The sequence below is a fragment of the Epinephelus fuscoguttatus genome, linkage group LG15 (assembly GCF_011397635.1).
Source record: "Epinephelus fuscoguttatus linkage group LG15, E.fuscoguttatus.final_Chr_v1".
NCBI lineage: Eukaryota > Metazoa > Chordata > Actinopteri > Perciformes > Serranidae > Epinephelus > Epinephelus fuscoguttatus.
This window is the reverse complement of record NC_064766.1, coordinates 42083457-42314373: the sequence shown is the minus strand read 5'-3', so window position 1 is coordinate 42314373 and position 230917 is coordinate 42083457. Positions and strand designations below refer to the sequence as shown.

The window sequence follows — 230917 nt, the reverse complement described above, 5'->3', positions numbered from 1 at the left end:
TGTATGTAGGACCACTCCTTTCATTTAAAATGCAATAAATCTACTTCTTGTTCATCAGCCCTTAAATCCACATTAATTAAATCAATAATCAATTAAGTGAATCAGCATCTCATTATGAGATTAAAAAAGTCATGATTTAATTTATTCTGTTGTTTTGGACATGGTGAGACATGAAGACGAGCTGACTGACAGTCTGAAAATATCACAACTTTGACTCTAAACTGTTTCTGACTGAACTCTTGACTCGTCGATTGATTTGAAACAGTCTCCATAAATAGATGTGAGCAAAAGAAACGAAAGGAAAGAGCAAAGTGAAAATAACGTCAGTCTGATCAAAGTGTTTTATAAACCGAAGTCGACTCGTTGACTTCCCTCGGACGCAGAAATAAACAGAACTGAATAAAAGGCTGAGGCGTGTGGACAGTCGCAGGTTTGTTTAAAGGTCGATGTGTCGCCACGCTGCAGCTCTGAGGTGTGTTCTGTGTCTCTGCTGTGACCTTTGACCTCTCAGTGTTTACACATCATCCTCCGTCTGTAACCTGACTCTTCAGCTGACTTTTAATTTGAAAAACCAAGCAGCTTCATTTAGTTTGTGCTAATGAACTTCCTGTACACACTCTGAATAACTAAACATGTCATTTGTCTTTAATTCTCCGACAGAGACCGCATCCGATCAGATCTGAACCTGAACCACCACATTCTGACCAGTCTGACCAGTCTGACCAGTCTGACCTGGACTGGATGAACACAGTCTCTTTTTCAGATCTCTGAAACTTATATTTTGCTGTTTGAACACATCTGATTTATTTCTGAAGGTCATCAGTTTATGAAACATTCAAACTCATGAAATTTTGTGTTTATTGACAAATCAAATTATTTTATTATTTTTGTGTGTGTGTTTAACTCACTCCTTTTTTGTGCAGCAGCCTGAGTGTGTCTTTGCCTAAAACTTCCCCGGCTTGGTAGAAAACGACCTTGTCTCTGCGTCCCTTCGTCAAACTGATAAAAATGGCCGTCTGAAATGGCAGAGTTCATATGGACTTTTTATTAGAATAAGACAAGATTTATTTTTCATAAACTTTGAAATGAGGACATTTCATCTGAAGAGAGGGAAGAATGTCAGATACGATTTATTATCCTGAGGACGGATCCAGTACAGTACATTGTTTACATATTTTAATTTGCTCTTTTTGTTAAATTTGGAACTGTTTAATATCGCACACCGTACGTGCAGGTTAATGAGAGTTATGGTTAAGTTTGTCAGAGTGATGTATATAAGAGGTGCGATGCCACTGTCGTTGTTGATGTTCAGTTGTCCTACGTTCTTTTTCAGACATTAAAGTGGATCATGTGACACAGAGAGAAGGTGTCCCGTGCTCTTCCTCCACCCACAGACCTCTGCTGGTTCATTCAAGTTATTTCATGTTTACACGTAAGACAGGACAGAAACCTGCTCAACAGTATTTATATCATTAAAATATCCCATAATATTACTGTTCAAAATGGCTGCTGTGGCCTTCATCTCCATGGACAGAAGTCTTCCTCAGCACACAGACAGTCAGTCACACCTGCAGCTGTTTCAGTTTCAGTCGTTCTTTTGATGGTGTTGAACGCTGCAGTGAGTCAGAGGCTGCAGAGCAAAGATTTGTTTTCTCTAACTGACCGTACGAAGCCCCGGAACATTGTGACGTCATTGTGTTTTTATAAATACAGATGTTAAGATGTGACTTGTAAACTTGGCTACGTGGTGACTTGTTGGACTGGTTTTATTTAACAAACCTTCAGTCGTGCAGTCAAAAGTTATTATTCTGTGTTCTCAACATTGAGTCAGTGAGTGTTGAGTTTGTCCAGGAGGTGTAGCCGTAGGTAGCTGTTCAAGATGGCGGACCTTTTCATGCATGTGTGACTCACATAAACATGACTGACACCATGTACTGACGCGGCTGTTGAACATGGTGTGTCTTCTTATTTAATTATATTTAACTTCCTCCCTGAGTCGATGTTACTTTCTTTATTCTTGTTTTGTTTCATCGAGGTGGACAATTATTTGACTCTGTATGTTTAAGAAAGGAACGACCTCTGTGAGATGTTGTGTGTTCTTGTATGTTCTACTAATGTTTGATAAAAACAGAATAAGGTGTGTCACACCCCCGGAAGTGATGTCATAGCCACAGATTTTATTTTATTTTTTTTTTTAGATTACATATGTTCTTCTGATGGGCTCGGTGTTGATTTTTCAGAGTGGAGGTATACACGTCACATGTCAAGATATAAACGATGACGCTTAAGCAGAATTTATATGTGTGGTGGTGTGTCTGTGTCACTCTGCAGTTACACCTCCTAAACACTAGAGGGCGGCAGAGTTTCTGTGAAGTGCTGTAAAGTTTAGTTTATTCAAAACACACACTGAACACACACTAGCCTAGCAGCTAGCAGAGATTTGCTCTGCTCATATTTCAGCCAGGATAAATCACACACAGTGTGTGGAGGCTTTATTGTCTTCACAATTTATTGTTTCTTATCTGTGAAATTAAAGTAAATCAAAGCTTTGTTTCCACTGAGGGAAATGGTTTCAGCTCACAGAGACAGACAGGAGGTCTGCGTGTCCCACTTTATCAGGTTGATCCTGTTTCCAGAGAATAAGTCTGTGTGTATGATTTTTGATTAATGATGAGAATTCTGTCCTTTTAAACCCCTCATCAATATTTTTTAATAAAAATCATTCATCCATTAACCACAACCTTAAAATCTAATTAAAATCCCTTAGTGACATTTTAATATGAGACACATGACTTTTATTCTGAAATGCGGAGGCGGAAGTACTGAGTCGTGTCCTGTCGTTAACTTGACGTCACAGTATTTTGATTTCGGTGAGCAGCTCGTGCGGATCATTTCACATCGACTCTACAGAGATGGCGGGACGGGACCGGGTCGTTCACCTGCTCAGACAGCTCGAGCGCGCGGCGTAAGTTTGACGCACACACCTGACACCTGAGATTCAAACCTGAGGTCACCTGAAAACACACGTAAACAACCCGCGGTGACGTAACAGCCTGCAGAAGCTCCCATGTGTTCTTTTTCTGTGTGGAGGGGAGAAGGTGGCGCCAGACTCCGTTCAGAAATCTGCTGTTTTAAAATGTCTTCAGGTTAAAGCTCCGGTTCCGCTCGGATCAGAGTTCAGATCAGGTCAGTTTCTACATCAGGTCCGAGTCTCTGATGATTCGGCTCAAAGTCTGGCTCTCTGTAAAACTTCATTTCTGCTTTTAAACAGGTCTTTACAAAGTCTCCTAGTCTCCTGACCTGAACATGTGTCAGGTCTCTACAAAGTTTCCTAGTCTCCTGACCTGAACATGTGTCAGGTCTCTATAAAGTCTCCTAGTCTCCTGACCTGAACATGTGTCAGGTCTCTACAAAGTTTCCTAGTCTCCTGACCTGAACATGTGTCAGGTCTCTACAAAGTCTCCTAGTCTCCTGACCTGAACATGTGTCAGGTCTCTACAAAGTCTCCTAGTCTCCTGACCTGAACATGTGTCAGGTCTCTGCCTCAGTAACAGCAGACAGGACCTGATCAGTGTCGGCTGAGCTGAAACCAGGCTGTGAATTTATTTGTATCAGACGTCACAGAGACTTTGATCAGAGACTCAGTGACCTCTGCGTGACCTCTTCGTGACCTCTGCGTGACCTCTGCGTGACCTCCTTTAGTGTTGGATGGTGACTTAACATGAAAATCTGTGAGATAATTAACTTTAAGTTATCACTTGATATTAAAACAGTTTCTGACCGTGTCAGTGAATCTAGTCCAGATCAGACTGACCCAGACAGAACCTGGTCCTGGAGGAGGAGCCTGATAGCTGCAGCCGCTGCGGTCATGTTTTGGGGTTGTTCGTCTGTCCGTCCCATCCTTGTGAACAAGATGTCTCAGGAACGCCTTCAGGGCATTTCAACGATGAAGTGATTAGAATTTGGTGGTCATAGGTCAAAGGTCACTGTGACCTTGTCTTTCTCGTTCTCATGAACATGATACCTTGAGAGCTTTTCTTCAAATTTGGCACAAACGTCCACTTGGACTGAAGAATGAGCTGATTAGAATTTGCTGGTCGAAAATCAAAAGTCACTTTGACCTTTGACAGTTTCATCGGTCTCATTCTCATTAAGGCAGTATCCCCTGAAGGAGTTTCCTCGAATTTGGCACAAACATTTACTTGGACTCAACAATGAACTGATTGGTTTTCACTGGTCAAAGGTCAAAGGTGTGCTCTGAGCATGCTCTGTGTGACCAGTCACTGTGACCTTACATTTGTCTTGTTCTAATGACCACGATATATCAAAAACACCTAAAGGTAATTTTATCAAATTTGGCACAAACATCCACCTGGACTGAAGAATAAACTGATTAGAATTTGGCAGTCAAAGATCAAAGGTCAGTGTGACCTCACAGAACATGTTTTTGTCCATAACTGAAGAATTCATTCACTAATTCTGACCAAACTTGACACAAATGTCTAACAGGATAAAATAATGAAGGTCAAAAGGTCAAAGGTCAGCTTGACTGTGACATCATCATGTTTTGATGGTGATTCTAGTTGCTGTTCAGTTTTGCTCATTGTAAAATTGGTTTTAAATTTCATTCTAAGTGATGTTAAGAAACTCTTAAAAAGTCTAAATCTAACTGGCATTAAAGGGATAGTGCACCCAAAACTGAAAATTCAGCCATTATCTACTCACCCATATGCCGAGGGAGGCTCAGGTGAAGTTTTAGAGTCCTCACATCACTTGCAGAGATCCAAGGGGAGAGGAGGTAGCAACACAACTCCACCTAATGGAGGCTGACGGCGCCCCAGATTCAAACGTCCAAAAACACATCATTGAAACCACAAAATATCTCCATACTGCTCGTCCGTAGTGATCCAAGTGTCCTGAAGCCCCGACATAAAAAGTTGTTTGGAAAAACCTCATTTGAACTCTGTTTTTAGCCTCACTGTAGCCGTCTTTTTATGTCGGGGCTTCAGGACACTTGGATCACTACGGACGAGCAGTATGGAGATATTTTGTGGTTTCAATGATGTGTTTTTGGACGTTTGAATCTGGGGCGCTGTCAGCCTCCATTAGGTGGAGTTGTGTTGCTACCTCCTCTCCCCTTGGATCTCTGCAAGTGATGTGAGGACTCTAAAACTTCACCTGAGCCTCCCTCGGCATATGGGTGAGTAGATAATGGCTGAATTTACATTTTTGGGTGCACTATCCCTTTAAGGTGAAGGCGGCTGCCTCAGGTGTGTCTTTAGTTTTTCATCTTGTGTTTAACATCAAAGATTAAATTGAAACCATCTGTGTAGAACAACAACCATCAGACGCTGAGCAGAGACGATGGTTGTCAGAGTTTATTCACTGACAGAATGTCGTCAGTTTGAGGATGAAGTTTTAAAGGTTCCCTTCATTCAGAGACGACGTACTGACGGTGGGTTAGAACGATGAACTGTGCAGAGGTTTGACTGGAGTTCTGCTCTGTGTGAACAGGTGCAGATGTCCTGCTCACTCCAACACCTTCCACCAAGGTAACACACACACACACACACACACACGGTGGGTTTATCAATAAGTAACTTCTGCTGATCGACCAGTGTTATTGATTGACTGACTGAAAACCTTTACTCAGGACAACACAGAGGCAGTTTTGTTTCTCTAAACTGATATTGATCACCACATGTTTCAATCATCAAAACCCAGATTCTGATTGATCTGGATCAGTAACTGATATCTTCTATCCGTCCATCAATAATCTGCTGGTTATATAATTATTGTTATTATTCTCCTGCAGGTGCCGGAGCTGCGACCTGCACTGTCCGTAAGACTGACTATGCCTTCGAGGTAACTCAACAAATGGTTCATAGAAACTCGTTGGCAGCAGTGAAGTCACAGCACAGATCAAACATTCAGCTCATTAATATTTCATATATATTTTATTTGTCAGTGTCTCAGATGTCAGAACGATGGAGTCGTCTGGTGTCTGAAGGTTTTCTGAGAATTTAGTGAAAAATAAAAATAATGTAAACTTTAAATGGAATCAATATTTTAAACTTTATTATATTTCAAACATTCCGGCTTCATGACGGAGTTAAACAGTCTACTGTAGAACTTCTGTTAAAAGGTCCCAATTAAAGGCCTGGTCTCTGATGTGAGCCTGGTGTGACCACACACTCTGACAAATAAAGCTCTTTCAGTCCAGCACCTTTGGAACCAGCAGTAAGCCTTCAGACATGGTACCTAGACCCTCGGTGTGTTCAGACAGTCCTCTTAAATGTGGGCGGGGTTGTTGTCACTCACTGCTCCGTCCAGCACTCGCTGTATTTCCTCATCAGCGGTGACACAGATGGAAGTCTGCACCTGGTTTATCGTCCACAGAACGAGGCTGCACGCCCACATTTTCACAACAAAATAGAACAGGCTGCAGTGAGAGTCTCTCTCCATGGGATATTTCAAAATAGCAGCTTTGTGCATTTAGTCCTTCTCAGGCAAGCTCAGGGGTTTAGTGTTGCTGTAGCCCACAGGAAGTGAGGATTAGAATATATGACCTTCACATAATCCGCTCCAAATGAATCTATATTTTTAAAGTCATTACTAAAAGTGTGTGTCATATAAAAACTAAAGTGATGGTCAAAGTTGTCACAGTGAAATTTAAGGTGTGCTGATGGATTCACGTCATCAGCTCATGCATTGAGTAACATTACAAGTTAACGTTCCACCTTAAAAGTTGCCGGCAGTCGGCCCAGTGAATCAAGTTATTTTTTCTCTTTCATTTTATAGTTGTAGTTTACTGATGTATGAACAGAGGTTACATAAAACCAGAGTGAGCGTCCTCTACTGACCAATCAGACTGCAGGGTTTCTAGCTCCACCTTTTAGTACCAGATCTGTGTGCTAGGTACCCCAACAGAGGGGGGACCAAACATGGGGACACTAAGGAACGCTGCTGTTGGGACCATCCACAACTTTCACTGTGGAGACAAACAGCAAAGCCACCGTAAAGTAAAATAAAGACATTTCCATCACAGAACATTAAAACGTCTCCTCTGAACAGATGTTTGAAATGTGGCCTAACAGTTCACTGAGTCAGTGAGCGCCGCACTCAGAGAAGAAGTTTCTTTGTGTTTCACCTCATTAACATTTTTTCCTTTTAAGATGAACCAGTTAGTTTCCAGTTAACAGGTGTGCTGCTACCAAAATCAAGATGAACCGACTGGTTGAGACCCAGTGATCAGTGTTACATCGTAGTTTTTAACTCGCGGAATTAAAACTTAAAAAATGTTTGTGATGTATTTACCCTGGTCCTCGGATCAGATCAGTGACGTGCTGTGTGTTTCTGTCAGATGGCGAGTTCCAACATCAGATATGGAGACGGAGTCAGCAGGGAGATCGGCATGGTAACCAAACATCATCATCATCATCATGTCGTACACAATTTTGTCTGAAATCATTGAATGTGAAGTGTCACAGGTCGGTCTGTCAGAAATCAAACCTCTTAAACTGTCCTGTTGATCATGTCTTCCTCTGCAGAGCTCAGCTGACGACCATTTCTCAATCAGTAGGCCGTCTTTCTATGATCGACCTTTTTCCGTTTGTTTCTCATTTTAACATGATTGTTTCCTTCCTGTGGCGAGCAGCAGGAGCCGGTGTGTGTCAGGTAAGACAGAATTAAAGGGACAAAATCTCTGGGTTGATTCTGCAGTTACACATGTTGAGCTGATCAGACATCCTGATCGCAGGGTCACCAGTTTGTGAGGTCGCTGTGACACTGTGATCTGAGCGAGCAGTTAATCAAGGACAGGAAGTGTGTGTTGATAAAATAAAGTCTGTTAAACGCACTTTGTTAAACACTTCTCCGTCTGTTCGTTAGATATGAATAAAGTTTTTCTTCGGTTCTCTTGCAGGACCTGCAGAACCTCGGAGCTCGGAACGTCTGTCTGATGACAGACAAGAACTTGTCCCGTCTCCCACCGGTGAAGGCCGTCCTGGAGTCTCTGGCCAAGAACGGAGTCAATTACAAAGTGTACGACAACGTGCGGGTGGAGCCCACCGACACCAGGTGAGACACCTGCTGCTCTCTGATTGGCTGTCAGGTGTAGAGACAGTAACAAAAAATTTGCTGATGAGGGCAGTCCATGTACTCTCTACAGCAGGGGGCAAACTTTTTTCACAGAGGGCCACATACAGACAAATATCCGTAGGGCTGGGCCACTGACCTGAGCTGAGCTGTGAAGCCTGTCGTGTCTTAAAGTTAGAAAGTTGGTCAAATATGCTTTAAGAAAAAACCAGCCTACATCACAGCTTCACATGAATGGATTTCATTATTTCTTCAACACAGGGCTGACAGCTCATTCTCAGAGCAGCAGCCTCAGATTAGTCCTCAGTCAGGACGGTGAGAGGGAACAGTCAGTGGGATGGTGCAGTTCAAGCTTGTTATGGAAGTTAATGGGCTTCAGAACACACCAAGTAACGTCTGTTAGAAAATGTTAGCGACTCTAATGGACTCAACTGGGCTCATTAACTGGGAGCACATTATTCTTAGTCAGTTCCTCTGGTGAGTATCAGCGGCGCTGACAGTCCAGCTGCGGCGGCTGATCTGACGCCACTCGTGCCAAAAATGCGGACAAATCTGAATCTGCCTCACAGTAGGGAAAGTTGCAGCCGGCTGATTTTGCGCAGTGTGTGCGCAGCGATGTTTACTCCTTCGTGTGTTAAGAAGAAACACGCGTAGACAAGAGAGTCAGTGTCACTGTATGCAGAAGCCACATCGTGACAGAAGTGATGCAACACATTATTGATACTTGTGGCACGTGTGTACCTGCACACCAGCTGATTAACACATGAATACTGTGTAATATATTTTTAACTCACCTCAAATGGAAACAGCATTCTATGGACTGAAGGGTGGCTGGCAGGTCACGTGTAAACTTGGTGGTTGAGAAGCAAAGGACATCACGAAGATGGCTGTCGGCCATTTTGGTTCTCAGTCTGCTTTTGTTCGGCGTTAACAGAGGAAGTGTTTGCTCACGTATGTTGAGCCGAACAGACTCATTCTGTCTGTGTGGCGTCTCATCAGAGGAAACATTTCCTTTTCCAAGCTCCTGTAGAAGTCAGAGAGAGAGGAGGACTTAGTTTTTAAAGTAAAAATCAACAGTAATGGACTCCCAGGTTTCCATGTAGAGACAACAAAGGGTTAATTTTTATCAGGACACTTTAGAGTGTATCTGACTCTTTGCTATTTAATCCGGTGATCCTACATTATGAGGCCTTACACCTGTTTCCATACTGTTGTTGTGAGGACTCACTGGTCCTACAATTCTTCTTCTTCACTGATTTCAGAGTTTAGACGTGGTTTCTGAGACAAAGTTTGAATTCTGATTAGATTGACGTCGGAGTTATGGTCCCACGTGTAGTTTTGACAGTCACTAAAATGTTTGCATGAAACGTTTGAAATGACTTTTTATTTAAAGTCCTAAATGTCCTGAGCTGCAGCCGAAAGCTGCTTTTTACATGTTGTTTTTTATTTCTGAAGTGTTTAAATGCTGCTGTGGCTTCATGCAGGTTTATGAGGATAATAAGCAGCCGTGCAGACTGGCCTCTGACAGGACAACATTAGCTTTTTATGTAGTTTATGTATGGAGTTTTGCTTTATGTTAAGTCACATTTATCTGCAGTTCTTTTTGGATCTGAAAAGTTTCCTAGTTATTTATTATCGTGCACGACCATTACAGAGAAGCAGTCGTTAGATTTCAGGCGTCCTCCAACAACACTCATTAATTACGTCTAAAATATGAAAACACAAATTAAGTCTAAGACATAAAATAGTGCAGAAATATAAAATATATTTGTGGATGGCAAAATAAATAAATGGTAATGTAAACAGGAATGCATGAAATGTAAATATATGTGTGATGTAAAATAAAAATATATAACTGTACAACGATGTAAACAGGAAGTAACACAGTGAGTAAACGTTTATAAAAGTAAGGTGACATTATGAAGTCTTATTTGTTGTGTTGTTGAAATTTTTAACTGAAAACTGAGATTATTTCAGTTTGTTAAATTAAACAGAATCAGATCCCTGACATTTAGAAAATAATATTATAACTATTATAAAATCTTATTCAAAAATATTTGTTTCACAAAAAATAGAAGTAAAAGAACATAAAAAAGACTTTTTAACGACACAACAAATAAAATATATTAGAAAAAATAAAAGAAGAGTGGACAGACAGTCGTCACAGTGGACGAGGTCAAAGGTGAAATTCAGTAAAAGTTTTGTTGTGAATTTGGTGTGGACATTTTTTACAGTGTAACTTTAATCAGTTAATATTTACACTGTAAAAACAACGGTGTCGTCCTCTGTCTGTCTGTCTGTCTGTCTGTCTGTCTGTTACAGTTTTAAAGACGCCATCTCGTTTGCTAAAAACGGTTCCTTCGACGTGTTCGTGGCGGTGGGCGGTGGCTCTGTGATTGACACCTGTAAGGCAGCCAATCTGTACGCGTGTCACCCCGATGCCGACTTCCTGGACTTTGTCAACGCTCCGATCGGCAAAGGGAAGCCGATCACCGGAGCTCTGAAGCCACTCATCGCAGGTAACAGCTGATCAGATTCTGAAAATGAATTAAAAAAACATTTGATTATTGATAAGGAAACAAAAACACCAACATAACTACAACTACTTTTATCTTTATTTCAAATACAATTTATACATTTAATGTTTCAAATATTTATCAGATTTAAAACTAACCATTTATTAAAATTTAATTAAACATTAATAAAATTATTCAGTTGTTTTATATTCTTCATTTTTCCTCAGACCTTCCTGAATAAATATTCCATCAGATTATTTTTTTAAAGCCTCTCTAACTTAAATTATTTAATTAATATATTGATAAAACCACTTCTGTCTTTCTAGCCAAACTTTGAAGAAAAGAAAGCCCTTAATACCTTTTTATATTTATGTTTAACTTGATTACATATTATTATTATTTAGTTCATATAAGATACATACAACATCTGGTGTCTGTGAGATGACTAATACTGAATAATATTAACAACAATGCAGATTATTACTTTTTTTGATTAAGTAGATTTTTACATGGAAATCTGTTATTTCTCTGTCCTGTCCTCGTCATGAACATTTTGAGGGGTTTTGGGTTAATTTTCACTTTCTGCCTTTGATTCTTATTTTTTGCATCAGTTAAATTAAATATATTTATGTAAATTAATAAAACTATTTTTGTCCCTCCTGCTGAATATTAAAAAATATGATGCAATAAATATGTCGACCTGCAGCTTGTGTCTGTGAGTTGTGAAATAATAAATAATAACATCAATACAAATGGTTAAATTTTTTAGATAGACTTGATTTTCAAATGTATTATTTCAGATTAATTTCTTCCAGTCTGGTCAAATATAAACATTTATCAAATTAATCTTTAAAAGTCATTTTCACTTCCAACTTTAATCATTTTTATTAGTTTAGTTCAGTTTAATAAAGTAAATTATTTTCTTTTCTTCCTGCTGAACAAAAAAAAATTGCATAAATGTTCATGAATGTGAGGATTTCAGTCTCATCTCTGAACTTAACCAAATTTAATTGTTCATTTTTATTGAGTTTGTTTTTGTTCATTTATGATTTATTAAATTAATTTTGCCCTGTTGTTTGTTTATAGGTCACATTACGTCTTCCATTGATCCAAAAATCCAAACTGCAGTGAATGAAAACATGGATTAAACTAAAGTTCATTAATGATCAGACGTGAGACTGAAGAACAAACGATTCTTCACAGTGTTTCGCTGCAGATCCTTCAGACGGTCTGAAACTAGAACCCGCTGATGTTTTCTTGTCTTATCTGGCAGCGTGGGTTCAAGGCTCCTCACACAGCGAAGATGTCAGAGGTGAAGAGTCTCCTCGTTAATGTGTTTTCTCTGATCTGTACTTTGTCCCTCAGTTCCTACGACCGCCGGCACCGGCAGTGAGACCACCGGCGTCGCCATCTTTGACTTCGAGCCTCTCAAAGCTAAAACAGGTGAAAGTGACATTTTTGATTTCAGCATGAAAACTTTGCTGTTTGAAGACGTTTGTGATATTTAAAGTCTCTGTGCTCCAAAAACTCCCAGTTCATTAAATGAAGTCTGAACGGTGACATCACAGCATCAGTCTGAGCTGTGATTGGTTGTTTGTGTTCAGGTATCGCCAGCAGAGCCATCAGACCCACACTGGGCATTGTGGACCCGATGCACACACTGAGCATGCCCGAGAGAGTCGCCGCCAACAGCGGCTTCGACGTGCTCTGGTCTGTCCGTCCAGCATGACGTTATTTTTATTATTTTTATTTGTTTTGATTATTTAATGTTCAGATCATTTTACTGTCAACAAGCAGAGGCTGATTCTGTCGACGTTCAAAGGTTCTCAAACTATCTGAAGTTTTTATTCTCTGGTTTGAACGTGGGCTCGTGGACTCGCTATGGAGCAGCCGTGACCTTTGACCGTGCAGAGTGTTTTCAGATCAGAGCAACATTTCACCTACAGACAGTATCAGAGCGTCTCAGTGATGTGTTCACAGTGTGTTAATGATTTCATGAGACTCATGAGACACAAGGACAGTTTAAATCTTTATTTGAACTTTTGTCTTTTTAAATTTCATCTTCAGTCAGTTAATTAGAAGATTGTTTTTATCATGTCATTTATTATTTTTACTTAATTTCTATTTGCTTAAGTTGTTGTATGTGTGTTGTTTTTATTTTTTACAGTATTTTTGAGAATATGGGGCTTGAACAAAGATGTGGGTATTTCAGGCTGGTAGTTGCTCGTTGTTTTTGTGGTGGTGATGTAATGAGTTGTTACCAGATAAGTCACAAAATAATCCCGATAATAATCTGTGTTTTATTCCCTCAGTCATGCTCTGGAGTCGTACACTGCGCTGCCCTACAACCAGAGGAGCCCCTGCCCCCCCAACCCCATCAACCGCCCCGCCTACCAGGGCAGCAACCCCATCAGTGATGTCTGGTCGCGCCACGCCCTCAACGTGGTCGCTAAGTACATGAAACGGTGAGTAAAGTTTAACTGGAGGTGAATGTGAATTGTGGAGAACCACAGATGACCCGAACATGATCCCTGAGGAACTCCAGTGCTGATCCAGAGCTGCTGCCCTCCTCATGTAAACAACCATCACTCTGAGGTTTAAGGCTTTATCCTGTTTTTGTTTGTTTGTTTGAGTTTTAACCGTCTGAGCGTGTTAGGAGGGTTCAATGTTTTTACAGACTGTAGGTCATGAAATAAATTCTTACCAGCATCTTGATTAATTTAGAAAGAGTTTAAATACTCAAAAGTTACAGAGATTGATTAACTTAACTTTATTAAGGTTTGGTCTGAAATGTTGTTAAAACTAACTTAAAATGTTAAATTTAATTTAAATAAAACAAACTTAATTTATTAAAACAGTTATGTTTAAATAAAGATTTAAGTGACACTTCGTGGTAAATATTAAAATTGTAAAGCAGAAAACCTCAGGAGCAGGATGTCTGACTGATCGATTGGTTGGTTGGTTGTTTACAGAGCGGTGCGAGACCCTGAGGATCTGGAGGCTCGGTCCAGCATGCACCTGGCCAGTGTGTTTGCTGGCATCGGTTTCGGAAACGCCGGAGTCCATCTGTGGTGAGAAACAAAACCATGAAACGCCAACTTTTTGTTATTTTGTCATTTTTAAAGGGGCAATATGCGAAATCGTTTCACTGCTAGGTTTGCTGTTGTGCACTGCCTGTAGACCAAAACAAAGTGTGTCATGAGCCACTCCTCCCTCTACCTCTGCACTCCAACACCCCCCCACTCACCTCGTCTGTGCAGCCGAGCACCGCAGCACCTCCACGGACTATCACATCCAGACGGTCCCGGTGTTTCCTCCGCAGGCTCCACTTCACTCAGCTGCCCGATAAACCCGCTGCTTCTTCCCACTTTAACCTGAATAACAAACCAGGGCTCGGTGCTCCGGTTGGATCCAAACGGAGGCTAACTGGCTGTGCTGGCAGCTGAGTGAAGTGGAGCCTGAGGAGGAAGCACCGGTTAGCCCCGCTTTCACTGTAGGCAGATTCACTTGCTACAGGGGCGAGGAAATAAAACCTGAACAGCCAACTTAGTTTAGCAGTTAGCAATGTCTTTCACTCACTCTCGGTCTCTGCTGTGTTTAGCTATTTCCCTGCTTTCCTGTTAGCGTTAGCACTTACTCAGCTGCCACGGTAACGCTCCAACTGAGCCGGGAGCCGGGCTCATGCTTCTCCGCCAGGCTCAGTGAGTTGGAGCCGAGAAGCGTGGGGACGTTAGCATTAGCTGGCTGCTATGCTAACGTTCCGGGAGCCTGCTTCTCGGCTCTGGCGAGCTCTGACGAGCTCTGGCGTGGGGACATTAGCCTGCACTAGTCGGCTGCTATGCTAACATTCCAACTCTTCACGGGCTCCAGGCTCCCGGAGAAGAGAGGAATGTTAGCGTTAGCTCCCACAGTTAGCACTAGAGCTGCTACGGCTACTGGAGTAGCTTGCAGCTGTGGAGCGCTTCTACCAGCTCCTCTAGTCACTGAGCCTCGCCTCCATCTCAGCAAATATATTACATTTATTACAGGGACCATCATCATTGAAGTAGGCAGGGGAATAGCTAAACACAGCCGCCAGGCTGCCCGCCGGGCTACATTTTACAATGCTAATTGCAAATGTTAGCTGGGCTGCCGGGCTACTCACCTAACACAACAGAAACTCCTGACCCATTGCTGGGACCGAGCCGCTAATAACTCAAGCTCCGGACATTAACCCATGCTACGATTGTAACTTTAAATTCAATTGAACCGACATAGCGACATGTGCCTAACGTTACTGTAACACTAATTAAAACAGACATTTGACTTTATGTTGTACCTGTCCAGGAGAAGAAGAGCTAGCTCCGAGTCAGATTGTAGCCCCTTTAGCTCTCACAGTGCTCTCCACCTTGGAAATGCAAGGCCAATGTTAATCCGAGTTCTGTCCCTTTCTTTATCCGACAACTTCTTCGCCAACAACCGTTGTTTAGGTAATGTCAGATCCTGGTCGTCTTCAGGTGGACGTTCCGCTCTCTGCCATTTCATTTCGAAAATATCCGCCGCCACTGCTCACTGGCTGTAGCCTTTTATAGGGAGGGAGGGTCAAGGGCTCCGACAGGCGATTCACATGAACGTACATGAACGCGCAGCTGGACCGGATTGTAAACAAGGGGCTGGAGATCAACACACAGAGGGTGTGTGAGGTCATGCTATACTCCAGATGAAATTACACCTCTAGTTCTTCACATAGCAATTTTTTAATTCCTTCAATCTAGAAATGATGAATTTCGCTTATTGCTCCTTTTAAGGGTGTTTACCTTTTTTAAAAAATCCTCAACTGTGGTGATAGTACATTAATAAAACCCTTAAATATAATAATCCTTTTTTTTGTCGATTAATTGTTCCCAAATTTGGAGTGAACCCATTTAATTTGCATATTATTTGGTTCATGGTTTAGGGGATTTTTTTTTTTTTTTTTTTTTTTAAAAAGATATTTTTTGGGCATTTCTAGCCTTTATTTGATAGGACAGACAAGTGTGAAGGGGGGAGAGAGAGGGAGTGACATGCAGCAAAGGGCCACAGGCTGGAGTCGAACCCAGGCCGCTGCGGCAACAGCCTTGTACATGGGGCGCCTGCTCTACCACTAAGCCACCGACGCCCCGGTTTAGGGGATTTTTAAACGGTTAAAAAAAAACAACAACTTAAAAGTCCCTAACCTGTGCAGATGATCTATTCAAGAATACTTAAACGCATCATGAACCATGAATTTTTTTATTAGTTAACTCCTTAACCCCGACAGGGACACCTAAATTACATCATTTTTAATTGGTAAATTCATTTAAAAACAATTAAGGGATACATTTTAGCACTGAAGGCTGAATAGAAATGTTTTGTTGTGTTGTTTTCTCTCTGCAGTCATGGCATGTCGTATCCAATCGCTGGTAGCGTGAAGACTCATTCAGCGAAGGGTTACAATGTGGAGCACCCTCTGGTGGTGAGTGATGGAACTACACTGAGCTGCCTGAATGTTACATCATAACAGTCCCACACTTGTGGTTCTCAGATATCAGTCAAAATCTGGCTTAGGAAGTCACTGAAATCAAAAATGTTTACATTCAAAAAAATGTTTTAATGAGTCCCACAATCATATTTTCTTAAAACTCCTGTTAACATGAGATCATTGCTCCTTAGCGTTAGTGGACAAACAGAATCAGAAATAAGAAATGAGGCTCAGGTGTAGAAAATTAATGAAAGACAAAAACAGAAAATATTCTCAGTCCATTGACTGTTTGTTTTTGGTTTCAAGAAAATGAGACGATACCATGAAAAGTTAAACCTGAACTGTTAAACCGGAAAACCACAGAGGACCCGAACAGGTTCCCTGAGGAACTCCACTTAGGACTTCATAAAACCAGAGCTGCTGTTCTTCCTGTTTACAAAATAAATAAATGAGTTTGACTCATTTCTGGACAAATTTAGTTTTAAGTCGGTGTGTTCATATGACAGTTTTTATCAAACATCATGAAAAACATAAAATATTAAAAGAATTATATTATAAAACATTAAAGATGAAGAGTTTCAGAAAAAAAAGAAAACTGCAGGTTTTATTTAATGATTATTATTAATATATTAAAATGTTTGTTTGCAGAGATTTGCTGGTATGAAGTTTATAAAATCCACCTCATTAGCTTTGAAAATTTAAAACCAAACAGGTCGGTAATCAACAGTGACACACTGTGTGCGTGTGTGTGTGTGTGTGTGTGTGTGTGTGTGTGTGTGTGTGTGTGTGTGTGTGTGTCCACAGCCTCATGGTCTCTCAGTTGTCCTCACATCTCCGGCCGTCTTCAACTTCACAGCCCCAATGTGTCCAGAGCGCCACCTGGAGGCTGCAGAGATCCTTGGTACCTGTTCACCTGTTCACCTGACAGTCTTGGATCATTCAATATAAAACAGCACAGTATGATACAGTTTATAGTAAATGACACGACACAAGCAGAGCTCCACCTGTAGCCATAGCAACCGGCACAGCAGCGTCGGGGCTCCAGCGTGGTGGCGTCCAGCCTTATGGACGCTAACCTTCATCTTAACACGTCGTTCTCACACAGATGCTCTTAGATAGTGAAATCTGGCTCAGATGGATTTAACCTGAATCAGTACTTTGTTGTTCAGATGTGATTCGGTCAGTGTGCGGAGTTCGTTTATCGGCAACCAAAAAACAAACTGATCAGAAACACTCGAATCAACAACCTGTGATAAACTGAACCGACAGAAACCATCTGAGGGAAACATTTAATTTACTTGGAACATGTTCAGAGGTTTATGACCAGCCAGCCACCAGAGGGCGCTCAGATGTTTGAGCTTCACCTTCAGGGAGCTGACACGTCGGCCATCTTTATTATTCAAATATACAGTGTATGGGGAGCGTTCAGTGACATTCAGTATTCCTCACACCACCCACATGTTGACAGACCCTCTGTGTTGTGTTCAGGTGCAGTAACAGACTGTGTGTTGCGTTCAGGTGCAGTAACAGACTCTGTGTTGCGTTCAGGTGCAGACATTCGGCAGGTGAAGAGAGAGGATGCGGGCGCTGTTCTGGCCGACACGCTGCGTCAGTTCCTGTTTGACCTGCAGGTGGAGGACGGACTGGGAGCTGTGGGATACAGTAAAGACGACATCCCAGCGCTGGTGAAAGGAACCATCCCTCAGGTGTGTCACTTCACTGACCCTCAGAAGAGTGGGAAAGTTTCAAGTCATGTGTAAAAGTTTCAGATGATCAAACCGGTCGTTTGTGTTAGTTCAGTTTTCATCGTCACACTTCCTGTGTTCATTTAATGTTTTAGAATATTCACATGAAAATGTTGAAACAGAGAAGCTGTTTGTTTATGACTCAACTGATAATGATGATTTTTGACGGCGGAGCAGTTTCCAAACATTTATTTTTTATCAGTATGTATTGGGGGGGGGGTTAGACATGTCTGTGGGCGGTGTCCCCCGCAGTTAATACTTTAACTACAGCCCTGACTGTTTGTATCAACACACGTCACCATGACAGGGAATTTCTTTGCTTATTTATTTTTGTTTGCTTATTGATTATTTACCTTAATTGAATAGTTAAGGCCACTTTAAGACATTCAAAGTAAATGATGTGCACATTTTAAGGGCTTTTAAAGGAGTAAGGATAAAAGAAAATCCCTGAACCTTAAAAACATTTTAAATCTTTCATGATTTGTAAAATATTTCACTTTCATGTTTTTTTTTTTTTAAGGGATCTTGTTGTTGTTGTGTTTCAGGAGCGAGTGACCAAACTGTCTCCCAGAGAGCACACTGAGGAGGACCTGAGCGAGCTGTTCGCAGCATCCATGAAGCTCTACTGAACTCACACTGATAACTTAATGTCTCTGTGAGGACCGAGTGCGCTGAGAGCACAATTTAACTCAACACTCTGTTTATCACTGTGTGACGCGTGAACTGATCTCAGGTCTGTTCTGTGTTGAGCTGCAGTTCGTCTAACAGCCACTAGATGTAGCTGTTCTTCAGCGTGTTCAGATCAGTGTCATTTTCTCAATAATCAGATACTGATTTTATATTTACACACAAATCTAAAATAAAACAAACATTTACACGTCAGTCTCGACTTCTGATTATTCAGATCCAGAATCAGAACATCTGAAATTAATGTCACCTGAAAATGTGTGTGTGTGTATGTGTGTGTGCGTGTGTGCGTGCATGCGCGCGCGTGTGTGTGTCCTCTTATTGTCTTAATCCAGTTTAATCTGATCCAGGAACAGTTGTTATATAAACCTGATCTGAGTGTGTTTAACTGGTTTAACCCTGAGATCAGCACATGAGCTAAACACAGACTGACCCTGAACGCAGCACAGAGCACACAGTCTCTCTCTCACACACACACACACACACACACACACCTGACCTCACCTGTGACAAACTCCTTCATCAGTTTATTTCAGTTTCAGTTTTTACCCATTAATAAATGTAATCACCTCCAACACATCAATACAGAATGTTTACAGACCAAAGCTGAGACGCTTCGAATGAACGATCAATAATCATTTATTTACGTGTTGATCACACTGACTGAGTTCTGTTTAATGACAGAGTTCCTCAGGATTTACTGAGACTGAATCCAGTTACTGTAACAAATCCAACACAACCTGAGCAGGTAGAGGACAGCGTACCTGAGCAGGTAGAGGACAGAGTACCTGAGCAGGTAGAGGACAGAGTACCTGAGCAGGTAGAGGACAGCGTACCTGAGCAGGTAGAGGACAGAGTACCTGAGCAGGTAGAGGACAGAGTACCTGAGCAGGTAGAGGACAGAGTACCTGAGCAGGTAGAGGACAGCGTACCTGAGCAGGTAGAGGACAGAGTACCTGAGCAGGTAGAGGACAGAGTACCTGAGCAGGTAGAGGACAGAGTACCTGAGCAGGTAGAGGACAGAGTACCTGAGCAGGTAGAGGAGGTAGAGGACAGCATACCTGAGCAGGTAGAGGACAGCGTACCTGAGCAGGTAGAGGACAGAGTACCTGAGCAGGTAGAGGACAGAGTACCTGAGCAGGTAGAGGAGGTAGAGGACAGCGTACCTGAGCAGGTAGAGGACAGAGTACCTGAGCAGGTAGAGGACAGAGTACCTGAGCAGGTAGAGGACAGAGTACCTGAGCAGGTAGAGGACAGAGTACCTGAGCAGGTAGAGGACTTGTGTCTCAGTGTAAAATTCAATCGCTGGAAAATTCAGAACAATTCTGTTGGTTGATGCACGAACATGAAGGGTACAAGTAAATTCACTAAATCCTGTCAGCCAATAGGAAGTCCTGAACCACTGATGTCCTCAGTGTGTGTGTGTGTGTGTGTGTGTGTTACAGAGACACACACTCATCAGGATTAGTGCAGCAGGTATTTAAGCTCAGTGTGTGTCAGTGTGTGAGAGCAGCATGCAGCAGATCTACAGACAGAGCGACCAGCAGCTTGAAGTTTATACCACCGTCTTCTCCCCACAAGGTGAGTCCATCCTCACTCAGGTGATGACACACCTGTAGTCCTCACTCTGTCACTGTGGACGTATTGATGAGGTGACCGGTGTCTGTCCTGTGTGCGTGTGTGTGTGTCAGTCTGCAGGTCGCGGACGAGGACGAGACATGTGGAGGCAGAGAAGGTAAAGTGAGGTCAAAGGTCACTGTTTATTTTTTATCACTAAGTGACTGAAAACAATGAAACATCCATCCCTTAAAGTTCCCTTAAATAACCCTTAGCATCTTTGTAATGTCTTCATCTGCAGCAGTGTGTTTGTTTCCAGAGATCCTTCATTAAAAAAATCTAAACACCTTAAAAGTCCTTAATTTAAAAAGCCCTTAAAGAGCACATGAAGTTGATTTTAAGGGCTTCATGACTTTTCCCTTAAATTACAGATGAATGTGAAATATTTGAAAAATAAATCACTGACGAGTTCAGGTGTTTTTAAAGTTAAAGGATTTTTAAAATTCTTTCTGTGGTCTGTTTTCATTTTGAATGTCTTAGTGCTGGTTTTGAATCTCTGTGTAATTTTATGTTTTGAGTCTCTCAGTGGTGGTTTTGGTTCAGGTCCTCCAGGGGTCACGGCACTTGAGCCCTGTCAGTCGTCCAGTCTGACTGAAATGAGTCTGATGATTCGTCACCTGTGATTGGTTGATAAATAAGGATGATGTCACTCTGAAGAAGGAAGAGAAAAATAAAGATTCAGAAACATCTGACAACACAGCTGATCAGTGTCGATTCACCTGAACGGACCGGCGTGTGTGCGTGTGTGTGTTCATTAGTGTTACATCACCGTGACCTCTGACCTCTGTTATTTACAGCCTGCTGAGCAGCAGCTATTTAAGGCAGATTAAAGGCGACACACTGATCAACGGTTAACATGTGCACCTAAACACACACACACACACACACACACACACACACACACACACACACCTTTAATGAACCAGTCAGCAGCAGTGTCCTGTGATGCAGGTGATGCAGGTGATGCAGGTGGGCGGGGCTCAGTGTGCTGGCAGAGGTGAACAGGTGTGCACTGTGGTTGGCAGGTGGTGGTGGCAGTGACGCAGCACCGCTCCTGCTGGCAGAGGGAGCTGGACCTGAACCAGGGAGACCTGATCCTGGTTCTGTTTAAGGAGGACGAGACCTGGTGGTTCGGACGGCTGACCAATGGAAGCGAGGGTTTCTTCCCTGCAGCCTGCGTGCAGCCGCTCCAGGTAACATCTGTCCACTGGTTCTGCACTGACTCAGCAGCTGATTGGCTCTGATATAACACCGTCTTTGTGCTGCAGGGCGGAGTTTCATCCAGAGCCACGCCCACACTGCTGAGGAGGGGGTCAGTGCCAGTCGTGATGACAGCAGGCGCCCCCTGTGGCTGCACGAGGTAACTCCGCCCACCTGCATGACAACATTAAAGGGAAATTTCGGTTTATTTCAACCTGTCTCCTATCGTCCTAAAATTGTTTAAAGCGACTAGTGACATAAAAATAATAGTTAGCATGTTAGCCGTTAGCCTAGATACAGCCAGGGCGCATAGTAGCGTCAGACCTGTTAAAACGTAAGTGAACGGGCAACCTTCAAGTGCAAAGTTAGTCCACTAAACAAGCTTTTTCTCCACAAAGACCGCCTCATATCGTTAGGATAAATGTCAGAGAACATATAGAAAACCACATGTAAACGTGTTGTCCTACCTTACCGGTGTGCTGCCATGTTTGTTTACCATCTAGCTCTGCTTTCCAAAGCGCGGCCGAAATATATCTGGCGAGAACAAGCAGTGATCTCATAGCGTGCCTGAACAAGCAGCAACAGCTGGAAGGCAGAACCGGACAGTAGCCTGAAAAGTTCATTCATTTATTTTATGAAAGATTTATAGAATAATGGCTGACTTTTTGCCAGACGTCGACTTTATGGAGGAGGAATTTGATTTTGCAGAGTTTGATGGCCGCCCTTATTTATTTGAGCCAGAATGCACTGACGAAGAGCTTCGTGAAATTGAAGAACGGACGAGGAGAGAGAGAGGCGCAACAGGTAGAGGACGAGAGAGGAGGAATGGCTGCTGCAAGGCTGCGTAGCTCTGGAGATTGGTGGTGTACCTGTGAATGCTGTGCCCCAGTGCCCACAGAAGAGGAATGCCTCTGTTGCAAGGAATGGGACCAGTTGCAGCCTTATTTTCAAGGTCTGGATGTGACCGAGGACGAGACACCTCCACCTGGAGTAGTATCCAGCTGGGCTTCATCTAGAGCTCGCCAGATATATTTCGGCCGCGCTTTGGAAAGCAGAGCTAGATGGTAAACAAACATGGCAGCACACCGGTAAGGTAAGACAACATGTTTACATGTGGTTTTCTATATGTTCTCTGACATTTATCCTAACGATATGAGGCGGTCTTTGTGGAAAAAAAGCTTGTTTAGTGGACTAACTTTGCACTTGAAGGTTGCCCGTTCACTTACGTTTTAACAGGTCTGACGCTACTATGCGCCCCGGCTGTATCTAGGCTAACGGCTAACATGCTAACTATTATTTTTATGTCACTAGTCACTTGAAACAAATTTAGGACGATAGGAGACAGGTTGAAATAAACCGAAATTTCCCTTTAACAGAACTGGAAGTTCTTCTTCTGCTGTTTGTGTTTGGAGTCGTTATCACTGACGGTTTTCAGTCGCTGTGTCGTTTGTTTCGTACTTCGGGCTCCTGGCAGCTTTTGACTGTTAAACTGACAAAATAAAAAAACAAACTCGTAGCTGAGTTTGAGCTGAATTAAAATAAACAGTGGAGCGGCTCATCATCGTCACTGCTGAGAAATGTTTCATTAATAATTATACAGCGTTCTTTGATCAGTGTGACGTCACTGAAAACAGTTCTGGAAACAGAAGCTTTAATGTTCAAGACGACAGGTTTTTTTTTATTGGTTCAGTTTCAAGTTGTTTTTAACAGATTTCTGCTTCTTGCAGATTTTTCTTTGTTCACTGCGTCATGTTTTAACTGTTCCAATATTCTTCAACACATCCTGACAAATTCTGCGCTGAACTTTAAAGTTATTTATATTTTACATTATTGTAGAGGACTGTTGGGATGTTCACACTCGTCATTCTTCAGTTGTATGATCAGCTGATTTCACTTCCTGTCTGTGGATCACGTCCGAGCTCAAATGGATTTATTGTGTTCTTCCTGCAGTGGTCGCAGCACTCCCAAGCTGCTGAGGAAAAGCAGCATCCGCCGGCCGCTGGGACTCGACGGGCCCTCAGCGGCGGGGGGGTCGGCAGCTTCTCCTCGCGGCTCCCCCAGCCTCCTCCACCGCGTCCTGGCTAAGTCCAGGAGGAAGAGCTGCCCCCAACTCCCCCACCCTCCCCTGGACACCGGCTCCGTCAATGTCGCCTTCCAGCCGGACTAAACTGAACACTGACGTGAGGAGTCACAGCTCTCTGACACCTGGACACATTCAGATCGTCATGGAAACAGCTGATAGTGACCGGCGGCTGATACGGATCAGGAAGCTGCAGACAGGATCGCTCTCATGCTCCTGCTGTTTCAGTCACTGACAGTCTCACGTAGTTGGCTCGCAGCTTCCACTCGGTCGTTTCCTTTGAAACAACAGTAATTCTATTTTTGTCAAATTCTTCTCGCACATACAAAGTGCTCGGATGTATAACGAGACCTGGATACAGTGCAGGAACAACCCGCCCCCCTCTCCCTCTGATTGGCTCACACGCGTTGCCTTTGTTGGTTGGATTGGTCAGAGTAAGAATGTCAGGGTGAGCCAATCAGAAGCAGAGTAAGCCGGACCGTTCCTTCCCTATCCTGGGATCTGCAAAGTCTCATTGGAGGCGGGGCCACGTTCTTATCGTTGTCGCTCGGTGTATAAAAACACCTGGACACATGATCCAACATGGCTTCTGTTCATCCCAATGACACCGCTCACCTGGCGCTGAAACGTTTGTAGCTTCCAGGTTTACCTCTGTGGTGTGTGGCCCACTGAACATGTGCAGTAGTGTCTCTCCTGCTGGCCCCGCCCACCAGTTCCTGCTCAGGTTAGACTTTACATCGTGATGACGTTGCAGATTTTTTTAAAAATTTCTCGGCTTGAGGAAATAAAATATAAACCCTCCCTGTATCAAAACTTCGTCCTGCCCACAGTTCAGACGTCTCTTTATGACGGAGGGTTATGGGGCAAATGATTTTTAGGCTGCAGGGATTTTTTCACCGTAACACAGCGAGTGGCCGCAGTGAGGCTGAGCGGCGTTCCTGAAGGCCTGCGGCTTACCGCAACATGAAACCAAAACAGCAAAAATAGTTCGACCTCCTGAGGTAAAATTTCGTGGATCTTCCACGTCATGGGGCCCAAAGAGCAGCCGGACCACAGAATTCCTCCGGTCGAGTGGCTAACTTCCTGTTTAGCACTCCGCAAAGTTGAATGATAAAATAATGTCGTGTTGCAGCGCTTCCAGACGTTCCCGGTGTTCCTGGACTGAATAGATTTTCGGTGCCATGACATCATCATGACAGCAGGAAGTTGTAACTCCACCGTTCGGCCATTTTGTCAAACTGGCTTCAAAGCGTGCAGCTGTTCCTGGGTAAACACCGCCCACGTCAAGTGGACTGATGTCAGGTCACATCCAAGTGACTCGTGACTCGTCAGGTCAGAGGACTCGACCTGACGACATGAGGAAGCTGCGGTCTGTGTTCTCTCTGATCAGAACAGGCTGAATGTTATAAACCCTGCGTGAAGGGTCGACGGCGTCTCGCAGCAGTGAAACGTCTGATGAGGTCATTAATTGATTCTCAACAGGAAATGAAACGTATTGAGTTGCTGGTTTTTACTGCACAACTGTTTAAATAAAGTGTTCAGTTTTAACCCTGAGTCGTCCTCACTGGTGTTTATTTTATTTATTTATTTATTTTCACACCTTTAAAAAAAAATAAATAAATGAATATTTCAAACAATAAATAAATAATAGAAATAAAATATAATGAAATAAATATAAAATAAATAAAGCAATAAATTAGGATCAATATTCAGAGTTCATGTGCAAACATTCAATAAATTCAGATGTTTGTTCTTGTTTAAAATCCAGTGTCTTTGTGTCAAAAAAGATTTATCGATTATTTCAAGAAATAAATACATTAATAAAATAAATGTGTAAATATAGTTTCATCAAAGTTCATTTAAAAATCTAAAATCTATAAAATAATTCATCGTCAATAAAACTACAGAAAAAAGTTAAAAAGTTTGTTTTAAAATATTTTTGTTAAAATTGAAGAAAAATACATCAAATAAAATCATTAAACATGAAACTGCTGAATAAATCAATAAAGACTGTGAGGCTGATGAAACTGCTGACTCATGATTGACACGTCGACTCAGCAGAGAAACGAGACGCTCCGAAGCTGAGAACAGTATGGATGGAGGATGAGGATGAGGGTGAGGGTGAGGATGAAGATGAGGGTGAGGATGATACCTGCCTAAAATAAAAAGGTGAAACTCATTAATGGATGATTCCAGTTTGTTTTTCTGTCACAGCACAAAGAGAAATGATTACTGATTATTGATCATGTGGAATGAGTCTCCAACCAATCAGAGTTCAGTCACACAGAAGAGACAACATGGCCGCCCCTCAGTCTGTAGCAACAGTTCACTTCCTGATAATGGAGTCCTCGTCCAGCGTGATGTGGTGCACACACACTGATCGGCCAGAACATCAGAACCACAGGTGACATCTTGACACAGTGCAGTGTTCTTCAGAGGAACCTTGAGTCTTGACATTCATGTGGATGCTGCCTGACACGCTCCACACACACACACACACACACACACACACACACACACACACACACACACACACACACACACATCATTACAGACCAGTACTCCCACTGCTGCAGTGAGGGGGGGTACTGGTCTATGACAGTGTTTAGGTGGGGGAGTCCATAAAGAGGAATACCAGGACCAAAGGTTTCCGTGCAGAACATTGTACTATAATGAAATGATCCATGTTCACTTCACCTGTCAGTGGTCACAATGTTACACCTGATCAGTGTGTGTGTGTGTGTGTACTAACAACATATTGTACCACAGTTATTGTTATTATCATTATATTCTGACTAACATTAATGTCCTTGTATGTGCTGTCATCACTGTCTGTCCTGTGTCTCTGTCTCATCGTGTCGTCACTGTACATTTATTATGTTCATCTGTTCTCTACCACAGCTACTGTCCCTCTGTCCCTCTGTCCATCCTGAGGACAGATCTGTCCTCATTGTCTCTTCCTGAGGTTAAACGTTTTTTCCTGATCAACTGTGAGGGTCCAAATGACAGAAGGACAGAGGGACAGGAGGACAGAGGGACAGAGGGACAGAGGGACAGGAGGACAGGAGGACAGAGGGACAGGAGGACAGAGGACCGTCGTCTCAGCAGTGAAACATGTCTTTAAGGAGGTATTTCCTGTGACTGTAAAGCCGTCCTCTCCTCAGAGGGAGGAGTATTAACCCACAGGATGACTGTGACTCACCAGCTGATGGTCCTGATGGTCGAGGAGGATCAGGGCTCCACGTAGAGTTGGGCCTGCTCTGTCAGACTCATCTGGTCGTCTGTTTTCCCGAACATCAGCACCTGTAAGTCCTCACTCTGCTGTGACATGACACCAACACATGAAGGCTCAGTTTACATCATCACAGGTTTTACACCAAAGAAAGGGAACCACATCTCTTCTGTTGGCAGGTGATGTGGTTCTGTTTCATCACACTGACCTCCAGCATGATCTGGGGCGAGTGTGAAGCCATCCGGATGAGAGTCAGCACCGCCCGGGCTGAGGCATAGACTGTGGCTGGCTGTGGCTCAAAGGGTAGAGCGCAAGATCAGAAGAAAGTATCCTTGGGCAAGATACTAAACCCCAAATCACTCCTGATGGCTGTTCCATCGGAGTGTGAGAGCGTGTGAATGGGTACTGAGAAGCAGTCGGCACCTTGTATGGTGGCCTTGGCTACCAGTGTGTGAATGGGTGTGAATGTGACATGTAGTGTGAAAAGGGCTTTGAGTGGTCAGAGGGCTGGAAAGGCGCTGTACACGTGCAGGTCCATTTACTGTATAGATAATGGACGAAGCTCCTGTGACGTCATCCGTTGGTCTGTGGACTCACGTTCAACATTTAGGCTGCTGCCATCGTTATCTCTCTTTTTTGGAGCCAGAAGTGACCATATTTGGGTGAGAGGGTGGAGCTGTGGAGGAGGGAGGGGTGGATCTATCTACTGTCAGCAGACAGCCTGTCACTCAAAGAGGCCCCGCCCCCTTAATGATGTGTAACTTTAAGTCTTAATAAAGTATAAATAGGTGAGTTGTATAAAAAGGTAGAAATGATCTCCAGAGACCAGACAGGCTGTAAACATGTTGATTTCGATGCGGACGTTAGAGGAACTGCAGGTTTTGGCTTCATGTTACAGCCTCAGATGATGCTGTCTGAGGTCATGGTTCTCTGCTGGAGAGCGGTGGCTTATTTGGAGAGAGTTACTGCCCCAAGAGAAGGAGGTCAGGTATCTCAGGGTCTTGTTCACTGTGAGGGGAGAATGAAGGCTTCTGCAGTGATACAAGCGCTTCACCGACCGTCATGGTTCAGAGGGAGCTGAGCTGAAAGGCAAAGCTTTTGATTTACTGGTCCATCTGCGTCCCAACCCTCACCTATGGTCATGAGCTCTGGGTAGTGACTGAAAGAATGAGGTCACAGATACAAGCAGCTGAAATGAGTTTCCTCTGTAGGGTGTCTGGGCTCAGCCTTAGAGATAGGGGGAGGAGTCAGACATCTGGAGGGAGCTCGGAGTAGAGCCGCTGCTCCTTCATGTTGAGGTGGTTCAACATCTGATCAGGATCCTCCTGGTCCAGCTGGTAGGAGGCCCCGGGGCAGACCCAGAACACACTGGAGGGATTATAGATCTCATCTGACCTGGGAACACCTCGGGGTCCTCCAGGAGGAGCTGGAGGAAGGAGCTGAGGAGAGGGACGTCTGGAGGACTTTGATCAGCCTGCTGCCCCCAAGACCTGACCTCAGATAAGAGGATGAAGATGGATGGATGGATGAAGATGGATGGATGGTGTGTCCCACCCTTACCATGATCTCTTTGTCCTTACACTAACCATCTCCACCCTCAACATGTTGACGTGATGAGTACTGGCCAATCACAGCACAGGAGGGCAGGACAAGGAAAAGCAGTGGGAACCACCTCTGTCCTGTCTGACTTTCTGTCTGACTTTCTGTCTGACTTTCTGTCTGTCTCTCAGCTCTGAGCTCATTGGCTCCCCCTGAAGATCTTAAAAAACCCAGATCTCCGACAGCTGCTCACAGTATCAAACTAACAGGAGTACACAGTGACTCTGGGGACTATTTTCAGTGGTGGATTAATCCACATGTTCTCTGGTGGGTGTTGGTGTCAGCAGGACGTGTGTTTGTGTTTGTGCTAACAATGGAGGAAGAGGATGTGTCAGGCAGTACCTGTCAGCAGATACATTCACTGATGGACTGAGTCTCAACATAAAGATCAGCAGAGGAACCTGAGAACACTCTTGACAGAACATTATAAAACCCTGTTTCCACCAAACCAGCTCTGGTTCTTAAACTGGTTCTGTTCAGGACTCTTGGAACTTTGATGCGATCCAGTGAACCAGTTTTATTGTAATTAAGGACGTGTCATCAACAGAGGGCGTGGCCAACAGAGGTAAACAGCAGTGGGAAAAATTCAGATCAAACTGATAACCTGCAAACTTTGGTCCTCTCTGTCCAACCTGTCAAATATGACACGCCCACTGATGTCATCACCATTTATACTTGAGGTTAAAGAAGAACCTGTCATTGTTTGGTTCCAGCTGAGAACCCACTCTTCAGGTTCTGAACCGGTTTATTTTTACTCTTAATGCTCTGAACGGTTTAAAACCAGGAGCAGGAACCAGAACAGAACCAGCTCCATGTTGGTGGAAAAGGAGTAAGAATGTTTGTGGTCAGTCCTCACCTCAAAGGGGTTCAGTCTGTACGCGGGACATTCAGGAGAGTGCAGGTAAGTGACTGACTGCTGACACCACCACACCTCTGTCCGTCCGTCCAACGGGAAGCAGCCAAACTCCTCACAGCTGGAGACAAACCTGGACTCTCTCTGGACTTGTGGGACACAGCTGGATTGTCTCTGGACCACTGAGGTGGAGCTGGACTCTCTCTGGACCTGCAGGATGGAGCTCAGCAGACTCTCTCCCTGGACCTGAAGGACAGAAGTCCCCATGAAGGTGTCTCCTCAGAGGAGACGTCCTCAAGAGTGTGACACACTTGTTTTGAATTTAATGTTTCTGTGTGTGACAAGACGATCAGCTGTTTAGGTTCTTCGTCTTAAACAGACCAAAAATTTACGACCTGATGAAACCATCTCAGAACGTCACAGAGAAAAGTGTCAGCGGTGTGAACTGGCCGGTCTGAGCTCGACTCAAGCCGGCTGATGGTGTCACCTGACACTCAGCTGGTCAAATGGCCGGCGGCTGGTTTTAAAGCACGTCACCTGTTTCAACAGCCAATCAGCTTGTAGTGAAGTCAGCTGGTCAGGTCAAAATGACCACAGATGGCGTGTTGGCTTGCTGCAGCAGGTGCTCCGTCCCCACAGAGCCCTCTGTTTCTGTCCTCACGGTGTGCCGGTGTCAGACGGTGGGTCGCTGCTGCTGCTGGCTGTATGTGCTTATGCCCCGCCCACACACACATTCTCACTGACTGATGAATTGGCGCTGGTTATTTATATTATTGTGGCGTATTGATTATGAATACAGTCCATCTGATGCTGGTTTTGTTTCATCACTGTAGCCAGTATCTCACTATCACTATCCTCATTCAGATTTTAAGAAGCTACAAATTATATTCAGCCACAAAATAAGTTGTTGACTAGAGATGATACACCGTCTCATCATGGTCACAACACTCCGTGAAGGCTGTCCTAATTCCCAACACAGAAATCAATGACCTGAGCTACAGATGTACCGTATTCACAGTCACTGAAATAACCAGCGCAGATTAATCAGTCAGTGTGTGACGCACACACACAGCGAGCAGCAGCGACCAACCGTCCAACACATCGAGACACGTGTCCACAGCTGCGGGGACTGAAAGGAGATGGACTCTGGGTCGGTGAGGATGGAGGGCTGTTGTCAGTTACAGCAGCGAACGCGCCGTCTGCCGACAGCTCGTAACTCACCTGACCAGCTGACTTTGCTACAAGCTGATTGGCTGACGTGCCTTACGTTTACGTTCTAAAACCAGGTGACATCATCTGCCGGCTGAGACGGGTCAGTCTACTGAAACTTCTCACTGCGACGCTGTGAATAGAAGCTGGATTTTGTTCTGATGGACACATGAACTTCAGGTATGAGCTGCGTGCCTTTCATGTGGTCGCCTATATTTAAACATTTACGGTTACTTTACGAGGTCGTGTTGAACATGTGAGACGTTGGGAGGGATCTCAGGTCGCTCTGAGTTTGTCGACGTGCTGCAGATGTGTTTGTGTGTCTGACCTCAGAGCTGCTGCTGGACTGCTGACTGTCAGGATCCACACTTGGCTCCTCCCACGTCACGTTCATCATTCTGCTTGAACAAACTGGAACCTGAACCACACACGTGCATGCGCACACACGCGCGCACACACACACACACACGCACACACACACACACACACACCACAGAGCAGACAGCTCCAGGACTGAGGGGACAGGTGAGTGTTTACAGTGTGACAGCAGGACGTCTCCTCTCACCTCGTCTTCTCTCTTGTTGATCTTCAGTGGCGTTGGTGTTTGAGGCGCTGCCGTCCACAGCACTCTGACCCTCTCCCTGGTCTCTGAGGGCGTCCTGAACACAGCAGTTAGAGAGAAACTGGGCTGATCTTCAATCAGCGCTGCGCAAGAAAACCGGCAGTTTCTCTTTAAAACATTTCAAACTGATCAACAATAAATTTACACTTTGACATGAAGGTGTGTCTCAGACGCTGTGGAACAAGAGACAGAAGCCCCCGTTACACTTGCTGTTCAACGCGGGAATTTAATGCCGTCATGTCACCTCGCCATTCTGTATAAATCAACTAGAGACGACGACAACCACTCAGGAAAGGAACGCAGCCTCCTACCACTCTGGCGGTGAATTGCACCATGATGAAACGGAGTGACGGAGAAGGGTTCACGACAGCGTCACAGCAACAACGTAGCAACGTCGTTGAGTCAACGCAGGACCATAAATCAGGCTTAACTCAGCAACAGAAGTTTTAACAGCACCGAAACAATGTCTGTAAGACAGAGACAGCTGCAGGACGGATCATGGACAGGTGTGACGTTTTGATGATGTGTCATGTGTGTGACCCACCGTGGGAGATTTAAAAAGCAGCTATTAGCAGTTAGCGGCTAACAGGAGTTCCTTACCCTCTGAGCAGAGGATGAGATCAGCCGCCATATAACAGGGACGCTAAATGATTGTTACTGACATGTGATGTCATTGTTGTTGTTTATAAAGAGCTTCTGACACGTATGTTATATGTCACACTAGAGGTCGACGCTGTTGTGTTACAGGTCATGCCTCTTTTGATTCTGTGATGTCATCATGCTGTCTGTAATCACACACAGGAACAACATGTAATGTCATTGTTTGGTTCTGTGTAAACATGTGAAGGTGGCGTAAAGAAGAGACTCTATAGCGCCACCTCTGTGTGAGAATGGCTGATGTAAAACATATGAAACTACCTGTGGCTGCAGGAGTCGCCCTGGTTGGTGTTGGTGGAGTGTTTATGGGAACACACGGGGGTGGAGGTGAGAGCTGGATGCTGTAACTTCAGATCCTCGACACCGCACAGACTGAAGAGCTGAGGACAGAGAGAACAGACAGACAGAAAGACAGAAAGACAATCAGACATCAGACGGACAGTTAAAGACCAGCAGCAGCAGCGGCGTCGTGTCTTCACCTCAGAGGGGGAGAACGTCAGAGGCCCCGCCCTGCTGCCTCTGCTCCAGGAGGAGGAGGAGTCTAACAAGGAGGCTCCATCCTCACTGGTCACCAGCTGCTCCTTCAAACCTGTAACCTTCATACAACACACTGATGTCACCGTGGAGGACACGTGATTATATTACTAACCTGTGATTAGATTAATAATCCAAGGAACAAACATGATGAACATGACACATTTTCTGGAGACACTGAGCGATGACGTGATGAAGGCAGAGCGTCGCCTGATGATTGCCTCATCGTGTGAAGGGACAAAATGTTTGAAGGGTTATGATGTCACAGTGTTTGCTGTCTTACACACAGCTTCAGAGAAACACTGATGTTTAATGTGTCTTACATAACTGGTGCTCAGATTGATGACTGACAGGTCGGCGTCCTGTCTGTACAGGCAGGTGGACAGCGATGATGTCACTTCCTCTGGGCCACAGCTCCAGGTCTCTGGGTTCTGTGATGAAATCAGGTCAGACGTCTCAATGTCATATTTACCCCTCACAGTTTGACTTTTCCAGGACTTTTCAAGGACCTGAAGTAAAGATTTGTTTTTCTTGTGCAGTGGTTTAAAACACTCCAGACTCAAACTCTGTTTAGTCACGATGTCATGACATCAGCTCAAGACAGACCGCAAGGAGGAAACATCAGAGCGTCGTTACATAATGTGGAAGATCATCCACCTAAGGATTAATCTCATTACACACAACGAAAGTCCAGGACATTTCCAGGCCTGGAAAAAGTGACTGTGATCCTGACTATTCCAGGTTTTCCATGACCATGGGAAAGCTGTGATTAGATCCTCTGTTTGAAGAAGATGAGTCTGTTTGTTCGATGATGATATCATGCTATACGTGATATGATAATGATATATATCCTGGTGTAAATCAGCTGCTCTGAGACAATAATTCAGCTCCTGGTAAAAACCTTCTGAGCGTCTGGATCTTAAGTTGCCAGAGAAAACAGGTGAGTGCACATTAGCAGGTGGTGTAGGAGCGCACACACACACCGACACACAGCTTCAGAGAAACACTGATTTTTAATGTGACCCTGCTTTACTCAGTGTTTTGACCTGTTTGAATCACCTGCTCTGTTTGTAGAGAAATGACTGATATGTTTGTGTAGAGCCTGAGAGACGGCGCCGAGGGCTCTAAAACCACACTTACAGCTACATTTCAAAATAAAAGCTTCAGCTGTGTTCCAGTGAGAGAAAACGCTAATGTACCGTCTCCATCAGGTCCATGGGCGCTGTCAGCTCGCACATGCTCAGAGAGGAGCTGTAACCTGAGGTGGAGGGGGCGGGGACACAGATGGAGCACGGGTGGGCTTGGTTGCCATGGCACCCACACACGCTCTGACCACAGGAAATGCAGCTGGACTCGTCCTTCACAGCGGACACACTGTCAGCCTGCTGGAGGAAGGATTATTATTATCATCATCTCTGCTGGTATCATGGGTGGATGATGGGATGGTGGGTGGATGCTGACCTTGGTGGAGATGTTGGCTGTGCCGGGGGGGCCGCGGGTCCTGGATGCTGGCCTGGTGGAGTAGGAGGAGTTGGAGGAGGTGTTGGAGGAGCTGGTGCAGGAGTTGTGGAGGTGTAGGACCTGCAGGTATCCCTCCTTCTCCACCCTCCTCTTCAGGGTGGAGTTCCAGTGGTTTTTGATGGCGTTATCTGTCCTGAGAAGAGTCGTCCCAAAGACAAATGTTACTGCGGTGACTCAATCTGACACAGATGACCCTTTGCTAAGCCCCGCCCCTTTGCGAGAGTGAAGCCTACACTGTCACTGACCGCACCCCCTGAAGACATGTTATCACACTGATGGAAAGAGCAGCAGACAGAGGCTCTGCAGTTTGTGTTGAAGGATGAATCAGACAGCTGACGGCTGAAGTTCAACCTCAGTGACACTGAACACATCACCGCCGTCCTGACACAAGACCAACAGATTAAAGGGAAACTGTGCTGATATTCAACCAGCTGTGTGACATCACAGTGTGTGCAGATGAGCTCCAGGCGAACACCGTCCATCTGCACACACTGTGATGTCACACAGCTGGTTGAATATCAGCACAGTTTCCCTTCACTGGTTGCTGAGGTCGCTCTTTATTCACTCAGTCAGTCGAAGGCAAGCAGCAGGAGAATAAACTGAAGCCCCGCCTCCTCCCAGCTGTTCATAGTTTCTGTCTCCACAGTGAAAGTTGTGGATGGTCCCAACAGAAGCGTTCCTTAGCGTCCCCATGTTTGGTCCCCCCTCTGTTGGGGTACCTAGCACACAGATCTGGTACTAAAAGGTGGAGCTAGAAACCCTGCAGTCTGATTGGTCAGTAGAGGACGCTCACTCTGGTTTTATGTAACCTCTGTTCATACATCAGTAAACTACAACTATAAAATGAAAGAGAAAAAAATCACTTCATTCACTGGGCCGACTGCCGGCAACTTTTAAGGTGGAACGTTAACTTGTAATGTTACTCAATGCATGAGTTGATGACGTGAATCCATCAGCACACCTTAAATTTCACTGTGACAACTTTGACCATCACTTTAGTTTTTATATGACACACACTTTTAGTAATGACTTTAAAAATATAGATTCATTTGGAGCGGATCCCTACTCTGGAGATCATTTCTACCTTTCCATACAACTCACCTGTTTATACTTGATTAAGACTTAAAAAACAAGATGGCAGCAGCCTAAATGCTGAACGTGAGTCCACAGACCGACGGGTGACGTCACAGGAGCTTCGTCTATTATTTATACAGTCTGTGACTCTAACATGGATGACATCACATCCTGTCTGACTGAAGCTGATGAACGGTTTAATGATTTTTCTCAACTCAGAATTTAATTTGTTAAAATCATCTTAATCCAAATGTTTTTCTGAAGTTAATAAAAATAAAAACGTGTGGATCTGAACCCTGTCAGTTACAGAGATAACCACGGCTCTATGTACCTGCCCGGCAGCAACTTGGAGATGTCGGCCCAGCGGTTTCCCAGCAGCCTGTGGGCCTGACAGATGACGCCGTCCTCCTCCAGCGTCCAGCTGCTCTTCTTCACCGTCGGGTTCAGGTGGTTGTGCCAGCGCTCGCGGCACTGCTTCCCGTTACGACTCCGCAGGTGCTTGGCGATGAGCGACCAGCGCTTCACGCCGTACTTCTGAACCAGCTCAATGACCTTCACAGGAAGTGACATCACAACATGCTATTAGTTTATAAAGAAGATCTGCTATACGTCTGCAAGTCCAGAGACACGTCCATCAAGTCCGGAGACACGTCCATCAAGTCCGGAGACATGTCCAACAAGTCCTTAGTCACATCCAACAAGTCCTTAGTCATCTTCAGCAAGTCCAGAGATGCGTCCTACAAGTTCAGAGACAGTCATCTCTAACAAGTCCAGAGTCACATCCAACAAGTCCAGAGTCATCTCCAACAAGTCCAGAGACAAGTCCTACAAGTTCAGAGACAATCATCTCCAACAAGTCCAGAGACAAGTCCTACAAGTTCAGAGACAGTCATCTCCAACAAGTCCAGAGTCACATCCAACAAGTCCAGAGTCATCTCCAACAAGTCCAGAGACAAGTCCTACAAGTTCAGAGACAATCATCTCCAACAAGTCCAGAGACAAGTCCTACAAGTTCAGAGACAGTCATCTCTAACAAGTCCAGAGTCACATCCAACAAGTCCAGAGTCATCTCCAACAAGTCCAGAGACAAGTCCTACAAGTTCAGAGACAATCATCTCCAACAAGTCCAGAGACAAGTCCTACAAGTTCAGAGACAGTCATCTCCAACAAGTCCAGAGTCACATCCAACAAGTCCAGAGTCATCTCCAACAAGTCCAGAGTCACATCCAACAAGTCCAGAGTCATCTCCAACAAGTCCAGAGTCAAGTCCTACAAGTTCAGAGTCATCTTCAACAAGTCCAGAGACAAGTCCTACAAGTTCAGAGACAGTCATCTCCAACAAGTCCAGAGTCACATCCAACAAGTCCAGAGTCATCTCCAACAAGTCCAGAGTCAAGTCCTACAAGTTCAGAGTCATCTTCAACAAGTCCAGAGACAAGTCCTACAAGTTCAGAGACAGTCATCTCCAACAAGTCCAGAGACAAGTCCTACAAGTTCAGAGACAGTCATCTCCAACAAGTCCAGAGTCACATCCAACAAGTCCAGAGTCATCTCCAACAAGTCCAGAGTCAAGTCCTACAAGTTCAGAGTCATCTTCAACAAGTCCAGAGACACCTCCAACAAGTCCAGAGTCATCTTCAACAAGTCCACAGACAAGTCCTACAAGTTCAGAGACAGTCATCTCCAACAAGTCCTTAGTCACCTCCAACAAGTCCAGAGTCATCTCCAACAAGTTCAGAGTCATCTCCAACAAGTCCAGAGTCACATCCAGCAAGTTCAGAGACAGTCATCTCCAACAAGTCCAGAGTCACATCCAACAAGTCCAGAGTCATCTTCAACCAGTCTAGAGACAAGTCCTACAAGTTCAGAGACAATCATCTCCAACAAGTCCAGAGTCACATCCAACAAGTCCAGAGACAAGTCCTACAAGTTCAGAGACAGTCATCTCCAACAAGTCCAGAGTCACATCCAGCAATTTCAGAGTCATCTTCAACAAGTCCAGAGTCACATCCAACAAGTACAGAGTCATCTTCAACAAGTCCAGAGACAAGTCCTACAAGTTCAGAGACAGTCATCTCCAACAAGTCCAGAGTCACATCCAGCAAATCCAGAGTCATCTCCAACAAGTCCTTAGTGACCTCCAACAAGTCCAGAGTCATATCCAACAAGTACAGAGTCATCTCCAACAAGTCCAGAGATGTGTCCTACAAGTCCATGGATGTGTCCTACAAGTGCAGAGTCATCTCCAACAAGTCCAGAGACACGTCCAACAAGTACAGAGTCGTGTCCAACAAGTCCAGAGTCATCTCCAACAAGTACAGTAATCTCCAACAAGTCCAGAGACACGTCCAACAAGTCTTTAGTTACGTCCAGCAAGTCCAGAGACATGTCCTGCAAGTCCAGAGACATGTCCTGCAAGTCTAGAGACACATCCTGCAAGTCCAGAGTGACCTCCATCGAGTCCAGAGTCACATTCAACAAGTTTAAAGTCACATCCATCAAGAGTGAGTGTTTACCCTCCCGTCCTCCTCCTGAGTCCAGGGACCTTTGACCAGATCTGGATTCTTTATCTGCTGCCACCTCCGCTGACACTCCACATCTGACCTCTGACCCTGACACACAACACAGACAGTTAGGATGCGTCCTGCACGCTGTGGACTGACGTGTTCAAAGTCTTGAGCAACAACTGAAAGTTTAAGAACACAATCATGTCCACAAACAAACTGGGTCCAGTCGGTGTGCTTCAGATTGACAAAGACCTGGATGGGGGTCCAGTTCCTGCTGCCCCTCCTGTGTTGCAGCTGAGACGTCACATGTTGTGGTCGTAGAGTCAGACAGCAACAGTCTGCTGTTTGCTGGTCGTTTAAAACCTTAAATACTTAAACATCCTGTTTCTGTGTCTCTGCTGTCCTGTTCCTGTGGATGAAACCACTCACTTTAAAATGCAGAGAAACTGAAGACCAGCTGCTGCATCCAAACTCCTTCACCAGTCCACGCAGCTTCTCATCCTGAAGAGGAAGATCATCATCATCATCATCACACTGAGCTGCAGTTTCCGCACTAAAGACTGATATGGTGTAAATATCCTGACTCAGATATTATCTGTGTACATCCTGTACCTGCAGCTGCTTCACAATAAAAGCCTGCTACTCCACACGGAGGACTTTTACTGTGAAGGACCTGGACACACAGGACATACACACTGTTTGAATGCTAACACAATGAGCGTTACCTCATCTTTTGTCCATCCAGGCTTCTGTAGAGTCCCTCTGCAAAATCGCCTGTTACGTCCAAAACAGGTGGAGTGACTCTTTGTGCTGAGACAGGAGACAACACACGGCTTTGAGGCCCCACGTACCATGTCACCACGACACTGACGCTAAGATACAATATTACCGCTAGACTTGCATTGATTACAATTTTTGGGGCCGCTCCCGATTTCTGATTTGCAGAGTGTTTGGACGGCCGATTACGATTTTGGCCACTACCAATTTCATTTTCTTCAAACCACTTTACAGCTCACAAGATATTGCAGTATTTTCTATGTTTGCTTTATCAGAACATTTTAAGTAGGATACAACCAGCTCTTCAATAATCACCTCAAACACAAACACAACCACAAACACAAACAACAACAGCGACACGGGTTAAGAAACATTTTCCTTTTTGCTCAAATATAACTTCAGGTACAGTATTAAAATAAATAAGTTAAAAAGGCATACATAAATAAAAACATGGATAAATAAAATAATAATTCTTGCTGTATAGCATTTGTGGGAAATTTCTTGAATAGACAAAAATTCCACACGGCCGACATGGTGTTGGTCGCCTGTATGAAAGCCTTTAGTGCTGAGGACGCGCCCGCCAGTAAGCGTGCGGACACGCGCCTCGTCAGTGTCCAGCGGCACAGTGCAGCAGTGAGAGCGCCGCAGTTCAGGCTAACACGGACAATAAACAACTTCCTCCTTCTCTCTTTTGATGAGTGTGCGTGAATGATGAAGGTGAGAAGCCGCCCATGTTTCACTTCCTCACACCGCCCAAGCTGTGAGTTGCACATGTGCGTGTGTGCGCTGCTGATGTTATGTGATGTCAATCATGCGGCGCAGCGGGAATTTGACCGGCATTTTAAATCAGCATATTTTAAACTGACCAGCCGGTCACAGGTCATGGCTGATCAGCTGAAAACAGGCCTGATTCCGAGCACTGCTGATCCGCCATCTTAAACGTAGACTCACAAGTCAGTCTTTGGACGCTTTGCTTAACTAAAGACTGATGACTTTCTCCCTGATTTTGTGTTTAGATGGGCAGATACAATTTCAGAGTTTAAAAAAACTCCCTACGTTGCAGAACCAATAGTAAATCTGCAGGGTGGTCCTTCGGTGGCTCGCTGAACTCTTGTGCTTGTAAATATAGTCCCACTGGGGCGGCAGTAGCTCAGTCCATAGGGACTTGGGTTGGGAACCGGAGAGTCGCCTGTTCGAGTCCCTGTCTGGACCAAAATATGGAGCGTGGACTGGTGGCTGGAGAGGTGCCAGTTCACCTAATGGGCACTGCCGAGGTGCCCTTGAGCAAGGCACCGAACCCCCTAACCGCTCGGGGCGCCTGACCAAAGGGCAGCCCCCTCACTCTGACATCTCTCCACTTTGTGCATGTATAGATCCTGTGTGTGTTTCAGACCTGTGTGTAATTGACAAGCAAGAGTGAAAACACTGAATTTCCCCTCAGGGGGATTAATAAAGGAAATAAACTTAAACTTAGAAACACGTGCAGCGGTACAAAACGGCTCAGCCGTGCTCGCAGAAAACACCGTCAAGGTTAGTGGATGTTTGTCGCGTTTGCGGCGACACATTCTCGCCAACTAAAAGAAACAAACATAATCTTTTACAAGGCCATGACTCATCCGTCCGGCCGGACTATAGAGGGAATCACCTTGTTGTTTACAAATACTACCGGGTAGAAAACCAGCAGAGCTTTTAGCTATATATATAGCCTATATATCACATTTTTCACATCACTGTATCACCGTTTGGACTAATCCGATGTTTGTAAAGTCACACACATGTAACACAATGACTGAACAAACATTACTATTTCTGTGTGCACGTTTAGCTGGGCTAACCGTTAGCTGTTAGCCCTGTTAGCTGTTAGCGGTGTCTGTGATAGGTAATAACTCATTAAACGGTCCGTGAAAAAAATATCTTTTCCAGCAGATATCTTAGTTACAACATGATTGAGCTAGCAAAGCAGTTTTGTGTTGCTATGTGTGGTATTTATTCAGTTTTGGGAAATCACGATGCTAACATCTGGACGTCATCTGTTAAAAGCCTCCTGTTGTCGGATACGACATGAAACTACTCCAGTTAGCTCAATCATGTTGTAACTAAGACATCCGCTGGAAAAAATATTTTCTTCACGGATGAGCACACGTTTGATAAAATAGAGTTAAATCTCTCGGCATCCATTTTCAAGCTCTCTGTGTGTTTGTTTCCTTGCGGACGAGAAAAGGGGGAGCACACATTTCCGAGAAGGCGTGTCCTTTTCAAAAATGCAGGAGGTGTTGCTTTGTTGCCGGCTGTTTTCGCCGGTGTGTTAAACACACTTTAGAAAGGAGTGTCCCCAGACTATCAGGAGGCGGAGATCTCTGATTGTCTGGTGGCGAGACTATCTTAAATGTGTCACCATGTGCTGAGGATTGCCATGACATAAACTGCAATAGATCCTTATGACAGGTGTGTGACAGGTAATGGTGTGTCACCTGTGTGACAGGTGTGTTACAGGTAATGGTGTGTCACCTGTGTGACAGGTGTGTGACAGGTAATGGTGTGTTACCTGTGTGACAGGTAATGGTGTGTTACCTGTGTGACAGGTGTGTGACAGGTAATGGTGTGTTACCTGTGTGACAGGTAATGGTGTGTCACCTGTGTGACAGGTGTGTGACAGGTAATGGTGTCACCTGTGTGACAGGTGTGTGACAAGTAATGGTGTGTCACCTGTGTGACAGGTGTGTGACAGGTAATGGTGTCACCTGTGTGACAGGTGTGTGACAAGTAATGGTGTGTCACCTGTGTGACAGGTGTGTGACAAGTAATGGTGTGTCACCTGTGTGACAGGTGTGTGACAGGTGTGTGACAGGATATGGTGTGTCACCTGTGTGACAGGTGTGTGACAGGTAATGGTGTGTTACCTGTGTGACAGGTAATGGTGTGTTACCTGTGTGACAGGTGTGTGACAGGTGTGTGACAGGTGTGTGACAGGTAATGGTGTGTTACCTGTGTGACAGGTGTGTGACAGGTAATGGTGTGTTACCTGTGTGACAGGTGTGTGACAGGTGTGTGACAGGATATGGTGTGTACTCAGCTCTCACCAGGACCTGCGGCGGCTCATCAGTGCTGCTCATATGACCCGTGACACAGTGAAGTGCTGCTGGAGGAAACACAGCGCCGGTCAGACACACTCTAACTGTGGTAACATCATTTTATCACTTGTCACAGGATAATCAATATCTGCATTAATCCAGAAGATAATCAGCAGTAACTAATAACTGATCATGATAAATGTGTCACTGATGTGAGGACAGCACATTAATAGCCGCACACGTGTTAGCCGTTAGCTCCCAGTCAGTCAGCTCCATATGAAACTGACCCTACAGCAGCAGCTGAGTCTCTGATCACGTCACTAACTAAGAAGTGAAGAACGCACCGCTTCAACTTCCAACTGACGGTTGAGCTAAGCTAGTTAGCATTAGCCGGTCAGCTAGCCGCTAAACGGAGACGATTAAAAACGTGTTAAAGTGACAAACAAAGATCGAAACGGGACTTTATCCCGGTGAGAGTCTGTTCTGAGTGTCCCGTTGTATCACCGGCTGCTTATCCTCCGGTTCAGCGTGTAAACCGCCGGAGATCACTGAACTTACCGGTAACGGCTGAGAGGAGGAGAAACGGCTCGACACGGCTCGTGCTCTCTGACACTGTCCTCTAATGCTCTGCTCTGACTGGACAGGCCCGGTGATGACGTATGGTTTCAGAACTCACTCACTTCATTTATTTATTTATCTAAATAAAAAACCAGACACCTTTTAAGGCAAAATCTGACCAACTTCACTTTATTTATTTAAATCAGAATCAGAAATACTTTGACAAAAAAAATACACCCATTTGATCATTTATTTAAATCACCAAACGTTACAGTAGTCATCACAGCACGAAGCTGTAAAAACAGAAATTATTGTTGGAATTTCAAATTTCTGACCGTCCGTGTGCGCATCATATGAGAGGAAGACTTCTGACAGAACAAATAAATAAATCTGAGCTTAAAATGGTGAGTTTCCTCCAGTCATTCAGGGAGGCTCAAGGGGAAAAAATATATATATAAATGCACACACACACACACACACACACACACACACACACACATATATATATATATATATATATATATATATATATATATATAATTATGAAAGCGTATTTCTGCCACATCAGGAAAAAATAATGTGTCAGTATTACGTTATAATGTGGAAATATATTGTTATAATGTGAAAATATATTGTTATAACGTGGAAATATATTGTTATAATGTGGAAATATATTGTTATAACGTGGAAATATATTGTTATAATGTGGAAATATATTGTTATATTGTTATAACGTGGAAATATATTGTTATAATGTGAAAATATATTGTTATAACGTGGAAATATATTGTTATAATGTGGAAATATATTGTTATAATGTGGAAATATATTGTTATAACGTGGAAATATATTGTTATAATGTTATAACGTGGAAATATATTGTTATATTGTTATAACGTGGAAATATATTGTTATAATGTGAAAATATATTGTTATAACGTGGAAATATATTGTTATAACGTGGAAATATATTGTTAAAATGTGAAAATATATTGTTATAACGTGGAAATATATTGTTATAACGTGGAAATATATTGTTAAAATGTGAAAATATATTGTTATAATGTGAAAATATATTGTTATAATGTGGAAATATATTGTTATAATGTGAAAATATATTGTTATAATGTGAAAAACTTCTTGTTAGAACAATGAACTTTTCACGTTATAACATAATACTGACACATTATATTTTCCTGGTGTGGCAGCAATACGCTTTGGTATACAGTATGAACAGTATGAAACAGTAAAACTCTTTTTCCCATAATCCTTTGCGTGATGACGGCGCGCGCTCTCCCGCCCGTTGTGAGAATTTCCCAGCATGCTTTTCTGAAGGCCGAGAAGAAGAAGCGTCATGATGGAGTCCGCTGGTGGCTAAAGTGACAAACCTTCTTAAAGTTCAGTTGAATAAAGTTTGAGACGTTCATGTTTCTTCAGAGGAAATCTTTACGGAGGATTCTAGCCCGTTAATGACAGCTAGATAGCTAACTCTGCAGCGGAGACTGTCGGTGAGTTTTTATTTGAGCTGCAGCGCGTTGTTGTTGTAACGTTAACCGGGCCGCCGCCATTTAACTCCGGACACCAAACACAACAGAACAGCCCTGAAAAACCAACACAGCACAACTGGTGTTTTAATGGATCTATAATACTGAATTTAAGTCATCTTACGGTCAGAATATATCGGTGAGGAGCAGCAGGGTTTTACAAAGCTGCTAACGGTTAGCCTGTTAGCAAAGTTAGCCACACAAGCTAACGGTGTTAGCAGCAGCCCGGTGTTTCAGAGCACGTTAGAGTTTAGATACAAGTCAGAGGAACAAGCTCACAGACTGACTGTCACTTACACACTTAACGTTAACTCTCTCATCACTCCGACTGCTGGAGCTCACAGCCTGTTAGCTCTGTGTTAGCCTGCTGTGTGGCTAACCTGAGCAGAGGCAGAGAAACCTCGTGTTATACACTTTAGTTTCTGTTGTCTCTGATTCACAGAGCTCCGGACTGTTACTGAGGATTAAAGTGTGTGTGAGTGTGAGGAAGCTGATGGAGCAGTGTAGCTACACCCTGTAACAAACAATCAGCTTTTTATTGTTTCAGTTAAAGAACCGTTTTCAGCCGTTACTTTCCAGTAAAGGTTGAATTACAGTGATGAATGTAACGAAGTACATTTACTCTACTACTGTACTTTTATACGATATTAACATTAACCTAAGGCCCTCTTTCGTTTTACTCCACTACATTTACCTGACAGCTCTACAGACTTTACTAATTCAGAGTTTTACACACAAAACACATGAAGAGTTTTTAACAGTGCTGCTCAGTAGGGTTGTAATCCTATGAGACTTTGATGGTGCGATCACCGCCTCAGAAAATATCACAGGTTCATGTTTTACAGAATTTAAATGAATCTCAGTCAGGATGTTTCTTAAAGAAATGAAAGCAGAAGGGTTATTGATGGTTGAACAAACACTGAAAGTTGAAACATTTTGTTATTGGAAGGTTGTTGAAAAAGTCTCCTCTTAGAAAATAAGTCAAATAAAGGAGAGATGCTCTGTGCAGTTGATTGGTAGATAAGCAAATGTGCACGTTATGATAACTGTCAACTTGTATATCGCGGTATACCTTGAAACTGGTGTGTCACTGCACCCCGTGTTCAGTTACAGACAGTTTTTGCAGTCCAGCTGAAATCATTAGTGCATTAATCAAAAAGTGGATTCATAGAAAATGAATGTGAAACTATTTATTTCCTGTAAAAACACATCAGGGTTCAGAATCAGAATCTGTTTGTCGTCATTGTGTGAGTACAACACTGAGGTAGCAGCTCTCAGATTCAGTGCAATGAAGGTTCAAAAAAGGCAACAAAACAGCAGCTACAGAAATATTATAAAAATAAACAAGAAATAAGAAATATCACTAAACTGTTTTTTTACAAATGTAATACAGATCTGAAATTCAGAAAATACTGAACACATTTAATTGATTTAAAAATACAAGAAAAGCATTTCTTACATTTATAACTTTCAAATAGATATTTGTGAATCTCAATTCTGTGATTGCACATTTGTATTTTATGCAGTGTTTTTTTTTATTTGTGATATTTGTTTGTGCAAATCAGGTTTATATTGTCAAAATAGTTTGAGTCTGAAACATCTAATGAGGAGTCACAGTTTCAATACCCTAACCACATTTTAGCGATCATACTCACAGCTTGTGCTGCAGTCAAGGTTTAATTCTGAAGCTTGAAGTTTTGAGTTCAGTCTGACAGCTCCAGCAGGCTGTGATCCTGTGTGCTGGATTTGGTGCTGATTCTGGATGATGTGTAATAAGTTGTGTCTGACACTGATCTGAGTTAATATGTGGGGGCCGGCTGTTAAAGCACACATGTCAGTCCGTGTTATGACATGTTGTCTTGTTTCGTCAGTGACGTCAGGACTGTGTTAATGAAGTGTGTGTTAGTTTGATTTGAGTCTGTCCTCTATCATGCAGGTACACAGGGTCTGTGATGTGTCGCGTCGTTCAACCCAAATAACTTGAGATAATGTCACACTGCCCCCTCTCTCCTGCTCTCTCTCCTGCTCTCTCTCCTGCTCTCTTTTTTCTCCTCTCTCCTTCTTTCTCCTGCTCTCCCCTGCTCTCTCCTTCTTTCTCCTGCTCTCTCCTGCTCTCTCCTTCTTTCTCCTGCTCTCTTCTTCTTTCTCCTTATCTCTCCTGCTCTCTCCTTCTTTCTCATGCTCTCTCCTTCTCTCTCCTGCTCTCTTCTTCTTTCTCCTTCTTTCTCATGCTCTCTCCTTTCTCATGCTCTCTCCTTCTCTCTCCTGCTCTCTTCTTCTTTCTCCTGCTCTCTCCTTCTTTCTCCTGCTCTCTCCTTCTCTCTCCTGCTCTCTTCTTCTTTCTCCTGCTCTCTCCTTCTCTGTCCTGCTCTCTCCTGCTCTCTCCTGCTCTGTCCTCCTTTCTCCTGCTCTGTCCTTCTTTCTCCTGCTCTCTCCTTCTCTCTCTTTTTTCTCCTCTCTCCTTCTTTCTCCTGCTCTCTCCTTTCTCCTGTTCTCTCCTTCTTTCTCCTGCTCTCTCCTTCTTTCTCCTGCTTTCTCCTTTCTCCTGCTCTCTCCTTCTTTCTCCTTCTTTCTCCTGCTCTCTCCTTTCTCCTGCTCTCTCCTTCTTTCTCCTGCTCTCTCCTGCTATCTCCTTCTCTGTCCTGCTCTCTCCTGCTCTCTCCTTCTTTCTCCTGCTCTCTCCTGCTCTCTCCTTCTTTCTCCTTCTTTCTCCTGCTCTCTCCTTCTTTCTCCTTCTTTCTCCTGCTCTCTCCTTCTCTGTCCTGCTCTCTCCTGCTCTCTCCTTCTCTCTCCTGCTCTGTCCTTCTCTCTCTTTTTTCCTCTCTCCTTCTTTCTCCTGCTCTCTCCTTTCTCCTTTCTCCTGCTCTCTCCTTCTTTCTCCTTCTTTCTCCTGCTCTCTCCTTTCTCCTTTCTCCTGCTCTCTCCTTCTTTCTCCTCCTCTCTCCTGCTCCTCATGTAGAGTGCAGCACCTGGTTTCTGTCTCAGTCCATGTCTACACAAAAATGATCCACTGAAAACAGAATCGTTTCTCATTTTCGTTTTTAAAAATGTTCTGTGTTTAGACATCAGTGTTTTGGTGACAATCACCGTGCACACAGATCCACAAAAATGACCAGCAACGCTGCAGTTTACATGCCAGGCCAGTAGTTGGTGGTGTGACGCTTACGCTTCTTCTACATAGGCCTGTCACGATAACAAATTTTGCTGGGCGATTAATTACGTCAGAAATTATTATGATAAGCGATAATGTTGCGTAATATTGTGCTTTTAAGACCATTTTTATTATTGTTGTAATTGTGCTGTTTCAGGCCATTTTGTAAACTTATATAATGATAATAAAGGCATATTGATGCATGTACACCCTTTTAAAGAGAAATAAACATTTATTTAACAAGAATATTTAGGAATGCAAAAAAGAAAATTTAAATATCCAAAATAACACGTAAAAATATCTAAATAAATAAATACAAAAAACAGTCTGTCAGTCTCTCACTCTCAGGTGTGCAGTTAAGTTGGTCGTATTCGCTCTTTTTGTTGAGATGGTTTTAGAACAAACCCGGCACACCGGCTCGTCCACATTACTGGGCTGCCCTCTGTCATTTGGTTTAAATCCAAAACACTCCCACACAGGGGCCGTGGTGTTTGGGTTAGGAACAAGTTCCATGTCTTTCTGTTACGCTACATTTTTTTTCTCCGGCTCTTCGCCCCCTCACGAAGAGGAAGTGTGAAGTGGGTGTAGCCCATACACCCACCCCCCCCCCCCCCCCCCCCACAATGTCAAGAGCTTTCCCCTCGTTATGCTAATGAACCAACTCACCTGGCTGCAGACGATGCATGGCAGTGAACACTCTTGTCGTCCAGTCTCTTTGGTGGAGAGAGACGAGGAAAACAAACACGCATGAATATGCCATTAATCACGGCCGCAAAAGTGACCGTCTCCCTTTTAAATTACCGTGCAATTAACTGACTTATTCCATATCGCGACAGGCCTGCTTCTACAGAGCAGTGATGTATAAATAAACAGAATGGCAACCGCACGAATGTTTGACTGGACGGACGAGGAGGAGTTGCTACAGTAAATCTACACTATGCGGACATTCCTCGTGAAGTCCGCTCTGCTTATAGTATGCCCGAGTATGTTGGGGCCTTTACTGGCCAAGTGCACGAATTTCGACAGGGTAGTGTTGTCTCAAACCAACATGGCCGTTGTGCACTCACCGGAAATGATGACAGCAAATTAGCTAGTTAGCAAACTAGCATTAGCATTCACGTTATCGTTCGCTGTACCAAATCATTACAGACTGCTGAATGAACCCAACAAACACACTGCTGGCTTATACCTGACAACAGTATAGTGGTGCTTAGTGCAAATAACACACGTATTTGTACAATGCAGCGACGTTCACGGTCACACAGTCCTCAGCCGCCATTTCCAGTTTGACAAGTGGTCCCTCCCCTTCCGCTACGTAGCCAAGATGGCGACTGTTTTGAGTGCACTATCCAGGTACTCATAGTGTACTGCATTTTCCATACTTCTCAGTGTGAACGCACTTATGCACTCACAATATTCAGTGTAAGTACAGAAGTACGATTTGAGACACAGCATTGCTGTTTTGACTCTTCTGTCCATCTGGGTCAAAATATTGTCGTCCTCGTGCCTGTTTGTTACGACAATAAGAATTAAATAAAATAATGTAACTGAAAATGATGTAAAACATGATGGACAGTTTAGCTTCATGTTGTTCACATTGAGGGGCTACAACTAACCATCATTTCACCGTTCATGGTCTCACTAATAAACAGTCAGAAAACAGTGAAACACGTCCTGCTGCGTGACGTCTTCAGGTTGATTTATCTGACCAGCTGTCCAATAATCCACAGCTGTTCACCTGACAAAGAAAAGCACCCAGCTCTCACATCTCAGAAGCAGAACAGCAGCAAATGTTTAATCATTAAAATGAGTGTGTGATGTTTTGATCCAGACGAACAGGAAAGTGTCTCAGAGATCCGTCAGCAGGATGTGTTTCAGTGGTTCATCTGTCAGAGGCTCAGACTGAGTGTGAGGAACATGAATGACACGTAGAAACAGTGTGTGTGATGTTGAATTGAAGCGTGATGTTAACCTGAAGTCCAGGGGCCTCATTTATAAAGCTTGCTTACGCACAAAACGGGGCTTGAAAGTGGCGTACGCCACTTACCACGCAAAGGTTGTGATTTATAAAAATAAACTTGGCGGGAGAATGTGCGCACCTGTAAGCAAACTCTGAGTCATGCGTGCGCACATTTTGGAGACACTGGGAAGAGACGACGCAGACGGCGAGGTGGAGAAGTGGAGTCAGATTTTTATTGATGTCTCACACAAATTTAATGTCACACTATATCCACTTTAGATCCACGTTATTATTGAAATTAAATCCAGCAGCCTTATTTTGCGCTTGGAGTGAGTGATAATTGTTTCATAAAAACGCTGTAAATCAAACTCAAATCCTGAATTGAAATTCTTTCTAAATACGTATTTAATCCGCACTGCCATCTCATTGTCCACTCTGTGAGCGCAGGAGGGGGAGAGGATGGCGCGACTGCATGGAATATATTTATTTATTTAGCTAAATATTTCCAGTGCATTTATCATGTCTCGAAATACAGCCATTAAGCACAACCGTTACACTCATTTCATCAGCGCTACTTAGACATGTGCTGTTCATGACAAAACTGGCATGAAGAAACGTGTTCACCTATTACACTTTCATCTTTGAATTGTATTTCCAATTACACGTTGTATTTTGGGACATGGATACCACTGGTTCATACTGTAATTCAGGCTGGGTGTCTGATCAGACTAATTGCCATAAACATATAAATACTGTGGTGACCCTCGTGCGTAATTGCACAAGATGGCACTGTCCGTGCAGTCCCACAGACACAGCTGACAGCATCAGCAGCGTTGATGTGTTGCCACTTTTTTTTGCTTTCTTTTATTAGTGATCCCGCTGCTGTGGCCACCAAATAAAATCTTTCTTCAGTCCTCCACCTCCCGTTAAAGGGTCTCGAGCTCAGTCTCGGAGAAATTTCGTTTTTTGGTTCGTTTCTCACACTTGTCGCCGTGACTCACAACGAGAGAACACAATGTGATGGAGGCATGCACAGTGCCAGTAGGGGGTGTGGTCTCAATAGCCATGCAGTAAGCATGTATTATTTTTGGGCTTTTGTTGCCTTTAATGTCAGGACAGCATAACGTTATGGGGAGAGAGGGAACGACATGTAGCACAGGACAGCAGCCTGGGTTTGAACCCACGGCCGCTGCGTCTGATCACGGGGCGTCCGCTCCATCCGCTGAGCCAGCGATGCTCCGTGGTAATTACTTTAATAATGGATTGTGATTTATGTCCAGGGAAAACCACAACAAGGGTCCAAAGTCTTTTCAGAGCCAGAGACACTTTTCTTACGGGCCGACAAACCGCTGTCTCTCTGATGTGTTCAGTGTCTCTGATGTTATAAAGAAAAGAATCAAAGGACAATGCATAAAATGTGCTGTGATGATAATGTAAATCCAGGATGTGTAATATGTGATATATGTGGGTGGAACAGATTGTTAGATAAATGATAGAGTGTGAGGTCAAACAGTATCTTTCATACAGACACTCCTCCAGGGAGACATCCAAACAGGCTCTAATCACCTTCTCCTAAAGCCTAGTTCACATTACACGACTTTCACCCTGATTTTGCATCGTGGAGATGATCGTAATCGTCTTGCCAACTGCGTTACGACCTGTGTGTGCACCCCACAAGATTTCTCCACTGAGCCCTCGCCGACAGAGCCCCAGATAATGTGGTGATGTAGCCAAACTACGTTTTTAACTGGGAGACGACACATTGTAAAGGCATGGATATTCCAGTGTTGAATCAGATCAGCCTCCAGGGCCTGGGTCCAAACACAACACGCTCTCCGTGATCCTGTGGACGCCGCCATTGTGGTTGTTGCTTGCCGGCTGGCTTGTCAGTGTTGCCAGATCTTGGGATGGAAACAAGCCCAAAAGAAGTGACTATCATGCGTTTAAATAATTTAGTAGATGGATATATGTAGAAGAAGGTGACGTTTACAGAGCGAGCCCAAATAAGTAACTCCACTTTAGATACGTACGACGTATCCCGCCTCTCATTGGCTGATGCTCTTTGTCAGTCGTGTCACACTTCTCCAGTTTTCTAGCATGTCAGATATCCAGTCCCAGATGAGGGGGCAACTTGCTCGTAGGCTTGTTCACACATGAGGACTCGTCGTGGCAGACTATCTGCTGGCTCACCTCCGACCCAAGGTGGCTCTCAAGATCCTCTGCGACATCAAAATCGTGGTGAAAATTGTGTAATGTGAACTAGGCTAAACAGAGATCTGTATGGGTACATGAGACCCACAGAAACCTGAGACATGGCAATGCAAAAATCTTCATTCTTAATAACAACTACGGATGCAACAGTACAGGCAGTGTTTTGTGCGTAAATAGAACAAAATTATCTCTTTGTTTTGCTTGACTTTGCACTTGACATGCTGCTGTGTTGTGCTACAGCCTATTCAAGTGCTGGAATTTGTTATTTAAGTGACAACCCCTGAACGCAGCACAGGCTCTGCTCCATAGACTGGCACGGTTATAATTGTCGGTCAGGAAAATGCGGCCCAGACACAGGGTGGAGTTAAAGGTGGAGCTCTTCACTAACAGGCCAGTCTGCAGCTCTTTGTACACAGGTGGCGCTAGAGTTTGACTTTTTACACAGAACTCTGACGTCAGTGAGTGATGTCAGACAGCATGATGACATCACAGACTCAAAAGAGGCAAGTGACATGTAACACAACAGGTCTTCTATGAGTTAGCCGCTAACAGCTAACAGCTGCTGTTCTTCTTCTTTGCGTTAGCTGCTAACTGCTAACACCTGTTGGTGTGAAATGTGTGTGTATCCCAAATGAGATGGACCACAAACATTCTCCCTGTACGATCTCATCTGTAGCGTTTCATTGACTCACTGTCATTTTGTGATTCTGCCATTTTCTTCTCTGATTCAGAAACTCTGAAGCCTCCACTAATGGTAGAGGAAACACTTCCTTTAATAAAACCTTCTCACATAAAAACATCTTTCAAGAGATCTGCTTCAAAAGTATTTTTATAATCTATAACAAATTGACAAGCTGCTAACGGCTAACATTAATCGGCTGCTAACAGCTAAAGTTAACTAGCTGCTAACAGCTAATGTTAACGAGCTGCGTCCTCTGATGTGTCCATAGTTTACTGCGTCCTCTGATGTGTCCATAGTTTACTGCGTCCTGATGGTGTCCCAAACATGTGAACATGTGTTCTTATGTTGTCAGGACGATGGGATGCTGTTAGTCTGGAGCTGCTTTTTATCCTGAGACACAACAGAAAGACACTGATTACTGTCATGAGTGATGTCATCTGATTATTAATGATGGCTGATGACAGTCAACAAGGAGAAGTGTGTGTCATATTTTCACTCAGTGTCACAAAGCACACTAATCCTCTGGTCTCCCATCCTGCAGGTATAGCGGGTCACCATGGCGACAGACATCGGCTCGCCGCAGCGGTTCTTCCACATGCCACGCTTCCAGCACCAGGCACCGCGGCAGGTGTTCTACAAGAGGCCAGACTTCGCCCAGCAGCAGGCCATGCAGCAGCTCACCTTCGACGGGAAGCGCATGAGGAAGGCTGTGAACCGCAAAACCATCGACTACAACCCGTCTGTCATCAGATACCTGGAGGTAAACACACCTGGACGCCTCCGTTCACTCTGAGACAAAGCCTGTTAGTGTTGATGTAGTACTATGATGATTATCAATATAATAATAATAATAATAGATGTGTCTGAGTAGCTGCTGGATGTGGAAACAGCTTGTTGATGATGATATGTGTGTGTGTGTGTTGCGTTCACAGACACATCAGTTAGTGCAACGTTTATAAAATGAATTAAAGTCTGCTCGTTGCAGTGAAGCTGTTTCTCCACTGAAAACACTGAGTCCAGTACCTTGAGAACCACAAACAACCTGTACGACATGGTACCTAGACCCTGGGTGTGTTCAGACAGTCCTCTTAAATGTGGGCGGGGTTGTTGTCACTCACTGCTCCGTCCAGCACTCGCTGTATTTCCTCATCAGCGGTGACACAGATGGAAGTCTGCACCTGGTTTATCGTCCACAGAACGAGGCTGCACGCCCACATTTTCACAACAAAATAGAACAGGCTGCAGTGAGAGTCTCTCTCCATGGGATATTTCAAAATAGCAGCTTTGTGCATTTAGTCCTTCTCAGGCAAGCTCAGGGGTTTAGTGTTGCTGTAGCCCACAGGAAGTGAGGATTAGAATATATGACCTTCACATAATCCGCTCCAAATGAATCTATATTTTTAAAGTCATTACTAAAAGTGTGTGTCATATAAAAACTAAAGTGATGGTCAAAGTTGTCACAGTGAAATTTAAGGTGTGCTGATGGATTCACGTCATCAACTCATGCATTGAGTAACATTACAAGTTAACATTCCACCTTAAAAGTTGCTGGCAGTCGGCCCAGTGAAGTCTCCTGCTGCTTGCCTTTGACTGACTGAGTGAATAAAGAGCGACCTCAGGAACCAGCGAAGGGAAACTGTGCTGATATTCAACCAGCTGTGTGACATCACAGTGCAGGGTTCCCACGCGTCCTGGAAAACCTGGAAAATGATTGACCAATTTTCCAGTCATGGAAAACACATGGAAAATGAGAAAAAAAGTAAAATGTCCTGGAAAAGCTTGAGTTGTCCTGGAAAATTATTTTTCCTCCCTCTGCTTCTCTCTGCCTTGTGGGTGAACGCAAATGGGCTAAACATTTTACGCATATATGTCTGTTTTCAGCTGCCTTTAATGGGCAACATTGAGCTGTAGCGCTTCTCTGCTTCATCTCTGTTTCTAGCCGGCACAGCGCCCCACGTGACGCTACCAACCAATCAAATTGCATATTCCCTTAGAACAGTTCTGTTGCCCAGTGTTTCCATATGACTTTGTTGCTAGATTTACCAACTTTTCAGACACAAGTAAGGATTTATTTTCTCCAAAGAAGCGCCAAAACTAGTGACTTTCAGCTCAGGGGTGTTGCTGTATCGCTGTATATCGAGTGTGAGGTTTTTCTCCCTCTCTCTGTCTCCTCTGTTGAGTGACAGGGGAGCAGCGGAGAGCTGTAGTGGGCGTGCCGTCACTTTTGGCTGTGCGATCTGAGATGAAATACATCTCTGGTTTCAGTAGAGCCGCAGCGACCATGACGACAGCTTCGAGATAGCGACGGGTAACAGGTAGTCTTGCTGGGCCACGTTTCACTCAGTATTTCATACTTGCTCCATTAAAATACTGTGTATGTGCACAGAGAGCAGAGCTCCGACTTTTCATGCAGTTTTTAGCTAGCTACTTTGCAATGAAAGTAATTTAGATGTCAACATCCAAGTGAGATCTTATATATCCATGAGTGAGATGCACACAGACCACAGCGAAGAGGCACACCCCTTAGCCTAAATGAGGAAAGAGGGCAGTGAAAACTGAAGACTTGCATGTTCATTTGAACAATGTTGTTAGCATAAATGAATGGGATTCAACATGGTTAAATTAATAAATAGAATAAGTAAAAAAAAGTGATAACAATAAATTTATAATAGTAAGACACTACATAAAAGCCAGACTAAAAAAGATAGCTAGCAAACAATATTTATGTCTGAGAGTTAGAAATAAATATATTTCAGGTTCAATATGATACTGTGGTGCTAGCTAGAGATATTACTCATCAACCCTGAATCTTGTTTCTTAGATGACTAGAGTAACCTAAAATGACCAATACTGGAACAACAAAATGCAGTTTAGCATCTAACTATGTGTGAAATAAGCATTAAAGTGCCATGTGGTGTGTACTTTATGTATAATACATAGAATATGAAAGATATGAAAAAGCTAAGGTATGAAAAGTAATTTACTGTGTAAACAGTCAATATGAGCAGTAATAGACTTTCAAATGTGTGTTGTTGTCCTCTAATTACAGGAGTGAGTGACGATGTCAGGAAGACAGTGCAAATTCAAAATTGAGTGGAAAGAACACCACCAGTTCAGGGACTGGCTAGGAGAAGTGTCTGGAGATGTGCATAGGGCATATTGCAAGCTCAGCAGGAAGTCTTTTGATATTGGTAACATGGGTGTCTCAGCACTCAGGAGTCATGCACGGGGACAAGGCCATGTCAAGATTTCTGGACAATTAAACAGTGAGAGAAGAATGACAGATTTCATGAGGAAGACTCCTTCAACAGACACAGGAGAGGGAAGTAGCTGTCCAACAAACAAAGAGCTACAAACAGCCAGTGTACATAAGGAAAGTGTCAGTAGTGAAAGTACAGCATTACAAGTGTCTAGTACAAGTGGACAGAGGAAAAGCTCAGGAACACAAGGAAGCTCAGCATTTTTTTCAAGCCAAGCTGTGTTTGAAGCAGAGATTCGCTGGGTAATTAAGATGGTGAGGTCACACTACTCATTCAACTCCAGCTCTGATATCTCAGCCATTTTTGGTCAGATGTTCCCAGACAGTGAGATTGGCAAAAAGTTTTCATGTGGCGCAACAAAAGCAGCTTACCTTATATGTTTTGGCTTGGGTCCTTATTTCAAAGAGCAACGGATCAAAGATATAAGAAAAGCACCGTGCTATGTAGTATCTTTTGATGAATGCCTGAATAAAGTGACACAGACAGAACAGTTGGATGTTGTAGTAAGGCACTGGAGTGAACGTGAAGGGAAGGTTGTGGTGCATTATTTTGATTCAGAGTTTATGGGACACACTCAAGCAGAGACGCTTCTGGAAAAAATCAAGAGAGCCCTGTCACCACTTAATCCCAGTAAGCTCTTACAGATTTCAATGGATGGCCTTGCTGTCAACTGGAAGCTCCTGAGGATATTCCAAGAGGACAAAAGCCGAGAGGACCCAGATGCACCAAAGATGATCAGTTTGGGAAGTTGTGGTTTGCATGTTGTTCATGGAAGTTTTCAAGATGGAGAGAGAGAAACAGGTTGGAAGGTGGGAGATGTGCTCAGAGCACTTTGGCAGATGTTCCATGACTCACCAGCAAGACGAGCTGACTTCATTGAGGTGACCAAAACAACAAAATTTCCTCTGAAGTTCTGTGCCCATCGATGGGTTGAAGACTTAGCAGTTGCTGAACGGGCAATAGAAGTGTGGCCAGCTGTGCAACAGTACATCAGCAGCCACCAGAAACTCCCAAAAAGCAAAGTACCATCGTCTGCATCCTACTGTACAGTAAAAGGGGCCACAGCTGACCCTCTTTTTCAGGCTAAGCTCCAGTTTTTTGCATTTGTTGCTAGACAGCTGAAGCCTTTTTTGGAGAAATTCCAGACAGATGCACCAATGGTGCCTTTCTTAGCAAAAGAGCTCCAGTCCATCCTGAGATGCTTGCTGTCATGCTTCATTAAAAGGGAAGAATTGGAGAAGATGAAAACACCTGTCCAGCTGCTGAAACTTGACCTCCAAAACAAATCAATCCATGTGCCACTCAAACAACTGGACACAGGATTTGCCACAAAACAAGCTTTAGAGAAGGCATCTGAAAAGCTCCAGGAAAATCCAGTGAACATACAGGTATTCAAGAAGGAATGTGTCTCCTTCCTTGCTGTGACCTGCAAAAAAATTATGGAGAGAAGTCCTCTTGTGTACCCAGCAGTGCGGCACATGAGCTCCCTCGACCCTGTGATCATGGTGACAGAGACTGAGCATGCAATAGCAATGTTTGAGAAACTCCTACAGGTTCTCCTCAATGCAGGATGGTGCACTGCCTCAGAGTGTGACAAAATCCTTGCTCAGTATAAAGCATTCTCAGTGTATGCAAGTGCAAACCTCAAGGCAGAATTCCAAGATTTTTCATACAGTTGCAGGCTTGAAGAATTTTTTGGGAGATTTGTCAGTGGCAGAGCAGAGTATGCAGCACTGTGGGACATGATGAAATGTCTCCTCACTCTGTCTCATGGACAAGCAGCAGTGGAGCGAGGGTACTCTGTCAACAAGGACATGCTAGTAGAAAACTTGAAGGAGAAGAGTCTGATAGCATTGCGCATGGTCCAGGATGCAGTGGCTGAGCGTGCAGTTGATGAAGCCCTGCCAAAAGACTTAATTCAACACTGCAAAGGAGCAAGAATGAGGTATATGCAGTACCTCGAGGATGAAAAAAAGAAAAAAGAACAAACTGCAAATGAGAAGAAAAGAACAGAGCTCCACCAAGACATAGAAAATGTCAAAGCAAAACAGAGAAGAATAATGAAAAGCAGTGAGATGATGCAGAAAGAGGCAGACGAAATGGCAGTGAATGCAGAAAAAAAACAGGACTTCACATTACTGTCCAAATCCAATGCTTATCACAAAAGTGTGGCTGAGAAAAAGGAAGAGCTACAAGCTCTAGCAAAAACACTGAAAGACCTGCAGGAGAGTGTCAAGAAGCTACAATAACTGAGAATTTTTTTGGAGGAACATTTTAATTTAAATGACATTGCTTTGTTTTATATTGACCTTTTTTGCACTGCAGGATAGGATTTGATTTTGATATTTATGTTTTTGATTTATTTTTGCAGTGATTTTGATATTTACTTTAAGAATGCAGGTGTCAGATGCACAAAGTAAACTGTAAGTAAACAGATGAACTAAAGGAAATTGTTTTGGTGATTTATTGAACATATAAAAATATTTTGTGGAGAAAGTACAAGAGAGAAAGAGGGGGAGGAATAAACATTGAAGCAATCCCATTTAAATGTACAAAATATAAGGTGCAATTGTAGAAAATAACACTTCTCCGAAGCTTGGGGGTGGAATTTATTAGTGTATGTTGTGATAACTTGACTCGTACTGTAGCAGCTGGAAAAGTCCTGGAAAATAATTTCAAGAAAAGAGTGGGAACCCTGACAGTGTGTGCAGATGGACGGTGTTCACCTGGAGCTCATCTGCACACACTGTGATGTCACACAGCTGGTTGAATATCAGCACAGTTTCCCTTTAATCTGTTGGTCTTGTGTCAGGATGGTGGATATGTGTTCAGTGTCACTGAGGTCGAATGTCAGCCGTCAGCTGTCTGATACTGTATACTATATAGTATAATAATGTACTAGTATTATCGATTATTGATTATTTATTTTTCAATGATTTGATTAATGAGGCAATTTAAACAACATGAAAACCAAAACATTTCTTATTAACATTTATTGAAACACTGTCTCTAAGGCTGAGTGTCAACGAGTCCTCTCTGGGACCAGTCGAGCTGGGCCGAGTCAGTCTGACTGTTTCTGTGTTTGTAGAATCGTCTGTGGCAGCGAGACCATCGAGACTTCAGAGCTGTGCAGCCCGACGCAGGATGTTACAACGATGTGAGTACCGACTCCTCTCATTGGATGAAATCATGAATCAGTTATACTGGGCGGGATAACGCTGACAGGAACTCATCATCTGACTCTGCCTGCCTGTCTGTGTGCCTCTCAGCTGGTTCCTCCTGTGGGCATGTTGAACAACCCGATGAACGCCGTCACCACAAAGTTTGTCCGAACCTCCACCAACAAAGTCAAGTGTCCCGTGTTTGTGATCAGGGTAAGAAAATAAAATTTTCAATATTTTACAGTATTCCTCTCAGGATGATGAAGATGAAGATGATGATGTCAGAGGGACATTTAGAGACACTGATATGAATGTATATCTGAGAGGACGCTGTCACTGTGTTGCTCTGAGATGACCTGTTGTTCTCTGGACTTCCTGTTTGTCTCCAGTGGACTCCTGAAGGTCGTCGCCTGGTCACTGGAGCCTCCAGTGGAGAGTTCACTCTGTGGAACGGACTCACCTTCAACTTTGAGACCATTCTACAGGTAAACATCCACCTGTACATCCACCTGTACTCCTGTGTAGTAACGTGACCAATCAGGTGCCACAGAGCTGCTGTGTGAGAGGACTCCTGTGTGTCTGAGTGTGTCTGATGCGGTCAGGTTGTAGAGACTCGTCTGTTATTTAGCTGCGTACATGAGAACAGACGCTGTGCGATGGTTCAACACAAAGACACAAGGATCCGTCTGAGCAGCAGCTGAACAAGAAACCAGCAGTCACTGGTGAAACTAACTGGAAGCTTCACATTAAATGTGTTTAAACAGGAACAGGTTCTGATCATGTTTCTAACAAGCTGAAATCAAGTGAAGTTCAGAAACAGAAGGTCAGTCCAGTGTTTGAATACCAGCGAACTAATCCCAGTTTAAACCAGTCTGACAGCTGAGTCCACTACAGAGGACAAACTCAATATTTGAGCCCAGCTGCTCGGCTGTGCTTCAGCAATCATAATAATGTAATGATAATGATTTCATTGTCTGAACGAGGTTACAGTGTGCTCCACAAAGTGCATGAAAATAAAACGAGATGTAAAATCACATGACAGTATTTAAGAACAGTGTGTACAGACGCAAAAACACAACAAAAGCAAATAAAACACAAAAGTTACAAATGATGTTCAAAGGTCACTGAAAACAAATTCAGCATTCATGTTCACACAGTATTCTCCCGTCATGAGTGGGGCTGGGTGTCAGAACTCTGTACCTGTAAGGTATCAACAGAAGTCACTTGGTACCAAGCAGGATGAAGGAGCGATACCTACAGTCAGTCCTCCAAGCGCCGGCGGTCTGATCCTGGACCATCCCGTCCCCCCGCTGATCAGCAGACTTTCTGTTACAGCTGTCTTCAGAGCCACGATCCTCCCAGCAAACAGCCAGCTCACCGTCTGCCCGCTGAACACACGCTACACAGCTGCAGCTAACACCCAGCACCACCCTGTCGTTATATCTGTTGAGTGTGTGATGCTAACAGTGAGCGTCTGCCACCCTGATCACAGCAGTGTGTCTCACACCGCTGATCGTTGTTCAGCTCAGCACACGAGAAGAGAGACCTCAGTGAGTTCAACAAACAGAGTTAAAGTCCAGAGGAAGTGAGACCAAAATGAGCCTGAGGTCACATTATTTTCCTTTACCCACTGAGCTCTTACACAGAAATTTGTATCAGTGATGAAACAAAACCAGCATCAGATGGACTGTATTCATAATCAATACGCCACAATAATATAAATAACCAGCGCCAGTTCATCAGTCAGTGAGAATGTGTGTGTGGGCGGGGCATAAGCACATACAGCCAGCAGCAGCAGCGACCCACCGTCTGACACCGGCACACCGTGAGGACGGAAACAGAGGGCTCTGTGGGGACGGAGCACCTGCTGCAGCAAGCCAACACGCCGTCTGTGGTCATTTTGACTTGACCAGCTGACTTCACTACAAGCTGATTGGCTGTTGAAACAGGTGACGTGCTTTAAAACCAGCCGCCGGCCATTTGACCAGCTGAGTGTCAGGTGACACCATCAGTTGGCTTGAGTCGAGCTCAGGCCGGCCAGTTCACACCGCTGACACTTTTCTCTGTGACGATCTAAAACGGTTTCATCTGGTCACCTGACTGGCGACTGAAATAATGACTGCGGTAACCTTCCACAACGTCCAATAAACACTGTGTCCGTTTGGCTGTGTCAGCGTGGGTTTCCTCCAGGTGCTCTGACATGTTCTCCCCGTGTCAGCGTGGGTTTCGTCCAGGTGCTCCGACATGTTCTCCCTGTGTCAGCGTGGGTTTCCTCCAGGTGCTCTGACATGTTCTCCCCGTGTCAGCGTGGGTTTCCTCCAGGTGCTCTGACATGTTCTCCCTGTGTCAGCGTGGGTTTCCTGCAGGTGCTCTGACATGTTCTCCCTGTGTCAGCGTGGGTTTCCTGCAGGTGCTCTGACATGTTCTCCCTGTGTCAGCGTGGGTTTCCTCCAGGTGCTCTGACATGTTCTCCCTGTGTCAGCGTGGGTTTCGTCCAGGTGCTCTGACATGTTCTCCCTGTGTCAGCGTGGGTTTCCTCCAGGTGCTCTGACATGTTCTCCCTGTGTCAGCGTGGGTTTCATCCAGGTGCTCTGACATGTTCTCCCTGTGTCAGCGTGGGTTTCGTCCAGGTGCTCTGACATGTTCTCCCTGTGTCAGCGTGGGTTTCGTCCAGGTGCTCTGACATGTTCTCCCTGTGTCAGCGTGGGTTTCCTCCAGGTGCTCTGACATGTTCTCCCTGTGTCAGTGTGGGTTTCCTCCAGGTGCTCTGACATGTTCTCCCTGTGTCAGCGTGGGTTTCCTCCAGGTGCTCTGACATGTTCTCCCTATGTCAGTGTGGGTTTCCTCCAGGTGCTCTGACATGTTCTCCCTGTGTCAGCGTGGGTTTCCTCCAGGTGCTCTGACATGTTCTCCCCGTGTCAGCGTGGGTTTCCTCCAGGTGCTCCAGCTTCCTCCCACAGTCCAAAGACATGCAGGTTAATTGGTGACTCTAAATTGTCCGTAGGTGTGAATGTGAGTGTGAATGGTTGTCTGTCTCTATATGTCAGCCCTGTGATAGTCTGGCGACCTGTCCAGGGTGAACCCTGCCTCTCACCCGGTGTCAGCTGGGATAGGCTCCAGCCCCCTGTGACCTCCACAGGATAAGCGGTTACAGAAAATAAATTAAGTTTTATTTACTGTCATAACATAAACAAAACTGGACAGCTGAATGTCTCTCTGTAGGTGTCCTCATGCGCTGTCCTCATCTCCTCTGTCCTCTGCAGGCCCACGACAGTCCCGTGCGAGCGATGACCTGGTCTCATAATGACATGTGGATGCTGACGGCAGACCACGGCGGCTACGTCAAATACTGGCAGTCCAACATGAACAACGTCAAGATGTTCCAGGCACACAAGGAGGCCATTAGAGAAGCCAGGTTTATACCCAATCTACCATTTTCTGTAGTCTTACTGTCAGCGCTGCAGTGCCACGCTGCAGCCAGGCGGGGGCGCAGCCTCGCCTCCCGCCACATGTTGTTGTTGTTGTTGTGGTTGATTCATGACAGATGTAAGTGTGTGCTGTTGCAACACTGCAGTGATCTGTTGTTGATGTTCTTCCTGATGTGGCTGATGAGCTGTTTATCTCTGTTCTGTTGAATAAAGTCATCAATCATTGATCTCTAACTGGTTTGGGGCGGCCCGCTGGAAAATACACCAACAATAAAGTTTTAGCAGGGATCAATAAAGTTTTAAAATAAAGTGAATAAAGAGAAGCTCACACTGCTGGTCTGAACCTCATGCAACAGGCAGCTGTAGATGTTTTAAATAAAGGTTTGAATTCAACACCTACACCTTAAACACAGCGCGGCCTCAGAGGTAAATCCCCATCTTCTTCTTCTGCTGTTAACTGGTAAAGATTACAGAACACAGGTCCCGACCTGTAGTCCACAAACACTGAGCCTACACCTCCCATCATGCACCTGGATAGTGTCTTTCATTAGAGCCTCCCCACCTGGTGAACAGCCACGTCTGTCAGACTCCGCACCCCCAGTTTGTAACGCAGATGGCATGTTAGACACACCTGTAGTGACATCATCAGGCTACAGATGACATCATGCGACAGTCAGTTCAGCTTACTGGTTCTGGTTGATCCAGTAAACTGGTACAAATACTGCAGTGTGATGACATCATGTACGGTGCGATGTCATTGTGTCCAGCGCACCTATTTCTCTTTGCACTCCTGAGTTGACGAAGGATCAGACTTTGATTTTTCAGACTTTCAAGACAGGACATGTAGGGACGGACACGAGACAAAGATACAGAGCAGGAATCAGACCAGCGGACATTTTGTGTTTACAGCCATCAGAATGTGGCCTGGGACGTCTTGACACTTAGAACATCAAGCTTCACTTTGACCTCTCGATTTCTTAATATCAGAACCTGTCGATTCCCAAAATAACCTGTCTGTCTTCTTCTCTGTGAGGCCTGAGGACTGCTAGCCTAGCTTAGCACAAAGACTGGAAGCAGGGTTTAAGTGTTAGCCTAGCTTAGCACAAAGACTGGAAGCAGGGGGACTGTTAGCCTAGTTTAGCACAAAGACTAGAAGCAGGGGGACTGTTAGCCTAGCTTAGCATAAAGACTGGAAGCAGGGTTTAAGTGTTAGCCTAGCTTAGCACAAAGACTAGAAGCAGGAGGAAACTGTTAGCCTAGCTTAGCACAAAGACTGGACGCAGGGGTAAAGTGTTAGCCTAGCTTAGCACAAAGACTGGAAGCAGGTGGAAACTGTTAGCCTAGCTTAGCACAAAGACTAGAAGCAGGAGGAAACTGTTAGCCTAGCTTAGCACAAAGACTGGAAGCAGGGGAACTGTTCGCCTAGATTAACGCAAAGACTGGAAGCAGTGGGACTGTTAGCCTAGCTTAGCACAAAGACTGGAAGCAGGGTTTAAGCGTTAGCCAAGCTTAGCACAAAGACTGGAAGCAGGGGGACTGTTAGCTTAGATTAGCGCAAAGACTAGAAGCAGGGTTTAAGCATTAGCCTATCTTAGCACAAAGACTGGAAGCAGGGTTTAAGCGTTAGCCAAGCTTAGCACAAAGACTGGAAGCAGGGGGACTGTTAGCCTAGCTTAGCACAAAGACTGGAAGCAGGGGGACTGTTAGCCTATCTTAGCACAAAGACTGGAAGCAGGGTTTAAGCGTTAGCCAAGCTTAGCACAAAGACTGGAAGCAGGGGGACTGTTAGCCTAGCTTAGCACAAAGACTGGAAGCAGGGGGACTGTTAGACTTGCTTAGCATAAAGACTGGAAGCAGGGATAAAGTGTTAGCCTAGCTCCATTTTCAAGGCCCAGCTATTAGGATTGAGGTGCTCATTTTGGCAGAAATGGAACATGATATTTATAACCATGGTTTCATTTGTTTATAACGACCTGATGATGAATGACCTGTTTATATCTGCAGAGGGAGTGGGTTCATGTCCTCAGAGCACCGCCATGTTTCTACAGAAGCCCAGAAGGGCAGACTGAGTCTCTGTATTAGAAACATTAGGTGTAAAGTTAGATTCAGAAGTTTGTCTGTAGTTAGTATCACATGTAGTTTTTAACTGATCAGAGTCCACTGTCATGGTCGTTAAAGAGTTAATGAACAGCTGACCTGTGAACGATCAATTGTCTTTAATCAAATATTAATCTGATGTGTTTTAAAACTGATTGTTTGTTTATAAAAGGTGAAAAAGTTTAAAATGTTTATTTCAAACCACCCACAGTTCAGTTTACTGATGACATCATCGACCAGTAGAGACTGGACTAACGCAGTCACAGGAACACTGTGGGGACACTGAGGGAGACACTGTGGGGACACTGAGGCAACACTGGGGGGACACTGAGGGAACACTGGGGGGGACACTGTAGGGGACACTGGGGGAACACTGGGGCAACACTGGGGGGGACACTGAGGCAACACTGTAGGGGACACTGAGGCAACACTGTAGGGGACACTGAGGCAACACTGGGGGGGACACTGTAGGGGACACTGAGGCAACACTGGGGGGGACACTGAGGGAACACTGGGGGGACACTGTAGCGACGTTGAGCAGTAGAAACCAGAGTAACAGTCCCCCAATCCTAAATGGATCTCTTACAGACTCGTTGACTTAAGCCCTTACAGACCAAGGACCAATTCCATTTCTTTCCCTTAGCCCTTGTCTTGGTCCTTCTCCATCAGGTTAAGAGTTAACCTGATGGACAATTGGGACACCACCTCCCCTCACGTGAACACGCAAAACCAAGGGGAAGGTTTGGTTCTGATGTGTCAGGTTCTAGTGTGTCTTGTTATATTGTGTCAGGTTCGGTTCTAGTGTTTCCTGTTATATTGTGTCATGTTCGGCTCTAGTGTGTCCGGTTCTAGCATGTCCAGTTTGGTTCTAATGTGTCAGGTTCTAGTGTGTCTGGTTATATTGTGTCATGTTCAGCTCTAGTGTGTCCGGTTCTAGCATGTCCAGATCAGTTCTTTTGTGTCAGGTTCTAGTGTGTCTGGTTCAGTTCTAATGTGTCAGGTTCTAATGTGTCAGGTTTGGTTCTAATGTGTCAGGTTCTAATGTGTCTGGTTCGGTTCTAATGTGTCAGGTTCTAATGTGTCTGGTTCAGTTCTAATGTGTCTGGTTCGGTTCTAATGTGTCAGGTTCTAATGTGTCTGGTTCAGTTCTAATGTGTCTGGTTCGGTTCTAATGTGTCAGGTTCTAGTGTGCCCGGTTCAGTTCTAATGTGTCAGGTTCTAGTGTGTCTGGTTCAGTTCTAATGTGTCTGGTTCGGTTCTAATGTGTCAGGTTCTAGTGTGCCCGGTTCAGTTCTAATGTGTCAGGTTCTAGTGTGTCTGGTTCAGTTCTAATGTGTCTGGTTCGGTTCTAATGTGTCAGGTTCTAGTGTGCCGGGTTCAGTTTTAATGTGTAAGGTTCTAATGTGTCAGGTTTTAGTGTGCCCAGTTCAGTTCTAATGTGTCAGGTTCTAGTGTGTCTGGTTCAGTTCTAATGTGTCAGGTTCTAGTGTGCCCGGTTCAGTTCTAATGTGTCAGGTTCTAGTGTGTCTGGTTCAGTTCTAATGTGTCAGGTTCTAGTGTGCCCGGTTCAGTTCTAATGTGTCAGGTTCTAGTGCGTCTGGTTCAGTTCTGATGTGTTAGGTTCTAGCGTGCTACAGCTAGCCATGCTACAGAAGCTAAGACAGTTAGCCATGCTACAGAGGCTAACACAGCCATGCTGCAGAGGCTAACACAGCCATGCAGTTAGCCATGCTACAGAGGCTAACACAGCCATGCTGCAGAGGCTAACACAGCCATGCAGTTAGCCATGCTACAGAGGCTAACACAGCCATGCTGCAGAGGCTAACACAGCCATGCAGTTAGCCATGCTACAGAGGCTAACGCAGTTAGCCATGCTGCAGCTGTCTCAGACTGAGCAGTTACAGGCAGACTTCAGAATTTTCTCTCAGTAAATGTTGGACTGTCCTCTGTCTGTCTCTCAGCTAACAGGTCTTTCGCCTGAAGACATTGATGACTACGACTCGTGGTCTGTAGTTTTATCGATCGATACTGTTCGTGTGTATTTAAAGAGTTGTTCCTGCAGTGAGGATCTACCAGCTGCTCTGTCTCACTTATGATGATGATGATGATGATGATGGTGTCTCCCACAGTCACTCTGCTGCTCTCTGATACGAACCATGAAGAGAGGTCGTCTTCGTCCTGTCACATTTATCTCTCCATACAAATGCAGATGTTCACAATCAGAGTCCATGTGTGATGAACAGTGTCAGTGTATTTATTCTCTGACCTGCAGCTCGTCATGGAAACGTTCTGAATGAACGCTTTGCTAACCTTCCTGTAAATGAATGCAGCAGCAGGTTAACAGAGTTCTGACGTCAGTTAACTACAGATCAGACACACTGTACCCATACGTCTCCTCTTCATCATGTGATGAAGCTTCACTGCTGGATCCAGAACAGTTAAACTGAGGGTGTGTTCAGAAACACTTACTCTGAGTACTCTGAGTGCATGAGCGCAGTCTGCCACAAACTGCACCGTTGAGTTAATCACAACACTCCACAGCAGAGCGTGCTCTGGACTCTGTGTGAGGAGGCGGAGCAGCAGAGTGCTGAGCGGAGTGAATGTGTGATTTACTTAATCATTAATTCATTCATGTAGAAACAGAACGCTCCTCATTTTAGTTTGCAGCGTCAGACTGGGTTTCATTTTAAGACCAAGATAAGGAGAAAGCAATGAATACTTAAGTGAATGTTCAATGGAAACTTTAAGACTTGAGGGTGTTTTGTGCAACATTTTATTTTAAAACTCAGACTCAGGAAAATCATAACTTTGTGTAACTGGCTGCAGAGATTTACTGTTCTCAAATATGAAAAGTAATTTTATCATGTTAATAAAGTATTACAGTAAAAGTAAAGTAAGTGTTTCTGATAAAATTAAGTGGTCAGAATTTTGAGGATTATGAAGATTATTTCTTCTGAATGTCCATTAAATGGAGCCTAAATTACACTTAGAGAAAACAGGTCTGCTTCATGATTTAAAGGGTTTAAAGAACAAAATCCAGCTTTTCCTTCCTCCCCTCCTTCCTCTCCTCCTCCCTTCCTTCTTCCCCTCCTTCCTCTCCTCCTCCCTTCCTTCCTCCCCTCCTCCCTTCCTTCCCTCCTTCCTTGTTCCCCTCCTTCCTCCCCTCCTTCCTTCCTTCCTCCCCTCCCTTTAAGTATTTAAGGTTTTCTCCTTTTATCATAAGGAATCCCTTAAATTTAGTTAAGCCATTGCAAATAAGACTTAAGTGCAACAGCTCCAGATACTCCAAAAAAATACTTAAGTACTGTAACGAAGTATCATTACTGTGTTAGAGTACTCTGAAGTATCATTGCTGCATTAGAGTACTTTTAAGTATCATTACTGTGTTAGAGTACTTTGAAGTAATATTACTGTGCTAGAGTACTTTGAAGTATCATTACTGTGTTAGAGTACTCTGAAGTATCATTACTGCGTTAGAGTACTTTGAAGTATCATTACTGCATTAGAGTACTTTGAAATATCATTACTGCGTTAGAGTACTTTGAAGTATCATTACTGTGTTAGAGTACTTTGAAGTATCATTACTGTGCTAGAGTACTTTGAAGTATCATTACTGTGCTAGAGTACTTTGAAGTATCATTAGTGCATTAGACTACTTTGAAGTATCATTACCGCGTTAGAGTACTTTGAAGTATCATTACCGCGTTAGAGTACTTTGAAGTATCATTACTGCGTTAGAGTACTTTGAAGTATCATTACTGCGTTAGAGTACAATCAGAAGCAATCAGCTGTGTAAACAGGAAGTCAGTGTAGCATCAGGAGCTGTAGTTTTTACATTAATGTTCAGTGTACAGACAGACTAACAGTATTCATCATGTAGTCACTATTCAGCTACTAGCTGCTGTGTGTCATATTGTTTCGTCATGTGATCAAATAGAGACTTTCTATTGGACAACGTAAGCATCACCCTGCTGTCATCATCGTAGATGTTTATAACAAAACCAAAATAAAAGAAGACAAAAATATTTCATTTAATAAAGTTTTTAGTGTTTATGCAGAATAAACATACTTTTGTTCGAGGTTGCCACTGTCTGTCTGTCCTGTTCTCGGATGAAGTGATTGGAAGTTTGTAGTCAAAGGTCAAGGTTGCTGTGACTTTGAGTCTGTGGGATTCTTGTAAATGCAACATCTCTAGAAGGTCTCGAGGAAGTTTCCACAAATTTGGCATAAACCTCTAAATTGGTCTTAATGATGAACTGATTAGAATGTGGTGGTCAAAGGTCACTGTGACCTTGCATCCGTCTTATTCTCCTTAATGTATTATCTCAAGAAATCCTTGAGGGAAATTCTTAAATTTGGCACAAACGTCTGCTTTGACTTAATGATGAACGGACCTGATTTTGGTGGTCCAAAATCAGTGACCTTGCATTCCTTGTGCAAGACACTTGTGTTGTCTTGTGTATCTCAAGACAACCTTGAGGGAATTTTTTTTAATATTTGGCACAAACATCCGCTTTGAGTCTCAAATTAAGTGATTCAAAGTTGGTAGTCAAACGTCACTGTGACCTTGCGTCTGTGCCATTCTTATGAACACAATATTACAAGAAGGTCTTGAGAGAATTTCTTCAAATTTGGCACTAATGTCTAACTTGGACTTAACGATGAACTGATAAGAATTTAGCTGTTGAAGGTCAAAGGTGACTGTAACTCTAATTTTTTTTTAATTTGGCACAAATGTCTGCTTTGACTCAACGATGAACTGACCTGATTTTGGTGGTCACTGTGACCTTGCATTCATGTCGTTCTTGTGAATCTATCTCAAGAACACCTTGAGGGAGTTTCCTCAAATTTGGCACAAACGTCCACTTGGACTGAAAAATAATTCAGAATCATTAATTTTTCAAAGGTCAGTGTAACCTCACAAAACATGTTTTTGTCCATAACTGAAGAATTCATCCACTAATTCTGACCAAACTTGACACAAATGTCTAACAGGATAAAATAATGAAGGTCAAAAGGTCAAAGGTCAGCTTGACTGTGATATCATCATGTTTTAACGTCATATCTCAGGAACAGAAGGGGAGACATTTGGTCAGATACTGAATTGGTGACTCTAATCTTGAAACTGTGCTGATTGTATAGATCTTCTGTGTGTGAAGCATCCATGTTTTCACTGACATGGATGGAGACTGTCAGAGACACTGGACTGGTGGGCGGAGCCATACAACCACAGGGTGGACTGGTGGGCGGAGTCATACAACCACAGGGTGGACTGGTGGGCGGAGTCATACAACCACAGGGTAGTTATTCTAGTTTTCATTTGTTTCCCAGAGAAGTGTCGTAGCTTTCAGGATCGTTGATGATTAAATAATAATAATAAATATAGCTGCAAGCGGCAATACCAGGGTTCAAGCCAGCATGGAAATTTAAAACAAAATTTTTTTTTAAAGCTGAGTAGAATAAAGAACTTTGACAGTTCAGGACACCTGAATTAAAGATTAACCACAGGTTTGATGCCAGTCAGACAGATACTCATGCATTATGTCCAGTCTTCATTGGGCCACACTCTTCTTTAGAAGCACTGTCGCCTCCTGTTGGTCAACTGCAGAAACATTTTGGGGACATGAATTAATGGCTTAATTAAAAAAGTCCACCGAGTTTGGTGATGTTTGAAAAAACCCTCATTTATTTATGGCTGAATTTTGTGAAAGGCCATTGCACTTGTTTGGAACTTGTGGCGCCCCCTATTGACCGATTTTAAAACAGTACACGTGTTTCATAATTATCCTTCCTCCCCTCCTTCCCCTCCTCCTCCCTTCCTTCCTCTCCTCCCTCCTTCCTTGTTCCCCTCCTTCCTCCCCTCCTTCCTTCCTTCCTCCCCTCCCTTTAAGTATTTAAGGTTTTCTCCTTTTATCATAAGGAATCCCTTAAATTTAGTTAAGCCATTGCAAATAAGACTTAAGTGCAACAGCTCCAGATACTCCAAAAAAATACTTAAGTACTGTAACGAAGTATCATTACTGTGTTAGAGTACTCTGAAGTATCATTGCTGCATTAGAGTACTTTGAAGTATCATTACTGTGTTAGAGTACTCTGAAGTATCATTACTGCGTTAGAATACTTTGAAGTATCATTACTGTGTTAGAGTACTCTGAAGTATCATTACTGCGTTAGAATACTTTGAAGTATCATTACTGTGTTAGAGTACTCTGAAGTATCATTACGTGTTCACGTGTTTCATAATTATCATTTAACATAGTCTGCAAGTTTTGTAATGATTGGATAATCAGTTTCTGATTTCTAGTCTGATTTGTGTTACTGCATGCCCATTTTTTGTATTTGTGGCGCCCCTAGTGGTCAGTTTGAATGAAACTTGTGCCTGGCACCTGTTAAGACATTGCTTGCAAGGTTTGTGATGATTGGTCCAAACTTTGTGGAGTCGTTTGCTAAGCCACGCCCCCATAAAGTTCATTAGTCATCTTTAAAACTCAGTGAGATATCAATGAGTTCAAGTGTTGGTGATAAAATTCTGAAAATAATCGCACATCATTCTGCTGATTTCAGGCATGTTGTGAAATATTTTGGTGACATTTGGTTCAAAATGAGATGAAATAGAAAATGTTGTGCGTACAGTACAACTGACAAGATAACGAACATCACTTTGAGCTAACGTTAAACTGATCTGAACACCATATGAAACGTGTGTCATCTAGTATCCGAAGAATGTTTGTGCCAATGGTGGTTGCATTTAGATGAAGACTTTTGGAGATACAGATGTTAAATGATTTTGCATATTCTTAAAAATATAGAGTGACGGACTTCTGAATTGACTGTAGGTTGCAGCGCGACAAAGTTTTGTCAGTTGATGTGCTGAAAAACTTTGAGCTGTGTCGGACACACTGGTGATTTATTATGATTTTTTGAAGTGTGGACTGTGAAATGTCTTGATATGTCGTTTTAACGCAGTAGGCCACGCCCCCTTTAAGCAATCATTTTCAGATGTTCTACATCGTGTGAGACATGACCTTAGATCATGCAAACCAAGGTTCGTACAAATATCTCTGGCCGATTATGAGATAGCAACTTTTTGCATGGGTAGCGCCCCCTGTTGGTTGATTTGAATCAACTCTTACAATGTGATTTAGATACTTACGTCGACATTTTCAACAATTTTTGTGACAGTTGGCTCAAAGTTAAAGGAGTAAAAGCCATTTATGTGCAGAGCCACGCCCCCTCTAATGTTCACTGGTTAATATCATCAAAACTCAATGACATATCAATTAGTCTATGATAAGTTTTACAAAGCTTCATCCCGTGATGACTCACTGAACGTTTGGTGCAAATTGGATGTACGCCTTTGGAGGAGATGTAAAAATGGTGTTTTTCAGAGAATACAATATGGTGGACAGTCTAGTGGGCGGACCTTTAGGGGGGTTTAGGCTTTTGCAGAAAACCTTCACCTGACGATGTGTAACAAGTTTCAGGTCAATCTGACACACAGTGCGACCTTTCAAATCCACATTTTCCCTGGTCTAAATTATAGCGCCGCCATCTGGCCTGTTTTTGATATTTTGAGCACCAGTAGCTCAGTCCACAGGGACTTGGGTAGGGAACCGGAGGGTCGCCAGTTCGAGCCCCTGTCCGGACCAAATATGGAGCGTGGGCTGGTGGCTGGAGAGGTGCCAGTTCTCCTCCTGGGCACTGCCAAGGTGCCCTTTAGCAAGGCTCGGGGCGCCTGACCAATGGCAGCCCTCCTCACTCTGACATCTCTCCACTTTGTGCATGTGTGTGTCTTTCGGACTTAATGACAAACAGAGTGAAAAACTTGAATTAATTAATAAAGTATATAAAATAAATTTAAAAATAAATAAAATTATTTGCACACAACTTACAATCAATGGTAAAAATTTCATGCGGCTACGATGTACCATCTCACGGGAAATTGTGAAAACATTTCTGAAAAATAATAGTAATAATAATAATAATAAAACAGCACAAAAACAAAAGGGTCCTTGAACCCTAATAATGTCTAACAGCTGACCGTATGACGGGAGGCTGGTGACTGTCATGTGTCATTACAGTGATCGTCCAGCAGGTGGAGACAGTGACACGTTGACTCAGTTTGAGGTTATTAAAGAAGAAGCTCTGATAATTGATCAGTCACATGACCTCTGTACCATGTGACATATTGCATTATGGGATTGTTGTTGTCTCTGTTGGGTGACTGTTTGAGGAGACGTCTGCAGCTGGAATCAATTGATTGATTGATTAGTCAATAGAAAATTAATCAGTCACCCCTTTGATGTTTGTCAGTGTGACACCATGATGTTCTGGTTCCTGCGCTGTCTCACGTGTTCTGTCTCTGACAGACTGACGGACAGTGGAGTTGTTCCTGGATGTGTCTGCTGTAGAGACGATCTTTAGAAGAGCAGTAGAAGAAGAATTGGTGCCAGTGTGTTTTTGATGGTGGTCTGAACAGGAAGTGTTCAGGTTGTTTCTGCGTCTCGTGGCCCCTCAGATTCATGTTTGGACCCTGTCAGCATGGAAACAGAGCGTTAAGTTGCACTCAGATAAAAGGCTGGACAGTGACTGTAAATCAACATGATGTAAACAGGAAGTGGTTTCAGACGCCGTCACTGAAAGGATTTGAGTGTATTTGAATGTTCAGTCAGGTGGGACGAGATCTGATCCTGAATCAGGTTTACAAACATCAGATGTGAAAACTTTGATGAGACGTATTTTACTTCATCAGATGAGATGTTTCTCTTCTGTTTGTGGATCCAGTCTGTTTCACCTGCAGAGAGAAACCGTCCAATCAGGAACGTAAGAGGAAACTGACCTCATTCAGCAGGAAGTTAAATCTACAGGCATGACCAAGAAACAAGAGTTGTGGACTCCAGTCACATGACTTGGACTTGCGTCACAATTTTAATGACTTCAGACTCGACAAATCGAAAAGAGACTTGAAACTCGACTTAGACTTTTACACCAAAGACTTGTGACTTGTACCTTTGGACTTAAAAATACTCGCTGCCTCCCCTGAAGATTAAAATTTTATTTTATTATAAAAAAAAAAAAAAAGTTTTATTTTAAAAAGCTCACAACAATATTCATTCAACCAATCTGACAGCAGCCAGTCAAATGACAGGAGAGTTCTGTTACTGAGCGCCGGTTAGATCCACTGATCAAAGTGACATGGTGGTCAACAAACAAACTGCTTTGTGTTCAGTGGGGATCATGATCCAGCAGCTCAGAACCTGTAAAGAGAGAGAACATCAAATATAAAGTCATATGATTGGACGAAGCGACACTGATTGTGACGAGCTTATTGAATCAGATGATCGTAATCGTCCAATGTGACGTGTTTGGACGAGTCTCTTCGGGAGCTTTTGATCAAATCACATGACCTTCCTCAGCGGTCCAGATGTTTCTGTCACCATGGTGACGCTCTGCTTGTGCTCTCCAGTTTTTCTCCAACAGATAATAAATTTGCCACCTGCTCAGACGACGGCACCGTTCGGATCTGGGACTTCCTGCGCTGCCACGAGGAGAGAATCCTCCGAGGTACGTCGAGCTTAACTTGACCTGAGGTCACACTGAATTAATCAATCCATTGTCATATGTGATTTAATAAAAAAAACATGACGCTGTGATCATACTAAAATAAAGTTAAACATTAAAAAAAAAAATACTCTGAAACAAAGTGTCAGACTTGTCTGATTAAATCCATGGAACATGTTCATTAATATCAAACTGCAGCTTCACAGAAATAATAAGCTGTTTTTTTTACAGAGACTCAGGACAAATGGAACTAATAATATTGAAGGCATTTAAATTAATTTCCATCCTCATCTTTAAGCAGTTAAAATAAAAAAAGTCTCCATGGTGAACAGAGAATGTGACAACAGCAAACTTCTGACACATGATTTTACCTGGAAAACTTTTCTGTTTAACAGGAAGTGAAACGTACCTCCGCTCCCCTCAGAGCCAATCTCCACCCACTGCGTCATTTACCTTCCTCAGTCAGTGGGGCTTTGATGAGTCTGAACACAACCTTTAAAACAACACCTGCACATGAACACCTCTGACCAATCAGTGAGCTTCAACCACAGACATGCCCCCTCTTTAGCATCAGCGCTTTTTACACACAGATGGCGCCCGTCTTTACGTTTGCACAGAACCAAATGACATCATCATGTTGTTCCTGTGTGTGATTACAGACAGCATGATGACATCACAGAATCAAAAGAGGCGTGACACAACAGCGTCAGCCTCTAGTGTGACATATAACAGACGTGTCAGCAGCTCTTTATAAACAACAACAATGACATCACATGTCAGTAACAATCATTTAGCGTCCCTGTTATATGGCGGCTGATCTCGTCCTCTGCTCGGAGGGTAAGGAACTCCTGGACCTCATTGTTTGAGTTAGCTGCTAACTGCTAACAGCTGCTGTTCTTCCTCTTTCAGTTACCCGCTAACTGCTAACAGCTGCTGTTCTTCTTTTTTGAGTTAGCTGCTAACTGCTAACAGCTGCTGTTCTTCTTCTTAGAGTTAGCCTCTAACTGCTAACAGCTGCTGTTCTCCTTCTTTAAGTTAGCTGTTAACTGCCAACAGCTGCTGTTCTCCTTCTTTCAGTTAGCCGCTAACTGCTAACAGCTGCTGTTCTTCTTCTTAGAGTTAGCTGCCAACTGCTAACAGCTGCTGTTCTTCTTCTTTAAGTTAGCCTCTCACTGCTAACAACTGCTGTTCTTCTTTGAGTTAGCTGCTAACTGCTAACAGCTGCTGTTCTTCTTCTTTAAGTTAGCCGCTAACTGCTAACAGCTGCTGTTCTTCTTAGAGTTAGCTGCTAACTGCTAACAGCTGCTCTTCTTCTTCTTTGAGTTAGCTGCTAACTGCTAACAGCTGCTGTTCTTCCTCTTAGAGTTACCCGCTAAGAGGAAGAACAGCTGCTGTTCTTCTTAGAGTTAGCTGCTAACTGCTAACAGCTGCTGTTCTTCTTAGAGTTAGCCGCCAACTGCTAACAGCTGCTGTTCTTCTTCTTCTTTGAGTTAGCTGCTAACTGCTAACAGCTGCTTTTTTAATCCTCTCTCGGCGGGTGGCACACAGAGCACATCAAAATATAACACCTGTCCTGCAGCTGTCATACAGACAACAATTTCGGAGCTGTTTCCAGCTCTGCCGTCACCGTAAAGCTGAGACCACTCCGTCCCCTCATTCTCTGGTCGTACCTTTTATACAGAACAGCGGGGCGACATAATGGCGTGAGATTCCCGCCTTGAACAGGAAGTGTAGAGACCAGGAAAATAAGATTTTTACCGTATGATGTAATGTGATGTGTAATATAGTGTGTGTGTGTGTGTGTGTGTGTGTGTGTGTGTGCAGGTCACGGTGCTGATGTGAAGTGTGTCGACTGGCATCCCACCAAAGGTCTGGTGGTGTCCGGCAGTAAAGACAGCCAGCAGCCAATCAAATTCTGGGACCCAAAGACGGGACAGAGTCTGGCGACACTGTGAGTTCATCTGTGTGTGTGTGTGTGTGTGTGTGTGTGTGTAGCTTTAAAGGAAAAGTTCACATAGTTTTGTAAAGGCTGAAAATGGAGACATTGATGGTCACCACTTACTCATGTCACTGAGCGTCTCTCTTTAGCCACGCCCACAAGAACACAGTGATGGAGGTGAAGTGGAACCTGAATGGTAACTGGCTGCTGACGGCGTCACGTGACCACCTGTGTAAACTGTTTGACATCAGAAACCTGAAGGAGGAGCTGCAGGTGTTCAGAGGACACAAGAAGGAGGCGACAGGTGAGTCAGAGCTCAGCTCACACCTGCACTCATCCACACACACACACACACACACACACTCTGACTCTGTCTCCTGCTGTGTGTCTCCAGCTGTGGCGTGGCATCCCGTCCACGAGGGTCTGTTTGCCAGCGGCGGCTCTGACGGCTCTCTGCTCTTCTGGCACACGGGGTAATGATGACACAGTCAGTGTAACTCAGGGGCTGAGTGGACGCCACCCGTCACCAGCCTGCAGGGGGGGCTGTTGTGTGCTGGGTGTGCTCGTTTGACTGGTGTTCTGTGTCCAGGGTGGAGAAGGAGGTTGGAGGGATGGAGATGGCTCATGAGGGGATGATCTGGAGTCTGGCGTGGCACCCGCTGGGTCACATCCTGTGCTCGGGCTCCAACGACCACACCAGGTACATGTAGTGACAGGATGGAGACGCCCGCCTGCTGCTGAGGGGTTCTGTTCTTTAAACGTTCCCTCTGTGTTGTTGGAATGTTTCAGTAAGTTCTGGACGAGGAATCGACCGGGGGACAAGATGAGGGACAGATACAATCTGAACCTGCTGCCGGGGATGTCAGAGGACGGCATGGAGTACGGTGAGCCGCAGGAGGACAAATGACACACTGAGCTTTGAGTTTAGGTTTCAGTCAGCTGCTGATCAGTCTGTCTGTCTCTGTGTCTCAGATGACGTGGACCTGAACAGCGTGGCCTCCATCCCTGGTATGGGCATCCCTGAGCAGCTGAAGGCAGCCATGGAGCAGGAGCAGAACAGTAAGTGTCATCCTGGAACATCCTGGAACATCCTGGAACTCAGACAGGAACTGTCTGCGTGTTTCAAGGCTGCTGTGAACAATATAATAACTCTTGTCTCCAGGTAAGGAGGCGGCTCCTGAGGTGGAGATGTCCATCCCAGGTCTGGACTGGGGCATGGACGAGGTCATGGGGAAAGACACCAAGAAGGTCCCGCAGAAGAAAGTCCCGTACGCCAAACCGATCCCAGCGCAATTCCAACAGGTAAACAGCTGACGCCGAGCACTCACCTGGCGTCTGTCAGGAAGCTGCAGTAAAATGTCTTGCTGAAGCAATAAAGATGGCGTCGCTGTACAAATGCCATGAACCATGTTAGTGTGAGACGTTGACTGTGAGCTCCGCCTCCTCTCCACAGGCCTGGGCGGAGAATAAAGTACCCATGATGCCTCCTGGTGGAGATCTGTCCAAAGACCGGAAGGTGGAGCAGAAAGTAGACGGGAAGAAGAAGACTCAGGCGGAGATCGAACAGGAAATGGCGGCGTTACAGTACACCAACCCTCTTCTGCTGGAGGTGAGCCCTCATTACTGAAGTCAGCTTCAGGTTGGTTCAGGACAAATGACACTCATTATTATACAGGACACTGTCTGTCCCTCAGTGTCCTAATGTCCTCAGCGAGGACGTGTAGTCCTCTAACAACACCCAGTGACAGTAATGTGGACGTTTCCAGTGTGATGTCATCACAAACTTGTCTTTGGTTCTCGCTGCAGCAAATGAAGATGGACCGGATGAACATGAGCACAGACGGGAACATGGGGCCCCCACAGGGCCAGGGCCCTTTGCCCCCCTTCCCTGGCCCTGGAGGGCCAGGGGCCTCGATGCCTCCTGGTCAACAGGGCTTTCCTCCAAACATGCCTCCTCAGCAGATGCCCAACAACATGGGGCCTCCCATGGGCCCCGGAGGCATGCAGCCTTCTTTCATGCCCCCTGGGCAGATGGGGCCGCCCTCTGGACCCCAGCCTCACCAGGGGCCCCCTCAGGGCATGATGGGACCACCAGACATGCAGGGACCCCAAGGTATGCAGAGACACCCCGGCCCGCCCAGAAATGTGGGCCCCCAAGGACCTCACAGTATGGGACCCAGGGGGATGCAGGGGCCCCCTGGTGGGATGATGGGGCCCCCTCCACGAGGAATGGGTCCAAGGGACCCTCAGGGGCCTCCTCCCCAAGGTGGCATGATGCCACCTCAGGGGATGGGCCCGCAGGGTGGGATGATGGGGCCCCCACCAAGGACACACGGCAACATGCCAAACAACTATGGAATGGGCAACATGCAGGGGCCCCCAGGAGGGTTGCATGGGCCTCCAGGAAATATGCAGGGGCCCCCAGGTAACATGCAAGGACCTCATGGGAACATGCAGGGGCCGCCTGGTAGCATGCAAGGACCCCATGGAAACATGCAGGGGCCCCCAGGAAACATGCAAGCACCTCATGGGAACATGCAGGGGCCGCCTGGTAGCATGCAAGGACCCCATGGTAACATGCAGGGCCCCCCAGGAAACATGCAGGGGCCTTCATACATGCAGCACCAGGTGAGCTGATGTTCTGAGTGTCTGGTTCAGTTTTAACGCAGCTGTGTGAAGGAGGTCTATAAACCTGATCTGGTCTTTGCAGGGTCAGAACTCGGGGCCCATGATGCATGGGATGGGGCAGCAGGGGCCCAACAACAAAGGTAAGACTTGAATCCTGAGTCCTGAGCAGAGGTTTGGATCCGTGTCTGTTGGGGTTGAGATGATGTGGTGTTCCTCAGGGTTCCACTGTGGGCCCAGTGTTTATCTGCTCTGTATGTTCCTCCTCCGTCCTTATCCCTTCATTCTCTACTCTGAACGCCTTCTCTCCTCCTCCGTCCCTCATCCCTTCATTCTCTACTCTGAACGCCTTCTCTCCTCCTCCGTCCCTCATCCCTTCATTCTCTACTCAGAACGCCTTCTCTCCTCTGTCCCTCATCCCTTCATTCTCTACTCAGAATGCCTTCTCTCCTCCTCCGTCCCTCATCCCTTCATTCTCTACTCAGAACGCCTTCTCTCCTCTGTCCCTCATCCCTTCATTCTCTACTCAGAACGTCCTCTCTCCTCCTCCGTCCCTCATCCCTTCATTCTCTACTCAGAACGTCCTCTCTCCTCCTCCGTCCCTCATCCCTTCATTCTCTACTCAGAACGCCTTCTCTCCTCCTCCGTCCCTCATCCCTTCATTCTCTACTCAGAACGCCTTCTCTCCTCCTCCGTCCCTCATCCCTTCATTCTCTACTCAGAACGCCTTCTCTCCTCCTCTGTCCCTCATCCCTTCATTCTCTACTCAGAACGTCCTCTCTCCTCCTCCGTCCCTCATCCCTTCATTCTCTACTCAGAACGCCTTCTCTCCTCCTCCGTCCCTCATCCCTTCATTCTCTACTCAGAACGCCTTCTCTCCTCCTCTGTCCTCTTTAGAGCGACTGTGGTTCGTTTAACGTCCTACAAACCGTCTTTACAGACGAGTTGAAATGTTCTCTGGCTTCAGTCCGAAGTTAGAGCTGTGTCCTGGTTCACATCAAGTCCTATTAACCACTGTTGACTCCTTTCAGACCCTCGAGGGCCGCCGCCCAACCACCACATGGGCCCTCCTGACCGGCAGGGTCCTGGAGGACCAGATCAGGGCTCAGGTCCTTACTGGGGGGACAACCAGCAGGGTCGACGTGGACAGCAGGACTTTGACGGAGGCCAGGACTTCCACAGCAGAGGAGAGGAGGGCTGGAGGCCAGGACCTGGACCAGGATACCAGGGGGGAGGAGGAGGAGGAGGAGGAGGACACAGGGGGGGAGGACACCGAGGAGGAGGAGGGAACGGAGGGAACTGGGGCCCTGATGAGAGGTTCACCGGAGGAGAGTTCAGAGGACGGAGAGACGACAGGTGAGACACTCTCTGCTGATATACTGAAACCTGCTGACCCTCAGAGATCTGAACTGGTCTGAACTGGTCTGGACTGGACTGAACTGGATTCACTTGGTGTTTCAGGTTCAGAGGAGGAGGCCCCGGCCGGCCCGGAGGTCGAGGTTACCCTGAAGAGTATGGCGGCCAGGAGGAGGGCTTCGATGGCCCAGAGGAGATGGGCCGAGGCTGGGACAACGGAGGCAGAGGGAGGCCGCCTCGAGGAGGAGGTCCACCCAGAGGAGGAGGTGAGAGCTCCTGTCCCCTGAGTGTCCCCTGAGTGTCCCCTGTTTTTAATATATAATATACAATTTTATACATAAACACATATATACATATATATGTATATACTTTCTGTTTCACTCTCTCTCTGTATCACTCTTTGTCTCACTCTGTTTCACTGTCTCTCTGTTTCACTGTCTCACTCTGTCTCATTGTCTCACTCTGTTTCACTGTCCCACTCTGTCTCATTGTCTCACTCTGTTTCACTGTCTCACTCTTACTGTTTCACTGTCTCATTCACTGTCTCACTCTGTCTTACTGTTTCACTGTCTCACTCTGTTTCACTGTCTCACTCTGTCTCACTCTGTCTCACTCTGTCTTACTGTTTCACTGTCTCACTCTGTTTCACTGTCTCACTCTCTCACTCTGTTTCACTGTCTCACTTTCTGTTTCACTGTCTCATTGTCTGTCTCACTCTGTCTTACTCTCTGTTTCACTGTCTCTCTGTATCACTCTTTCACTGTCTCACTCTCTGTCCCACTCTGTCCCACTGTCTCATTGTCTCACTCTCTGTTCCTCACCGCGTTGCCGCACGTCAACAGTAAAGTCTTCTCTGCTCCTATCCGTAGGTCACGATGGTTATCGGGACGGTCAGCAGATGCATGATGGGTCGTCTCCAGCAGGGCGTGAGCGCTCCTCCTCTCTGCAGGGCATGGACATGGCGTCTCTGCCCCCGCGGAAGCGTCCGTGGCAGGACGGACCGGGAGCCGGAGACCTCCGAGAGCGAGAGTCCCCCGGAGCTGACGGAGGTGAGAACACAGTGAACTAACGTCACTAACGACTACGGCGCCACCAACAGGACAAAACACAAACACTGTAATGAGTTAAAACTACGTCTTTTTAATCTGCCTTTTAAAGCAACACAATGGGGGATTGCACTTTTCACCTCACGGGCTCCTCCTGCAGACGAAAAATGGTATTGTCTGTTACAACTGTCGCAAAAATCTTTCTGTGCGTGCATTTGTTGACAAGCCAACAATGCCGGTGAACTTCCTGAAGCTGGCCGTGTAGTGCGCCATCATCATGTCTTCAGCACAGGTAAAGCAGCCTCATAGTATTCTGTACATACATGATGAGGCCGACACACAAATGAGTTGCTCTCTGCATGTCAGGGCTGACCTCCTCCTCACAGCACACACACACACACACACACACATACACATACACAAACTCAACAGAGTGAAGTCAGACAGGCCGCGGTGCAGATGAAGGGAATATAACTTAAAGTTTACTCTAGTTGACGACAGCTACGCTTGTTACTGTGGATAAGTGCGATAAAACCTCTGCCAGCCAAGCCAATACTTTATCAATACATGTGATCAGCATGTAGAAAGCCATATTTCAGTCTGCTCTGACCACAGTCTCTCATTCACCGCTTTTATGATTTACAATCACGGTTGACACAAGCACATGGTGCTCGTGGTGCTCAGCAAAGTGTTAAAGACAAACTAAAATGAAAGCTGTCTGTGTGTATGCTACGCTACTCTAAAGAGAGGAGGGGGACATGACGAGGAGGGGGACATGACGTATGCCATAAAGCAGCCAAATTCTGTAGTCCTTTTTGTGTCTGGGTTCGTACCTGAACCCTGACGCTGCATCGAGCCAGTACAAGTGAAACAGACTCTCCAGCAGTGACGATGGAATCATCCAACCTACTGAGTTGAACCATCACAAGGATCTTGGATATATATTTTATGTTTTGAGGGCTCAAAAACTCCATTGTGTTGCTTTAATTTGGAGTGATGTCACAGTGTGGGGGCTTTACCCAGTCACTTTATTGTTTTGTTGTTGTTGTTTGATGTGGAGCTCTGAGCTGTGTCTGTATGAAGAGTTTTAACGATCAGATCAAAGTCCATCTGAAGAGTGAACTGACTTTGTTCCCCTCACGTCACCTCCTTGCAGGTCGCCCCCCCCAGAGGGATGACGGGGGTTACGGTCCGTCTGGTCGAGGGGGGCGAGGCGGCTGGGGTCCTGGAGGAGGACCTGGACCAGGACCTGGACCGGGTCCGAGGAGAGGAGGACCAGCGCCCAGAGGACCACCAAGGGGGGGTGTCCGGGGCCGGTAGTCCCCTCCTCCAGCCGTCTGGTCCCTGCTGGTCCCTCCACAGACCTGAGACCAAGTCCCGATCCTGAGACCCCCCCCCCAGACGAACTTTTGGTCATGTGACACATTGAGATCTGTGGCGCTGCGAGGACGGACAGGAAGTGAACGTCTCACGGCGGCTCAGATCATTTTAATGTAAAATACTGTAGAGAATCATCAGCCGTCTCTTTTATTTCAGAGTCACTTCGTCTTGTTGCTTTTTGTAAAAGATTTCTATGTTTTTGTGTTTTCACTGAGGTGGACAATAAAGCTTCACACTTCAACTCCCTTGCTGCCACATGTGGACGCTTCTTTAGTCAGGTGACCTGCGGTCGTCACCGCGGGTCACCTGACCAAACGTTAGCATCACTGAACATCCTGGAATCATGTGCAGATGTTTCTGTGCTGAGGTGGAAACATCGTCACTGACAGCCTGAAGTCAGTTTGTTTTATTACGTCTGGTAGTTCTGACACTTTAACACCAACGGTCAGAGTAAAAACGTGTTTCACATTTTCACAGTTCGATTGTCTCAGCAAATATCAGTGTCAAAAAAATAATAAATCAATGTTGCGGTGTCGGCGCTGGTGACAGCCGAGACCAGAGGCATTATGTTCGCAGGTCGTCCGTCTATCTGTCCCATCCCCATGAACCTGATATGTCAAAAACACCTTTCTGTTTTTTTGTTGTTGGTTTTTTTTTCCCCCAAATTTGGCACAAACGTCCACCTGGACTGAAGAATAAACAGATTAGCGTTTGGTGGTTGAAGGTCAAAGGTCAGTGTGACCTCACAAAACATGTTTTTGTCCATAACTGAAGAATTCATTCACTAATTCTGACCAAACTTGACACAAATGTCTAACAGGATAAAATAATGAAGGTCAAAAGGTCAAAGGTCAGCTTGACTGTGACATCATCATGTTTTAACGTCATATCTCAGGAACAGAAGGAGAGACATTTGGTCAGATACTGAATTGGTGACTCTAATCTTGAAACTGTGCTGATTGTATAGATCTTCTGTGTGTGAAGCATCCATGTTTTCACTGACATGGATGGAGACTGTCAGAGACACTGGACTGGTGGGCGGAGTCATACAACCACAGGGTGGACTGGTGGGCGGAGTCATACAACCACAGGATGGACTGGTGGGCGGAGTCATACAACCATGGGGTGGACTGGTGGGCGGAGTCATACAACCACAGGGTGGACTGGTGGGCGGAGTCACACAACCATGGGGTGGACTGGTGGGCGGAGTCATACAACCACAGGGTGGACTGGTGGGCGGAGTCAAACAGCCACAGGGTGGACTGGTGGGCGGAGTCAGCGACCCCTCAGCAGCACAGGGGGCCTGATGCAGCAATGCTCTCTGAAAATCCACTGGTGGGCGGAGTCATACAACCACAGGGTGGACTGGTGGGCAGGCTCACCTGTCAACCAGGGGTGGACTGGTGGCCCTGAACACTGGTGGGCGGAGTCAACAACCACAGGGTGGACTGGTGGGTGCCACAACCATGGGGTGGACTCAGAGTCATGTCACCATTAAGGACTGTGGGTGGAGTCATACAACCATGGGGTGGACTGGGAGTCATACAACCATGGGGTGGACTGGATGAGCGTCATGGGGTGGACTGCTGGAAATTTAAAGAACAGGAAATGACTCAATATTTGTGTCTCAGCCGCAGTGATGAAGTGTTCACATCTTTACTGCAGTAGAAGTACTCATACCACCCTGTACAAATACTCCATTACTAATTAAAGTCCTGCAGTAAGAATGTTGCTCACACAGGAAGCTTTAACAAATTTAATCAGTAAAAATAATGAAATTATTTCAAAGGAAAAAAAGTAAGTCGTCATATTTGAGAAGCTTTGAAATGAGTTTGTATTAAAATGAAACAGATCAAACCAGTAATCAATTAATGTTCTGATCGATCGACAGATGGTTTCAGCTGCACTTTTATATTTGATTTGTGTGCAAAAATATTCATTTTAAATCACAGGAGTCAAACACACAGTGTTCCCTCTGAGGTGTGGACGAGTCATTAAAATACTCCAGTACTTATTTACTCAGTTACTCTGCAGTAAGAATGTTGCTCACACAGGAGCTTTAACAAATTTAGATCAGTAAAATAATGAAATTATTTCAAAGGAAAAAGTAAGTCACCAGTAATCAATTAATGTTCTGATCGATCGACAGATGGTTTCAGCTGCACTTTTATATTTGATTTGTGTGCAAAAATATTCATTTTAAATCACAGGAGTCAAACACACAGTGTTCCCTCTGAGGTGTGGACGAGTCATTAAAATACTCCAGTACTTATTTACTCAGTTACTCTGCAGCAGAGCGACGCTCAGGAGCTCAGTAACAGGGTTAGACAGTAAAGTTTTATTTTATAACCTTCAGATTTAATAATGTAATCACCTGAATTACTTTAAATCATAATTAAATTAGATTATTTGAAATTCATGTATTTTTTAAATGTTCAAATATAAAACTCGTGTCTCCTGCTGACGGACGAACAGATGTTTCCTCTCATCTGGAGCTCCAGTAAAATGTTCTCTGACCTCAGAGGAGCAGGAATAAGAAACACTGGTGAATCCCAGAATTCAGTGGGGACAAACAAACAAACAAACAAACAAACAAACAAAGAGAGAATGTTTCCTGCAGGCAGTGTCTGCAGTGAGCTCAGAGGTCAGAGGTCACACACAGCGGTCTGTTTCCTGCAGCACAGAAACATGAGAGAAAATAAAGTTTGAACATGTTAAACTTTATTTGGTCCTGTGAGCAGCAGCACGTGTCAATAATCAATAATCAGTCAATGAGCCTCAGCCTGCAGGGAATGTACCGACAGTCACTTCCTGACGGGGACCCCTCTGCGGCTCCTGGGGGCCCCCGGACCCTGTCTGTGAGATGTGCCCGGCCTCTGACGCTCGGTCTCCGGTCAGATCGGCATGCTTTTCCCGGTGACGGTCCTTTTGATGGCGGAAGCCGCCATCCCTCCCATGAAGCGGATCCCGGCGCTGCCCCCGGGCAGCAGCGACACCACGTACCCGACGATGGCGGTGACCTGCAGGGCGGCACCCAGCGCGGTCAGCACGGTGCTGTGGAGGCTCAGCGCCGCGTACAGAGTCCCTCCGAGGGCGCACAGGTACACGGCGGCTCCGGGAGAGGTGGGCAGGCCGGCGATGAGTCTGCTGGGGCCGCGCAGCACCGCCGCGGCCGCGATGGCGAACAGCGAGCCGAGCGACCAGAGCAGCGCGAACTTGCGGGCGTAGAGCAGCAGCAGCGGGGCGTACAGGGCCGACAGTCCGAAACACAGCGCCGAAAAACACACGCACACCCCGAAGGCCACCAGCCGCTGCCGGCGGCTCATGCCCGGCAGGCACGGGTCCGGCTCGGCCGACCACGGCCAAGAAAAGCCGCTGTTTCCGCCGGAGCTCTGGCCGGACGGACTGCCGCCGCGGCTCCCGGACCACGGGCTCGACCACCGCCCGAACCAGCTCCCCGGTACCGGCTCCGGGTCATCCAGGTCCACCGTACAGCTGGAGCTGGACTGGGAGATGGTCTTAGCGCCGCCGCCTTTGGACTGAGCCAAATACTCCTGAAGCTGTCGGTTCAGTTCCGCCATGACGGAGGAAGCTAACAGGCTAACAGTTAGCTAGCTGCTCTTCTTCTGCTGCTGCCGCTTCCTCTCAACTTCCGGCAGCCTCACACACACACACACACACACACACACACACACACACACACACACTGCCCCCAACAGGACGACATCATTATTATCTTACTATATAAACTGTGTGTGTGTGTGTGTGTGTGTGTGTGTGTGTTCCATGTTTGTCTCCTCACTGACTTGGTCAATCCATGTGAAATTTGGCACAGTGGTAGAGGGTCATGGGAGGATGCCAATGAAGCAATATTACATCAATTGGCCAAAGGGGGGCGCTATAGCAACCCATTGAAATGGCAAACTTTGAATGGGCATATCTCATGCCCCGTATGTGGTAGAGACATGAAACTTTGCACAGAGATGCCTCTCCTCATGAGGAACACATTTGCCTCAAGAACCCATAACTTCCGCTTATATAGATTTTCCACCATTTTGAATTGTTTGAAAAACACTTCAAATGGATCTCTTCCTAGGAAGTTTGAGCGATCTGCATGAAACTGGGTGAACATAATCTAGGGAGCAATATCTAAAGTTCCCTCTTGGCAAAAGTTGGAAAACTTCCTAAAACTGAGCTTCTATAAGGCAATGAATATTGCGGAGGGCGTGGCTCATCACATAAAGGTGTAGAACATCTCAAGGGTTTCACCCATCACCACGCAACTTTGTAGGCATATGACCACACATAATCTGAGGGGACCCCTCCATTATTGACCCCATCAAACAAAATGGAGGCGCTAGAGAGCTCATTTCTTATCTAGGCCTAACCGCCATATGGATTTTTACTAAACTTGGTAGATATGTAGAACAGGACGCCTCAAGGTGACTGGAGAAATTTAACTCTAATTGGCAACTGGGTGGCGCTATAACAACAGAAAAATGCTTCAAAATGGCTAAAATGTGACCGATCGCTGTGGCTCCCCCTGTGGACCAATGTTGGTGTTGTTTCTAATGTTTGGTATGACTAAGTCATGGTATGGTATGCTGTACATAATGGACTAGTTATTATATTTTAATTAAATTTACTGAACAATTACATCATCATCATCATCATCATCAGTGTCTCTCTTTATTTTATTTTATATCTGTACTTATTAAATATATTTAATTACACTTCATGTTGTATTGTAACTGTTCAACACAGACTCAAAGGTACAAAGTGTCTTTAACATAATAATCGGTGCAAATATTCAACTCTGCAAAATTCTTCTCTCCTGAGTGTATATTTAACACACACACTGAATTTATTACTGTATATATTGTGTCTTACAGTGTCGTGCTACACATGTATTTATAGTTCTAAAAATAAAATAAATATTTGTGCCCAACTATGAAATAAAACTCCTTATATTGAACATTTGATAAATACTGTGAGCACTGCAATAGGAACAAAACATAATTTGACATGTTTAATAATCATCATCATCATCATCATCTGACAGAGCCCATCTCCATTTATCACATACTGTATCACATATAATATATTTGACATATTTTAAAACAATTTAATAATTTTCTGTGTTCAATGATAAATTGATTCTAATTAATAAAACATGAAGTGTTCACAGTAAAGAGGAGTGTGTGTAATATAAGTCACGTGACTTCAGGAGCAGTTTTCAGCTGTCAGCCTAAAATTAACCCTTCAGTTCATTGGCTGGCTGACTGACACACACAACCTTCTATGGTATCTTCAGTGTGTGTGTGTGTGTGTGTGTGTGTGTGTGTGTGTGTGTGTGTGTGTGTTCATTCAGAGCGGTCATCAGAGGAGGAAACAACAGAAACCAAAGAGAAGGATCTGACCAGCAGCAGGTAACTCACTCACATTAACTCATTAACCAAACATGATGATGTGTCAGCCTGCTGGTGTGTTTCTGCCAAACATCTGAGGCGTGCAGCAGGGTGTGGTTAGCTTAGCTTAGCACAGAGACTGGAAACAAGGAGAAACTGTTAGCTTAGCACAGAGACTGGAAACAAGGGGGAACTGTTAGCTTAGCTTAGCACAGAGACTGGAAACAAGGGGAAACTGTTAGCCTAGCTTAGCACAGACTGGAAACAAGGAGAAACTGTTAGCCTAGCTTAGCACAGACTGGAAACAAGGAGAAACTGTTAGCTTAGCACAGAGACTGGAAACAAGGGGGAACTGTTAGCTTAGCTTAGCACAGAGACTGGAAACAAGGGGAAACTGTTAGCCTAGCTTAGCACAGACTAGAAACAAGGAGAAACTGTTAGCCTAGCTTAGCACAGACTGGAAACAAGGAGAAACTGTTAGCTTAGCACAGAGACTGGAAACAAGGGGGAACTGTTAGCTTAGCTTAGCACAGAGACTGGAAACAAGGAGAAACTGTTTCAGTTTCCCCTTGTTTCCAGTCTTTATGCTAAGCTAGGCTAACAGCTGTTGGTCCTCATGTTAACACTGATGTGTTTCCTGACAGGTCATGTCGGTGTCTCAGATCACTCCCACCCTGTTCCTCAGCGGGGCCGACGCCCCCCTCAACGCTGCGCTGATGTCACAGAAGGGCATCACACTGATCGTCAACGCCACACTCAGCCACACCTGCCCCGCCTACCCAGGGGTGGAGTGTGTGCGTGTTCCTGTCTCCGACCTGCCCAGCGCTCGCCTCGGAGACCACTTTGACCGTGTGGCTGAGCGTATCCATGGTAACCGCGCAGGGGGCACTCTGGTGCACTGTGTCGTTGGTATGAGTCGCTCGCCGGCATTGGTGATGGCGTACCTGATGCGGTACCGAGGGGTGACCCTCTGCCAGGCCCACCGCTGGGTCCAGGACAGCCGGCCCTTCGTCAGGCTGAACGCCGGCTTCTGGGAGCAGCTGCTGCAGTACGAGAGGAGGCTGTATGGGAAGAACAGCGTCAGGGTGGCCGCAGTCCAAGAGACGCCACCGCCACCACTGACGCCGAGGACGCAGAGGACGGTGCCGCCGCAGCAGACGAACTGGCTGTCGCTGGTCCCCAGGTCACCTCAAATGACCCGGATGGCAATGACGCCAGCAAACAAGAGAAGAAGAGGAACGAAAAGCAGCAGCATCAAAGTCTGAGCGCCAAGTGACCGCCAACACATCTGAACGCCAAACACACACATTACCTACAATGCAACTGACCCCCAGACAGGTTGTGGAGGTCAGGGCGCTGACCACCTGCGACCACACTCACTTCACACCTCAGCTCTCTGAAGGTCACGCCATCATAAGGCGTGAAACCGACCGACAGCTTTAAGGTGGCGATCACACCGAGGTGAAATGCTAGAAACACGACGCCAGTAAAACCATTGTTTTCTTATGATACTGCGTGTCTGACCGGCATTCAGGCGTCTTTTTAGACGGGCGTTTTTGTAGATGCTTCTTTTTAGACGCTCGTAGACGCTGAAAAGTTGAAATACTTTCAACTTTTTGAGCGTCAGATGCCAGTAGCTAGCGCGCATTGAATAAGCGCTTCCAGTGTTTCAAGCGTCTTTAAAGCGTCCGCATTTCTATCTTCTCATTTCTGTGTGATCGCCCCCTAACTGAACCTCCTCTGAACATCTCCTCCTCCTGCTGACATGCTGATGACATCACTTTTCCTGTCACAGGGGGCTGGAGCCTATCCCAGCTGACACTGGGTGAGAGTCAGGGTTCACCCTGGACAGGTCACCAGACTATCACAGGACTGACACATAGAGACAGACAACCATTCACACTCACATTCACACCTACGGACAATTTAGAGTCACCAATTAACCTGCATGTCTTTGGACTGTGGGAGGAAGCTGGAGCACCTGGAGGAAACCCACGCTGACACAGGGAGAACATGTGGGAGCACCTGGAGGAAACCCACGCTGACACAGGGAGAACATGTCAGAGCACCTGGAGGAAACCCACACTGACACGGGGAGAACATGTGGGAGCACCTGGAGGAAACCCACGCTGACACGGGGAGAACATGTGGGAGCACCTGGAGGAAACCCACACTGACACGGGGAGAACATGTCGGAGCACCTGGAGGAAACCCACACTGACACAGGGAGAACATGTCAGAGCACCTGGAGGAAACCCACACTGACACAGGGAGAACATGTCAGAGCACCTGGAGGAAACCCACACTGACACAGGGAGAACATGTCGGAGCACCTGGAGGAAACCCACACTGACACAGGGAGAACATGTCAGAGCACCTGGAGGAAACCCACACTGACACAGGGAGAACATGTCAGAGCACCTGGAGGAAACCCACACTGACACAGGGAGAACATGTCAGAGCACCTGGAGGAAACCCACACTGACACGGGGAGAACATGTCAGAGCACCTGGAGGAAACCCACGCTGACACAGGGAGAACATGTCAGAGCACCTGGAGGAAACCCATGCTGACACAGGGATAACATGTCAGAGCACCTGGAGGAAACCCACACTGACACAGGGAGAACATGTCAGAGCACCTGGAGGACACACACGATGACACTGGGCGAACATGTCAGATCTCCTGGAGGATACCCACGCTGTCACTGGGAGAACATGTCAGAGCACCTGGAGGAAACCCACGCTGATACGGGGAGAACATGTCAGAGCACCTGGAGGAAACCCACGCTGACACAGGGAGAACATGTCAGAGCACCTGGAGGAAACCCACGCTGACACAGGGAGAACATGTCAGAGCACCTGGAGGAAACCCACGCTGACACGGGAGAACATGTCAGAGCACCTGGAGGAAACCCACGCTGACACAGGGGAACATGTCAGAGCACCTGGAGGAAACCCACGCTGACACAGGAGAACATGTCAGAGCACCTGGAGGAAACCCACGCTGACACAGGGAGAACATGTCAGAGCACCTGGAGGAAACCCACACTGACACAGGGAGAACATGTCAGAGCACCTGGAGGAAACCCACACTGACACAGGGAGAACATGTCAGAGCACCTGGAGGAAACCCACGCTGACACAGGGAGAACATGTCAGAGCACCTGGAGGAAACCCACGCTGACACAGGGAGAACATGTCAGAGCACCTGGAGGAAACCCACGCTGACACAGGGAGAACATGTCAGAGCACCTGGAGGAAACCCACGCTGACACAGGGAGAACATGTGGGAGGCGGCTCCGGCTCTTCATGTAGCGAGCTTCAGTGTTCTTGGACCAGTCCAGTTTATTGTCTGTGAACACTGTAGACCTCCTGGATTCAATCAGGAGCCACCAGCTCCTTTGTCTTTCTCACATTACACTGTAGATGGTTCTGTTCATCTTCATCTTCATTCATAAATGTCCTCAGAGTTTGTCATTTGTAATTTGTTTTAATTTGTATTTGCAGATCTGTTTCATATTTGGAAACCAGTTCTTTAAAGTCCAGTTCAGACCAAAGATCAGTGACGAGATGAAACAGAGTCAGAGCGTTGCAGATAAAAGTGTCAGCAGTGCGAACTGGCCGGTCTGAGCTCGACTCAAGCCAGCTGATGTTTGTTTTTCACCATTTCATCACTGTAGCCAGTATCTCACTATCACTATCCTCATTCAGATTTTAAGAAGCTACAAATTATATTCAGCCACAAAATAAGTCTGAAAAGCTGCAAATCAGAACGAAGCACAGAGAGTTGTTGACTAGAGATGATACGCCGTCTCATGGCGGTCACTTCCTGTCGACGTTACAGATCAGAAGCGCAGAGAGTCGTTGACTAGAGATGATACGCCGTCTCATGGCGGTCACTTCCTGTCAACGTTACAGATCAGAAGCACAGAGAGTCGTTGACTAGAGATGATACGCCGTCTCATGGCGGTCACTTCCTGTCAACACGCAGGTCTCACAGTAGTTTCCTGTTTCAACTCGTCTGATGGTGAATCTTTGGTCTGAACTGGACTTTAGTTCATAAATCTATTTTTGTCAAAGTTGTTTTAACACAGATTGTCGATCTGTTCACACAAATGATATTGACATTAATCTGCCTCGATACACAAACACTACTGTGACAGACTGACACCAAGGGTGCGTTCGTTAATCCAACCTGATGCTCTACACTAATATGAGAGCACTGTTGTTTTTCGTAACAGAGCGTTCGGTGTCTAATGACACGTACACTCAGTTCGGCGCTCTGCTGCTCTCAGAGTTTGGTGCTCTGGATAACTGAATCGTACATTCCAGCAGCGCTCGGTCCAGTTTGAGGTTGACTGAGCTCCAGCACTCGGAGTGAGAATTTTCAAATGCACCCTGTGTTCCCAGCTGGTTAGCATGTTAGCCGTTAGCTCACTACCTACAGTAGTTAACCAGCTCGTCAGGCACGAGGTCACTGCATCACTGAGGGTGCTTGAGAAGACGTTCACATAAAGTTTACTGAGACACTTCCTGAACACTGAAGAAGTTTTAATTCATCAACTGATGTTTGTTTTTGTTGTTTGTCAGAATTCAGTTTCTGGGTCCAAAACTTGTCGATCGTCTCCTGAAGAACAGCTCATGTTCAGGATACTGAAGATTCGGGACCTTTTTGATTCTACGAAACATCAGGAACTCCTCCAGTTTACCACGACTCATCTGATCATCACACAGACAGACATAAAGAAGTGGACGGAGCCTCTGAAAAATGAAGCCTTAAACATGCTAACCACGGTCATGGAAAACCTGGAACAGTCCTGGAATTTTGTTGTGTGTAATGAGACTGTGACAGTAACCTTCTGGTGGATAATCTTTAACGTGATCTAACACAGCTGTTAATTAATGCTCTGTAGCTGACGATGTTACGTTGCTCTGATAAACCTCGATGCATGACAGCGTTTTGTTTACCGTTATGTACACTTCATGATTTCCTCCCTGTGGTCCATCTCTGATTCGGTCTGTCTGGTTCTTCTTCAGGACTCATTAGCTCTAAATTCTGCGCTGGTTGCGTCTGCATAGCAGGTTTCTTTTGACTGAGACCAACATGGCGGGTCACCTGCAGCACTTTCAAAACGTTACTTCATCACATATTTAGTTCTAAACCATAAATTTGGACATATTAACACATGAACGTGATAACAGCGTCACATGAAAAGATAGAGCAGTGGTTCCCAACTGGTGGGTTGCAGTCCAAAGGTGGAAGTGACTCTGAAACGTGTCAAGTTTGTAAAACACACTTTATTTTGAAGTGAATTTCCGCCACAGAGCTTTTATTGTAAAGTGCTGTTTCCTGCTGTAAAGTCAGTGAATAACAGACCGCCAGCTGGACGACATGTCCCAACACATGTACAACGCTGAATCTATTATTAAGGGTGTTTTAAGGGACTGCATGATAAGTGGTGTTCAAAATATAAATCTGAAGTCGATGTAAAATTGTGTTTGAACCTTTGTGTTTGTGTCCAGATCAAACCAATGTGTTCATCAGTGATCTGTAGAGACGTCGGTCGATGTGTTTCTGAACTCCAAACAGCTTCCAGTTCTAATGCTAAGCTAAGCTAACCTGACTCCAGCTCTATCCTGAACACACAGACATGAGACTGACTTCTGACTCACATATAAAACCTCTGTGGTCGACTACTCATAAAGAATACCCAGATTATTATTAAAGGAAGAGCGGATGCTACAGTTAGCAGTTAGCATTAGCATTAGCAATATGTTGTCCTACATGTACAGCATGTTGTGAGAGCATCAACACAGACATCATAAACTCCTCAGAGGGTCCAAACACTGTCCACAGCATTCAGTCATTCATTTATTTAATTTATCCAATGTGATAAATAAAATGTGTTTTATGTATCAGAACTCTCAGAAAGGTCTCAGTGTGTTCAGTTTGATGGGCTCACCTCTAACAGGCTCAACACTTGTAACGGTGTACCCCAGGGTTCTGTGTTCGCTCCCCTCATATTTTCACTTTATATTAACAGTCTTGGTCAAAACGTGGATGGTGCCAGTTTTCATTTTTATGCTGATGACACGGTGATACATTGTGCTGGCTCATCCATCACAGAGGCTGTGGCCAAACTGCAGGCTGTCGTTAACGTTATCCAGATTCAGCTTTCACAACTAAAGCTGCTTTTAAATGCTGATAAAACTAAGATCATACATTTCTGTAATGCTGGGAAGAAGCCTGTGAACACTCCTGATGTTCTTACTGCTCAGGGAAAGAAGTTAGAGGTCGTCACGTGTTATAAATATCTCAGTATTTGGCTCGATGACTCCGTTTGTTTTAAACCTCAGGTTGATGATCTTAAAAATCTGAGGCAGAGGCCATCTTTGACCTTTCATAGGCTCAGGGTGCGTTCACACCTGTCCTGTTTGATTTGGTTCAGTCTAACTCAGGTTGGTTTGTGCAGAGGGGTATTCCAGGTAGGAGGTTCAACAAACTCTGAGTCTATCCCTGAACTCTGAGCTGATTTACCCTGAGATGGGAAACTCTGAGTTACCGGTTCCAGAACAGCTGATCTGAGTTAGTTCAGTCAACTCTGAGTATGTTCACTCTGAGTTAAGCCGACAATAAAAAGCCATCATCAATGGAGCTCCGACTCCACGATTCACCATGGCAACAGGTCAATAAAAGACAGCGCCTCCATTTTAATCCAGTGGATGTAGAGATATTAATGCATGTGTAGCAGACGGTGCACGTTTATCTTTAAAAGAAGAGCCTGAGTCAGAGCGAGGAAAGTGTCAATAAGTTAACCATAAAGTTAATAAAAAAGTTTATTCATCATTTATCAGACTTACATTTCCTTAATGAAGATAAAGTGGTGGAATCTGACTGTGTATCAGGCTGTAGATACATTACATTATATTAATAATATATCATAATATATTTGTTCAGGTTTAATCTGATGGGGAAAAACACAGGAGGCAGAAGATTTCAAACATATAGGCTAGGCTATAGATCAAAGACATAAAGACATGACTGTAAACTCACAGTCTGACCCAGTAATAATATGTTTGGTGATTTGCACCTGAAAAGACGTTGAGGTTAAAATACAGTAGATTTGAAAATGTTGCACATCTATTTGTATCTTGACTCAACAGCATTCAGTGACTTTATTTCAGCTACAAATGTAGTAAATGTAAAGACAGTGAAATGCTGCACCATTGCTCACTCAGAAATATGAACATATAATCCCCAATATTAGGCTATAGGAGTTATGTTCCATCAGTGCGACCAGTGACATCAGTGACAGAGATCATTAGTCACTGATACTACGTGTCTAAAGCTTCATACCCATTTTAACATTTAAATAATTAGACCTACACATTATGTGCAATAAACATGTGGGAGCTGCTCTGACAGACTGACAGTCTGATCCTTGTGCACAGTGTTATAAAAATAATAAATATAAAAAGGACAGAGGTTTGATTCTGAGCTGAGGGTGAATTCTCGCTGTGTAATATTTGAATGTAAAGACAAAAGCTGATGTCCAAAGAAATGACTGATGTGCATAAATTCAGTAACTTCAGACAGTCCTGAGTAACAAACTAATATCCAGCAGGATTTAGACTGTGACAGACGGTAAATCTCCGCTAATGAATGCGCTTCGATACAAGCTTTGACACGGACTGAATGAATGAGGAAATGAAACAGCGTGTAAGAGGGAGGAGACAGAGAGAAACTCAGGGTTTATTGAAGAAAACCTGTCAGCGAGCAGGTTATGTTCACAGAGTCTGTTACCATGGTGACTGACTCAGAGTTTCAGTTACCTCTCTGTCTGGAACTGAAAACCCAGAGTTTCCCTCATCTCAGGGTTAACTTACTCTGAGTTTACACATAACCCGCTTTCTGGAATAGCCCTGTGATGTGAACTCAGCAAAACAACCGGACTGAGACCTTCTTGAAGAGGTGGTCTCAGTCCGGTTCCAAAGGAACTCTGGTGCGGTTGGTTTGCGGTGAGAAGGTGTTCCGACCTGGATGTGAAGCAACTGCAGTCACATGACACATTGTTTGGGTTAAACATGAGCATGTTACAGTCCTGGAGGATTATTAATGTGCACCTCCTCCTGTACTGCCTTAATATGCACATTCAGCACATCCAATGCATCAAAACATTGTTTTCTAGTTGGAGCCGCGTTTGCCTCGTTTTCAAACTGTATGCTTTGACTAAAATGAACAATGACAGCAATATAGTCCACGATGAGCAGCGCTAAAATCAACCTGCGTAGTTGTCCCTCCATTGTGACATTAGAAAGTGTCACATTTATCTTGCAAGTGTACTCTTCTTCAACGTTTGCTTTACTTCCTGGATTTTTCCCACATGGAAATTCTGACCAATCAAGAGCAGCTTTCTCACACAAGGCATTTGATCTGGTCCTCTTGTAAATGCTGCCGTGAGAACACCAACCAACTCTAGGCAGTTATACAACTACAGTTTGACTTGTCTGTTCCTGGTTCTCATACTGGCCTGGAAAAACAGATTTTCTGTGCTCTGCTGCTCTCACCTGGAATAACCTTCAGGAAGAGCTGAAACTATGTCTGGGTGCAACCTGATCTCACAGAAATACGTGAAATGACCACGACCTCTTAACGCTGCATTCCGTGGTGGCAGCACGTAATGTAGGCTGACCAAACGTCCTCTTTTGCCCGGACATGTCCACTTTTCATGTCCTGTCCGGGGCGTCCGGGGGGTGTTTATAAATTGATGATAATGTCCGGTTTTCCGTGTGTGTGTGTGTGTGTGTTAGAGTTTCTGTCTGAACCCGAACCGAGCCCATTATTTAATGACCAAAGCACTGAGTTTGTGTCACACAGTGGTTTCAGGCTATTTAACAGGCCGGGCGTGCTCAGCTGCGGAGAGGGAGACCTCTGTGTTTGAGACGGGAGCGGGAGGCGGGAGGTCCGACGCTTCCAGCGAGAGGAGAGGGAGAAATAATACAAAATAAGATAAAATGGGAAAAACCTGTCTCCCTCTTTTATTTTATTTTCAGCACTTAATCAAGGCGGAGGCGGGCGGCTGGAGGTCCGAGGCTTCCAGCAAGGAGAGAGGTAGAAACAAACAGCCGGTGTGTGTGTGTTATGTTCAGGTGTTGTCACGTAAATAACAGTGCCCAAGCAATAAACAGGACAGACAATAGGATTTTATTTATTTTTACACTACATTTTCACTGAAAGCTGACCGAATCCGACCCGAGCCCGAATACAATTTATAGCTACATTTTTGACCAAACCCGGCCGACCCGTCGGGTACCGTCGGGCTCGGATCGCCACACTCTAGTGTGTGTATGTGTCCCCTGTTGGGGCCTATCTGAATTTCTGTCTTTGAGAGATATTATTTTGTAATATAACTGAATTTTCTATCCATACATTTACATTTTAAATATATTAACATTATAAGGCATCTTTGAGTAAACTGCGAGTATCATTTAAGTAGGCTATGTCGTGGCCGGCCGAGTGTCCTCTTTTTTTGGAAATCAAAGTATGGTCACCCTAACGTAAAGGGTTGAAATTATCAATCAATCAATCAATCAATTTTATTTATAAAGCCCAATATCACAAATCACAATTTGCCTCACAGGGCTTTACAGCATACGACATCCCTCTGTCCTTAAGACCCTCACAGCGGATAAGGAAAAACTCCCCAAAAAAACCCCTTTAACGGGGGAAAAAAAACGGTAGAAACCTCAGGAAGAGCAACTGAGGAGGGATCCCTCTTCCAGGATGGACAGACGTGCAATAGATGTCGTACAGAACAGATCAACATGATAAATTAACAGTAATCCATATGACACAGAGAGAGAGAGAGAGAGAGAGAGAGAGAGAGAGAGAGATATGCAGGTAATGACAGTATCTTACAACAACATTAATGGAAGTAATAATATTATAGTTATAGTTCTGGTTACTGCGGTACAATATGTTGAAAGTATGTATTAATACCTGGCAGTATACATGTGTGACAATAATCATATGTGTATAATAACAGAAGAAGTATGACTAATGACTAATGATGGCAGCAGCAGGAGGCATCTGGCGGGACCACGGCAGCAGCACAACCACACACGTCACGCTGTCCAGGCACCGCTGTGATATGAGTTAATCTGAGAGACAGTGGAGCACAAAGGCTCCGGAGAAGAAGCCGAGTTAGTGACATCCAGAATGGCCGGGTTAGCTAGATGCAGTAATAGGATACGAGAGAGAGAGAGAGAGAAGGAGAGAAGGGGCCCGGTGTATTATAGAGGGATCCTCCGGCAGACTAGGCCTAAGTCAGCCTAACTAAGGGCTGGTACAGGACAAGCCTGAGCCAGCCCTAACTATAAGCTTTATCAAAGAGGAAAGTCTTAAGTCTAGTCTTAAATGTGGAGACGGTGTCTGCCTCCCGGACCGTAACAGGAAGATGATTCCACAGGAGAGGAGCCTGATAGCTAAAGGCTCTGGCTCCTGATCTACTTTTGGAGACTTTAGGGACCACGAGTAACCCTGCGTTCTCAGAGCGCAGTGTTCTGGTGGGATAATATGGCACTATGAGCTCTCTAAGATATGATGGAGCTTGACCATTTAGAGCTTTATAAGTTAACAGTAGGATTTTAAATTCAATTCTGGATTTTACAGGGAGCCAGTGCAGAGAAGCTAAAACAGGAGAGATATGATCGCGTTTCTTAGTTCCTGTTAGTACACGTGCTGCTGCATTCTGAATTAGCTGGAGAGTTTTTAAGGACTTACTAGAGCTACCTGATAATAGAGAGTTACAATAATCCAGCCTTGAGGTAACAAAAGCGTGGACCAATTTTTCTGCATCTTTTCGGGTCAGGATAGGCCTAATTTTTCGCAATATTACGCAGATGAAAAAATGCAGTCCGTGAGGTTTGCTTTAAATGAGAATTAAAAGACAAATCTTGATCAAATGTTACTCCGAGGTTTCTTACGGTAGTGGCAGGGCCAGAGCAATGCCATCTAGAGAAACTATGTCATCAGATAAAGAGTCTCTGAGTTGTTTGGGGCCAAGAACAAGAACTTCAGTTTTGTCTGAATTTAACATCAGGAAATTGGTGCTCATCCAAGTTTTTATGTCTTTAAGGCAATTATGGAGTTTAGTTAATTGATTGCTTTCTTCTGGCTTCATTGATAAATACAACTGAGTATCATCCGCATAACAATGGAAATTTATAGAGTGATTTCTAATGATGTTACCTAACGGAAGCATATATAGAGTAAACAGGATTGGTCCGAGCACAGAACCTTGCGGAACTCCAAAACAAACTTTAGTATGCGTAAGGATGGTTCATTGCGACGTCAACAAATTGAAAACGATCAGATAAATAAGATTTAAACCAGCTTAGTGCTGAACCTTTTAAGCCAATTAAGTGATCCAGTCTCTGCAGCAGAATTTGATGGTCAATTGTGTCAAGCGCGCACTAAGATCTAATAAAACAAGTACAGAGACGAGTCCTTTGTCTGAAGCAATCAGAAGGTCATTTGTAATTTTAACTAGAGCTGTCTCAGTGCTATGATGCACTCTAAATCCTGACTGAAATTCCTCAAATAAATTATTATCCTGGAGAAAATCACACAGCTGGTCTGCGACTACTTTCTCAAGGATCTTTGACATAAAGGGAAGATTAGATATTGGTCTATAGTTGGCTAACACCTCTGGATCCAGGGTGGGCTTTTTAGTAGAGGTTTAATTACAGCTACCTTAAAAGACTGTGGTACATAGCCTGTTAATAAGGATATATTGATCATATCTAATATATGAGTGTTAACTATAGGTAAGACCTCCTTAAGTAGCCTAGTTGGGATGGGGTCTAAGAGACACGTTGATGATTTGGATGAAGAAATCACTGCGGTCAGTTCTTGAAGAGAAATTGGGGAGAAGCAATCTAAATATATATTAGATTTTACAGCTGTGTTTGAGGTTAGATAGGTACTATCTGAGGGCAGGAGGTCATGAATTTTGCCTCTAATAGTTAGAATTTTGTCATTAAAAAAGCTCATAAAATCATTACTGCTAAGGGCTAAAGGAATACAAGGCTCAATAGAGCTCTGACTCTCAGTCAGCCTGGCTACAGTGCTGAAAAGAAACCTGGGGTTGTTCTTATTGTCTTCTATTAGAGCTGAGTAATAGTTTGCTCTGGCATTGCGGAGGCCCCTCTTATAAGTTTTGAGACTGTCTGTCCAGATTAAACGAGATTCTTCCAGTTTGGTTAATCGCCAATTCCTTTCAAATTTTGCGATATTTGTTTTAACTTACGGGTTTGACAGTTATACCAAGCGAACTTTCTTTGCTTTTTAACTTCTTTTTAAGAGGAGCTACAGAGTCGGCGTTGTTCGTAGCGAGCCTACGGTGCTATCAACAAAATGATCAATTCGGGAGAGGTTAAAGTCGGCACGGGAAACCTCTGTTACTGAAGGTATTGGTATTGAATTTAATTTTTAAGTTTTGCGACAGCACTATCTGATAAACATCTAGTATAGTAACTGTTGCTGAGTGGCGTGTAATCGAGTAAAAAGAAATCAAAAGTAATCAGATAATGATCCGATAGCGAGGGATTCTGTGGAAAGACTTTTAGGTTATCAATTTCAATTCCATACGTCAGAACTAGATCAAGGGTATGGTTAAAACAATGAGTAGGTTCATGTACACCCTGACTGAAGCCAATGGAGTCTAATAATGAAGCCAGGGAGTCATTATCAACGTCGACATGAATGTTAAAATCGCCTACAATAATAACTTTATCTGATTTAAGAACTAAACTGGATAAAAACTCTGAGAATTCAGATAAAAATTCAGAATACGGGCCAGGAGCACGGTACACTATAACAAATAAAAGTGGCTGCGAGGTTTTCCAGGTCGGATGTAAAAGACTAAGAACGAGGCTTTCAAATGAATTATAATCTAGTTTAGGTTTAGGACTGATTAACAGACTAGAGTTAAAAATGGCTGCAACTCCCCCTCCTCGGCCGCTGCCTCGAGGAATGTGGGTATTATTATGACTGGGAGGAGTGGACTCATTTAGACTAACATATTCATCTTGACACAGCCAGGTTTCAGTGAGACTGAGTAAATCAATATGATTATCTGATGTTAATTCGTTTACTAACACTGCTTTAGACGATAGAGACCTGATATTTAACAGTCCGCATTTAATTCTCCTGTTTTGTCTTTCTGTCACAGAAGAGGTTTTAATTTTTATGAGGTTGTTATGCACAACTCCTCTTTGTTTAATTTTAGATTTAGATAATTTAGGCGGTCGGGGGACAGACACCGTTTGTATAAAACTATTAAAACTATGGCTGGGTAACTGAACTAGAAGCTCAGAGAAGCGTTTAGGACTGCGACTCTGAGTCCTGATCTCAACTCTGGGTTGTCAGGGATTTAAATTACTAATAAAGTTTGCCAGGTTCCTAGAAATGAGAGCAGCTCCATCCAAAGTGGGATGAATGTCTCTCCTAATAAGACCAGGTTTTCCCAGAAAGTTTGCCAATTATTAACAAAACCCACATCGTTTGCTGGACACCACCTGGACAGCCAGCGATTAAATGATGACATGCGGCTAAACATGTCATCACTGGTCAGATTTGGGAGGGGTCCAGAGAAAACTACGGAGTCCGACATCGTTTTTGCATATTCACACACGAGCAATATTAATTTTAGTGACCTCCGATTGGCGTAACCGGGTGTCATTGACGCCCGGCGTGAATAACAATCTTACTGAATCTACGTTTAGCTTTAGCCAGCAGCTTTAAATTTGATTCAATGTCGCCGCTCTGGCCCCAGGGATACATTTGACTATGGCCGCTGGTGTTGCTAACTTCACGTTTCTCAGAATAGAGCTGCCAATAACCAGAGTTTTATCCTCAGCGGGTGTGTCGCTGAGTGGGGAAAAGCGGTTGGAAACGTGAACAGGCTGGTGGTGAGCCGTGGGCTTCGGCTTGGAGCTGTGCTTCTGGCGAACCGTAACCCAACCTCCCGGCTGAACGGGAGTTACCGGAGGACAGTTAGCAGAGGCTAAGGCTAGGCTATGTGGCTCCGCACCGGCTACAGGGGACTGGCTAACTACCGCAGCTGCTGAATGGTTTTCCATGGTGCGGAGCCGCGCTTCTAATTCACTAAGCCTCGCCTCCAACGCAGCAAATAAGCTACACTTGTTACAATTACCACTGTCGCTAAAGGAGGCAGAGGCATAACTGAACATTTGACACACCGAGCAACAGAGGGCAGGAGAAGGAGAAGCCATGGCTAAGCTAATGTAGCTACCAAGGCTAAGAGCTAAAATTATGCGCGTGTATCACAGAAATAATGCCAGTGTGAAGTCACTTAGGATCCATTGTCGTGGTGTCCACACGAATTCCTGTACACACACAAAAACACGGAAGTGTTCTTGATATTAAAACGGCAAATATATTCCGCTGTTATAATTTCCCACCAACAGTAATAATAACACGATAGTTCGGCTGTACTAGATATTAGATATATTCAGTAGATTTACACTATTTGAAAACTCTACAACCGGAACAATCACAGTCCCAAAAACGCTGTTTCTAGAGAACTTGTTAAAATATCTGACATTAACCATCATCCTAACTTTCTCTTAACATAGTTCATCTAGGTGCAGTGTCATTACTAGTTCGGCTTTACTGGATATTAGATATATTGGGTAGATATATCTTTTTACGACTCTATTTAGAGCCCTACTTTGCAAATTATTGTAGCGACCCTGGGGGCAGTGATGAGTGTGGTATGAGTGGAGTCAGCTGTCAGTCAGTGTGCGGGCTGGAGACTGGTGGAGTAGAGAGGGGGAGGGATGCCCCCGCGGGGTATTGTGTGTGTTTTAGGAAGTGAGGGTGCTAGTCCAGATGAGTCTGAGTTTGGGACGGAGACCTTTACATGTTACCCCCCTGGAGAGCTACCGGAGTTTTGTGGAGTTTACAATAAACGGGCCTTTTTCCCCGAAACGCTATGCTGGTCTCCTGCTCGTGAGTGATTCACTACATTATATTGAAATGTTAAAATCTGTGGGTGGCCGCTGGTTCTGTGGCGCTGGTGCTGGCTTGGGGTCCGCTCTCCCCTAGTGTGAGTGGAGGGTGGCCGGTGTTTCCTCTCTGGTTCTCCCCTTGTCAGAATCAGAATCAGAATCAGAAATACTTTATTGACCCCCGAGGGGAAATTGTTGTCAGCGTGGGTTTCCTCCAGGTGCTCTGACATGTTCTCCCCGTGTCAGCGTGGGTTTCCTCCAGGTGCTCTGACATGTTCTCCCTGTGTCAGCGTGGGTTTCCTCCAGGTGCTCTGACATGTTCTCCCCGTGTCAGCGTGGGTTTCCTCCAGGTGCTCTGACATGTTCTCCCTGTGTCAGCGTGGGTTTCCTCCAGGTGCTCTGACATGTTCTCCCGCTGTCAGCGTGGGTTTCCTCCAGGTGCTCTGACATGTTCTCCCTGTGTCAGCGTGGGTTTCCTCCAGGTGCTCCCAGATGTTCTCCCTGTGTCAGCGTGGGTTTCCTCCAGGTGCTCTGACATGTTCTCCCTGTGTCAGCGTGGGTTTCCTCCAGGTGCTCTGACATGTTCTCCCTGTGTCAGCGTGGATTTCCTCCAGGTGCTCTGACATGTTCTCCCTGTGTCAGCGTGGGTTTCCTCCAGGTGCTCCGACATGTTCTCCCCGTGTCAGTGTGGGTTTCCTCCAGGTGCTCTGACATGTTCTCCCTGTGTCAGCGTGGGTTTCCTCCAGGTGCTCTGACATGTTCTCCCCGTGTCAGCGTGGGTTTCCTCCAGGTGCTCCAGCTTCCTCCCACGTGTCAGCGTGGGTTTCTCCAGGTGCTCTGACATGTTCTCCCCGTGTCAGCGTGGGTTTCCTCCAGGTGCTCTGACATGTTCTCCCCGTGTCAGTGTGGGTTTCCTCCAGGTGCTCTGACATGTTCTCCCTGTGTCAGCGTGGGTTTCCTCCAGGTGCTCCGACATGTTCTCCCTGTGTCAGCGTGGGTTTCCTCCAGGTGCTCTGACATGTTCTCCCTGTGTCAGCGTGGGTTTCCTCCAGGTGCTCTGACATGTTCTCCCTGTGTCAGCGTGGGTTTCCTCCAGGTGCTCCGACATGTTCTCCCTGTGTCAGCGTGGGTTTCCTCCAGGTGCTCTGACATGTTCTCCCTGTGTCAGCGTGGGTTTCCTCCAGGTGCTCTGACATGTTCTCCCAGTGTCAGCGTGGGTTTCCTCCAGGTGCTCTGACATGTTCTCCCCGTGTCAGCGTGGGTTTCCTCCAGGTGCTCCAGCTTCCTCCCACAGTCCAAAGACATGCAGGTTAATTGGTGACTCTAAATTGTCCGTAGGTGTGAATGTGAGTGTGAATGGTTGTCTGTCTCTATGTGTCAGCCCTGTGATAGTCTGGTGACCTGTCCAGGGTGAACTCTGCCTCTCACCCAGTGTCAGCTGGGATAGGCTCCACCCCCCGTGACCTCTAACAGGATAAATGGTTATGGAAATGATAAGTACAAGGATGAATGAATCTGCTGGTTCTTGTCATTGTGTTCAGGTTTTCTAATATTTCTACATGTTTCAGTAGATCTGTTCTGGTTTTTATTGTGCTGTTGTTAGGCTCTAACTTTTTCGTACGCTGCTGTCTCGGCCAGGTCTCCACTGACAACGAAATGGTTGATTTGCGCAGGACTTACATGTCGGAGAAACTGGACTGGTGGGCGGGGTCATACAACCAAAGGGCGGTAACTGTGGTTCAAAGTCATCTGCCAGGAATGCAGTAATTCTAGTTTCCACTGCAGCGACAACAGAAACAAATGTTGTGCAGACGATGACACAAGTTCACTCAGGTACAGAACGTTAGTAATGTGAGGGCTGAGCGGGGGGGCAGTGGAGAGGAGGGTTATCTTACCTGGGCAGGATCTGAATCAGTAACATGAAAACACCTTGATACTATGAAACATACACTGTTTACTCCAGAGACTGATGCAGAGTATCTACTAACACAGAGGAAGTATTTGTAGATTGTACGTATACTGCAGGTATAAAAACAGAGTGTGTGCTGGTGCTGTGAAGAAGCTCCGCCCCTCATGTGACTCACATGAGACAAACCAGGAAACAAGTTTTTATTCTGCCTGAGTCACTGAGAGGAGACACACAGTCAGAGACGGACGATAAGATTCACCTCTGGACCAAAAGCACCACTTCCACTACCAGAGGACAGCTCCAGGGGGGAATACTGGGAATACTGGGAATACTGGAATACTGACTGCTCACACTGAACCAGAGTTTTACAGCAACAACGACTCAAAGTGAAAGTAACTCTGAGGGAACAGGGAGTGGCTGAGCTGTCTGCCTGCTGTGTTCACAGCGTCACTCAGAGACAAAATGGCGTCCAGGTTACAGGACGATCTCTGCTGCCCTGTCTGCTGTGACATGTTTAAAGATCCTGTCATCCTGTCATGTAGCCACAGCTTCTGTAAAGACTGTCTGCAGAACTGGTGGACAGAGAAACCAGCACGTGAGTGTCCAGTTTGTAAGAGAAGACACTCAAAGAGTTTCCTACTTCCTAACTTTGCTCTAAAGAACCTGTGTGAGAGTTTCTTACAGGAGAGAGATCAGAGAGCTTCAGAGGCTCTCTGCAGTCTGCACTCTGAGAAACTCAAACTCTTCTGTCTGGACCATCAGCAGCCAGTGTGTGTCATCTGCAGAGATTCAGAAAAACACACCGACCACAGATTCAGACCCGTCGATGAAGCTGCACGACAACACAAGAAGGAACTTGAGGAAACTCTGGAGCCCTTAAAGGAGAAGTTAAAGGTCTGTGAACAAGTTAAAGTGAAGTGTGATCAAACAGCAGAACACATGAAGGTCCAGGCCCGACGCACAGAGAGGCAGATTAAGGAGCAGTTCAAGAAGCTTCACCAGTTTCTGGAAGAGGAAGAGGAGGCCAGGATGGCTGCACTGAGGGAGGAAGAGGAGCAGAAGAGTCAGATGATGAAGGAGAAGATGGAGGCTCTGAGCAGAGAGATAGCAGCTCTTTCAGACACAGTCAGAGCCACAGAGGACGAGCTGAGAGCTGAAGACGTCTCATTCCTGCTCAACTACAAGGCTGCAGTGGACAGAGTCCAGCAGCGCCCCCTGCTGGATGATCCACAGCTGCTCTCAGGAGCTCTGATAGACGAGGCCAAACACCTGGGCAACCTGACCTTCAACATCTGGAACAAGATGAAGGACGTGGTCTCCTACACTCCTGTGATCCTGGACCCAAACACTGCTGGTCCAGAACTCATCCTGTCTGAAGATCTGACCAGTGTGAGACGAGGACAGAGGCAGCAGCTTCCTGATAATCCAGAGAGGTTACACTACTGCTCTGTCCTGGGCTCTGAGGGCTTTAACTCAGGGACTCACAGCTGGGACGTCGAGGTTGGAGACAGTACAGACTGGGAACTGGGTGTGTTGGCAGAGTCTGTCCAGAGGAAAGGAGACATACACTCTGGATTATGGAGAATATGGTTCTGGTCTAGTAAATACAGAGCGCTCTCCCCACCACATCACAACACTGCTCTCAGAGTGAAGAAGAAGCTCCAGAGGATCAGAGTCAATCTGGACTGTAACGGAGGAAAACTGTCGTTCTCTGATCCTGATACTAACACACACATACACACCTTCACACACACTTTCACTGAGAGGATGTTTCCATTCATTTACACTGGGGATGATCTCCCACTGAAGGTTTTACCACTGAAGGTCTCTGTGACTGTAGAACAACAGGAATGAAAGACGTGTTTCAGGTCTGATGGTTTATGACTCACAGCAGTCAGACAGATGTTGGGGGGGGGGGGTATGCACCATATTGGATTTGTTGCTGATATATAACGAGTGATTTGGCCGATAACTTTGTTTCCATCCTCATGTCAGTGATCATCATCAAGTCTCTTCTGTAGATGAATTAACATCATATTATACACACAGACTGTGATGGTGACGGCCCACCAGCAGGTGGAGACATGAAACACTGTTCAGTGTCTGTAACATTCATTCACTGTGCTGAAGAAGAAAAGGACCGGATCAGAAATATTGACAGTGGTGTTAATGTGTGGATGACAGAACATGTTCTGCTCTGGGGACAGTTTCCAGCAGCTTCTGGAGGAGGTCCCATCAGAACTGAATAAATTCAACATGTGGTTTGATTCAAACTAATTCTCATTAAATCTGAGCAAAACCAGACGAATGCTGTTTGGAAACGGAAATCTAAATACACAAGCATTTATTAAGAGAGAACAGAGGATGTGAACATAAATCTCTTGGTGTGATAACAGAGCTCAGAATCTGCTGGAGACCACAGACAGCATATGTTGGGGCCACAATTAAAAAATGGTGACTTCATGTAAATAGATGCAGTTTTGTTGTTTGGACACAGGGTGGCGCACTAGAGCAGGAAAAGGCAGGTGATATGGGTAAGGTGCAGGTGATGAGCAGCAGGTGTGTGACGGGGCAAGCAAACAGTTTTTTGAAGGTGAAGTGTGGCAGCATGAAGAGTTTGGATGGAGACTTGGACACTGAGCTGTGACACACTCAAACTGTGAAGTGGAAACCTACCTGAGATTAACAGTGTTTACCTGGAAATAAATGAGTCACCGCACTCTAAGAAACCTGATGATGAAGTGGACGCTGGTTTCTTGTTGTTGCCCAGAACGTTCCCCTCAGAGCCTTGAAGCTAACGCTTGTTATTCAAAGACTTTACAGCATAGTGAACACAGTGTGTTACAGACACACAGTGGATCACACAGCTCTGTAATGTTCTCTGATATCACCGCCAGGAAGGGCAGTATTTCTATTACATGTATTTAAAATATGTATTTCAGTTACATTTGAGTGTTTTGTAATTAGTATTTCATGAGGCCGATAAAAAGCAAATGTAATTTGTAACAAAATACTTTCTCCATGAATCAAAAAACAAAAATAATGGAAACATATTCTCATAATAATAATATTGGATGTTACAATATATATATTTTTTTTTTACTTATTTTCTTCTTAATATTTTCATCTATATGTTGTTTTTAAACTTGGGCCATTCAGTGACCTCGTGGTCTGTTTCACTGGACTGTGCATCACATAGGAAACTGTATGTTGTTGTGGTTGATGCTTGGGATGAGTCTGCTACAAATGAACTGCCTCACGTGGGATCAATAAAGTTGTCTGAATCTAAATCTGAATCAATAAATAATATTTTAGGGTAGCCTACATGTCCCTAGCTTTCTTTTCTCTTTGTCATTTGAAAGCGTTGAACACAGGCTCCAAGTTAGACAGCAAACAAGTGAACTAGCTACAGTAGCTACAGTGTCTTGCTGCTGTTCAGCTCGACCGTTGGTGGACAGTTCACAGCACAGCTAGACTGGACTTGCAGGCATGCTGCTCACGTGCATGGACCCACACTACCAGTAGACTACCCTGCTGCTCACGTCTTCCAAGTTCAACAGATTGTCTGTCAAGGTAAATATTTTATCTGAGTGTGACAGATGTCAACTGGCTTGATGTATGATGTGTGTCTGGGTCTGGCTACATAGCCTGTTGTATAAATACATGGTGATGATAGTTATAATATCAAGCTAGCGCTGCTTATGCTAACTGTGTTTATCCTACAGCCCAAACCTGAATACTCTGCTGCACCAAACTGTGAGGAAACAAGAGCAAGTTTGCAATAGCTGCGACCACGTTTGCTACTATCACGCCATTAATGGATGAATCATGGTTGCTCTTTCTGGTATAGTTACTCATGGTCTCTGGCTGCAGCATGCACATTTTGAGTATTTTTGGTCAAGGACTTTTTGAGTTATTCATGAAAAGCTTTGTGGACCGACCGACAGAGTGACCTGTAGAGCTGCGGGTCGCTGCTATAAAGAGAAAGATAAAAAGTATTTTCTGTATTTGAAAATACAAAATACATGTATTTTATTCTGATACATTTATTTGAGGGGTATTTTTTTTTATCAAAATACATTTTGATGTATTTCTGCCCATCTGTGATATCACCTCTCCAGAGCAGACAGGAAACTGAAAGCTGCTCTCGTTCTGTATTTCAGACCTGTACGTTAAACGTTAACAGTCTGAACAGTCAATCACTGTAAATGCATCTGTCAATAAGTTTAACAAGTTTTAACACACTGAAATAAAAAGGTTTTGTTCTTGAAAAAGATGCTGCAGCCAAAGTATCAGAGCTGATCTGGTCTCAGCTCCAGCTTCATGACAGGGCCACAGAAAATGACTTCACACACGTGTTTCCAAAAGTTTGTGTCAGCGTTTCCAAACAGGACAAAAGGAGCCTTGGTAACCATGGTGACATACCCACGTTATAAAGGATGCTACTCTTGAACGCTTCAGCGTACAGTCATGATTTAAGGCTCTAATGAAGTGAAGCCCGGTGTCACTCTGAGGTCGTCGACACCTGTGCTTCACAGAGCAGTAAGATATAAAACATATAATGAGGATACAGATTTACAGTGAGGAAAGAGAAAAGATATCACAGGTCAAATTAATTACTAAATGATTTAAAATAAAAACACATTAAAACAGCAACAGTTCAGACAAGAGGTGCAAAGATAAAAAGATGATTTAAAATGGAGTTTAAAAATCAGTCAGCAGTCGTCACAGTGATGATGTGTTTTGTGGGCGGAGCCAAACTGGTGGCAGAAAGTGACATCAGTGGTGTCAGTGTGAGCGCCAAACAAAACAAAACACTAATATTTATATTTCTCCACCTGTTGCAGTGAGTCGTCTTTATATCCATGAGTTTATGATGTACGCGTAGCAGAAAATAAAGTTTAGTCTTTGATTCATTCTAATGTGTATATTCAGGCTGTAATAGACCTCATGCCCAAGGTCACATGACCAAACCGGAAACTTAGTCAACTCGCTTCCACTTTTCCCGACTCGATCAACTGTGCGGCAAAAACAAAACCCGACTACTATCTAGTGACAACTTTTAGCTAGCTATCTACTTTGCTGCGGTTATATTTTATATTTTCCATGTTATATTTTAGTTGAATCAGTAAAGAAAGAGAAAAAAGGTGAAGTACCAGAAACGGGACGATGCTAGCAGCAGTTTGTGTTGTGCTCCTCAGTGTGCCGTGTCAAGGAATCGTAACAAAAACCCCTAAACACAGCGACACGGGGCCGAGTGCTCAGTGATGCTGACAGGAGCTACATTAGGCTACTGTACCTGCCACTGCCTCCTGCCAAGATCTTTCAGGGTGAACATCAAAGGTTAAGCTCTATATTTCTGTCATTCCTTTAGATCTGCCAGCTCCCGCCATCTGCAGGAATTCTGGAAACAGACTGAACCTGCGACGAAGAGAACGGTGCGTGCTCGGACACAGACATCCACTTCCACCACAGCAGCAGCTCCGGACCAGGTCCTGCTGATCCACCTTGTCGACCGGTAGGCATAGTTCATACTACAGCATTTTGTTTTCACTAGCAACACCAAGAGAACACTCCTCTCCGGTAATTCAATATAAGTAAAAGCACCATTTGTTATGACCAGGCCATGAGTAGCATTAAGACAAGGACCTGTCTCACACCACCCACCAACAGGGCCGATGCCTTTATTCCACTGACTGACGAGCTGTTCCTGTTCTTGGTGTACCTGTCACTGGGTCTGAAGGAGAAGGATCTGGGTGATCGGTCCAACATTCATCAGTCCACCGTCAGCAGGACAATCAGGACATGTAGGGATACAGACGTCTCCTGAGGCAAGCAGAGCCAATATGTCGAGTTTGTTCGGCAAGTACTCAGACACCCAAGTCATAGCTGACTGTACAGAGATGAGAACATGTCAGGTGCCTTCATATTTACTCTGACAGAGTGAGATGTACTCACAGTATAAATCCCACCCTGCCCTGAAGGCACTGGTTGGTATGTCACCGCATGGTGCTGTAACTTTTATTTCCTTGTTGTATTCAGGCTCAGTCAGGGACGAGGAATTGTTCAGGGAATCTGGCATTAACCCTCTTTTGGACAGAGACATGACTGTAACGGTGGATAAGGGATCCAGATTTGATGACCTGCAAGGTTGATGAAGTGCTGCTCACTCAGGACACTGCATGCAGAGAGGACGAATCAAAGACAACAAACTGTTGGACACAGTTATCCCTCTCAACATCACCGGCAGCATCAACCAGCTTTATGCGGCAACCTGCCTCCTGTCAAACTACATCAACAAGCCACTGGTCAAAGCTTGGGCCAAACAAATGTGTTACTGTTGGCCAAATCTACAGAGCCAGTGTCTGATTATTTGCACACTGAAATCCATTTTGTGCTTTGATACCTGGTCGTTGTTGTTTGTTTCTATTTAATTTAAACAAGAACGGAATTCTGTGATGTTGCAGGTCTGATGTACACACTCTATATATCTTCACTACGTAGGTGTCGGCTGTACTTTGACTGATTTAATTTGTCAAAGTTCAAACTATCAAATCAGAAAACACCGTTTATACACAATCACCATGAGAAACAATTGTGTATGAAATGGTTTATTACATGTTTGTCACTGACAAATAAAACTGTTACTGCATTTCTTTGGAATCGTTTTTTCCTCTGGAGGCCTTGTCAGGGTCCTAGTCAGTCAATCAATCAATCAATCAATCAATCAATCAATTTTATTTATAAAGCCCAATATCACAAATCACAATTTGCCTCACAGGGCTTTACAGCATACGACATCCCTCTGTCCTTATGACCCTCACAGCTGATCAGGAAAAACTCCCCAAAAAACCCTTTAACGGGGAAAAAAACGGTAGAAACCTCAGGAAGAGCAACTGAGGAGGGATCCCTCTTCCAGGACGGACAGACGTGCAATAGATGTCGTACAGAACAGATCAACATGATAAATTAACAGTAATCCACATGACACAATGAGACAGAGAGAGAGAGAGAGAGAGAGAGAGACAGAGAGAGAGAGAGAGAGAGAGATGCAGGTAATGACAGTAGCTTACAACAACATTAATGAAAGTAATAATATTATAGTTATAGTTCTGGTTACTGTGGTACAATATGTTGAAAGTATGTATTAATATCTGGCAGTATACATGTGTGACAATAGTCATATGTGTATAATAACAGTAGAAGTATGACTAATGACTGATGATGGCAGCAGCAGCAGGAGGCATCTGGCAGGACCACGGCAGCAGCACAACCACACACGTCACGCTGTCCAGGCACCGCTGTGATATGAGTTAATCTGAGAGACAGTGGAGCACAAAGGCTCCGGAGAAGAAGCCGAGTTAGTGACATCCAGAATGGCCGAGTTAGTGACATCCAGAATGGCCGAGTTAGCAAGATGCAGTAATAGGATACGAGAGAGAGAGAGAGAGAGAGAGAGAGAGAGAGAGAGAAGGAGAGAAGGTGCCCGGTGTATTATAGGGGGGTCCTCCGGCAGACTAGGCCTAAGTCAGCCTAACTAGGGGCTGGTACAGGGCAAGCCTGAGCCAGCCCTAACTATAAGCTTTATCAAAGAGGAAAGTCTTAAGTCTAGTCTTAAATGTGGAGACGGTGTCTGCCTCCCTGACCGTAACAGGAAGATGATTCCACAGGAGAGGAGCCTGATAGCTGAAGGCTCTGGCTCCTGATCTACTTTTGGAGACTTTAGGGACCACGAGTAACCCTGCGTTCTCAGAGCGCAGTGTTCTGGTGGGATAATATGGCACTATGAGCTCTCTAAGATATGACGGAGCTTGACCATTTAGAGCTTTATAAGTTAACAGTAGGATTTTAAATTCAATTCTGGATTTTACAGGGAGCCAGTGCAGAGAAGCTAAAACAGGAGAGATATGATCTCGTTTCTTAGTTCCTGTCAGTGAGTCACTCACTCACTCTTTTGGACACAGACAAGTAACATAGCATGAACACATGAAAGTAAAACTGGTCACCTTTCTCTCTGTTGACTGATGTTATGTTATGGTCCACATGGATACGCTGCACAAGCATGTCCTCCTGGGCACAAATGACAAAGTCGCACCATTGTAGGCCAGCGATCAAAAGTTGGCCCTGCACCTGCCAGCAGTACGCAGTTCCATACTGCATTTTGATGCAGTTACAGTCAACATAGCTCTTTACATTTGGGCACTTGATCTCAACCAGTCCAAGTGGTGGCTGTGCAGCTGGATCAAAAATATCAGGTGAGGCACCAAGCCTTCCTCTTCTTGTTTAACTGCAGTTAGCATCCAGCTTAATGGTGCATTACCGCCACCTTCTGCTCTGGTGGCGAAACCTCTGGGCGAAACCACAGCGAACATCCGAAATGAACCGGCAACAGAGGCTGCGAGCTTTAGCGGACAGATTGTAAATCGACGGTCTGCTACGCAAAATGACAACAGAGACGGCCCTTCATAATTTTTCACCATCTTAAGACGTGGAAATTTGGCGTGTTAATGCGAACGTCACATTAGACGTTTTGGTCCTTTCTGCGTTCCATACTGTTTCTCTGCCATCAGTATGCACTGTGATGTAACTGTGATGTAACTGTGGCGTCTGCTGAGAACTGCTCCACATAGGAACGTTTTCAGCTTTGACTTCAGAGTGTTGACAGTCTGTCTTCAGAGTCCTAGACGGTTCATATGTCACAACCATGTCAGAGATATGATTAGCCCAGGGTTCAGAAACCTCAACAACCACAAGAGCCATTTTTGGTCCAACATTTTTTATTCCATCTGTCTGGAGCTGAAAAATATATTTGAGCCTTATAATAAAGGACACAGCCTCTAAATTATCTTATCAACATCACCAATAGACCCTCTTAGTGTTGACATCACGATGATGTCACAATGACATCATGTTATCAGCTGGAGGTGCAGCTGCCTCTCCCCCACAGGGCTGTAGGCTCCATAGGAGTGTTAAAATGTGTTTGTCTTGTTGTGTTATTGGGAGCCAGAATAGAAGGAGTCATGGCTCAAAACCAGCCGCCACTGCCCGTCAACAAAAACAAAGACAACTATGGTTAAATGTGATAAGACCAAAGGACTGGACGGAGGCCATCATCAAAAATGCTCACATGTGCAGCGCACACTTCATATCAGGTTAGGGAAAAAGTATTTCCTGTTGTAGGGATGAATAAGGTTATGTGTATTAAGGGTTATCATGTCCACCTCATCAGAAACTGGGGAGGGATTAAGAGGAAGATTGGATTTCTCTGCAACGCTAACTTTTTAGCACATTAGCTAACGTTAGCTTCCATAGCAAAACAAACAAGTGTGGTCCTCCTTTGTAAGATTGGCTTCCTGTGACATCATCCATCCACTGAGTGAGAGCATACGGGTCGGCCAGTCTGGTCCCGTTGGTCAGTGTTTACTTATTCAAGTAACACTGGCGGTCCCGGAGAGTGAGTGACCTGACATGGTGCGTTGGTAAATTCAGTCTGACGCTCTACACTAAAATGAGAGCCCTGTTGGTGGAAGAAACGCAGCGTTATATTTCTACATGAATGAACCAACGGTTAAGTTAATCACACATTCACTCCGCTCGGCGCTCTGCTGCTCCGTCTCCACAGACAGAGTGTCCAGAGTGCGCTCTGCCACTCTGAGAGTGCGCTGCTCTGGATAACCCAACGCTACATTCAGACAGCGCTCCCAATTTATCAACGCTCCAGTTTGTGTCAGAGTGCGCTCCCACACTCACAATGAGTGTTTCTGAACGCACCACTCACATCATCTTCCTCCATCGTCTAAAACAAGACAACACAACTTGTTAGCTAGCGCTAGCTAATGTCTGTGGAGAACTGTTTTGCCTCCAGCTAAGCCCCGCCCACCAACAAACGTCACTCTGTTTACAGTAAACAGGGTCTGTAGGTGTGATCATTAATATGTTTTACTGTCAGGTATATTAAATTTGACATTTTCCTCTTAGACTCGTCCTTTCTGGATTTTGAGTCCATGCTTCACTATGGAGACCCAAGACAAACCACTGCGCCTGATGTTCAGAGAAAAGGCTCCAGGCTGTAGACATCGTTACGACTCAGTTTATTGATGAAATCATAAAACATTTTTTAAATTTGCTGTACGTCTATAGGTTACACATGTTTACAGCTGCATAATGTAAGAATCACTTCAGGCCGTCATCAATGACAATGAAAATCAAAATGTAGTTGTATATTTGGTCGGAGCCACTGTAGAGCCGCAGGTTGGCGACCCCGAGGTCACACATGATGATAAAACCATTTAGATTTAATGACGCTGTGTCACTTTTATTAAAAGGCTTTTCAGCAGATTGAATTACATTTTTCTGGAATTAAAAATGGCTCCTCTGGTAGTAAAGCTCCCTGAAGGTGTCGAACCTTTATTTTTGCAAACGCTTTATTGTGAAATCCCGAACAGGAAGTCACCACGTGCTTCCCGGGCAGCTTGACTTCGGAGCAGCTCGGGGCGTACTCGGCTCTGCTCGGTTTATTTTCCTCCCGCCCTCCACCGGAGCGGAGCGAGATGATCACCGGACCCTGCGGCGTTTGGGCGCTTTGTGGTCGGACAGTCTGGACGGAACGGACCGGGAACCAGAACCGACCGGAAGCAGCGACCGGGCGGCAGCACGGAGCCGAACATCAGCGCGACTTTACGGGCGTTTCAGAGCCGAGAGGCCCCGGAGAGATACCGAGCGGTCCGAGGCAGCGGAGCCGGGTGGCGGTGGACTGCTGGCGGCTGCAGCTGCAGCTGCGGGCGGAGGACTGACTCAGAGACATGTACCAGGTCCAGGTGAGTTTTTACCTGCTCACAGCTTTAACCGCCACAGAGACGTCACGTCAACATGTCGTCATCACCGTTAGATTTCTGTTAATGATGTTTTTAATGTAACGGAGTCACTGTGGAGAAACTCTCACCTATACAGGAAATTATTCAGATTTAAACCTGATTTATGTTTTTGTCTTTCTGTCGGTTTGTAATTGTGACAGAAAATTAACAGTTTTATTTGAAATCATTTTAACATTTATTTCTTTAATTAAACGCTATTTTCATAGAGATGTTTCCACAGACTGAGCTACACACATGCACAGAAATAAAGAGAGGAACAAACAAACAAACAAACAAAGTGCACGATAGTGTATTCAGGTAAATAAAGGACAGAGCACCTGTGCAGGTGTGACCTAACAGTCCCAGGTCAGGTGAAGTGTTGACACAGGTTATTAAAGGGCCCCAGGGTCTGTCAAATCTCTTCATGGGGCGTTCAGGATGCATCTGAATTTTTTCCAGTTTCATGTTGTGCATCACATGTTGGATCCGTGTGCTGTGTGACGGACGGGTCACATCCTCCATGTAGACACCTGAGCTTCTGCAGGTGAGCAGGGACACTGGAGAGTAAAGACCCAACTCCTTTTTACTGTCATTTTTATAATGAAACATAAAAAAACTGTTTCACATCTAAAACTGTAAAAATGAAACGTTCTCAGTGCAGTAAGATTATTCAGTGAATGAACAGATAAATAAATACATCTAAAAGAGAAGCTGCTGAAAAGGTCAAAGAGGTGCAGGGAGGAGACGAGGTGAGTTCACCTGTGCTGCAGCTCAACACTTCAACAGTCCGATGGCTGAAGGATAAAAACTGTTCCTGAACGTCTCCCAAATCTCAAACTGTAGGAGAAGGCGAAATATTAAAAACACGAGTTTTGCAAATGGAGTGAGAAGAGGACCAGGGAGGACACGGTTGCCGGGGTGCGTTTACACCTGTCACATACAGAACACACGCCTGGGAATATTCTCACAAGTTTAGCTTCACGCCTCGTTTCCACCATGTGACCATGTGACCATGTGACCGCAGAGCCGTAAATATACAGACGATGCCTCCGCATTTCTTTATGGATACAAAGGACCTGTGGTGACGGGGGAGGGGCTCGTTCAGATGTTCTCTCAGCACATCACAGCGTGTCCTGAGCTGAGCCGCAGACGTTTTATCTTACAGTCAGACACTCTGACACAAAGATTCGTAACGAAGGCAGAAATATTACAGCTAAGTCATAGAAACCAAACACCTGCTGTCAATATTAGCTTTAATGAAGACACTCACAGAGGCAACGAATGAATGGATGAATGTTCATGTAACCAGGAAGTCAGGCCGCCATCTTTCTTCTCTCTTTTATTCTCATGAGGACGGAAAACATTCAGCTGATTAGTTTTTATTGTTCAAACACCTTTTAGCCACACAGGACAGTTTTCTCCTCATCACAGCTCCGTGTTCATTTCATGTGTTCATTTCATGAGTTCATTCGTGTGTTCATTCATGTGTTCATTTCTACTGCAGATATTCAACATGTCACAGCAGAGTTCATTATTTTAATAACAGTACAGCGCATTAGCAGATAAATTGTGCACTTTTTGAAAAAAGCATGAAGTTTCTACCGTAGTTAGTACATACCGTAAGGTTTATTTTCAGATGTGGAGGGAAGTCAGATTTGACCTCTGAGGCCCAGGAGAGGTCAAATTCAAAATGGCCGCCAATAATATTCAAATATGCTTAACTTTGGAACCAAACACAGTAGAAAAACATTTAATGTGTCATTTCCTACTAAGTTCAGGGTGCCCATTCAGTTAGTGATACTTCTGAGATCAATGGAATTCAAGAAAATGCATTTAGGTCAAGGTCATGGTCAAATTATGCAGACGCAGTGAGATCAAGGGTGCAAAATGATGGTTTATTTCCAACATAATGATCACTAAAAATGTATTTACTTACAATATTTATAGGCCTACTATGCTTCTTATACTGAAACTTGCTTTGAAATCAGTCATAACACGTCTACATTTACATGCCAGCTATTAGCTCTCAAGCCTGTTTGATACCGGCGGCACAGTATTGAACTAGGCTTCTTTGCTATAACCATTAATTCAGCTATAGTCCTACTTCACACAAATGACCAAACTGAAATCTCTAGAACATGCGCTGTTCAATCATTCAACTGACTTCAGCTCACGTATGTTCCAGACTGTCTTCTAGTTTAGCTAGCAGAATTATTTTGATCAGTGCCGCCTTTCTTTTTTTTTTTAACCACAGAAGCTAGCTAGCTAACTAGGCAGACTCATTCCCGGCTATAATCAAATTCAATGTGTGTATGTACTTATATTGTCGGCGTTTCCCAGATGGCTCATAGCGCTAAGCAGCTTCTTAAGAACACTCTTAAGCCTCCAGTGAAAGAAAAACGCGTTTCCCAGATCGCTCTTAGCTTAAGAAGATCTTTCACCAAGAAGGAGTTGTAAGATAAAGCTAACCCACTCTTAACGGTCTTCTTTGCGACCAAATGCGCACAGATCCAGCTGCGTCAGGCACATTAATATTACACTAAGCTTTCTGACTAATTACTGTCTGAGTAATTTTTTCCCTGTTTTTCAGAGTAATTTATTTATTTTTCTGTTTTTTGGTGTAATTTTTTTCTGTTTTTCGTGGTAATTTTTTTTCCTGAACGAGGAGACGAGATACTTAAAAATCTCGTGAGAAGCTCCCACCTGGCACCTGCAAGTGACCGGTGCCTGCGTAAAGTCGACAAACTAATGATAACACCATCTATATGACTTAAAGACAAGAGTGTCTCCCGGTGTCTCAAATCCAAAACAGAGTGAAACTGGATTAAATTAAACAAGCGGGTCATGTTGGCTTCCATTATATCGAGCTCTCAAGAAAGGAATGAAAGCGTCTGTTGTTCTATTGCTCTCTTAACTCAGAAAAAATACTCAAAAAAAAAAAAATTACTCTGAAAAACAGACTTTTTTTATTTGTCAAGTGAATGCAATACACTTTTGTAGATATTGAAGCAGTGCGCACCGTATATATTTTGATCTATTTTATACTTCAGATTTATATTGTTTAGCATTAATTGGTGACAGAAAAGAACAAATTTCATTCTGCAGGGAAACGCGTGTCCTTACTGTGCATATGACAATAAACACTTTGAATCTTGAATCTATATGTTTTATGAAGACCCTGTGTGCGCTCAAAGCTGTGGCACAAGTTACGCACCGAAATCTGGCGGAAGAAAAATAATAATAATAAGAAAACTAAGTATGAGGAATAACAAGTGTGTTCCTGTATGTGCTGTGCACATCAGGCACACAAATAAAATGAATGACGATCATTTATCATAATTTGTCTGCACATATCCCACATCTGTATGCACATATGAGACAGTTTACCACATCCAAAAAAATGCATCAGGCCACAACAGAAACACATCCACCCTCCAAACCTGCGACATTCGGATATCAGGCAACTAACAGGTGTAACTGAGCTCAGCTGGAACCTCATCAAGGGACGCTGCACCCACAACTCTACATAAAAAGGCGTTACATCACACACGTGTGAGATACCATGGCTGCTTTACAGCATGTTCTCGCTGCTAACCAACAGTGTCGCCGTGTGCGAAGCCAAACTGTACGTATATGTAAATGCATTTGTGCATCAGCACTTCAGCTCACTGGACGTGCTGTCAGACCGGGCTGTCCAGATGAAGTACCGAGATACAACGCCTCATCAACTAGTGTCTCCACACATCTGGAGGGCAACCCGGTGCAATTTGGCCCTCAGCCCGGAGGTGCAGTGCCTGGCTGCGCTGCATTTTTACGCAGTGGGGAGCTTCCTGGAGGTGGTGGGAGACGGCACCGGCCTCAGCAAGGCGTCTGTGTTTTTTTGTTTAAATATAACACATTAATGAGGAAAGACAACACGCACTCTCAGAACAGAAGAAAAAAGTCTGGAGGTGCTCGGCCACAGAAGAGTATCAACAAGAAAAAGCCAGCAACTCTCAGTGTCCTTCGTTACCAACTTTTAATACCTCACTGGTACAGGCGATCAGACACACAGACCTCATGATTCTCTTACCAAGACTACTTCTTATTTAGTCATAGTCTTGTTTTCGTCATGACAGTAGGTCATTAACAAATATTTATCGTCTTAGTTTTTCATTAGAATTATTAGAGCACACATACACACGAGCAGCAGGGGATTAGTGCGTTAGGTAGCAGCGCTGTGTGTGACTTATGGCTGATGAAGTGGTGGCTGATTGATTTGCCTGACATCAACTGATTTAGTTTCAGCACCGCGGTAGTGTCCAGCTCCTGTTAAGAGCTTCTTAAAGAGCGAGCGTGAGAAGGGCATTAAGAACTCATCTGGGAAACACTCGTATCTTAGCGACCCTTCTTACCAAAGACGTTCTTAACTGTGCTCTTAAGTCTTAAGATCGCTTTTAACTGGGAAACACGACCATTGTCTGTACATAGTCAGTCAGTTTACCTGGTAGGATATTTATGTCAGAAGTGCTCTCTGTCTCGTCACTTGTGCATACTGTAGCCTACTCATCATGTTGCCTACTGACTACATCGCTACTGGCATTAGCTACTGATGCTCTTGAGGGCCATCTGCTGATAATGATGTGCTTAGCAGGAAAAAATAACCACATATCCCAGTAAATGATAACTAATTACTGAATAATACATGAGAGTAAAAAGTAATTGAAATATTTTTGGTGTTCATAAAAAAAAAATTAAAAAAAAAAAGAGGGGAAAATGTTTTGGGTTTTTTAAAGCAAATTTTTACCTTGACCTAAATGCATTTTCTTGAATTCCATTGATCTCAGAAGTATCACTAACTGAATGGGCACCCTACACTCAGTTGAAAATGACACATTAAATGTTTTTCTACTGTGATTGGTTCCAAAGTTAAGCATATTTGAATATTATTGGCAGCCATTTTGAATTTGACCTCTCCTGGGCCTCAGAGGTCAAATCTGACTTCCCTCCACATCTGAAAATAAACCTTACGGTATGTACTAACTACGGTAGAAACTTCATGCTTTTTTCAAAAAGTGCACAATTCCTCATAATTTGAGAGCTTATCTGCTGTACTGTAACAGCGCTGAGACAGAAAATCTGAAGGTTTATTGATCAGTTTTAAAAGTTCATGAAGCTTTAAATAAAAGTGACAGTGTTGACGTCACAGTAAAACTCCATCTGATTGGACCTTTGAAGACAAATGAGACTTTGATCTGCTCAACAAAAAGCAGATAAAACACATCAAACACGTCGTGATGTCATCAAAGTCTCAAACAGCTCCGCACAGTTTTAATATTTATTTATTCATTCAGTACAAATTAAGTTATTAAAAGACGCACAGTTCACAGTCACATGACAGTTTGTCACAGACATTAACATTTACTGTCAATATGTGTAGGAGCAATACATTTAAAGAATGAAAATACATTTAAAGAATGAAGTCGCAGGGGGTGGAGCAGATCACAGCTGACATTTGGCGAGAGGCGGGGTTCACCCTGGACAGGTTGCCAGACTATCGCAGTGGTGACACATAGAGACAGACAACCACCCTCTTGCTGTGAGGCGACAGTTCTGACATGTTCTCCCTGTGTCAGCGTGGGTTTCCTCCAGGTGCTCTGACATGTTCTCCCTGTGTCAGCGTGGGTTTCCTCCAGGTGCTCTGACATGTTCTCCCTGTGTCAGTGTGGGTTTCCTCCAGGTGCTCTGACATGGTCTCCCTGTGTCAGCGTGGGTTTCCTCCAGGTGCTCTGACATGTTCTCCCTGTGTCAGCGTGGGTTTCCTCCAGGTGCTCTGACATGTTCTCCCAGTGTCAGCGTGGGTTTCCTCCAGGTGCTCTGACATGTTCTCCCTGTGTCAGCATGGGTTTCCTCCAGGTGCTCTGACATGTTCTCCCTGTGTCAGCGTGGGTTTCCTCCAGGTGCTCTGACATGTTCTCCCTGTGTCAGCGTGGGTTTCCTCCAGGTGCTCTGACATGTTCTCCCTGTGTCAGCGTGGGTTTCCTCCAGGTGCTCCAGCTTCCTCCCACAGTCCAAAGACATGCAGGTTAATTGGTGACTCTAAATTGTCCGTAGGTGTGAATGTGAGTGTGAATGGTTGTCTGTCTCTATGTGTCAGTCCTGTGATAGTCTGGTGACCTGTCCAGGGTGAACCCTGCCTCTCACCCAGTGTCAGCTGGGATAGGCTCCACCCCCCATCACCCTCAAGAGGATGAAGCGGTTAGAAGATGAATGAATGAATGAATGAATGAATGAATAAAAGTACATTTAAAGAAAAATACATTTCCGGCAAAGAGCTTTTATTTTGAAGTGCTGTTTCCTGCTGCAGAGTGGCTGACAGACAGAGACAAACTGGCTGGACGATGTCTGAACACAGGTATGACACTGAATGTGTTGAACTTTGGGACGTGGAGCGACCGACTGAGGAGAAATCTGCACCACTGATCTGTGATCTCTGGCGGCACGCCATGTGGAGCCTCGCAGGAAGTGCCGATCAGATTTTACTGTACACGTGTTGGACGTCAGTGATTGGATGGGAAACTATGATGTTTGATCAAATTTGTGAAGTCACACAGGATTGACGGGGATTGGTTGATTGTGTTGTTGTGACTGTGGCGTCCTGGAGAGACCGTAACAGGAACTGTGGACGTTCCTGTCCTCTCACAGCATCAGACCCGTCTGTCTGTCAGTGTTCAGTCAGTCCGTCATGTTGTCAGTGACGGTACAGTTGATCAGACGTTCGTCCTCGTCTCAGCATGAAGTGTCTCTTGAAGAGAGACATTGCGTCACTTCCTGTCATCGACTGTCCTGAATGAGGACGCTGTGGAGTGTTTGTGGCGCTCGGCGGGGGGACTGGGACACGTCTGACCTTGGTGCCGGTGTGAATGTGACGGACAGAGGGATCAGAGGGCTTCTCTGAAGAGCTGCTTCAGCTGAGTTTAATCAAAACTCTTCATCAGGACTGTGAGGGAGCTGCACAGCATCCCCCTCACTAAGGTGAAAAAAGAACACGCACACACATATTGACTGTAACGTTTGACAACACTGACTACAACAGGAAGTTTGTTTTTGTTGTGGTGCTTTTTCCTTTGAACCCTTGCTAATTCCTCTCTCTTCGAGGTCTACGTCCGGACGTGTTTCATGGGCACACATGAGAGTGCAGCCGCAGGAGTCCAGCAGCTGTCACTTACCTTGTTAGGCTGAGCTGAAGGATCAGGGAAGAGAGAGAGCATGTTTTGCTGAGTTTGGCTTATGCTTGGTATTTCTTCACTTTATTAGGTGTTTGTGTTTGTCTGTATTAGTACTTCAGTCATTTGCATTGTGTATGTTAAGTGTAAGTTATGTTAAATTGTAAATATATGTTTTAAATGTGAGTTGCGATCAGTGTTGAGTGTGAGAAGTGTCTCCTCTGCTCTGGGCTGCAATCACTGGGCTCAGCTGCACCTGTGCTTCTCCTTTGTTACCCTGCAGCCTGCTCTGTGTTTGTCATGTGGCACTTGGTTAATGGACTTCAGTAAAAACCAGAGCTCTGGAAACAAAAATCTGTGGTTGTCTCATGCTCTTCATCCCTGCATCATGCTCTGCACCTTCATGTCATCAGGTTCATCCTGTTTGTAGAGGTTAACTACCATCCAAACCCTACAACGACACACAGCTGAGCTGTGTTGGCTAAACGTAACCACGTGTGTGTGTCAGCTAAACGTAACCACGTGTGTGTGTCGGCTAAACGTAACCGTGTGTGTGTGTCGGCTAAACATAACCATGTGTGTGTGTTGGCTAAACGTAACCTTGTGTGTATTTTGGCTAAACGTAACCGTGTGTGTGTGTCGGCTAAACGTAACCGTGTGTGTGTGTCGGCTAAACGTAACCGTGTGTGTGTTGGCTAAACGTAACCATGTGTGTGTGTTGGCTAAACGTAACCACGTGTGTGTGTTGGCTAAACGTAACCATGTGTGTGTGTTGGCTAAACGTAACCACGTGTGTGTGTCGGCTAAGCGTAACCGTGTGTGTGTGTCGGCTAAACATAACCACGTGTGTGTGTCAGCTAAACGTAACCACGTGTGTGTGTCGGCTAAACGTAACCGTGTGTGTGTGTGTCGGCTAAACGTAACCACGTGTGTGTGTTGGCTAAACGTAACCGTGTGTGTTGGCTAAACATAACCGTGTGTGTTGGCTAAACATAACCGTGTGTGTTGGCTAAAGATAACCGTGTGTGTGTTGACTAAACGTAACCGTGTGTGTTGGCTAAACATAACCGTGTGTGTTGGCTAAACATAACCGTGTGTGTGTTGACTAAACGTAACCACGTGTGTGTCGGCTAAACGTAACCACGTGTGTGTGTCGGCTAAACGTAACCACGTGTGTGTGTCGGCTAAACGTAACCACGTGTGTGTGTCGGCTAAACGTAACCACGTGTGTGTGTCGGCTAAACGTAACCACGTGTGTGTGTCGGCTAAACGTAACCGTGTGTGTGTGTGTCGGCTAAACGTAACCACGTGTGTGTGTTGGCTAAACGTAACCATGTGTGTGTGTTGGCTAAACGTAACCACGTGTGTGTGTCGGCTAAGCGTAACCGTGTGTGTGTGTCGGCTAAACATAACCATGTGTGTGTGTTGGCTAAACGTAACCTTGTGTGTATTTTGGCTAAACGTAACCGTGTGTGTGTGTCGGCTAAACGTAACCGTGTGTGTTGGCTAAACGTAACCATGTGTGTGTGTTGGCTAAACGTAACCACGTGTGTGTGTTGGCTAAACGTAACCACGTGTGTGTGTTGGCTAAACGTAACCGTGTGTGTGTGTGTGTGTGTCGGCTAAACGTAACCACGTGTGTGTGTTGGCTAAACGTAACCGTGTGTGTGTGTTGGCTAAACGTAACCACGTGTGTGTCGGCAACCACGTGTGTGTGTTGGCTAAACGTAACCACGTGTGTGTGTTGGCTAAACGTAACCACGTGTGTGTGTTGGCTAAACGTAACCGTGTGTGTGTGTTGGCTAAACATAACCGTGTGTGTGTGTTGGCTAAACGTAACCGTGTGTGTGTGTCGGCTAAACGTAACCACGTGTGTGTGTCGGCTAAAGGTAACCACGTGTGTGTGTGTCGGCTAAACGTAACCGTGTGTGTGTCCGCTAAACGTAACCACGTGTGTGTGTGTCGGCTAAACGTAACCGTGTGTGTGTGTCGGCTAAACGTAACCGTGTGTGTGTGTCGGCTAAACGTAACCGTGTGTGTGTCGGCTAAACGTAACCACGTGTGTGTGTGTTAGTGTTGCACGGTATACCGGTACTAAAATAGTACTGTGGTACTAGAGTATTCCAAACGGTACTATACTGCATTTGGAAAATACCGGTACTTTTTAAACTGATTCAATTCATTAATTTAGTTAATTTATTTTACTCATTTATGCACACAAACACCTTCCTTGTTCCTATTGGAGCACAGATTGCACAAGTGGTGTGTATGACAACACCTGTATCAACATCCGCAGCTGGCGCACGTGAAAAAAGACAAGAGAAAGTCTGAATCGCAAAGGGAGACAACACAAGACAACACAACTTGGTGGGACATTTGAGCAACCAAACCATGACGTCCGTACTGAGGTACTTACCGAACCATGATTTTTTGGTACTGTTACACCCCTACTATTTATTGTTCTAAAGGTTTGTATCCAAAAGGACTTCTCCTTAGGAAAAGTACCGAAGAGTATCGAAAAGTATTGAAATTCATATCGGTGTTGGTACCGAAACAAAGATTGTGGTATCATGACAACACTAGTACTTTAACATGTGGAGGAGCCGGGGATTGAACCGCAGATCTTCTGATTGGTTGACGACCTGCTCAGTGTCTGAGCTGCAGACGCCGTGTGTGTGTGTGTGTGTGTGTGAGTGTGTGTGTGTGTGTGTGTGTGTGTGTGTGCGCTAATAAATTAACACATTAAATTCCTGAAAACATGGTGAAAAAACTGAGGCCTCAGGTGATTCAGAAGTAAAATAATACCTTAACATTTCGTCAACTAAAGTGTGCGTCACACGTCTGCGGCCTCGAGTCTTTTCATCTGAATTTTTCTGAACCTTTAACCGACATCAGCAGCTCGTCTCCAGGCTCCCTGACGGCGAGCTCTGGATCCCAAATCCAGAACAAGTCTCAGAGGAAAATAGAGGACTTAAAAGTGTGTGAGTCTGATCAATATCATCATTGATAATCTGTGTGTGTGTGTGTGTGTGTGTGTGTGTGTGTGTGTGTGTGAGAACCCTTGAACGCCTCCTGGTGTCCAGGTGAGAGCAGCTCTGACCTGTAGTAACCTCCGCTCTGTTCCCGTCTTCAGTTATTTACGCACTCTGTTACATAATGAAGCCATTAAAGTTTGATGAAGCAGCTCAGACCGACTGAGCAAAGACGCCAAACGCTCCTCTGCACAGATCCGTGAAGTCATCGCAGGGTCACACCTCAAGTTCCCCTCCCCTTTCCATCCACCGTCAGCTAATGGCATTTATCTCTCTCAAAGCTTTGTGTGTTTCCTCAGACAGTGTGGAGTTCCTGAGGAGCGTCTTGGCGTGATGAGTCAGTGAACGATGTGTCCTCTGAAAGAGGAAGAATCTCATCTCTATTTTCTTTGGTGGTTTTTAAATCCAGTTGCTCTCTGTGCCGTAATGTTAGCAGTGCCTCTCAGAGCTGCTGTGGGTTAAAAGTACACGTCAGTACAACACACACACACACACACACAGTGTCCTGTGGGACGGACTGGTGTTCAGTCCATTAACCGCAGCAGCAGTCGTTGTTGTTGTTGTTGCAGGTTTCGCCGTCACAAGGTCACTTTTCATGTTTTCATAAATCCACTGAGGAGACTTGAGGAACACTTGGTCACCGCCCTGCTGCTGTCAGAGAGGAGCTGACTCTGTAACTCCTCATCACACAGAGTAATAAATAACATGCACACGTGTTTCAGTCACGTGTTTCATAAGTTCTGATTTTATTTATACAGCCTTTCAGGGCCGTGTCCACCGAGGCGTTTTGTTCCCGAGGACAGCGTACAACGCTACACAAAGCCAGCAGTGTGTCGAGGCGCTGAGCATCTGCTCTGCACCCTGCACTTCCTGTCTGGCCTATTTTTATGCCTCTGTGCCAGCGATAGCTGTGGACCAAGGCATTGTGTTAATTTTAGGTTGTCCGTACGTCCGTCCCATCCTTGTGAACATCATATTTCAAGACGGCCTCAAGGGAATTTCTTTAATTTTGGCACAAATGTCCACCTGGACTGAAGAATAAACTGATCAGAATTTGTTGGTCGAAGGTCAAAGGTCAGTTTGTGAGGTCAAACTCAAGAGTTCTGCCAAAACTTCACACAAATGTTTAAATAAATGCTGTTATTGTGCAGCAGCACGTGGCGTCGTCAGGGCGGAACGCAGTGGGACAACAACCAAAGTTAAGGCGGCAGATATCTGACAGGGGCAGGTGGGAGGAGTGGATGGGTCAAACAACCACCGACTTTCACCCAGGAGCCCAGTGTTCACTTCCTGTAAGATTGTAAAGCCAAACCCTGTTCTTTTTTCCTAAACCCAACCATATGTGTGTGTGTTGGCTAAACATAACCACGTGTGTGTGTGTTGGCTAAATGTAACCACGTGTCAGTTAAACGTAACCACGTGTGTGTGTGTCAGCTAAACGTAACCACGTGTGTGTGTGTGTCGGCTAAACGTAACCACATGTGTGTGTTGGCTAAATGTAACCACGTGTGTGTGTCAGCGAAACGTAACTACGTGCGTGTGTCGGCTAAACGTAACCACATGTGTGTGTCAGCGAAACGTAACCACGTGTGTGTGTGTTGGCTAAACGTAACCACGTGTGTGTGTGTCGGCTAAATGTAACCACGTGTGTGTGTGTTGGCTAAACGTAACCACGTGTGTGTGTGTCGGCTAAATGTAACCACGTGTGTGTGTGTTGGCTAAACGTAACCATGTGTATGTGTCAGCGAAACGTAACCACGTGTGTGTGTCAGCGAAACGTAACCACGTGTGTCTGTGGGCTAAACATAACCACGTGTGTGTATCGGCTGGTTTGCAGCTCGGCAGGCGTCTCCTCAGTGTCACAGCCTCCTCAACCTGAGGACACAGTCAGGTCATATTTCACTTTACAAACGCTGACATGAAACATGTGTATCTAACATATCTGTGTTTTACAGAAATGTACAGCGCTGACATTTTCCTCTGGAGCCTGAGCTGTGTGGTCGGCCATGTTCAGTCAGCTGGTATATGTTTATGTCTGTAGAGACCTGAGAGACATCGTTAATGAAAGACTCTAAAGTATTTGTCGTCCCTGTGCAGCACAGAGCAGAGTGTGCTCAGCGTCCTCTGCAGGCTCCTGTAGTCGTCCTGTACTGTACTTACAGTGTGTGTGGCTGAGGCACAAACAGCCACGGGGGGAAACACTCTCATACAAGATTAATTAGCAGTGAAGCTGCCTGATCATTGGAGGATATAAATATCTAAACTCTGCAGGGTCAAATATTCCTCTGTCAGCTGTCCACCGCCGCTGCTGCTGCCGCCCTCGGCTCAGTCTCACCACCTCACCTTTACTTACAGGTTTAATTTGACCTCACCTGAAACCTCAGCACAGTAACGACATGTTTAGGTGTCACAGTGAGGTCACACCTGAGCTCTCTAATTGTCTAGATTCATCTGAGCCGTTGCTTCATACGACTGAAAGAGACAAACACGCAGCTGCACAGATGTCAGACATGTTGGCGAGACTGTGTGCGGGTTAGCGTTCTGATTCTGATGTCATCACTCTCATGGTTTTAGTACAGGTCACAAAATAACTGTTTGGAGAAATGGAATCAGAAACTCTGATGTCAGGTCTGTGAGAGGTGAAGACAGAGTGACAGGAAGTGACAGAGAAATGATTCAGATACTGTTAGTGCCAAATAAACAAACACTCATCAGGACCTGGTGACGTGCGGCTCAAATGACTTTGGACTCAGAAAGGCAACAATGAAAAGGAACTGTACACATGTTTGGCCCCTGAGCATGTGGGGCCCCCAGGCTGCAGCCTCGGTCAGCTTACATATTACTCTGCACCCAAGTTGCAGCAGGAGCAACAGAACTACTATATTAACAGCAGTATTAACAACAGTATTAGCAGCAGTATTAACAGCAGTATTAACAACAGTATTAGCAGCAGTATTAGCAGCAGTATTAACAGCAGTATTAACAACAGTATTAGCAGCAGTATTAACAACAGTATTAGCAGCAGTATTAACAGCAGTATTAACAACAGTATTAGCAGCAGTATTAACAGCAGTATTAACAGCAGTATTAACAGCAGTATTAGCAGCAGTATTAGCAGCAGTATTAACAACAGTATTAACAGCAGTATTAGCAGCAGTATTAACAGCAGTATTAGCAGCAGTATTAGCAGCAGTATTAACAACAGTATTAGCAGCAGTATTAACAACAGTATTAGCAGCAGTATTAGCAGCAGTATTAACAGCAGTATTAACAACAGTATTAGCAGCAGTATTAACAGCAGTATTAGCAGCAGTATTAACAGCAGTATTAACAGCAGTATTAGCAGCAGTATTAACAGCAGTATTAGCAGCAGTATTAACAACAGTATTAACAGCAGTATTAGCAGCAGTATTAGCAGCAGTATTAACAACAGTATTAACAGCAGTATTAACAGCAGTATTAGCAGCAGTATTAACAGCAGTATTAACAGCAGTATTAACAGCAGTATTAACAACAGTATTAGCAGCAGTATTAGCAGCAGTATTAACAGCGGTATTAACAGCAGTATTAACAGCAGTATTAGCAGCAATATTAACAGTATTAACAGCAGTATTAGCAGCAGTATTAACAGCAGTATTAGCAGCAGTATTAGCAGCAGTATTAACAACAGTATTAGCAGCAGTATTAGCAGCAGTATTAACAGCAGTATTAGCAGCAGTATTAACAACAGTATTAGCAGCAGTATTAACAGCAGTATTAGCAGCAGTATTAACAACAGTATTAGCAGCAGTATTAACAGCGGTATTAGCAGCAGTATTCAGAGCCGTATAAGCAGCAGTATTAACAACAGTATTAGCAGCAGTATTAACAACAGTATTTACAGCAGTATTAACAGCAGTATTAACAACAGTATTTACAGCAGTATTAACAGCAGTATTAACAACAGTATTTACAGCAATATTAGCAGTAGTATTAACAACAGTATTAGCAGCAGTATTAACAGCGGTATTAGCAGCAGTATTCAGAGCCGTATAAGCAGCAGTATTAACAACAGTATGAGCAGCAGTATTAGCAGCAGTATTAGCAGCAGTATTAACAACAGTATTAACAGCAGTATTAGCAGCAGTATTAGCAGCAGTATTAACAGGAGTATTAGCAGCAGTATTCACAGCAGTATTAGCAGCAGTATTAACAACAGTATTCACAGCAGTATTCACAGCAGTATTAGCAGCAGTATTAACAACAGTATTAGTAGCAGTATTAGCAGCAGTATTAACAACAGTATTTACAGCAGTATTTACAGCAGTATTCACAGCAGTATTAGCAGCAGTATTAACAACAGTATTTACAGCAGTATTCACAGCAGTATTAGCAGCAGTATTAGTAGCAATATTAACAGCAGTATTCACAGCAGTATTAGCAGCAGTATTTACAGCAGTATTCACAGCAGTATTAGCAGCAGTTTTTACAGCAGTATTCACAGCAGTATTAGCAGCAGTATTAGCAGTGGCAGTATTGTAGTGTCTGTCAGTGTTGCTGTGAGGATGCTAACAGTGTTTGCTAAGCTGTAGCTGAGAGCTCTGCACTGCTGGGACTCTGATGGAAGAGTGTTTGCTCAGCACAACAGCAGGTTATTTATATCCGACAAAACACACACACACACACACACACACACACACAGTGACAGAGTGAAGAACATTAGACAGTTTCCTTCAAACAGCTGAGAGCATCAAACACAGGACATAAAGTTCATGTTTATCTCTGACACCAAGAAAAAACATCTTGTGTAGAGACACAGCTGAGACACAGTAGAGATACAATAGAGACACAGTAGAGACACAGCAGAGTCACAGTGGAGATACAATAGAGACACAGTAGAGACACAGCAAAGACACAGCAGAGTCACTATAGAGACACAGTAGAGATAGGGCTGCAACTAACGATTATTTTCATTGTCAACTAATCTGTTGATTATTTCTTCGATTAGTCGACTAATCATTTTATCGAAAAATGTGTTAAAATGTTGAAAAATGTTGGTCTGTCTCTCCCAAACACCAAAATTATGTCATCTAATGTTTTGTTTCGTACTCACGCCAAAGGGTTTTAGCTCACCGTCATGGGGGAGTGTGTAAAGCTGCCAATATTTGAATGTAAGAAGCTGCAATAAGAGTATTTTGGGTACTTTTATAGTGCTTTTCTATGAAAAATGACTCAAACCGATTAGTCGACTACTAAAATAGTCACCGATTATTCTAATAGTCGATTAATCATCGATTTGTCGACTAATCGTTGCAGCCCTATTAGAGACACAGCAGAGACACAGCTGAGACACAGTAGAGACACAGCAGAGACAGTAATTCAATTCAATTCAATTCAATTTTATTTATAAAGCCCAATATCACAAATCACAATTTGCCTCACAGGGCTTTACAGCATACGACATCCCTCTGTCCTTATGACCCTCACAGATGATCAGGAAAAACTCCCCAAAAAACCCTTTAACGGGGAAAAAACAGTAGAAACCTCAGGAAGAGCAACTGAGGAGGGATCCCTCTTCCAGGACGGACAGACGTGCAATAGATGTCGTACAGAACAGATCAGCATAACAAATTAACAGTAATCCACATGACACAATGAGACAGAGAGAGAGACAGAGAGAGAGAGAGAGAGAGAGAGAGAGAGAGAGAGAGAGAGAGAGAGATGCAGGTAATGACAGTAGCTTACAACAACATTAATGAAAGTAATATTATTATAGTTATAGTTCTGGCTACTGCGGTACAATATGTTGAAAGTATGTATTAATACCTGGCAGTATACATGTGTGACAATAGTCATATGTGTATAATAACAGTAGAAGTATGACTAATGACTAATGATGGCAGCAGCAGGAGGCATCTGGCAGGACCACGGCAGCAGCACAACCACACACGTCACGCTGTCCAGGCACCGCTGTGATATGAGTTAATCTGAGAGACAGTGGAGCACAAAGGCTCCGGAGAAGAAGCCGAGTTAGTGACATCCAGAATGGCCGAGTTAGCTAGATGCAGTAATAGAATACGAGAGAGAGAGAGAGAGAGAGAGAGAGAGAGAGAGAAGGTGCCCGGTGTATTATAGGGGGGTCCTCCGGCAGACTAGGCCTAAGTCAGCCTAACTAGGGGCTGGTACAGGGCAAGCCTGAGCCAGCCCTAACTATAAGCTTTATCAAAGAGGAAAGTCTTAAGTCTAGTCTTAAATGTGGAGACGGTGTCTGCCTCCCGGACCGTAACAGGAAGATGATTCCACAGGAGAGGAGCCTGATAGCTGAAGGCTCTGGCTCCTGATCTACTTTGGAGACTTTAGGGACCACGAGTAACCCTGCGTTCTCAGAGCGCAGTGTTCTGGTGGGATAATATGGCACTATGAGCTCTCTAAGATATGACAGAGCTTGACCATTTAGAGCTTTATAAGTTAACAGTAGGATTTTAAATTCAATTCTGGATTTTACAGGGAGCCAGTGCAGAGAAGCTAAAACAGGAGAGATATGATCTCGTTTCTTAGTTCCTGTTAGTACACGTGCTGCTGCATTCTGAATTAGCTGGAGAGTTTTTAAGGACTTACTAGAGCTACCTGATAACAGAGAGTTACAGTAATCCAGCCTAGAGGTAACAAAAGCGTGGACCAATTTTTCTGCATCTGGTCAGGATAGGCCTAATTTTCACAATATTACGCAGATGAAAAAATGCAGTCCGTGAGGTTTGTTTTAAATGAGAATTAAAAGACAAATCTTGATCAAATATTACTCTGAGGTTTCTTACGGTAGTGCTAGAGGCCAGAGCAATGCCATCTAGAGAAACTATGTCATCAGATAAAGAGTCTCTGAGTTGTTTGGGGCCAAGAACAAGAACTTCAGTTTTGTCTGAATTTAACATCAGGAAATTGGTGCTCATCCAGGTTTTTATGTCTTTAAGGCAGTTATGGAGTTTAGTTAATTGATTACTTTCTTCTGGCTTCATCGATAAATACAACTGAGTATCATCCGCATAATAATGGAATTTTATAGAGTGATTTCTAATGATGTTACCTAAAGGAAGCATATATAGAGTAAACAGGATTGGTCCGAGCACAGAACCTTGCGGAACTCCAAAACAAACTTTGGTACGTAAGGACGATTCATTATGAACGTGAACAAACTGAAAACGATCAGATAAATAAGATTTAAACCAGCTCAGTAGAGACACAGCAGAGACACAATAGAGACACAGCAGAGTCACTACAGAGACACAGAAGAGACACAGTAGAGACATAGCAGAGACACAGCAGAGGCACAGTAGAGACACAGAAGAGACACAGCAGAGACACAATAGAGACACAGCAGAGTCACTATAAAGACACAGTAGAGACACAGAAGAGACACAGTAGAGACACAGAAGAGACACAGTAGAGACACACCTGAGACACAGTAGAGACACAGCTGAGACACAGTAGAGACACACATGAGACACAGCAGAGTCACAGCTTTAAAGTTTTTGTAACTTTTATTGACACTACTCGGTCAGTTAATTAACGCTACTACTGACTCAGACAGTAGTGACGTCACCACCATGCTACTGAGAATGCTGTTACATTCGTAAGGGCTGTACTTGCAGTGACGCTACTGCCCAACACTGATTGTTTTTGACAGCATGAGAAATAGTGATGTAACATGAGTGCATGTGAAATTGGTCATTTGCGTGATTCTCATGCTGATTGCATGATAGTTTACTGCTCTGACTTTCAAAAAATAAACAAATTTCTTGCTCATTTGTCTCATTTCAGAAACTTTTATTTTCTCTCTGCATTACTTTACCCAGCAGTAGGTCTGTTACATCGTAGAACAGCATGTCTGTTACGTTATCTAGCAGATGTAATGTTTGCAGCTAGCTAATGTATGTAATGCTAGCAGATGTTGCCTAGCAGACTGTTATGTTACAGAGCAGCACGTCTCTCACGTTACAGAGCAGCACCTCTCTCACGTTACAGAGCAGCACGTCTCTCACGTTACAGAGCAGCACATCTCTCACGTTACAGAGCAGCACCTCTCTTATGTTACAGAGCAGCACATCTCTCACGTTACAGAGCAGCACATCTCTCACGTTACAGAGCAGCACCTCTCTCACGTTACAGAGCAGCACATCTCTCACGTTACAGAGCAGCACCTCTCTTATGTTACAGAGCAGCACCTCTCTTATGTTACAGAGCAGCACCTCTCTCACGTTACAGAGCAGCACCTCTCTTATGTTACAGAGCAGCACCTCTCTTATGTTACAGAGCAGCACCTCTCTCACGTTACAGAGCAGCACATCTCTCACGTTACAGAGCAGCACCTCTCTTATGTTACAGAGCAGCACCTCTCTTATGTTACAGAGCAGCACCTCTCTTATGTTACAGAGCAGCACCTCTCTTATGTTACAGAGCAGCACCTCTCTCACGTTACAGAGCAGCACCTCTCTCACGTTACAGAGCAGCACATCTCTTATGTTACCAGCATTATGTCTGTTACGTTACTAAGCAGCACATCTGTTACGTGACCAACAGCATGCGTGTGACGTTACTGAGCAGCATGTCTGTTATGTTACCTAGCAGACGTTATATTTGCAGCTAGCTAACGTAGGTAATGCTAGCAGATATTACCTTGCAGATTGTTACGTTACCCAGCAGCACATCTGTTACATTACCAAGCAGCATGTGTATTACATTAGTGAGCAGCATGTGTGTTATGCTACGGAACAGCATGTGTGTTATATTAGTGAGTAGCACATGTGTTACGTTACCTAGCAGCTGTACGTTAGCAGCTAGCTAATGTAGTTAAATCTAGCAGATGTTACAGTCATTTATTTTACCGAGCAGCATGTGTGTTACGTTAGCGAGCAGCACGTGTGTTACACTAGCAAGCGGCAGATCTGTTATATTAGCGAGCAGCAGGTAGCAGCTAGCTAATGTAGTTAAATATAGCAGACGTTACCTAGCAGTCTGTTACGTTACTGAGAAGCATGTCTAATACATTAGCAAGCAGCATGTGTGTTACGTTAGCGAGCAGCACGTCTATTACGTTAGCGAGCAGCACGTGTGTTATGTTAGTGAATAGTGCGTCTGTTACGTTAGCGAACAATCAGACTCAGTAAATGAAAACAAGTTGTGTTTGAACATCTTCTGGCTCCATCAGTTTTAGACGCTGACAGACAGACTGAGTCACAGATATGTCTTTTCTTTAATCCTCTGTCTCTCGCTGTGTTCAGACCCAACTTTTTTCCACACAGGAAATTGATCAGAAATCAATCAATATCAAAATCAATAAAGACTGGGATTGATAAGCAGAATTGATAATGGCTTTAGTATCAAGAAAATTGTATCCTGAACACAGTCGGGGAACTGCTGAGGTTTTTATCACGATCAGATCTAAACTGAATGAAATCAGGAACAAACAGAGAGAAACTGTCAGTATGACTCATCATGATGTCTTTATATTCACACATGTTAACACAGGAACATCTTCACCTCTCCTCTGACTTTCCTTCAGTTTTCTTTTCTGGTGTGTGTGTTGAGAGCTGCTGTGGAGCGGTACGTGTGTTAACAGATGAAATCCAAATAAAGAGAAATGAGCTAATAAATAAACCAGAGTACCTCCTGTCTGAGTGAATGAACTCTGTCGATCTGCCTGTTGTAGGGGAAAGGGGAAAGGGTCGTTGCCATGGTGCTGAAGGAGCTTCCTGGTAAAAAGGCATCCTCAGAAGGAAACCCCCTCCTCACCGTGACAACCAAGGTTGGCATGACGACCACGCTTGTTTGTTATCTCGCACTGCTCAGAGATTACTTTCTGTTCATATTTGATTTTAGTTTTTCTTGTTTGCTTCAAACCTGCAGCTCCATTTTTGGTTTCATTACAAGTCAAACTGTCAAACTTTATTAAGGTGACTCAGTTTGTACAGCGTTAAAGAACACTTTAAAAGATTAACTCCTTAAAGTCCAGTTCAAACAGCTACTGTCAGACCTGCGTGTTGACAGGAAGTGACCACCATGAGACGGCGTATCATCTCTAGTCAACGACTCTCTGTGCTTCTGATCTGTAACGTTGACAGGAAGTGACCGCCATGAGACGGCGTATCATCTCTAGTCAACGACTCTCTGTGCTTCTGATCTGTAACGTTGACAGGAAGTGACCGCCATGAGACGGCGTATCATCTCTAGTCAACGACTCTCTGTGCTTCTGATCTGTAACGTTGACAGGAAGTGACCGCCATGAGACGGCGTATCATCTCTAGTCAACGACTCTCTGTGCTTCTGATCTGTAACGTTGACAGGAAGTGACCGCCATGAGACGGCGTATCATCTCTAGTCAACGACTCTCTGTGCTTCTGATCTGTAACGCTGACAGGAAGTGACCGCCATGAGACGGCGTATCATCTCTAGTCAACGACTCTCTGTGCTTCTGATCTGTAACGTTGACAGGAAGTGACCGCCATGAGACGGCGTATCATCTCTAGTCAACGACTCTCTGTGCTTCTGATCTGTAACGCTGACAGGAAGTGACCGCCATGAGACGGCGTATCATCTCTAGTCAACGACTCTCTGTGCTTCTGATCTGTAACGTTGACAGGAAGTGACCGCCATGAGACGGCGTATCATCTCTAGTCAACGACTCTCTGTGCTTCTGATCTGTAACGTTGACAGGAAGTGACCGCCATGAGACGGCGTATCATCTCTAGTCAACGACTCTCTGTGCTTCTGATCTGTAACGCTGACAGGAAGTGACCGCCATGAGACGGCGTATCATCTCTAGTCAACGACTCTCTGCGCTTCTGATCTGTAACGTTGACAGGAAGTGACCGCCATGAGACGGCGTATCATCTCTAGCCAACAACTCTCTGTGCTTCTGATCTGTAACGTCGACAGGAAGTGACCGCCATGAGACGGCATATCATCTCTAGCTGACCAGCTGAGTGTCAGGTGACACTATCAGCCGGCTTGAGTCCAGCTCAGACTGGCCAGTTCACACCGCTGACACTTTTCTCTGTGATATTCTCAAAACAGTTTCATCTGGTCATGAATCTTCGGTCTGAACTGGACTTCAGAGACGCCCACAGGAAATGAAAATCTGGTCTTCAACCCATTTGTACTCAGAGTCAGACAGAAGCAGTGGTTGTTGCGCTTGTTTGGGCTGTGGCGATACGATACGATCATGATTAAGAGTTACGACTTAATATATTGAGATTTTTAAATCTAATTTTAGGAAAACTGTCACTATAAAAAAACAAACCCATGTCATGTTTTTAATACAGTGAGAACAGTTGGATCTGTGTAAGTATTTATCACAGCCTCACAAGTTCTCACTCCCAACTCATCATATCCCGCCGCTTCATCAGTGATGCCTGCGTCACACACTGATGCACAGGGGCACCCTTTGTGGGGTTTGACACCCACTGCGCCACAGCTATTTCTGACGCCTTTGACAACTACCGTAACATAAAGAGTGAGACAGTCTGTATCGGGCAAGTGGGAGCGGAGGTGGATGAATCCAACCAATGTCTTTGTTTCCTGTGAAACCAACAGTCGGTACTTATCTTAAACCAAACCGTGATGTTATTTTCTAAACCAATCTGAAGGAAATTATCCAGCCAGTCTTAAGAATTTGGGACGAATCACGTCTGACCAAAAAAACCCCCAAAAAAACACAGCCTTGAAATTGAAATTATAACTTAGCAGCCTCATCTGTTTCAGGGGTGAAATATTTTCATCAGGTTTGTATGTAAGAAATAAAAATTATTTCAGCTGATACCGGTGTTTTATTTGTTGTTAATCTTATTTGGTTTTGTTGTTATTTATCCTCCGTCAGAGACACAGAATCTACCTGAGTCAGCACAAATTCAGCGAGACACATGTATCAAAGAACCTTTAAGAGAATCTTCGTTTTTTAATAAATGTCTTTTTACTATTTCACACATTTCTCCTTCAAACAGCTGAATGTAGTTTCTCTCCACAAACAACATTTTACAAGATTACACTGAACACATCATGAGAACGTTAGAATTTATCTTCACCCAGCACTCATTTCTACTGAGTAGAGCATGAATACATCACAATGGAACTTGATATAACCTCCTTCAGCTGTTAGTTTCGATCCCCAGCTGCCAACAGCTAATATTAGCTAGCTGCTAACTGCTGATGTTAACTACCTGCTAACAGGTAGCATTAACTAGCTGCTAACGCCTAATAGTAACTACCTGCCAACAGCTAATATTAACTAGCTGCTAACGCCTAATAATAACTACCTGCCAACAGCTAATATTAACTAGCTGCTAACGCCTAATATTAACTACCTGCCAACAGCTAATATTAACTAGCTGCTAACGCCTAATAATAACTACCTGCTAACAGCTAATATTAACTAGCTGCTAACGCCTAATATTAACTACCTGCCAACAGCTAATATTAACTAGCTGCTAACGCCTAATATTAACTACCTGCCAACAGCTAATATTAACTAGCTGCCAACAGCTAATATTAACTAGCTGCTAACGCATAATATTAACTACCTGCCAACAGCTAATATTAACTAGCTGCTAACGCCTAATATTAACTAGCTGCCAACAGCTAATATTAACTAGCTGCTAACGCATAATATTAACTACCTGCCAACAGCTAATATTAACTAGCTGCTAACGCCTAATAGTAACTACCTGCCAACAGCTAATATTAACTAGCTGCTAACTCCTAATGTTAACAAACTGCAAGCCTGTGTTTTCTGCCCATCCAACTGGAGTCAGCTGCAGTTACATGTCTGTCTGTGTCTGTGTCTGTGTCTCTGTCTGTGTGTCTGTCTGTGGTGCTGCTGTCACAGGATTAAATACAAACATATTCCAGTTGACATGTGGACGTACATGGCTGTGTGGATTAGGATTAGAAGGCCACGCACACACACACACACACGCGCGCGCACACACACACAGATCTGAGATCAGACCAAACCACTGAATTAAAGTTGTACTTTTGTCCTGCGTTTCCCAGAATGCCTTTCATCAACCTCAGCAGAGCTGATGGCCGTGTATTGCTTTAATGTGTCATAACAAAGTCACAGTCTGTCTGATCTGTGGACACCACTCAGAGTGGACAGACTGTTTTTCAAGACACTCATGAGGCGCCTCATGAGTCTCCCTCGCTATGTGATGGAGGTGGCCTGGCCGACCGCCCCAAACCCAGGCCCACAGGAGAAGCTGCATTTGGGTGACATGTTTTCAACTGCAGGTCAAAGCAACATGTGAGATGTCAAACCAAATGGTTTTATCAAAACAGACTGTGATCGAAATAAAGTACAGAGACAGAGATTTTGTGGTGAAGGTTTCTGTGGAGTGCTGTAAAGTTTAGTTAAATCAAAACACACATTAAACATGGATTAATAGAGACACTTGTCTTTATCTGGACACATTTTCCCCACAAATACAACATGCTAACGTTATTAGCACTGAAACATTGTATAAATGAGCCTAGCAGCTAGCAGAGATTTGCTCTGCTCATATTTCAGCCAGGATAAATCACACACAGTGTGTGGAGGCTTTATTGTCTTCACAATTTATTGTTTCTTATCTGTGAAATTAAAGTAAATCAAAGCTTTGTTTCCACTGAGGGAAATGGTTTCAGCTCACAGAGACAGACAGGAGGTCTGCGTCACTGTGACGCTGTGGGGTTACATTTATGGGGAGGTGCATGTCAGGGTACGGCTCTAAAAAGTGTTGCAGGAGAACTTGTGAGTGAGTGAGGGGGCGGAGCTGTGTGGAGAGTGTGACAGAGGAGAGATGAACACTGGTATGTGTCATGTAACGCAACTCGGCCCGATATCGATACTAACGGTGTTTATTTAATTTATATCTTGCTTGAAAAATATTTTGATATATTGTACATAGTCGTTATATTGCCCAGCCCTACTGTCGAGTTTCTCAGATTGAAATCAAAGCAATCCCAAAGAAAAAAATCAGTTAATAAATAATAATAGACTCTGTGAAGGATCAGATCAGGTTCTAAAAACACATTTCTTCTCACTGTGTGACAGGTTTGTCCGAGTGATCGCAGTCCTTCCTGTTGACTGCTCTGATGAACCGAAGAGTAAACAGGAATTTAACAAGTCCAAACTTAATGTCCTGTCGTTTAGTGTCTGTGTGTTTGACTTCATCAGGCAGCAGAATTCCCAGGCTGAATTATTTGTGCTCATACTGGTCATTGATAAATACGTTTTAAAATGGATCAGTGACACAGCCTCATTAAAGTAAACTTCCTGCTGAGCTCCACTGAATACATGTGAGGAACATCAGTGTAAACGTCTCGTCTGAAGAGATGACACAGCGTGGCTTTGACAGACAGACAGACAGACACACACACAGACAGACAGACACATAGACAGACAGACAGACACACAGACAGACAGACACACAGACAGACACACAGACACGCAGACAGACACACAGACACGCAGACAGACAGACAGACACATAGACAGACAGACAGAAAGACAGACAGACACACACACAGACACACAGACAGACAGACACACACACACACAGACACAGACAGACAGACACACAGACAGACAGACAGACACATAGACAGACAGACAGACACACAGACAGACACGCAGACAGACAGACAGACAGACACATAGACAGACAGACAGAAAGACAGACAGACACACACACAGACACACAGACAGACAGACAGACACACAGACACACAGACAGACAGACAGACAGACACACACACAGACACAGACAGACAGACACACACACAGACAGACAGACACACACACACACACACACAGAGACACACAGACAGACAGACACACAGACAGACACACAGACAGACAGACACACAGACAGACACACAGACAGACAGTGCAATGCTCTGGGCTTCAGGCTGTTTCTGGTCCTCTGATGAATCAAACATTTAAAGAGACGTGACGGCAGCAGTGTTGAATGGATTTTAAAATTACATTTGATTCGTCTGCTGCTGTCTGACAGAGTCTCCACACAGACAGAGAATCATCCTTCAAGCTTTAAAGACAAATGAATTTCATCATGCTTGTGACTCAGAAACATTTTTATTTTATTTGTACCTGTTATCACATTTTATAGAGTGACCTGACAGCAGAATTCACTCTCTATAGAATATTCATGATTTAGTGTTTTACAGCATTCAAATAGATTCAAGTGAGTGAACAGCCATAAGGGTGCAGTAAAAAAAAAAAAAAGAACTCAGCTGAGTGCAGTAACTTTTGGAACTTTTATGTTTTAGATTGTTGAAGTAGATTTGAGTGAGTGAATAGCTAAATGAGCGCAGTAAAGAAACACAGCTGATGGCAGTAAAGAAACAGTTGATTGGAGTAAAGAAACACAGCTGATTGTGGTAAAGAAACACAGCTGATTGTAGTAAAGAAACAGCTGATTGTGGTAAAGAAACACAGCTGACTGGTAAAGAAACAGCTGATTGTAGTAAAGAAACAGCTGATTGTAGTTAAGAAACACAGCTGATTGTAGTGAAGAAACAGCTGATTGTAGTAAAGAAACAGTTGATTTTAGTAAAGAAACAGCTGATTGTGGTAAAGACACACAGCTGATTGAAGTAAAGAAACACAGCTGATTGTGGTAAAGAAACAGCTGATTGCAGTAACGAAACCACTGATTGCAGTAAAGAAACAGTTGATTTTAGTAAAGAAACAGCTGATTGTGGTAAAGACACACAGCTGATTGTGGTAAAGAAACAGCTGATTGCAGTAAAGAAACACAGCTGATTATGGTAAAGAAACACAGCTGATTGTGGTAAAGAAACAGCTGATTGTAGTGAAGAAACAGCTGATTGTAGTAAAGAAACAGCTGATTGTAGTGAAGAAACAGCTGATTGTAGTAAAGAAACAGTTGATTGTAGTAAAGAAACACAGCTGAGTGGTAAAGAAACAGCTGATTGTAGTAAAGAAACAGCTGATTTTAGTAAAGAAACAGCCGATTGTGGTAAAGAAACACAGCTGAGTGGTAAAGAAACAGTTGATTGCAGTAAAGAAACAGTTGATTGTGGTAAAGAAACACAGCTGATCGTGGTAAAGAAACACGGCTGATTGTAGTTAAGAAACACAGCTGATCGTAGTAAAGAAACAGTTGATTGTGGTGAAGAAACACAGCTGATTGTAGTAAAGAAACAGTTGATTGTGGTAAAGAAACACAGCTGAGTGGTAAAGAAACAGCTGATTGTAGTAAAGAAACACAGCTGAGTGGTAAAGAAACACAGCTGATTGTAGTAAAGAAACAGTTGATTGTGGTAAAGAAACACAGCTGAGTGGTAAAGAAACAGCTGATTGTAGTAAAGAAACAGTTGATTGTAGTAAAGAAACACAGCTGATTGTGGTAAAGAAACAGTTGATTGTAGTAGAGAAACACAGCTGATTGTGGTAAAGAAACAGTTGATTGTAGTAAAGAAACAGTTGATTGTGGTAAAGAAACACAGCTGAGTGGTAAAGAAACACAGCTGATTGTAGTTAAGAAACAGTTGATTGTGGTAAAGAAACACAGCTGAGTGGTAAAGAAACACAGCTGATTGTAGTAAAGAAACAGTTGATTGTGGTAAAGAAACAGTTGATTGTGGTAAAGAAACACAGCTGATTGTGGTACAGAAACACAGCTGATTGTAGTAAAGAAACAGTTGATTGTGGTAAAGAAACACAGCTGATTGTAGTAGAGAAACACAGCTGATTGCAGAAATGCTTTAAAACATTGAATCAAGAGACAAAGGGTGAACTTTTCACATGTGTGTAACAATATTACAGTTTTTTAATATTAAGCTTTATTATCAAACTACATTCAGCTGACTGGTGTTGATCTGGTGTTTCTGGTCTCCAGCTGGTCCGAGAACAGCAGGAGAGTCGACCACTGCTGAGTCCCTCCATCGATGACTTCCTGTCGGAGAGCCGGAGCGACGCCCCATCCACCCAGCCCCTCACCTCCAACACAGCTGGTACAGTCCCTCTAATACCCCCCCCCCACACACACACACACAGCAGGGCTCCTCTTCAACCTTCAACCTGCTCAGCTCTGTGTTTACATCCACCCTCCTCTTCCTGCTCCACTCTCTGCCTCTGTCTTTGTCATCCTCTTTCTCCAGCTTTACTTTTTGTTTTTCCTCTGACCTCCCTCTTCGTTCTCCCTCCTCCCATCCTCCTCTAACCTCCCCCTCTGTTTCTCTGTTTTCTCCCAAATCTCTCTTCCTGTCCTCCTCTAACTTGGTGTCCTTGGCTGTCCTCCTTCCTCCTCTGTGCCCATCTGTCACCTCCGCCTCAGCAGGTACACCTCCCATTAATTAACACCTCTGACCTGCTCCATCCTCCTCCTCCTCCTCCTCCTCCTCACATTCATTATGAGCCTCAAACAGTCTCTCTGCTCTCTGTGTTTCTGTAGTTTCATACAGTCTGACTCTGAGAGACTGAGGAGAAGTTCATCTGTTCACCTGCAGATCAAACTGTCTGATTGTGTCTCACAGTTTGATGATGGTGACATTTAAAGGTCGCGGTGAGCTCGGTTCACACGAGGAGAGCACAGAATACGTTATTGTTACTCAGAATGAACCTGAAATCTAGTATTCGGAGGATTTATTGATCACAGAGCTCAAAGACAGATTCACTCCTGATGGCAGATTTATCATGCAGTCAACCAAAATATCTGCAGCAACGTCAGAGTCTAGTTAGATCAGACGAAACACACACACACACACACACACACACAACAGGAACAATGGTGTCCACAGACAGTTGCTCTCTCCTTATCCTTCCTCACTGATTCTTCTCTAGTTTGGTCTTCTGCTAGAGTCCTTGTCACTACTGGTAGCATGAGGCCGTACCTGCAGCCCAATCAGGTTGATACCAGATACCAGGAGGCCGGCTGTTACACCAGGAGAGCTGGACAGGGCTGTAGAAGGGCATCAACCCAGCAGCAGGACTGCTATCTGCTCCTTTGTGTGAGGAGGAACAGGAGGAGCACTGCCAGAGCCCTACAACATGACCTCCAGCAGGCTGCTGGTGTGCATGTTTCTGACCACACTGTCAGAAACAGACTCCATGAGGGTGGCATGAGGGCCCCACGTCCTCTAGTGGGACCTGTGCTCACAGCCCAGCACCGTGCAGCTCCATCATTCACCAGAGAACACCAGAACTGGCAAATCCACCATCGGCGCCCTGTTCTCTTCACAGATGAGAGCAGGTTCACACTGAGCACATGTGACAGGCGTAAAAAAGTCTGGAGACGCCGTGTTGAACGTTATTCTGTCTTTGACATCATCCATCGTTTAAGATATTCAACTTGAATAATTTGTTCATAAAGATCTGATTGGAAGTCAATCAATCAATCAATCAATCAATTTTATTTATAAAGCCTAATTTCACAAATCGTAATTTGCCTCACAGGGCTTTACAGCACAAAGTGTTCCCTTAATTGTTTTGAGCAGTGTACACATACATATATAAACCAGGTTTTCATGTAGTTTGAAGCCCCTCTACGTAGAGCAGTAGAGCTGGTTTGAAAAAATCGATTTAATCGATTTGAATCAATTTTCCTTTAAATGGCACAATATTGATTCATTAATTAAAAAATCGATATTTTACTATAACTATTTATTTTCCTCCGTGGACGTGTTGTACAGCTGGTAGCAGACTGCAGCAGCCTGCAGTACTGTCAACCCAGATAATCTCGCGAGATCAGCATTTAGCACCTGAGGTCATGGCGAGAGATCTCGCGAGACAGTCGGACACTGAATGAAGACCGAGCAGCAAACAATGGTGGGAGCGCGTCCACTGAAGGCATGGGCCTATGGTGCCTTTTTCTCACTCGCATTTTCCTCTAAAAATATAACGCTAATAATGTACGAATGTTTATTAAATGCACATCAGTTTCACAGAAAAGATTAAGAAATACCACTAAGCATCAGCACACTGCTAACTGTAGCCTCAGTTTGTGCCTCATACAGATCTGCTGGTAAAGTTAACTTAGCGTTAGCAAGCGTGATAAAAGACGGCAGAGAGGCGACGTTGTGCAAATAAACCAAAAATTTATTATTTTTCTGTAGCAGTAAACACATGGGCCGATAACAAATGTGTTAGCTAACTATGCTAAAGCTTTACAAGCTATTCAGGGCTGCCGACGATAACGTTAACATGACGAACAGCAAGGCTAACGTTACGGCTAACAAGCTAACGTACTGACGCTCCTCAGACACACACACACACACACACACACACACACACGCACACACACACACACACACACACCGGACAACCTCTCAGTCCTTAGCTGTAGTGTGTTGCGGAAAAAGCTTTATAAGACGGTTACAGGCAGCAAACTTGTGGATGTCCTTTGTTTACATTTTTTGTAGCCACTTCATTTAAACTGTCTGCCTTGTGATTAGATTTAAAATATTTATTTTGTATGTGTTGGTCAGGTAATGTTAAATAAAAGTACATGATGACTAATGTGCTGCTCTGGGGTCAATTCTTAATGTAAACAGTATTTTTAATAGTAATGCACCAGGTCAGAGGGTTCCTTGTTAAATATACTTCGTTAGTTCTCAGAAAATATCTTAATATCCAAGCAAATTTTGTATCATATTTGAAATATACTTGACTGAATCGATATTAAACTGAATTAAATCGAATTGAATCGAATCGACCTGGAGAATCTGAATCAATACCCAGCCCTAATTTAAACTATACGCGCAGAGGTGTGCACAGGTGTACTGTGGGATGGTCACAATAAAATGTGATGTTTTTATGAGAACAGTCTTTTGCAGCCTTGTGTCAGTGACCAAACTCCAGCTGATATTCAGAACAGCAGCGCTACCTGTCATTGGATGTTGTTTCATTAACTCTTCGTCCTGTTGTCCTGCAGTTCTGTCCACAGCTCTGGACCTGGTGGACCTCAGTGAGCCGGGGGAGAGCAGCGGGGGCGGCAGTGGGAGCAGCAGCGGTGGTAGTAACGGAGGTAGTAACGGCGGAAGTAGTGGCAGCTGCAGTAACAAGGACCAGAGGAGGAGTCCTCTGAGGAGGAAGGGCAGCTTGAGGAGCCCTCGGCGCCGGACGAGACCTGATGAGACAGAGCTGATCCAGGTGGAAGTGGAACACCTGCCAGCCAGTCCCAGAACACCTGAGAGGATCTCGCTGGACTCAGGTACTGCAGACTTAGTGCCCGTACACATGCCGCGTTTTTTCCACCCTTAAATTCATTGTTTTCATTGTAGACACACTGCAGGCGAGCTCAAACACCAGAGTGACGCCATCGTGATACGCACACGTTCCCAACACCTATTTTTCAGGGCACCATGGCTGAACCCTGAGATAAACCGATTTTGACTTTTGGAACGCAGCAGTGCGTGCCGCATGTCATGTGACGAGGACCAACCAATCACAACTGACAGATATCTTTCCTTCTTCAGTAAATATCAGTGTGTAGTAAATATGGAGGAGGAGTCGATCATGTAAGTGCAGAGCTGTCAGAGCATCACGTCTGTCCGCAGACAAGCAGGAAGTAGATCAACTCTGCTGTAAACAGGCTATATGATGCTTGTTATGGACACTTAGCAACCTCAGACGCAACCTGCCGCCCTGCTCTTGAAAGTTAAAAGGTACATAAGTAGTGCCCAGTGCCCGTCCTCATGTTTTCCAGGCGGTAAATGACGCAGCATGTGTACGGCCCCTAGTACTGCTACTGCACTTTATTCATGTACAACAGAGACCTGCAGGGATTCCTTTTTTGTTGTATATTTATTTTTATTACAGTTACTGATCTGCGGTGCTTCTTAATGAGACAGCAGGTTGGAGAACATCAGCAGGATTGTTTTTCTGAGCCAATCAAACTTACCAGAGGTTTTCAAACGCTGTCAGAATGTTAAGATAAATGATTGTTATTACTATGTACAGCATATAAGAAATGATATTTTGGAAAATGTCTTTATTTAACACCAGTGCAGTGAGCAGTTAACCAGTTAACAAACCAAATTAGAAATATAAAGGACCAATAACAGAACCCTGAGGAACTCCACAACTGATACTGACACTGTCAGTGGGCTGATCATGATGCTCTGTGTCTGCTGGATGTAGGCAGCTGTTTGCTAACACGTTAGCATCAACTACTTTATGAGATGATAATATGTCAGAGTGCACAACAGTCTGTAAAAATACAGACTGTTGTGTTGCCCCCAAGATTTAATTAGATATGATACGATTATTTTAAATGATACCAGCCTCTAAGGTACGTGATGTGAGACAGGGATGATGAAGTATAGAGTTGACTTCTAGTTGGAAAAGCTGTTGGAAGAGTTGTGGCTCACTGCTGCTGCTGTGAGTTTTATGACAGAGTGGATCTATAAGTAACGTATGGTATTGAAGTGAAATGTCTAATTGCATCAGATTTCTACGACGTGGCTTCAGTTCATCACCTCACCATCCGTCTCCATCTGCCTGACGCACTGGTCACAGTTTCCGTGAATGTTTTTAATGCTCCTGCGTCATCGATGGCCGTGGCCAGAGTTGTGTTATGTTTTCAAGCTGTCTGTATGTCCATCCTCTTCTTGTTAACACATTGTCTTAAAAAAGCCTTGAGGGAATTTCTACAAATTTGGCACAAACGTCCACTCAGACTCGACAATGAACTGATTAGAATTTATCGGTTGAAGGTCAAAGGTCACTGTGACCTTAAAAACCATGTTTTTGGCCATAACTCTAGAATTCATACACTAATCATGACAAATTTTCACACAAATGTCCAAATGGATAAAGTGATAAATAATAAATTGTATTTTTTTGTAAATCCATATTTCCTCTTACAAAGTGTTGTGTTTTAGGCTGTTTTTTGTGCCTATGCAGCGTTTCTAAATGAGAGTGGAGCTGAGCTGCCGTCAGACTGAAACCAGCCGCAGTGTGTTTTTAGCTGCTTCTCCTCGTGCTGCTGCTCATTTTGTTAAAAGCGTTTGAACTCAGTCAGTTGTGAATAAAAACCAGAGGAGGTCGACTTTAATCTGAGCTTTTAATGTGATGAGGATGGAACTTCCTGTTTCACCTCCGTGTCCTTTTGCTCTCAAACACCAGCTGAAGTCTCTCGTTGTCTGCTAAATAAAAAGTTTCCAGGTTAAACTTCAGACTGGTTTTATTAGACAATGCAGATGAGAGTTAATCTGAACCTCTCAGTTCATGTTTGATTTCTGACGAGCTTTATCAACAGCTTTCTAATCAGTTCATCGTCAAGTCAGAGTGGATGTTTGTCACAAATTTGGAAAAATTCCTCTGAGAGGTTCTTGAGATCTTGTGTTCACATGAATGGGATAAGTGGCCTGAAAACAAACGGCCTCTGGCGATGTGTATTCGCCGATGTGAGATGTTTTGACGTTTCCTGTGAACCACATGAATCTTCACTGTCATGTTTTATTCGATGAATCAGATGCGTTTGTGTTTCAGTCTGGTGTCGTCGGGCCACAGCAGCTACAACACAAAGTTCCACATCAGCTGCAGCCTTGGTCATTTTCAAAAATGCTTCAAGGACTCTCGTCCTTACGGTCTTTGTCTCAAACACACCTCATGTTAGTTTGTTAGGCTGTGATTGGTCGGAGACGTCTCAGGCCTCAGGTCCAGGATCTGAGCGGACTCATCTGCCAAAGCAGATCAAGCCGGAGCTGCAGACTCGTCTTATTCTTCAATTTCATCAAAAGCTTCACACAGACAGAACTCAGCTCAAACAAAGTGACATCAGTAACGTTCTGTCATCATGATGTGTTCACAGTCAGTCTGTCGTCTCCTCTGGACAAATGGGACGAGGTGAACCTGGACGTGGAGGACGAAGGACACAGGAAGAGATACGAGAAGAGATGCACCTCCCACCACTCCTCCAGTGAACTGCTGTGGTAAATATGATCATAAATCATGAGAGCCGGAGAGACGTCTGTTCACAGAGGGGCGGCTCTTTCTCGATCTGTCGTCGGAGCAGCAGCTGTAGGTCCATGATGTGTTTTGTGTTTGCATCTTGTTTTTGGACTGAAGCTGCTGATTGATAATGTTTGACCACAGTAAATAAGATTCACAAGACGTACGCTCCTCAGTGTTTAACCTGCTCCTGAAGCCTGGCCGAGTCTGGCCCACGACAGGGTCCCTCTGATCTGACGTCAGAGAGGACCAACCAACACTGAGCTGTGACTGAGCGTACTGACCCTTCAGAGGTTGTTCAGACTGTGACTGTAATTAGCTCTGCAGCCTGTAGGGGGCGCTAACGCAGCTTTAACACTAGTTTTTTGTTCCTTCAGGTCTGCAGAGTTTAAAACTGACCCTCTAACCAAGAACTCCTTCGACATCCACAGCTTCGATGATCTCGACTTCATATCTTCAACACAGGTCAGCTGCTGCAGCAGTACTTCATCCAGAACACTTTGCTCCTCTGTTTCTACCTGAAACTAAAGACGACCTAAGAGACAAAAACAACCTGAACCAGACCCAGTGTGTAGTTCAGGGACTGTGGGATAATAGAACGTTCCCTGCAGTGTTTTTATGTCTCATTAAATATGACTTTAAAGCTCCTGAGTTTTTTAGTGTCTGTTTTTTTGTCTTAACTGTCACACTGACGGCTGCTGGCTGACCTCTGTCTGTGTGTGTGTGTGTGTGTGTGTGTGTGTGTGTGTTCAGGACAGCGCAGCGTCCAGACAGCGCAGACGGACTCGTTCCCTTCTGGCCAGAAACGAGTCTCTGGAGGACGAGTTTGTCAGAGCGAAGGCTGCTGTTGAGGTAAAAAAACACACACACACACACACACACACTGACAGGATGTCCGCAGTGTCCATTTACAAGTTCTGACTTTCCACAAAAGTTTGAGAAGTGAGGAAACTCAATTCACTCTCCAACTGATTCCACACTTTATAAAGTTATGATTTTACAAAAATGTCCCCTGATGCGAGGACTAGAAGAGTCCATGTTTCCCACAAAGTCCTCACTTTCCTTGTTTCCCGAAACGTCCCCCTTAGTCCCACCTTTCCAACATGTCCTCACTTTCTAAAAAAGTTGTTGCTTCCCAAAAAGTTCTTACAAGTCCTTTGCTTTTTTTTGCTTTCTAAACAAGTCCACCCATGTCAAATATATCCTCACTTTACAGAAAAGTCCTCCTTAGTCTTAGTTTTACAAACATCCTCGCTTTTCGAAAAAGTTCTTGTTTCCAAAAAGTTTTCACTTTGCAAATATGTCCTGGCTTTCCATAAAAAGTTCCTGTTTCCCAAAAAGTCGTCACTAGTCCTTTTTTTTCCAAAAAGCCTTTGCTTTACAGAAAAGTCCTCCTTAGTCCTAGTTTTCCCAACATGTCCGGACTTTCCAAACCTGTCCTCGTTTTCCACAAAATTGTAACTGTCTAACAAACTATTTGCCTTTACTCTTTCTATAAAACTCCTTGTTTCCCCAAAAGTCGTCCTCAGCCCTAGCTGTTAAAACCTGTCCTCGCTTTTCAAAAAAGTCCCAATTTCCATCAAACTACTGTTTTTTTCTTCTTTCTATAAAACTCCCTACTTTCCCAGAGGTCCTGCTCAGTCTCAGTTTTCCAACCCTGTTGTCACTTTCCAAAACAACTCATTGCTTGTCTCCACTTTCTGAAGAGTCTTTGCTTTCTAAAAACAGCCCTTGTTTTTTTTCTTTCTTGTAAAGTGGTATTTCCAGGATTAGTGTCGGGGTTCTTACGGGTCGGTTCTGTCCTCAGAAGTTGTGACTGTCATATTTTGTTGTGATCTGAGCACAGCGATAATCTTTGTCCTTTAAAAGTGCTCGTCCAGCAGCTCTCAGTGTTGAATATCAGATATCAGCTGATGTTCAGAAACAGATATCGTCTCTGTACTTCCTGTCACCTGAGAACTCTGTGATTCAGCAAATGTTTAGCATAATGACACTGTGCTCAGATCAGCCTCCGTCAGGACCGACCAGCAGACTCAGGATCAGTTTTCATATTTGACACTGAAGATACAGAATAAACATCATCAGCTGATAAAAGTACTCATTCAGCAGAGTAATGTGATACTATTGTTTAATAACTACCGATGCACGTTGGTTCAGGTCAGTCCAGGTACATTATAGTTGCATCAGTCTACTTCAGGTGTCTTCAGATTGGTCCTGGTTGGTTCCCGATGCTCCGGTTGTTCGGGTTGGTCCTGGTCAGTTCAGGTTGGTGCAAGTTGGTCCAGGTGCGTTTAAGTTTGTTCAGGTCGGTGTAGGTTGGTCCCAGTCAGTTCCTGTTGGTTTTGGTTGGTTCAGGTCAGTTTGAGTTGGTTCTGGTTGGTTTACGTGGGTTCAGATTGGTTCAGGTAGGCTCTGGTCAATTCAGGTCAGTTCCAGTTGGTTCCAGTCGGTCGGTTCAGGTTGGTTCCGGATGCTCCGGTTAGTTCTGGTTGGTCCCTGTTAGGCAGTACAGGTTGGTTCAAATCGATTCAGGTCAGTTCAGGTGCGTTTTAGTTGGTTCAGGTCGGTGCAGGATAGTTCTGGTTGGTCCCTGTGGGTTCAGGTGTGATGCCGGTGGTTTATATAAAGGTGTGATCCAGTCTGGCAGAGGTGAAGCAAACCAACAGCTCAGTGATTAAAGTGCAGATTAATCTGAGACTCGAAGCGTTCGTCCTCTTCAATCCCGTCAGCTCTGCTCAGTGAACCAATCACAGCGTCTCGTCTGACTAAAAGCTCCCTTTCATCACCACTGAGAGGTTATGAATTTAGCTGCAGGTGTTTTAATCCTCAGAGGTCACAGAGGTCACCATCAGCTGTGTGCCTTTTATCAGCTGCTCTGGTTTTTATTCTGCCATCGACTCACATGTCACAGTGAACTTCTAACCTCGGTGTCCACAGCAGGCCGCAGGGTCGAACATATCAACTGCAGCTCCCAGGGTGCATTTTACCAACAAACGGCCAATCACAGAGCTCCATGTTCTGTGTTTTTAATGTGAGCTGCTGCTGGTTGTGTTTCAGTCGGACACGGAGTTCTGGGATAAGATGCAGGCCGAGTGGGAAGAGCTGGCCCGGAGGAACTGGCTGGAGGACTCTGAGGGTCAGGCGCCGATCCCACCCAGTGTCTCACCTGTGGAGAAGGTACGTTCAACACCTGCACCAACAAACACCTGCTCCAACAAACACCTGCACCAACAAACACCTGCTCCAACAAACACCTGCTCCAACAAACACCTGCTCCAACAAACACCTGCACCAACAAACACCTGCACCAACAAACACCTGCACCAACAAACACCTGCTCCAACAAACACCTGCACCAACAAACACCTGCACCAACAAACACCTGCTCCAACAAACACCTGCTCCAACAAACACCTGCTCCAACAAACACCTGCACCAACAAACACCTGCACCAACAAACACCTGCTCCAACAAACACCTCCTCCAACAAACACCTGCACCAACAAACACCTCCTCCAACAAACACCTCCTCCAACAACAAACACCTGCTCCAACAAACACCTGCTCCAACAAACACCTCCTCCAACAAACACCTGCTCCAACAAACACCTCCTCCAACAAACACCTGCACCAACAAACACCTGCACCAACAAACACCTCCTCCAACAAACACCTGCACCAACAAACACCTCCTCCAACAAACACCTGCACCAACAAACACCTGCTCCAACAAACACCTGCTCCAACAAACACCTGCTCCAACAAACACCTGCTCCAACAAACACCTGCTCCAACAAACACCTGCTCCAACAAACACCTGCTCCAACAAACACCTGCTCCAACAAACACCTGCTCCAACAAACACCTGCACCAACAAACACCTGCTCCAACAAACACCTGCACCAACAAACACCTGCACCAACAAACACCTGCACCAACAAACACCTGCACCAACAAACACCTGCACCAACAAACACCTGCACCAACAAACACCTGCACCAACAAACACCTGCACCAACAAACACCTGCACCAACAAACACCTGCTCCAACAAACACCTGCACCAACAAACACCTGCTCCAACAAACACCTGCTCCAACAAACACCTGCACCAACAAACACCTGCTCCAACAAACACCTGCACCAACAAACACCTGCACCAACAAACACCTGCTCCAACAAACACCTGCACCAACAAACACCTGCACCAACAAACACCTGCACCAACAAACACCTGCACCAACAAACACCTGCACCAACAAACACCTCCTCCAACAAACACCTGCACCAACAAACACCTCCTCCAACAAACACCTGCACCAACAAACACCTGCACCAACAAACACCTGCACCAACAAACACCTCCTCCAACAAACACCTGCACCAACAAACACCTGCACCAACAAACACCTCCTCCAACAACAAACACCTGCACCAACAAACACCTCCTCCAACAACAAACACCTGCACCAACAAACACCTGCTCCAACAAACACCTGCTCCAACAAACACCTGCACCAACAAACACCTGCTCCAACAAACACCTGCTCCAACAAACACCTGCTCCAACAAACACCTCCTCCAACAAACACCTGCACCAACAAACACCTGCTCCAACAAACACCTGCTCCAACAAACACCTGCTCCAACAAACACCTGCACCAACAAACACCTGCACCAACAAACACCTGCTCCAACAAACACCTGCTCCAACAAACACCTGCTCCAACAAACACCTGCTCCAACAAACACCTGCACCAACAAACACCTGCTCCAACAAACACCTGCTCCAACAAACACCTGCTCCAACAAACACCTCCTCCAACAAACACCTGCACCAACAAACACCTCCTCCAACAAACACCTGCTCCAACAAACACCTCCTCCAACAAACACCTCCTCCAACAAACACCTGCACCAACAAACACCTGCTCCAACAAACTGTTTTAAACTGTTTTAAACTGGAGCTGCTGGTTGAAAATATTTAGCACGATGTTGAACGTGTTTAAATCTGACCACAGACAGTATTTGGTCTTATTTCAGAGCTGTGTTCCGCTCAGGGTGAAGAAACCTGAGGCAGCATTGTACATCATGTATCTGCTCACTGTTTAAACTTTACACATCTCAGCCTTCACAAGTGGATCACTATCAGGTGTGACGTCATCCAGTGGGCCGGATTGGACCCTTTGATGGGCTGGTTCTGGCCCCCGGGCCGTATGTTTGACACGTCTGTTCTACAGCCTATATCGCTGCATACTTCTATATCATGATGTTGGTGAATATTATTTCTGGCCGACACGACTCAAGTCCAGTTTTAATGGGCCACAGTCACTGCTTAACATTCACAGATGTTTTATTTGTTTAGTCGGCCATCGGAAAAAAGAACTACAATGTCACGACCGTGTTGCAGTGAATTGTGGGTAAATAAACCAGTGAAGTCTGCAGCATGCCCCCTTCAGGTCCCTGTGGACTGGATGAACTGTGGATTTGGAGCCCTCAGCGCTCTGACTGCCCACCGTCTGTTAGTGCGGAGACGTTGGGACATTTGGGCTGAGCCTATCAGGAGCAGCTGAGCAGGAAGAATCACATCCAGGTGACCTCTGATGGCGTTTTGGCTCAGAACAGGTGAGAGTCAGGTGTGAAGGACGCTGCTGTTCACACTTCCTGTCCTTCACTGTTAGACTCAGGTCTGCTTCAGTTGCCTCTCCACGCTGCCGCCGTCTCTGTGCTCTCATCATAATTCAAGTCAATAACAGAAACAGTGAAACAGAGATTTCTCTGCTCGGACCGACGGCGAGGTGGAACTGTTAGAGGAAGTAACACATGAGCACAAGGCGGTTGAGGTGGCTGAAGACAGATTGGGAGTCGTTACAGAGCGAATACGGTGACATATCAGGCGGCACCGGGCCTGTCCATCACCACAGGAAGTCATGGCAATGGGAAAGGAGTCTCCACGCAAGAAGGATGACATCACAGAGCTTGTGTAGACCTAGCTGTGGTGTTTTTGACCCGAACAGGAAGTGAACATCTGTGTCAATGCCTCCTACAAGCCCCCCCCCCCCCAGGTAAGCTGTGTTCTCAGAGGTTTTGGATGAAGTGGCTCAGAAACGCCGGAGTCGTGTGGACACTCGCCGTAACCATAGCAACAGTTGTGTGTTTGAAAACAAACATCAGTGTGGATGTATCCGGAGCCCTCGGGGTCGTCGAGCCTTCGACCACGATGAGCTGGTGATTCTTCAGGAAGTGTCTGTACCCTGAAAGGTCCTTCATCATCTCTCTCCTCTTATTCAGACTTTTTCCCAGCATGCATCTGTCCCTCTGAGCGTTATTAATAATGACAGATTATTACTGAGAGGATGTTAATCTGTAGTTTTAATCCTCTGAACTGAGATCAGCTCGGAGCTGAACACAGAGCGTCACTTAATCCGGCAGTAATCCCGCCTCCGCTCAGGTGTTACATCACCATGGCGACGGAGGTGAAGCCGCTCTGATGTCGACACGTTATCAAACAGCTGTTCACGTCTTCTTCTTCTGCTGCTGCTCTGTGTGAACTCCGAGACCTCAGTGTCACTGTGTGGCCAAAAGTATGTGGATGGCTGAGCCTCTTCTCCTCTGCTGTGGAGATGCCAACACTCGGAGAGCAGACGTCTGTTATTGATCGATTGATCAGAACACACTGTGATCAATACGACCGTCAGAATGAACCATCACTTAGTCTGCTGTCAGTGTCGGAGATACAAGGTTTCCCTCTGACAGAAAGCTGATTGGTTCACAGGATGGATCAATAATTCATGAACACAAAACTCTGAATAAATATTGTGACTTTAATCAGACTGAGGCTGAAAAATAACAAAAACAACAATAAAAATAATTATAATTATAATTATAGTCATCAAATTATGCAAATAGAGGAATAATGATTAGGAATTAAATAAAACTGAAGATAATATAAATAAATGAAAAGGAATATGAATAAATACAAAATCAATTGACAAAAATAAATAAATGAATAATAATTAGTAATAAAATAATAATTAATAAAAATACACATTATTAAAATAACAATAATAATAAGACACTGGTCTGCTCTCACAGGCTGTATCAGCTGGTCATTTATCCATTGTCGTTCACCTCACATGAAACACTTGTCTATTGATTAATGATAGATGGATATTTTGTATTGATCTGGAGGGTTATGATCACAGGTGAAGTATTTTAATTGTCTCTGTCACACAGCAGAACTTCGTCATCAGTTATTGATCGATCGCTCTGTGATCTGACAGGGAGCGTTTGTGTGACGGCAGCTGCATCATGTGACCTGTGGGGCTGCAGCATCATCAGGAGCGGGAGCGGGGGAGGGGGGGGAGTTTGTCCTTGAGTTGTGTAGTGAACATATGGCTGCTGTCAGAGCGGAGAGTTTCTTCTTTGGCTGTTCAGTGACATACAGCTGCTCCTCTGACAGTGATGATCCTCCAGCAGCAGCAGGGGGCGCCACATCACCTGACCTCAGCTCAGGTCTGTCACAGCACAGAGTTCATAACGGCCTCAGTAACTTTAAATGTGAACAGTTTAAATAAAGAAGAATATAATAACTGACCTCACTCATCACGTCTCTGTGGACGAAGCTTCTGTGGCTCAAACACAAATCAGTTTATAAAGAGGATCTTCACATTAACTGAACACAGGCTGAATTTGGGAGCAGGCACATTAACTTGTGACACTGTCTGTACATATCTCTATCATCAGATAACTCATTGACAATATAATGACCAAGATATTTAATGTCTCACACACTTTTAGAGCAACACAGGAAATGCTCTGTCTTCTTTATTTCTAATGATCATCATGTTGCTTTTATTAGCATTATATTTCAAACTCTGCACCACAGTTAGAACATTTATATCAACATGTATTCAAACACTGCTGACCAAACACCCTGTGTTACTGTATTTATCTGTTGGGACGAGTCGTCCATGTTCACATTAAGAAGAAAAGGAGACAGAAAGCCGCCCTGTCGAACAGGAAATGGTTCAGATACAGAGCACCGCCATCTAAACTGCACAGACTGATGATCCATGTAGGGACCCCTCTACCATTATAACCATCAGAGCCTCACAGGCATCTGTACGACACATGAACACATGGAGTTCTGATGATTTATTTGATTTATATATATATATATATATATATATATATATATATATATTTATCTAAAATTTCCCTTAAATCAAAAACACACGTCACGTGTGTTTGAAACCAAACTGGTCATCAGTGGTCGTGATGTCACAGGGAGGCTGTAGACCTGTAGTTTCCCATAATATTTATTTTGTCAGCTTTGTCCTTAATAACAGGCGCTGATGAAACAGTAATGAAGCAGAGTAATGAAGCAGAGTAGTGAAACAGTAATGAAGCAGAGTAATGAAGCAGAGTAGTGAAACAGTAATGAAGCAGAATAATGAAATGTAATGAAACAGAGTAATGAAGCAGAGTAATGAAACAGTAATGGAACAGTAATGAAGCAGAGTAATGAAACAGAGTTATGAAGCGGAGTAATGAAACAGAGTAATGAAAGAGTAATGAAGCAGAGTAATGAAACAGAGTTATGAAGCGGAGTAATGAAACAGAGTAATGAAAGAATAATGAAGCAGAGTAATGAAGCAGAGTAATGAAAGAGAGTAATGAAGCAGAGTAATGAAACAGAGTAATGAAAGAGTAATGAAGCAGAGTAATGAAACAGAGTAATGAAGCAGAGTAATGAAACAGCAATGAAACAGTAATGAAACAGAGTAATGAAGCAGAGTAATGAAACAGCAATGAAACAGAGTAATGAAGCAGAGTAATGAAACAGCAATGAAACAGTAATGAAACAGAGTAATGAAGCAGAGTAATGAAACAGCAATGAAACAGTAATGAAACAGAGTAATGAAGCAGAGAAATGAAACAGACTAATGAAACAGTAATGAAGCAGAGTAATGAAGCAGAGTAATGAAAAAGAGTATCAATCAATCAATCAATCAATTTTATTTATAAAGCCCAATATCACAAATCACAATTTGCCTCACAGGGCTTTACAGCATACGACATCCCTCTGTCCTTATGACCCTCACAGCTGATCAGGAAAAACTCCCCAAAAAACCCTTTAACGGGGGAAAAACGGTAGAAACCTCAGGAAGAGCAACTGAGGAGGGATCCCTCTTCCAGGACGGACAGACGTGCAATAGATGTCGTATAGAACAGAGTAATGAAGCAGAATAATGAAACAGAGTAATGAAGCAGAGTAATGAAACAGAGTAATGAAACAGAGTAATGAAACAGAATAATGAAACAGAGTAATGACGCAGAGTAATGAAACAGAATAATGAAACAGAGTAATGAAACAGAATAATGAAACAGAGTAATGAAGCAGAGTAATGAAACAGAGTAATGAAACAGTAATGAAACAGAGTAATGAAACAGAGTAATGACGCAGAGTAATCAGAGTAATGAAACAGTAATGAAACAGAGTAATGAAGCAGAGTAATGAAACAGTAATGAAACAGAGTAATGAAGCAGAGTAATGAAACAGTAATGAAACAGAGTAATGAAACAGAGTAATGAAGCAGAGTAATGAAACAGAGTAATGAAACAGTAATGAAACAGAGTAATGAAACAGTAATGAAAGAGTAATGAAGCAGAGTAATGAAACAGAGTAATGAAGCAGACAGACAGTGAGCAGGAGGAGAAGTAAATCTAGTTTGGTTGAAGACAATCACTTTAATTTGCTCATTTCTGTCGTGACGTCTAAAAGCTGCTGCCGGTCTGAACACAGACGTGTCCTCAGATATCTGGTTATACGGGTTGTTTTTGTGTGACAAAGTTAACAGTGGTATATTTAGAAAAGTCTCTGATCTTTATAAGAAACTGCTTCATTTCACGCAATGACAATGGAGAGGAGGCGGGACTTAAAACATTTAAACTTCCTCTCTCTGCTTTTCAGACTAACTGTGTGCTGACAGCTGCTTCTCATCATGTGTAAATATGACCTGTCTGCTTTACATGTTTCAGATAAATATCAAATATCAAAATACAAACTGTATTAGAATAATAACTAGAAGGATAAAGCAGATCAACACACAGCGGTGGAGAAGACTGAAAACACTGCAGTGTAGAAATACTCTGTTACTCTGTTAGAAATATTGTCATCTAAATTCATCTGATCACATAACATCCTGTTACGTCTGTGTTGAGACGAGTGACTCGTGTGTTCAGCGTCTTGTTCAGAGAGGATCTTTGTCGTCTCTGGGAGAAGGAGGAAGTGAACATGTCGTCATCATGATAATAGTTTTAGAGTCAATAAATCAAAGTGTCGACAGCGAACGACGAATCCTTGTTTTTTACTTTGAGGTTTTTAGATGTGAGGTTTTCACAGGACATTTATGGATTCTGGATTTGATTTTCATCTTTGAATCAAAGTTTTTGTGTTTTCTGATATTTTAATATTTCACAGTTCAAACAGTGGACAAGTTCACTGAGACAATAACTGGCACATTGATGATGAAAATAATATTGTTGTGGTGTAATTTGTTCTGAAGCTCGTTGAATGTAAAATAAAAGTGGCCCGAGGACTGAGCCCTGGGGACCTCCCTAATGAGGTCACGTGACCTCACACAGGTAAGGTGGTGTGATGTCAGCAGCTGTTGAAGAGCAGGTGTTTGTCTCGTACAGGGTTACTTCTTCAATGCCAACAACCCGTACAGAGACTGGCCCAGTGCCTTCGCCGAGGGGCAGGAGAAAGCTCGGGAGGGAGACCTGAACGCCGCCGTCCTGCTGCTGGAGGCCGCCATCCTCCAGGATCCACAGGACTCTGAGGTGAACTGGAATGTCTGACATGTTCTGATGCAGTCATCCATCCTTGGTTCTGATGATGAAGGTTAACTCTTCTTCGTGTGTTTTCAGGCCTGGCAGGTTTTAGGAATGACGCAGGCTGAGAACGAGAACGAACAGGCCGCCATCGTGTCGCTGCAGAGGTCAGACTTCCTGTTGTTTCCACTGTTACATTCACAGGAAGGTTACTGAGGTACACCTGCGCCCCTGCAGGTCAGTCAGGTGATGACGTTTATAAATAAAGATTCTGATTGGCTGTTCGTCTCTGATGAAGAATCAGAGGCCAAACACATGACATGTCGTTAACCACCTGGAACACATAGGTTGGGCGCTGGGCGCTGCTCTCGTGCCTTTTCTGTGCCAACTTTCAAGAGCGCAGTGGCAGGTAGTGTCTGAGGTTGCTGAGCAACCTTAAGAAACATCTTTTTTTTAATATATATATATATATATATATACATATATACTTTATTAATCCCCTGAGGGGAAATTCAATTTTTCAGTCTGTTGTCAGTTACACACAGGTCCGAACACACACATGCACAAACTGGACCTATAGATGCACAAAGTGGAGAGATGTCAGAGTGGGCTGCCCATGACAGATGCTCTGAGCGGTTGGGGGGTTCGGTGCCTTGCTCAAGGGCACCTTGGCAGTGTCCAGGAGGTGAACTGGCACCTCTCCAGCCACCAGTCCACACTCCATATTTTTGGTCCGGACGGGGACTCGAACAGGCGACCCTCCGGTTCCCAACCCAAGTCCCTATGGACTGAGCGACTGCCGCCCCATGTCATTCTGACACCATGTCGTCTTCCATGTCGGAACATGATCCCCAGGGGTCTTGACCAAGTATCCAGTGGTCAGTGGGGACGTAAAGATACATACTAACACACTGTTCATCTCTAACTTCACGTTATTTGATTAAACTACTGTATTTTGCTGTTTGACTCCAACAAACTACCGAGATGTTTTGGTTTGGGTGATTTGGATGTAGCCATGTGTCAGTCAGTCTCTGAGCACTGATTATTGATTATCATTCAATGTTTGACTTGTTTTGTGATTTCTTATTAAAACGATAATTAGCTAACTGCTGCTAAGCTAACGTGTCACCCTTCGCAGGTGTCTGGAACTCCGCCCCAACAACCTGCCGGCTCTGATGGCGCTCGCTGTCAGCTTCACCAATGTCGGCATGCAGCGTGAGGCGTGTGACGCTCTGCGCCGCTGGATCAGCCACAACCCCCGATACAAACACCTGGCGGTGGAGCGCAGGAGCCCGCTACAGGGCTCCCCGGCCACACCTCGCAAGGGCCCCCACAACTCACCACCAGCCAGGTACGAACACCTGAGGGACGTTAGATCAGACTCACTGAATCATCATAAGCCCAGTATCCCTCCTCGACTCCTCGACTCCTTCGTCCTCGATCACTTGACCCAGAAATTGATTGGGCCATTTTGATGTATCGATACGTTAAATGTGCTCAGAGGAGTCGAGGAGAGAGGAGAGGATACACAAGTGCACCCTTCACAGAAGTCTTTTACCGACCAACACCCTTCCTGATATTACACATGAGAGACAGGTTAACTTATATTGCCCCCCCACACAGGTTTCAGGCTCAGCTGCCATCTCCATGGAGACAACTCCATATAGAGCTGTGGCCTTAAAACCCTGTGTGTGTGTGTGTGTGTGTGTGTGTGTGTGTGTGTGTGTGTGTGCAGGTGTGAGCTGCAGGACGTCCTGCTCCTCTTCCAGGATGCGGCTCTGTTGAATCTGGACTGTGTGGATCCGGACCTGCAGACCGGACTGGGCGTCCTCTTCAACCTCAGCTCTGACTTTAACAAGGCTGTGGAGGCGTTCACTGCAGCGCTGTCTGTCAGACCACAGGTGACACACAACCACACACACACACACACACACACACACACACACACACTGTATGTGTTCTGAACTCACTGCTCTGTTCTGCTGATTGCAGTCATTACATCACATCATCATTACTGATTATTATCAGAGATCTAATCACCAATAACTGACTTTTGATATCCACACATGATCAGTATTGAGCTATTTGGTCAAAATGTTGTGATATTCATGTCCCCCTGTCGCACAGCTCGCCTACGTGTCTGTGTTTCACAATACAAACACACACACACACACACACACACACACATATATATATATATATATATATGTGTGTGTGTGTGTGTGTTTGTATATATGTATGTATGTATATGTATATGTATATATATATATGTATATACATATGGAAGTGGCCTGGTACTGCTGACAAAAAGCTGTGGCAAAGGGTGAACACTGACCTGACCCTGACCCTTGAGCAACTTCAAGGGACATTGGAGAAAAAGCTGGAGAGAATGGGAGACCAGTATGGGGCAGAACATTGTGGAATTCAAGGTGGGCCAAGGCAGTTTCCCTTGGCAAACAGGGACAGTGGACTCGATGGGACGCCATGGAGAGGAGGAAGTTCAGCTGGAAGGATGTGTTGGAAATGGAAGCAAGGAGCTTGAGCTTTGCAATCAGAGCTACCTACGACGTCCTTCCCACACTAACCAATCTTTATCAGTGGTTTGGTGAAGATCCAGGGTGTGCCCTCTGTTCCATGCCAGCCTCCCTCCGGCACATAGTGACAGGGTGCAAAACCAGCCTCACCCAAGGGCGGCACACTTGGTGTCACAACCAAGTTTTAAAGACCCTAGCATCCACCCTGGAGGACTAGTGCGCTACCATCAATTCCCAACCACCACCAGTTTCCAACCCCTCATGGACAACAGCCTTTGTCCATGAGGGGGCAAAAATAAGCAGGAGCAGCTCCACACCATCTGAGAGAGGCAAGCTTGGCTTAGCCTGTGACAGGAAATTGCTGGTGGATATTGGACGGCAGCTTGTGTTCCCTCCAGAGATCGCCGCCACCACCTTAAGACCTGACTTGCTACTCTAGTCCCCTTCTCTAAAGAAGATTTACATCATTGAGCTCACCGTACCCTGGGAAGATTCAGTGGACGAGGCATATGAGCGAAAACACCTGCGCTATGCCTAACTAGCTGCTGAAGCTCAACATTGTGGCTGGAAAACAGAAGTCCGCCCAGTGGAGTTTGATTTTTTGATATTAAGTGTTGACCACTGGTGCTTTCACTGTGTATTAACTATAATATCGTCTATAATATGAATTTATGGGATCTATGATCACGAGGATCAGAAAATGACATCACTTTTTTCAGTTTTTATCACCAGCAGAAGTCGACACTCATCGTCTGCTCTGGTGTGCTGATGTTATATCTACACACCATCAGGCCCTGTTTGAAACCTGACACGTTGATGCTGGAACTGGAGGTCTGAGGGTCAAAGGGAACCATGCTGGATCACCTGGTGGTCCGTCTGCAGTCAGACCCTTCACCTGGATGTAGTAGTGTGATGATGTTATGACTATGATGATGTCATGACGGTGTTACCTTCCTGTGTGTTTCCTCTTCAGGACTACCTGCTTTGGAACCGTCTGGGTGCGACACTGGCGAATGGAGACCGCAGCGAGGAGGCCGTGGAGGCGTACACCAGAGCTCTGGAGCTGCAGCCTGGATTCATCCGGTCCAGATACAACCTGGGGATCAGCTGCATCAACCTGGGAGCTCACAGGTAACACCATCAGCTGTCCTACCTGTGACTCACACAAACGTGGGCTAAAACACCAGAGATACAGAACCAAACGGTCATAGTAGCGTTGGCTGTACCTACTTGATGCGACCCGTTGATGTGTTTGTTTGTAACTCTCGGTGATCACAGTGATTTCATGCTCTTTAAAATGTACGTATCCAGTTTGATTTCTTAGTGTGATTACAGTCGATGTCATGCAGTCCTGGTCTGACCTGGTTCTGGTCCCGCAGGGAGGCGGTCAGTAACTTCCTGACGGCTCTGAACCAGCAGAGGCGGAGTCAGCGCTGCAGCCACCAGCAGATGTCGGCAAACATCTGGGCCGCCCTGCGAATCGCCATCTCCCTGATGGACCGGCCCGAGCTGTTCCAAGCCGCCAACATCGGGGACCTGGACCTGCTGATGAGGGCCTTCGATGTGGGCGACGTCTGACGGTGACGGGGGCGGCCTGGTCGGACTGAAGGTTGTCTGTCGGGTCAGCTCAGAGGAAGTGTGAGTGTTGTCTCCTAGAAACAGAGGACCAGAGGGGGACATGGGCTGGATGTGGACAGTTTGGTATGAAACCAAAGAGACAATGACGTCCGCAGCAAAATCCTTCGCAATATAACAGCACAACCCTTTAGCTTCCTTTAAGAACACTGTCCTGTTGTCTCGGCGCCGATGACGTCATCAGCGCATCTGCAGATCCTTCAGGTCCTTTAATGTTTAAACCGTCCAGAATACGAGTCTTCTACATGACTACAACAAGCTGGAGAGGAGTTTCTCTTTAAACACACAAACAGCTCTTCATTCCTCTTTTATATTTCATCATATTTTAGTTTGAAGTCTCAGTTTTCATTTCCTGCTGATACAAACTCGACTCTACAGAAGATCGTCAGCGTCAGAAAAACTACACCAGAGGAAGATTTGGCGTCAGGTTTTCAGATTGTCCGTCCGTATGTCTTGTTCTCCTGAACAAGGAGTTTCTTCAGATTTGGCACAGACGTCCACTTGGACTCAACAATGAACTGATTAGGATTTGGAGCTTGAAGGTCAAAGGTCAGCTTGACTGTGACATCATCATGTTGTAACGTCATATCTCAGGAACAGAAGGGGAGACATTTGGTCAGATACTGAATTGGTGGCTCTAATCTTGAAACTGTGCTGATTGTATAGATCTTCTGTGTGTGAAGCATCCATGTTTTCACTGACATGGATGGAGACTGTCAGACACTGGTTGCTTAATCGCAGAGAAAAAAAAGGAGCTACACTCAAAATAAATCCGAACTATATGACTGGACCATGTGGGACTTTAATTTGAAAGGACAGACACAGGAAGTTTCCACGCTCAGCAGTCAGACAGGAGTCAGGTATCGACAGATATCTTTCCCTTCTTCTGTCAATATTCAGTCTGATGAACACGTTGATCATGTTAGTGCAGGGCTACTCAGAGCTTTACAACTGTCCCACAGACGACAGGCCGACACGCTTATACACAGCTCCTGGAGGAAGATCAGCTCAGTGCTCAAGGTTTCAGGTGAACAGGATATATGATGCTTGTTATATGAGCTCTGCTGAGTGCGACCGAGCGGCTAACTTCCTGTTTAGTGCTCCACTAACATGATGATAAAACAATTGAATCCAATGGCTCTTCCAAATGTTCTCAGACTGAATGGATCAAATCCTGATGGTGAGACGAGTCATTTCTCAGGAGCTGGGCGACACGTGACGAACCCCCGGAAACTGTAGTACCGCTATTTGGCCACTAGGAAAACTGTCTTCCTGGAGATCTGGGTGGAGCAGACGTCTCTGTTTGTCTGTAATCTTTAGTCCAAGCAGTGCTGCTGTTCTCATTTATATGCTCATGACACAGAGAGACACTGGGCATGTGCGAACTGATGATAAGATAAGCTGCACTTCAGAGGTTTGATCAGGACTCCAGAGCTGACACATGTAGCTGCTCACATGGTGAATCAGTCATTCATAAATACAAATCTAGGCCACATGTTGCACATGATGCATCACAGCCCTGACACATGATCTGCATGAGGTCGATATAAACACACAAACATACAGTAATCTTCACACACACACACACACACACACTGGCACACATCAATACAGAACCAGCATGTTCCTCAACATTACTGCACGACACCTGTGGCTCACACGCTTTGTTTTACGTCCACACAGACGCACAGTGAGTTTATAAAGACCCTCACCTCACAGGGCGTTTTAACAAACCGTCAGTTTATACACACACACACACACACACACAGGAGAAAAAACGCTTTATAGTTATTCGTGAGCAAAGGAAACGTGTCCGCAGGTCTCGTAGCTGATGTAGAAATGAAACTCCTCTCCAACACATTTGATGTGAAGCAAAGAAGAAAAGCAGCTGCACTCACCTGACAGGTCTCAGCCCGTCGGCCATCTTCAACACAAACTGCTGCAAGAAAAGAGAGTTATTAATAAAGTTATTGATCACTGCTGACCCGACAGTTTGTAGGTCTCTAAATAACGTGTAATTATTATTTTAAAAAAGAAAACATAATAACTTCATAAATAACTTTTGTCTTTGTTTTCTGTTTGTAACTTTGACCTGCAGTCAGCGCACATCGACTGAAACTGTGACAGACAGACGTCATCATGTCGTGAAAAGGCTGGAAAATAATTTACAGTCATATTCAGAATAACGTTATGATCTGTAATATTCATATATTTCATTTATTTTATTGAACCTTTATTTTAAAAGTCAGTTAATTAATTAATTAACTGTTCAACAGCCTGTCAAAGGCAGAATGAACAGAAGCTGACTTCCTGTTTGTCGTCAACACGTTACATCAGAACCTTTAAATGACGTGTTTGTGATTTCAGTCTGATCAAAGCAGATTTGAATATTAATATGAATCTGAACTTTGATCGTCAGCTCTCAGGAGTTTTAATCTTAAAGGACCTTGAAGGTGAACTTATTGTCTCGTTTCTTCTGAACCTTAAAGCTCAACATTAAATTATTATTATTATTATTATTATATTCTTTGTTTTAAATTCACAGTTTGAATTCTGACAACTTCATTTTAATCTTTCAAATTTCAGTTTTAATGTTGCCGTTAAACTTTTTGGATCCTATCTGATGAAGCTTTAATGTTTTGGGATGAACAGGAGCTCAGGGAGGTCAGTGATGAAGAGGAGGAGGACGATGCAGAGTTATGACTGCTGAGGCTGCAAAAAACACAGACCGTGAATCATGTATTTATTTTTACGTACTGCTCCGCCCTCACGCCACGATCACACAGGAAGTGGTTTGCAGGTCACAAAACACAAAGCGCACCGCGCTGATTTTTTTTTTTTTCCATTGAATGCTGCTTGTATAAACACACTTGCTGCACCTTTTTATTGTTGCCAGGCAACCATCCCATTACCTCCTCACCCTAACCTTCCTGTGTGATCAGTCTGCAGGTTGTGTGTCCTGCAGTAATCAGTGTGTAGCTGCTGCCATGTTGAGGCAGAGGGTGCTGTCTGTAGCTCTGGGTATCCAGCAACCACTACCACCAGTTTCTCCTCCATTGTTTACCAACTGTAAACTTGTTGTCATGACCACCACAGAAGGCCCGCCTCTCACATCATCCCATTGGATAATGGGGAAAAAGCAGAGACGACGTGGGGCCTTTTTATTGCTCTGAGAGTTTTTCCAACTCGAGGAGTTCAGGCGCCTAGAGCGCAGAAACACGAGGCACAAAGTTTGATTCTCGTTAAAAACTGATAGAAAAAGACGCCTCCAGCTGCTGAATCACTTCCTGTGTGATCGGGCACAAAATCAAGCCGTACTACTTAGTCATAACTCTGCGCCCTGAACTCTGACGCTCCTGTTTGTGTTTCTGTAGCATGAAATTTAAAGTAAAAATATCAAGTTGGTGATTTGGAAGATCTAAACGTGATGTGCAGATAAAACGCCACAGACGGAGGTCAGCCTGCTGCTCTACTCTGAAATATCTGTAGCTTGAACTTTAAGTTGTACCTGTGCTCACTGCAGGTTATAACACATGATATCCCTCTGTCATGGTTATTTTGTTCACTACTGTCAGTCATCTGTCTGCAGCTCAGTCATGTGACATCTCTTCAGCTGAGCAAAGGATTGTGGGTCAGAACAGACAGTAAAACACGCTGGCGTACAGACGGCACATTCAGCTCCTGCTGTCTGTAGCAAACTGCTTTCATGTGTCGGGACATGTTCGGTCTCTTTCTGGGTGCGAGGACACACACAGAGACTCAACACATAAAGTGAGTAACCTGCAGCAAGGTGACCTCCACCTGTGAGCCTGAACCACACTGAAGAAGAACTCTGACACAGGAAATTAGAAATCTTCATCACTGACGTGGAAACGAAACAAACGTGATGTTTGTGTCACTTTGTTCCCTTTAAACTCTGAAAGCCATAACACGTCCCCGCTGATCATCAGAGGACTGTACATGTGTCCGCTGCTGCACAACGTTTCAAAACTCAGCTGCTGCTCCGTCAGGATGTTCTTCATCATCATCATCATCAGCAGCAGCAGCAGCAGGTGGTGTCGCCTCCTGCAGGAACACAGAGGAACAGCAGGTTGAAGTGACGCCACCTGCAGGACACCAGCGGCTCAGTTCCTCTTTATAAAGCTGCTGTTTTTTTGTTCTTTAAAAACTCGACTGTTTTGTTTCTGTGTCGTTTCTCAGTTTGACATTTTATTTTGACGGTGTGTGTGTTTCCTCACTGACTTCCTGTCGCCGGCTCTCAGGTGAATCTTCAGTTTGATCCCGCAGCAGTTTCTCTGCTCGATGCACAAAACACTCAGACAGCAGAATATATTTATACTGCATCAAATACTGTAACCTTAATATCTGCAATATCTCATGTTAACCTGTCGTCAGCTGCCTCTGTACTCGCTCTGTTTCAGGTCGGAGGTTCGTTTAAAGACGACCTGAATTATTTAACCTCCAGCTGAGAGCTCATCGGACTGAGAGTGAAGGAAACGTCTTCAGAGGCAGACGAGCTGAACGCACACAGATAAATACAGATTTAACAGACACACAGAAACACTGACCTGATGTCTATGGGTCGCCGTTTGTAAAGTGTCTCACGCTGAAAATAACATCAACATTTTGACACATTTAGCTTCAAACAATGTTTAAAAAAGTGTTGTGAATTTTTTAACGTCACCTTTTACCACATTTACAGCAATATTTGTTAACTTAGAAATTTATTAAACAGTTAAATCTAAATATTAAATGTGGCATCTAAATGTTAAATCTAAATGTTCTGGGTGAAACTAAATATTTAGCTAATATGCAAATTCACACTGCCGGTCACCGGAAGTATCAAAATAAAAGCTCGAGATGGTCAGACTGTGTTTATAGAATCAAATAACGAATTAAAACCAACTTATCGGGGGAAATGGACACTTGAACATACATTAGCGTGATAATAACTACCTAAAATAACAAGAAACGTGTTTGGAGAAATTTTATTTGATGTGTACTTTGAGCTGTTAGTGTCCCTTCGGAGGGATTCACCTTGTTGTTTACAAATACTTCCGGGTAGAAAACCAGCGGAGTTTAGCAACATATATATATGCACATCTCACGTTTTTCACGTCACTGTATCACCAAAGTCTATAAACACAATGATTGAACAAACATTACTATCACGGTCTGAAATTAATAACATGGTTATCGTAGATTAGAGGGGCTAACCGTTAGCTGTTAGCCCCATTAGCGGTGCCTGTAATGACTCATTAACTCTTAAACGGTCCATGAAAAAAATATTTTTTCCAGCGGATGTCTTAGTTACAACATGATTGAGCTAACTGGAGTAGTTTCATGTCGTATCCGACAACGGGAGGCTTTTAACGGATGACGTCCAGATGTTAGCTTTGCTGCTGCTGTTAGCTGTCCCTGTCAGCTGCAGCCACTGATGCTTTCTAGACATCGTGATTTCCCAAAACTGAATAAATACCACACATAGCAACACAAAACTGCTTTGCTAGCTCAATCATGTTGTAACTAAGATATCCGCTGGAAAAAAAAAAAAAAATTTCACGGACCGTTTAAGAGTTAATGAGTCATTACAGACACTGCTAACGGTGCTAACAGCTAATGGTTGTTAGCTTAGCTTAGGTTGTTAGTCCCTCAGAAGGGACACTAACAGCTCAAAGTACACGTCAAATAAAATTTCTCACGTTTCTTGTTATTTTAGGTAGTTATTATCACGCTAATGTATGTTCAGGTGTCCATTTCCCCCGATAAGTTGGTTTTAATTCGTTATTTGATTCTATAAACAGTCTGACCATCTCGAGCTTTTATTTTGGTACTTCTGGTGACCGGCAGTGTGAATTTGCATATTAGCTAAATATTTAGTTTCACCCAGAACATTTAGATTTAATATTTAGATTTAACATTTATATTTATATTTATATTTAGCATTTAGATTTAGCATTCAGATTTAGATTTAACATTTAACATTTAGGTGCCACATTTAATATTTAGATTTAACTGTTTAATATATTTCTAAGTTAACAAATATTGCTGTAAATGTGGTAAAAGGTGACGTTAAAAAAATCACAACACTTTTTTAAACATTGTTTGAAGCTAAATGTGTCAAAATGTTGATGTTATTTTCAGCGTGAGACACTTTACAAACGGTGACCCATAGATGTCTGGGGTCCTTCACAGGAACATCAGGAACACGTTACAGATGTTTGGTGAAGCTGCCGTCCGCTGAGCTCTCAGCTCTTTAACTCTTCGTTCACATGTTTAAAAGGAAGATTCACAACCTGTTTCAGAGGACGCCGCTCGGCCACCGAAACATCACCGAGACAGCGTTTGGTGTCGGTGACCGAGACGACAGATTCTGATGTCACAGACATGTCTGAGAGGTTTGAAGGAAAACTGATGATCAACATTGATTAAGATTTAAAATCAGTCGCTCCAGGATTTCACTGCTGCTTTTGGGATTGTTGCGACCTGAAATTATTTCACAGCAGCTTCTCTAAAAAACAGTTTTGATAGTTTGTGTTTGTTTGTGATTAAATTATGGAGGCAAGTGGAGCAGCAACCAATCAGCTGTTGCTGCTGTCTGCTGCAGCGCTGAATGACCGCCTCCCTGAGCCGCTCTCTCTGCCTGGTTAACGCACGCTCACGAACACAACGTGATCTCATCACTACTCGCCATATTTTGCCTCGCGGCAGCGGTTCTCATCCAACACGCTGTTGAGTTAGGTTAGCCGTACAATGCTAACAGTTAGCCCTGTCACTGTGGGCGGAGCGCTCTGTGACACAGACTGAACCGTCTGTAAGTTCAGAGCGTTGTTGGAAGGCACTGTACAGTTATTCAGAACTACACGCTGTCGGGGCAGCAGAGCGTCGAGCAGAGGGAATGTGATTCATTTGACTTGATTTGAGTTTAAAGCATCACTTTAGATTTATGAACACGTCCTTGTCCCACGCGCAGCAGCTGCCTCATGATAAAGAGAAAACAGGAATTTCACGCCATCGTACGTCCTTCAGGTTCTGTGTGAAAGGTCCAGTCACAGAATGAGAGGACAGAGTTGTGTCACCTTTCAGCCAGCAGCAGATGAAGTAACAGCGCTGAAATCACGTCTGTATAAACAGGACATGAATTTGCGATTCCCAGGACAGCGAAGGAATGGCCAGACTTGTTCTGCCACTGATTGGCTTAACCTGACATTCTTACACTAACCTGAGCTAATCCAACCAAATAAGGCAATAAATACTAGCCAATCACAGGGAGAGCAGAGCGGGTCGTTCTTTTGATATCCCAGGATTCGCAAATTTGCAAACAGAACAGCCACAGAACGGGTGTGACGTTTTAATAATGTGTTCTGGTGCAACCCACCGCAAAGAGTTAAAAAGCAGCTGTTAGCAGTTAGCGGCTAACTCAAAGAAGTAGAACAGCAGCTGTTAGCAGTTAGCGGCTAACTCAAAGAAGAAGAACAGCAGCTGTTAGCAGTTAGCAGCTAACAGGAGCTCCTTACCCTCTGAGCAGAGGACGAGATCAGTCGCCATATAACAGGGATGCTGAATGATCGTTATTGACATGTGATGTCATTGTTATTGTTTATAAAGAGCTGCTGACACGTCTGTTATATGTCACACTAGAGGCTGACGCTGTTGTGTCACATGTCACGCCTCTTTTGGTTCTATGTAAAAGAGGGATTTTAGCAGCTCTGTGGCGCCACCTGTGTGTGAAAGGGTTAAGAGAAAGGGGGTCTGAGTGAATCAATGTGCTGCACGCAGCTCGACAGTAAGATGAGATTTGAGTTGTTGAAATAATCAAATTTACGGTAAAGTTCAGCGATCAGACAAAATTATAATGTCAGTCAAGAATTCACGAGGATCAGCTGAGCTGTGATGTCAGCGTCCTGGAGGGACTGAACTATGACCCTTTAAATCATAATCAGTCAAAGTTTTCCTAAAAAGAACATCTGCTCAGTGACGTCAAGTTTTGTCAGCAGCGATGTGATTGGTTGATGGATTTGAATCTTCTCTCCGCAGGTTTGTCTTCATGTCGTCACTTTGAGTTCTGGATGTTTCTCATATTAACGACAATAATCACATGTAAACTGATATTTTAGAAATTAAACGACTGAAACAACCTGAAAAACCATTTCATTGCTTCTTTACGTTGACATAAAGAAACCGAGGTCCAGCTGCTCATCAGACTGGATCAAATCCTGACAATGGTTTGTTGAAAGGAAAAAAAGGATTCTGACATCATGTGACATCATGTGACATCATGTGATCAGTCACGGTTCTGGATCAAACCTTCAGTTTGTGTATGTTTGATCTCAAACCAGTACGATCCTGATCCCAGCAGAGGGCTGGACTCAGGAACAAAATGTAATTAAACTTTTAAATTGGTCAAATACATACATATAAACTTATTCATATTTTGCACATTTTTGTTTAACAGTTACTGTGATGGAGTAGAAAAATTATTAGGTCCTGTTGCCTCAAACAGCTCTAACAAACCAACACTATTTAAAGTTATGATCTCAGACATCAGTTTCCTTCTCTCGGCCCCAGAGCTGTCTCCTTTGGTCTGAATCAAAGCTAACAGCTAACAGGCCAACGCCTAATTGCTTACTGCCCAACAAGCTAATAGCTAACTGCTAACAGATTGAGCTAACCACCTGATGTTTCTGTGTCATTTACAGATTCATGTTTTTTATTTTGCTGTAAATATCCGGTGTTTCCAGTAGACCTGTTAAAGTTTCCTGTTGGTGCCACTCAACTAAAAGGACTGGCAGTTACTGACCTGTCACGCAGCTAACTGTAGCTCAGCTGTTAGCCTGCTGCACTGAGCCCGGTTAGGAGCGTGCTGATGGTGCTGCAGCGCCTCCTGTGGGTGACACAGAGTGATGAGTGGACTGGAGGAAAATATTTGATTAAAGATGTTTACAACATGTGAATGTAATTAATTCCTCTGATGTGACGTGACAACATCATCACATCAGGTCCAAGTGTCGGGTCAGCCTCGTACTGTGGTCTGCAGCTGTCTCGCCTCAGCGCGTGCACATTTGCGTGCAAAGTGAATGTGGACAAAGATTTGTCTCCATTTAATGTGTGGACAGATCCACAGTCTGTGCAAAGAGCCTCCACAAACGAGAGAAACTCGAAACTCAAAAAAACTGATATATCAGATGAAATATCAGACAGAACTGTTAGCCTGGAAATCCAGACCCAAATCTAGAAAGATTTAGGGCCTGGCTATGAGTCATGGCCCAACTCGAGGGGCGGCACCAAGCATGCATGTGGAAATATCACTGCACGCAATTGGCTAACACTACGACCAATCAGAACAACACACGGTGACGTATCCAGAGCTTAGCTACCAGCGGAGCTAACTGGTAGATTAGACTCTCGCCGTATCCGGTCGGCAAAACAGCAAAAACGTCCTTCTTGCAAAGGAAAGATTTGAGCGCCATCTTCTGTTCCTCTTTTAGAGAAAAAGCCAAGTCTAACTCGTTCATTGTAGCGGCCAAAGCCGTTTCAAACAACTGGTGTTCATCCGTAGCCATCTTGCAATGTTTACTGACTGATTCCAGACTTCGTTGTCGCAGCGCTGTCGCCATCTGTTTAACTCGCCTCTGGCCCGCCTATATCAGATACACTGAACTCTGGATTTCCAGGGTATGGAACTGCATAGACACAAATAAAAATCTCTGAATACATTTAATTAATTTACAAATAAATGAAAAATATTTGTGAATATGTTTCTCAGCAGACGCCACATTTACATCACAGTTACATCACGGTTACATCACAGCCATGGTGTGTGCATACTGATGGCAGAGAAACAGCGGACATCAGAGAGACACAGTGACGTACCTGGAATAAAAATGTCTTGTTGTGTCGTTGGATGTCAGAACAGGAACACAGGTTAAGATCATCTAGAGACCCCAGGAAACTACGCTAAGATCCTTTTTATAGATTATAGCTCTGAGTTTAATTTATTTTGCCATCTAAACTTTTTAATAAACTTCAGCAGTTGGGCGTCCATGACTCTATCTGTCACTGGGTCTTGGATTTTCTGCTGCAGAGGAAGCAAATGGTTAAGGTCAATAATAATACCTCTAAGGTCAAATACATTAGCACCGGCGCCCCCCAGGGGTGTGTTTTAACACCCCTGTTATATTCACTGTTTGCAAATGACTGTGTATCACACAGATTCTGTTAAAATGTATAAATTTGCAGATGACACGACACTAGTGGGGCTGATCTCCATGGATGATGATACTGCATATAGGGATGAGGTCCTCAGACTAACTGAGCGGTGCTCCCTCCATAATCTAGAGCTAAACGTCTCTGAAACTGAGGAGTTAGTAGTGGACTTTTGTCGGAAGGGGAGAGTGTCTCAGCCCCTGTCCATCCAAGGGGTGGAGGTGGAACAACTTAATGTTTTTATGTACCACTATCTCCTCCTCACTTAAGTGGGGGGACAATTTGAGTTGCATTAGCTTCGTCAATCGAGGAACTTTGGGGTGGCCTGTAGGGGCTGTTGCAGTTCTATCAAGCCTTCCTGCTCTGAACTATTGTTATTTTATCGGCCATTAAAAATCTACCACCGCTCAACCTCTGGTCAGGACTTCACTGATGACTGTCACAGATTCATGTGTAGACATTTTCCTCTCTGTGAGGTTTGGTCTGTAAAATAACAGATAAATGTCTGATACATGATGCTGGAGCCTGAAGTAACAGCATCACATCTTCTTTATTTAAATATCACATTTACTAGAGACACTGAATGAATGTTACAGACACTGAACAGTGTTTCATGTCTCCACCTGCTGGTGGGCCGTCACCATCACAGTCTGTGTGTATAATATGATGTTAATTCATCTACAGAAGAGACTTGATGATCATCACTGACATGAGGACGGAAACAAAGTTATCGGCCAAATCACTCGTTATACATCAGCAACAAATCCAATACGGTGCATCTCTAACATTTACTATCACGTCGGACAGAGAAATGTCTCGTCATTCCAAACTGAAGCCATGAACTGATCATTAATGTAGGTAATGATTACTTTTCTAAACATGAATAATGGCTGCAGCTCCTCACTGTGGATATGACCCGTGTTAAGAACAGTTTGATGACTCCAACTGAAGATTAATAATATTTGGATTGATAAGGTTCATACTGTCTTCCTATTTAGGATATTTTAAGGTTTTCTTATATTCAGACAGACAGGATGTGAGGAGATGTGACAAGAACGCAAATGCGAAAGAATGCGAAAAAGAGACAGCGGGGCGATTCACAAGGACATGAAAAGACAAAGCAGAACAGGAAAACCTAAAATCATCCACCACAGATCACTGCAGGAGAAATAACCACATCATGGACTGGGACAGGAGCAAAATAATCACACCAGAGACCAATAAATTCAAATGGTGGATAAAAGAGGCCATTGAGATCAGGAAGCAGCACCATCAACCGGGATGAGGGGGCGTACACCCTCTCACATACCTGGGATTCCCTCCTCCAGAGAACGAACAACGCCGCGGGAGGCGGGGTGGGCCTGACAGACTCTGATTGGTCTGTCAGGCCCAGAAGCTGATATATGACACGTCAGCAGCACGTCGGATGAGGAAGACTGGAGTCTCAGTCCAAACTGTCAGGCAGGTAAAACACATCATCACATCCTGTCTGTCTGAACATAAGAAAACCTTAAAATATTAATAATGTTTCCTGTCTTCATTCACGTTCTCCTTTTCCACCAACTTCGAACCGGTTCTGTTCTGGTTCCTGCTCCTGATGATGAACCGTCCAGAGCACCTCCACCAAAAATAAACTGGTTCAGGACCTGAGGACTTGGTTCTCAGCTGGAACCAAAAAGCAGTGAACGGTGATGACATCGAGTCAGAAGGACAAACAGCGCGCAGTGTTCTCATCAACAGCTGGTCCATGTTTTTGGCAGAGGTGGGAGCAAGTCACACATGTGCAAATCATTAACAAGTCTCAACTCATAACATTCAAGTCCCAAGTCACTGTTGTGGAAATCAGTCAAGTTGAGTCGAGTCATACTTACAAACTCGTAAAGACAATAAACAAACTGCAGCCAGTGGTGGAATCAACACATTCTCCTCTCAGGTCACCGTCTACCTTGACTTGTACTTTGACAGCTTTAGTTACGCGTTACTCAACTAATTAAGACTTGACACTCGCAACATCTGAAACTGTTCAAGTCCATCTGGAACTACGAGTCAGTTATTGAACTGACAGAAAATAACCGTGCCTCTATTTTAATAATTCATCCATCCATCTTCATCCTCTTATCTGAGGTCAGGTCTTGGGGGCAGCAGGCTGATCAAAGTCCTCCAGACGTCCCTCTCCTCAGCTCCTTCCTCCAGCTCCTCCTGGAGGACCCCGAGGTGTTCCCAGACCAGATGAGATCTATAATCCCTCCAGTGTGTTCTGGGTCTGCCCCGGGGCCTCCTACCAGCTGGACCAGGAGGATCCTGATCAGATGTTGAACCACCTCAACATGAAGGAGCAGCGGCTCTACTCCGAGCTCCCTCCAGATGTCTGACTCCTCCTCCTCCTATCTCTGAGGCTGAGCCCAGACACCCTAGCTGATTTTTTTCCTGCTTTTGCTTTTTATTATTTTTTTGTTGAAGTTTGAACAGTTGGTCGGACAAAACAAACATGATGGAGGTGTCAGTTTGGGCCCTGGGTCAGTGTGTCTCGCTGTTTCCAGAGCTGTGGAGGAGGAGGACAGAGCTGTGGAGGAGGAGGACAGAGCTGTGAGAGAGGAGCACAGAGCTGTGAAAGAGGAGGACGAGCTGTGAAAGAGGAGCACAGAGCTGTGAAAGAGGAGAACAGAGCTGTGAGAGAGGAGGACAGAGCTGTGAAAGAGGAGCACAGAGCTGTGAGAGAGGAGGACAGAGCTGTGAAAGAGGAGCACAGAGCTGTGAGAGAGGAGCACAGAGCTGTGAAAGAGGAGGACGAGCTGTGAAAGAGGAGCACAGAGCTGTGAAAGAGGAGCACAGAGCTGTGAGAGAGGAGCACAGAGCTGTGAGAGAGAACAGAGCTGTAAGAGAGGAGAACAGAGCTGTGAGAGAGGAGCACAGAGCTGTGAAAGAGGAGCACAGAGCTGTGAAAGAGGAGCACAGAGCTGTGAGAGAGAACAGAGCTGTGAGAGAGAACAGAGCTGTGAAAGAGGAGAACAGAGCTGTGAGAGAGGAGAACAGAGCTGTGAAAGAGGAGAACAGAGCTGTGAGAGAGGAGCACAGAGCTGTGAAAGAGGAGGACGAGCTGTGAAAGAGGAGGACGAGCTGTGAGAGAGAACAGAGCTGTGAGAGAGGAGCACAGAGCTGTGAAAGAGGAGGACAGAGCTGTGAGAGAGGAGCACAGAGCTGTGAAAGAGGAGGACGAGCTGTGAAAGAGGAGCACAGAGCTGTGAGAGAGGAGGACGAGCTGTGAAAGAGGAGCACAGAGCTGTGAGAGAGAACAGAGCTGTGAGAGAGGAGCACAGAGCTGTGAAAGAGGAGGACAGAGCTGTGAGAGAGGAGCACAGAGCTGTGAAAGAGGAGGACGAGCTGTGAAAGAGGAGCACAGAGCTGTGAAAGAGGAGCACAGAGCTGTGAGAGAGGAGGACAGAGCTGTGAAAGAGGAGGACAGAGCTGTGAGAGAGGAGCACAGAGCTGTGAAAGAGGAGGACGAGCTGTGAAAGAGGAGCACAGAGCTGTGAGAGAGGAGCACAGAGCTGTGAAAGAGGAGGACGAGCTGTGAAAGAGGAGCACAGAGCTGTGAGAGAGGAGCACAGAGCTGTGAAAGAGGAGGACGAGCTGTGAAAGAGGAGCACAGAGCTGTGAAAGAGGAGCACAGAGCTGTGAGAGAGGAGGACAGAGCTGTGAAAGAGGAGCACACAGCTGTGAAAGAGGAGGACGAGCTGTGAAAGAGGAGCACAGAGCTGTGAAAGAGGAGCACAGAGCTGTGAGAGAGGAGGACGAGCTGTGAAAGAGGAGGACGAGCTGTGAGAGAGGAGCACAGAGCTGTGAGAGAGGAGGACAGAGCTGTGAGAGAGGAGCACAGAGCTGTGAAAGAGGAGCACAGAGCTGTGAGAGAGGAGCACAGAGCTGTGAGAGAGGAGCACAGAGCTGTGGTGGCGTGAGTACAAATGTAAGCCGGTGGGTCCTCCCTGGCTGCAACATCATAATTTAAAAACAAAACTTCTCAACATCTAGAAAAATATAAATATTGAATTAAAAAAGGTCAAGTAATTTCAAGTTGTCCGTCTCAAGTCAAAATCAAGTCTTGGTTACCGAGTCAAAGTTAAGTCGAGTCTTTCATCAGTGTTAGTCAAGCAAGTCTCAAGTCCTCAAGTCACGTGACTCGTGTCCTCCCACCTCCTGAAATAATGAAACCTAATATCTGTAATAACAGAACAAAAGCTCAGAGTTCAACAGTGCAGTCGGTCACTTTGCTGCGCGGCGCCCTGCGTTCACGACTCGTCCTGAGCAGAGGCGGAGGAAGGAGGAGTGAGAGGAGACAGTTTGGAGATCAGAGTCACAGTGTGGAGGTCTGTCAGCAGGAGGCGCTGCAGCTCTCAGCTGTGCTTCAGTTTCCCTGCAGGTACTGAACAGAGAAGAGCTCCAGCTGAGTCTCCAGCTCCGTCGCTCTGTTCCTGAAAACACACACAGAACTCAGTCAGTCTCCACCTCTTCACTCTGACTCACTCAGCAGCGTGGCGGCCCTTTAAATTCAATTCAGCTTTATTCATAAAGCCCAGAATCATAAATCACAACAAGCCTCAGAGGGTCTCACAGCATACGATGAAGAAACAGGTTCAGGTTATAAATCTGTGTTTATCTGACGCTGCTCATCGCGGAGGAGCTACTAACTACGGTGTCCAACATGAAAACCAGTGTCTGCTTGGTCCACCTGGCAGCTGACAGGAAGTAAACAGGGACCTGAGCTGTTGTCCTAGCAACAGCAGAGCATCAAACGGTCCACAGGATCTGTCCAACAGAAGCTTCGTCTTTTATTCTTAAAGCTGCTATAAAGGAACAGTTTCCTGTTGGGATTAAAACATTAGTGGATCTAAGATCTGCTGGCGTACCTGCAGCCTCTCAAAGACCCCGCCCCCCCCTCAGTGACAGTGTGACCTCTGACCTGAAGGCCTTGGACCTCCTCTGGATGTTCTCCAGTCTCTGGATCCTGAAGCTCAGCTGACGGATGTTTCCCTCCAGTTCGGCTTCACTCAGGTCCACTCTCTGAGTCAGACGGCTGAAGGTGGACGACAGCTCCCTCAAACACAAACGCAACAGGTGAGTCAGAGCTAATGTCAGGTGTTCAACACGACAGGTGAGTCAGAGCTAACGTCAGGTGTTCAACACGACAGGTGAGTCAGAGCTAACGTCAGGACACAGCAGGTGAGTCAGAGCTAACATCAGGACACGACAGGTGAGACAAAGCTAACGTCAGGTGTTCAACACGACAGGTGAGTCACAGCTAACATCAGGCGCTCAACACGACAGGTGAGTCAAAGCTAACGTCAGGCGTTCAACGCGACAGGTGAGTCAGAGCTAACGTCAGGACACAGCAGGTGAGTCAGAGCTAACATCAGGACACGACAGGTGAGACAAAGCTAACGTCAGGTGTTCAACACGACAGGTGAGTCACAGCTAACATCAGGCGCTCAACACGACAGGTGAGTCAAAGCTAACGTCAGGCGTTCAACACGACAGGTGAGTCAGAGCTAACGTCAGGCGTTCAACACGACAGGTCAGAGTCAAAGCTAACGTCAGGCACTCAACACGACAGGTGAGTCAGAGCTAACGTCAGGCGCTCAACACGACAGGTGAGTCAAAGCTAACGTCAGGCGCTCAACACGACAGGTGAGTCAAAGCTAACGTCAGGCGTTCAACACGACAGGTGAGTCAGAGCTAACGTCAGGACACGACAGGTGAGTCAAAGCTAACGTCAGGCGTTCAACACGACAGGTGAGTCAAAGCTAACGTCAGGCGTTCAACACGACAGGTGAGTCAGAGCTAATGTCAGGACACGACAGGTGAGTCAGAGCTAACGTCAGGCGTTCAACACGACAGGTGAGTCAGAGCTAATGTCAGGACACGACAGGTGAGTCAGAGCTAACGTCAGGACACGACAGGTGAGTCAGAGCTAACGTCAGGCGTTCAACGCAACAGGTGAGTCAGAGCTAACGTCAGGTGTTCAACGCAACAGGTGAGTCAGAGCTAACGTCAGGCGTTCAACGCAACAGGTGAGTCAGAGCTAACGTCAGGTGTTCAACACGACAGGTGAGTCAGAGCTAACGTCAGGACACGACAGGTGAGTCAGAGCTAACGTCAGGTGTTCAACACGACAGGTGAGTCAGAGCTAATGTCAGGACACGACAGGTGAGTCAGAGCTAACGTCAGGCGTTCAACACGACAGGTGAGTCAGAGCTAATGTCAGGACACGACAGGTGAGTCAGAGCTAACGTCAGGCGTTCAACACGACAGGTGAGTCAAAGCTAACGTCAGGCGTTCAACACGACAGGTGAGTCAGAGCTAATGTCAGGACACGACAGGTGAGTCAAAGCTAACGTCAGGCGTTCAACACGACAGGTGAGTCAGAGCTAATGTCAGGACACGACAGGTGAGTCAGAGCTAACGTCAGGCGTTCAACACGACAGGTGAGTCAGAGCTAACGTCAGGCGTTCAACACGACAGGTGAGTCAGAGCTAATGTCAGGACACGACAGGTGAGTCAGAGCTAACGTCAGGCGTTCAACACGACAGGTGAGTCAGAGCTAATGTCAGGCGTTCAACACGACAGGTGAGTCAGAGCTAATGTCAGGACACGACAGGTGAGTCAGAGCTAACGTCAGGTGTTCAACACGACAGGTGAGTCAGAGCTAACGTCAGGCGTTCAACACGACAGGTGAGTCAGAGCTAATGTCAGGACACGACAGGTGAGTCAGAGCTAACGTCAGGCGTTCAACACGACAGGTGAGTCAGAGCTAATGTCAGGCGTTCAACACGACAGGTGAGTCAGAGCTAATGTCAGGACACGACAGGTGAGTCAGAGCTAACGTCAGGCTTTCAACACGACAGGTGAGTCAGAGCTAATGTCAGGACACGACAGGTGAGTCAGAGCTAACGTCAGGCGTTCAACACGACAGGTGAGTCAGAGCTAACGTCAGGCGTTCAACACGACAGGTGAGTCAGAGCTAACGTCAGGACACGACAGGTGAGTCAGAGCTAACGTCAGGTGTTCAACACGACAGGTGAGTCACAGCTAACATCAGGCGTTCAACACGACAGGTGAGTCAGAGCTAACGTCAGGCGTTCAACGCAACAGGTGAGTCAGAGCTAACGTCAGGTGTTCAACGCAACAGGTGAGTCAGAGCTAACGTCAGGCGTTCAACGCAACAGGTGAGTCAGAGCTAACGTCAGGTGTTCAACACGACAGGTGAGTCAGAGCTAACAACAGGTGTTCAACACGACAAGTGAGTCAGAGCTAACGTCAGGCGTTCAACACGACAGGTGAGTCAGAGCTAATGTCAGGACACGACAGGTGAGTCAGAGCTAACGTCAGGCGTTCAACACGACAGGTGAGTCAAAGCTAACGTCAGGCGTTCAACACGACAGGTGAGTCAGAGCTAATGTCAGGCGTTCAACACGACAGGTGAGTCAGAGCTAATGTCAAGCGTTCAACACGACAGGTGAGTCAGAGCTAATGTCAGGACACGACAGGTGAGTCAGAGCTAACGTCAGGCGTTCAACACGACAGGTGAGTCAGAGCTAACGTCAGGCGTTCAACAGGACAGGTGAGTCAGAGCTAATGTCAGGACACGACAGGTGAGTCAGAGCTAACGTCAGGCGTTCAACACGACAGGTGAGTCAGAGCTAACGTCAGGACACGACAGGTGAGTCAAAGCTAACGTCAGGCACTCAACACGACAGGTGAGTCAGAGCTAACATCAGGCGCTCAACACGACAGGTGAGTCAAAGCTAACGTCAGGCGCTCAACACGACAGGTGAGTCAAAGCTAACGTCAGGCGCTCAACACGACAGGTGAGTCAGAGCTAACGTCAGGCGCTCAACACGACAGGTGAGTCAAAGCTAACGTCAGGCGCTCAACACGACAGGTGAGTCAGAGCTAACGTCAGGCGCTCAACACGACAGGTGAGTCAGAGCTAATGTCAAGACACGACAGGTGAGTCAGAACTAACATCAGGTGTGTTAAAGCTAACATCAGTTGCCGGCTCAGGTGTGACTGTGTGTGTCAGGAGTGGGGCGGGGTCTTACTTATACACCTGCTGGCTGCAGGCAGAGCTGGTGACAGGGATGACAGCCCTCAGGCGGTGGGCGGTGTGCTCCACAAACTGCCGCTTCAGAGCGCGCTCTCTACTGGCGTCGGTCCAGGTGAGTTTCTCGTACAGGTAGAGGAGACCGTACAGAGACAGTGACAGAGCGATGACACGCCAGCCCACCGAACGCCACACCTGCAGCACACACACACACACACACACACGACACCTGAGAGACCGCTGAGGTACAGGTTCAACCAACAACACAAATATGATTTTATTCGATTTTTTATCTTCGGCACTATTTTATGTCTCACGTTCTGTTTTTAAACTTTGTTCTTATTTTTCAGACACATTTAACGAGCTGTGGGAGGAGCCTGAGACCAAACGACTGCTCCTCTCTAACTGTTGTGACAACAACCAGCTGGAAACTTAAAAAATAAAATCAGAACCAAAACAAAAAAAAAATAAACTAAAGAATAAAATTTATTTTCCTAATTGAAATAATAATGTTAGAAACAACAAATAAAGAAATTATAAATGCACGACTTCAAATGACGTTTTACAGACTAAACAATCAAGGCGTACCACTCCTCCGATGACCAGCACCATCATGGACGCCCGGGAGGTGACGGAGACCAGACCTGTCGCTATGGAAACCACCATCTCATCCTTAAAGTTGGCGCCTTCCTGTAGCGAGGGATAATGAGTTTTTTCACAGTTACAGGATTAAAACTGTCACATACATGTGTGTGTGATGCACGTATGTTTTAACTCTTTATTTTATTCCTAACAACATTGTTATTATTAATTCTATTAATTTATTTCTGTCTCCTCCAGGAACATTCCTCTGGTCACAGTTAGGAACATATGAACATACGACACACTCACACTCATGTACGACAGAAACACTGATCATATCATGATGTGTGTTTTATGTCTTGTGTTCATGTCGGTGTATTTCGTTATATTTATTTATGATCTGTTTGTACCGTCACACTGAGAGGAGAAAAAAATGTATTAAGGGGACGTCCTCAGGAGGACATGTTGTGACCGTCCTTGGGACAATAGTTTGACACTTACAGGACCTGTATGAATCAGAGACACTAAATGCAAAAGTGACGATGATGTCACATTAACCAGATCACTGGACGTCAGCGAGTCATCAAAATTATATCACAGTAACTTTCTCAACTGGAACAGAGTAATCCTTTCAAAACAAACAAACAAACAAACAAACAAACAGCAGCTGATCTGTAAGAACACCAAAAGTTAAATTTCTTTTCATTCATTTGATTTTCAATCATTAACGTGGACTTCAGAACTGTTTGGAAATTCAAAATAACTTTATACATGATCTTAAAACACTGATTCGTCTCAATTATTTATTAAAATTCAGTAAATAATTATAATTTTAAGAAATGACAGTTTCACAGCCCTGTAAAAAAAAACACGTCCTCTGTGTCGCTGTCACGGAGGACGTGTTTCCATATAAAAAACTAACTGTGGAGTGTTACTGACACCTACTGGTCAAAGTGTGTATTGTGCTGAATGAACAGCATGAACCTGTCAGCTGCCGGGACCTGCTGGCCACAGACAGAGCCAGCATGTTAAAGGACTGCAACATGTCTTGAACTGTTGGTGGTCAGAAGACACACGATGTGACTGTGATTTATTTTGTCCTGATATTTAGTGGAGGTTTGTGGATTTATTCTGTGCTGACAAAATGCTGGTGTCTGAATTATTCACGTGGTGTGAGGGTTTCAGGGTGTGTGCTGGAGAATAAATACTGGTCAAACATCAGGTGGGGCGTGGCCTGTCTGTACCAGAGGAAAACTTTGGGAGCAGTTATAAACAGCTGCCATTTCAGAACTAAAGGATGTGGTGAGGACACCTGCAGTCGCGGGTCGGAGCCACTCAGCGCTCGCTTGGCGTTGGTGGCTCCGATGAAGCGGGTGACGAGGGCGGTCCAGCCCAGAGAAAACTGGAACTCAATGTTTTCACGAAAATCTGCACAGAGGGCGACGAGGCCGAGGTCGTACGTCAGGTCGAAGGACATGGAGGGAGCGGAGAGCTGATCGTGGACGGGCAGAGACAGCAGAGGACGGACGCTGTCTGAGGACAGAGGACAGAGGATCACGTGACACGTTTGTGACCAGCGGTGAACCAACACGTGAAGAGACGACATACCGATCATGAATCTCTGAGCGTCTCTGATGTCTTTGAGGACGCTGACGGAGCAGCGGTGAGACAAACTGCCGACCATCCTCTCCTCCACGTGCTGCAGCAGCTTCTGAGGACACGAGACAAAAACACTCACTGAAAGACATCAACTCCCATCATCAGCATTATTTCTCTCTGTTTTGTGTCTGAGGTGAAAACTTGTTTGCTGTCGTTTAGTTGCAGAGAGAATAAAGTCAAGTCAGACGTGAACTCAGTTTCCTTTGTTTATAATCACTGATATTCATGTTAGGAAGAACAGGATGTGATGACGCTGCTTCAGGTATCTGTATCATTCTGACTGATAAAATCAGACGTAGTGTTGTTGACAGGAGCGGATCATGTTGACCTTTGACCCTGTGATAACACCCACCTGTCACCTGTCAGTCAAAACACACGTTCAGTTTTGGTACTGTGTTTCATTAGCCCTGAGCTGTGTCTGCAGGAGCTTGGGACAGTCTGTCTGAGAGGCAAAACCCAGGGCACAGAAAAATGTGCACATGGTGTGTGTGTGTGTGTGTGTGTGTGTGTGAGACTAATGAAACACACACTGTTTGTGCTGTAAACTGGATTGGAAGTAAATCAGCTTTAATGTGTCGTCAGTTCCTCCGAAACAACATTTAGATTAAGACTCTGTGTGTGTGTGTGTGTGTGTGTGTGTGTGTGTGTGTGTGTGTGTGTGCGTGCTTATCTCGGCTTCACGCTGACAGATAAAGTGAACTTTGAACCTCGTACCTGTACACAGGTGGAGTACCTGAGTGCTGCAGTACTCACAGTCTTGTAGAGCTCCAGAGTTTCCTGTGTGGGGTTGAAGTCGGCTCTGAACTCCTCCACCAGAACAGGAAGTGAGCGGATCTGGTCGGACAGCGCCGTGGCCACCTGACAAACATCAACCCGCTGTTACTGTCCGTCGTCACATCTACGCCCATTTCTAAATGAAAAAGATGCTGAGACATTGATTCATGTCTTTATTTCAAACCGTCTCGACTGTGACAAACTTTTTACTGAGAGACTTGAGCTGAGTGAAACTCTGCAGCTATGAAGCAGAACCAAGAGGAGAGAGCACATCAGGCCAGTCTGAGCTGCTCTGCACTGACTTCCTGTTACATTTAGGATTAGTTTTAAGCTCCTCCCCCTTGTATACAAAGCCCTCCATGAGCTGGGGCCGAGTTACATCACTAACTCCCTCTAACTATCTGTCTCCAAGAACACTGCAATCATCTGCTGCTGGTTTATTGGGAGAAGATCGGGGATGCAGCCGCCGTCAGAGAACACGTGACCTACAGACATCAGAGAAGCTGCTCCCTGAATATTTCTAAAAGAAAGCTAAAAACAAATCTACTGTAAAACTTCAATTAAAGGCCCAGTCCCTTTTAGCAGCCTGCCGTGGCTACACTGTGTGACAAATAAAGGCCTGTCTCAAATAGAGGCCTGGTCTGGTTGCCAAACTGTTCCTTTCACAGAAGTTCTTTAGATGTATAAAAACAAACTGTCGACTACCCACTGAAGCTAATGCTAGTTAGCCGTTTAAATCACACATACAAATATAAATGTTTAAACTTCTGTCAGTGTGGAGATGCTGCACATCGTTAGCTTGGTCTCCATAATTAAATCGTTCAGTTCATTTTACTGAAACCTGGTTAAAGATCGGAGACTTTTTATTCTGTCAGTGGAGATTTTCTCTCAGACTGTGAGACAACCCATCCACCTGACAGGTGTGTGATTAAACACAGGTGAGTCTGAGGATGGTCACAGTAACAGGACCGAGGGTCGGTCCCACCTGACACTTAAAAATCTTGAATCAGTTTCTAAGCACGCAGGTGTGATGAAGCTAAAGACTCTTCTGTCACAGTCGTGAGTCAGCAACAGTCTGAATTCACTCAGGACAGGTGTGTTTGCTGAAGCGTGAGCGCAGTGATCAGCAGGTGGATCTCTTTACCTTGGCAGTGACATCATCAGTCAGAGTCTTGATCCTCTCTTTGACGTTGTCGGTCAGACGGTTGATCTGTCCTCGGACAAAGTCCAGCCGGTCCCTCTGCTCCTCGCGCTCCTCCAGGCAGCAGATCCTGTCAGAGGTCAGAGGTCAGACGCTCCAGAAAAAAAAGACTCTGTAAATATATAATGTTAAACAGGAAGTGAGTTTTCCTGACTTCCTGTCAGCGGAGGCAATGTTGATGGCGTCCATCACAGCTTTGATGGCCTCAGTGATCTGCCACGCTCTCACTGTGTGCTGCTCAAACTTGGTCTTCACTGCAGACTGAGAGATGAACTCCTGCAGGATCAGACGTGGTTTGAAACCGTCTCAGGTTCACGGCACTGATCTGATGTGGACCATCAAACTAAATGTTTGTACCTCAAACGTCCTCTCGAACATCTGGAACTCTCTCAGTCTGTCCTGGAAACCTTCAGCCAGAGCGCCACCTGCAGGAAGACACACGTCTGGCGGGTCATTATCTACTGTAGATGTCAAACTTAAACACCATGACTGCTACACTGCTCTGAACAGAAACACCTGACCATGTGAAGCATGGTCTGAGCAGACGTCACAGTTACATCACAGTTGCATCACAGCAGTGGCGTGTGCATACTGATGGCAGAGAAACAGTGACGTACCTGGAATAAAAATGTCTTGTTGTGTCATTGGATGTCAGAACAGGAACACAGGTTAAGGTAAGAAACTCACGTGTCAAACATGGACTTGTTTTATTGTCCCTGGTTAATATTTATGGAGACGTCCACACAGAATATCATTTAATGTGGAGGTAACAGACGACTTTGTAGCTAGCTAGCTAATGCTGTCTGTTCATAACTCCTGGATCAGAACAGAGAAACTTTGAGTGCTGCTCATTTTAGAAAGGACGCCACAAGAAAACATGTTCTTTGTTTAGATTATTAAACAGATGATGGATCATCGTTTGTTTCTACCTGTCAGCGTTCAGCTATAGGTAGCACGCTAGCTACGTTAGCTACATGGCTAACATGAGCGAGCCTTTCATTTTCCCTGCCTGGATGCAGATGAGCTGATCTAAACACACATTACAGTCTCTACGTTAACATAAACTGAGAACAGGTTTTCTCGTGGTGTCCTTTATAAAGTGAGCAGTGGTGACAGATAATATACTTTGTTATGATCCAGGTGTTAATCAGCACACAGCATTAGCTAGCTAGCTAGCGCGCTAGCACGTTGGTAAGTTGTACTAAATGATATTATGTGTGGACGTCTCCATAAATATTAACCAGGGACAATAAGACAAGTTCATGTTTGACAAACCTGAGTTTTTACATTTCTCACGATGAATTATGTTTCATCATGTAAATAATTAAGTCATTTAAATAATCCAGACACACACTCCTCTACTGAGCGTCCAGCAGCCATTACAGCCTCAACATACACATTAGAATTAACCAAAGACTAAACTTGATTTTCTGCTACATGTAGATCAGAAACTCATGGATATGAAAACATTAGTGTTTTGTGCGTTTTATTTGACGCTCACACCGACACCACTACTGCCCCTTTCTCTACAGTTAGGCTCCGCCCACAAAATACATCATCACTGTGTACAAACATAAAGAGGGTCTATATAAGATATTTTAAATCTTTGCACACGTTATGGCCCACAGTCGATGCTGAGTCCGATTTAAGGCCTCCCCTTATCGATTCATCTGATAACGACTCGTACTCAGGTGTGTATGTCAGAGTGAAGTCATCTGTGGACACTTTGACACATCAGTCGCCCTCCTGTGTCTGTGTGATGAGGAGGCTCCTCCCCCTGCTGTCCCTCACCTGTCTCACCTGTCTCAGGCATGCCCTGCGCTCGCTGCATCCTGGAGTTCAGGACCTCTTTGGCCGAGACGAAGAAGATCCTCCCTGGAGCCTCGTCCAGACCGACCACCTTCAGCTCCTCTGCCAGGAAACTCACACAGCGGTCCAGGTGCTGCTTCCTCACCTGGACAGCAGGGGGACACAGTGGGTACACCTCAGTTCCCTAAACCAGGTACACCTCAGTCACATTGTTTATTACAAGAGCACTTATGTATTTTAGTAGTCTACAGTAGTTCAGACCAGATTTCAAAATACTGAGTAGGGATGTCACGATACCAAAAATTCAGTAGGCGGTGCCGATACCATTAATTCTTATTGATTCTCAATATGAAAGTCGATTCCACAGTAAAAAAACCCCCAAAAAACTAAGATCCCATGTACTTAAACAAGAAATACTTCATTAAAATATTTGCATATAAAATAACATTTCTATCAACAGAATGATATTACTTATATTTTTTTCTTTTCCTCTTGATCTACTTTTAGTTGTAAAAAACACTGATCAACATCTGCAATAAACCAAATATTTACTATTTAAATCATGCTGACAGCGTTTGAGCCGACCACAAGAACGTGTGGAGTTTCGTTGGTTTCATTTATTGTTTGTCCTGTCCCGGTGCTGACGGTGCGTTTTTTGACGTCCGTGGTCCAGTTGTGGGAAAAACAAACGTCCCAGTACAATAAATCAAACGCACCCTAACCACTGTGTTTCAGAAGTAGACGCACATGCGCAGTCACGTACTGCTGAGAGTGAAGTCCCTGATCGTTAGCTCACACGCAGCTGGTTCAAGCTGTTCTCTGTGTACAAACAAAGTTTACAACTGCATATATTGCTAGCAGATCTATTTTCTGAAGTGCGGCTATGGCTGGTTCTGAATGTGGGCTTTAGCAGGCAGCTGCTCTCTCCTCTTCCTCGTCACCCCCTCGCTCTGAATGTAGGCATGGACTGTAACGCTATATGGCGTATACTGCCCCCATCAGTTCCGGACGAGTCATAGCACCGATTCGTACGCTGGTATCGGTTCTTCCGGTTCTTCAAAAAAATGAGTATCGCTGGGTTCTTTTCACCAAGGAATCGAAAGGTACTGCGAGTATCAGTTCTCATACTGACACATATACAGTGTATTCATTCATTAGTCATCTCGCCCAGCCCTACCACTTCCCTTCAACTTGGTTCGTCTCTCTTGGTTTGTTTTTTCTCTTCATATCTCAGAGAAAAGACGTGAGGAAAGATGATGTGATGTCACAGGTGTAAACTGAAACACACACACACACACACACACACACACACACACACACACACACACACACAAACACACACTGACCTCCTCGATGTATTCTGGTTCACTCACTGAGGCGTCCCATCTGTTGTGGAGAATGAAGATATTTGGTTTGGAGATTCTCTCACTGACTTTGTGGAAGAAAAGTTTCTCCTGCAGACACACAGAGACAAACAAGATCAACACACACACGCATGCATGCACGCACGCACACACACACACACACACACACAATCCTCTCACCGTGTTCATGAGCGTCGACTCAGCGTTTCCCACCAAAACAAAGACGTCAGCGTCCAAACAGAACTTATCGATCCAGCTGTCTAACTCCAAAGTGACATCAGTACCAGGGCTGAGGTCAGAGGTCAGAGGCAGAAATTAATATTGTTAATTATTCCTGTGCTGACATTTTGACTTCCTGTTTTTATTTGTATTCAGGTGCAGTTTGTTTCTGATGAGTTCAAAACTCAGAGTGGAAATTTTCCTGGATGAATTCTGATTCTCTGAAATGTTTCCATGACGACCAAACTGACAAACTCAAACAGAATAAAATAATGTGTCCTCTGATCGAGTGACGCTTAAAACACAGAACTGCTCCTGTCAACATGTTTCAGCCCAAACATCTTAAATGATCTTCACAGTCTGGTCGATATGAAATGTACCGTGATTTATTTTACGTCACATACATAAACTAAATACTGTCTGTTTTTCCAGGTGTCACAGTGAAGAGGCAGATTAAAGGGTTAAATCAGATCTGGGCTGGAGGTGTGAACAGGAAGTCACCTGTCCATCAGCACCAGGTCGTCTCTCAGCAGAGCGCAGCGACTTTTAGGCCACATGACCTTCACCAGGCTGCCGGAGTCCAGAGTGGGATCCATGTGGAGGGCATGAGCCAGCTGGTTCACCGTCTGAGGAGGAGGAGGGAGGAGGATGAAGGTTATGACAGAGTAATGTGACTGACAGACAGAGTAACGCTGACAGTTAAAGGGACAGTGTCTCATGTTCTTGTGCTCATTTAATCTTCAGCACTATGGAGCTTCGTAGCTAACGTTATTTTTACAATAATTTTTAAAACTGTATTTACGAATCTGCGTCTGTCCAACATGATGAAACATTGGGTCAAACACAGGCGAACACGTGTCTCAAACTCTGTGGCTCTGTGTTTTTTTTGTTTTAGATTTTACACCAAACGTCTGAAATAAAAAAAGATTCGTAAAATAATTCTTCTGTCTGAGCATCTTTAAGACTTCTGTAGGATTGATTAAAGACATTTTGATATAGATTAAAGTCTTATTTTTAGATCAATAAGCTCAAAGCCTTTTAAGGATCCATGGGAACGATGCTAAGCGCTAGTTATTTACCACATGGATATAGCATTTATGCTAGCTGTGTTATTTTAGCATTGCACTATATTTGGTTTAATATCCTTCATGTTTTTAGACATTCTCTAACTTGACAACGTTTTACATCGGTCCAAGTGTACTTCCTGTTGGAATGGAGCTGACAGGAAGTAAACAGGGACCAAAGCTGTTGCCCTGGCAACCAGAGAGCATTATATGCGTCTATAAATACGTAGGTCTAGGAGTGACAGGAGTCACTCTTCCAGGACTGGGACGGGACAGGAGTCACTCTTCCAGGATTTGACGGGACAGGAGTCACTCTTCCAGGACTGGGACGGGACAGGAGTCACTCTTCCAGGATCAGGAGGGGACAGGAGTCACTCTTCCAGGACTGGGACGGGACAGGAGTCACTCTTCCAGGATTTGACGGGACAGGAGTCACTCTCTCCAGGATTGGAACGGGACAGGAGTTATTCTTCCAGGACTGGGACGGGACAGGAGTCACTCTTCCAGGATTTGACGGGACAGGAGTCACTCTTCCAGGATTGGGAGGGGACAGGAGTCATTCTTCCAGGATTGGGAGGGGACAGGAGTCATTCTTCCAGGATTGGGAGGGGACAGGAGTCACTCTTCCAGGATTGGGAGGGGGCAGGAGTCACTCTTCCAGGATTGGGACGGGACAGGAGTCACTCTTCCAGGATTGGGAGGGGGCAGGAGTCATTCTTCCAGGATTGGGACGGGACAGGAGTCATTCTTCCAGGATTGGGACGGGACAGGAGTCACTCTTCCAGGATTGGGAGGGGGCAGGAGTCATTCTTCCAGGATTGGGACGGGACAGGAGTCATTCTTCCAGGATTGGGACGGGACAGGAGTCATTCTTCCAGGATTTGACGGGACAGGAGTCACTCTTCCAGGATTGGGAGGGGGCAGGAGTCATTCTTCTACAATTGGGAGGGGACAGGAGTCACTCTTCCAGGATTGGGAGGGGGCAGGAGTCACTCTTCCAGGATTTGATGGGACAGGAGTCACTCTTCCAGGATTGGGATGGGACAGGAGTCACTCTTCCAGGATTGGGAGGGGGCAGGAGTCATTCTTCCAGGATCAGGAGGGGACAGGAGTCACTCTTCCAGGATTGGGAGGGGGCAGGAGTCACTCTTCTAGGATTGGGGGGTGGGGGGGGCAGGAGTCATTCTTCCAGGATTGGGAGGGGATAGGAGTCATTCTTCCAGGATTGGGAGGGGGCAGGAGTCACTCTTCCAGGATTGGGGGGTGGGGGGGGCAGGAGTCATTCTTCCAGGATTGGGAGGGGATAGGAGTCATTCTTCCAGGATTGGGAGGGGGCAGGAGTCATTATTCCAGGATTGGGACGTAGAAATCCACTCCTGTCCCCCCCTCTAGTTCCAACATTTGGTACTGTCCCTTTAAGGCCTCTGTGTTGGACGTACGCTGACGCTCCTCCTCTCATTGGACGCCTCAGTGGTGAGGTAAGCCTCATCTCCGTCGGTTCCCTCCACCCTCAGGAAACAGTTGGTGGTGTGACCGATGCCGCTGGGCAACACTCGGTCTCTGAGCATGGCGTTGATCACTGTACTCTTCCCGTTACTCGTCCTGAAGCACAGACGCACATCGTTCAGCATCAGCGTCCACAGAGACATTATTGTACATACAGCAGAGAGCAGAGTTGAAGGAAGTCCCTCAAGGCATTCTTGAGATGTTGCGTTCATGAGAATGGGACAAATGGACAAACCAAAAACATAATTCCTGTGGGCACTTCTATTGCTAGCGTGGAAACAGAAAAATAAAATATCAGTCCCACCTTCATTTTTATGCCTCTGCGCCAGGCAACAGCTGTGGCCACAGGTATTATCCGTCCCATTCTTGTGAATACAATAAATATCAGCACTGGTGGTTGTAACCTAAATGGCGCCCTGGGCTCTATTTTCTATAGGCTATAGCGCCAGATCACAACAGAAGTCATGTAAGGTTACCTTTCCCATATACAGGTCTATACCCTGTCCTTTAATTAAACAAACTGAACAGCCTTATGTTATTTATCTTATTTACACCATGGCATGTCATTTCTGTCTCTACATCGTTGCGCCTTTACAAATCTCTGCTCTCTGTATCACGCACGGCGGAGTTTCACCCCAATGCACACACACTGTGAGGGCCTGTCAGTTAACCGGCAAGCCAAACCAGTCAATCAGACTGGCTCCACTTTGTCCAATTCTTGTGGTTGAGCAGCCATTTGAACATTTGATTATTGACTGTGTCGGGCCGTTGCCTCGTTCAAAACTGGGTCTTAATTATTTGATGACTGTCACATGTCAATTAACCAGGTATCCGGCCGCATGTCCACTCCGAACCATAACTACTAACTCGGTGGTAAAAGCTTTGACACAGTTTATTTCGGTGGTTGGGATACCAAAAATCATTCCGAGCGATCAAAGCTCATATTTCATGTCCCGTATGTTCGCAGAAATTCTCCAGCAGCTTTACATTAAGCACAGTAAAGCTTTGGCTTATCATGCACAATCGCAAAGCGCCCTAGAGCGTTTTTATCAACACCGAAATCTTTACTGTGCTCTTACTGTACTGAGCTGGGGTGTGACTGGGAGGAGGGGTTACCATGGCTCCTGTTGGCAGCCAGAGAAGTGGTTCAGGAGAGCACAGGTTTTAGCCCCAATTATTTGGTGTTTGGTCATAAGGCACGGGGTCCCATGGCTGTTTTGAGAGATAGTTGGGAAATAACAGAACCTCCCCAAAATCTGCTTGACTATGTCAATGGGTTCAGGCGTAGGCTGTTTTTGGCAGTTGAAAGTGCAAAGGAGAAGTTGGTAAAATCATAGCACAAAATGAAAACTCTCTATGACAGGCGTGCAGAGCCTAAGAAGTTTAAGGCTGGTGACCAGGTTTTGCTCCTACAACCTACTGTGACTTCTCCCGTTGAGGCAAAGTTCTCAGGTCCTCACACTGTGGTACGACAGGTGTCAGACCTGAATTACATCATTGTCACTCCAAACTCTAAGAAAGTCACTAGACTGTGTCGTGAATTTGCTGAAACCCTTTTACACACCTCAGACAGAGGGAAAAGGGGAAAGTGGGAGTTGTATGGTTAATGCTTCTGCTTGTACATCTGCAGTTGTTTTGAGCTCATCTCCAGCAGTCAGCCTGGAGGAAAGTTCAACTCCTGATGGGGTTTTGCAAGGGCGGTTGAAAAATTCAGTCACTACAAAATTTGGATTGCAGGTTGGCAAATTTGGATGACAAGAAACATGCTGAGTTGATTGCCCTTATTAAAAGCTATCCTGCCCTGTTTTCTGATGTGCCTTCTCGCACGCATCTTATTGAGCATGATGTGGATGTTGGTGACGCAGCAACAATAAGGCAGCACTTTTATCGGGTTTCATCAGATAAGCACAAACATTTAGACCAAGAGGTTCAATATATGTTGGACAATCATATTGCTGAGCCGTGTTCTTTGAGTTGGGCATCACCGTGTCTGTTGGTCGGTAAAACGGACAGAACTTATAGACCATGTACTGACTTTCGTAAAGTTAATAACATTACAAAGCCAGATGTGTTTCCTCTTCCCCGCATGGAAGATTGTATAGATCAGGTGGGGTCACTTATATGAATAAATCTGACGTCCTAAAAAGTTACTGGCAGGTCCCCCTGTCTAAGTGTGCACAGGAAATTTGTGCATTTATTACACCTTCTGGTCTGTGGGCATTGCAGCATTCTGATGTATATTTGGGATCTGGTCTTTCTCCACTGGTTGTTTTGCTCCTGGGTTGCTGAGAGTGGCGAGTAGAAAGATAATGTGGTGGGACCCCATTCTTTAGGAGGGGGGTGTGACGGCCTGCTCCTCTGTCTGCTCTCTGGCTTTGTCACTTCCTGGGTGGAAGTTGTGGGCAGGTCGTCAGGCCAATTTGCCTCACCTGTGTGTGTATGTGGACCAGGATATTTAAGGGCTGTCTAACCTTGCATTCTCTCTCTTGCTGCTTCCAGACTTGGACTTGGTTCCGGGTTTCCACCTGCCATGTGGAACTAAGTATTGTTTCCCTGCATTCAACACTTTAACCCAGCACACCCCACTCACCCATACACTGCATACATGACTGACACTCAACATTAAATCCCACTCATACTTTTTGGTTTGTTTTGATATAATTTCAACTTAAATGATTTACTAATAAATTATATTTTGATTTGGTACTTCATGTGTGGACTCCTTTTTGCCACTAACTGGCCCGGTTTGTGACAACACACACACACACACACACACACACACACACACACACACACGGACAGGTGCACACTTACAGGTGAGCACACTAGAGCGTGGCTTGGGCCGCATTTTCCTGACCGAACCCGACCCGAGTACGACGCAGTTTGTTACCTGACATAGCACAGCAGTGCAGCACTGTACACTCATTCAAATGGAGCAGAGCCTGTGCTGCGTTCAGGCGTTGTCACGTAAATAACAAATTCCAGCACATGAACATACTGTGTATCAAGAACTCCTCAGGAAGATTTTTTCAAATTTGGCACAAATTTTCACTTGGACTCAATCAATCAATTTTATTTTTAAAGCCCAATATCACAAATCACAATTTGTCTCACAGGGCAAACGAACTCATCAAAAGATCAAGGTCTCTGTGACCTTATCTGTCCAATTCTCATGAATGCGATAGCTGAAGAACACTGTGAGGGAATTTCCCAAATTTGGAACAAATGTCCACTTAGACTGAAGAATAAACTCATTAGAATGTGGTGGTTGAAGGTCAAAGGTCAGTGTGACCTCACAAAACATGTTTTTGTCCATAACTGAAGAATTCATTCACTAATTCTGACCAAAGTTGACACAAATGTCTGACATGGACGGAGACTGTCACAGACACTGGACTGGTGGGCGGAGTCATACAACCACAGGGTGGACTGGTGGGCGGAGTCATACACTACCCGTACAGTACACAGGTACACAGGTACACACTACCCGTGCGTTTGTGCCACAAGCTCTCATCAGAGCAGTTATCATTATACTTTGTTTTTATGTCATTTTCAATGAGGAGTCGCCTGTTCTGACGGACAGAACAGTCGGGACTGTGAGAGGATGAACTTTTCAAACTAAAGGTGGGCTCTAAAAATAACCAAACGAACAGTATTTCCCGTTGCTTCTCAGGATAGGATCATATATGCCCATTTTCAGTCATGCCTTGTTATTTATTGTTCTGTTTTTCTTATTTGATGGGCCCTAGTACTGGATGCTGTAGAGCTGTACTTTAATCTATTTGATTTATGCTGATAGGCTCTAAAAATAAACCATCAGACAGTACTAGTCGCAGTCTGAGGATACGCTGTACAGCACACATTATCGTTACTGCTGTTGTTATTTATAGTCACTTTTTTTGAAGTGGACTGTAGCCCACAGACAATGTGTTGTTATTTCATTCTGTTTGGTTGACTGCTGCATTTGCACTTTTTAAAATATTTGTTAATAAAAGTTGTTCATGTCTTGCTGTTATTTTTCAGTATTCTTAGGCCTATGTGATGTTTGCTATTCTGTTTCTGAACTGCATAGGCACAAGCGTAATTTGACGACTCCCTCTGAGCCCTTCAAAGGGATTTTTAATTAGTCACGGTAATACCATATACCCCGGGAAAATGTGGGGAAGGTTTAACGGTAACAAAATTTGGATACCGTCCAACTCTAATGTGGACACAAACAGAAAGGTTCAAACACAGTTTTACATCGACTTTAGATTTATATTTTAAACACCACTGATCATGCAGTCCATTAAAACACCCTTAATTAACCCCTGAAAACACACACACACACACAAACACACACACACACACACACACACACACACACACACCTTAATGTGAAGCAGACATCCTTCACTTGTCAGTTCATTTGATAAACTGAACTCTGAATCTGAAAGTCTTTAGTGATGCTGTGACTCAGTGGTTCCCAGCTGGTCCAGATTTCTCCTCAGTTCAAGGTCAACACAGTTTAATAGATTCAGCGTCGTACCTGTGTTGGGACATGTCGTCCAGCTGGCTGTGTTCATTAAACTCTGATTATTCACATCACTTCACCTGAAACATTTAATAACTGACTCTCTCTCTGTTTGATTTGATTTTGAACATTTAAAAAATATTAAGAAAATAGAAAAGATTATATTGTAGAAAAAAACATGGGCGAACATTAAAACATTCAAGGTTAAGGTCAAGGTTACTTTATTGGTCTCCCTTGGGAGAAATTTGGTTTGGATGAAGGGAAAAATTGCTGCATAGGGGTTACAAATAGAAAAACAACAACAAAAAAAAACATAAATCAACATTTCATGTCTGAAAAGGAGCAGGAAGAAGCTTCATGATTGTCCCAAACTGTACAAATGATCAAACTGCGACATGAACACACTCACATCAATCACACACATTTACATTTACACCACTGCACCTCGTAACGCCTGAGAACCAAAATACAAACTGAGTAGTGACAACAGTCTGACTCAGAGTGAGCTCTACGTCCCCTCCGATCATTCATTCATATTTAATCTACCTCTGAAGTATCAGCAACAAATCCAACATGGTACATCTGTCTGACTGCTGTGAGTCATAAACCATCAGACCTGAAACACGTCTTTCATTCCTGTTGTTCTACAGTCACAGAGACCTTCAGTGGTAAAACCTTCAGTGGGAGTTTATCCCTATTGTTAACATATGGAAACATCCTCTCAGTGAAAGTGTGTGTGAAGGTGTGTATGTGTGTGTTAGTATCAGGATCAGAGAACGACAGTTTTCCTCCGTTACAGTCCAGATTGACTCTGATCCTCTGGAGCTGCCTCTCAAAGGGGAGAGCAGTGTCTTGATGTGGTGGGGAGACTGCTCTGTATTTACCATACCAGAACCATATTCTCCATAATCCAGAGTATATGTCTCCTTTCCTCTGGACAGACTCTGCCAACACACCCAGTTCCCAGTATGTACTGTCTCCAACCTCGACGTCCCAGCTGTGAGTCCCTGAGTTAAAGCCCTCAGAGCCCAGGACAGAGCAGTAGTGTAACCTCTCTGGATTATCAGGAAGCTGCTGTCTCTCCTCTGCTCCTCTCACACTGGTCAGATCTTCAGACAGGACGAGTTCTGGACCAGCAGTGTTTGGGTCCAGGATCACAGGAGTGTAGGAGACCACGTCCTTCATCTTGTTCCAGATGCTGAAGGTCAGGTTGCCCAGGTGTTTGGCCTCGTCTATCAGAGCTCCTGAGAGCAGCTGTTGATCATCCAGCAGGGGGCGCTGCTGGACTCTGTCCACTGCAGCCTTGTAGTTGAGCAGGAATGAGACGTCTTCAGCTCTCAGCTCGTCCTCTGTGGCTCTGACTGTGTCTGAAAGAGCTGCTATCTCTCTGCTCAGAGCCTCCATCTTCTCCTTCATCATCTGACTCTTCTGCTCCTCTTCCTCCCTCAGTGCAGCCATCCTGGCCTCCTCTTCCTCTTCCAGAAACTGGTGAAGCTTCTTGAACTGCTCCTTAATCTGCCTCTCTGTGCGTCGGGCCTGGACCTTCATGTGTTCTGCTGTTTGATCACACTTCACTTTAACTTGTTCACAGACCTTAAACTTCTCCTTTAAGGGCTCCAGAGTTTCCTCAAGTTCCTTCTTGTGTTGTCGTGCAGCTTCATCGACGGGTCTGAATCTGTGGTTGGTGTGTTTTTCTGAATCTCTGCAGACGAGACACACTGGCTGCTGATGGTCCAGACAGAAGAGTTTGAGTTTCTCAGAGTGCAGACTGCAGAGAGCCTCTGAAGCTCTCTGATCTCTCTCCTGTAAGAAACTCTCACACAGGTTCTTTAGAGCAAAGTCAGGAGGTAGGAAACTCTTTGAGTGTCTTCTCTGACAAACTGGACACTCACGTGCTGGTTTCTGTCTCCACCAGTTCTGCAGACAGTCTTTACAGAAGCTGTGGCTACATGACAGGATGACAGGATCTTTAAACATGTCACAGCAGACAGGGCAGCAGAGATCGTCCTGTAACCTGGACGCCATTTTGTCTCTGAGTGACGCTGTGAACACAGCAGGCAGACAGCTCAGCCACTCCCTGTTCCCTCAGAGTTACTTTCACTTTGAGTCCTTGTTGCTGTAAAACTCTGGTTCAGTGTGAGCAGTCAGTATTCCAGTATTCCAGTATTCCCAGTATTCCCAGTATTCCCCCCTGGAGCTGTCCTCTGGTAGTGGAAGTGGTGCTTTTGGTCCAGAGGTGAATCTTATCGTCTGTCTCTGACTGTGTGTCTCCTCTCAGTGACTCAGGCAGAATAAAACTTGTTTCCTGGTTTGTCTCATGTGAGGGGCGGAGCTTCTTCACAGCAGCAGCACACACTCTTTGTTTTTATACCTGCCAGTGTTTCCCCCACCATTTAATTAGGGGGGCAACCCCCCCGAAGGTCAAGTTAATTTTATTTAACTTTATTTCCTGTATAGCTCCAGATCCCAACAGAAGTCATGTAAGGTTACCTTTCCTATAGAACAGGTCTACACCTTGTGTTTTTATTAAGCTAACTAAAGAGCCGTATGTTATTTATCTCATGTCATTTCTGTCTCTACATGGTCGCACATTTACAAATCTCCTCTGCTACGCCCCAGTGAACACACACACACACACACACACACAGTCAGAAAGGAAACAATACCAATAATCAGTTATTAATAAGTTGTTAGTTGCTGATGTTGGATGTTAGCCGCTGCTGCTAATTAGCTTGTGCTAACAGCGTGGAGACTGTCCTTCAGCGCTGCGTGTGCTGCAGGAGGTTTGTTGATCTGGTGGTGTGTCAGGAGGTCGGAGATCAGACCGTCGTCCCCGTCCTGTTGTCTTCCTGTGGAACTGACGTCCACATGTCCTGGAACCTTGGCCGGACCACTGTGTTCTCAATAGCACCGAAACGCGATGTCAATGTGTGTAAAGACCAGACACACACCTGGCCAGGTGCGTTAGGAATGGTCAGACACAAACCCCCAAGTCTAACGTTGGACAGAGTGTTCCAAGTCTGACTGACCCGATGTGACGGGTTGTGTTTGGACCCAAATGCAGCTGGACACCAGGAACAGGTGATGCTTAATGCCACAGCCCAACAGGTACAGGACAGGGCAGGTGATCAGCACACAGTACAGCTCAACACTTCAGTTAAGTCTCTCCACAAAGTCCCTGGCAGCTGGCTGGTTCAGACGGGAGGCAAATGAGTGAGCAGTGATGTTTGTCACAGACACATAGCTCAGGTCAATAACAGGCAACAGAAGGGTGTAAGAGCCGGCAGGAGATGGAGTCATGGAGGCAGAAAATCCAGAACCAGGTCAGTACACAGGTCGAACAGTGAACCAGCAGGGAGCAGGCAGACGGCAGGTCGAGGTCAGGCGGAGGGTCAAGAAGCCGGCAGGTTGATACTCACAGGATGCACACACAATGGTGAGTGTGGTGACACGGTGAAAGTCTCTGAACCGCAGGAGACCACAGGTGAGCAGACAGGAACACTCACACTGTAGTGTCATCATCATCGCATGGTAACAGCGAGCAGCCACAGGCAAACAGGAACCAAGGACACGGAAACAGATCTAGAGACCGGGGAGCACAGAGGGCTGAGGCATTTACGGGGAATCAGACAAAGTAGGCGGAGTCGGCAACAGGAAATCAGTCTGGATCAAAGCGTGGAGAGTCAGGAACAGGTGAACTGAGCTGCCTTGATGATGCTGAGGCGGGAAAACCTGGTGAATGGAAAATTAGTGACTGGGAGCCGTGTGACCGGGTCCACAGACCTGTGACACCTAACTTCCTGAAAGAGAAATTTCAGGTCACCTATGTTTAAAGTCGTTTTTAAAGTAGTGCCAGAGAGAACTGAGAAAAAGGTTTCAATATGGAAAGGCCTACAACACCCAGAATGCACTGCGTCCAGAGCGCTCTGAACCAAGGACTCCCCCCGGTGGTGAGTTTACAGCAGGCGTGTCATGATCCTGGGTTTTGTTTCTATTCTGTTTTCTTGTGGACTGTTTTTTGTGTTCGTCCTTGTTTCGTGTTGTTTGTTGATGTTTATTCTGTTCTCTGTTTTATTTTGTTGATTCTCTCCTTCTGTGTCATGTCTGGTTTTACTTCCTGTCATACATCAGTTGAGAAAGGACCCAAGTGCAGACCTAAGTTCATTCTGACAGCCGCAAACGCTGAATGACATCATCGTTCACATAAATGATGTCATGAATGATGTAAATGTTGATCCTTCAGTCGCACACAGATTTCCGTGACACATTAAAAAACAAACTCACCTGGTGTAGAGACAGAGTTAGTTTGAGACTCTGCAGGAGACCCTACGCTGATGTGATGTCATCATCACATGAGGGCGTGTTCCTTAACTGAGTCACGTGATCATCGTGTGTGTGAGTGACGTACCTGCCGAAGAACGCCACCTTCATGTGTCTCCTGAGCAGAACCTCCCTGATGGTCCACAGTTTGGTGGCACAGCTCTGCAGCTCCAGACTCTGCTCCTCCACCGCCACCTGACCCAGGTCATCGCCACGCCACGCCTCTGACATCACAACAAACAAACAAACAACACATCAACACCAGCTGGTTATTAACAAACACACAAACAAAAACAGTTCTGTAGCTCCAGACTCAGCTCCCAGCACGCCTCTGACATCACAACAAACAAATATCATCAGCTGTTTAACGACAAACATCACATAAAATTATGTTTCATGTTTTCTGACTTTTGACTTTACATGAAATAAAATAACTTTATTGATCCCTCTGACTGAACACATGCACCCTGTGTGTGTGTGTGTCTGTGTGTGTGTGTGTGTGTGTGCGTGCGTGCGTGTGTTTCTGACCGTCCACAAAGGCGGAGCCATCCTTCACAAAGTCCAGCAGCTGATCAAAGATGGAGGTGATTGAACGTTTCGCCACCACGAAACGCCGCAGAGGAGATGGATCCACGTCGTCCATGACACCTGACACACACACACACACACACACACACACACACACACACACACACACACAAGTTAACAAAACCAACAGACACTGTTGGTCTACAGATGAAGACACACACACACACACACACACACACACACAGTGTTTACCGTGTTCAGCGTGTCTCTCGGGTTCAGAGGTCAGTCCTGTTTTCGGGGTTCGTCCCCACCGAGCCGCCGTCAGCTCCCATCATCCCCTCTGTTCAACACAACCACCACATCAGACTGATGAACCACTGACCTGATCCTCAGCACGCAAAGCTCAGCTTACACTGTGTGTGTGTGTGTGTGTGTGTGTGTGTGTGTGTGTGTGTGTGTGTGTGTGTGTGCGTGTGTGCAGACAGATCCTCTTATCAGGACTTAGAGCTGCTTCACCTTCATACCTGCAGCCTCCACAACCTGCTCTCTGTCAGCTGAGTTTAAAGGTTTCACACTGTTTTCTTTCTTTGATCTTAAAGTGGAAACAACCTTTAAATTTCTCCGTCTGGTGTTTCCATGAGGTTTAACTGTTGACACTAAGGCTGCGTATCGACACTCATTTGCTGGATCAATTCGATCAGGGATATTTCAGTTTCAGTATAAATTTTTGCGAGTATGTGAAATAGATCCTCACAGATATGTTACTGCAAACTTTACAAGGAATTATTTTTAAAAAAAGAATAATTAAAATTAAAACTGAATATTTTATAACTAAATGTTTGTAGAGCAGCAACAGAAACATTAAAACAACAAAGTCACAAAATAAACTTAATATGTGACTGGAAACAGATCGAACATGTCAATAACATAAATTATGTTCTGACATCACAACACTGAGTCGAGTTTACAGAGACATCAGTCCACCTGTCCACCTGTCCTCTCTGCGGCTCAGGACAGTCACTGTCTGCAGGTCACATGACTACAGGTCACATGACCTCAGGTCGGTTTTCAGATAGGAGACAGAGAGTTAAACCTTTAACAGCTGTTGTTGTTTCAGCTTGTTGTAGCTGTAAAGCCTCTGTGCGTGTTCCTAACATGACGTCAGCGGCAAGGATGACAGACTGTGGACAGAGCAGACTGAAATATTTTCTACATGTTGCTGATCAGCTGTTTGATAAAGTATTGATTTTGTCCTGGTGGAGGTTTTATTGCACTCACAGTAACAAGCGCAGCTGTCGTCAGCTCAAGTTATCTTCACTTCCTGTCTGCACCATGGCGTCCCTACTCTGTGTTTGTGTGTACAAGTGTCACAGCAGCCTCACAGCAGGAGCAGCTGCTGCAGCACGATACTAAATTACATCAACACATAAAACCAGTGAGCTAACAGCTAACAGCTAACACCTAATAGCTAACACCTAATAGCTAACAGCTAACACCTAATAGCTAACACCTAATAGCTAACACCTAACAGCTAACAGCTAACACCTAATAGCTAACACCTAATAGCTAACAGCTAACACCTAATAGCTAACACCTAATAGCTAACACCTAATAGCTAACAGCTAACAGCTAACAGCTAACACCTAACAGCTAACAGCTAACACCTAATAGCTAACACCTAATAGCTAACAGCTAACACCTAATAGCTAACACCTAATAGCTAACAGCTAACACCTAATAGCTAACAGCTAACACCTAACAGCTAACACCTAGTAGCTAACAGCTAGTTAATAGCTAACAGCTAACACCTAATAGCTAACACCTAACAGCTAACACCTAATAGCTAACACCTAACAGCTAACACCTAGTAGCTAACAGCTAACACCTAACAGCTAACACCTAATAGCTAACACCTAATAGCTAACAGCTAACACCTAATAGCTAACAGCTAACACCTAACAGCTAACACCTAATAGCTAACAGCTAACACCTAACAGCTAACACCTAGTAGCTAACAGCTAGTTAATAGCTAACAGCTAACAGCTAACACCTAATAGCTAACAGCTACAGATTAAACAGCCGGTAATGTTGGAGCTTCTCATCACCACAGTCGTTAATAACTTAGAGCTGCAGCTTGAAAAAGCAGATACTGAAAGAACGATCTCGGATTTTACGGATCAATATCAGGCCATTCAAATGAAGATCAATATGAATCAGATGAATCAATTATTTTAACCCACCCTGGTTGGTACACCTCAGTGTAGCACACTGTGAACACTACGTACTCCTCCTGTGGAGCACTAATTTCAGCAGGGTAGTGTTGTCACAAATGTTTAAGCTGCCATTTTGCTCTCACCAGAAGTTATGCAGATTGGTTTTTCATTTTACCCACCTCTTCCTCTACTTGTTCTTGTTCTCGCAAACGGACGGTGGAGCATTACCACCAACATTTGACCACTAACTCCGCCCACACATAAACATAAAATCTGCCGCTGTAGCTAGACGCAAGTTAGCGAGCTAGCCAGCAGAATAGAATATACTTTACTTTTCCCCTAGGGGACAATACAGTACATTCTATTCTGTTCTATTCTAATGTAATGTTAGCACCCGCATTACTGTTGGTGGTACCAAATAACTACAGACCCGACAAACATGACCTCTTCTACCAACAACACAAATAAATACAAAAGTTTTGTTCACAGTCCTTTGTCTGAAGCAATCAGAAGGTCATTTGTAATTTTAACTAGAGCTGTCTCAGTGCTATGATGCACTCTAAATCCTGACTGAAATTCCTCAAATAAATTATTATCCTGGAGAAAATCACACAGCTGGTCTGCGACTACTTTCTCAAGGATCTTTGACATAAAGGGAAGATTAGATATTGGTCTATAGTTGGCTAACACCTCTGGATCCAGGGTGGGCTTTTTTAGTAGAGGTTTAATTACAGCTACCTTAAAAGACTGTGGTACATAGCCTGTTAATAAGGATATATTGATCATATCTAATATATGAGTGTTAACTAAAGGAAAGACCTCCTTAAGTAGCCTAGTTGGGATGGGGTCTAAGAGACATGTTGATGATTTAGATGAAGAAATCACTGCAGTCAATTCTTGAAGAGAAATTGGGGAGAAGCAATCTAAATATATATTAGGTTTTACAGCTGTGTTTGAGGTTAGATAGGTACTATCTGAGGACAGGAGGTCATGAATTTTGCCTCTAATAGTTAGAATTTTGTCATTAAAAAAGCTCATAAAATCATTACTGCTAAGGGCTAAAGGAATACAAGGCTCAATAGAGCTTTGACTCTCAGTCAGCCTGGCTACAGTGCTGAAAAGAAACCTGGGGTTGTTCTTATTGTCTTCTATTAGAGCTGAGTAATAGTTTGCTCTGGCATTGCGGCGGCCCCTCTTATAAGTTTTGGGACTGTCTGGCCAGATTAAACGAGATTCTTCCAGTTCAACTAAATCAATCAACTAAACTTTACAGCACTTCACAGAAACTCTGCCGCCCTCTAGTGTTTTGGAGGTGTAACTGCAGAGTGACGCAGACACACCACCACACAGGTGTAAATGCTCACAGCAGCGTAGGCTCTGCTATAAATCCCCCTTTAACTTTCATCCTTGTCCCACCACATTTCCACCTGACGCTTCCAGCCACCGTTGAACTATAACGGCAACCGGCTACGTATCACGCCGTTGTTAAAGGACGCCTTTGTCGTTGGCTTCTGACGCTGCAAGTCACTGCCCAAGCGCCAGATACTGACGACTTCAGAGTGAGACCAGGCTCGCACAGCTGGAAGGGTGGAATTAACTTGTGCCGCCTGGACGTCAAGGTCAGTGGATTCATGTGTGACGATAACGGCACATTATCAGGAGACTGCTGTCTCACGTTCTCCAAACACAGGAAAACACAGGATGGCAACCTGTTCAGAACATGCCTTTAAACCAGTCTGTCCCAGCAGTCTTTGCTCCTGACCCACATCCAACATGTACGTGAAGCTCTGGGTAGTAGAGACGACACACAGTGGAGATAACAGAGGTCACATTGAACATAAATGTCTCTATCCAGAGTCAGTGTTTGGTTTGTCCCTTCTGGGCTACTGTAGGAACATGGCGGTGCAACATGTTGGTCTCTGTAGACGAGGACCTGCTCCCTGTGTAGATATAAATGCAACCAGAACACAACCTGTGGATTAGAGTCACTTTGAATCTGACAAGCTTAGAGACTGTGTGAGGAGCCGCAGCTCAGTGTCGACGTGACGACAGCGATGAGTGATGTAATATTACAGTGTGTGTGTGTGTGTGTGTGTGTGTGTGAGAGGGGTGTGTATGTGTGTGTGTCTCTATCAGCTTCAGTCAGATTCAGAGGAAACAGCCGCTGCCGTTTGATCAACATTCAAAGTAACTTTCATCATCCTGTCAGACCCCAGACCACACCCACCTTATCTGTCAGGCAGGGTGTGTGTGTGTGTGTGTGTGTGTGTGTGTGTGTCATTACAAGGACTGATATGAAAACATCCATATTTGCTATATTTTAGAATAAATATAAAAATATGAAACAGAGTGGATCCACTGGATATGATCACAGATGAGATGTTAGTCAGAGCAGCTGCATTAGGACCCTGAAGAGCTGGAGGAGGAGGAGGAGGAGGCAAAGAAAGACAAACGATGGGAGAAGAGATAAAAGACAGAGACAGACAGACGCTGAGGAGACATTAAGAAAAAGACCTGCAGACAGACAAAGTGCCAGCTTCAGATCCAAAGACAGATAGAGAGAAGACAGACAGGAGGAGGAGGAGGAGCTGAGGAGGAGGAGGAGGAGTCAGGGAGGGAGATAAAACAGACTCAGCAGAGCAGAGACGTTTAAACTGAGGAGGATCAGAGAAGAAGACCGGCGTTGCTCGTCTGCAGCGTGGACGACTGAAAGACAAGAGAGGAGGAGGTGGAAAAAGAGGAGGAGGAGAGGAGGAGGCACCAAACCACCCACAGAGAGAAAGTTTCCTGACACACAGACTCTCTGTCTGAAAGCTCACACACTGTTTCTGTTTGTGGAAACTTCAGCGTGAACACACAGAGAAGACAAACCACAGAAGAAGAAAACTAAAGTCCAGCAGACTCACCAGAGTGCATCATGGGAACGTCTTCGCTCCACAGACACAGCTGAAGACGTGAACGTCCTCTGGTTCCTCCTCCACCGCAGACACCCAGCATGCCGGCCAGGCCGTCCCAGAGAAGGAGCTCTGTGGGTGGGGCAGGAGGACTGCTGCTGCTCCCTCTGCTCCTGGGCCTGATGGTGATGACGATGATGATGATGAAGGTGGAGGCAACGAGCGTTGAGGAGGTGGAGAGCGAAGAGAGCGAGGAGGTGCTGGAGGAGGACGAGGCCGTCAGCACTGAGATCCTGGTAAGAAGACGCAGCACGTTTGTTACTGAGCAGATAAAAACAGGAAACAAGTCAAAAGACGCCGCCGATCGATCGTTAATTAATTTATTATTTATCCAACAAACTCATCTGTCTGCTGACGACTGTCACAGCTACAATCTAATGTCAACACTGCTGCAACTAATAATCCACGAGACCAGGCTGCAACTTAACATCAACATTAGTGGGGACACAAAGTAACCCTTTAAAACTGACTTCCTGTCGGCGGCTGCAGGAGCTCGTTGTTTACATCCTGTTTAAACTCATTTAAATATTTATTTATTTATTTATTTAAACAGGAAAAAAAACTTAAGATTAAAACTGTTTGCAGTGTCCTGGCTGAGACAGACAGCAGCATCAGTTAGAGACAGACAACATGGAACAAACCTAGAAAATAAAGAATATGAAGCTGTGAAGCATGAAATGAGGCGATGACAAAGAAAAAAGCCAAAACCTAAGATAACATCTGCAGAAACATGAAACAGTGGGACGACACATGACGACACATGACGACACATGACGACACATGACGACACAGAGCAGCTCAAATCCACCCTGACATCAGCATATACATGACTGCGTATGGAAACCCTGCAGCAGAGGAGCCAATGAGAGACACGTCTGCAGACGAGTCCACAGATCAGGACCTGCAGACAGAAACACTTGTACGAACTCTCGGTACAGAAAATAAAAACATGTTCCGTGAACACAGAAAATAAAATCCATAACAGGTAGAAAACTTTCCTGCTCAGGCTTCTGCTTTCTGTGTCATCATGTACACTCATAATGATGTCATGGCGCTACGTATTTCATCATTTCCTGCTTTTGGTGAAGTGTGATGCATCACTTTATGGAGATAATGCTCATTAATGTCTTTATATAAGAAAAACAGGTGACAGATGATTGAAAATCTAAAATCAGAACATAACGCAGTGACGCTCTCAGACACTGTTCTCTCTGCTGAGTCAGCTCACGTTACTCTCCCATCCTCCTTTGTGACTTCTGATTGAGGAAGTCGCCTCTTTAAACGTGCAGCTGACACCTCGTTACATCATCGATATGTTTAGTGATCTTAGTCAACATCATCCTCACTGTGACCTCGTCACATGTCCACGTTTGGTCATGGACTTTCCACGTCCACATATGACGTCCAAGGTACCCTGGGTGTGTTGGTTGTTGACGTTCTGGGACGCCGTGTCAACTTCAGCCTGTTACATGCATTGTCTGTTTTCAAAATACACTTCTGTTTTCACAGGATACAGAATAAATAAAAGCACTATGTCGGTACAACACGCAAATTTACGTTTTTTCCTTCAACAACACACACGTGGTTGGGTTCAGGAAAAAAAAACAGGCTGTGGCTTCACAATTTTTGAGGGCATGAACACCGCTGTCTCAGGTGAAAGTCAGTGTTGTAGAAACTGATATTTAATAATGTCTCATGGCGAGCAACAGTTTGTTTTTTTGTCCGCATGTACATTTCTAGCGTGGATCCTATGCCCTGTCCACGGGTGTTCTCCCCGTGTCAGCGTGGGTTTCCTCCAGGTGCTCTGACATGTTCTCCCCGTGTCAGCGTGGGTTTCCTCCAGGTGCTCTGACATGTTCTCCCCGTGTCAGCGTGGGTTTCCTCCAGGTGCTCTGACATGTTCTCCCCGTGTCAGCGTGGGTTTCCTCCAGGTGCTCCGCCCTGTTCACCCGGTGTCCGCGTGGGTTTCCTCCAGGTGCTCTGACATGTTCTCCCAGTGTCAGCGTGGGTTTCCTCCAGGTGCTCTGACATGTTCTCCCCGTGTCAGCGTGGGTTTCCTCCAGGTGCTCTGACATGTTCTCCCTGTGTCAGTGTGGGTTTCCTCCAGGTGCTCTGACATGTTCTCCCTGTGTCAGCGTGGGTTTCCTCCAGGTACTCCCACATGTTCTCCCTGTGTGTGGGTTTCCTCCAGGTGCTCTGACATGTTCTCCTTGTGTCAGTGTTGGTTTCCTCCAGGTGCTCCGACATGTTCTCCCCGTGTCTGCATGGGTTTCCTCCAGGTGCTCTGACATGTTCTCCTTGTGTCAGTGTTGGTTTCCTCCAGGTGCTCCGACATGTTCTCCCCGTGTCAGCGTGGGTTTCCTCCAGGTGCTCTGACATGTTCTTCTTGTGTCAGCGTGGGTTTCCTCCAGGTGCTCTGACATGTTCTCCCTGTGTCAGCGTGGGTTTCCTCCAGGTGCTCTGACATGTTCTCCCTGTGTCAGCGTGGGTTTCCTCCAGGTGCTCTGACATGTTCTCCCTGTGTCAGTGTGGGTTTCCTCCAGGTGCTCTGACATGTTCTCCCTGTGTCAGCGTGGGTTTCCTCCAGGTGCTCTGACATGTTCTCCCTGTGTCAGCGTGGGTTTCCTCCAGGTGCTCCGACATGTTCTCCCTGTGTCAGCGTGGGTTTCCTCCAGGTGCTCTGACATGTTCTCCCTGTGTCAGTGTGGGTTTCCTCCAGGTGCTCAGACATGTTCTCCCGGTGTCAGCGTGGGTTTCCTCCAGGTGCTCTGACATGTTCTCCCTGTGTCAGCGTGGGTTTCCTCCAGGTGCTCTGACATGTCTGCTCCGCCTCCGACATGTTCTCCTGTGTCAGCGTGGGTTTCTCCAGGTGCTCTGACATGTTCTCCTGTGTCAGCGTATCTCCAGGTGCCTGACATGTTCTCCTGTGTCAGTGTGGGTTTCTCCAGGTGCTCTGACATGTTCTCCTGTGTCAGTTCCAGGTTCACATGTTCTCCTGTGTCAGCGTGAAACACTGACTCCATCATTGATTATTGATCATCCCATTGATATTGACTGCTCCATATTTAGAAGCTGATTCTCCCCGTGTCAGCGTGGCACTTCCACAGTGTTTAAAACTAAACTTGACAACATTTAACAGCGTGTGAACTTTCCAGGTCTCTGTGGTGTCCTCCCAGGTCAGCGTGGGCTCTCCAGGTGCTCTGACATGTTCTCCTCTCAGCTCCTGGCTCATCTTCAGGAGCTCCAACAAGTGGGACAACCAGGTGCCAAAGGGTCCAGGAGAACCTCCAGGTGCTCTGACATGTTCTCCCCGTGTCAGCGTGGGTTTCCTCCAGGTGCTCTGACATGTTCTCCGCTCCGACATGTTCTCCCTGTGTCAGCGTGGGTTTCCTCCAGGTGCTCTGACATGTTCTCCCTGTGTCAGCGTGGGTTTCCTCCAGGTGCTCTGACATGTTCTCCCCGTGTCAGTTAATTATAAACTAGAATCACTGCTCCATGGTTGTATGACTCTCCACCCACCAGTCCACCCTGTGTCAGTTGTTCTCCAGGTGCCCACCATGTTCCACCCTGTCAGTGTTGTAGTCCACCCTGTGGTTGTATGACTGCATTGCTTCAGTTTTGAGTCACAGGTCTGTCTATTTGTTCATGTCGGAAAATTTCTACACAGAATGAAATATCACGACAAACCTGACCAATGAATCCAACAGCTTTCTCCTATTAAACAAACTAAACGAGTTCCAGTTCAACTTTCCTGCTCAAACAGAAACTGAAACACTGACTCATCATTGATTATTGATCATATTGATATTGACTGATATTTAGAAGCTGATTAAACTGAACAAAGATCTTTGGGAACACTTACAGTGTTTAAAACTAAACTTGACAACATTTAACATGTGAACTTTGTCTCTTGGTGGTGTCCTCCAGGAGCCGCTGTCCTCTGATCTGTCCAGAGTGTCTCCTCTCAGCTCCTGGCTCATCTTCAGGAGAAACTCCAACAAGGGGGACAACCGGAGAACCAAAGGGTCCAGGAGAACCTCTAAGGTCAGACACATCTCCGCCTAAGCTAAGCACAGCGATGAAACTCTATCCTGTAGATCACATGTTGTCCAATCAATTCACATCTTTATTTATACATATGAGTATCATGAAGAAAAATCAAGAGGTTGCTCTGGGTTAAGACACTGTGTAGTTAATTATAAACTAGAATCACTGCTCCATGGTTGTATGACTCCGCCCACCAGTCCAGTGTCTCTGACAGTCTCCATCCATGTCAATGAAAACATGGATGCTTCACACACAGAAGATCTATACAATCAGCACAGTTTAGAGAAACCTCATTGAAATGCACTCATATTGTGACAGGCACTGTAGTATCAGCCATATCGTATCGCTGTCTGTAGAATCTATGTGATGTCATAGCGTGATGACCCTGTTGATTGACCCTCTGATGGTCCTACCTGTGATCCATCATCAGGTCAGACATTAAAACTCTGAACCATCTGAAACCTCTCACAAACTGAACCTGAGAATTCAAAGCCTCTGACAAACATCTAAACACGTTTGTGTTTGCAGCATGGTCTTCCAGGACCTCCAGGACCTCCAGGACCCCAGGGGCCTCCAGGACCTCTGATGGTCCTACCTGTGATCCATCATCAGGTCAGACATTAAAACTCTGAACCATCTGAAACCTCTGCTGAACCTGAGTCTTTGTGCTAAGCCTAGGCTAACACTCTAAACACGTTTTGTTTGCAGCATAGTCTTCCAGGACCTCCAGGACACTCCAGGACCCTGCTACCGGTCTTGTGCTAAGCTAGGCTAACACTTCTCAAACTGCTTCAAGGTCTTTGTGCTAAGCTAGGCTGAGACAGTTCCCCTGCTACCGGTCTTGTGCTAAGCTAGGCTAACATTTCCCCCTGCTACCGGTCTTGTGCTAAGCTAGGCTAACAGTTCCCCCTGCTACCATTCTTTGTGCTAAACTAGGCTAACACTTCCCTCCTGCTACCATTCTTTGTGCTAAGCTAGGCTAACAGTTTCCTCCTGCTACCATGCTTTGTGCTAAGCTAGGCTAACAGTTCCCCCTGCTACCAGTCTTTGTGCTAAGCTAGGCTAACACTTTACTCCTGCTTCAAGTCTTTGTGCTAAGATAGTCAAACAGTTCCCCCTGCTACCAGTCTTTGTGCTAAGCTAGGCTAACACTTCCCTCCTGCTACCAGTCTTTGTGCTAAGCTAGGCTAACACTTCCCCCTGCTACCAGTCTTTGTGCTAAGCTAGGCTAACAGTTCCCCCTGCTACCAGTCTTTGTGCTAAGCTAGGCTAACACTTTACCCCTGCTTCAAGTCTTTGTGCTAAGCTAGTCAAACAGTTCCCCCTGCTTCCAGTCTTTGTGCTAAACTAGGCTAACATTTTACCCCTGCTTCAAGTCTTTGTGCTAAGCTAGGCTAACACTTTACCCCTGCTTCAAGTCTTTGTGCTAAGCTAGTCAAACACTTTACTCCTGCTTCAAGTCTTTGTGCTAAGCTAGTCAAACAGTTCCCCCTGCTTCCAGTCTTTGTGCTAAGCTAGGCTAACATTTTACCCCTGCTTCAAGTCTTTGTGCTAAGCTAGGCTAACACTTTACCCCTGCTTCAAGTCTTTGTGCTAATCTAGTCAAACAGTTCCCCCTGCTACCGGTCTTTGTCCTAAGCTAGGTTAACAGTCCCCTTGCTTCCAGTCCTTATGCTAAGCTAGGCTAACAATTTGACCCTGCTCCCAGTCTTTGTGCTAAGCTAGGCTAACAATAATTTCTATTTGAATTAAAATTATAAAATTCAAAAAAATTAAATATAAATAAATTAAAACAATCTATATATTTAAATAAAACATGCAGGCGACTATAAACCAAGATACCCCCCCTCCCCCCCAACAGTACATGGATCCAAACTGCTCAGTTTCATTTTCATCATTTGTCCTGCTTCAATTTTTCACTTTCACCCTGTGTTTTCTGTATGTAGGTTATATAAACACAGCTCAGTGTGTGTGTGTGTGTGTGTGTGTGTGTGTGTGTGTGTGTGTGTGTGGAGGCGGGCTGTCTGAGACCTTAATAGGGGTAATTTTGTGGAGCGTAGATGTGACTTGGCTCAGCAGCAGGATTCCTGACATTCCTGCTGACTGATGGTGTGTCTTTGTTACTGTGTGTGTGTGTGTGTGTGTGTGTGTGTGTGTGTTTGTGTGTGTGTTCGTTCATGCGTGATTTCCTCCGTCATGTTGCCTCTATGTGATTTTCAGATTTTACAGTTTGTGATGATTTATTAACAGATCTTATTTAAATGTGTCACATCATGATGTGAATCAAACAAGTGTGTTCAGACACACACACACACACACACACACACACACACACACACACACACACGGCTGAAACTGGGGAATATTTGTGTATTTGTTTGTTGGGCAGGAGTTCAGTTTTCACTGTTCTGGATATTCACTCAGTATTTTAACACTTTTTTCCACGTTTCTTTTTAAAACGGGTGAAATCTTGTTTCATTGTCGAGCTGCGTGCAGCGTCATGACTCAGCTCCGCCCACAGACAGCGAGGAGGCTAACTGTTAGCATCACATGGCTAAAGCTAGGTTCAGACTGCACAATGGTCCACGACCAATAATCGCTGGTCATCTTTCACGACATGTGTGATGTCATCAGGTTATTCTTGTCTTATTTTTATTATTATTATTTTCTCAGTCACTGTGTCTGTTCATGTTCCAGCTGAACTGTTACTGTGGTAACGGGAAACATGTCACCAGGTGGGCGGAGCTTCATTTGAAGTACTGCATGAAAACTATGACAGGAAGTACAGATCTTTCAGTAAATAACTGTGTGTGGTCGTCTTTTGATGAGCCGAGCGCGGCGCGTCCAGTGTGTAGGCGGCAGCGCCGCTGTTTTCAGCTTGATGGTTATTAATGAAGAGAAAAGTGAACTGAAGTCAGCTGGTCAGGTCAAAATGACCACAGACGGCGTGTTGGCTTGCTGCAGCAGGTGCTCCGTCCCCACAGAGCCCTCTGTTTCTGACCTCACGGTGTGCCGGTGTCAGACGGTGGGTCGCTGCTGCTGCTGGCTGTATGTGCTTATGCCCCGCCCACACACATTCTCACTGACTGATGAATTGGCGCTGGTTATTTATATTATTGTGGCGTATTGATTATGAATACAGTCCATCTGATGCTGGTTTTGTTTCATCACTGTAGCCAGTATCTCACTATCACTATCCTCATTCAGATTTTAAGAAGCTACAAATTATATTCAGCCACAAAATAAGTCTGAAAAGCTGCAAATCAGAACGAAGCACAGAGAGTTGTTGACTAGAGATGATACGCCATCTCACGGTGGTCACTTCCTGTCAACGTTACAGATCAGAAGCACAGAGAGTCGTTGACTAGAGATGATACGGTCACTTCCTGTCGACGTTACAGATCAGAAGCACAGAGAGTCGTTGACTAGAGATGATACGCCGTCTCATGGTGGTCACTTCCTGTCAACGTTACAGATCAGAAGCACAGAGAGTCGTTGACTAGAGATGATACGCCGTCTCATGGCGGTCACTTCCTGTCGATGTTACAGATCAGAAGCACAGAGAGTCGTTGACTAGAGATGATACGCCGTCTCATGGCGGTCACTTCCTGTCGACGTTACAGATCAGAAGCACAGAGAGTCGTTGACTAGAGATGATACGCCGTCTCATGGTGGTCACTTCCTGTCAGCGTTACAGATCAGAAGCACAGAGAGTCGTTGACTAGAGATGATACGCCGTCTCATGGTGGTCACTTCCTGTCAGCGTTACAGATCAGAAGCACAGAGAGTCGTTGACTAGAGATGATACGCCGTCTCACGGCGGTCACTTCCTGTCGACGTTACGGATCAGAAGCGCAGAGAGTCGTTGACTAGAGATGATACGCCGTCTCATGGCGGTCACTTCCTGTCAGCGTTACAGATCAGAAGCGCAGAGAGTCGTTGACTAGAGATGATACGCCGTCTCATGGCGGTCACTTCCTGTCGACGTTACAGATCAGAAGCACAGAGAGTTGTTGACTAGAGATGATACGCCGTCTCATGGCGGTCACTTCCTGTCAACGTTACAGATCAGAAGCACAGAGAGTTGTTGACTAGAGATGATACGCCGTCTCATGGTGGTCACTTCCTGTCAACGTTACAGATCAGAAGCACAGAGAGTCGTTGACTAGAGATGATACGCCGTCTCATGGCGGTCACTTCCTGTCGACGTTACAGATCAGAAGCGCAGAGAGTCGTTGACTAGAGATGATACGCCGTCTCATGGTGGTCACTTCCTGTCAGCGTTACAGATCAGAAGCGCAGAGAGTCGTTGACTAGAGATGATACGCCGTCTCATGGTGGTCACTTCCTGTCGACGTTACAGATCAGAAGCGCAGAGAGTCGTTGACTAGAGATGATACGCCGTCTCATGGCGGTCACTTCCTGTCAACCTTACAGATCAGAAGCGCAGAGAGTCGTTGACCAGAGATGATACGCCGTCTCATGGTGGTCACTTCCTGTCGACGTTACAGATCAGAAGCGCAGAGAGTCGTTGACTAGAGATGATACGCCGTCTCATGGCGGTCACTTCCTGTCGACGTTACAGATCAGAAGCGCAGAGAGTCGTTGACTAGAGATGATACGCCGTCTCATGGCGGTCACTTCCTGTCGACGTTACAGATCAGAAGCGCAGAGAGTTGTTGACTAGAGATGATACGCCGTCTCATGGCGGTCACTTCCTGTCAACCTTACAGATCAGAAGCGCAGAGAGTTGTTGACTAGAGATGATACGCCGTCTCATGGCGGTCACTTCCTGTCAACGTTACAGATCAGAAGCACAGAGAGTCGTTGACTAGAGATGATACGCCGTCTCATGGCGGTCACTTCCTGTCAACGTTACAGATCAGAAGCACAGAGAGTCGTTGACTAGAGATGATACGCCGTCTCATGGCGGTCACTTCCTGTCAACGTTACAGATCAGAAGCACAGAGAGTCGTTGACTAGAGATGATACGCCGTCTCATGGCGGTCACTTCCTGTCAACGTTACAGATCAGAAGCACAGAGAGTCGTTGGCTAGAGAGCAAGAGCAAGAGCAAGGTGTACCTAATAAAGTGGCCACTGAGTGTAGTTGCCTTAATGTGACAGTAAATGTTTGTTTCAACTTGTCTTGTTGTCTGAACTGGACTTTATGTGACATGTAATATTCCAGAACTCCAGTCGTGCAGAACGACTGCGTGTTAACATGGTCTGTGAGGACTGACTCACACTAGGAGTCAGCCTCTAGTGGACATCAGAGGAACTGCAGTTTGGTGACATCAGGAGAGACGTGAGGAACACAGGGAGTAGTCCACTCACCACCATGAGGACAGGAGGAGCTGAGGACTGAACAGACTGAAGACCATCTGAACACGTCCCTCCTCCTGCTGCTGCTGTTTGGACGAGTGTGTCTCATGTTGGACGGGCTCTTTATTTTGACCTAATTTACCCAGAATTCATTAGTGGGACTGCAGACGTTTGTGTGACTGATGAACTCAGACATCTGAAGTCTGACCACAGTCTGACTCTCTCTCTCACACACACACACACACACACAGCTCCATGTTTGTTCTCATATGACCTCACTGCAGAAAAAAAATTATAAAAACAATCAGTGAATTTTATTTCTCTCATTTTCCCCTCGTCTTCTCCCCCCTTACCTCCTCCTCCTCCTCCTCTCAGACATGGCAGGAGGAGTGTGTTTCCTGTGTGACCGTCCTCCTCGTGTCTCCACCTCCTTCCTCAGTCGCCTCCAGCAGGCCGTCATCGTCCCACGTCGCAGCCTGCTGGAGCTGCAGCCATTCAGCCAGGTCTCACACACACACACACACACACACACACACACACACACACAGGTGAGATCACAGGTTATAATGTGACCTTTGACCCCTGCAGCCGTCAGACTCAGAGCGGAGCCTCCAGAGAGGTCAGAGCTTCAACAGCAGCATCGGCCGATACACTGCAGCCATCTCTGGATTCTACCAGCTGACCGCCAGCCTGCTGATCGGTGAGAGCCCCCCCCACACACACACACACACACACACTTGTGGGAGGGGCTGTTGATGACGCCGCACGTGCGAGCCACTGGCGGTGGATAAACAGGAAACAGCTGATAGCAGGAATTAGCGAGCAGCTAGTAGCAAGAGGGAAACACAAACCTGACAGACACTGTAAAGATGAGCAACTGGGGAGACAAGGAATTGCGCGCCCTCCTTGTCCTCGCAAACGAAGAGGCCATTAACCGTCAGATGACGGGGACGGTGAAGGACGGGCCGACTTACGAGAGAATCGCCGAAGGACTGACCAGCCGCGGCTTCCCTCCCACGTCACTGTTTACGTCACACGCTGAGCTACACGTTTTGTTACTTGCTCACGCCCCCCATTGCCCCGAAAAAGGCACATTCTGTATAAACAAAAGTAGGTAGGCGGCATTTTGCTGCACTCCCCGATTTTGTTTTTATACTGCCAATGCTGAAAAAACACTGATTGGGCTTTCCTGCAAATTTGCACAACTCCTGTTTAAAAAGGGCTTCTCAGTAACGACTGAATGTTGTGTTCAGACAGAAGTGTCAACTCACCACGCTCCGTCCACACCTTCAGTCTGACATCACATCCACTTTAAAGGCCGATGGGCTGTTGTCACTGACCTAGACTTCATGATGTGTCCTGTGATGCGATCCTCTCTTTACAAACAGCTACAGATAAAAATACATGTTTTAACTCATCTGTGTGTGTGTGTGTGTGTGTGTGTGTGTCAGAGTCAGGAGACAGACTCCAGGTGAGACTCAGAGACAGTGTGAGAGCAGCCATCTGCATCGAATCACTCTGCCAGAGCAACCTGTGAGTAAACTCTACGTCTGTTCCTATTGGCTGACAGTCAGTCACCTGTGTGTTTACCTGCATCTGTGTACTGACGCCGTGCCATGTGTGCTTTTGTGTGTGTGTTAGCTCTGTAGAGTCAGTGATGGGCGTGGCAGCTGCTGGAGGAACATTCAGTATCTTACTGACAGGAACGCTCTATCTACAGGTACGACCACCACATCTCACAGAGAGCACTTTTTGCTGCCTCGCGTACTAAACATGGACGTGTGTGATTTCTCGCTGTAAGTTTTGTGGCGCTAAATGAAAAATAAAAGATATACATGCAGGTGTCTGAAGGCTTCACCACTCGTGCAGCATGTGGAGTTTGAAGCAGATTGAACACTGTAAAGTCAAGTTACAACAACTTCCTGTGTGACTCGAGACACTGAAATGTGGCGCCCTGCGACGGCCAATCAAAAGCTGTCAACAACTGCTCATCATTAAGGTCTTTCGAAGGGACACACTGACTTTGAAGTTGATTGGATAAAATCTGACTCTGTGTGTGTGTGTGTGTGTGTGTGTGTGTGCAGGCTGGAGAGTACGTGTCAGTGTTTGTGGATAACGCCACCGGCTCGTCCATCAGCGTCCTGCAGGACTCTCTGTTCTCTGGGATCCTGCTGGGAGTCTGAACACAGACACTTTGTGACATCAGCATGGCGTCCTACGGCGAGGACAGAGGTGTGACATCATCCTCACAGAGCTACACCGGAGCGCCATCACCTGATCTCCACAGTTTTAACCACACAGTGGCGCTGTTGTTCCTGAGGGATCCTCTGAAACCTCGACTTGCTGTGAATGAGTTTTTCATTCACTTTAATGCGGATATTTTTCCTGCAGCTCCGCCTGGTGGACATTAGAGGAACTGCAGCCAGGGCGGCTCGTCGTTACTCCACTGATCTTTGGATGGCTGATGATACGTTCATATTTTACACGTTATTAAATCTTTATATTTAAGCAGTTTCATGCTAACGCATTGCCAGTATTCTGATTTTCTACCAGTTTTCTTTTTGTCATCAGAGACCTGAGAACAGCATCAGTCTGAACAGATCGTCTGTCTCCATCTTACTTTGATATTAATATTTATTCTCTGGATGTGATAAACAAGTTGTGAATAATTGAGATAATAAAACTGTTCTACTCGCTGTCAGTTTGTTGTTCGTCGTTACAAAGTCATTTCAGCGCCTGATGATAAACTGAGCTGGAGTTAAAATCTCAAAACAAAAACAGTTTAATCACAAACTACAATCACCACCCTGTGGTTGTATGACTCCACCCACCAGTCCACCCTGTGGTTGTTTGACTCCACCCACCAGTCCACCCTGTGGCTGTATGACTCCGCCCACCAGTCCACCCTGTGGCTGTTTGACTCCGCCCACCAGTCCACCCTGTGGCTGTATGACTCCGCCCACCAGTCCACCCTGTGGCTGTTTGACTCCACCCACCAGTCCACCCTGTGGCTGTATGACTCCGCCCACCAGTCCATCCTGTGGCTGTTTGACTCCGCCCACCAGTCCACCCTGTGGTTGTATGACTCCGCCCACCAGTCCACCCTGTGGTTGTATGACTCCGCCCACCAGCCCACCCTGTGGTTGTATGACTCCGCCCACCAGCCCACCCTGTGGTTGTATGACTCCGCCCACCAGTCCACCCTGTGGTTGTATGACTCCGCCCACCAGTCCACCCTGTGGTTGTGTGACTCCGCCCACCAGCCCACCCTGTGGTTGTATGACTCCGCCCACCAGTCCAGTGTCTCTGACAGTCTCCATCCATGTCAGTGAAAACATGGATGCTTCACACACAGAAGATCTATACAATCAGCACAGTTTCAAGATTAGAGTCACCAATTCAGTATCTGACCAAATGTCTCCCCTTCTGTTCCTGAGATATGACGTTAAAACATGATGATGTCACAGTCAAGCTGACCTTTGACCTTTGGACCTTCATTATTTGATCCTAGTTTGGTCAGAATTAGTGAATGAATTCTTCAGTTATGGACAAAAACATGTTTTGTGAGGTCACACTGACCTTTGACCTTCAACCACCAAAATCCTAATCAGTTCATTCTTCAGTCTGATTGGACGTCTCACATTGTTCACCTCCAAACTTGTTCTGTTATTACAGATTTTTGTTTTTATCCAGCAAACAAGTCTGAACTTCAGGTGTTTTGTGCAAACGATCCCTGCTGGGTTGTTTTGTTCCAGCTGAGAACCAACTGCTCAGGTTCTGACCCAGTTTATTTCAAGTCGAAATGCTTCAAACGACTTAAAGTCAGCTGCAGGAACCTGAACAGAACACCATCTTTGGCTCTCTTTTAAACTCACTTTTATACAACTGGTTTTTATAAAACATGTTGAAGCACACGTAACACACACACACACACACACACACACACACACACACACACACACACACACCGCTGAGTACACACAGTGTGTTTGGAGGTGGGCTGAGGTGAGATCATTGAACTCTGAGAGTGGCGCCGTGTGTTTGGCACCGGGCCACGACAACACACACACACACACACACACACACACACACACACACACACATAGGCTGAGTTACCGTACAAGGCGTGTCGACAGAATAATGAAGGCTGCATGACGACCCTGCTGACAGCTCATTATACACACACACGCACACACACACACACACACACACACACACACACACACACACACACACACACACACACACACACACACACAGAGTTCCCCTGTGCAGATTTATAAATTCAAATAATCCTCTGTCTCTGCTTCTATTAACTTTGTTAGCAGCATGTTAAAGATGCACCACTGCACTTCATGGCTGCTGTTTATTTTATAACGTTTTAATTTCCTATTTATTACTTTGTTGTACTATTTTTTTATTACCTGTTTTATGTTGTGTTACCAGTGTGTTTTATGGCTGCAGCAGGGGTGAAAAAGCCCGAGACAAATTTCCCACTCGTGGGACAATAAATTAATCTTGATCTTGACTTGGCCGGATGTTGGAGTGTCGGGCGACGCTGCTCAGAGACACGCCAGCTCCTCACAGCAGGTTTAGGCAGCGACACCTTCAGCAGCCACACTGAGAGTCTGCAGCTATGAGGCTTTACTGTTAGCATCAGCATGCTAACAGGCTAATGTTAGCAGGTATAATGTTTAAACGTTTACGATCTTAGAGCTCGTACGCATGCTGCGCTTTCTGCACCCTCAAAGTCTTTGTTTTCAACGTAGACGCCGGCGTGGCGCACACACGTTCTCGAGTGCCTATTTCTTCGGGCACGGCGGCTGCGCCCTGAGATACATGGAGTTCAACTTTTGGAACGCAGCAGCGTGACTGCATGTCATGTGACGAGGACCAACCAATCACAGCTGACGGATATCTTTCCTTCCTCAGTAAATATCAGTGTGTGATAAATGTGGAGGAGAAGTTGATCGTGTCAGTGCAGAGCTGTCAGAGCGTCTCATCTGTCCCACAGACACACAGGAAGTAGATCAGCTCTGACCTCAGGGTTTCAGGTAAACAGGTTATATGATGCTTGTTAAGGTTGCTTAGCAACCTCACAAACAACCTGCCGCTGGCACAGAAAAGACACAAGAGTAGCGCCCAGCGGCGACCTCGTGTGTTCCAGGTGGTTAAAGATGCAGCACGTGTACGGCCTCTTAGTGTAGCATTAGCATGCTAACATTAGCTATATACAGAGTCCAGCAGAGGCTGATGGGAATGTATTTGGACATAAACTAAAGTATTGGACACAATAACACGCTGACCTGACGATGCGTCACCAGAGTTACTCCTGAAGGAAACACAAATGATGAAAGACGTGTGATCAAAGTCCATCTGACATGTGAACTGATCAACATCTCCATCCTCAGAGAGACATCGTCACTGTCACTATGGCTGCCTGTTGGTACATCCAGGTGTAACTTCAGTTTAGTCATGTATCTACCATCAGAAACAACTGTGAGGCCGAGCGAATCCTCCATGATGTGAAGAAGTCTGTAAATATACTCTGAGCCAGAGTCCTCCATTGCTATGCGCCTCGTGTTTCTGCGCTCTAGGCGTCTCACTCCTTGAGTTGAGAGACACTCAGCTCAGAGCAGTAAAAAGGCCCCACATCATCTCTGCTTTTCCTCATTGTCCAATGGGATGATGTGAGAGGCGGGGCTTCTGTGGTGGTCACGACAACCAGTTTACAGCTGGTAACCAATGGAGGAGAAACTGGGGGTAGTGGTTGCTGGACACCCAGAGCTATACGACTTTACAAAGCACAGTTAGCACCATCTGAATAGAAAACAGCAGATAAGTGCAGTACTGTAAACGTCCATGATGGAGGAGAAGCTCCTGGACCAACTGGTGGTACTCCCCATGATCCAGCCTCTTTTTTAGGGTCTCATGTACCCACACAGATCTCTGTTTATCTGCTGACAGCCTCTCACCCTCAACCAGAGCTACAGACAGCACCCTCTGCCTCAACATGGACGACAAAATAAAGGAAGAGGTCGTATCGTCACAGAATGGATCTCTTCAGATGTTTACAGTGTTTTCTACCAGTGTGTGTCTGCACCTGTGCGTCTATGCGTCAGTGAAGGTGATGTAACACTGTCAGTCAGCATGTTTCCATGTCAAAGCACATTCATGAACACTGTGTTCAGTCAGGTTTGTTCTCACATGAATAACTGGTTTCCACTCAGACATATTGATAAGACTAACCTCACAGTGCACACTGACAGCACACAGTTTACAGAAATGACTGCATATCGTACTCACAGGGAGCGACGCAGCATCACTGCTGCTGACAGCTGCTTCTTCTCAACACGTCCAATAACTCATGTTTGTTCCAAACGCTCCTCGTCCTCATCTGGGGGAGAATAAGCATATAATTATGACTCAAACTAATAAAAACATCTTATTTCATCCTCTGAGAGAGATCATATCAAGATTTATATTTATGAGTCAGCTGATGAGACAGGAAGTCATTCACCACGGAAACGTCTATCTATTTATAGTTTTGGGCAACTGAAGAAAAATTAAGATAATTTCAACAAACATACGACTCATCTTCTCCTGTCATCTGTCTCCTTGGACGCGTCCCTGACTCTTGGACGCGTCCCTGACTCTTGGACGTGTCCCTGTCTCCTGGACGCGTCCCTGACTCTTGGACGTGTCCCTGACTCCTGGACGTGTCCCTGACTCCTGGACGTGTCCCTGACTCTTGGACGTGTCCCTGATTCTTGGACGTGTCCCTGACTCTTGGACGTGTCCATGACTCTTGGACGTGTCCCTGACTCTTGGACGTGTCCCTGACTCCTGGAAGTGTCCCTGACTCTTGGACGTGTCCATGACTCTTGGACTTTGAAAGGAGTTTGAATTGTGCAACGTGTCACTGACAGAGATCTTCGTCCGCCATTTTGAACTCACCACCACACAGAAGAAGACGCCTGATGAAGATCTCTGTCAGATCCAAACGTTGCACTGTTCAAACTTATGAGAGTTTTCAATACAGCGTCTGTTCTTTTGCTTGAGTTTGACTTTTTGATCCGGCACCTGTGAACGGTTTCGATCTTGTGTCTGAAATGAACCACAGGCTTTTGTTGCACGTGGAAATCAAAGTAAATACGAGATGTTTTATTGACGCTGTGACTTTATTTTGAAAGAGAGAGCAGAGACTGTACACTTCCTGTGGAGACAGAAATGTATTTTGAAAGACATGCTGCATGTAATGAGCAGAAACTGAAATGGCGTCCTGGAACATTAACAACAGACGCAGGAGGATACCCGACGCATCATACACCCTTGACCCACAGCAGTGACCGGGTGTGGTCAGTGCCAGTCAGCGTGGCGCGGCAGAGTGTTTTCCTGGACAGCAGGCTGCCCGATTAAAGATGCGTCCTTTATGAAAGTCGTGAAAGTCGACGGACAAATTGACGGGATTTGATGAGCTGGGATGAGAACGTGCTGAGTCTGTACGCTTGCTTCTTGAACACAGTGACTGAAGAAACACCACATTAACATCAGACAGATGTTTCATATTCTATCAGTCACTTCATGATGGTGATGATGATGATGATGATGAAGATGTGAAGACGAAGACAGGAAGTGTCTGTTGTGACACTATAAGACAGCTGACTCTTTGTATATACCTTTTTATATGTTACTGTATTTCAGATTACCTTACAGGTGTGATAGCACAGACTGTCCAGCAGATGTCACCACAGTATCTATAATAACTGTCCTCACTGATTCATTCAGTTCATCACTTCATTCAGCACAGACAGAAAACCTCCTGTCAGACATCCCATCACCTCCTTTTTACAATTATTATAATACAGAATCTGAGTCTGAATAACTCTTTATTTAACTTTCATTTAACCAGAAAAACCTCTTAAATGTCTTCATCAGCGTCCTGGCTGAGACAGACGGCAGCAGCAGTTACAGACAGATGACAAAGTCAAAAATACAAAATAAAAATATACAGCTCTAAAACAAGCTACATAAACACCTGATGAGTTCACGACAGAGAAAAGCCACAAAGTACGTGAATAGAAGCTACAACTGAACCGTAAAAACCCTAAAACAGGGGCAACTACACACGGTTACAAAGAATTACAGTGTGACAGGTGTGTGACAGGTGTGTGACAGGTGTGTGTTGTGTTCAGTCAGCTGTAAAATCAGAGTCAGTGATGAAGAAAAGTCAGACATCAGATGCCCTGTTAATAGATAACCTGAGTGTCAGACTGAAGCTCCCAGAACCTTCAGTCTGACATCGCCTCCATTGAAGGCGATTTACAAGGGGGAGGGAATTTGATTTTTCCCTAACCAATCAGTAGAGATCAACGACTCACCCAGAATCTGACGTCATTAGTATCCATGCCTCGGGGGTGCCGAAAACAAGCGAGCATTGCCCGTTTAAAATGTCTCCGTCGTCGTGCACGCCCAGCTGCATCGCCGTTAAATCCAGTTTAGCAGCTTCCTTAATTTGGTCCTCCATTAACGTGAGTAGTGGCGAAATACCTCGATAGCATCGTTAATGTGGTCTGTAGGATCTGTAGCGGTCGCCATTGTTGCTATCCTCACCAGTTACCCACCGGTGCACAGCTTCACATCAGCGTGGCGCTGATTGGCTAATCGCTAGACCCCCGGCGTTCATTGGTCCGCCCATCGTTTGGACGAGATAAATCGCAGATTCATTGCAGTATGCCAGACCAGAGATGCAAGCCTACTCAGCTGAGTGGGCGGGGTCTATGGTCTGGAACCAGGCTAGTTAACAGATGCTGTTTGTTCTCTCTGCTGCGTCCTGAACCTTCAGGTTTAAGTTGGTTTCAGTTTGTGTTTTGACTTTTTTTTCTCTTAGTATTCTGAATTAAATCAAATTTCTGATTCAAAGTTTCCACTAAGTCGTTCTTTTCGCCTGCTGGACGTCATTTCAGGTCTGAACGTGTTGTGTGACGTTATTCTGGTTCAAAAACATAAATAAATATTGTCGATCACATTACCAGCAAAAAGCATTTTGCAGATTTTTATTTTGGATCAAACACTAACAGTTATTAATGAATCCACAGATTGTGTTTGGGTCTGATGATGAGAGATACTTTAAATTATCCATGGCAAAAAAACACTGGATTCTTTTCTTTAGTCAGTTAAAGCTAAAGGGGCGTGTGCAGTGCAGTGGGCGCAGAGAGGGCAGCAAATTAAAAAGTGAACACTTAACATTAGCTAAATTACCGTTATGGCTCACTGGATGAAAGCAGGGTTGCAGTGATACACTGGTTTTAAGGTTCATCATGATATAAAAACTGACGGTGTCACACAGTGTACGTTCATTTATCTATGATACTGAAAATAAAAATTCAACTGGACGTTGAATCTCTTCTTTAGTTGAGTTTCATTCTAAGAGGAGACTTTTCAAACAAAATGTTTCAAGTTATAGTCATGAAATGTTTGTTCAACCAGCAGTAACCCTTCTGTTGTCAGCGCTTCAAGGATCATCCTGACCGATAATAAGAACAATAATAAAGATTTTGCTGTTACATTCAGTGTCAACACGACGAGCTCATAGCTGACAGGATCTGTGACTGTTAATCTGACGTTAGCTAGAGCCAGAATAAAGTAGTAATAACAATATTAATAATAATAATGATTTAATTAAGGACACACAGAAAGCTCCATGGCGTACCACATAAAAACCGACAACCATCTACGTATAAAAATACAACATAATAAATACAATACATATTTTAATAAAAAAAGAAAAGCAAAACCCAACACTACATGACGCAGGTTAATATAAAAAAGACATTTACATCAATAAACTGCAGCCCCACAGTCTGGATGAGAAGCTGACTGAGCTCAGGTCGGCTGAGGCCACCATCACACTGTTCAGTTACCTCCACCCTCCATTTTGTTTTTGAGCCAAAGACACATTGACTAAATGTGACCTGCAGTCAGCGGCAAACTAGACGTTATACACGTTAACTCAAGAGCCTGAACGCAGCTCTTAACACTGTGACACCAATGTGACACACCACATTTCAGAGTAACGTTAAGACGTCCGGTGGATTGTGGGGCCACAGAGGTTCACTGAGGAATAATGAACGAGACTTACACGTGTCATGACTTCTTACATCAAAGCTTTCACCTCAAGTTGAATATTTGGACTTTCTGTAACTCAGAAGTTGAAACATAAGGACATATTTTCTTCTCTTGTAATTCAATGAGGACGTTTTGGGACTTTTTTCAATTAAAATTATAATGATCAAAATATTATGACTGTAAATTATGAAATGATAAAGGCTGGTATCCAACTGGAGGACAACAAAGCAGAGTTTGGGATTCATCATTTAATTATTCTGGCAAAATATTTTGCTCACAGATGATATTTAAAGAGGCAACAGACAGCATCTGTTCCTAAACATATCATGATGAAAATAATGTGGGTTGCACAGGGTAGTGTCCACAGTAAAATCAGACTATCAGCGTTTACATAGGTTACTTAGTGGCTGTGCAATCTTTGCAATAAGCTTCTGCCACCGGGGACGAATTTCCACAGAAAAAATCTGCTTTACGGCAGGAAACGCGTCATGTATTGTGAAACTGGTCGGTCAGCCAATCAGGGACTGGAGCTGGTCCTTATGAGGAGTTGGGCATGAGATAGTTGAGTCACGAGCACAATGGCAGACGGACAAAGTTTGGAGACAAGTGAAAAACGGCCTAGCAAAAGAAAAGGAGCTCCTCTGTGTGAGGAGGCAAAGAAGAGCAAAAAGGAGAGTGATAAAAGAAGAGGAAAAACAAGAGTAAACCTCAGTCAGGCGTTCAAGAGATGGAGGGAGCTCCGTGACCAAAGAGGCTTCAAAACCCATGTCCAGCTAGCTTTCTTTCTAATGGATCAGTAAGTAACACGGCTAAATGTTAGCTAGACCAGAGAGGACTGGACTGTACTGGCTGCTAGTTCATTCCTAGCTGGCCAGCATCGCAAATCGCCGCAACCAGTGAGCGGGTAGCGAGTGTTGGTCGGCTGACATCCTGGTTGCCATTCTACGGCAGCCCCTCGGACAGTGATACCCCCTCCCTTCCTTCTGTTCTCTTCTCACGGAGGCAGCTATCCACGGACATCGCCCAGCTAAGTTACGCCCAGCTAAGTGAACACTGGACTTTGTTTCCCATTCAATTTGAGCTCCAACCGGCCGCATGGTTTCCATACGGTAGCGTTTATTCTAGAATGGGGACTGTTTACATGTGCATATTGGTATAATTCCACTGTGTCTGCTGTTGTTTGTACTGGTACTGTACATATTGGTGTCATTCACTGTGAGCTGTTTGTACTGGTACTGTACATATTGGTATCATTCACTGTGAGCTGTTTGTACTGGTACTGTACATATTGGTATCATTCACTGTGAGCTGTTTGTACTGGTACTGTACATATTGGTATCATTTACTGTGAGCTGTTTGTACTGGTACTGTACATATTGGTATCATTCACTGTGAGCTGTTTGTACTGGTACTGTACATATTGGTATCATTTACTGTGAGCTGTTTGTACTGGTACTGTACATATTGGTGTCATTTACTGTGAGCTGTTTGTACTGGTACTGTACATATTGGTGTCATTTACTGTGAGCTGTTTGTACTGGTACTGTACATATTGGTGTCATTCACTGTGAGCTGTTTGTACTGGTACTGTACATATTGGTGTCATTTACTGTGAGCTGTTTGTACTGGTACTGTACATATTGGTATCATTTACTGTGAGCTGTTTGTACTGGTACTGTACATATTGGTGTCATTTACTGTGAGCTGTTTGTACTGGTACTGTACATATTGGTGTCATTAACTGTGAGCTGTTTGTACTGGTACTGTACATATTGGTATCACTGTGAGCTGTTTGTACTGGTACTGTACATATTGGTATCATTCACTGTGAGCTGTTTGTACTGGTACTGTACATATTGGTGTCATTTACTGTGAGCTGTTTGTACTGGTACTGTACATATTGGTATCATTTACTGTGAGCTGTTTGTACTGGTACTGTACATATTGGTATCATTTACTGTGAGCTGTTTGTACTGGTACTGTACATATTGGTATCATTCACTGTGAGCTGTTTGTACTGGTACTGTACATATTGGTGTCATTTACTGTGAGCTGTTTGTACTGGTACTGTACATATTGGTGTCATTTACTGTGAGCTGTTTGTACTGGTACTGTACATATTGGTATCATTCACTGTGAGCTGTTTGTACTGGTACTGTACATATTGGTATCATTTACTGTGAGCTGTTTGTACTGGTACTGTACATATTGGTATCATTCACTGTGAGCTGTTTGTACTGGTACTGTACATATTGGTGTCATTTACTGTGAGCTGTTTGTACTGGTACTGTACATATTGGTGTCATTTACTGTGAGCTGTTTGTACTGGTACTGTACATATTGGTATCATTACTGTGAGCTGTTTGTACTGGTACTGTACATATTGGTATCATTCACTGTGAGCTGTTTGTACTGGTACTGTACATATTGGTGTCATTTACTGTGAGCTGTTTGTACTGATACTGTACATATTGGTGTCATTCACTGTGAGCTGTTTGTACTGATACTGTACATATTGGTGTCATTCACTGTGAGCTGTTTGTACTGGTACTGTACATATTGGTATCATTCACTGTGAGCTGTTTGTACTGATACTGTACATATTGGTATCATTCACTGTGAGCTGTTTGTACTGGTACTGTACATATTGGTGTCATTCACTGTGAGCTGTTTGTACTGGTACTGTACATATTGGTGTCATTGACTGTGAGCTGTTTGTACTGGTACTGTACATATTGGTATCATTCACTGTGAGCTGTTTGTACTGGTACTGTACATATTGGTGTCATTTACTGTGAGCTGTTTGTACTGGTACTGTACATATTGGTATCATTCACTGTGAGCTGTTTGTACTGGTACTGTACATATTGGTGTCATTACTGTGAGCTGTTTGTACTGGTACTGTACATATTGGTATCATTCACTGTGAGCTGTTTGTACTGGTACTGTACATATTGGTGTCATTTACTGTGAGCTGTTTGTACTGGTACTGTACATATTGGTATCATTCACTGTGAGCTGTTTGTACTGGTACTGTACATATTGGTGTCATTCACTGTGAGCTGTTTGTACTGGTACTGTACATATTGGTATCATTCACTGTGAGCTGTTTGTACTGGTACTGTACATATTGGTATCATTCACTGTGAGCTGTTTGTACTGGTACTGTACATATTGGTGTCATTTACTGTGAGCTGTTTGTACTGGTACTGTACATATTGGTATCATTTACTGTGAGCTGTTTGTACTGGTACTGTACATATTGGTGTCATTCACTGTGAGCTGTTTGTACTGGTACTGTACATATTGGTATCATTTACTGTGAGCTGTTTGTACTGGTACTGTACATATTGGTATCATTCACTGTGAGCTGTTTGTACTGGTACTGTACATATTGGTATCATTTACTGTGAGCTGTTTGTACTGGTACTGTACATATTGGTGTCATTCACTGTGAGCTGTTTGTACTGGTACTGTACATATTGGTGTCATTTACTGTGAGCTGTTTGTACTGGTACTGTACATATTGGTGTCATTCACTGTGAGCTGTTTGTACTGGTACTGTACATATTGGTATCATTTACTGTGAGCTGTTTGTACTGGTACTGTACATATTGGTGTCATTTACTGTGAGCTGTTTGTACTGATACTGTACATATTGGTATCATTCACTGTGAGCTGTTTGTACTGGTACTGTACATATTGGTATCATTTACTGTGAGCTGTTTGTACTGGTACTGTACATATTGGTGTCATTTACTGTGAGCTGTTTGTACTGGTACTGTACATATTGGTATCATTTACTGTGAGCTGTTTGTACTGGTACTGTACATATTGGTATCATTTACTGTGAGCTGTTTGTACTGATACTGTACATATTGGTATCATTCACTGTGAGCTGTTTGTACTGGTACTGTACATATTGGTGTCATTTACTGTGAGCTGTTTGTATACTGTACATATTGGTGTCATTTACTGTGAGCTGTTTGTACTGGTACTGTACATATTGGTGTCATTTACTGTGAGCTGTTTGTACTGGTACTGTACATATTGGTATCATTTACTGTGAGCTGTTTGTACTGGTACTGTACATATTGGTATCATTTACTGTGAGCTGTTTGTACTGATACTGTACATATTGGTATCATTCACTGTGAGCTGTTTGTACTGGTACTGTACATATTGGTATCATTCACTGTGAGCTGTTTGTACTGGTACTGTACATATTGGTATCATTCACTGTGAGCTGTTTGTACTGGTACTGTACATATTGGTGTCATTCACTGTGAGCTGTTTGTACTGGTACTGTACATATTGGTATCATTCACTGTGAGCTGTTTGTACTGGTACTGTACATATTGGTATCATTTACTGTGAGCTGTTTGTACTGGTACTGTACATATTGGTGTCATTTACTGTGAGCTGTTTGTACTGGTACTGTACATATTGGTATCATTTACTGTGAGCTGTTTGTACTGGTACTGTACATATTGGTGTCATTTACTGTGAGCTGTTTGTACTGGTACTGTACATATTGGTATCATTTACTGTGAGCTGTTTGTACTGGTACTGTACATATTGGTGTCATTTACTGTGAGCTGTTTGTACTGGTACTGTACATATTGGTGTCATTACTGTGAGCTGTTTGTACTGGTACTGTACATATTGGTGTCATTACTGTGAGCTGTTTGTACTGGTACTGTACATATTGGTATTCACTGTGAGCTGTTTGTACTGGTACTGTACATATTGGTATCATTCACTGTGAGCTGTTTGTACTGGTACTGTACATATTGGTGTCATTTACTGTGAGCTGTTTGTACTGGTACTGTACATATTGGTATCATTTACTGTGAGCTGTTTGTACTGGTACTGTACATATTGGTGTCATTTACTGTGAGCTGTTTGTACTGGTACTGTACATATTGGTGTCATTTACTGTGAGCTGTTTGTACTGGTACTGTACATATTGGTATCATTTACTGTGAGCTGTTTGTACTGGTACTGTACATATTGGTATCATTAACTGTGAGCTGTTTGTACTGGTACTGTACATATTGGTGTCATTAACTGTGAGCTGTTTGTACTGGTACTGTACATATTGGTGTCATTTACTGTGAGCTGTTTGTACTGGTACTGTACATATTGGTATCATTTACTGTGAGCTGTTTGTACTGGTACTGTACATATTGGTGTCATTCACTGTGAGCTGTTTGTACTGGTACTGTACATATTGGTGTCATTTACTGTGAGCTGTTTGTACTGGTACTGTACATATTGGTGTCATTCACTGTGAGCTGTTTGTACTGGTACTGTACATATTGGTGTCATTTACTGTGAGCTGTTTGTACTGGTACTGTACATATTGGTGTCATTCACTGTGAGCTGTTTGTACTGATACTGTACATATTGGTATCATTTACTGTGAGCTGTTTGTACTGGTACTGTACATATTGGTGTCATTCACTGTGAGCTGTTTGTACTGGTACTGTACATATTGGTGTCATTCACTGTGAGCTGTTTGTACTGGTACTGTACATATTGGTATCATTTACTGTGAGCTGTTTGTACTGGTACTGTACATATTGGTGTCATTCACTGTGAGCTGTTTGTACTGGTACTGTACATATTGGTGTCATTACTGTGAGCTGTTTGTACTGGTACTGTACATATTGGTGTCATTCACTGTGAGCTGTTTGTACTGATACTGTACATATTGGTATCATTCACTGTGAGCTGTTTGTACTGGTACTGTACATATTGGTGTCATTACTGTGAGCTGTTTGTACTGGTACTGTACATATTGGTGTCATTTACTGTGAGCTGTTTGTACTGGTACTGTACATATTGGTATCATTGACTGTGAGCTGTTTGTACTGGTACTGTACATATTGGTGTCATTTACTGTGAGCTGTTTGTACTGGTACTGTACATATTGGTGTCATTCACTGTGAGCTGTTTGTACTGGTACTGTAC

The 230917-nt window shown here is 44.8% G+C and overlaps 12 protein-coding genes, 5 long non-coding RNA genes and 1 pseudogene across 25 annotated transcripts; 10 read left to right on the top strand and 8 right to left on the bottom strand.

Moving 5' to 3' along the window:
* The first annotated feature begins 2828 nt into the window (after positions 1–2828).
* On the top strand, positions 2829–18719 carry adhfe1 (alcohol dehydrogenase iron containing 1). Its single transcript, XM_049599334.1, has 14 exons — positions 2829–2965; positions 5515–5552; positions 5816–5865; positions 7364–7417; positions 7925–8079; positions 10420–10616; positions 11979–12056; positions 12218–12323; positions 12926–13078; positions 13586–13684; positions 16008–16086; positions 16897–16993; positions 17641–17798; positions 18383–18719. Exons 1-14 carry the CDS (start codon positions 2913–2915, stop codon positions 18464–18466), a joined length of 1401 nt encoding a protein of 466 aa, XP_049455291.1. The 5' UTR covers positions 2829–2912; the 3' UTR covers positions 18467–18719.
* A 1261-nt stretch (positions 18720–19980) lies between these two features.
* si:dkey-97a13.12 (jouberin) lies at positions 19981–24964 on the top strand. The gene is made up of 5 exons (XM_049599355.1): positions 19981–20105; positions 20216–20259; positions 21167–21334; positions 21410–21501; positions 23292–24964. The coding sequence occupies exons 1-5, from the start codon at positions 20039–20041 to the stop codon at positions 23506–23508; spliced, it is 588 nt and encodes a 195-aa protein (XP_049455312.1). The 5' UTR covers positions 19981–20038; the 3' UTR covers positions 23509–24964.
* Positions 24965–25392: 428 nt separating this feature from the next.
* On the bottom strand, positions 25393–41676 carry LOC125902731 (myb-related protein A-like). 2 transcript variants are annotated; one of them, XM_049599303.1, is made up of 16 exons: positions 41636–41676; positions 41087–41145; positions 37955–38039; positions 37659–37730; positions 37239–37334; positions 35054–35274; positions 33589–33781; positions 33327–33509; positions 32451–32558; positions 32073–32189; positions 31855–31973; positions 30880–30973; positions 30643–30732; positions 29109–29351; positions 26624–26742; positions 25393–25577 (listed from the first exon to the last, which is right to left on the bottom strand). In XM_049599303.1, exons 2-15 carry the CDS (start codon positions 41104–41106, stop codon positions 26653–26655), a joined length of 1731 nt encoding a protein of 576 aa, XP_049455260.1. In that variant the 5' UTR covers positions 41107–41145; positions 41636–41676; the 3' UTR covers positions 25393–25577; positions 26624–26652. The 2 variants fall into 2 exon arrangements, with proteins under 2 accessions (XP_049455260.1, XP_049455261.1); XM_049599304.1 differs by having other exon boundaries at positions 26624–26739.
* A 1288-nt stretch (positions 41677–42964) lies between these two features.
* On the top strand, positions 42965–81277 carry wdr33 (WD repeat domain 33). The gene is made up of 21 exons (XM_049599267.1): positions 42965–43143; positions 51725–51943; positions 57532–57600; positions 57713–57817; positions 57994–58089; positions 60868–61019; positions 72596–72693; positions 74515–74641; positions 74779–74933; positions 75024–75102; positions 75219–75329; positions 75419–75513; positions 75602–75688; positions 75792–75931; positions 76083–76238; positions 76436–77257; positions 77340–77397; positions 78286–78610; positions 78716–78876; positions 79480–79659; positions 80813–81277. The coding sequence occupies exons 2-21, from the start codon at positions 51740–51742 to the stop codon at positions 80974–80976; spliced, it is 3384 nt and encodes a 1127-aa protein (XP_049455224.1). The 5' UTR covers positions 42965–43143; positions 51725–51739; the 3' UTR covers positions 80977–81277.
* Positions 63540–64700, top strand: LOC125902762 (uncharacterized). Its single transcript, XR_007451172.1, has 3 exons — positions 63540–64574; positions 64610–64644; positions 64680–64700. It is a non-coding gene; the product is annotated as an uncharacterized LOC125902762 (long non-coding RNA).
* Positions 81278–83178: 1901 nt separating the features above from the next.
* sft2d3 (SFT2 domain containing 3) lies at positions 83179–84659 on the bottom strand. Its single transcript, XM_049599352.1, has one exon. The coding sequence runs from the start codon at positions 84615–84617 to the stop codon at positions 83931–83933; it is 687 nt and encodes a 228-aa protein (XP_049455309.1). The 5' UTR covers positions 84618–84659; the 3' UTR covers positions 83179–83930.
* A 1718-nt stretch (positions 84660–86377) lies between these two features.
* On the top strand, positions 86378–88513 carry si:ch1073-184j22.2 (dual specificity protein phosphatase 18). Its single transcript, XM_049599353.1, has 2 exons — positions 86378–86465; positions 87089–88513. The coding sequence occupies exon 2, from the start codon at positions 87092–87094 to the stop codon at positions 87707–87709; it is 618 nt and encodes a 205-aa protein (XP_049455310.1). The 5' UTR covers positions 86378–86465; positions 87089–87091; the 3' UTR covers positions 87710–88513.
* Positions 88514–88523: 10 nt separating this feature from the next.
* Positions 88524–91045, bottom strand: LOC125902764 (uncharacterized). Of its 2 annotated transcripts, XR_007451175.1 has the most exons (4): positions 89435–91045; positions 89218–89305; positions 88778–88865; positions 88524–88733 (listed from the first exon to the last, which is right to left on the bottom strand). It is a non-coding gene; the product is annotated as an uncharacterized LOC125902764 (long non-coding RNA). The 2 variants fall into 2 exon arrangements; XR_007451176.1 differs by lacking the exon at positions 89218–89305 and having other exon boundaries at positions 88778–88953; positions 89479–91045.
* An 8142-nt stretch (positions 91046–99187) lies between these two features.
* Positions 99188–100771, bottom strand: LOC125902751 (uncharacterized; annotated as a pseudogene).
* A 2839-nt stretch (positions 100772–103610) lies between these two features.
* Positions 103611–105301, top strand: LOC125902743 (nuclear factor 7, ovary-like). Its single transcript, XM_049599335.1, has one exon. It carries the CDS (start codon positions 103854–103856, stop codon positions 105243–105245), a length of 1392 nt encoding a protein of 463 aa, XP_049455292.1. The 5' UTR covers positions 103611–103853; the 3' UTR covers positions 105246–105301.
* A 2-nt stretch (positions 105302–105303) lies between these two features.
* LOC125902767 (uncharacterized) lies at positions 105304–109954 on the top strand. 2 transcript variants are annotated; one of them, XR_007451179.1, is made up of 3 exons: positions 105304–106964; positions 108766–108909; positions 109065–109954. It is a non-coding gene; the product is annotated as an uncharacterized LOC125902767 (long non-coding RNA). The 2 variants fall into 2 exon arrangements; XR_007451180.1 differs by having other exon boundaries at positions 109015–109954.
* A 156-nt stretch (positions 109955–110110) lies between these two features.
* Positions 110111–130714, bottom strand: LOC125902766 (uncharacterized). Its single transcript, XR_007451178.1, has 2 exons — positions 130287–130714; positions 110111–110545 (listed from the first exon to the last, which is right to left on the bottom strand). It is a non-coding gene; the product is annotated as an uncharacterized LOC125902766 (long non-coding RNA).
* pex5lb (peroxisomal biogenesis factor 5-like b) lies at positions 113864–167020 on the top strand. 2 transcript variants are annotated; one of them, XM_049599298.1, is made up of 14 exons: positions 113864–114208; positions 134164–134259; positions 141371–141485; positions 144404–144682; positions 147287–147407; positions 147804–147891; positions 148180–148278; positions 150484–150603; positions 158130–158273; positions 158361–158431; positions 159403–159615; positions 160000–160165; positions 161772–161929; positions 162178–167020. In XM_049599298.1, exons 1-14 carry the CDS (start codon positions 114194–114196, stop codon positions 162374–162376), a joined length of 1884 nt encoding a protein of 627 aa, XP_049455255.1. In that variant the 5' UTR covers positions 113864–114193; the 3' UTR covers positions 162377–167020. The 2 variants fall into 2 exon arrangements, with proteins under 2 accessions (XP_049455255.1, XP_049455256.1); XM_049599299.1 differs by lacking the exon at positions 134164–134259.
* Positions 167021–176651: 9631 nt separating this feature from the next.
* Positions 176652–189593, bottom strand: LOC125901821 (mitofusin-1-like). 4 transcript variants are annotated; one of them, XM_049597757.1, is made up of 14 exons: positions 188847–189593; positions 188307–188415; positions 188109–188216; positions 186745–186907; positions 185311–185378; positions 185108–185229; positions 184897–185023; positions 183693–183836; positions 182928–183030; positions 182632–182852; positions 181326–181427; positions 180736–180932; positions 177597–177731; positions 176652–177108 (listed from the first exon to the last, which is right to left on the bottom strand). In XM_049597757.1, the coding sequence occupies exons 1-14, from the start codon at positions 189062–189064 to the stop codon at positions 177042–177044; spliced, it is 1884 nt and encodes a 627-aa protein (XP_049453714.1). In that variant the 5' UTR covers positions 189065–189593; the 3' UTR covers positions 176652–177041. The 4 variants fall into 4 exon arrangements, with proteins under 4 accessions (XP_049453714.1, XP_049453715.1, XP_049453716.1 ...); XM_049597758.1 differs by having other exon boundaries at positions 183732–183836; XM_049597759.1 differs by having other exon boundaries at positions 183732–183836; positions 186754–186907.
* Positions 189594–190634: 1041 nt separating this feature from the next.
* On the bottom strand, positions 190635–205520 carry LOC125901824 (mitofusin-1-like). Of its 2 annotated transcripts, XM_049597762.1 has the most exons (5): positions 205396–205505; positions 200529–200616; positions 200277–200396; positions 199837–199972; positions 190635–191011 (listed from the first exon to the last, which is right to left on the bottom strand). In XM_049597762.1, the coding sequence occupies exons 3-5, from the start codon at positions 200389–200391 to the stop codon at positions 190825–190827; spliced, it is 438 nt and encodes a 145-aa protein (XP_049453719.1). In that variant the 5' UTR covers positions 200392–200396; positions 200529–200616; positions 205396–205505; the 3' UTR covers positions 190635–190824. The 2 variants fall into 2 exon arrangements, with proteins under 2 accessions (XP_049453719.1, XP_049453718.1); XM_049597761.1 differs by lacking the exon at positions 200529–200616 and having other exon boundaries at positions 205396–205520.
* LOC125901823 (nuclear factor 7, brain-like) lies at positions 195467–197504 on the bottom strand. The gene has a single exon (XM_049597760.1). The coding sequence runs from the start codon at positions 197451–197453 to the stop codon at positions 196059–196061; it is 1395 nt and encodes a 464-aa protein (XP_049453717.1). The 5' UTR covers positions 197454–197504; the 3' UTR covers positions 195467–196058.
* A 174-nt stretch (positions 205521–205694) lies between the features above and the next one.
* On the top strand, positions 205695–208903 carry LOC125901826 (uncharacterized). The gene is made up of 4 exons (XR_007451034.1): positions 205695–207374; positions 207463–207594; positions 207899–208162; positions 208840–208903. It is a non-coding gene; the product is annotated as an uncharacterized LOC125901826 (long non-coding RNA).
* A 6164-nt stretch (positions 208904–215067) lies between these two features.
* Positions 215068–217514, top strand: si:ch1073-184j22.1 (erythroferrone). Its single transcript, XM_049597764.1, has 5 exons — positions 215068–215316; positions 215402–215513; positions 216265–216346; positions 216455–216533; positions 216898–217514. Exons 1-5 carry the CDS (start codon positions 215191–215193, stop codon positions 216994–216996), a joined length of 498 nt encoding a protein of 165 aa, XP_049453721.1. The 5' UTR covers positions 215068–215190; the 3' UTR covers positions 216997–217514.
* Positions 217515–230917: the final 13403 nt, after the last annotated feature.

Excerpts from the sequence above, each read along its gene's own strand:
- adhfe1 (XM_049599334.1), top strand. The coding sequence starts at position 2,913 with ATGGCGGGACGGGACCGGGTCGTTCACCTGCTCAGACAGCTCGAGCGC. Across the intron at positions 7,418-7,924 it reads TCAGCAGGGAGATCGGCATG|GACCTGCAGAACCTCGGAGC; the intron begins GTAACCAAACAT and ends GTTCTCTTGCAG. Across the intron at positions 17,799-18,382 it reads TGAAAGGAACCATCCCTCAG|GAGCGAGTGACCAAACTGTC; the intron begins GTGTGTCACTTC and ends GTTGTGTTTCAG.
- si:dkey-97a13.12 (XM_049599355.1), top strand. The coding sequence starts at position 20,039 with ATGCAGCAGATCTACAGACAGAGCGACCAGCAGCTTGAAGTTTATACC. Across the intron at positions 20,260-21,166 it reads GACATGTGGAGGCAGAGAAG|GTGGTGGTGGCAGTGACGCA; the intron begins GTAAAGTGAGGT and ends TGTGGTTGGCAG. Across the intron at positions 21,502-23,291 it reads GCCCCCTGTGGCTGCACGAG|TGGTCGCAGCACTCCCAAGC; the intron begins GTAACTCCGCCC and ends TTCTTCCTGCAG.
- LOC125902731 (XM_049599303.1), bottom strand. The coding sequence starts at position 41,106 with ATGAGCCGCCGCAGGTCCTG. Across the intron at positions 38,040-41,086 it reads ATGAGCCGCCGCAGGTCCTG|CACAAAGAGTCACTCCACCT; the intron begins GTGAGAGCTGAG and ends CTCCTGTCTCAG. Across the intron at positions 31,974-32,072 it reads TGACGTTCTCCCCCTCTGAG|CTCTTCAGTCTGTGCGGTGT; the intron begins GTGAAGACACGA and ends CTCTGTCCTCAG.
- wdr33 (XM_049599267.1), top strand. The coding sequence starts at position 51,740 with ATGGCGACAGACATCGGCTCGCCGCAGCGGTTCTTCCACATGCCACGC. Across the intron at positions 58,090-60,867 it reads ACTTTGAGACCATTCTACAG|GCCCACGACAGTCCCGTGCG; the intron begins GTAAACATCCAC and ends TGTCCTCTGCAG. Across the intron at positions 78,877-79,479 it reads AGGTCCACCCAGAGGAGGAG|GTCACGATGGTTATCGGGAC; the intron begins GTGAGAGCTCCT and ends TCCTATCCGTAG.
- sft2d3 (XM_049599352.1), bottom strand. The coding sequence starts at position 84,617 with ATGGCGGAACTGAACCGACAGCTTCAGGAGTATTTGGCTCAGTCCAAA.
- si:ch1073-184j22.2 (XM_049599353.1), top strand. The coding sequence starts at position 87,092 with ATGTCGGTGTCTCAGATCACTCCCACCCTGTTCCTCAGCGGGGCCGAC.
- LOC125902743 (XM_049599335.1), top strand. The coding sequence starts at position 103,854 with ATGGCGTCCAGGTTACAGGACGATCTCTGCTGCCCTGTCTGCTGTGAC.
- pex5lb (XM_049599298.1), top strand. Across the intron at positions 147,408-147,803 it reads TCCTCCAGTGAACTGCTGTG|GTCTGCAGAGTTTAAAACTG; the intron begins GTAAATATGATC and ends TTGTTCCTTCAG. Across the intron at positions 161,930-162,177 it reads ATCAACCTGGGAGCTCACAG|GGAGGCGGTCAGTAACTTCC; the intron begins GTAACACCATCA and ends CTGGTCCCGCAG.
- LOC125901821 (XM_049597756.1), bottom strand. The coding sequence starts at position 189,064 with ATGAGACACTGTCCCTTTAACTGTCAGCGTTACTCTGTCTGTCAGTCA. Across the intron at positions 185,024-185,107 it reads ATTGCCTCCGCTGACAGGAA|GATCTGCTGCCTGGAGGAGC; the intron begins GTCAGGAAAACT and ends GACCTCTGACAG. Across the intron at positions 177,109-177,596 it reads AGGAGGTCCAAGGCCTTCAG|GAACAGAGCGACGGAGCTGG; the intron begins GTCAGAGGTCAC and ends GTGTGTTTTCAG.
- LOC125901823 (XM_049597760.1), bottom strand. The coding sequence starts at position 197,453 with ATGGCGTCCAGGTTACAGGACGATCTCTGCTGCCCTGTCTGCTGTGAC.
- LOC125901824 (XM_049597761.1), bottom strand. The coding sequence starts at position 205,486 with ATGCTGGGTGTCTGCGGTGGAGGAGGAACCAGAGGACGTTCACGTCTT. Across the intron at positions 199,973-200,276 it reads TGGCTCCGCCTTTGTGGACG|AGGCGTGGCGTGGCGATGAC; the intron begins GTCAGAAACACA and ends TTGTGATGTCAG. Across the intron at positions 191,012-199,836 it reads AAGGTGGCGTTCTTCGGCAG|GACGAGTAACGGGAAGAGTA; the intron begins GTACGTCACTCA and ends TCTGTGCTTCAG.
- si:ch1073-184j22.1 (XM_049597764.1), top strand. The coding sequence starts at position 215,191 with ATGGCAGGAGGAGTGTGTTTCCTGTGTGACCGTCCTCCTCGTGTCTCC. Across the intron at positions 215,514-216,264 it reads GACCGCCAGCCTGCTGATCG|AGTCAGGAGACAGACTCCAG; the intron begins GTGAGAGCCCCC and ends TGTGTGTGTCAG. Across the intron at positions 216,534-216,897 it reads CAGGAACGCTCTATCTACAG|GCTGGAGAGTACGTGTCAGT; the intron begins GTACGACCACCA and ends GTGTGTGTGCAG.